The sequence below is a fragment of the Conger conger genome, chromosome 2 (assembly GCF_963514075.1).
Source record: "Conger conger chromosome 2, fConCon1.1, whole genome shotgun sequence".
NCBI lineage: Eukaryota > Metazoa > Chordata > Actinopteri > Anguilliformes > Congridae > Conger > Conger conger.
This window is the reverse complement of record NC_083761.1, coordinates 19,177,413-19,464,186: the sequence shown is the minus strand read 5'-3', so window position 1 is coordinate 19,464,186 and position 286,774 is coordinate 19,177,413. Positions and strand designations below refer to the sequence as shown.

Genomic DNA, 286,774 nt, shown 5'->3' with positions numbered 1-286,774 from the left:
TTGATTTTTTTTAGGCTTGACTCCATTGCTTGCATTCCTTTGTACTGTATTTAATGGGCCCTGCTTAACCAGGACCTCCCAGTAAAATACTGAACAGACATTATGTCTGGGAAGAGGATACTGTATGATACTGAGATGTTTTTTTATGATCAAGCGACCATCAGCAGGAGACCACATCGTATGCCTCAGTTTTTATATCCAGTTAACAAGATACCTGGACTATGTATTTTGTTTTCCGATTGATTATTTCTGTTTTGAAAAAGTATCTCTATTGCATTAATAATAAAATAATATTAATTATCTGTGTTTAAAGTGTTACTGAAGGGAGACTTTACAGTTACTTTACAGTAATGAAGGGAGAAACTCCCCTGAATCAATGTGTAGCACCCACCTGGCTGATGCAATGGCAGCCATTTTGTGCCAGAATGTTCACCAAGCATCACCTTAGGTAGAGAGGGAGAGAAAAATTATATAGGCAATTAAATCAGGGGATGATTAGGAGGCAGACTGAAAGTGCTATTTTGGGAATTTAGCCAGGGCACTGGGCAACCCCCTAATTAAATAGTCATCAATGATGTGAATTATGTGCTTTCACATTAGCATTATTCACATTGCACGACACACATTACACTTTATTAGGTGGCATATCTTATGATACATTATGCTATATTACGTGGCGTAATATATCTTTCAATTTATTATTTGTGTCTTATTCATTGTTTTATACTGCCTTGTTAATCTGCTCATAAAAATGATACACCTGCTAATGAGAACAGGAGGTTTCTGTGTTATCAAACACAGCGGGGCCTGAGAATTGTCCGTGTTCTTAAGGGCATTGTACAGTCTAAGTCTAACACCATACTGCAGCTGGCAAGAGTTTTTAACATGACACCTACCAGCCCACCCTCCTTCACAAGGCCCAGTGTAATGCTGCTATCCATTCCTCTTCAGGCTTCAATGGCAAATTTCACTGTACCGGGGGCAGTGGTGCGGTACTGTAATTCTTAATGTTTTACTTGGCTCATTGTGTCAAACCTGTCTAAAGCCTTCGGCAAGCCCAGCAGATTAGCAGGAAAGTCTCGCAGCACGGATATTTCACCATCGCCTAAAGCTTTGCAGCTTTCTGTGTTAGTTTAGCAGAACAAGGCTTTCATTATGAGAAAGGTGCCACTGATTCTATTGCAGTTTTCTCTCATCTACTTGTCATCGAAGAACAAACCCCGTGTTCGTTATTTTAATCGAGCTGTTTGGATTTCAGATGTGAAAGAGCTGTGAGAAGGGGTGAGCAGGAGGCTGGTCAGGGGGAACCATGGATGCTGCGATGCACTTGAGCTGGGTCTCCCTGCAGAGTTGTCATCGAGGGCACGGTTTTCCACCCCGAATGCTACACTGGTCACCGTGCGAGACATGTGGGCCTATTTTTGGTTCTCGCTCAGGATCCCCTGTGTAAGGCAGTCCCCTGATGCCCCGACAGTCAGCTTCCCAGAAAACCCATGTATACAGCCCGACCCATTCAGCACATTCCTACATGCGTGCATTCCTTTTAAAACTCCACTTCCAAAAGAAACCTGATCTCCGCAGAAACTGGGGAATACATCAGTCTGATTGGCCACACAACAAGGTACTGTAGCAACACAATTATTGAGCAATAATTAAATTCTAGAATTGGATAGAATAATGGAATGATATAAAGGTATGTTATTGATTTTATTAGCAGTCATCATGACAGATGTAACTTAATACAGTTAACATCAAACATGACCTTGGAGTCATATCTCTGTTCTTTCCTGAGATTCCAAAGTGAACAGGCTCCAAGCAGATATGACCTTTAAAATGTTGCATTTCTTCTTACTTTTAAACACAATTTTGGTGTAAAGCTTCACACATATATTTAGTACCCTATAAACAACATATTTATGCCACTAGCTCATTTTATTCAAAAATGCCAGTTAGAATCTGGTAGTCTAAAGATTTATAGTTGGCACATTCCCAAGGGTCCACACGGCCAAAATGATGCCACATCAGCAGACACGGCCACACCTGTGGGTCCGCACGGCTGTCTCTTGCCGTTCCGCACGCACCCAAATTTTTCTGACTATGCTGATGCGCCTACACGGAAATAACGGCAGCACAACCAGAGTTCGGGATAATATCAGTCAGCTGTGATGTCACAACTGCAAAGTGCATAAATGCTCCAAACGCATGTCCAATGCGATTTCACGTTGAAATCCCGTGCAGCCATCCATGCGGAAAGAATAACCCAGGCGTAAGATCTCAAAATGCTTCGTGTGTGGATAATTTTCAAAACCGGCCTGGTACAGTTGCTTGCTCCAGGGCGCAACGGCAGCGCTCTGCCCTGAATTCGAACCTTCAGCCTCACGTCTTCCCCTGGCCCAATTCGTCCCACTGGCGCCCACAGATTAAAGCATGTAACCTAAACAGGGGTACTGTGGCCAATATCAATTTAGTGTGGGTGGAAGTAAACTTCCACGGCGAGGGGATTTAGGAGTAAGATACCTGCAGAGCCAGGGGGAGAGTCATCGGCTGAGTGGCCTTCTCGAGGAATTACCGCTAAACTATCAGATGCGCAAGAAACCGTATTTCACTGTTGACTTGTTTTAAATTTCCTCTCAACAAGGGCTCTGTGAGCATTTCAAGTCGAGTCACGTTGGCCCGGTGTTGGCCAATGCTGGGTTTTAACTCTCCCAAGAGGAGAGCAATGGAAAATCTCAGCCCAAAAGTGCTCTGGAAGAGATCCAGGCAGAAGCACTGTCTTTCATCTCTTTTGTTTCAAAGCTGACTGAGGGATCCTTCATGTGTCCCGATCTGAGGCTGTGTCTGACGGTCCTGCGCTTTAAATGCTTTAACTTTACTCAGAGGTTGCGACCAGTTTATCAAGGAGAAGAGACATGGAAAGACAGAGAACGTTGTGTTTTATTATAGTCTTTCAGTCTCATTATAGAAAAATTTGGGAATTCAGAAAAAAAAGAAAAAACTGCTTACTTTTCTCTTGGTGAAAACTTTGACTGCAATGTAGTTTGTGGACTTTTTAAATTGAATAAAAAATCATCATTGTAAAAAAAATGTACACATCTTCTCAAAGCTGTATTCAGGAACACACGTATAACAGGTTTCATAACAACTCAGAATCTGACAGGTCAATGTCCTTCTTAGGCCTCTTAGAGCCAGATTCAGTTTATGAAATGAATTATGGGTGGGTGAGCTATTACTTAATCTGATACGCTATTCCTTTTCCAATACGCAGAGCCCATAGCATGATGCCCATGCATGATGTTCATACACAAGCTTACCTAGACTGTGCACTCCTGAAAGTGGATATAGATCCCATCCCCATTAAACATCAGACCCCCAGTTCAGAACATTTCTCCTGTGACTACCTCTTTGAGCAGGACAGGTTGATGAGTGCATGTGCCAGTCAGGGAGAAGGGGGCTTTGGTGTGCATTTCCAAAGAACCTGAAAGCAGAGATGGTTGAGAGAGATGGTATCAGCCATCTGAGACTCTGTTATTGAGTCAGAAAAAGTCTTAGAAGGTATTGGGTGAACTGATATAACTGTATCCCCCCCTATCTCCACCCCTGATCTTAGAGCTTAGCCCTTTTATGTTGAACTTGACAGCACCAGACTATATCAATACGACATTGCTTTGTACAATGTGGAGCGAGGACATCTACACTTCATGATGTCTGCATTATGTGCTGTTACAATGTCATTCCGCTATATCATGTCTGTCAGTAGCGTCTTTGCTTCGTGAGTATGTGGCATTTACACTATGCGTTTAATAGAATATCATTGCTTCTTGTGATCAACTGTATGTGTGTCAAGCTTCTTTGATGTGTTAGGTATGTGTCGTGTAAGTGAGCAGAATGCCACTGCTTCTAGCAATCTCTGCATGCATTGCTGTGTGAGGTTTGTATTCTGTGTGAGCTGAATGTCTTTGAATGTTTCAGTTTCATTCTTAAGGCCAATTTATAGTCCAGAGTTGTTCTAATATTGTCCGATATACTGTATTTTATGGTTGTTGTCCTTAGCAAAAAAGTATAAATGCAAGTCGCCTAGAGTATAAACCAAATGTAGCTGCGACCAGCAGCATCCATTGGACGTTGTCAGTCGCAGTGGCACTAAACTGTAAACTGTACAGACATCAGCAAGTGTTCTAGCAGCAGTGTATGGTTAGAATAATAGGAGGCAACAGGGCTTGCAACTCCAAGATTGTAGGGCACTGCTGTTGTATAAATTGCTTCAGTGAACATAAATTGTATTAATGGATTGTATGTGTAATAATATAAGCTGTGTATTTCAGGCCCAATAAAAGCATCTGCTTCATTCCTAAAATGTAAATGAAAATGAAAAATATATCACAAGATGAAGAAAATGAGGATTGTGGTAAACTCCCATGCCCTACGTCAAAAATTAAATTCCAACAGCACATAATGCATTCATGCTTAAAGTGTAAATGAAACATATACATATCACAATGATAAAGAAAATGAGGATTGGGGTAAACTCCCATGCCCTATGTCCAAAATTAAATTCCAACAGCACATAATGCATGCATGCTTAAAGTCTAAATTAAATATATACGTATCACAAAGATTAAGGAAATTAGGCTAATGGGTAAACTCTCATGGTCGAGGGGCCAGTATCAAAAACACATTACTTAATACACTGTCACAGTTATGCACTTGAATGGCTGGCAGGAATGAAGAATTGTTGTGTACAGCTGAGAGTTGTCCTCTGCTGACCCTGCAGGGCCTGTCCGGATAGGAGTGGGAAAGGGCAGCTGGTCTGTGCCCAGAGGTATGGAGAAACGGATGAGGGTGGATGGAGAAAAGGAGCAGCATATCTACAGATCAGCGGTGAAGGAAGGGAGGCTAAGGAGTGCACTGATCTGTCTGAAATAAATCAGGAGGAGTAGCCAGGCCTGGCCTCGCTCTTCAATACAATGTCCTGTACAACACTTCCCAATGAGATCTTAAAGGCTAAAACTAGTCAACGTAATGAATGGGTTTATGTCTTGGCTGGGTATTCCGGGCCTGAAAAGGCCATCCATCCTTTTGCTGTAACAGCAAGATGTAAACAGTTAAAGGGGTTGGCAGAGAAATGATGGAGCAGGTCTGATATTATCGCAGCTCTCATCTCTGGGGGCAGTGCGGTGCTTCTGTTGAAGCTTAGATGTTACAGTATGGCACTGGAGGACAGGGCTAGCTCTGCTGCTAATTAGGAATCTGAGGAATCTGAGGGAACTGAGGTAGCTTAGTGAGTGAGGGTTACAGTCAGTAGGATTTGGTCTCCAAATGTAAAGTGCACTATAAATAAAATGCATTATTATTATTATTATTATTATTATTGATTGTCTCCATTTCTTTGTTCAAGAGGGAGTTCTCCGGTGGATTGGGCCCCTGAAGTCTGACTGCACCACCTATGCACTCAATGTACAGTTCCAATACCATGACCATGCAGCTTGGCTAGTGGATGGTAAGTGTTGGTTGGCAGAAGTATTTGATGGCTGACTGATCGCAGAGCGCAGTCTCCCAAACTGACAGGATATCTCTGCAAAATGTGGGGTTAAATCAGGTTTTCAAAACAAGAGTTGATATTCCACCATAATAACCTTCCACTATCTTACCCTTATGATTACATCAACATTTTGTTTAGAGAAACGTTGGAATCGCAGATAATTTGATCACTTGACTACAGTTGATACTGTGATGCCTTTCCAATAAAACTCAATTTTAAAAGTTATGTAAGTTAACTCATTTTCACTGCAGCTATGGAGTTACAGTACCTCACTAAAGAAAGCCATAACATTATCCAGTGAAAATCAAACCCACAAAGCTTAACCATGCAATCATGTTGGAAAACTTGCCGAGACCAAAACCACTGTAATTTCTGAATCCGATCTCTGCTACCATACTGACGGTAAATTGCTATTGGCATTGTTTGTATGCCTCTTGGCCATCTGTTTGGAGTACTACTGTCTAATGTTTCAGCACATACAGGTTGTTCGCCTCTTTCTTTGCCAAGAAGCCTACCCCTCCACTGTCTAGCGATGTGTAACTGTTAATTGTATTAACTAAAAATATTAATTAAAATGAGAATGAGGCTTGTTTTGAGTGGACCTGGGTGGGCAACACATGGGCAGATTTGATTCAATGGTATGTAGTAGAGGATGATGTCACTGTCTATTACACAGTGCAGTGCTGCTTGAAGAAACCACAGTGCAGAGCATATGTACGACATTAATCCTTTCTCTGGTATCCACAGAACCGAGAGGCGGGCTCTTGCTGTGTGTGGTTTGTGTTATACGGGTTTATTAATTAAATGGGAGGTTTTGACAGATTAATTGTCTCTGTGAATGACCCATTACGCTGCTGGAAGGGGGGTTGGGGAGGCAGTTGTTGGCAGTGGGTTTAGTATTTAAACAGTGTCCTTCAATAAGCCACAAAGCTCCACAGGTTACACCTTCTCCAATACGTATTTGTATGAAGTGGTGTGCACTGTCACACATTCCTGCCTCATCTTACTCTTCATTATGTAAATAGTGCATGTAATTGCATTTCATGGTTCCCATTAACGCCGTCGTGTCAGCCAAAGGGGAAAAGCCACCTCTTCCATGGGAGTCTGCTTCTGCGATGGGAAGCAAGTAACATGATTAAATAAATTACGAAAACAACTGGAAGCAATTTGCGGCCATCTTTGAAAATCTTCGAAAGCTCTCAGTCTCTAATAGCTGTAATGGCTTGTTCTTTGTCTTGTCCTGATTAGTGGTTGCGGTCTTCTTCTGTGTCTGGGAGCTGTCTTTTTGTTGTACTGCAGGGGTGGAATATGAATGACAATATTTGCTTTCACGGACCACAAGAGATATTGTAATAGGCACCCTGTAGCCGAGTGGCTAAGATACATGACTGGGACCTGGAAGTTCTGCACAGTTGTTGGGCCCATGAGCAAGGCCCTTAACCCCGCCTTGCTCCAGGGGGATTGTCCCCTGTTAGTCTAATAAGAAAGTTGCTTTGGATAGACACGCCAGCTAAATAATGAATTAAATCAAATGAAGACTCGATGCTGTGTGTTCCGCACTTACTCCTGAACCACTCCTCTGCAGCGAGGCTGCAATAGAACAGTGCGAGTAGAATCTCCAGTTGTTGAGTTCTGTTAACTAAAGAAATCGCAAAACAGTGAAACTATATTATATAAAAAGCAGGTATACAGACAAAAGGAAAGAGAAATGTCCAACTGACCTGACTCTAACCCTGACGATAGCAGAAACTGAAGTTAGAGCTGAAACTGAAGACTTGAAGCCCCCCACTCTCAGTGCAGTGTCATACTCCCAACAGTTTCAGCTCTAACCCTGACTATAGCATGGCGGATGGTGATTGGGAATCCCACAGAGTGATGAAGTAATGTATAATGGGCCTCAGTGAGTGATTTGCTCGATTGGGTGCCTGCGGTTTGCCTGCAACACTTGCATCAATTGTGAAGGCCTCTGTGGCGCTCACTGGATTGCGGAATGATAAGAACCGACAGCCCACCACATCCATACCCCTGGTCACAGAGACACAATGTATGGCTTCTCAGATGAAGGAGACTATTATGAACAGACAATTGCGATCATAAACTCAGAGTAGTTCAATAAACAATTACATTTGGGGATAAACTTTGTTGAAAAAAAATTATAGGTTGTATTTCCTGATTCTGTTATGGCACTCAGTAGCAATTTATGATATAAAACATGATAAAACAGACTTAGTGTTCATTATAAATCTCTACCTGTTACTCAAGAGTAATAGGTTCGATAGTGAAATTCCTAAATCCAATGTATAGGGTGCACCACTAGAGGTCACTAAAGAACCCAGATTGTTTTCCATGGCACGTTCCATGGGAAAGCAACCTGTTCTAAGATGCTGAGATGTTATGGAGATATATTATCACACCATTCTAACTCAGGTATAACTTGGTATGCGATGTAGAGCCTGTATGACTGGCTTTGTGTGAAAACACTGCTTCACTCACCTTAGGCATTGTTTGCAATGGGTCTTTCTATCTAGCAAGTAATATACTGATGGCCTCACCTACAGCACTCTGTGCTGTTTTACCTTATTTTTATGAATGCGGTCTTTAGTAGTGTCTCAATAAAGGGGTCTTTTTAAAAATAGAAAAACCCTTAATTATTTAAATGTATCATCATTTCAGTATAATGTGTATATGCTACATGTCCCCCTGAATGATTTATCCCATTTATTTGAGTTTACGTGCATTTTATCCAATTATTCTTGTTCTACTGCAGGCGTAGAACATTCGTCTTTTTATTACAGATTAATTGCAATATTTCTTTGTGCGTATGATCAAGGCGGAGCATGTTCCTGCCAAGCACCAGATAAAGGTGTCATTTGAATAAGATTAAACAGCTTATTCATCACAATGAAAAATCGCAGACGTGCAGGAGAGACAAGCTCAAGTGTAAGTGTTTGTGAGAACGGGGTAGAGCGGTGCTCATTTAGGCATGGCACTCATAACACACCGTAACCAAGCAACTCCTGCCAGAGCCAAGCTCAGTCGTGATGCCTTCTGGAGCGATCGGTTCCGAGATGTATGTCTGTTCTTGGTACAGTTGAGCCTTTTTGGCTTGATCTAGTTCATTTCCGCGTGATTAAATGGAAACGGAATCCTTACACATTTATTGTGCTTATTTGCTTTACATTGCAAAGGTGCATTTGTTCGGTATTTCTCATATTGCCTGAGAAGAATTAATCTACCCCAATGTATTGAGCAATATACGGTATTGTTATCATTGGTACCACTAAGGTACTCGCCAGGAATGCAGGCCTTTAAACTACAGCTCTGAGACGTGCATTAGGAGTTACGGCATAAGACAAATATGACAGGGATTCCACAGTGGCCAGACACAATTATTTGTCTCATCGCACCAGAGGTTTACATTGGCCAGAGTTCTTCAGTCTACACACTGCACTAATTCTCCACAAACCAAGGCACACACCCACAAGCCAGTTTGACAAGTTTCATGAGATGTGAGATATACCTCTTTCTCAGATGTAAGTTCATATTTTCCCACCGTACTGTAAGGAATATAATTTGCAGAACTGCACTGCAGGTCTTCTGGAGTGCAGATATGGGTGGCATAATTGTAAATGAGGGCAGCAAGGCAGGGCTAGAGTTTCAGCATTACCACAAACACAAGTTTAACATAAAACCATGGTCTTACTAGCAATAGATTCTTTAAGTAAAGATAAATAATACCCTCTTTTAAAACCAAATGAACTGCTTTTGCAAGGTTAAGCTGACAGCACCACAATAACATCAACCTTCCTTATGTCATCAGTACCCAGCACTTTGCTTGTTTCTTCTGGCTGTGTTCCCCCATCAAACAGCAGCAGAACAGTCTCCCATGGGGGGTCATTTAGTACAACCCTCCCCCATTACATGGCAGAATGGAGAATGTGTTAAAACGTGATTTTTCGGTTGTTGTTTTATTTTTTCCCCTCCCTATAAGAACATGTCTTAATAATGTACAATAACTCAACATGTCAAGGCAGCTGTGCATGGACTGTTGGTCTCCCTCTCCCACACGGGAGTTAATCATACTCTATGTATGTTTAGACAAGTAAAAAGAAAACAACGAGAGTTTTCTGACGTGTGGAAATGCTACGAGGCAGAGTTCAGGGTGTCCGTGAGGCCTGCAGAGCTTCTCTCATCAGCAGATATTAACAGCCCTCATACAGACAGAAAAGGTAGAAATACAAACAGAAATAATCAGTTAAGGAAAGATGAAAGAGGGTACAGTGAGACCTGCCCTGGATAATCAATGGTCTGCTGCTGAAAATGTACAGTACCGGCTATGATTGTAGCATTCAGCAGAACTCTACAGTGCCGGCTTTGTTCTTAGTGTCCAGGGATATTTTTGTAAAATTTAGTCAACTGTATTAGTGAAACTCGACAGCAGAGAACCATAGGATCTCTTGGCAATTACTCAGCTCTGCATAATTAAGAGATTAATTCTTAAAATTATCAGAATTATTTCGCACTTTACTACCTGTTGGCTATGTGCTTCAACTAACACTGTACATTGGGAAACAATAACCAGCATAATAGGAAAGCGACATATCCATTCCACTTATCACAATGGAAGTGTTGCTAAATTGAATTATGTGAGATGCAGCTGACAATCGAACGCAAGATGTTAGTCCTTTTTTAAAATGTATTTTGTGTTTCAACTATGCTTTTGAATTTGATTAAAATTGCTGAGGTTTTTTGCTGATAGGATGTGCTTGGATTTTAACATTACCCTGCAGTTCTTTGTACTGCTGCACAAATTTAAAAAAAGAATATCCACTTGCATCATATACAGTATAAATATGTCCAGTGAGTCATGGATTCTGTACATGTCACAACCTGGTTTCACTCCTTTATTGTACTGTATTAGAGTTAAAGGAAGTCCCTGCTGTAAAATCCAGCTATGCCAGCTTGCCCAACTCTTGTTCAAGCTGGTCATATGCTGATCTTGCTGGGTATGAACTGGTCAACGAGCATGGCCAAGCTGGTCATAAAGCTGGTCTAACTGGGTATAAGCTTGTGCTGGTACAGTAGCTTGTCTGAGCTGGTAGCTAGCTGGTCAACCAGCTACCAGCTGTTTCTAAACCATGGTCAAACCATGTCAAGCTAGGAGCTGGTCTGAAGTACTCAACCAGCTAAACCCTGTCGAACTGAGAGCTGGTCTTAACTGGTCAACCAGCTAAACCATGTCGAACTGAGAGTTGGTCTGAACTGGCCAACCAGCGAAACCATGTTGAGCTGAGAGCTGGTCCGAACTGGTCAACCAGCCGTTTCAAAACCTTGCTTGAGTTGTTTTTTTCAGCAGGGAATGTTTACTCTGTCCATGACATTGTGAACCTAAGAATAAGCAAAGGGCAAAGTCAGATGAGAGGCAAAACCGCTGGAGTACATCCAAGGGCATCATAAACAGGTTTCACCTGAATATTGAGCACATCCTGTCTCTTTGCTTCCATCACTATTTACGCACATAGACTGAACTTGTGTGTACACAAAGGTGCAGTTCATGCTTTAAGGCATTGAATTGATGTATACTTCATGCCTCTAGACAGAGATTAAGGTTGTACAGTTTTATGATAGTCCCAATATCGGAGTTGACGAGCCAAGCTACTTCCCCCAGCGAAGTGTACATCGATGTAAGCTAAGTCTTTTCAAATTTCTGGGTGAGTTTAATGCACTCCTGCCCATATAATATGAAAGCCCACCCCACAAAATGGCACTATTCAGAAAGCGGACATGGCAGAGAACTTGAATTATGCAACATAAAATATGCAAGTTCTTTTGTGTGTAGTTTTTAACACGCATAGCATCCTACTCAAAGGCTAGATTGCTTACAATAGGTAACAAAATATCAGTTTTGAATAAGCATGGCAGTTGCTACAATGATTTTCGTATCAACCGTTATTATGTGGACCTATTTATTACCAACAAATTTGATTTCAGATGTTACAGAGGGAAATAATTTTTTTTCAGTGTGAACACTGGACATGGGGAAACAATAACCCACATAATATGAAAGCAAATTAAAAATAATGGGATGCACCCCTAGCTTCTAGCTCTTAGAAGAAAAATATAACGTTTTTTCTCAAAGAAAATGTTTTTAATTCCATCCATATTAGGTGCTCTGATGCAGCAAACAGCTCCAGTGTGCATGTTCTGGTGCCAAACATAATCAAACATGGGAAACCTCCATGAATTGGCTTCTCACACCATTGAGCAGCTCCCATTGGAATCCATGGAACATGTTAGCGGAGGCTGTCTCCAGTTCTCAATGAGTTACCTGCTAAAACTTATCATGGAGATATCTGTTCATGATGCTGTTTTTCTGAAACTGAAGACTTATTTTAGCGGATTAGTTTGTGTGCCCCTTAAACCAAATATCATTACAGGTCGCTAATTTACTTCCTTTAGATTAATTACATCATTTTACCCAGTGATGAAATACCACAAAATGTTCTTCAGATGGAATTTATTATAAAGCTCAGCTTGATACAGACCCAAGAAACCAGGGGAGGTTGAGTTAACTGTTTCATCAGCGGCTTTAATTTGGTGATTAATTGCTGAGTAACAACAAAAATTGAAACTCACCAGAGACCCTGCGGCTCTCTGTGACCAAGGTTGCAACCAGCTGCAATAGTTCAGAAACTGGATACTAGGGGTGAGCCAAGTATTCATTTTAAATTAAACATTGTGTTGGATCGTTATCCGTGATCTGAGAATTGGCCTGGTTTAGTTATTTATTTTGTTATTTACATTGGCTGCAGTAGCTATACATCAGTGACGAATGCCTAACATAAAGTTAACACTGATTACTGCCTGCTGCCATTTTCTCTCTTGTGTATGTCGAGAGAGTGTTGTGTGAACTTGTTCAGATCGTAGATTAAGGATATAACTACTTAACTAGCATCTTGTCACAGCATCTATGTGCACCAGTGGAGACTGAACAGCAGGAGGTTTTCAGACCTATATTATTGCGTATGCTAATCTGGATATTTCTTTTAGCTCATATTAGCCAAGATATATTTGATCATGTTTGTTACTACATTTACAGTTCTTGGAATTGAGAAGAGACTTGTGAAGCCATCTAGTGGTGGTATCTGTATTCATTCAATCCCTGCCATTCATTCCAAGGCACAGCAATGAGAATACATGCATTTGGAATGAACCGGACAAATGTTACCTTATCTGTCATGCCATCTTTTGTGACAGCTGTTATCTCATCTGTATGACAGTGTTATGTCAGCCTTACAGTAAGGGGTTCAAGTAAATTGTTACCGACTTAATTCCAGGTCCCTAGTATCCATTGTCTCTGTAATGAGTACAAATACTTTGCATTTCTCTGATAAAGGCCTGCAGTCATTCCCACAGACTCATCCTTGTCTGTTGCCAGGCTGGAAATAATGAGGTGAGCCAAAGGAGAAGAGTGAGTTGAGAAAGCACAGCTTCCAGCAATGATGAGACAGAAAGCTTTTGGGGTGGTCCAAGAGTGCACTTTAGCAGGCCGAACATCCGCAGGGTGACCAGTTGTGGTTCATATGCCTGGGCACACTTATGCTTGAGCCTCTCTTGTACTGAAGTTGCCGTGTGCCACAGGCTAGGGCTGGCCCGGTTTGCGATCATGTTCTCGGTTTCCGGCCAACGTGAAGTTCACACAACGGGCCAAGACAAATATATTTATGGCTAGGGTAAGTGTTATTATTAGGATCCTGGATCTCAAGCAGTTCTGAGCACAATGGGCCTGTCGTTACAGAAGCTGTACAGCTGTGTGCCTGCAGTTTGAGTTCACATGCTTAAATTTAGCCTGCAGCAAACTCCCGTGCGCTCTGTGAAACGCTGTGACTTCTGACACTGTACGTTTCACAGCTCAGCGGGTAACTCGATCTCAAACGGCAACAGCAATGAACCCTCAGTCAGTGTCAGTGATGATGGACAGCGTTGATCATTGGGTATGACTAATTTGTGCTCTCACAAAATGATCAATGATCTTTCAGTTATTCTATGTATTTTTTTAGTAACTTTTGAAGCAATTACTTGCTAAATTTAATGTCTGGAATCATGTATAGCAAAAACAAAAAGGTTTGTTTAAGTGATGCCACGATCCGGTGTAGTATTTATCTGCGTGTATTTGCTGCTGGAGAAAAGCTGAATTGTTTGTCATTCCTTTCGCAAATGAGGAAAGAAAAACGAAACAAATACATAACAATTGCGCACAAACAAGAAACCACGAGATTGCTCAATCAGAACAGCTCCTGCCAAATCAACATAACTCAATACCACTCCACCAATGAAAGATGTGATCACCCCTAGCCCAGCGCCTTGTAAAGAATTTCTCTCATCAAGGTGGGGGTCATAGACTATGAAGCCTGTTTCCATTAAACTGATGTGACCAATGAGAAGCATTACATGTATGAGAGTGTATAGTTACAGTGCCACAGGCTAAGGCTTTCTTGAGGTGTCAATGAAGTCCATGCTGCTGATGTCAGCTGTCACGACATAAGGTAAATACCCTAGAGGGGGGTCCAGAATACACAATGCGTAACGTGACAGGTGCAAGGTGTTAACACATTTAGATTTTGTAGATTGTTTCAGGGACTGTTATGATATACAGCCTAGCCGATAGATGGCAGATGACACAGCACAATAGCAATTGTGAGCATGCAGAACATACTCATACAATAAACCCTAACCAAAGTCTATGGTTTATTTGCATAGTTTCTGCTTTAAAAATGATCATTTTGGACGGTTTAGAGTGATACTATATAATTCTATTCTATAACTCAATTAAATTAAAAAGTAAAACAGTTTGGCATAAAACTTAAAGACCAGTGGATGCATGAGTAGATTACCTTTCCCTATTCAAACAATTGGTTTCCTCAAATGATTTTAGTAAACTGAACTGTTGGAATTTCGTAAAGTATCGTAAAGCGAGAAGAGAGTGAGAAAAAATCAATGAAAAAATGTGTTACGTTGATTATTATTATTAGTTTTACATCTCCCATATTCTGCACATGAAAACTTCCAAGTATATGTTTTGCCAAATTATTTTAGTCCTAGAATATGCATGTCTGTTAAATTCTGCACTTTTATTCAGTTTTTATGCCCCAAAACCAGGAAATAGGTGGGCCAGAGAAATCACCCACACTAACCATGTCAAATTGATTGATTTTAAGAAGGTTTAGAGTGATATCCAAGAGAAAATGAAATTGCAACAGGAATATAGCATTTGGTTTATCATAATAACAAGGAAATGTCAAGCAGAACATCACCTTTTTGTATTAAAAGCAAGGAAATTGAATTCATACCTCAAAGGATACATTCAAATGTATTATTTATACATCAAATATAGCTTTATGTTACAATTATTGTAAGACTCGAAATAAACCTACAATTTCATCATTACTTTCATTTGCAGTGTAACGTTAGTTTAATGGCTTCATCCATCCTGGAGAAGGACATGCACCCCAGACTCCTTTTCAGTGTTAGTTGAGAATTATACCATTTCAGATATATTATACAATGTATATTATATAGAGAGATTATGCAACAGTAAACCAATTACAAGAGCTTACATAGCCTAACTGACAACCAGCTTTTGGCTCATTATTTCCACATTGGATTTTTTACAAGCTGAGCACATGGTTTGAAGCCTGACTGTACTTTTGAGTTTTTTATTGCTTCATATATATATTTTAAACTCAATCTCAGAGGTCTGGTCCTACCTCTCATAAGTGTCACGTTGCTCACCCACTGAGTCAACCTCTTCACATCTAAGTCTTAGAAAATGGCAGGTAGAGCGCAGTCAGATTTAACAAGACATGCACCACGCTGTTGGGACTGTTTTCAGACTAAAAGGTTACAGACAACCTTCACATTTGGGAAAATAAAACCCAGAGTAAATGTTGGCTGAAACAAATCTACCATTTAAGGACTGTTTACTGGAGGAAAACTCAATTTAACAATCTCTTATGCCTAGTATTCATTACCAAACTGCAATTGACATATCATATACCTCAAAAAATTCATTATATACACATGTTTCACATGTGGTCTATAGAAATATTTGTTTATGTTTATTGTAGCTACATTTTTTATGGATTGAACTATATACTGTAGTTCAGCTTTATAGAGCATATATTGTTAAAGTTATTAGCACATCCAACCATAAAAAAACATACAGTTATTTAAACATATTAGCAAAATTTGCACACATCTCAAACATTTTCAAGTATGATCTGACCCCACTAGAGACCATATGAAAATGTGCCCCTGGTTATGTTTCGTTCTTTTTAGTGTCAGGTTAAAATTACACAGGGGGAAACAGTTCGCCTGGAAAGATGCTCTGTGACCTGACAGATGGCTACAAAAATATCAGTGACTGACACAAATCAGAGTATATTAAAGTGTTGGGAATGTTCTGGTTTTGATTTTTAAATGTAATCTATGAATCTATGACCTTTATAATATTCTATGCTATTCTGTTTTCTGTTCATGAAAAACAATTATTAAAATGTGCATAACACAGGCCACTGCATTCTTAAGGTCAAACAAAGCCATAAACTGTTTTTTTTTTTTTTTGTAACATTGCCCCAATAAGTCAAGTCTTATTCTCAGTCAACTGCAAGTTATATATTAATAGAACACACGAGGGTCGCGTATGACCAGAGCAGTACTGTGTCTATCGGCATTATGTCTGTGGGCGTTGAGCTAAAACATTTTTTTTACAGTACCTTCCGTACTTTCATTCATCTGAGAAAAATACTGGCTTGTTTCCTTCTGCATAGCCTGTTGATTCTCGTTGATAATGACACTGTGACAGTGTTTTTCATCGCACTGAATCCAGCCCTCATCATTTGTGCAATTTTACTTGGAAAAAAAACAAAATGATAAAGATCAATAAGCAGAACCTGTGAAACTATGAAGAGAAATATGTGCTTCCGCTTGAAATGTTTTAGCACTTGCTCATGACATTAAGGCAAGTATATAAAATCACAAGGAAACAAAATTAGCAAGACCCATTGTGTTCCCAGTAAGTACTGTATGCATTGTGTACCGTAGGTCGATAATATATGTATGCATGTGGAGATTTATATATATGTATCCTACAGAATAGGTACATGCTCAGACAGGACTTATGGTTCCACATGCATGGACATTTATAGCCTATATTGGGCTCCATGTGTGCATGCATGTGTGGGCAATATGACCATGAAGGCTAATACTTACATGCACATATGTTTATAATCTGTATTTTGTCCTATATTACATCCATTGCCCACACTGAAGGGGTTCTGTGTTTGTACAGTATGAATGTGTTTGGGTATATGTATAGGTGCATGCAAATGTGGACATTTTTGTATGTGGTCGCAAATGGGCACCAACTCATTCATGGAGAGGGGTAAGGTAATCGGCATCCCCACCCCTTTCCTCTTCCTCTTTTCTTCCTAATAATAAGTATCCATTGTAGGGCGTCAGCAGTGTATCCACTGCGTGTATGATTAACTTATCATGGAATGTCGCTGACAGGGTCAACAAGTTGGCTGTGAAGAGCTCTTCCTGATCAAACTAGATGTAGTGTATTGTAATTACATTTGGTCCTCAGGTGCCTGTCAATTTCTTGTTTTTTACTTGTATTGTCTGTGTGTGAGAGAGAGAGAGAGAGAGAGAGGGGGGGGGGGGGAGAGAGAGAGAAAGAGAGAGAGAGCATCTCTCTGTGTATGTGTCTAAAGGTGACACGTAGTTTAAATTTCATTATCTGTTTGTACAGCTGCATACTCACTGAAAGAAATGCGGCTAATTGCTTCCATCAGGGAAGCAGCAGCAGTGACTCACCTGGGAATGAATCTGGTTCTGACTCTATTTTCTCATGTCAGTCCATGAACCTGCGCTCTGGAGACAAGCACATTTTACTGCTATTGTGATTTGTGGGAGCCTACCTGTGATAAAAGGTTTTGTTGTGCTTCACCAGTGATAAACCACTTTGAGAAACCAGCTGTCTTGCTCTGGGAGAATGGCGTGTCTCATATAATCCATTTATGTATCAATAACCTGCATTCATTGTGTCAATGGGATGGTCCATTGTGATGCTGCTCAAACTCCAACACGCAACTTAATATGTTATTGTTTCCTGTTCCATGTTGGTTGACTTTTGAAAAAAATTTAATATACACAGTAGTCTTTATGTTTTCCTATTATCATAATGAAGAACGCCAAGACAGAAAAAAAAAAAAAAAAAACAATAATGACCTTTTTGGCATTTCCTTCCTTTGACCATGTCTCCTGAGCAAACATTTTCAGTGATGATACAAACCACATGTCCGATGTAAATTGTTGGTATAACTTGACGAAATTTGATTTCGAAATATTATACAAAGACTTTAGACACAGAAATTAGACATAACTCATGTATTTGTGATGAGAGGCACATGTATCATGAGATGGTTGTGTAAACACTGACATCTAGTGGAATACAGTGTTCAGAGACATTTGCATGTTGGCAGAACTGCACTCTTACTGTTCATTTTCAACAGACAATGAATTGAACTAGTTAAAGTAACTTAATTGACTTGCGCAGTTAAATAAGTATTAAAGCAAATAGACTGACACTGGAGTAACAATCAGAACGCTTGGTGACTACAATAATTTATCATTCTTGAAAAGCTACACAATTATTTCTAATTGCTGAAAAGCTACAGATTGTGCAATGTTTATTTCTGCATCTTCAGACTGTGTAATGTTTATTGTGTGATGCTTATTTCTGCTTATTTCTCAAAGATGCAGATTTTGTACAGGATTGTATTCTCATAAATTAACTATTCCAGCACTTATTCTACTAGATGTTATCTGGTGACTGTTATGGTGATTCTATTAATTGGTCAGGTCAGAAGTTTTCAGGTAGTTGGGGCCAGGATGTATAATGATGCATACAGAAACAATTACATGTTGTGAGGAAATATCATTCAGCATACAAAACAAAACTCAAAGTAATACCAAAATAGAGAGGGGAAATCTATTTTTCACCATCCTGAAGGAAACTGTCATAGAGAAGAGTCCGGAAGAAATACAACTGCAAAAAGGGAAAACAGACTCCCAAAAAGGAAACCCCAAGAATACTAAACCCTCCAACAGGAAAGTCATTGTTTGTGCTAATATATTGTAGGAACATGATAACTACATTGACTACATCCATCTTTTGTAGTCATTTCTTTTTTGCTATTTATATTCTATCCCATGACAGCCTCCATTAGCACTGTTGAAAGATCCCTATACAGTATGCCACCTCTAAAAAGAAGCAAATTCTGTGGACCATGGTATGCAATCAACTAATTGTTCTGCTGCTATGAGTGTAATTAGTCCTACTCTCAACAGTAGGACAAAATCGTGAAGAGTTTGACTGCAACCCTCAATCTAATTATCTTTGAACAGTACTCCGCCATGTGGAGACAGGTTGTTCCTGCAGCACAACCAAAACAATTGGGCCGATAAACTTCAAGTGGCAAGCTCACACTGAAATGCCACTCCAGTGTCCAGCTACAAAGAAACCAGTTCAAGGAAACATCAAGCATAGGTGCATTCATGCTCAATTAAGTGCCTAGGATTAACCTTAATATAAAGAAGGCTTTTGCATCATAGCTGGATCAAAACATGGTGAAAACACATTTTGGTCATTTGAAATGTGCTCAGAGTTAAGTTGCCCAATCATAAATATAATTTCTAGCATGTCTTTGTATTAATCAGAGAAGTTGGGGACAAAATGTGGGAGGCATATTGCTGATTAATGTTCATTTTCAGTCCTGTTGGCTGCATCCTTGGTATGAGCTTACCCTTTTATAATCTGTAATTTAAATTATTAAGTGAGCATTTCAAAGTAAATGTGAAGATGGGTGATAATAAAATAGGTCAAATACAGTTACAGTTTACATGTTTCCCCATTGTCTTCAGGGTGTGTTTGTTTAACTTAAGACAGGAAAACAGGTTTGTTCATACTGGATTCCAGTGAACCAGATATAGTGGCTCATTGTGATAAATATGGCCATTACTTTGCCTTATAAAATGATTTAAAACACATTTGAGATAGGGAGTATGACAATGATATATGTATTTAAAAAATATACAAAGGGAACCTGTTCTTTACAAAAGAGACCTCTACCCTGCATAGAAAATGTCCACCCTTCTTCTCCTCATACATCTGCTTTTAAGTCACTTGCAAATACAAGCAGGTGTGCAATAAATTTAAACACATTTTTAAATACATAAATTAGTCAACAAAAGTAACATACGGAAACTCAGTAAGTGCAGTAAGCAGTTTCTCCATTTTCGCAGAGCATATTGGATAATTTTTTCTTGCAGTGGTCCAGTGTGAAATTAACCATGAAAGCCTGAAGAATGCAGTCTTTGTTACTGTCTGGTTTGAACTTCCAACTCCAACAGTGCTCGTGCTTACAGAACAGTGTGCGGTAGTCTGTTTAAAAAAAAGGCTGCATAACTCAGTGTTTTATGCAAATCTACTTTTTAGAATCAAGCTCAAATAAGATATACTGTATAATAAGTTATTTAAAAATAAGTAAGAAAAAGTTCATCTGAAACCACTGCTTCAAATGAAACCATGGTCATATGTCTGCATACAGTATAATATGGGTAGACACAAAATGGTGAAATATACAGTACATAACCGACGCATTCTGTAACAGTGCCTACTATGCAAGGAGCTGCAAAAAGTAACTTTTTGTAAAATAAACAAAAAAGTACGGCTGTATATTATTTTATTTGGCATCATCTAGACCAATAACCATAAAAGGAAACAGACAGAAAGGAACACATTTTAAAATAAAATAAATAAATAAGAAATGTGGGGTTGCTAATCAATCAACAAAGCACAAAGAGCTCTCACTGTCAGGCCTTTGTGTGTTTGCAGCCCAGCGCTCATTATAAGAATCCTAAGTGGGCCTCTGCTCACAGTTCGTGGAAGACTGAATGAATAATGCGTAAACAGGGACTAGAAGGGGGAATAAAGGCGTTCAGCAGCGGAAATAAAAGGAGGTTTCCACAGCAACGTTCGCCGACGAGCCACGTCACCCGGCCCCGGGTTATTGAAGTCCCCCCTCGGCCAAGTTTGAATTCATTTCGGCTAGCGCCAATGGCAACATGAGCGGGAACATCAGTGCGTCTGCAGTCCTCGGTTTCAATAGGACCGGTCCGGAGGCAGCCGATCGAGACGTGAACGACGCCATCCATGGTCAGTGAGCTGTCTTGGGTCTGTTGTTTTCTTTTTTGGTGGGTGGGTAGCGGGTTGGCCCTATCGCCACTGGTCACTGTTAAAACTTTCCAAGTCGGGCCGACGTTGTATGTATTGCTGGAAGAAGTACTTTTTAAAAGTAATTTGAATGCTTGCTTTTTAAGCTACAGTGGAGGCAGGACCTGAGCACATCTCTACATATCTGGTATTTGGGTAATGTGTGAGACATTAGAGGCAGTAATTATAGTAATTGTTGTGCATACAACAGATATGACATGGTTTTAGAAACAGTAGCAGGATTCATATAAAAGACCAAGAAAATGCAGACCATGTATTTATTTGCTTACTGATTCATTCTAGGTTGACATATTGACTTGTTGCGGGGTAATAATGTATGTGGTTATGTCGTGTCTAGGAATTAATTTTCCCCTACAGTTAATTATTGTTTTCAAAATGATTTTGATGCATTGCATGTCTGAGTACAAGTAGCCTACAAATATATTTGTATCACGTCTCCCAAACAGTGAATCCAGCAACAAACAATACAACAATGAACTTTCCCTAAGGTCAAACGACTAGCAACAGCTCCAAAATATACCCGGAACAAATATTATGTTTCATGTTTTTTAATGCAGTCACCTCAGGTTTCCCACATGCCATTAACAATGAAACATTCATACCCTTGTATTAGCAGTCCCATGTCATCAAAAACAATATAGGGTTACTAATATTGAGTCAAACATATTTGTGCAGATTTTTTCAGACACCTGTCATGTTGATACTGAGGTATTGTTTTTCAGAGTTCAAAATATTTAATATCACCATAGCCTCACTAGCGCTGTGCATTCTGACCTTCACTGGGGTGCTCTGCAGCATCTCTTATCACAGCCGACGAAGGTAAGAGACATTTTTCTGTGACTCCTATGGCAGGGGTGCATAACTCCGGTCCTGGAGGGCCGGTCTGCAAGCTATTGTTCCAACTAGTTACCTTAAAGGTACAATTGGTAATTTCGGACTTCTAATGGTCAGGAGAGGAATTGCGACAACAAACATACTCAAACAACAACACTGTTTATCCCTGAACTATGAACACAGGCAGAGAGTGAGTCAACATGTCAGTGAGCCTTTTTCAATGATAGGAAGGGATTTACAAAGGTCTTGTAACAATGTTTTAACACAAAAATCTTACCTATTGTACGTTTAATTTATTTTTCTGACAGCTCTAGAAATTATGCTGGTTCACTCCTGTACTTGAGTACAGTACAATCTTTAGGATACACTCACAGCACCTGTAGCTGGTGCATGTACAAATATCTTATCAAGACATCCATCCATCCATTATCTTTACCCGCTTATCCTAAACAGGGTCACAGGGGGGCTGGAGCCTATCCCAGTATACGTTGGGCGAAAGGCAGGAATACACCCTGGACAGGTCGCCAGTCCATCGCAGGGCACACACACCATTCACTCACACACTCACACACTCACACACTCATACCTACAGGCAATTTAGACTCTCCAATCAGCCTAACCTTCATGTCTTTGGACTGTGGGAGAAAACCGGAGTACCCGGAGGAAACCCACGCAAACACGGGGAGAACATGCAAACTCCACACAGAGAGGCCCCAGCCGACGGGGATTCAAACCCAGGACCTCCTTGCTGTGAGGCGGCAGTGCTACCCACTGCACCATCTGTTCCGCCCCTTATCAAGACATTAATTAGCTTATTAAATAATTAACAATCCTACATAATGATAGCTCATATGAGTAACTGCAGATGCCCCAAATTCTTAGGAAAGCCACTGTTATTGTTGTATTGTTTCTCTTGGCCCCTGTGTTGTGTTCTGAAGGAATCAAGGAAATTCATCAAAGAAATGAGGAAACGTTTTAAAGACAAAACACTAGCAGAAAAGGTCTTGTGACAATCACCTGATGGGTATCTGTGAACTTGCCACCAAAATTGTTGTCCACAAAAACCCATTCAGGAAGAGGTTCAAATCAAATTGGTGCCTAAGCAGGGGTGTTGTCATAAGCAGTGTGCAACCTAGTCTTGAAGGTAGGTAGCAGTCATAATTTAAGAATAATGTTACTCAATCAACAAATTAACCAAATTTAAATTATAATTAGATTCAGGCTTGTTTGCAGCTAGCCCTGTTGGATCTACTGTGAGCCTCACTCATATTGAGTGGAGTAGTCACCACCAAGTTTCTACAAGCACACTATGCCACAATGAAAGGAAAGGAAATTCCAGAAGAGATGAGAAAAAACATTGAAATATATCAGTCTGGAAAGCGTTACAAGGCCATTTCTAAGGCTCTGGGACTCCACCACAACAAGAGTGAGAGCCATTATCTCAAATGTAGAACACTTGGAACAGTGGAGAATCTTCATAAGGCCAGCCTGGCAGAATTTCTCCACGGGCACAGTGACAATGCATACAGGAAGTCAGAAAAGATCCCAGAAGAACATCTAAATAACTACAAACCTCTCTAGTTTCAGTTAAGGTCAGTGTTCATGACTCCAAAATAAGACATAGACGGGGTGAAAACGGGATTCATGGGAGAGTTGCAAGATGGAAAACCAATTTGCCAAGAGAGACTTTGATGCCCATCTCCCATTTGCAAAAAATGCACTTGGATGGACCCCAAATCTCTGGACAGATGAGCATGTCACTGTAAGAACATCTTGCCAACAGTAAAACATAAATTGTGCTCTGTATCAAAAAATTATTTAGGAGATTGTCCAGGTTTATGCGTCTATATATGCAATAATAGACTAAATCAGGAAGGGAGCCGATACTTTTTTAATGCCACTGTACGTAAACCATTTATTTAAATATTTATGGAAATTAATACTTATAGACTGATGGTAACTTATCACAGTTTTATTTAGCAAGAGAATTACTGTCAGCAAATTAACACTTATTCCGTATTCCTTACTGTGTTTCCCTGTATTGACTTCCTTTACGGGAACTGAAGTTTAATTGGGAGGATGACAAAAAATAAGACTGTATGACACTAAACTGACATCAGAAAGGGAACATACTCTACATTGTATTGCTGTTAAATAAAATGCCATTCTCACCAGTCATGAAATTGGCTTCAAGCTGAGAATGTCACAAGTCATATTACAATTTCTACACTGCAACCAGGCGTGAAACCATGCAGCTACTAAAAGGTTACCAATGATTTCATATGGAGACTGCATCTAAACTATCAAAGCATATTGATATATTGCAGACAACTGTTGGAAGTTATTGTTCACGTTCACAGGATATTTTTAGGCTGTCTGTTCCCAATGCCCGTATGGAAATGGGTAAAAGGGTATTCTGCTCCCTCTGCTTCAAACATGTTGCAAAAGCTCCTAAAACTTAAGGAGCGGGTCTCATTAGATACCTTTAAATCCCATATGAACTCAATGGTTTGACTATATAGTCAAATAATTTCCCCTTGATTGTTATATTCTAAATTGCCCTGCTTAATTACCTACTTGAACTATTGTATGTATGCTTGTTAGTGGACTTTGTGTAATTTGCTGTTTGTGGTTTGTATTAAACTTTTTTTATTATTATTTGTGCTGCTGCCTGTCTTGGAAAGGTCTCTCTTGAAAAATAGATTTTTAATCTCAGTGGGACATTCCTGGTTAAATAAAATAAAAAGTATCAGACATTGGGGAATGGGGATCAAAGAGAACTCACTACTGTAACACAAAAACATTATAAAGCAAGCCCATTACGCAAGGCCCTAGTGAGAAAATTCACCTATAGGAGTTATTAGCCTGTGAAAAGACCGAACTTGATAAACCGCAGTGTCTCTCATTCTCAAATCCGTCATTTCCATTTCAAAGGCAGAGGAAGCAGGCCAGGGCGTACGAGACCAGGGTGGGTCGCGGCGGCTCGGAGGACGCAGTCGACATCCGCGGGGTTGAGCGGACGAGCAGCCTGCGGAACCCTCTCTCCCTGCTGCGGCGGCAGGACGCGCCCAGAGACAGCTCGGGCATCTACTTCATCTACAGCAACCCCGCCGCGGTCACCGAGGACGAAGGCGCGATCGCCACCGCCCTGTCGGAGCCGGACCGAACCGGGCCGCCGTCCACACCACCGCCAATCCTCCACGACCGCTACAGGAATGCCGCCCACAGCGGCATCATTCTGGACCCCTCCACGTTCTACATGCAGCTATGAAACGCCGCCTCGCATGACGGGCGCGACCCAAGCCTGAGAAGGGAAAGGGATGTCATCTGACGGCTGACATAAATATTGTTGATTTATTTGGCAGCTACTTGGAACACAAGTGAACAGTGAGGACAGTGAAATCGGATACTTTTTATGAGACGTACTCAGTCAGATTACAATCGGGAATAATAAAAACAAAAATCACTTTGCAGTCAGTTTCACATTCGGCACCTGTGTGTTTATTGTGTTTTGTTTTTTTATAAATATTCAGATAATATCCATTTTATTTGGTTAAGGCAATGTTGCACTCTTTCTAAATCTGCCAAACACAACCTGAAATGTATTAAAAGTCTAATAATCTCACACCATCAGTTGTCTTCTGTACAAATCTTTGTAATAAGAAATATAATGTGCCGTGCAGTGTTTTCTAGGGAGGAAGAACACACCTTTGTACATGGCTAATGATAAAATTAGGAGTAACCAGCTAGGTTTTACACAGTAGTATTTTATAAGAAATAATTGATAAGGAAAACCTTATAGGTCATAAGGTTTGCAAGTCTGTAAATAAAGAGGCATACTACAATTATTTTACATTTTGTTTTATTGAATATCATATGTGTGTTTTAATACAAAATAAGGACAGCGCAAAAGTTACAGACAAGAGTAAGAAAGCGAGATTAAGAACTTTTTTTAAGAAAAAGGAAAAATAATAATCACGGCTGATCGTACTCTTCTGCATACTGCTGGATTAAATAATGGTCTGGTGTTCACATGACTGATTCCGTCTTCAGGCTATTGGCTGGGTTTCTCTCATCAGCCAATCGAGGGCCTCTTTGCGGCCCTGTCTCTCCAGTTCTGCCCCCACTGTTTCCCGGCACTGCCTGTGGTATTCATTTACCCAGTCACGCTACAGAAAAGAGGAACAACAGTCAAATCCAGACAAAATACAGAGCCATAAGAACTGAGACAATTATTTTACCTGGCGTATGCTTTTTCTAAGAAACTTAAGACAAACAAACACTGTCATCAGATCAAGTAATTAACTGTAATTGATCGATTAGAATTGATTTGATTATTTTCATTAAATCATTTTCAGTAAGTATCATCACATCAAAAAGGATCTTGGAACACTAAACTGGGGAGAGATTTTTATTAAAATGAAAGTTATTACAGTTATTATTTAACTAACGCTTCTACCTAAATAGACTTACAGTTGAGTAGTTTTCACTACGATCATTCAGTCCTATTAATTTAATGATTTTGATGATCATCATTAAGGATATAAGTGGTCAAAACTATATTTTAATGTACCGGGAAATAGAGTTTATACCACTTCAAAAGCTGTTTTACCTCCTTCTGTGTGAGTAAGTCTGTGTTCATCATTTTCACTTGGATTGGGACAAGAGTAATGGGCTCAAATGTCAAGCTGCCTCGGTTCCTGTAGTTATACTGCAAAATGAAATAAAATAATAATTAATAAAAGTATTAAGATATTTCTCACATTCAGATTAAAACCTGTGACAGCGACCTGTCACTCACCTTGGGCTTAGCCGCCACGACCAGGACGATGTTCTCGAGTCGTATGCCGAAAAATCCGTCCTCATAATAGCCGGGTTCTGAGAAACGCAGGAAAAGTGTCAGAAGGAAATGCAGAAGTAGAATAGCCCTGTTCTGTTCAAACAGGTTTCAACTATGACTGTGTTCGTGGAAACAAAATCACCTGCATTTACTGCAAGGACAGATATAAGGAGAACCCCAGATCCAATCTCCGAAGAAACTACGCATTTTTATGATATTCTCCTAACCCTCATCCTCAGATTCATTTTATTTTTACACAATTTGACGTTGAGCCAGGAATATTTACGGGCCCAAGCCTAGAGAAGTAGTTGAGTACTTCTCTAGTGACCTATTCTTCTCACTCCTCTTTATACTCCACTCTACGCAGGGTACACCGATTACCAAACAAATTATAAATAGTAAATTCAATTAAAAAGACATTGTGGGTACAGAATTATACTGTGAACATACTGTCCAAACACTAGATACAGGCCTGAGCCTGTCAATCAAAAGTTGCCGATCTGATTTACAGGTCGAACTGCCATTAAACCAAGGCATTACCAATACTATGTCCAGAATGCTACTTAAAAAACACTTAAGAACCCGAAAGGCAATAATGTGAACAGACTAGAAAATGTCAGTCTGAGACAAATGATGTAATTCCAGGAATCACCATCGCTGACGATCATCCCCGCCTCCAGAGGCTCGTCGGCGAACGTCTTGTAGCTGATGCCGCAGGGCCCCTCGTGGACGTTCAGGAAGCACCCCACGCCGTGCCCCGTCCCGTGCAGGTAATCCAGCCCCGACTCCCACAATGCCGAGCGGGCGAAAGAGTCCAGCAGGTGCCCTGAGAAGACCACCGTTCCATGTGAATTTACCTTGCCCCAATCACCACCTGCTCGCACCAATCCTGGCATAGACTCCTCTCAATCATTGAACAGTCATAAAAACATCTCATGCTATGAGGCAGTTCAACCAGTATTTGAATGTGGAACGGTGCAATGGCTACTTTGTGTCCAAATTACTGTAGAAGGATAGAAAACTCTAAGCATGCTGCCAAGGTTACCTTTGGTTCCGTTAGGGAAGATGGCTGCACTCACAGCTATGTGTCCCTTCAGAACATAGGTGAAGCACTCCTGTCAAGAATAACGAGAAGGCAGGTGTGATTGAGAGGCATAAAGGCAATCGTTTCTATACTTTCACCTCTATAATTCCATCACCATTCCCACCAAATTTACGGGCCTGAGATACAGTGTGATCGGACGTACAGAAGGATACACAGTTGTGTACAAACAGGAAGTACTAGAGACCGGAGAAAGGCCAAGGGAAAACCCAGCAAACAGCACATAAAATATGAGCTGAAACGGCAACTGTTGCAGGTGTAACTGATCTGGTGAATCCAATTACATTACCTTGTGTATATTTAGCAGACACCTTTATCCAAAGTGATGTACTGTATAATAAGTGTATTCCGAAGGTCACTGAAACAACTACAGAACAGGTCAGGTAAGGTAAGGTATGATTCACATAAAGTATCAGCTGTCTACAGCCAAGAACATCAAGCCTAGTTCACACGGTAAATATACTGTAGGCCAAGTTAGTTAGTATAGCATGTCGGTCTTCTAGCCTGTAAGACAGTAATCGGAGCAGCTAAAATTAGAAAAAAAGAAGAAGATTAATTTCTGTGTCCAAGCTGAAGTTACAATAAATTACTTTGGAATTAGAAACGCATGAAATCAGGGGACCCTTTGTGGGTAGCACCTGTTCTATTCGTATTCTGTCACATGCATTGCAGTGCAGGAAATGAATAGCAATACCTTTTCAAAAGCTGATGGAGTCCCAAAGTGCATGGTTCGGGTCACGTCTGTAGTCCCATCCCTAGACACAGTGAATAATGTTAAGTCAGTTAGAGAAAGAGCTGTCACTTAGGGGACCCTCTTGATACAGTATCTGTGGGCCTGACTTTATTTCATTAATTTTGATTTTAATGTCTGACGAAAGAGCTGTAGTACCATTGTAGGAAGGATGCAATAGAATTATTATTACTATTATTATTATTATTATTATTATTATCAGTAGTATGTAAAGGCAGTCGGGAGCCATGCATACTGGGAATCAGCCCAGTTCTTAAAATTGCACTTCACGGTGAGTGTCTTATACTGGAGTCGGTACAGCGAGAGAGAGCAAGAGAGGCTAAAAAGCTGAGATCGGAATCACCAGCTTTCATGTTGTTTGCTTTTTTATAGTTGTTTTAGTTTACTATTTTTACCCAGAACCTGTGAAGGGAACGTCTTTCCTGCGTTTCATGTATTTCTACTGTTATTTTAGTTTATTACTTTTGCCAGGATCCAATGAAGGCAAACAGTGACGATTTCAGTTAATTTGTGTGTTTAATTAACAAGCTCTCTCTCTCTGAAAATAAACTGCCAGTGAAAACCAGAACTGCCACATCACCCCATTTCCTGCAAATTGTCTCTCCTAGAAGGGTGTTACCTGACAGGTGACAAAATTATGCTTGATTTATTTATTGGAACCCAAGTGAACCTTTGTTCAATTTAAGTTCATTTGTTCATCAAAGCTGCCGATTAACATTTACTAATACAACCCAATAGCCACACCTGAAGTGATACTATTTATATAGGAGCATAATCTAAAAACATTTCAGTATTTTCTGACTTACAGAAAAATCATTTATCAGCAAGACATAGCAATGGCACATCGCATAGGACAGTGATTCATTCCTGGAGAGCTGCAGGGTGTGCTATTTATGTTTTTTAACAAAAAAGGCCAGCACACCCTGTGGCTCTCTATGACCGGGAATGAATATCACAAAATTCTAACACAGTGTAATCCACTGTCAGATAAAGGAAGTGGTTGAATAAAACAAAAGGATGACTCATTTGTTTCATGAGAAACACGACTGTTCTTGATTAATATGATTCTTTTCCCCATTCAAATTAATCTGTCAGAAGAAGGATGATTGATGATACAGATGATAAGTTTGTCTTGAGTGAATCACATAACAGGAAGGTTTACCATCATACACCTTGTATTACAAGTTTTTTTCAACTGAACAATGCAGACAGAAACAAAACATACGTGTACTGGGCTCCAGAGTCAATCAGGTAGACTTCATTAAGACTCAGAGTCCGGTTGGTTTCTGGTAGGGGTCTAAAAAGGGGACACACTTATTATGTCAAAAAAATAAAAAGATTAGAAACAACTGCACAGCACAATGTAGTAGCACTGCTACTACATTGTAGTTGATAATGATGAAACCCACCATTATGACATCATTGCCTCAACAGCAACAACATTAGAGAGACAACAGTGTCTTACTATACAAACCTTCTGTTTTTAAGCATTTTATAAATCGAGCTACTTACCTATAGTGTATTATAGCTCCATTTGGTCCCACACTTGAAATTGTAGGAAAACTCAAGCCAACAAAGTCTTTCTGCTGGCTATTAAAAACATATACAAATAAAAGATAATCATAATTCAGGAGAAAACTTTTAAGTAGCTTGAATTATCCAAAAGAAATATCATATTTAAACTGCACTATATACATCGTCTTATTATGGCTTTTGTCCTTATAGCAATACAGCGCAATACGATGTCAACTGTGATTCCAAAAGAATCAACTAGGAGGCAGTACAGTTCAGAAAATGCACATCAAGCCTCTTGATCAAACCATAAGCGATGATCATGCCATAAAGCGCATTCTCTCTTTCTGAAACTATAAACTAGGTCAAACATTGGAGTTCAAATTAGAAATGAGAAACTGTCAATCGGGGAAGAAAAAAATGTCAGGGTGGTGCTCACCTGCGCAATTCTTCTGCTTTGTCTGCAGCAGAGATTTCGGTCACGGTGCCCTTTGGAATCTGCAGAATGTCAAGAGACGTGTCATCAGTACACATGGGAAAACAAAATGTTGGCAGACGGCACCCCAGAACCGGTAAGGCACACCGGGAAAGTACAGACGCGGTGAAAACCTGTAGCATTTTTGCATTTAGATTTGTTTTGAATACCTCTTTTTCCAGCCACGCAAACAGTTCACAGAGCGCGACAGCATCTTTCACCTGTCACGGAAGAACGGAAAAGGTACATTTGAAAAACGGAACATAATTTCCGTCGCTGTAATTTCCTCATCTCACAGAGACTCACATGAGCCGTTTTCATTCCCTGTATCTCGGTGGCGTTCTTCACGGCTTTGGCCAGGCACAGAGGAGTGTACGGTATTGGGGATCTGTGTGCCTGAAAAACAGACAGGATGTAGTTTAATAGATGTACACATCACCCATATCCCACAACAAACTGCTTTGTTTTATAATATAGTATGAAACATATACAGCGGATTCCATAATGTTTGGGGCAAAGACCCATCATTTATTCATTTGCCTCTGCACTCAACAATTTGAGATTTGTAATTCAGTATCACCTGTGGTTAAAGTGCACATTGTCAGAAAGCCTTTTTTATACATTTTGGTTTCACCATGAAGAAATTACAGAAGTGTTTATAGATCGCCCCCCCCCCCCCCCCCCCCCCCGTTTCAGGGTACCATAATGTTTGAGACACAGCAATGTTATGTAAATGAAAGCAGTCATGTTTAGTATTTTGTTGCATATCCTTTGCATGCCAAGCCCTAATAACATCATCACAGTCTGGATATTTTATTTTCAGGTTGTCCTACAAGTGTTACCAAAACTCTGCATTTGAATGGATCTCTGTGGGAATTGGGCGGTGGGACTTGATTCCGCTGTAAATTATGCTGACACAGTATAGAACACATTTGTAGGCTGAATGGCTTTAAGTCATCAAGGGTCCAAGGTATCAAATGAGTCTCAAATGATAGTGTTGCTGCCAGATATGTAGTTGATATGAAAATAATTGTTTCTCCTGAATATTTTTTTACATTGAGTTCAACAGGAAAAGTTTCTCCAACCAGCTGCAATCATATCTTGATAATGCATCTTGATTTATACAATTTGACATCATTTGACACATCCTTTACGCTTGGCAGTTTTTGCAGTGGAATGCTGAATGGCAAATGTAAGTCATCAGGTGCTTCCTCAAGCAGAAAAAATATATATCCTCTTCTTAAAACCTTCACTGTGGTCTCACCTGCACCATTTTATCTAGTGCTTAAAATTAAGTACATAAATGGTAAAATGTTGGCATTTATATAGTGCCTCTATCCAAAGCGCTGAGCAATTGATGCTTCTCATTCACCCATTCATACACACACTCACACACCAACGGCAATTGGCTGCCATGCAAGGCACCGACCAGCTCATCAGGAGCATTTAGGGGTTAGGTGTCTTGCTCAGGGACACTTCAACACAGCCCAGGTGGGGGATCGAACCGGCAACCCTCCGACTGCCAGACGACTGCTCTTACTGCCTGAGCCATGTCACCCCTCATGAATAAAAAAGCAATCAGCAGAATCTTCAGAATTTATGGAATGAAACGCAGTTGCATAAACTCATGGTTCAAGGGATTTGGTGTAGGTTATTTGCCACACATCCAAGGTTAACACGGTTTTAAAAAACAACGAAAGGCTTATTCCCTTATTCGCATACACGCACTAGTCCAGTCATATCTTACTCCACCCAAATCACATAGTGACACACCAACAGTAACGCAACAGCAACAACAGCGGCAACAACATGCACCCTGTACAATGCAATAAAGAGCAACCACACTAATGAGTAAATACACATGTCAGCAGATGAAGGAGGTTCAACTGGCTACTTAGAAAATAAATGGCTTGTGGGAATAACCTGCTGTTAAAGTGATCCTAGTGCAGATGCTATGGTGCAGCCTGCTTGAAGGTAGAGAACATGATACTGCAAATCAAATTGATTTATTTGATTTATTTATTAAGGCAAAAGTTCCTGTAAATGTGGGGAAGGGGGAAGTTCTACTGTAATCCTGTCAGTCTATCTCTATCTCTATCGCCATTTCTATGGTAAAGATTCTTTGAATGTTTCCATGGTCTACGGTGATGCAACCTGTTGAGATGTTTCAACGGAACGATGACAGGAGATCGAAAGCGATCTGGCTTGTAGTCAAATATCCTCCGAAAAAACGTCTTGAGAAAACCATCATCCTCATCTTAATAAGGGTAGACTGGTACGTAAAAACAAGACTATATTACACTCTAGAGAAAGAATTGGTTTTCTCACAGCAATGCACTTTGCAAAAAAAACTTGTATACTTATTTATTGGACTGAAAGCCGCAGGGGAACAAAACACACAAACATCGGCGAGCAGCCTTATTCAGTGTGCGGTGAAGTCTTTCAGATATAGCTTGCTATACGCATAGCACAGGTGTTAATCATGGGAATTAATAATTTGGTAATTGATACGTACATACAATCATGTATAACATGTTCCACTAATAATGTTATTGATATGTTATCATGTCCTTGCCCTAAGATGTACATTGGATTTATTTTAGGATTTACTGTATAGACTAAATTCCATGTCCCCTGTTCGACTGAATTAGGAATTTGATCTCTCGCCTTATCCAAGTTTTCCTTTATTTATTTCCCTCTGTGCACCAACATGCAATATGTTTAACCTACCTTTCAAATAATCCATGATTGGAATTTCTGCATTAGATTTTGCATGATTCACACCCCAATCACTCATTTGTCATGTTTCAATTTGTGGAAGTGATTGAGCTTTTGTACATTTGAAATATCATTAACTTATCAATTACTGAATGATTAGTTCCCATGATTAACACTAATACTTACAGAGTACCAGTGCCTGAACGGTGCCTGAACCAATACCTTCATTAAAGTAAAGGGCTGCTAAACTTGTAGACCTACTTATAAATAAATAAACACTATTCTTAGACCGTTTTGCATGTGCCATTTTGTTGGAGTATAATATTAGCGAGCTTGCTAACGATACCTGCTGTTACTGGCTGAGCCGACATAACGTTAGTTAGTGATGATATTGCAAGCTTCATTAAGGCAACAGTTCCTGTAAATGCCCTCTAAAGGGGGAAGTTCCACTGTAGTCCTGTCATTTTCCGGGCTCTATCTCTATCTCTATCGTAAAGATTCTTTGAATAAATAGCCAGAATACACAAAATAACAATAAGAAGAAGAACACGTGCAAAATGTTTTAACCTAGTCTCTGCCAAACCAGCCAAAACAAAATGGTGGAAATGAGGCAGTGCATCCCTTTGTGGATGTTTTTGACCTGCATGCTCCCATTTGGCAAATACACGGGTCAATAGGATAGGTCCCCGCAGACCCCTAACCTTTGGGATGACTTCGGTGAGCGCCTGGCTGGCCTTGTCGCTGATCCACACTTTGTCCCGGGGCGCCAGTGCGGCGCAGACGGCCTGTAGCTCGGTGTAAACGGACTCGTAAGGAGCGGTCTGGATGGTCATCCCGGCCGCGGTGGGCTCGTCCAGCTGCAGGTGCTCCCGTACCGCGGTGGCTGCCATGCGCTTGACGTCGATGAAGAGCCTTGGGGGTGACAAACACAAAGACAGTCTAGAACACAGGCGTGCAAGGCTTGCACAAGGAAAACATCGCCCCCTCTGCCCCCTTATTAGTGTTGCGTTCATATTCATATCATACAAAAAACTGTAAAACTGATGTAATAAAACTGCAAAATGGTGATGCCACATTATTAAAAAGACTCTCCGCTAGCGAGAATAGCAGGTTACATGCTTATCAGCCTCTTATTTGCAAAGCAGGGCAATAAAACGTACCCCCCCCCCAACCCCCTCCTTGCTAGGAGGGCAAAGTAGAAAGGGTTAAGGCTTCAGCCTACTGGCTGCATGTTGCCACTGTTTACCTCGATTACTATTTGGATATGTCTGACTTATGGCAGCAGGGAAAAGACAGCCAAAATGGGAGACTGAATCTCACCTGATTGTGTTCATTCCAACAATGGCATAGGCAAAGAACACAGGGTTGTACTCAATGTCTGAGCCTCGCAGGTTGAAGAGCCCTGAAAAGAGAAACCCAGAAGATAATGCAGTGAGAACCAAGTTATAATTTTGTGTCACCCCACAAAAATTTACTCAAAAGAAAACACATTGTAGGGAAAATCCTGTACAGATTTTTTAGATGCGCACACACACAAAAACATACACACAAACATGCATAGACATAGAGACACACACACACACACACATACACACAGAGGGTGGATCTCACGTTTTCTAGACACTAATTGTCATCCAGCAACAATCAAAGGCAACCTAATTAAAAGAAAGCATTAACCTGTGCCAGCAAATCTGCTTGAGCTCATTAGCATGGTCTAAAGCACCATTTAGGCAGGCCTTTTAAGCACCATCTACACTAGAGGGGCACAACAGATCGTGATCGACTCGTGCCAGGTTAAAAGACAATACTGTCTGCCATATGAAATTCAAACTAAAAATGATGGAAGATGGCAAGAGGACCAGGCCCAAGTAAGATAGGGAACAATTATGTTTTCTATGCTTATAAGCTGTACCATATAAACTGTACCTGTTTACAGTGCAAAAAGACTATTGCTGCGTGAACACTTCTTTAATTTGGCAGTTTAATGTTCCTCTCACCTCATAGTTCCTCCTACTTGATCAAGCACTTCAAAATACAAATATAAAGAAATTAAATGAGTACATACACGCAATTTCATCAAGCGCGGTGATAACAAACCAGGAGATTTTTCTCTCTGACATCTTTGTCCTTAATGCTACAATTTTCTCCTGCCAAGTCATGCCTAAAACAGAGGAGAAAACCCAGAGGTCCAAATGTTAGCTCCAGTAAATGACCCAAATGATTACCAAATGTCTTTGGTTCAGAAGCTTCTTGAAAATAAATTAATAATACAATTAATTAATCATAACCACTTTTAACCCTCCAAAGCATTTACTGCTCCAGGATCAGATGGTAAAAATAATGAAAGTAACAACAATTTGCTTCTCAAAAGGAAAGGTAGACAAGCTATTAGATTGCTACTAAGTGTCTTTTTTATGTCTTATTTTTCCCCAATTTCTCAATTAATTTAAGCTTGATGACAATGCATAAATGATAAAGTAAGAAAGAAAATAAATAAATAAATAAATAAAACTTACCAGTGTACTTCAAACCCAAAGTTATCAGTTTTGTGCTGGGTCTGGATGGGCGGTCCTGCCAAATGGCATCAATTAGGTTATCCTGGACAGCAACCAGTGAATGTCCAGCACTGGCCAATGCCTTGGACATGTTTTTCCACTGATCTGAAATCAGTCATTCTGTTAATAAGCAATCTTAAAAAGAAGTGAAGTCCCTCTAAAGCACATATTAAGAGCTGGACACTTTCACAGGGCTGAAACTGACCTGCGGCAATTATCCAGGGATCGACGCCCACTTTAGAATTCTCTGGCAGAACACTGATCAACCAATCCTCTTGAGTGGGTGTCTCTTTCAAGCCTACCAGCAGATTATAAATATGGAAAGAGTGATCAGAGACAATCTCAATTATGAATATTAAAAAGTGATCTTTAAACATGTGAAAGTGTATTTAGCAAGGTAGGCCACATACTGTACACAATTCTCATTTTTAACCACAATGCCTTTTGTACTTATCCTTGACTGAAATTAGCATAAGCAAAATATATTTTTGGGCCTGATAATAATAATAATTTTTGTCATCAATTTTTATTTATTTTTCATTGTATTCTTGGGACCTTCTCATAACAGAAACATCTGTTACTTAAGGAGAGTGTAGTCACTAGTTAGACCCCTGCCTTCCAAAGCATATTCTGCCAGATACCCACTTCTTTTCACTCCACAGCCAACAAACTTGAGTTACGCAGCTGACAACTGTCGCCCAACTGACTAGACTAGGCAACAGGAAATTACATTGACATTGTCTCCCTCCCAGGTGACACTATGTGCCACTCAGTTTGGCTGCCAGCCAGTCAGCACTGCCATTGACAGGATTCAGTACCAGACAATGGGGTGCATCGTTACACTGAAACCCAGTGCTTCAAAGGCAGAGCCACAATGGACTCTTTTCCCGGTTACCCAAATAACCTGTTCAGCAGCACAGTTATCAAATGAAACTCAGCTTTGGCTTAAATTCACTACTTACAAGGTAGGTGTTGAACACTGCCTACGAAATGCAGTTATAGGAATAGTTCACGTGGGGGGGATTTTCATATAGTTTCACTTCCATTCTACGTTTTCAATTCGTTCAGATGCTTTTATGTGTGATGAAGGATATTCTACTCATTCAGAGAGGTTTCCAAGGACCTGCTGGCTAGACAGTTACAGGTGTAGGACATTTTGGGGGTTGTGGTCTAATCAAAAGCAAAATACACTTCAACCATCTCCAAAGCAACATGAACAGCAATGTTATGTTTTCAGAGCTGTACATACCGACAAATTTTATTTTATTTATTGATAGTTATAAACAGAATTATATATTTTTTTATTGCGTGGTTACATCTTTCCTTGAACTCTTATACGCAATATCTCAGGTTCCATGCGCAACAGGAAATGATTCCAACCAAAAACAGTATTAAAACCTGTATAAAACATTTTTTTTTAAAGATGCCCTCAGCATTTGCTGACTTTTTAAAGTCAGTAAGTCATCAAAACTATCCTTCATCACACACAAAAAAAACTGTCTGGGCTTATAGAAATACACTAATACTGAATTAATATTAAAAACCCTGAAAGTGGACTATCCACTTAAGCAATTAAAAGGCATAACTTAAGAGCATTTTACCCATCTTCATGAGAGTCCAGTTATTGTCCATTTGCTGGCTTGCCTGTAAGAAGTAGCGGCCATCTGTCCACATTGCAGCATGCTGCTCAGTTACTATAGCCGTGCCTGCAAAACACACATATGTTTTACACCAGGGAGACAATATGCAAAGGAATATATAAGGCCCTAATGGTAGTATAACTGCATTTGACAATAATAAGAATGAGAATAATATGAATAATAATAATCAATACCATTACAATGGACAGACTATGTTAAAAGAATGTGTGAGGTAATTAAAACCTTTAGCAGTAATTTTATGTATTTTTCATTGATTGAAAATACATAAATTGCAGCAAAAGGACTAAAATGCCCTTACTGGTGCAAGTGTCCACTTTATGAGGTAGACCTGTACACCAGCTTGTTAATGCAAATATTTAATCAACCAATCATGTGGCAGCAACTAAATGCATAAATGTAGAAGTGGTCAAGAGGTTCAGCTGACCAAATGTCAGAATGGGGAAGAAATATGATCTAAGTGACTTTGAGGGTGGAATGACTGTTGGTGCCAGAAAGGGTGGTTTGAGTATCTCAGAAACTGCTGATCTCCTGGGATTTTAATGCACAACAGTCTCTAGAGTTTACAGAGAATGGTACAAAAAAACAAAAAACTTTCAGTGAGTAGCAGTTGTTAATGAGAGAGGTCAGAGGAGAAGGGCCAGACTGGTCGAAGCTGACAGTAATGCAAATAACCACACATTACAACAATGGTATGCAGAAGAGCATCTCTGAACACACAATGCATCAAACCTCTAAGTGGATGGGCTACAGCAGCAGAAGTAGTCTAATCAGTAGTCTAAAAAATAAGTCTAATCAATTCCTAATAAAGAGCTCACTAAGGGTACATGCCATGCACAAATAGTGAACTGTGGTATAATCTCTAAAAGCATATCATAAGTTTAGATAATGCTGTAATTCTTTGCTCTAAATACCGTGTGCCTATTAGGCAACTAGGTAGTACTAGGTAAGGTAAGTGCAAGGTAAGTACAATGAAACGGACTGTAAAACATATTTACATAGTATGTACATATGGTACTTACGAACATATCTTTCATAGTACAAACCACTGAAATCAAAGTACATACCTAATAATTACACAGGTAGCTGAGTACATGCAACCTAAGACTTTTCCCCAGGTTTTATTTTCCTTATACATCTAGCCTGGTTGTCCTTTACATATGTGTCTACTGTTTCCAAAGACTTTGTTAACATTTCAGAAACCTGTGACTTTTCCTTTCACATCCCTGTACGGCTGTCTTATTTCCAAACCACTTGCGTGACCTCTTTTACAGCTGCACTGAATACTTCCTCAAGTGTCAGTTTCCAAGTGCAGTATAGAATTAACAGGATGGTTTCCCACCCCACACTCTTTTGGCTGGTCTCATTTTCCCATCAGACTTCTTATTCTTAACATACAAGATAGCACCTCCTTCACTATCTAATTGAAGGCCCCAATGCATATTTTTAGTGTTTTTGAGGTTTTCATATCATCCTGGAGTTTTCGACTTGTGTTTCATACTGAACCAAGTAAAACAATTGCGATTTTGTTTTAAGTATGCATATTTTACGGTCTAACTGCTATTTGTAAAACAATTTCCCATGTCACATGGCAAATTATCAGATGACATTGCTAAATGTTAACACAGAGAAATGACCACAGGGGTCGGAGCGGAATGGGGAAATTGAGGTCTGGGGGCAGGGTAAGGGACTAAAACCTACATCGCTTCTCTTTGCGAACATTTTGTGGCCGTTTTAGATACTAAAACCAGGAAGAGAACACTGATGCTTGTGGGCCTTTAAATATTGGCATGTTAAAGGGCATCTAACACTGATCTCTTGAACATTTTTCTGTAGTCTAGCTAACAATTATAAATTAAAATTAATATTAATTTTAAGCTTTCTGGAAGTCAGTGAGTGATTTTACAATTTACATTACAATTTCTAAATGAATTTAGGTGGATGCACAGAAGTCATATGATCATAAAGGTCATCAGCTTCAATTAAAAAAGCACAAACACTTGCCCTACCCCAACCCCAGGGGCTTGACGCGGTTGTGCTTGATGTTAGTACCAAAGTGAACTCCGTTCTACCCTCTAAACTGAGAGTTGCTCCAAATTCAGTTAAGACTGCCTTTCCCCAAACCCCCTGGACTGAGTGGAGAAATATTTTTTGTTATTGTATTTTATTTTTTAAGTGAGCGAAAAAGAGGAATAAAGGAAACAGGTGAGCATTGACCTTTAAGTGAGCAAACACACAGGCGCCAGATTACCCTTCTGACATGACCGTCTGCTCCCCAGGGTGCTATTGAGAGCAAAAATATAGCTAACCACCCCAGGGAGGGTTCCATTGTAATGTCTCATACCTGCAGAGCCGTTGAACCCACAGATAAATTCACGCCTGCAGTCACATGGTGCTATGTATTCACTCTGAAAAATAGGAAGCAGGGGAACAGGGGAAGAAAGATCGTCTCTAATGATCAGCAATCAGTTCTAAGTGGTCACACAGCACCCTGACCACGACCGTAATTAGCTTCTCCACATTTCCCTAAGAAAACACACACAAGCAGATAAGAGCCCACTGCTCAACTCATTAGCTCAGAGGTCACACACTTGCAGCACTAATGCACAGTACATAGCGCTTAGGACATAAAACCGAAAGAAAATTCACTGATTAGGATGAAAATGAAAATTATTACAGACTGTTTTTTTGTAAACTGTATGGAAAATAGAAGGGTAGATCTATTTATTTTTTTTATTTTCAACATTACTTTTTCTGTAAAGACGCTATGCAATCTAGTCAGTAGTCTATCTAATCCAACATTGCTGGTATTCTTCAATGAATAACAAAAATATGAGAACAATTTGACAATTTAATTTAATTTAAAAAAAATGTTTTACTGAAATTATGCTCATCTCTGTTTTGACTGAACAAATAAGTCCTCGTTGCTATTGCATTATGGTATCAATAGTATGGTATCTAAAACCACTGATGAGTTAAAAAAAGTCTGGTTGACATCGGAATTACCTGGTGTGCATCCCCTGATGGTACTATATAAGCCTGTATGGGCTCGGTAATGTACTTGCTGTTTTTCATGGCCTGTCGCAGCTGCCTCAGCAACTCGACGGTTATCTTTGGAGACATGGCGTTATCTGTGAAGACAAAATACTTTCATGTACAGAAGTCCAAGTAACTGAATATGAAAATAACAAAATAATGTAAGTTGTGTATGTCAGTTTGGATAACAGCATCCATTCAATTACAAAAATGTAAATGCAAATCTAATTGGGATGTAGGTACAATGAGGTATCAAAAATAATAATAATTGTAGCAAGTCTTGTAAAAGGCACATGCAGAAAGACTTTTTCATCATAATTACTGGTGTTTTTATACGTTTCCAATCAACAAGTTTCAAACAGGCAGCCGCTTCTGAAACTCTGTGATATTAAAAGTCACTCGCTTGAATTCTCTAGCTCTGGAAGTGTATGCACTTTGGATATCATATCGCATAAGTATCGTCTAAAACCATTTTTTTCCCAGATCGTATCAAAAGCTACAAATGTCTGGTATAGTCTTTAAAGTGAAAATACGGGCCGACTTAAATGTTCAGCAATTGCTCTGTCGTAATTAAACATGACATAATTGCAATTTCAGAACATACAGTAAGTACACTGTAATTAGAAAGCAACTTAATAGTCTAATTAAGAAAAGTAACATCAACTGCTAACTTCTGAACAATGATCCAAATATGTTTTTAGATTATGTTGACGCACATCCTCGTATAAACTTCATACACTAGTAAGAAAGGTTACATGCAGGATAACATACCTGGTTTCATGCTATTGGTTATTTTCGGGGGTAACAAGAAATCTGTCGAGAAATATGGAACTGGCGGAGAAGATAGCGAAGTTCAAAGTATTTACGATATGACCCGCTCTTTAACCTTTAGTTAAATCGCAAACTGAGTCAGCGAATTAAGTGATATGACCATGGTTAAATATTGACATATTACTTCTTTTGCTGGTTATAGACATATCTCCATACCCATGCCCTTCTCTTAAATATGAATGTCTTAAACCAAAACGACTGTCTAGAAGTAGATTATTATATTATCTTATTTGTATGTGGTGTCTTACTACAGAACTGGAGTCACAGGGCGTCACGTAGTGACGCGATTCATGATTCATGGCTTTAGCTTTTTAACAGAACGCTGCCAGTTCACTTAGCCTACTGTTCAAAAGAAAAGAGAAGGAACACGCCTGAAACTAGAGCCTATACGCTTTAACTTTTACCTACTGAATTGTGTTGAAATGCTTCGAGTGAATAAGGATACCAAAAGAAATACAGTTAACTCTGTAATATTACGCTGACACATTCATTGATTGAACACACACGCGATACGATGCAGTTGTATTCTGGAATAAAATGAATTGACTGGTTGTAGGTTTAGCACCTGATCATTTGCTAGCTTCTGAGGAATTACTCTAAAAACCAGGAAAAGTCAACATACTGTAAACTAGTCAGCTAATAGCTAGCTAGTTAATACATAGCTAGTATACGAGTTGTTGCCAGCTACATTGCTAGATACATTATCAAAGCCGTACCGACACAATACAAGATTACTAAACGTCATAATATCACAGTACCTAGCTAGCTAGCTAGCGCACATGCTATCAAACAAGCGTGTACCTAGCTAGCTACGGAAAACAAACAGCGGAGTCTTGCTAACCAGCTCTAGAAAGTTTAGGCTTGGGCGCGCCCTTCGATTCCTGCAGCCAGGCTAAGCCTTGGCTGTAGCTAACGTATGTTTCTGAAGACTTAATGATATACCTGCTAGACTGAATTCTTCTTATTGATAGGCTTTTGAAACTGCAGTCCAGTGTGTTAATTTGTAAATATGTAGGCTGCCATTTCAACAATGACGTTTTGGTCACGTGCTTGAGTATCTCTACCAGTCAGTCGCAGGGCTTTCAGACTCGCCTCCTTGCCAAAAAAAATGAATGCGTTGAATGTGTAAATGGTGGAGCCGAAATGTGAGGGCTCTATGCCTGTGATTCTCAGGCTGTGAAATATGGTTTATAAGATCAAAACACCTGCTTGTATATACTTCTGCATTGGTCGATTTAAAGGCTTTTATTCCTTGGGAAATTTCAGAAGTTAAAAAGTAACCGTTTGGCGTTCAATTGGCAAATTCGCCACACACGCAGTTACGTTCTCATCGTCTCACGTTTCACAAGTATACTTTTATGAATATCCGTGGCGATTTCAATAGTGAAATGAGTAGCCGTTTGAAGTCCAAACTCCCATCTTGTAGCATGCAAAAGAGAAGCTAACCCGTTCTAGGCCTACTGCTCTAGCTGCAAAGAGCCACAGGGCTGTATACAAGCTACTTTTATTATACACAGCCTGTAGAAAACACGGCACAAGCCAAAGCCCCAGGGGATTTGGTATAGCCTACTGTCACCCCGCATAGTGTGTTTGGCTGTCTCAGACAGTGGATGTATGAATGAGGCCTACAATATCTTCAAGCTAGAGAATTCTGGTGCAATTCCAAAATGAAAACCAGCATGGCAGAGTAAAGTAGGCCTAATCACACTAACAAATTTGAGCAGATAACTTACTTAACTTAATAATTTTATAACAGATGTGAACGTTCAAATAAGACAACACATTTCCATTTACAATGAAAAAGGTACCCCCCTTCCTGATTTCCTTTATTATTTTGAAATACTGTATGGTTGCAGATCTTGGATCTTTGGAGTGAATGGTTTCGGATCCTTTTAGACAAAGGGAAATCGAGTAAACAGAAAATTCTTTTTTATTATTATTTCATTTATTTAATGGAAAAGATATAAAACACCCATGTCACCAATTTTAATTGCAGCTGGCAGAAATACTTTTTTTTTGCCCAGTATTGCTCAGCAAACTCATCATTCCCACCCTGCCACTAGCCCTTTCTTGCGATGGGATGGGACTTGCACTGTTGTCCTCATCCACTCACTGGCCATCTCTCACTCTTCAATTTCAAGTCCCACTTGTGACACCAATACAGCCATTTCTGTGATGGACAGACAAGGCGGATCTCGACTTTCAGCCAATGTGCTCATTTATTAACATGCAAAGGGAATTACACTTAAAAGCACGACGGGACAGAAATTAACTGACCAATACACCTGGCCGCCCACGCTTTTTATACACCCTTATGCACATAACTAGTACCAACCATAATAGAGCCTAACCAGCTCCCCGGCCAATCCTGGACTAGCTGGCCATAAATATGGATGTGTCACACGTAGGCCTACATTGATTATACGCAAGTTCCATTGGCTAGCTAGCTTGGAAGCCACCAATATAGTGCCCTCCAAAACAATGGTAACGATAGAGTACAATTTGCCATTCTTTATTTATGCTATACGACATTAAGATATTTGGTTTGATCAAAAGATGAATGAGATAAAACTACTTTAGCTGTTATACCTTGAGGTTAAAGTGCAGTTGCCTGCAGTCTGTTGGCTTTAATTTGGATATTTGCATGTCTATGGTTAGCAGAGTTCAGGCAGTCATAAAATAATAATTTGGAATTGGGAGGACTATAGATAGGATTGCAATTCCTGCTTGGATCACTGGATAGGTAGGTAGATAAACTTAGATTAAAACTGCCAGTCTGCACTTTAACCTCACATTCAGTGTTTCATTTCAACTCCAATGTGCTGGAGTTCAATGTTATCCAAAATACAAAGTTCATAGAATTTACATCAATATGGCAGGGCAAGTGCTCAAACTGTTTTTCCAGAATGCCACATAATGCACTATTTAAATTAGAATTAGATTAGGTATAATGTTGAACATTGAACAAAACTGATTTCCCCCTGCATTACAGTGTTTTATATGAGATATTTCAACAGACATGGACCCCTGACCATTTAAAATAAATACATGAAATTAAGCATTATAAAAGTACAAAGAAGGACGATACATTTTAGAATGTTAGCTATGTATTTGGACATTTTAGCTTACATGACAGTATAATTATTGCTTTCTGCCACATCCTCTATTATTACTGCATAAAGTACTTTTATAAAACAAAATGGTACCTATTACCTAACAGAGTAAAAATTCTGACATTTAATATATACAATTGCTCCCAGCATTGATTTATACAAACCAATAAAGGTCACATTCTGCATACAGTGAAGAACAAACATATTTAAGCATATTTACAAATATAGTATCTAATTTCTCCACACATTAATGTATTTGCAATTATTTTATCCTGGATGACAAAATTGCATCTTCATATCTGTGCCCTACAGAAGAATCCAACAGAGCACTAACTGGACTGCACCTATTGTGAACATGATGGAAAGTCTTCCAGGAAACAGTAGCTGTCCAGAGTTTGAATCTGACCCTGAGAGAGACATGACATGGGAAGTGTTAATAAAAACCTAACACTGTACAGGTAGTGCAGATGCAGGGAGATGTTCAGTTGAGGTTTGTCCTTATTACAGAGGCAAACAGTGGGGCATGGCAGTGTAATACTATCGGCCAAAGGTTGCAGTTTCCAGATGTGAATGGCACTAAGTAAGGAGTGCATGTGAAACTGGAAAAACTGCACTCCAGGAAGTTTCAATATTTTTTGCAATTGATTTATAAGGGGAATTATTTTTTCCTGTTGGAAGGACTGTACTGTAACTATTCTTGTAATCTTACACACACACACACACACACACACACACACTTGTGAACACACACATATCTTCTAGGTACATAGACATCTGGGTATCTCTATTGTTTTCAGACAATCAGTTTAATTAAGTGCATAATTACGCACTGTACCAATTTCCATTTTGTGAGTCAGTCTGTGAACATCTGGTCAGACAGGCTTACAGGGCAGGGATTCTTTTTGTAAATTAGGGCAGGGACATGAAGCACTCATCAGTCTTTAGGTACCAAAGATTAATGTTTGCAGAGTCTATAATGTGGCTTCAAGGCACCTGCACTGTATGCGGTTGTCATTATTGATCTCATTATTGTAATACAATGATAACTGTTTTTTCTGCTCATGACAATATTCATTAAGATAGCCAATAGTGTGACACTGCGGCAAGCCTAAATCCTTACAAAGGCTCTCCATATCTGATCTACACCAGGTTCATACTTACTTTCTGAGCATTGGTCAGATCGTTGGAATGGTCCCATCCTTGGATCATCATTAAGGGAGTTTAGACTTTCCTCGGTCACATTCCCTGAAAGACAGTTTATCATTTTCAAAAGAAGCACACTTTTAAGTGTTTAAGGAGTTTTCATTCAGAATTGTGGTTACTGTCATTTACAAAAACATTTACTTGTGGTTTTCACAACCACCTGAGAACAAGACCAGGCTAGCCTGGTTTAGCTGGACCCTGATGTATATCAGGGGGAGTATATGTGGCAGAAACTATATGGGCTTATAACATTATATCGGTGATAAATATAATGTCCAGTATACAGTTTTATGGACATGTCAGCCAGCTGGTAGAGGTCAATAATTTCCTAATTAAAGGAAATAAAATAATTTCGGTTTCTTCTCTCGCTTACCTTTTGATATTAGCTACATTGTTACTGACGGGTGTTTCAACTTTGCCTATTTATACGGGATGCGAAACGGGTTGAAAGCATCATGGTGAACAAATATCATAATTTCTTATTTCACAAAACAAGAGTGTGATTTTGACAAAGTTTCTCCATAGCATGTTAGCCTGATTGTTTTATTTCTGTTTATTCTGATTTCATGTTGCAGACTGGTTTTCTTGTGACTTGTGTTTTAAAATATGAAAAAAACAGAACAGAGATAGCAGAAGAATAAGTCCTGCGGTCCAGCGAAACACAACCTGATATTTTGTGCTTCTTCTTTTCTAACCACAGGACCCTGTGTTCACATCCTCCCTGGCCCAAGTTAGGGAAGCAATTGTGTTTGCAAAAAAGGCCACAGCTTACGCTTAGGTGAGGGACCCAGACATGAACTGTAACAGCCTGTGCTGTATTGCTCCATGGGGTTTACATGTATACTGCAGCTAAAATTTCCATTCGGCTTCTCCCGGCTCACAAGGCCTTTGTTTGAGCTCATTCGAAGACTTTCTGAGACAAATGGAGATTCAACCAAACCACCGAATTTGTTAATTTATTTTGGTTAAAGATAATATTTTATATCTTTGTATTCTGAAACCAAGAATACTGAAATAGTATTTTGTATTGACTGCTAGCCTGATTGTTTATCTCTGTTTATTTTCAATATTCTGAATACATGTTGTGGACTGGTTTTTGCAAAATGTGTTATAAGCTATTATGACTACTGTACACTCAGTGAGCACTTTATTAGGTATTTATTACTTTTTTTTTCTGCTGCATCTAAGTGTAGCCGATCAACTTAGAGGTTTGATGCTCTTCTGCATACCACTGTTGTAATGTGTGGTTATTTGCATTACTGACACCTCCCAGTCAGCTTCGACCAGTCTGGCCATTCTCCTCTGAGCTCTCTCATTAAGAATGCGTTTCTGCCTGCATAACTGCTGTTACTGGATGTTTTTTAGTTTTTTGCACCAAACTCTAGAGACTGCATGAAAATCCCAGGAGATCAGCAGTTTCTCAGACACTCAAACCACCCTGTCTGGCACCAAAAATCATTCCACAATCAAAGTTATATGTTCAATTTGCATGTGATTTGTAATTTTAGTACTTTGAGTTATTTTGTGTCTGGCTGCTGTGTATCACCCAGGAGGGTGCAACAATTTTGTGGTGGACATTATATAAATGCAGTCAAACATTGAGAACTGTGCGGTAAATAACCAATATATTTTAATATTGACATGATGCATTTTCTCCTTAGATACAGAAAATTGTATTGTTTTCACGATCAGGAACAGAATTCAGCATGACCGTACATGACAGTAATGCATCTTTAAATATCTTCAAAAATACCTGAAACCAGAATGCTGGCTCTTTGACACCTCCCTCCTGCTGCAGATTCGAGCGCTCCAGGCAAGATGGTGACCATCCAAAGATCAACCCTAAGAACTGTGGCAACCCTTCTGCGTAAGTCAGCTCTAAAAGAATAATAAAAGCACAATTAAGTAAAATTACAAAAATAGCAACCTGCCTGCATTTTATTCTTGTCAGGCATTCACACCATTTACCAGAAACCCAAACTTATTTAGAATAACACTTATTAAGAATAATTATTTCTAACCCTTTGAATACTATTTTTGGCAAAATGTTATTCAGCCACGTGGGATTCTAGCCAATGTATTGTTTTAGGTTCAGAAGTCATATTTGGCATGCAAGAAAACTCCAGTTCCTTTTACGGCTGTGAAAGTATGACTTACTACATTATATACATACTGTCTTTGATTACCACATCTCTCCTCAACATGTCAACCATCTCCTTATAGCCCTATATTGGTTTCCACATTCTGACAGCAAGCAGCATTGCCATATTGTCACGATAGTGTATGAAGACATCTGCACATTGAACATAGTGTATGAAGACATCTGCACATGAAGACACACAGGACATTGTGCGAAACCATATTTGACACATAGCAAAACCTTATTGTATATACATATGGGTCAGCCTGTAGAGTAGTGGCTAAGCTACATAACTACATCCCCATTGTAGCCACAGTAAGACCTGTGCAGCTGTTAGGCCCTTATTATTTTATTTATTTAAAGACAGTTATGGTTGTTTTGTGGAAAATGAAGCCTGTCGGTGGCATACCATCCTTACCTACTAAATGATGTCACATTGGGGAAGATGAGTTCAGTGGAGGGTGACCCTGGCATAATATCAGCACAGGCCAAAATCCCACTTCCGTTCATTAGCACTATTGACCTGTTCACAACTGCAGTATAGAAAGGAAATGTGTCACATATTTTTCCAGAAGCTGATTTGTTCTACTACTTAATTTAGTCTTAGTCATTAGTCTTGCACATCTACACAAGTATTGTAAAACAGGCTCTGATAAAGTTCTTCAAGCTCAGCACTTTAATAAACATGTAGTAGAGGAAATGTGTGGAAGTTGTCCTTCTTTTTGAAACTGCTGTTTTGCCCCAGTGTCAAATTTTCTAAACAACTGACATAAAATCACATCATGAATTCAATGGATCGCTGGAAATGTATTCACTAAACGCCACCCTCACAAAAATGGGCTGTCAGCCCAACCATATTAGTAATACTGTGTAAATAAAGCATTGGTACTTGGCTTTTACTTCCTTTATGTAAACCTGTGTTACCTGTGAAATCCCCAGTCAGCTGAAGCGTTGTATCTGTGAACAGCTGTCTCTGCATTAAACTCAAGTTTCCGTGTTTGGCTGTCAGGTCTCCGACTTCACAGTTTAGTGGATGGTCAGGGGAGCAGCTGGGGCTCTAGGGGTGGCAGAGAAGAGTGAAATAACAGTCTTAACTTTCACTTCCCTTTGTTGGAAAACTGATTTACACCTCACCTGCTTTGAACAAAATAAAAGCTCACAACTATCAAAGCAATACCAGCTTCAATTGTATAGTGCGGGTGTGGCTGTAATGTTTTCAGCATGAATATATTCATGATTCAAATATCTTCATCACAATATAGTACACCATGTATTACTGCTGACAGAAAGCGTACCAAAGCCTGTGCCAATGATGCAAACAAAAAAGGGATGACAGGCATGGCTATGTGTGCACATAGGTCAAGACAATCACAAAAAAGACTAATATTTCATCCCATTGTATTGTATTGTATATTTGATCATGTAATATGAATAGGTAACTCACCATAGCAGGCATGCCAAAAGGATTAAATTGTCCACCAACTCCGGTGCATTGACTGGAACTCTCACTTGCCCGGAATTCATGAACAGCCCAGGAATAATCCATACCCTGTGGGTAAAAAGCTAAACAATTAGCTAAATATAATTCTGAAACAACTAAATAAATAAACTAAATAAATAAATTGGGACTAAGCTAAATTGTAAAGACTAAAAACATGTAGCATCCTTTGTATTATGCTGCCTGTAATTTACTTGATTTCAACTCACAGTTCTGCGCTTTTGTGATGAGAGAATGTCAACCACCAAAATGACATCACTGTAGCTGCCGTCAGGAAATGTCCACTGGGTCTACAGAAGCATAGGGTATGATGTTAAATCACATTACAACTAGTTCTTTATCCATGCTAACCCGCAAATAGAATGAACTTACACTATTGCAGCACAATTTGAACAGTTTACATTTCAGTAAGTAAAATGTTTCAATGGTCTCTACTTTCAAAAAAGGAAAAGTAGCAAAATATAAAATATGTCAATATACGTAGATACAAATACAGCCTACAAATGGTAAATTCGATATGGGCTATAGCCTACTCTTTTGAAAACGACCTTTCAGAACTTGGTCATAATGTGTTAACATAACATGTTGCGCGGATATCTTTCATCTGACAGATCCTTCTGCTCATCGTTACGCGGGAGTCCTGGGCTGCAGGCGGCACTCACACGACCGAGTCCCTATCGGGCAGGGCAGCGCAGCGGGGACGGCACTACAACCCCCCGGATACCGCTATTATCATGTATACCGCTCATTTAATCGCGCGTCCTATAAATGTGTCATGTTTTTGTGGCAGCTTTTAAAATGACCAAGTTCCCGGGCCCCCTCCCTCCGTTCGGGTTTCACGGAGTCTGTTAGACACATTGCTTTCAAGCAATAGCGGGTGGTTATCACATTATTTACCATTATTCTTGCGTTCATAGACGCTATACTCCGAGACGTTTCACCCTTCTTGACGTCTGTATATCGCGTCCGTCACATTTTTTGTGAGTGGTTGACTGAATTTGAGTGGAGAAGCATGCAGACTTAGGCCTAATCTGTAGGTCATGTAGAGTTTGAATGAAAGGGTTTCTATGAGGGTCTCTAAGAATTCCGAACTAGTTTGTGGCTTCGATTAAATACAATACACGTGTGCGAAAGAGCTTTCCATTTCATAAAATTTACCAAGATTCACTAACACTTGTAATCAAAGGCGTCTTACCAGTATTATTGATCCCTCAATGTCGCCGCTGAACGTCGCATTTGCTGTCACCAGCTGACCGGCAGAGGTGGCAATAGCAGAAATGTTGGCGCACTGCATCCTGAATTTAATTTAAACAAAACGAAAAAGAATAGGAATAAATGCATAAATAAATACACAAATTAAACAAACCAATTAAAATGTAACGAGACATATTCATACATAATCATAATATGATTTATAATATTCATGCTTCAGAAATAAGTGAAATATTCTAAGAGAAATAAGTGCATATATAATAAATACAAGTTGCTTTCCTATTTTGTGTAATTGAAATGTACCTTGCAATCTGACTTTGTAACTAATAATAGTCAGAGACCAGCTCATGTTTGTTTCTCAGAATTAATGAGAATGCATTATTCTTGGACTTGGACATCAAATGACGCTCTCAGACAAAAGGCAGTGCAAGGTAAGGTGGATAAATTAAAAGTCAACAAATACAATTTCATTTATCTTGCCATGCTAGCTATTGATTTTGGTGGTCTGGATTACAGACTTCAAAGGAATATTTTCAGAGTAATGTTTTTCACGTTTTTTCCTGTTCAGCATTTAAAGACCTACATTCCTACCACTTTGTACTGTAGAAACCTGGCTATATGATTCATAGACAATTTAGCAACAGAAAGAATCTTTGGTTTTCAAGATATTTATCCAGTTATATTGAAACTACACTATACTTCAGCAGTTTCAAACATGCCACTGTGCTAGTCTGTAAACATGAAGTTAATAAACATTCTTTGAAATGGTAGATGGGTATTGATTTGTATTAAATGTTACTAGGGACCCCCTAGTAACCCCCTAATTGCCTGTGTTACTGTCCATCTAAAACTATAGTGTGTATTGTGATGCTTGATGTATGGATGCTAATCTAAATGTACTTCTGTGTAATAAGAGGCACTGATGACATGCATTTTTGCATGTTGTTCACATATAAATAAACATACTCTTGATAATTAAATTGAACTTTTTAATGTCTAAGTCTAAACTTTTACATGTCTTTTACATGTTTTATGATAAAACCTGCTTATAAAAGGGAAGTATTACTTCTCAGTAATTATTAATGATTAACAGACAACCCATTTCTCAGTTCCACTGAGCTCATGGGCAATACCATCACAAACAGAGCCATTCAGAAACCCTTGTCACAGTGTGTGGTTTGTTTATGTCTTAAAATTTTTTTGAAAGGCTTATCTCACTAGTATGCAACAAGTGCAAAATACAAAATAAAGACAAGATACTAGTGCAGAATACTATAAAATGATATATAAAATGCAAAACAAGTGTAAAATGTACAATACCTTGAACCGTTGGGGTAATGAACGACTATTGAACGGCCAACTATGCTGTTTGGTCCTGAGAGAGGCATATTGCTGTCCATGTATTGTTCATTTATTTGGTCCAGATTTGTCAGTAATCCAAACTTCCCACCAATGTCACCAATTTCATATTGGTCTACAGAGCCAGTTCCAGGTGGCGGAGACAAGGATGCATTGATTGACAAGGGATTGAAGTGACCCATGATGTTTTCACTAGAACAAGGATCATCGCCATCCTTGATGGGGAGCACATGGACGTGGTAGCCTCCAGCCCTGGAGGCCAGGTTCGACAGGGAGACATTGATGATCGTCGGGCCCTGGGGTGACTCCTGTGCGAAGCGAATCTGGCCTGTGGATGTCTCCACCCCTACCCAGGGGCCAGTCTGCGCCGATGGCAGCCGTGCATCAGTAATGTTTGCGCAGGCCAGTCTGGGCCCCATTCTGTCTTCCCTGTGGATCACCACCGATCTGCCAATCGCCGAGCTCATTCCAGAGATCCAGGAAGTTGTGTCGGTGAAGAAGTATTTGTTCTCCACCCGTCCGACATCAGGACTGAGGCTCAGAGTTTGGTGTTTGCTGGCCAGGTCTCCAATTTCACATGCAAAGGGATTGTCCGGCCTGCAGTCTGTAGCATAGCTGCTGTCTGTGGTGTTGACGTTGAAGGGGTTCCAGTGACCTCCAGTGCTCTGACAGCGATCTGTGCCATCGTCAGTCTCCGAGCTGATTGGGTATTTGTGGATGTGCCAGTTGTGACCGGTAGTTGCATTGGCGGCTGGGTTCCCATGAGAAAGGTCCAGGAACACAGATACATCTGAGTAGGGGTTAGCACTCAGCTGAGTGAAGAGAATGGTGCCAACCACAGGGCTTGTGAAGACCGACCTCCCCACAGTCACTTCTCCTGGGTATCCGATGCTGGCGCAGGCAAACCTCCTGCCGCTCGGGTAATGAATGACCACTGAGCGACCGGTGATGCTGTTACTGCCAAAAAGGGGAAGGTTCCAGTCATAGAAGGAGCTTTCAAAGTCGTCTGTGCCGTTCAAGGAGCCGTGCTTGTTGCTGAGGTCCCCCACCTCATACATGTCATGAGTCTCACCTGGACCACTGGGATATGCAGGAGCACTCGTGTTCAAGAGGAATGGGTTCCAGTGTCCACCCACATTGTCGTTGCTGCAGAGGCCCTCACTGGTTGACATCATTTGAGGAAGAGGGAACTGATGGACATGGTAACCACTGACTCGACTGTTCAGGCCAGTCAAGTTCACTCGTATGTTTGTGATGTCAAATGGAGATGGCTGACTAAAGCTGAAGTAGCCCCTGGCACCTTTCATGTCAATACGGGCATTCACCCTCTTCCCTTCCATCGCCCTGACCACGGCACACATGTACTTACTGCCAGATTGGAGGATCAAGAATAGTGCGTTTTTGGTGAAATTTGACAAATCATTCCTGGATTTCATTGGTTGGCCGGGGGCACCCACTGTAAGGTTCCCCACCCGGGACAAACTGGACTGGTCCAGCTCGTTCAGAAGGGCTGCACAATTGGACGTGGAGTTCTGTGACACAAATGCGCTAGAAACATTCTCACTGCCTTGGACGGAAACCAGGCTGGACAGGATTCTAGCAGAACTGTCTCCTACCGTTTGGCGGATGTAAACATTGCCAGCACTAGATCCAAAAAACTTGGCCTGCCAAGTGTTCACTTTTTTATTTTGACGGACAACAGTGCAGGCCTTTGTGCCGTTGCATGCTTCCACCACCAGGGAGAGGTCGTCAAGGTGAGGCCATTGAGCAAACAGGCTTGACACGTTAACGGTGGCAACAGCCTGGCTGACAGAAAAGGTGTAGACTCTTGCTCCAATGTTCATCTCCTGACAGGGCATGCGGAAGTGGCCGAACATAACAGGGAATTCATGTAGGGAGAGGTTAATTGGACCACAGGATCCGCGGGTGATGTTCACCGTGACCGTTTCCTGGCTGGAGTCAAATCTTGCCCGTCCCAGCACCCCGGCCATGTTTATGTTAGCTTGAAATTGCACACAGAATGCCAGCCCTGCAAGTTTGCAGAGAGAACAAAAAGAAAACAGATGGTACTGACATACTGGGTCATCTGATTGTGTACTGACACTTACAGTGTTGATGAATGGATGACATACTTGTATTTATGTAGTCATTCTAACCTAATAGATTTAAGTTGTAATATCACAGTTTTGTGGGTCCTTATCTGTTGCAGCATCCATCAGACCAAATCAGAGGGCAAAAATTATCCTTTGGGATTACCTACCCTCAGACAATTACTGATGACTTTAATCTTGCAAATTCAAAATACATATTTTAATCTAAATAAATATTACTTTCTGCTCTACGCTAGGTTTGAATGACTGCAACTATGACAATAATATGCAATATGCAAAGATAAAACCTTAGCAACCTGGATGATCATAAACTGGTATTTGTATCCAGAGTCTGCTGTACTAACAGGTTATGTATTTTGTTATGAAGGAGTGTGAGATGATTGTCATTCTCCCAGTGTGAAAGAGGACCACATCACTTACACCACCAGTTTTTATATTGTGTAATTTAGCGACATCAGTACAACCCATATTACTCAGGTGAAATAATTGTCGACCACCTGATATATTTTATCCCCGACTCGCTTACTTAATTGAACAATACAAGTATCATGTTTCGCCAGGACACTGCTTATTTAACAGTCTATTTTCAGCAATGAGAAAGCAAGGGGATCCGTTTTAGTGCATAGTGTTTTACACATTTAAAGAGCCAATGCTGAAAACGCTATAAATATTGGATTAATGAATCACTAGAATACTACTAAAAATGTAATTTATGTTTGCTTCTCGTCGGGTTATTACAATACACTCAGTGACCACTTTATTATGTAGACCTGTATACCAGCTTGTTAATGCAAATATTTAATCAGCCAATCATGTGGAAGCATCTAAATGCATAAAAGCATACAGACATGGTCAAGAGGTTCACCTGTTTTTCATACCAAATATCCCTTCAGAGGAGAAGGGCCAGACTGGTTGAAGCTGACAGGAAGGTGACAGCAAATAACCATAAATTACAACATTGGTATCCAGAAAAGCATCTCTGAACACACAATGCGTCAAACCTCTAAGTGGATAGGATACAGCAGCAGAAGACTTAATAAGTCCAAAATATAAGTCTAATAAATACCTAATGAAGTGCTTACTGAGTGTATATACGTATGAACTTTAGATCCCTCATGTTTTGCCCTGTGTCAGAGTTTTTATCAATTATTATTCCTTAGTTGTGAATGCATTAAAGGTGAATTTGCACACTGACAACTTTATGTATTTTTTTACACCAAGAGTTGTTAATGTATAGAACAGCTTTTAGGTTATTTAGTAGAAGCAGAGACTGTTGGAGTGTCCGGTGTTAGACAGTCTCAAGACAACAGAGAAATGGTGTGTTTGGCTTGTTTTCATTATCAATGTTCTTATGCACTAATGGTTTCATGGGGTATATTTGCAGTCTTATAACAAGATATTATTCTATAAAGGCTAACTTTATATGGTTTCTATCATGTTTTACAACGTGTAAATATCTGAGTTAATACATGAAACATCAGAAACTATGCTGCACTAAGTAGCCTAAATGTTTTGGCAAATGATGCCAGCATCTGATCATCAGGTGAATGGTCTGAGCTGAGACCCACACAGTGCTCAATGTTCACTATTAAGAGTTACATTATTGACATGTGAAGCCATACAGTTTTGCTCTGTAATATTTCTCTGCAATATTCTTGAGTGTACCTGATAATTGTAGCAGAACTATCAGAATGCTTAAGGGGAGGGGAAACTAAAGGCAAACAGAAATTCATTTTTATAAATCTGGGTGTTGCCCAGTTGCAGAAATTGCCCTGTTCTGTATTTCTAGTTTTCAGTATAGGTACCAAGCTATGAGTACAAATATAATCTCTTGCAGATAGCCATGGTACCAAGAAGCCATGTTTCTTACATAATACTACATTGTATTGATCAATATCTTATTTTGCATGGTCTTACTTTCATGTTTAGATTTAGTGCATATATTGACAAATGAAATATGTACCGACTAAAAGTTTGTGAAAATAAATAAATGAATGTTCAGTTATTTCCAATATGTATCTGTTGATGCAATTCCTCCTTCTTAACAAAAAATACATAAGACATATGCTGGCACAATCTGAGATCTGTCTAGGATATATCTGTCAATAGAATAGCATACCTGGCACAATTCAGTAGATACAGGACTAATTAATCATTAGTTGTAAGTTGTTAGTTACAAAAACTCCTGAAAAAGCACACACACACACACACACACACACACCCACACACACAAATAAATAATGAAAAATACTCACCCAGTAAGGACAGTAATATGAAGACCTGGGAAAGGCACATTGTGGCTGTTTGCATGTGTGTGTGGCTGTGTGTAGTTGTCCAAAGAGGATTGTGCTCTTTGCCTGTCTCCGGTTGCTTCTGAGAGAAGTGGTGTGAAGAGCTGATATACTCTCAGTTCAGCTTCACTGCCTTTGTCTCGTTACTGATTGGCTCATGCTGGCCTTTCTCTTCGTAGAGTCACATACAGAGGAGGAGCTGCAGCTCAGTGGCCATGCTTACGACAGGTGATCGCAAGTTAGGGACATTTCAGTTAAGATTTCCTTTTGTCTTTAAGAGTGTGGGAAAAGTGTCTCCTTTTTCTGAAGAAAAAAAAACTGCATACTGTATTTTATTTTATTAACACCATTGCTTGTCTGTAAGTGTTTTTTTGCTTTTTGAGTCAATATGTCATTTTCTTTTTGGCCCTTTTTTCTTGTGATGGGATATTGCAGGATATGTCCCCTCTAAAATTAGCACTAGATGACCAGCAGAATTGTATTTTTAGTAGCTCTTGTAGCAGTTATACATTCTGAATGACACTTGAGCCTGTTGTACAACACGGTGACCATTATTGCACTTGATTGAAGTGACTAGAGAAGTCGCAGGTGACATTTTGGAATGACCTGACTTGCTAGGGGCAGATTCTATATGCTGGCTTGAAGGACACATCACCTCACATGATGGCCAGAGAGAAGGAGGCTAATAATACTGTATTGCGCTTCCAGGAAATAAATCTGAAATGTTACACAGTTTTCAAGAAAAGATGGGAAACTAAATAGAGTGTAAAACAGATCCAGAAAGTAGAAGTCGGGTACAAAAGGAAAGTTCATACATGAAACAGGCAGAGAAACACTGGAGAGTATTGTAAAGACATGCATCAATCTGGCAAACAGGCAGGTTTCATTTCACTAACAATTAGACGGAAATGACAAGCAGGTGCGAGTGCAGAAAACAATAAACAGATAAATGAATGACTAAGAACTTTGACAAGAGACACAGAAAAAAGAACAGGAGTATCACAGAATGCGGAATGTCCATTGTTTTTTCTACATGAGTGGCAGGAATTTTAACAATGTAGTGAAAAACATTCCATTTTAAGTGACCTGAATTACTTGTACATTCTGTTTGATTAAGTCATTTCAAATCGTCCATGACAAATGCATTAAATCAGAACATTTACAGTACATGATGTGGACCAGACAAACAGGATCAATTGGAAGCAATAACCTAAGTTGAAGCACATCTGACTCTAGTGCCTTCCTCGATTTCAATGACATCCTGATATTTTTGTACTATAGCTCCGGGGACCCCTTCCCCCCAATAACATTACCCACACGCATACTTGGAGTGCGCATGTACCAGCCATTCAGTACCACAGACAGTAGACAAAGCACAGGGATAAGCGCAAGCCAGTCCTTCTAACTGGTAGGTGGCAACATCGCAATATTGCATTACTCTTTCTGACTAACAATGGCTTAAGGGTAAAAAGCAAAAATGCTGCTCATTCACTCAAAGGACATCCAGCACAACTTATTATCCACCAAGGTTCAAATTCCTGGCTCTGTCATTTTCAGTTAAAGGTATTGTTGACCCACTTAGTCTTTCTTGTCCCATTCTGCTTCTTAATCAGTTCGTACGTTTTTAGTTTTGAGAACGAGTGTTTCGCTGTGGCGGCAGTCGTATGGTGAAATTGAGAATCAAGGTAGTGCACACCAAAGGCAAACGCCAAAGGCAGTTGCTAGTTAAATAAATGCATCTACCTTTGGTAATTTTGCTGCGTTTTACATGAACAGTAGGGTAACTGTGACACTGAACGTGATAGATCAAGCCCAGTTCAAAGCCGGCCAATCGTGATAGATTGTCAAAAACAAATCCGTTTCTCACAACCCTTTGCGACGCACAATTATAAACAGATAAATATACAGATATTAGAAGCAACCTTGTTTCAGAATTTCAGAACCTTGAGGTAATTTTTTCAAAACTAGACACAAAACTCAAAACGGATTATCAAAATGCATTTTTCAAAACTCTAAACACTTTTTTTAATTGCTTGAATACAATATACATAAACCAAAAGTCATTTGATCACTGAACCAAATCACTTGACTCAACTTAACTTTCAAAGTATTAGCATTTCAAAATGAAATACACACATTACATTTTAAAATACTGTCTTTTCATTCATTACAATGTATCTAACTACCAATGTATCCAACTACTCAAAATTAACTGTAACATTACTCCTAAAGCATAGTTTTATGGAAACATTACTTGTAAGAACATTCCATGTTTATATCATGAATCTCTCAGGATAAATAAATCGATTGACAACAATTACTTTGGAACAGGATCAATTTTACCACATTATCATTGAATGTGATATTGCATCACCATCCTTTGTCACAGGGGTTTTCAACCGTTTTTGACAGGCATGTTTGAGCTGGTGGTCAAATGACTGATGATTGATTTTGCATAGTGGTAAGATCAGCTGTAAGGATGTGTATCCACAGATGATCCATGTTAGAATAGAGATCAAGCAGTGAGAGGAGGGGGAAGAGGAGGTGGAGGTGGTCAATGGAGTGCCAAGTACTCCTTCAGAGAGGTGGCCTTGTTTCTTGTCCTGGTCGAGGACAGTGTCTTTCACTGCAGTTCAGGATTTTTTCCCACTTTGTACCTATAATTTTGTTGCTATGATTACAGTTTTTTTACAATTGGATTACAGGATTACAGTCGATGCACTATTTTCTGTTAGTTTTCAAATGGGACTGTAGAAATGTATAGTTTTGGGTGGTTCAGCCTGATTTCTTTGTAAAAGCAATGAAAAAATCATTCAGTTTGGTCTACATACAGTGCTCTTGTACTAACTGTGAAAAGTTAAAAAAAAAAGTAGTAAAAAGTATTTTAAAAATGCTTGTTTGCAATTGTAAAAAAAAAAAGGAAAAAAAAGTGAAACAAACCCATAGTATGTCATAATTATATATATATTCCACTATTCCCTTTATTTAGAACCACAAACAGACCATATTGAAACATGCATCAAGTATTTTTTCATGCTATAGTAAAGTATTGTAAAAACAATTAAACAGTGAATATATAGGTATCTTTTGTGTTGACGATCTAAACAAATGTTCCTGAAAAATTAGGAATTTGAACCAATGAGTTTGGAAGTGCAAGATTTCTTCAAAGATGTGCAATGCATGTTTTGAACAGGTGAATGTCACTTGGGTCTCAAAACCACTCCCTCCTTTAGGCCTGAAAATGCTTTCTAATTTTTCTCTGTTCATTGCAAGGCCAGACCACACTCCTCTCAGTCAGTGAAGCACTTCTAGACCTCTCTGCTGCCTTTAACACTGTGGATAACTCCATCATCCTGTCCTCCCTGTCAGCAGCGGGGATCTGCGGCACAGCCCTGGACTGGATCAAGTCCTACCTCTCTGGTCGCTCCTTGGGCTGGTACAGTATTGATTTCTCAATTTCCCTTGGGGACACCCCGGTGACACCATTGCCCTGTGCAAGGAACCTCAGAGTGGTGATGGTCAACAGACTGTCCCTCTCCACGAACATCGCGGTAGTGACCCGGTCGTGCAGATTCTTCCTATACAACATCTGGAGAATCCGCCCCTTTCTCACCCCCTACTCGACCCAGCTCCCGGTTCAAGCAATGATTTTGTCCCGTCTGGACTACTGCAACTCTCTCTTGGCTGACCTTCCAGTATCTGCCATCAGACCCCTCCAACTCATCCAGAATGCAGTAGCTCATCTGGTCTTCAACCTTCCCAGACACTACCATGCCACCTCCCTGCTTACGTCCCTCCACTGGCTGCCTGTCATAGCTTGCATCAAATTCAAAACATTGATACTAGCCCTCCAAGCAGTTAAAGGGTCAGCCCCAGCTTACTGAAGTTACCTAACAGCTTAGCAAAAGATCATCAGACCCTACATTGCGTTGCATTGTGCTGTATAAGAACAATTTTACATTACATTACATTACATTAATATTTGGCAAACGCTCTTATTTTAGATACAATCCATTTTCAGATAAATCAAATAGGCCCTAGTCCTTATCTTTGTTGTACTCTTAGCACTTGAAATTGTACTTCCCTCGAGGGTCTTTTAGCGCACTTGTTCCTGGTGATGGGTATGCATTTTGTTGTACGTCGTTCTGGATAAGAGTGTCTGCCAAATACCAAGAATGTAATAATATAAATTATCATCACACCCATCTCGGTTCCTGTTAGTGAGAAGTATTCCATGACACTACCACCAAATAGTTGAGATGGTTTCTTCATTTTTTTAAAAACTTGAAATAGAGATCTGCACTTCCTGCTTACGCTGTGCCTTGGGGAGTTAGATTGGAAACTCATCCACAATGGAATCTCATATTGGATTTTCCATTCCGTGGTTTAGTCTGTCTTCTCACTGTCTTCTTACAACTTCATCAACACTCCATAAATATATGTGTCACATGCCATGATACACCCCTGAGCAGTCAGAAGAGATGGACACAAGGAGGTAGCAAGAAGGTTGGTTTTCACTGTTTATTTCAGGTGACAGGAGCAGGGAAGGGAGAGAGAGTGAGAGTGAACTATAAAAAAAAAGGTCTTCACTGTCTTCACCCTCCCAAACAAAACAACAAACTGGAATAACAAAGGCAAATAAAATGAAAATGATGCGAAGCCTGCAGAGCTAGTGGCATGGATTTCAGAGTACACATAATTTCTGATCTGTGACGTTAATGTACAAGGCCTGTGGTTTTTGCAAGCCTGTGTGAGCTCTGACCAAGCTTCCTGATCTCTGAAAGGCTACAACCGCTCTGCATACATGCTGCTAACTGTGCTCCTCGGTATGCACTTACTGCTTCCAGAAAGTCTCAGCGCGGGTCCACTGCACTACTTCCAATATAGACCTATATCCATTTTACATAATTCCATGTATGTTTATCAAACACTATTGACTATTATTTGCTGATTTTGGGGGATTCTTTACGGGTAATTCAGCAAGTGTCTGCTTCCAGTATGCGCTGCCTCGCTGTTTCATAATATTCTGGTGGATTGCTGGGGTTTAGTCTTTATGGCAAGCTAATGCTTGCCACTTTTAGGCTATGCCCATCTGGTGGATTGTATTTATAATGAAGTATTTATAATCATTCAACAGCTGCAGCAACAGGTCACATCTCAAGTAAAGGCATACGGCCTGGCTTCACTTAGGTTAATGTAAATCTAGAATAAGCCAAGTTGATCCAGAAATGCAATTGCTTTGTATTTCTTCATTTCATCTCAGATGTGCGGGATATCGCTCTGGTTGTGTAATGGGTGCTCCACTTTACACATAGCATAGTCTGATCGAGTTCTGTCATCTGAAGTGGTTTTGGGGGGGTTGTAGCCACTCCCTGTTTTGGCAGGCTTTACCACAGGGCGTGATAAGAGGCAGAGCTGACGCCAAAGTTTTCATTTGCAATAAACCTCAATAAATTTGAATTAATTCATTGTGAGTTGTCTGACTGAAATGATGCGAAGCCTGCAGAGCTAGTTCAGGCAGACAACTTCGAGAAGCACCGTCCCCTCACATGATGATTACGTGTAATGGGATATATAAAGTACCAACCATACCTGTTTAGGCCCTTATTCATTTTGCATGCTATGCTGCCTGCTAGCTGCTGCCGCATCTGCCTTGCAATGCAATCATACAAAGCTGCCCTACTGCCTGGTTCGTTCTGCACGCTAAAGCCATTATGCCTGGCTCTTTCTGCTGCACTGCCGGTTTTGGAATCCTGCTATTCCTAATTCATGCCTTCAAAATTTGACATTTGTGCTCTGCTTCTCAAGATACCCATCAGGCATGGTTTGTAACCACTTCCTGTTTTGACAGGCTTTACAGTAATGAGAGGCAGAGCCGACGGCAAAGTTCTTATTTACATTCAACCTCAATAACTATTGCTTAATTCATTGTGAGTTGTCTGACTGAACTGTAGATTTCACTTTGTAGCTCTGCCGCTTGTCACTCTGAAGCTTTCAGCTTCGTCCGTGGTTCCCCGGTCTCAGACACCTACTGCGGGAAAGAGCACACATTTAACAGCCTGGACTAATTAATCATGTAGTCCAGGTGTTGGCCTACTTCACCAGTAGGATCCTCGGATTGTCCTATCTCCTTCCCGCAAACTGAGTCCCACCTGCCTCAATATGAATGTTATGAAGGCATGGGAAAAATTTATTTTAAGTAATAAAAAATTTAAATGGATTGGGATGGCGAAACATTTGCCTCATCAAATAATCCAACTCACCAGCTTATACATAATAGTTTTTGTCACAGAACATATTATAAAAGCAGTCACAAGATGAAAAGAGTCTCAGTTCCAGGCACAATGAAAAGTGGGACTGTCCATGTTGGTCCACGTGTCTCCCCCTTCTGGTAGAAAGTCACCTCAACACTTTCTGAATATTCAGCTCTGGCTACCACCACATAAGTTATATGAATAATTTTTTATTTTATGGTATTGTTATGTTATAACTTTCAATTTACAGGATAAACAAAGCCAAATTTTGTACTATAGGTATGTGGAAAAAAACTGCTTCCAGAATGAATGACATTGTGATGTCCGGCCATTTTGCATTACACAATATATATGATATTGATTTCCTTGTGCTTATACTTAGAAGGGCTGTGCACAAAGGCCCAGCTCATATGTTCCTAATCTAGTATGGTGCCTACAAACCAAATATCTAAGCAGAAATAAAAAATGTATACACCAATCAACATGATGTTAATGAGAGTATTTCACAAGGGTTGTCGAATGGGCATATTCCTTCACTGGTGTTTCGAAACGTGAGCTCAACAGTGAAACCTGGTGTACCAGAGGAATTCATACAAGAAATGTACAGCTGTTTTGTCTCAAATACGGGAATACCAGCAGATTCTGGCAGACCCTGAAAGCATACCTTAAGCATACCTGAAGGTATGTAGGCCAGGGCTTCCCAACCTGTTCCTGGAGATCTAACTTGTAGGTTTTCATGTAAACCCTAATTTCACACACCTGATACTGCTAATTAGCAGCTCAATGAGGTCTCAAGCTGTTTAATGAAGTGGGCTTTGTTAGGGTCGGAGTGAAAACCTACCTAGATTTCTAGGAAGAGATCCAAGGATTTCTTTCTTTATTTGAAATTGAGATCTGCACTTCCTGCTTACAGGGTGTGTTGGGGAGTAAATTTTATCAACAGTCTATAAATATATTAATGTTACGAAGGCATGGGGAAATTATTATTTAAGTAATGGAACAATAGACATTGTTTGGTGAAACATATTTACGTCATTAAATAATCCAACTCACTTTTTGTCAGAGGACTTATTGTACGGCAGTCACAAGATATCATATGAAAGGAGTTTCAAGTCCAAATTGCACTTTTTGTGCCAACAGATGTCCAGGCACAATGAAACTGGGACTGTCCAGGTTGGTCCATGTGTCTCCCCCTTCTGGTGCAAAGTCACATCAGGCATACTGACAGCCATTGCAGTCCATAAGTATTTGGACAGTGGTACAATATCAGTTTTTTTGGCATTGTGCTCCAGCACATTAGATTAGAAAAGGAAAAATGAATCTGAATCTGGTTAGAATACGGACAGTCACCTTTAATTTGTGGGTGTTTACATCCATATTGGGTGATTGCAGGAATTACATCCATTTTTATATATCGTCACACTGTCTATGGGGACCATTAGTATTTGTACAGTTGGCTTCTCTGCTGTTTTGATGAGACAGGTGTATTTGTTCACTTCCTTCCTTGTCCAAACACAATGCAGGAGAAAGTATTGGCAAAGTATGCCTGCACTTCTTGTGGTGCAGGACACTGCAAAAAAGTTTAAACTAATTTTGCTCAGTTAAAATATATATTTTTTACTTGTTGGAAGGGTTGTGCAGCAAAGTAAATCAGGCTTTAGAAAAAGTATTAATGTGACACTTTTGTCTGTTAAAAGTAAGTCACTTTTGTCATATAACATGTTGTCAAAAGCTCATATAAATATATAGGCTTATCTTAAATCAGGTTTTAGAGTCCCAGATGGATTTAGCAGTAATTTTTGGCAGGGCTATTATTTTCCAATCATGGTATTCCTTTAATCCTGATCTTTGAGCATTTAAATGTTAAACATGGCATTAAAATTTAAATTACATCACCCAACAAGCAGACTAAATTGCTGAAAATGAAGGCTATTTTGTCTGCTTGTTTCCAGGGCCCTTCTCCAGAGATGAGATACAAAAGTCTTTCAAATTAACAGACTAGAGAGTCCAATCTGTTTTAACAGTAGGCCCAAACAGTAAATTAATATCTGAAACATATCAACCAACACATTTATGCGTAAAGACACCGTACAGACCTCTGAGTAATCTTACAAGTAATACATGTATATCAATACAGACAAATCCACACTGACCAGAGGTCAAACTCAATGAAACAATATAATCCCAATTCCCAGTGATTATCATTGGCATCATTTATTGTCTTCTGAATTCTGATTTAAATTTTCATTTTGTAACTCATATTAAGTGCATTGCACTTAACATGCAGATAACAATTCCAGAATTGTTTACTTTTGGCCCCTTAACATGGGGGAACTATGTATAAATAGGGATGTAATTCCTCCAAGGATCAACCGATATGGATGTACCCTCATATTAAAGGTGTTTAATTTGAAATCTAGTGTGCAGAGCCAAAAGAACTGAAATTATTCAACAGTTTTTCCCCCTGTCCTTACCCCACTTGGTTTTGGTCTGCAATATTAAACACCTTTTCAAGTCATAGACCTATTTGTTCTCAAATCAGCACATAGCTAAGCGTAATGTGATTATTTGTAAAATAGTCTTTTATGCCAGACTTGACATTTCAGCTACGGATGTTTACTGCCCTTGTGGAAATTCCCACTACCAGCATAAGATGGAATCGGCTGGAAGCAGCTTCTGTTCCAGCTGGATACCCTCTGGAATTTGGTGATGGTGTTATCTGCCCCAAGCTGGCCCACCAGCTCTATGGTCTGGTGAGAATGATTCTATCTTAACGATCTTGTCGATCTTGCCAAACCGGCTTCAAACCAGCTGGACCAGTGGATGCCACCAAGATGGGATTTCACCCAGAACCCACAATGAACCAATCACATGTATGTTTTGTATACGAGAAAAAAGATAAACAATCATCTATTATCGGAATGAAAATGTTAACACTATTCAGATATGTACACACTGTTTATATTTCATGATGGAATGGTCAGGTATTTTACAATAAACAATGCTTTTTAGCATCTCGACCTTTCATCGGTTTTAGCTTTAGTCTTGAGGCTACAAGCATACGCGTCGACTACACTGTTTTTATCTTGACAAAGCTGTAGTTCCCAAGAAAGCCACTATGGCGCTGACGCACTATTGCGAGCGCTCAGCATGGCGGAAATTCTTTTCCTGAAGCGAATCTTGCCACCAGAGGACGCTTCAATGCTGTAAACTTCAAGCGTTGCACAGTAAATGTGAAATATGTATACTGCTCTCTGAAAAACTCAGAGCTTTCTCGTACTTGTACTTTTGAACGGTTGTAGGCCTATTATTAGTAGCACAGCTTGATTTGCGCAGAAATGGAGAATGCTGCTGGCACTTGACATATCCAAAAAAAGTTCCATGTTTATCCCTTAGTTCTGAAATTTAAGCCTTTTAGCTTCTGCAGCTGGAGGCTGTGGCTCGCACGTTCATTTTGGTTGTCAAATCAATACTAACTATAAGGTTGTTTTAATTACTGTTTTATTATGGGCTTGACATTGTGTTCATGAAAACACAGTGAGAAACGCTATCAGGCTTTCTGCTAATGCAAACTTATAATGTTGGGCTGATCGACTTAATGAGTGCCCCTGCCGCACGCCTGGCCTGTCATTAAACTATATTTCCCTCTTTTTAGGGTGACACGGGCGTCTGTTTTTATTAAACAAATAATGGAGAAAACTTTCACACTTCAATCCAAAGAGGATGGTCCATAGTAATGAGGACTGATGTTTATGTTCAAACAGCAATGCAGCAAATGTCTAGACTTGTGTGAGGATTTCATGGAATATCGCTGAATATCGCTGTATTTCTAAGTGGTGTATGCTGTTGGGTTATAGGGAACATAATTTGCTCCAATAAGAGAAGCCCACAGTTTACATACAGTCTGTTCCAGTGGAATAGAGATGTGGTAGGCTATTGCAGGACACAAGCTATGAAGGGAAGCACTTCTACTTGGGGAGATCTGTGGATGAGGGGTAAGTGATTGGGTCTATAATATCTAATATGTGGGTGCGTGTCTGCGCTGGGTTGGCGTTGTTTCGCGATAGCTAAGCGCTTATTGCTTATTCTGGATAAACATCGTGCAGTTGACAAAGGCGGGGAGTGACATTTCACTGTTCCAGGACAATGGATCCAAAACAACAGTTAAGCTAATTATGTAGCATATATCTTTTGGCTCAGTTTGTTCATCTTGGAAGTTGGAATAGGCTATTATATGATTATCTGGGCTGAACCGCGTTTTCAATGTCTAATGTTATCTATGAAAATGAAATCGACTGGAGAAAAAAAAAATGGAAATGAAGACCCGTCAGACAATTTTTAACTATTAAACAAAAAAAACAAAAAAATAAAACAATAATCTATCTTAATCAATGGTGTAGCAGGGATTTTAAAAGTGGGAGACATCGTCCAAGACGATGCATACATAAGTAGACACGTATATAACGGATTTAAACATATTTGAATATTAAGAAAGCATCATTTTCTGCATCTCAATATGGACGTATTTCACAACATCCTAGTCATAACTACATTAGCCACAGATATTGCAAACTCACATGATTCAAAAATTATAATTAATTATATGATTAATTTATAGCAACCTTAACTAATAGCTACTTGTCAACAATCATTTACCCAAGCAAACTGACCACATGCCAAATGCCATTATTATTATTATTAAGACTTTATGGTGCTGATTTAAAAACAATTTAGCTAAATCAGTTGGCTAAGTGCAAACAATTCTTTGACAATTAAAATAAAATTATTTATGCAACTAGCCTATTCAGTAGCCTCACCGAACATTCATTCATTCATTCATTATCCATCCATCCATCCATTATCTGAAACCGCTTATCCTGAACAGGGTCGCAGGGGTGCTGGAGCCTATCCCAGCATACATTGGGCAAAATGCAGGAATACACCCTGGACAGGTCGCCAGTCCATCGCAGGGCGCACACACACCATTCACTCACACACTCATACCTATGGGCAATTTAGACTCTCCAATCAGCCTATCCTGCATGTCTTTGGACTGTGGGAGGAAACCAGAGTACCTGGAGGAAACCCACGCAGACACGGGGAGAACATGCAAACTCCGCACAGAGAGGCCCCGGCCGATGGGGATTCAAACCCAGGACCTCCTTGCTGTGAGGCGGCAGTGCTACCCACTGCACCATCCGTGCCGCCTATCAGGAAGCAGGGTTACTGAATTAGCTACATAACTGCACTGAGTAAAACCCAGAAGCCTGTCAAATCTGGAATGTGCACTGAAGTGAGATGAGCTCCAGGTTTTACAGTTATCAAAGTAACAGTACTTCATGATACAGGCCCCAGCAGGATACACAGTGTTACAACAGCAAATTCTGGGTTTGGTGTATAGTAAAGTGAAGGGTTATGTTGTCATGTACATATGTAAATGCTGGGTTTTACCTCTGTAGACCACGAGAGGGTGTGCCAGCCACGTTCATCATAATAAATTACTTTCCGCATGCGGAATGCGGGTGTAATCATTGCCGATTGCGGCCAGCTGTGTTGAGAGCTATTTATGTCTCACCAAACACTATAGCCTATATTAGTTTACAGATTTTAATTGCAAAATAAACCTCCAATATTGAGTGAAATGGAAAGGCAGTTCATTTACAAGCGAGAATCCATAGGAATTAAATTCTATTGGTCTACATAATTCTGCAAAGTTAGCCTTCCAGTAAACAACTCCTGCAGAACAAAGTACAGTGATATAGCTATGGAACTTGAGATCATTCACACCAGTGTGGTGTGGTGAAGGCAGGTGTGACATAACTAAATCTTCACTGCCCTCCAGTGAAACATCTCGCCTTTCTATATGGCCTGTTATAGTGACATTGAGATGATATTTACAGATATGGTGTTTCTATATATATGTGCAGTTACTTATAGTATTTATTTATAATCTTTAAGGGTTACAGTTTCATACTGCAGAACCAAATTCCTAACAAAATCAAGCATTGATATAATCGAGAGAGAACGTTTAAACCTTGTCTCGGCTGACATTATTCTTCAGGGATAAATTTGAAGTGACTGAAGCTTGGCTCAGGTTTCAAGAGAAGCCCTGAGAGTGAACAGAATAAGAATGGTCTGAGATTTGTTGGAAGCACAGCTTTAACCGAAGATCATAAGAGCAGAAACCTTGGCAGAAGTTTTGGATCTGGAGAGCCATTGTTGCTTCAGAGAGGCGAATACTGTCCCTTTCACTCATCGTAGCAAATGCTATTAACTTTTCACCTTTGAAATCATGAGTACATTCCAAAAGTTTTTCCTTCTAAGACATAGCATTCCAAATGAAATAACATCAATAGCAACATGTGTTTGTCAAAAATCCTACAATGTATAAGAAATTTGTATGCATTCATTAATTCCCCTAAATTGTTCATTTTTAGTAATGTGTGTTGAAATGCTGCACAAAGGTATTGCAGAGTTTGTGGAAAGACAATTTTTGGTTTGTGTTGTCTATAACTTCTCTGTTGCTCCCTTTCCAGCCTGCTGTGAGTTGGGTCAATAATGATGTAAGGGCCAAATGAGGATTTTAGGCTAACTAGCTAAAACTAACAAGTCTCCAACAATTGTACATTGTAAAACACTGGTGAGCGCAAGGGGGAAACAACCTGGGAAACAATAGGAAACAACTTGGTAGACCATAGAAGACCACTGTAGTGGATGACCAAAGAATACTTTCCATTGTGAAGAAAACTCCCTTTTCAACGGTCAAAAGAATTTTGCACCAGCATAACCTCGGAGGGTTTTCTGTTGTCAAAGTTGTATAGACAGATGAGATAAGTATTAACCTGACAGAGATGATAAAAAAAGGAAAGTGTGGAGAGAGAAAGTAGCTGCTTATGATCCAAAGACCCCCCCGGTGGAGATTTTTTGGTGAAAGTTATTTTGGTGAAAGTTATTGCTTGGGCATGTATGATTGCCACTGGACCTGGATTACTTGTTTTCATTGATGATGCAGCAGAAGGATAAGTTGTGAAATGTACAAAGTACCTCTTATTTGCTCAGATTCAACCAAATGCCTCAACTCATTGGACACCACTTTACCTTGCAACAGAGCAATAACGTCTCTGCCTTTTTTGTTAAAAATAAAGAAAAAAGAATTAAGACATGGTAACTAAGCAAACCAGGCAGTAGGTACAATTAGGGGTAGGAAAAGGCAAGCACTGCTGGGCTGAATGACCTGTTCCCACAATGACATGATGTCATGTTATGTTATGTTATGCTAATATCACAGTAATTTGTATACACATCAAGTAAGAATTGGTAGGAATTCTCAGAATGCTTTCAATATTGTATGTGATTTGTCAAAACAAATCAGTACCATGCTACACAGATGGGCCCCTCCCTGCTCTTTACTTAATAGAGACATATGTGTGGGTTTGAAATCACATGACAGTGTTGGTTTTGGGACCACATAAGAATGTTTCATTTGAACCTGTCCAGAGGATGATGACATCATTATTACATCATCCCTCTCTGTTAAGTGTATCAGAAACATGTGGCCCATGTCTCCCTGCCCCCGCAAAATTAAGAATTATTGCTTTGATATGGAATGGAAAGATTGCCCTTTGTCAAGAGTGTGTGTGTGTGTGTGTGTGTGTGTGTGTGTGTGTATGTGGGAGGAGGGGGTTGCTATGGGTGGATTTTGAGATCCTTACTTCATCTATCTTTTGCCTTCTTTCCATTGACTATATCTGACACTATTTATTCTTCAGCTCAACTCCTTAAGATATTTAGGAAGGGGAACCCATCAGCTTACTAAAGGTTGCTTTGCTTGTATCCATTTGTCTGTGTTATTTGTGCTGGCGAACAACTGAGCTTTGTTTGTCTATCGCTGCAACTTCTGAGCTACACCAATATTTAAATGCGAATCATCAAATGGGAAAAAGAACATTTCAGTTTCACAATATTGCCTCAAAAGTGCAATTAATAACCTGTCCATTTGGAAATATTTTCTATGTAACATATTGGAAATATGTGTCATATTGATTGAAGGATGTTGTGTGATGTCACATTCGAGTGGTCCAGTACCTTTGTCCCACGTGCCCCACCTCCTCTGTTCACTACTACCTCCAGCACCTTGTTTTTTGCAAATTGAGTGCAGGAAATGTTGCAGAATGTTTCTCCTTATGGTTTTTAACACTGCTTCCACTTAGTACTATATTGAATCTTTACACTATGTAATGACGAGAGTGCCCTCTCTTTGTTTGTATGAAGAACTGGCCTGCTTGAGCAATTCTCACCAGCTCTCCTTGGTTTTAATGCTTGAGTTTTCAGCACATAATATAATTAGCACATTGAGGGAGGGGGGGTACTAATCTCTACTAGCACTCTCAGTTTATGTTTCATGTAAAATGTTTAAACAGTTTGTGTAAATGTTTATGCATATTTAATGCTCCCAGTTGACAGAAGGTCATAGCTATGCCATTGGTGCTGTATTGTTGACACATTGTTGCTGGATTGACTTGAAACAACTTGAGGTGAACCTGAGGTGAAGAAAGTTCTTTGCATAAATACTGGGAGCTTGTAGCAGTGACGACTGGGTCAAAATCTACCATGAGAGAGCAAGAGGTGCCAAATTGAAAAGGAATATATTTGAATAAAAAGTGTTGACTGTTGAGATATTTTTGTAAAATCCATTTCAGCCTATTTCACCTGTGACCATTTTGTCACTGCAATCTATTGAAAGTGTATAGAGTTAGACGTGTTCTGTATTTAGAAATAAAAAAAAACTGAAGAAAAGTGGAGAAGATGGTAAATAAGGCCATTTTCCCAGACTGGACGTAATGGTTATGTCTACAGCAGAGATAATTCACTGGCCTGGGGTCTGGTATTTAAAGTATGTATTTTCTAGGTCATGTGCTTAATTACTCCAGTTACTGTCATTTCATATTTAAGTGTAGCTTATTGTAAATGATGGGAAAGGCCCATCACCCCAACCATATACTGCATAAGTCTTGCACCTGTTTTCCTTTAAAAAGTATTTTGCCAACAGTTTGTCATCTGGAGTTCTGTGTTTGGAGTAGAAGGGAGGTGTCTGTTATTGTTTGTTTTGTTTTAATGTGCGTAGGTTCATGTTTTGCCGTTGCAGTTACACTGTATTGCAGTTGCACTCACTGGTCCAGGTTTATTTCAGGATCTGTATTCAGGGGGTCAGCACAAGCTCTATGGCAGTGTGAACTGAGCTCAGTGGTATGCACAAAATGCCCCCGCCACTGTGAGGATTAAATATGGCATTCCATTCATTGCTGTTCTGGAAGTGGATTCAGTTTGGTTCCTCTATTGAGTAATGTCTCTGCAGTGTTTTATGATGGTATAAAAATGTCACTGTGAATTCTTCTCTTACCACCACCCCCCTTTTAATCTCCTTCGGATTAAAAGCGTGACCCATTTAAAGTTGGGCTTCCCATGGACTGCTACAGGGTTCTTAATGAAACTTGTTCAGGGAAAGTGAAAAGAAATGTTGGGTTGCACTTTGTTCGTGGCATGAAGGACATATTGAATACACTTGCAATTACTTTATAATTAAACATGGGATGACTGAAACTAGAAGTAAGGATTGTGGAACTGCTTTGACAAATAGCCAACACTTTGCAGTATAACTTGTGAACTTTAAGTTTGCTCCTATGCCTCCATGTAGGATTGGGGTGCATGGCTCAGAAAATGCCCTTCATCTGACCTTGTATCATTACTTTTAAGACATCAGCTACTGATCAACCAATCACAACTACTAGCTGGTTTAATATTTCAAAGAGACGTACCATTAAATTTGTTCTTTTATTTTGAAATGCCATTGCAAATCTTACCTGGACTGGTGAATATTTAGAATAATTAATTTTCCCCCTTTTTCCAATTTGGAAATGGCAACTATGCTATGCTCTTAACAAATTTCTTGGCTCTCCTGCATTCCCTTCATGCCAGAGACTATTTTCCAGCCATAGGAGGAGAGGCACCTGACACCTGTAGGTATCTAAAGAGTTGCAAGGTGTCGCTTAATACACAAATAGACCTCAAAGGAACCCTGGCCCACTGAAGATCACCTCACTCAGTCGGAGGGTGTCTTAGTGTCCCCTGTGTTCCTCTGCAGATGATAACCAGCTAATGGTATGACCAAACTCCTCCAGTGTCTAGGCTATAGGACTCAGCCCACCCTCTGAGAAAGTGAATTCACAGGCCAAGACTCTTGGGAGCCTGCTTCGATTTGTTCCATAAATTATCACATCTTAATAGGTCAGCCCTTACCCAGGTTCTTAAGAGAAAATTTGGAGGGCTGGTCTCGGGTGGCAGGGATGGGTGTGGCCACAGGCTGGATTCAGCAGACGGTATCATGTTTACTACGTCTGGTGAAATGAGATCGGCTCACGCGGGGCACATTTATTGCATTCACAGCAAGCTTTCAGATGGAATTCATTCAGAGCTATTATTAGATACACATTCTTTGAACTGTTTTTTTCTCCTCATGCGTGTGTTTACAGTGTCCTTTCGACAAAAAGCAGAAGAAAGAAAAAAAAGGACATATTGGAAATATCAAATCCTCACACGCTGCTGCATGCATTGCATGCCTTCTACAGGGAGAACCGTTGGTGTTGGCGGTAGGCGTATACAGTGGCCAGTAAAGAACACAGTCTGCTGTATCTGTATGGGGAATCAAGGAATGAGATGATACACTCTGCTGTAAACAGACATCATTGTCGTGCCATCTGTCATAGCTGTGTGGCTTGTGGCCCTCTCTCCACAGTGTTCACATCCAGTTTCCTTAATTAGAATGGACCCCTGGAGAGACAGGGCAAAGGCCTCATTAATTTCATAGATGTAAAGCGGACGTGCATCTACAAGTGGTTCATGATGGTTGACTCAAGGCTATGAAAAAAAAGAAAAGGAAAAAAGCTATGACATGATATCATGCAGTTTAAAGAACTACTTCCCATTCGTTCAGAGGTTTTTTCACAGCATTCTAGTCAAGGGCTTACTGAAGAGTGTAAAAGGGTCTGGGTACAAGAATGGTGGTAATATACACTCAGTGAGCACTTTATTTATTTATTAGACTTATTTTCTTGACTTATTAAGTCTTCTGCTTCTGTAGGCTATTCACTTAGATGTTTGATGTATTGTGTGTTCAGAGATGCTCTTCTGCATACCACTGCTGTAATGTGTGGTTATTTCTGTTACTGTCACCTTCCTGTCAGCTTTTACCTGTCTGGCCCTTCTCCTCTGACCTCTCTCATTAACAATACATTTTTGTCCACAGAACTCCTGCTCACTGGATGTTTTTTGTTTTCCCCACCATTCTCTGCAAACTCTTGAGACCATTGTGTGTAAAAATCCCAGGAGATCAGCAGTTTCTGACACACCCAAACCACCATGTCTGGCACCAACAATCAAAGTCACTTATCACATTTTTTTGATGTGAACATTAACTGAAGCTCCTGACCTGTATCTGCATGATTTTATGCATTGCACTGCGGTCACACGATTGGCTGATTAGATAATCACATTAATAAGTCGGTATACAATAAAAGATACTGCTCAGTGAGTGTAGTCAAAGTGCAATGTAGTCTTTAGTGCTTGACTAAATGCACAAAAGCAGTAACCATTCAGAATGGAGGTGATCAACTTGTATTTTGTGAAATGAAAATGATGTCTATGTGTTTAGGCCTGTAGCATAGTGACTAAGGACTTGCAATGTTGGTGGTAGCCGTGATGAAATCTGCACAGCTGTTGGGCAGTTGAGCAATGCCCTTAACCCCACATTGCTCCAGGAGGGACTGTCTCCTGCTTAGTCTAATCAACTGTAAGTGGCTTTGGATAAAGGTAACATGTAATCTTATTGTAATAATGCACTGCAGAGAAAAGTATTACCACCCCAATATGTACACAGTGTATTGGAATCGTTTTCCCCCCTGAGCAAGGTTCTGTACTTGAACCTGAATCGCATGTGTAAATGTCCCATTGCATAAATGAAAAAACTGACGTGGCAAATGCAAGCACGTACGTCACCCTAGATAAGGGCATCTGCTAATCAGATTAACAATGCTTATTGAATATTCCCCTTTCCATGAAGTAGACAGTGGTATATTTCTCTTAATGTTCCTGAGAGAATGATTTGGTTAAAGCATATGTCTCAGGGAAAACATTGACTCTTCCTTCAAAGCTGCTAAAGTATAGCAGACTGTTTGTTGAGTGTCAGACATGCAGACCCATTGGGGGCTCCATAGTGTGTTTAAAATGGCTGTGCTTGGTCCTGTCACTCAGATGTGTGCAGCCTCCATGCAGATGGATACATGTCATGTGTGTTTCAGGGGTCCACTGCAAAGCCATTTCCCAGCTCCCCCTGAAGACTCGCTATGGTTTCACGCTCCATCTGAATGCTTGGCTCACACAAATACTATCCTAAATATGACACCTTGGCATCCTTTGTCATTTTGGAGAAAGGGCTCATTTTGGAGGCAAGTTGCAGTAGCAATCAATTGGCAAACTGTTCTCATCGTGTGATTGACAGATATACTGGAATTAGAGATATATTGATTCCTATTTCCCATGGTTGATTCCAATAGCGAATATTGTATCAAAATCCATTAAGCAGGAAAATGGAGCTATTCTACGTAATGGGGTAAACCCCATAAAACATGGTTATCAATAATCACTGATAGCACATCTCCATTTCAGCTTTTCAGCTAATCCTCTTTTGAAATTTTCACTTACTGTACTCTTAAATGTTTAATCATAACATGGTGTGCAGCTCTCTGAAGCATCAAATATGGCCAGTAAGCCTGTGGGATATTCAGGATGGGAGCAGTGCACTTTGGAGCCTGTCTGTAAGCTGAAGGCTGATATAGATGTCAAGTGGGTTGTAGCCTCTTATCAAAGCTGGCCCATGGAATTTCCATAGAGAAAGTGTTAGGAGATGAGACCGATGCTAGCGCAAGTGTCTAGCACCATGTCGCACCCATTTAAACGCAGTGTCATCTGAGTCCACAGGGATCAGAGAGAGGAGAACCTGCCCCCATGAGCTGCCAAAACATTTCTCCTCCGGCGCAGAGGCCCACCACAGCAGTTTAGGCTTTTCAGACAAGGAGTTATCTTCGGTTATTTTTCATATTTGATGTGTCTCCTTGCATCAGCTTATGAGGTTTTTCTTACAGGAGAAATTGATATTAATCAAACGCTCCAGTTTCACGCAACAGCTCCAGTTTCACGCAACAGCTCCAGTTTCACGTTTATTGAAAATAAAATTGCCTTGTCACTGATACAAAACTGTCCTTTGGATCATATTTACAAATGATAGGCAGGCAGGCAGGCAACGACCACTGTGAGTCAGGAACTCAGTTTGTCTCATCCAAAAGATGTGTCCCCATTCACTCCGCTGGGGCATAGGGGATAATTTGACCAGAGGGAAGATCGCCCCCTACTGGCCCACCAACACCACTTACAGCAGCAACTTTGTTTTCCCAAGGGGTCTCCCATCGAAGTACTAACCAAGCCATTTAGCTTAGCTTTAGCCATTTGACAGGAGCCAGGTGCATGAGAAATGGATAACAGGTAATACTGCTTATTCATACTTCCACATTCTCAGATTGTATTCCATGTGTCAAATGTATTTGATTGAACCACTGATGGCTTTCGTCATTTGCATGGAAGCGTGAAGTCTTTTTTTATAATTCAAGACTTCAAAGCTAGTACTGACAGATTGTTTTCATCTTCATCTTACTTCCCACCAGTAATTTGATACCTGTGATGGATTGAAATCTGAATACCTATAAAAGTTCAGATGACGCAGTGGAATGAATATGACATGTAGACCAAGCTGTCATGCTTCTGACAGTAAATCTTATGCCATAGACCACAAAGTGTGGATGCTGAAAGTAACAAATACCTAAATATTTTAGGCCTATTGTTTTCCTGGCAGCACAGTGACCCTAGTGACGCAATTTCATTTTGATCAATCCTGTGCTAGACCTGTTTACAGTACTTCTCTTTAACACTACAGTATGATCTTTTTCATTATGAAGACGATTGATGAACTCAGCTAACCCAGCCCATCCCTCATCTCTTTGATTGATTGTCGTTTTTTCTCAGTGTGACAGCTCAGCTCATTTGTAGATGGCAGCACATCAGAGAGTTGGCAGGAGCAGCCCTTCATGGAAAGATAAGGGCCTGCAAGGAGAACATTTGGCTGGGCAGCAATGTGATTTTAACAGATGCACTGTGGGGTAGTTGGGTAATTCACATATTCAGGCTCTGCGGAGACACAATGCTAATCGTTAATGCCTTCTGAGCAGTCTGCACTAGATTAAAGATGAGGAAAATTGTATGAGACTCAGTGGTCGTTTTTGCCAGATGGGGGTATAGGGGAAAGGTTTTGTCTCTGATTGTGAGAGGCCAATAAGACATGTTTTATACTGTCGGAGGTGAAGCCAAAGATGGACACAACTCCCTGGGTGTGTTGAAGTGTCCCTGACCAAGATACCAACCCCCAGCTCTTTGTTCTGGTCTATTGCTGAGGCTGTGGACCCTCAGTTGAAACCACAACCAATGTGTAGCGCCAACATATTTTAGGTAAGGTAAGGGTAGGGGCAAAAGGTTAGGTTGAGACTGTTCAAGTTCTCTGTGGGCATGTCACTGCATGGTATCCTATGGAGCCTCTTCTCACCAATTTATAATTCTCATGGAATAACCATGTAGAAAGCATTATGTTGATGTACCCCCTGTTCAAAGCAGCAAGGTAACTGCCCTGTAGTATGAATGGGAGGCAGTTTAAAGGAAATGGAAGCTTCTGAATTCATCTGCTGTAAAATGATCACTAAACCCGCATATCTAATTTGAGATTAATCTGAAGTGCTCCTGGAAAACCCTATGAATATTTGAATGTACAGTGCCAGATACAGACCAAGCAGAGCTAAATATCCTGTTTGAACTAATACAAATCTCCCATTTACTAGTGGGTTATTCAGTTCTTTGGATCTAGATGCCTTTATGAATTTATCGATTTCCATAAATACCTGCTCCAATTTTACATGTTTGGTTTGTGTTTATCACTCAACCAAAACTGCTATCCACAGTATACTCTATCTGTAATGTTTTGAGCGATAGAAGATATTTTATTTTTAATAGATCCCTTTTGGGCAGGGGCTGAGGGAGGTGGTGTGACATCAAATCTTGTTTGTCAAATATCAACCAGTGCATGGCAGAGTGTTTGTTTGAATATAATGGTGGTGATGCTAAGAGTCCAGTCATTTCTCTATAAAGCAGAGTCAACAGAACCCAGATTAAAGAGGCTTTTAGTGCACACTGACTGAATCGCTGTCTGAAAAAAAAACTGCTGCTATCAGGAAAACCTGAAATGCTTTGGTTTTGTTATCTGTTCTGCAAGGGCAATGTAGGTCACTGAGCTATCTACTTTTTTTTACATTTAAATGTACATGTGATCAGAGGAAAGCAACTGTTTTACATTTTTGGATCCATTAATTCCAGAAATTATTTTTTACATGTTTTTATAAATTGTTCTCTTTGTAATGGCTTCTTTCCTGTACATGTATGTATGAATGCATGCAAAATGGACATCTACTATTGTGTGGGTTCTGCTCAAGCATTTCATGGGTCCTATTATTAACTTTGGAGAAACTGATCATGGTTATATGGTGTTCCTTCAGAAGAGCCATCCCATCTGCTTACATATCCTACTGCATGTTCACCTGATGTGATTGGCAGCCATTTTGCGACTAGATGACATCAAGAGTGTTTGTGTGGTGAATATGTCGCTCGGCACATAAACGAGTTCCACGGACCCTCTAACAGTTGTTTCGAAAGACTGACAAAACACGGTGAGAAGTTCTTTCAAGATTTTGAGCCGCCTAGCGAAATCAAACTAATGGTTAGTTATGCAATTGCTCAATTGTGAAGCGGGGCCATGTCCTTAAGTTTTTAATTAAGGAGGGTGCCAGCCCAACATCACTGCAAAATCACATGTCTTACAGCATTCTAATCGGTCATGGGGGAGGAGGAACTCATCACATTAGAAAAAATGGTTTTGCTTCTGTTTCAAGTGCAGTGAGCCTACGGCATATTTATAGGATTTGTTAAGCATGTAGTTTTATTACATATTGTAAATAAGTCCCGTGTGACATTTGTAAGTAGGCACTGTTGCACAAAAACTAATGTGGAGCATGTGTTTTGAGTAACACATTATTCCATTAACCCTATAACACATATGCAAGGGAGTGGGGGCAGGAGAGCAAGAGCGACCAGGACGGGATCACAAAGTTACCCACGATAAGTAAGAACCACTGATAAGCGAAATGCCAACTGAAACAAAACCACAAAAAACGGTCTAACCGGGTATCTCCAGACTAGCCCTGAATTTCCAAAGAAACGGTGGAGTCTTGTTTGAAAGAAATAACCAAAAAAGGGAACCAAAACTCAGAGGCATTTCGCTAACAGAAAATCAATCTGAGAAATAACGTCTCGACAAGGCTATCTCTGGGTTCTTCCAGAGACGTGGAAGAAAGCCCCAGAGGCAAACACTGCCTCTCGCTCCTCTAATGTGAAGAGGACTAAAGAAACAAAAAATAAGGAAGGTCCAGGGGAACCACCCAACCAAAGAAAAGCAGAACTACCAGTCCCTATGCTTCAATTAATTCTAAAGAGATTCCTGAATGCCTTTCAAGACAAAAACCAATTAGTAACACATTAATTCAGTCCTCCAACTACCTCTTTACCATCTCAGTGTACGTGTCAGAATGAAACACTAAAGCCCAGAGCAGTGCCAGGAAGAGACTTAAATAGCTCTCAACACAGCTGGCCGCAATCGGCAATGATTACACCCGCATTCCGCATGTGGAAGGTAATTTATCATGATGAACGTGGCTGGCACGCCCTCTCGTGGTCTACAGAGGTAAAATCCAGCATTTATATATGTAGGCTGGGGAAACCATGACAACATAACCCTTCACTTTACTATACACCAAACCCAGGATTTGCTGTTGTAACATTGTGTATCCTGCTGGGGCCTGTATCATGAAGTACTGAGTTACTTTGATAACTGTAAAACCTGGAGCTCATCTCACTTCAGTGCACATTCCAGATTTGACAGGCTTCTGGGTTTTACTCAGTGCAGTTATGTAGCTAATTCAGTAACCCTGCTTCCTGATAGGCGGCACGGATGGTGCAGTGGGTAGCACTGCAGCCTCACAGCAAGGAGGTCCTGGGTTCGAATCCCCGTCGGCCGGGGCCTCTCTGTGTGGAGTTTGCATGTTCTCCCCGTGTTTGCGTGGGTTTCCTCCCACAGTCCAAAGACATGCAGGACATGCAGGATAGGCTGATTGGAGAGTCTAAATTGCCTGTAGGTATGAGTGCATGAGTGTGTGAGTGAATGGTGTGTGTGCCCTGCGATGGGTGTATTCCTGCCTTTCGCCCAATATATGCTGGGATATTCTCCAGCGACCCTGTTCAGGATAAGCGGGTTAAGATAATGGATGGATGGATGGATGCTTCCTGATACAGGCTCCTGGTTGCACTAAATGTTGTTGCTACAGAATATTTATTGTGATTACACTGTCTAACTAGGGATGTGCCTGGCACATTATAATTGATTTCTTTTTTTTTTTTTTTTGCTAGTATGGGCCTGATTCAATCTGTGACAGCGTTGCTCACTCAGGCACTTAGTGGCCCATTATGATTAATTTGATATTCAAATATTATGTGACCTCCAAGATCCAATATTCAAATCAAGCCACACTTTCCCCCAATGTACTGAACTTATTTTTATGTGTAATGACTTCTGATACCCCTATCCCTGTCTAACCCCCCCCCCCCCCCCCCCCCCAAAAAAAATAAAATAAAAAAAATAACCTTTCACTTATGATGACGACTATATGTTTAGAACAGCAGTCCAGGTGTATTTTTCTAGTTCTGGATGTGATGCTTTGACTTGTGGTAGAACCTATGCACCTGTAAATCGCTTTGGATTAAAAGCGTCTGCCAAATGACTAAAATGTAAATGTAAAATGTAAATGACTCAAGCTCTAAGACAAGAAAATATAATGTCAATGAAATCGCTTTTGTTTCTATACATGGTTCTTATAATCTCCTTGAAGAATAATAATAATAATAATAATAATAATAATAATAATAATAATAATAATAATGAGTTAAATAATTATAAATAGTTAAATTAAATATGTAAGTATAATAATTATATTGTACTGTATGCTATAATAATAATAATTCTTATGATTAGTATTATTATTATTATTATTAGTAGTAGTAGTAGTATATAATGCTAGTTATTATTATTTATTATTATTATTATGTATATTTTTTTGGGCGATCCTAGGGCTCCAGCAATTGCTCTAGCCCCCAAAAGCAGCAAATTCTGTTTTGCAAATTGCTTATGGAAAACAATAATAGAAAAATAAACTGAAAATATACCCCCCACATTATATTTAGATAAGATCTACAGTATGCACTGAACTCTGTTCATGTAGTGCACATTAGTTTTTTATTTTATTTTATTTGTTTGTTTTGATTACTGGCAGTTGTGTACATAGATTTCAGCTGTAACCCAGCAATGTGGCAAGAGGCTAAAAATAACACCTACCCATGTATTGGCTGTGAAAACGTGTATTTACTCTTTGTTTATTTAGTTTATTTAACCTTTATTTGGTCTGGGTTTGGGGAGTGGGCAGTACCGAGAAGATGTGTGGTGAACTCCAGCCATAACACTTGAGTCACTGCTGTAGTACTGCAGTACTGAGGTAGAGTACTTCAAAGCCTTTTAAAATTGTTACTCAAATATTGATACATTTTTGTTTATGTGGATAGTGAGTGTGAGGGAGGTCTCAGGTACTGTACCACTCGTTACTTTGGTTGGTTTTCTGTGGGGAAAACGTGTCTGTCCCTGATATTGATGAAGTTCAGGTCACACGCACTCACTGCAGGTATTCTGACCCTTATTTCCGCAGAGTCAGTGAGTCCTGCTGGGATCCTGCAGTGTTCAATGTGGGGGCCTCATCTTCCCTAAAAGGGTGGATGCAGTTGATGAATGAGTCACTTTCTAAGCCTTGATGTGAGATAGTAAGATTTTGAAATGTCAGACCTATCTGCTAATGTGTTTTTGTCAGTATCAAGTCCATTCCCTCCTGGTCCCATCTCCAAGCCATTCAAACACTTACATTCGGGGGTTAGGTGTCTTGCTCAGGGACACTTCGGCACACCCAGGGCGGGATCGAACTGGCAACCCTCCGACAGCTCTTACCTCCTGAGTCAATGTGTACCCAATGTTTTATAACTATAATCATTATTAGGAATGATGTGCATAATATCTCATTGAATCATAGCATTTCCAGCACAGGAAGAGGAACCACAGTCACAAATATATTTAGAGAAGTAGAGTACAGAATATGAGTTCGGGGGAGGGTGGGGGGCTCAGCTTTCTGCATGAGGCGAATAAAAACACACCCTTGCACGCCATCTTCTGAAGTAATTGGATTAATGTGTGGGTACATAATCCAGCCCGCTCCTGTTTCTCATCCCCAGATTGTCTGGTCGGGCGGAACAGCAGCATGGCGTTCGTATGTGGCTTTGTGGGGGAAAAGAGGCGTCCGTATTGTGCCTGATGTACCTCGTTGCATGCGTCGGGCTGTTGCCTGCTCATGGAGCGTGTCCTTACGTGCCACTGCTGCCGTTTAGATTCAACCCAGGCTGCACCCCCCGGTCCACCAGACATTGTACATTGTGCAGCAGCAATTGTTCTTGTTTGACCTCACAACTCCCCCCCCCCCCCCCCCCGAGTGTGTCAATAGCTGGACAGTGTCTCTCGGTGCATATTGATGAATCATCCACAGTGTCATGTTGAAGTGCTGCATGGCAGCCAAGGTGTGAAAGCACATTTTTAGCGTGGGACCACACTGGACTACAGCTGATTTAAGGCACGTATCGCCTTGCACCAGTAGATTATGCAACAGGCTCCATCATTTTATGATAAACACATACAGTTTAGGCACATACATTCACACATTTTCACCATCAGCAAGCTCCCTGTGTACACAGGTATATTGGAGGTTACGTCCATTGATTGTCAATATGCTGTACAAAATTGGAGCATATTTTTTATTTTTTATTGGGTGTGCACATTATCACATATGGGTTGTATTTACGAGCATTGGTCAGCATTTTCCACATGCATAATGTGCGTAAAGTTGTCAATGTGGTTTTCCCATAAAGTAGCACATTCTTACTCAAGAAAATGTTCCTCTGTAAGATTCAGAATGAAATCCAAGACTCTGTCTGTCAGTCTTTCTCCCTCCCTTCCTCAAAACTTTCACATTTTCCTCTCCTGACTTTGCAGAGCTTGTTTCGTCTGATTATTTTATTTGTATTCCTCTCTGCACAAGCAGTCTGATGTCTGCAGAAGGAGAAAGCCACAAGGGCTGCTCCCCAAAGGTTGCGAGGCTATGGCTATGGGTACATCGTTTCTGAAAGCAGGGGTGGAAGTGGGGGCGGGGTCAGGAGAGGAAGGAATGGGGTTGGGCCACGTGACCGGTAAATCTTTTTTATTGGTGGGTGAAAGTGCTGGTTCAGTGTACTGCAAGCTGAGCAAGGTTGTTCCAGGTGATGGCTAGCTTGAGCATGAAGAGACACTGGCTCCATATTAAAGTCCTGCCCCTGCTGGTCACATAAAAACCTGTGTGCTTAGCCATTAGCCCCCCCGGGAAATAGTTCTACCATGACCCCAGTTTACACAACGACTGTGCAACTGGACCATGCTGTTATGATGGAAGTTTCAGTGGCAGGTGTACCCAGAGTGCCCTGTGGGGGAATTGAGACTTAGGTCATTCTCTATACTAAGCAAGCAAAAACGGGAAACCAAAAATGTATAAAAAGCCAATAAATAGCTGACGATTTTATCCTAAACAACTTACAGTGGATTAGACTAAGCAGGGGTCAATCCATCATGGAGCATTGTGGGTTTAGGGCCCAAAAGCTTTGTGGAGTTTGAACCACCAACCTTCCAGATCCCAGTCATGTACCTTAGCCTTAAATTTTCATGCAGGAAAGCTAATTTGTTCATTACTTTTCCACAGCATTGTCCTTTGGGATTTGAACATGGAATTTTATTTGAAGGTCTGTTTAACCTCCACTACACACTACTGGCAGTAAACTTACAGTGACTCATAGGAACCTCCCACCAATCACTCTGGAGAAGTATCAGTTACGTGACATCATCGCTTTAACTGAGAGTTTCAAGTTTGGGACAAACTATCTGCTGTTTTAATTCAGGGAAAGGATGTTTTCCTACCTGCTGGTCATTCTTCGAACCGGTTTTGTCTCCGCAGCGTCATACTGGTCATAGGATATTTGTTAGAAGTTCCCTTCATGGCAGTCAGAGGGTTGCCAGATCGATCCCGCCCCGGGTGTGTCAAAGTGTCTCTGAACAAGACACCTAACCCCCAATTGCTCCTGACGAGCTGGTTGGTGCCTTGTATGGCAGCCAATCGCCGTTTGTGTGTGAGTGTGTGAATAGGGGAATGAGCAGCGTCAATTGTACAGTGCTTTGGATAAAGGCGCTATATAAATGCAGACCATTTGCCATTAACTCTACTCTGAAGTTACCTCAACAGTAATCATTTATAAATACCACATATTATCTAACTAGAAACAGAAGTTTCTTAAAACATTCACTGTTATAAGTGGATTTATATTTGAACATTACACACTGAAACAAGTTGGATAGAGAATATTAATTTAATGCTTGGTCAGTCCACCTTTCCACTTTTAATATGAGTTTAATTTTCCCCTAGAGCAACTTTCACAATTAATTAGCTCACACTATAATCAGTATTGGTACTTATTGGTCAACATTAATCTTTAAGGCTTATCTTGTTTTGTCAGCCTTTCTCAAAGCCTTTGGGAAGTATCAGATGTTGACACATTGAATATGAACGCTGTTTTTAGAATAGAGAATAGTTTTAGTCAAGCAGCAATGGACTGCCTCAAAGCCGAGAGGCATCCTTCAAGGGGGAACAAATTCCCTCCATAGCCCACAGTGATGAATACCACAAGGTCGGGTTCATAGTCCTGCCTCTTCCTGACCCCTCTAGGGGACAGATTTATTCAGAGGATGGCCAAAAATACCATGTGCAAAACTTATTTTTCTCAGCTGATCTGAGCAGTAAGGGGAGGGAGAATGGGGTGGTGGATGGACCCTCTTGAAAATGACCTCAGGGCCTCAGAATGCAGAAAACACACTGAGCTCTGTTCATCTGCAAAATCTGGAAGGGAAATTCTTCAGTTTCCACGTCCCTGGAGTGAAAAAAACAAATTGAAAAGGGCGGTGTTCTCAGTGACAAAAAACAGCTGGAGATGTTCCATCTGAGTCACGGCATGAGATCTGATCAAGCTTTTTGTCTCTTGCTTTTGCCGAATCGAAAACTGCTCGAGTCTAGTTCTACCAGATACAGTTTGCCAGTTATCTGCCTGTTAGTTCAGGCATTGATCAGCTAAGCATTGTATTCAGTCTGGCCATGTTGAACTGCAACCTTCAGTGGAGAATTTGTGCAAGTCATTTTTATTGTTTATTACCTGGATTCAGAAAATTCAGGACACAGTGTTACCATGGCTTCCATTGGTTTCTCAAAGCTAAACACAAAGTGCATTGTGCTTATATCGCATCAAAGCACATAAGTTATGTTTCTTATATAGGCCTCACATTGCCAGTACACTGGGACTTTGTGTAGCACTTTTCTGGGTCCATTGATCTCCAGTTGAGGTGAAGCACTGTACATTCACCTAGCAAGCACGGGCATCGCTCCATCAGGGATTCCAGTCCGCACCTCCTGTGTACCCCCAGGTCCTGTGAGGTCCAATGGACAAACCTTTATACCACATTCTGCCCCCAGGGCTTCGGCCATCTCTTATATCCTTTGTGCACCCCCCCCACTCTGCTTCCAGCCTCGGTGGTCTATGGATCCTTTGTAGTCCTTAGAGGCCACAATCAGGCACATTGTCCCAGGGTAGCTGGGAAACTCCACGGAGACCCAAATGTGCACTGTTGCGTCTGGCTCCATTGCCAATGTCAGGCCGGTCCAATGCTCCATTCAGCCTCAAAGGGCCCATTTCACTGGTCTTCTCATGAGAGTCAACTGGGTCTAATGGTAATCACAGGGGGTTGGCAGCTATTTTACATCTCAGAACAGCACCACCATGAAAGAAAGGCTACCTTTTCACTGCAGGGCTTAATATGTTTTTGATATTTTTGTTTTTTTGCAGTGCTCATTAAAAAGACACATTTTGGATAAAATATAATGCTGAAGAACTGAACATGGCCATAAAGCCGAGCCTGCTGTATGTTCATGAATTGATTAATTCTCAATGCATAATGTTTCTTCCTTGAATAATTGAGCTGATATGCACTGTATTCTGGTCTGACATTACATTACATTACATCGATGGCATTTGGCAGATGCTCTTGATCCAGAGTGACGTACAGTTGATTAGACTAGACTAAGCAGGGGACAATCCTCCCCTGGAGCAATGTAGGGTTAAGGGCCTTGCTCAAGGGCCCAACGGCTGTATGGATCTTATTGTGGCAACACCAGGGATCAAACCACCGACCTTGTGGGTCCCAGTCATGTACCTTAACCACTATGCTACAGGATGACATGCTTTTCTTGCACCTTCGGTACTGTACATCTGCACCCTCAGAGCATGTTGTGTCTTATTTGCTCTTGCCATGGTGCATTTTGCACTAGCCTGCTAGTTTGAGCAGGTGACAATGTGTCTATTCAAAACCATCATTCTGTATTATTCAAATAGCTGGAGTGAATGCATGCAGGTGCAATTTACAGAGAAGACGATGATGATCAATGACATCCACATAGTGCCAGTAATCGAGGAACAGTCCCTTTAGTGTGTTTCCCTCTTTTTCTGGTTTAGGAGTAGGTTATGGCCTTCTAATGAAGGTCTAATCTCATTTTTCTGGATCCTGCTTTTTTTCCCACTTCCCCCATTGTGCAAGAAGAATAGTCTTAATTATAGCTCACTATACGTGTTTGCATTGGTTGGCACTTCCATTAAAAATAGCACAATTTGAACCTCAAGATCAGGTTTCAAAACCAATCTCAATGCCATTAATGGGTCACAGGTCTAGTACAATGGCAACGGGGTCGCAGACTACTGATTTTGGTAATGCTACGTTGCTCTATTTCTGTGTTATCGATACCTTTAAAAAAATGAGCATAACACATTAAGACTTTTTTGCGCAAAAATAACTCAATGCACATGACCACCATCAAGAAATAAACATGCTTTATCTAATTTCATGACATGAATTTCATTTTATTACATTTGAAATAGACCTCAAAATTGATGAATTGTCCATAGACTTAACATGGGGGAGACGCATGATAACACAAATTAGGCTAATTGAACGTTCTATTATTAAACGGACATGAGAATATATGAGAGACTGTTATGTTCAGCAACTGTGTCTCGGGGAGGCAGTACATGACATTTAGCACACTGACAGATGGGCTGTCTAAACTGGCCAGCAAGCACTCAATTTATGAAAACGGAGTACAGTAAATAATCAAATAAAGCAAGGGCGGCCAAAAAGGGGCCAGCTGGGTACATAAATGGAAAATTTAGTTTTCTGAGCTGCACTACTTCGTCAGGGGCATCTACCTTAGCTAATATTGCTAGCTATATTGGCTAGCTATCATTAGTAAAGGTAAAGTACGGGGTACACTTTCCACTTTCCTGACCTGCACTGTATGAAATTAAACACGAAGTAATTAAACATCCCGCTAATTTTGCTATCCAGCTCAGTGAGATAACAAATATTAACTAACTAGCTAGTCAGCTAATAATGCATTGGCTGTAGAATAATAAATAAGCTAGAGTTAAGTAGAGTACAGTTAACTCTAAACTGACATTTTAATCCACTTCCACCAGTGGGCTCTAATTACTCTGGCCCGTTTTTAGAAGTCAAAAAAGGCCTCAAATGATTTATTAAATGTAGACTACTTTTGATCAGTATGCTCGTGTCATTCATCATGTTATTTTGAAATTGACATTTTTGAAGGTCTTTTTTTTTTGTGAAATCAGTGTGTGTCACAGCCCATGAGAAAAATACATACACGCGCGTGCACGCACACATATGCAAAACACACACTTCATGTCAAATTAAGATAAACCCACAGGGTTGTTTTTTTCATTTCATTTCAGTTCAGATCATGATCAAGAGGGAGTGCTGTGGATGGCTTTAGCTCAGATTCTAGTCTCCGCCCTGCAGGGGTAATCTCTTATTTTCAGTCTGCCCTGGGGACCCGTCTCACCTTGTGTGGAGGCGAGGGGCCCAATCGTGGGCTGACTGATTGGCTGTCTGCCTGTCCGCTCTGATGATCTCTCCGAGACTTTAAGTGTACAGTATAGGTCAAGCGTATCGGGTGTCAGAACATACCTCGCCCTGTAGACATTTTCTCATTAGAATCCGCCCAGTCCACTTTTGTCACATGATATATTTGAAAAAAAGACGCAACGCGATCTTGCACGTCCATAAGTAGAGCGAGATGTGGCCTTGGGTCATGTACGAACCATCTGCTCATGAAAATTATGCCGATTGTGAATTTAATCTAGTGCTCAAAGTTATGGAAGCAGTCACGCAGGGCACATTTTGCATTTCTCACGTGTTTAATTTCAAACAAAAAGAAGACCGAAAACAGAATCGGGGCCACAATACAACATGATCCGGTATTAAATATTACATCTCTTATTCATAAGTTTTTGGGTTTTTTTACTTTAAAATATATTGCTTTTGGGTCTCTTATGTCGCAGTATCTATTTGTAACTATCAATACACAGGGCTACTTTTTTACTTTTGTGTGTTTTTTACTCTATTTTCTTAACACAGATGACGCCCAGGGCGATAAGGGCCAAAGATCATGTTGGTGTGTGTGGTATCAGTCTGTTGTTCTACTGCTCACTGTAGAAAAGCACCTATCATAGCATACAGTACCTTTGGACACTCAACAAGTTCATCCTGGCCATTGAGATGTTGACATATGAAGGTTAGAGTCTGCTTGTACTGTAAGATCCAAATAATATAATCTTGCTTCATGAAATCTTGTCAAGCCATGCTGGAACAACTGTGCACAGCAACCTGGACTCAAACTGGCAAACCTCTGTTCCTGAACCCCGGCCCCGCAGCACTACCCTGCTCTGAGACACAGGTCTTGTGAAGTTATGGCAATGCCAGGCTTCAGATAGGATGAACAGATAGGCCTATATGCGAATGAATTGCGCTGTAGATCCACTTAACAAATGTGGACACAACCAAATGAATGTGTGGAAAGTTACATGTGCTTGCAAGATGTTTCATTTTAATCAACTTTAACAAGTAAGTTTCCAAATGTATTATATGCTTCTCTGTTCCTATGTGCTGATTTCACTGATGACAGATGTGATTAGTTGTTGCTGGACTGTGGTTAGAAGAGTGTATAGAAAAGACATTCTCTCTTCTCAAGGAAAATTCTCTCCCCTGCAGTACTAGCAGAGTTAGTGCAGCGAAATAAGTAACACACTACGTATCCCAGTGTTCTTTCGAAGCAGCATCGAACTACCACATGAAAATGTGGTAATCTTAGACCAACATCCCTGTTGGGGCTTATGTGGGCAAAGGAAGTTATTTTGAGCAGGTATGTGGTCTCTGGTCAAGGCAGGGCAAACTTTGTGTGCACGTGTGTACATGTCTATTCGTGGCATGTGTTTTTGTTGTGTGTATGTGCATGTGTCTGTGTTTTTAATGACAAGGTTTGCTGTCTGATTGTAGTACATCACCCTTGGACAGACAGTTGACCACATGCGTCTCTGTTGTCCAAAGAGCACTGTGGGAAAAGCCTGCTGTCAGTCAAGGACAAGCTGTACCAAAGCCAACTCCACCGCTTTGTTTTACTTGGACCTGAGTTAGGCCATCTCACGAGTATTTAAAGATCCCTTAGATTATAGACGCTAGTATTTTTCCAAGTCGTATTTCTGGAAATGCCTTTTCTGTCATCCTGTGTCATTATTAGTTTCACTTTTAACATTTTCCTTGGCTGGAGTTAACCTATAACTATGAAATCAACTTGTGCTAAAAGGTCACAGGCATTGTCACCATGGTTATCTTAATGAACGGTTCTCTGGCCTTGTTAGTCACTCCTGCCAAAGGACTGTTAAGTCAATAAACGGAATTGTTAAATAAATAATTACAGCAGGACAGGACTGGTCGTTGTACAGAACATGTGGCTACTGGCTTTAATTGAAACGTGACTTTTAAGGTCCTTCTGCTTCGTTGACCAAAAGCAATGGAAGTGTCAGGCAGACTCTGTAATTAGAGTGTGATGCATCTGCACACAGTTTCTGACAGTACATTGTATCTGAAATGCTGCATTATGACTGATGGCTTTAATTTAGGTGGTGGTCATTTTGAAAACAATCACTGTCCATCAAGAAAAATATTTTTTATTTATTCATTTTTTATTTATTAGGTATAAGGAGAAAAATGGGCTGGAGCACTCCTGAACATATTTCAGCAGACATTTATCACTTGAAAAACAGTTCAGTTAAACAAAAAAGCATTCAGTTAATTCATTGCAATTTAAATGGTCTCTCTTTGTTCGGCTTGAGTTCACAAATTGACCTTGTAACCAAGTAAGGCTTCATTAAAAACACATTTAAATGCTTCACTTGTATTCCATCATTGTAATTTACTTTTTTAATGTGTGCACTTTCAAAACTATTGAATCGCTGAATCCCCTTTGTTTCTGAGGCTGATTTTTTGGCACTGGCCTCTTAAAGTTTTACGGACAATCCTGCAATAATATCAAACATTTCTACTTTGTAACAACATGTCATGTTTTCAAAATGTTGTATGTACAAGGTCAATGCCGGGGAAAACTTTATTTATTATACATATTTTACGGATGTTGGGATTTATATGTTTCCAGTCAGCAAGAGAGTAATGCACACTGCAGTGTCTGGACTTTGAAGGCAAGTTGAAATAAATAATGTGAAGTGATTTAGTGATTTGTGCTTGTTACATGAATTATTGGCGCAACAACCACAGTTCTGTTTACAATAACTATTTACTTTAGATTTTATTAAATGGATAGTTAAGCAATACAGTCAAATTGGTGCATAATATCCATTTTTATAAATCTCAACTTTATTTACTAACCAGAGGAGGTGATACGGTTTCATTCATGGTTATGGAAAAGTGTGTATGTTCTTATACATTTGATACCTTGGACCCTTGATGACAACCATTTAGCCAACAAATGTGTTCCATACTGTATCAGTTTGGATTCCCATAGTGATCCATTCAAATGCAAAGAGTTTCATTATCGCTTGTAGGACAACCTGAAAATAAGATATCCAGACTCTAATGATGTTAATGGGTCACAGGCATCAGGGAGTCATGGCATGCAAAGGATATGCAACCTAATACAAAACATGACTCTATTTATTCTACTTTATTTGACATATTCTTAATTTGTCTCAAACATTGAAACGGGGGACTACATATAATAAGTGCTGTAATTTCTACATGGCAAAAGGATATAAAAATACCCTTTAATAAAAGCTCTGAGTCTGCACTTTGACCACATATAAATTGTTTGATTACAAACAGAGAAACAAGACAAGGTGACCCCAAACTTTTGTGGTTTTTTTCGGGGGGAGGTGGGAGGGATAGGGGGCAAAGAAGGCCTTTGAACTCTCAGCTTTGTGTTGCCTGTATTATTCACCCATCCCCTCAATCCATATCTGCTGAAACTGTACATAAATACGTAAAGAGAAATTAATAAGAAGTGTACCTGCCCTTCACTGTCCTACATGTGCTATGAGAATTTGAATCAGCTTGACTACTACCCCCCCACACACACACACACAAACACACAAACACACACACACACACATAGACCCCACCAATACAGAAAAGTCGTACACCTCAGACCCTGCCCTGAAAATGAAGTCCCCACTGCGGTCTCCCCTTGTGTGCGGTGAGATAAAGCAGGCCGCGTTACTGAAAGAGGAGGAGAGAAGGGGAGCGGCCCTCTCCCTTCACTCCTCTTCAGAACCAGCGGCCCTCCTCGCTATCAGAATGTGAGGGGGAGGCCAGAGGGAGAGCAGGAGCAGCGGAGGTCCAGAGCTACAGAGGATTTGTCCTACACTGGGGGCAGGTGAAGCCCGCTTTTTGAGAGACGGACACAGAAGCAGTTTCCAGGTTAGTGAAAACTTACAGTTCGGCCGGGCAACGTGGCAGCGTTTTGTCCGTTAGGATGACCGATAAAACGGTTGACAGGCCCTTGGCCGCGGGCCAATGAAAAATCTGCAGATATCTGTAGAGCGCTTTTATTCTTCGGTGCTTTTAAAATGAGTTCTCTGGTTGAACTCATTGACGGAGCCAGAAAAAGTGCCTTGGACTTTGAAAGTAAATGTTTGTTAATTTCTTTATTTCCAGCAAATAGCATTTCAGATAGGATCATTAGAGCCTTTCGTGGTCCTCTACAGTGCATGAATAATGCATTCTACGGACTGAACCGTTTTTTTGCGTCTCAGCGGTTAGTCTCAGATGGTCTCACCGCAGGAAAGCCCCAGTCTCCCTCTTGCCAGGTCTGCTGGCTCGGTCCAGCTCTCCCTGGAAAAAGCTGGCCTGTTAACTATCCACGGCCCATTGGAGCGCAGCTCAGGTGCGAGATTTTAACAATATCCAAGATTTACTTCTCTAGGACTTCCTTTAAAGGAACTGTCGTCCTTCGCCCGACCCCGTCTACCATCTCGCCAGACGACAACTTCGGTTTCCTGCGGAGGGTCTGCATTTTCTTCTTTTCTTTCGGTGCCTGCGAGGCGACGGGGTTGTTAGTCATCCGGATGAGCGATCCCGCCACAGAAGGCTCTTGTCTTTCCTAGGTTTCTGTTTACCGACAAGTACTTAAGCAGCGATAAGAGACGTTAAGTAGCAGGGGTTTTTTTTTTCTTTCTTTCAGCTGATGGAGATTTTGGATGAATGCACCTCTTTCATGGTCAGATAACGTGCTGTGGAAGACCTAGGTCCACGTGACGGCCGGGCGCTCCCTTTTCCGAGCCCGCTCTTTTACTTTGCGTGCGTTTACGAGAGTCACACAGTCACAGGAGGACATAATGAGCTTAGATGGGAATGTGCCATGTGAGGGATTCTCACTTTCTGGTACTGCGGTGAAATGCACCTTGGCTATCTCTGGGTTTATGTCATTTGGTTTTTTTGTTGAGTTGTGTTTCTTTAATTCAGTCCATGCTGCTTTTTGGCCGATGCTGAGCAAGGGTTGGGTTTGTTCTTGGGTTTTCTGCTGGGAACGCATACTTTAGTGCATTTCTGTTAAATCTTTTAAGTGTTGTTGGTGCATTTGAGGGGACTCTCTTAATGGGAACAGATGCCTGCTGTATGTTTCCAATTGTCCCTTAACCGCTCACTGGCGGCTATCCATGGGTAATCAGCCAACCGATAATCTGATCGAAAAAATCAAATTTCCTGACATTGCGACTGTTAATGAGATTATCGCTGAAAAACCTAAAAAGAGTGAAATGGAAAGCTGATTTAGTGGTGAAATAAATAGCCTATTGTTGTAACTGAATTGTGGCAACTGTGAACTTGGAGTCCTTGAATATTCTGCATAATGCACAAGGAGGATCAGTATGCCAGGTTGTGAAAAGATCTGTTACACTTAGATTCACTGATAGCAGAAGATGAGAACTGCAGTTTTCACGATAGCTACTTTTATTAAGATGAGAAAATGCAGCTTGGCTGGCTACACTGTCTTGAGACAATCCGTAAATCACTAATACTGTATATCCTATTCCCCAAGCACTTACTGCCAAGGTTACAGACACTTTACTCTGCTTTTAAATCCAAAATATGGGATGCTAGTCAAATATTAATGTAGGCTCCACCCAAAGGACACTAAATTCACATTGCGTTTCTTTTTCTTTTCCCCCATTTTTTAAAATGACACTGCTTTGCTGGTCCTCCAAAGTATAAATTCGTTTTTTGTATTATTATTATTATTTGAACTGAGTCACATTTCTCCCTGCAATAATTATGTTAAATCACAGGCATATCTATGTGCACTCACCGAGCACTTTATTAGGAACACCTGTTTACTTATTCATGTGGTTATCTAATCGGTCAATTGTGTGGAATCATATAGATATGGGTCAGGAGCTTCAGTTAATGTTCACATCAACCATCAGAATGGGGAAAAAAATTGATCTAAGTGACTTTGATCGTGGAATGATTGTTGGTACCAGACAGGGTGGTTTGAGTATCTCACAAACTGGTGATCTCCTGGGATTTTAATGCACAACAGTCTCTATAGTTTGTAGAGAATGGTGTGAAAAACAAACAAAAAAACTTTCAGTGAGCAGCAGTTTTGCAGGCAGAAATGCTTTGTTAATGTGAGAGGTCCAAGGAGAATGGCTAGACTGGTCAAAGCTGACAGGAAGGTGACAGTAACACAGAAAACCACACACAGTCACAGTATACTGCATATGTTATGTCATGAGTATATGTTTTTTTGTCTTTCTGCATTTTCACAGACTTTTCTTAAAACCCAACTCTGTTCTATGAAGGAATATCCTCATTCTAAAATGTTTGAACCGATTGGTCCAACAATCAATCAGATTTTTTCTCAATTCAATGATATCATTGCCCTTATATCTTCTAATTGATTTTTATTGCAAGTAAATGTTTTCCGCAATTCAGAATGTCATATGGCTTTTCTAACCACATCCCATCACTGCAGTGTTCTTTGATTTGGGAACTGTCCTCTGAAGGATATCTCTTCTTTTTCACTCTATGGTCCACAAGCTAAGATAGAGTCTTTATATTAGAAGACCTCATGCTTGGCTGGCATCAACCAAGGAGCTTTCTCAGACTGTGATGGGAACAACCGTGCCACCTGTTCCCCCTCCTCCCCGGGCGATATTACAGCTGACAATGGCACAGTTATGATTTTAATACCACGAAGAGCATGTCGCTACCGAAACCCAGTGCATTAGCAGGACCAGATACCAAAGAGCCCCTAGTTATATCTTTTAATATTTTATTACTCTGACCTCACAAATAATTTGGATTCAAAGTACATTATACAGTGATATGAATTGACTTCTATGGAAGCTGACAAGCTAAGTACCAATGGCTGGTTCATTGTATTCACCTGCAGGGCCTTCCTGACACGGTAATTTACAGTGCAGTGTGTGCTATGTGCCCCCTCATATGCCTAAGGCTGTCACTGCCTGCTGTGCTAGGATTAGTAATCCACATGGACACCAGCTGAATACTCAATACCCTGCTTGAAATGTCAGGTATTGAGGAAACCATTAAATTAGCTTGTACGTTCCCCCTCCTTTTTGCAGTAACTGTACACAAAGATGTGCAAACACACATGGATTCAGCAGCACATCCCTTACATTACATTGCATTACAGGCAATTGGCAGACGCTCTTATCCAAAGCGACGTACGAAAAAGTGCATACCCATAACCAGGGACCACTACGCTGAAAGGAAGTACAATTTCAAGGGCTAATGAAAGTGCTAATGAACCTTACATACTTATTTGTGTATGCTGACTTCAATTTAAGAATTTGGAATGCCACTCCGTCTGTTCTTCAACACAGAGATTCTTGAGCCAGCTGTGCCACTTCAAAATGGGGACGTATCCATTCCCTAGTGCCTGGTATCAAGACCCAATGCCCTGGAATCGTCTTGATTTCCGGACCAGGGGGGCTTCCCAGCCCAAAAAGGGTGTTGTCAGCCCCTCCGTGCATCAGACAGGTTTACGCAATGTTGCTTCGAAGCAATCCCATTTAATCACTTGGCAGTGTTGCCTGCGATTATGTCACCCTGCAGCATCAGTTCCAGCTGCTGAAGTCACTTCACAGCTGTGTTCACTTAGACTTCACCCTGTGGAAAAACAACACCGTTTTATACGTGAATTTATTTACTTTCCAGGCAAAATCAGTTTTCAGTTGCGAGCAGGACGATGGAATCGCTTGTTTTTGTTAGGTTCCCTAAGACCACCTTTTTGAAGTGGGGTTTAACCTTGAAGGTCGGGAAAAGGGGAAAGTTTTCCTTTTGTGCCTGATTGTGAATTCAGAGTAAAGAACTCTGCTAAGCTAAACCAAATGCACTAGGGCAGGGCTTTGTCAAGAGCAATAAGTAAATATATAAATAGAGAGAAAACTTGTTTCTGTGAACTGATGCAGGTGTGTTGGGTGGGGAGTGACATTCATTTCTCATGAATCTCATCCACTGATGTCAGATTTCTTAAAGAAAGAAATGTGTTTGCCATTTTCTTCGAACCCACGGGCTTAAAGTCTCATATTTTAGGTCATATTATGATATTGACAGAGTTTTATTTGCATGGATAGAGAAGTACGATAGTCGTTGAAGTGTTCAGCAAAGAGATATATAACATAGAAGAAAAAATTGTATGAATTGTGGACTTTTAAAATCTGTTTACATGTATTGTACATATAACTGGTTTAAATTGTCGAGATAACCTTGTACCAATGCATTTTTATGTTATGATGTGGTAAATATTGGAATTGGAATAGTTTCTCTGTAAAGAACAGTAGAAGGAGCAAGTGGACATAGTGCAGCCGCCTTTTGGCCAAGGAGTGTGTTTTTTTTTGGAGGCCAGCTCATGGCTGGCGGTTTAGGGGAGATTTATTGTGATGAGTGGGTGTTTCTCCAGTGTGAAATCCCCCAGGGGAAGGAGACGCCAGACAAGATGAGGCCTCCTCCCTCTCCTCCTCCTCTGAGGCCTGATGGTGAGCCAGCCACACTCAAGCTAGGTTTTGAAACAGCTGGTAGCTGGTTGACCAGTTAGACCAGCTCTATACTCAACATGGTTTGACCAGCTGGTAGCTGGTCATTTCAAGCTAGTCACAGCTGGATTTTACACCAGGGCACACCCCTGCAGGTACAGGTCAGGTGAAGAGAGCTGAGTCTATCAGTGAACCAGGCCTGAAGCTGATTTCCCTTTCAGCGCACACACTCATACACACTCAACCCCCTGGCCTCCTGCTTCTCCATACACACACACAAACCCACATACAGACACACCTCCCTGCCCCCCCCACCCCACACACATGCACATACTGTACATACACACACACGCTCATACACACGCCTCCCTGCCCCCAGACCATCCCTTACCATGCACACACATATGCACACACTCACTTCTTCACACATTCTGATGCATCTTAAACATGGTGGCAATTTCTGAAATGCAGTTCAGGCATGCCTGTTCTTTTGCATCTGGAAATAATTGAGTTTGTTTACATTTTTTTAATAATGTCTTGAATGAGACCTCCAGCTATTTCAAGCTGTTTGTACTCCTGCTCCACAATTCTTTTGTCTTGTTCCAGATGGCACACATTTTATACATAACTAACATTCATCCACAGGCACAGGGCAAAGTAAAACGCTCCTCATACTGTGTCTTTTGAAGATATCCGCACTGTGTGGAAAAAAACGGCATTCACTACAACACAAAGGATGCAGTACATTTTCAGCATACATTCCAGCTCTTCAGTTTGCGTTTGGTCTGCAGTGTTGAACCTGAATCTGAACTCGAGCCTTTTGTTCTGTAAACAGTGCTCACTTGCATTCAGTTATCTCTGATAAACTGGCTAGGTTCTGAGAGAACAAAATCCCATCGTTTGGGTGCTGATAAGACCGTTTTTGATAGCCTGTACTTTACACGCTTTTTGGTACAGGGCTGCCTTTGCCAAGGACATAATATGTTGCAGTTTGGCGTGAAAGACTTTGATGGTGTTCTGGGTCTCCTAACTTTAAGCTGGCTGATTTTTTAAAATGATTAACATGATGGCTATTTCAGCAGGACATCCTGTTAAAAGCTCCAAGGTTTACAGATTCTCTGACAGAACAAAGGAGATAGGGGGCAGGAATAAGCATCGTCACTTCCTGTATGGCAATAGATAGTCCATATCCATCTCCTCTTTGTCTTTTAGGCATGTATCAACTGTATATTTTACTGTTTCTGTTTTTAATGTTGCTTTTAAGTTGTTTGTAACACTGTATTGTTACTATCTTGACCAGGGCTTCTGATCTTGTCATTTCAACGGGACTCACCTGGTTAAATAAAGGTTAAATAGCATAAATAAAATAAAATAAATAATGTGCACTGGTCATGTGTCCCCTAACCCTGTGCAGTGTTTTCAGAATTTAAGAGGTGATGCTAGCAACCAAACATTAGCAAACAATGTTGTGTGCTTAGCGTTAGTTTTATTGGATTGTGATATGTGCATTGCTGGCTCGATACAGTTAAATGACACCAGTGAAGAGAAGTTCTGCATCTCCAGCTGGATACTGCAGATTGGGTGTGGGTTATAATTCTGAATGTCTGGGAACTGATGTCACAAATTCAGGACCTGGGAATTGGGAAAAGGTTTCTGTATGTGAGAGACCTGGAATGAATTTGAATTAATGGATGGGATTTGAAAATGGAAAAGTCTGATTTCCCTATATGAAACTCAAAGCCAGGTTACAAGTTGTTTTGTTGTTGTTAGGTTAGACTGTTATGCAGTCTTAATTGGCCAAGTTTGAAATAGTCCTGTGAATTAATATCAGAAGCTTCTAAAAAGTAAGAGTTACTCCACAAAGGGGTTTCAAAGCAATATAAATGGGTATATGGTGTATGATAAAAGACCATATTACTATGTTGCTATAGATGGTTCAAAGTCTTTACGGTTTTTATTATCTAGTCCTTCTTTAGAGTCTGTGCTTTCATGTGTAATTGTTTCCCTAATATATGAAATGCTGATGTCTACAGGGAAAAAAAGTTTTGAGTGACAAATAAGTGCAGTGGTCACTGATTTTTGACAGGCTTAGGGAGGTAAAAACATAACTAAGTAGAGAGATGGATTAATTTCAATCAGGATCATTGCAGATTAAACTGTTCATATCATAGGAATAAAGCAGCAACAGCCTACTCTCCACCTTGTGTTTAGACGACAAACAAACAAGCATAATTCAGAGAAGACATCCCCAAAAAAGGCCCAACAGCCATTGCTTTAGTTGAGAGCGTACGAGAGGCGTGACACGACAATCTGGTTGTAATTTCAGACATGGCTTCCCGAGATCCCGAGTGAAACTCCGGTTGCGTTCGAGCTCCGGGGCAGAGGCGGGCGTGCATTATGTCAGCGTCCGCTGTCAGCTCCCCGAACGGGAACGCCCAGGCCAGACTTCTCCCCGCTCCGCCAGCTGGAGCCCGAGTTATTGATTGCGCAGCCACACTGGCTGTTGTTTTTCCGAACGTCGTCATTTCCTGCGCAGCTGTTCCAGCTTGAGAGAGACAGAGAGGGAGAGTGAGAGAGCGAGAAAAGGGGACGGAGGGGGAGAGAGAGAGAGAGAGGGAGTAGAAGGGGGAATAACAAACTGGGCCAGTCCAGAAGAGTTCACAATGTAAACATTTATACAGCGCGTGTTTGTGTGTTCTTTTTTTACAGCGTCTTGTAAAGACAAAAAAATTGAAAGACGAAAGGAACCCTGGTGGGAAAGTTTTGGCACAGAGTTCTGTTCTGTGTTTTATATTGTTTCAATATTGGTATTTTGGGTATGATTTTGTCAAATTCATTTTGTTCCATTTGAAATGGATTTTTGTGTTACTAGATTGAATCAGCATTCATTTTTGCATGGACTAGTGAAGTCAATGGACTGTTCAAAATGTGCTTGGTCCTGTATTCCAGCAAAGTGATGTAATTTGGATTTGTCGTCTTTGTAAAGAAAAGACGAGAAGAACAGAAAACAGCCTGTACTTTGGGACAGGTCCATTTTTAACTTTGCCAACTGCACTTGGTTTATAATAAAGAAAACAAAAATCAGGAGATCTCAAGGTAACGTTAGCCTATGTTCTGAGATACAGTAGTGCAAATTAGTCATTGTTTATCATTGAGTAATTGTTTACTCAATAATTGTACTTTCTTTTGGCAAACCTGGGTGAACAGAATTTGAGCATTGTCAAAGTATTCTTTTCTCCATTTACAGTACCTTCTTGTATTCCCAAACTTATTATAGCACATATTAAGTGTATTTATGCTATACTATACAATTTTAAACATGAATTTAAATAACCTGAAAATAGGATACATTGACACTAATGCACATATCTCCCTTTAATTCATTTTTCACTGAGTTTTCTGCTCAGCTGACTGCAATTCCTGAAATAGCCCTTTTCCAAGTCGCCTCAAGACCACCCGGTTTGCGACGGGAAAAAAGCTCTTAAAGGGCCTTTCCGTTCATTAGGCACGATAAATCATTAAAAGAGCATTCGATCCGCCCGACACCAGGGTCCACTCCCCCGGACCATGTTTACACAGTCTATTTACAGTGAAGAAGACCAGGGGATTAAGGAGGGAATGACGCGTCAGCCCTGCACGGAGGGAAGCGTCTGTCTGACCGCCCGAGTCGTCGGGGGTCACTCCTTAACACACTCAGAGAGGGGAGGGGGGGTGGCGAGGCCTTTGCGTTTTGAGTTTGGCCGCTCGACGATTCCGCCTTCCCCTCTGCCTTCGGTCCTGGATTTTGGCAGGTAACCCGGGAGTCATGGAAGTCATTAAAATTCCTCTGGCGCGTACGAGTGCTTGTTTGTGTTTCCGCGCGCGGGGCTGAGCCGCAGAAGCGCGCACGCCACGCCGGCCGCCGCAGGCCAATCGGAGCCCCGCCTCAACCCGCGGCGGCACCGCCCGGTCCCCCCGAAAAACAAAGGCTGGATGGATGAGACCTGAAGGGTCACTCAGGCAGACGGGGAAACAGATTAGTAGTGGGTGACCGGTCAGAGGTCCACAGGGGTGGGTGGATGCCCTACTAAATGTATTGGGGGAGGGGGCTTCTTCGTCCCACCTCACCACATGGTACATTGATTGCATTTATATTGCGCTTTTATCCAAAGGGCTTTACAATTGATGCCTCTCATTCACCCATTCACACTCATACAATGTACCAACCAGCTCGCCAGGAGGTGTTGGGTTTCTCACTCAGGGGCACTTCAACACACCCGCAGGGCGGGGGATCGAACCAGCGACCCTCCGTATGCCAGAGTTATACTGTGGTACTGTGAGAAAAATTATACCTGATAAGGCAACATTGGCTCAGGAGGGAAGAGCAGTCTTCTAGCAGTAGGAGGGTTGCCTGTTCGATCTCGCCCTGGGTGTATTGAAGTGTCCTTGAGCAAGACATCTAAGGAGCTGGTTGCTCCTGACGACCTGGTTGGTGCCTTGCATGGCAGCCAATCACTGTGGGTGTGTGAGTGTGTGTATGAATGGGTGAATGAGAAGCATCAATTGTACAGCGCTTTGGATAAAGGCACTATATAAATGGCAACCATTTACCAAAAGTAGAAATTGCATTAGGATAAAGGAACCTATATTATAAAACCTCCAAGAAAATTGGCACCCTCAATCCAGGATATTTTCTGTACCTTTTCCATAATCTAACCAAGTTATTGAATGTGGCTAAGCAGTAGGATAGCAACGTGGCTGAAAACACAATGGTATCTAATTTTCCTCAGTAGGAAATCTGGTTTATTTAATGCCGGGTGTGCTCTTTATCTCCCCTTTGCAAATCATAAATCCCAAATCTGGGTCCCAGAACGTGGAAATTTCAAATACTTCCTCTGAGGATCTAGACTGAAAACCCACTGAAAAGCACATTGAAAGACTGACTGATTTTTAAAACAGAGTGTGGGGGACTCAAACCTGAAACAATCCGCCGCAAAGACGTAGGACTTCCGCGGGGGCTTTTTTCCATTGATATACCAGCCTCCCCTAAAAATGAACCGGTCAGCTTCAATTCCCCATCTCTTCTTCCCCAAAAATCTGATGGCTGAATATTTGTATGGGATATGATATTTTTTCTTTCATTTAATCTTTTTGTTTTGGGTGGGGGGGGGGGGGGGGGGGGCAGGGATGGGACTGTTTTATGTTGCCAGGTTTCCTGTATTCTGCTGTAACCTGCTCCTCTAGTTTGTTTCCCCTGACAGAGTGTTTTTCAGATGGAGCCTGAAGTTAATGGCTAGGAATGTGTGCACATAGCTGAAATATCAGTCAATGTGAATTCTGCTCCTCAGACAGTATGTGGAAGGGGTTGGATGCGGCTCTTTCAGAACTGTAAGTCTGAGTGGTTTCACTGAACCCCAGGCTTTGATCACTCGGTTTAGACTGATGTTTTGGGTAGGAAACCGGTTATCTTGCTAATCTGTGGCTAATTGAAAGGTAACTGAAGACTGCAGGAGCTGAGCCCTGGAGTACTGATGTTGTCAATCCCTCGTCTAGACAGTTGACATTCATGTTTTCTGACACAATGAGTCATCTAGAAACTATGTACCCTAAAGAAAGTTTTCCCTCCTTATTATACAGATTCAGGTCTATACTGTATATTTCTCTTAATCCTCCATCTCCTCTAGTTGATGGAGATTATGTGGATGTATGTTGTTTGCCTGTATTTATGCCTGTCTGTCTGTTCTTAGTTTTTGTTTGTGCCCATGAATGAGAATTTAAAAAGTAATAGATGAAGACTATGCAATATATACCTAGTTGTATTATTTCTGAATGTGTTTTTATTATCACACATTTTCTAAGGTTTTATGAATTTATGAAATGAGAATTCAAGAATTATGAATTATACTTCATCTGAGGTATGTCTAAATATTAATTATCTCAAGCTCAGAACGATGTGAGTAGGACCTAACGTGAATACTCTCCTCATTTGATATGGGCTTTTAATTCAATTCTCATGTTGTAACATCTGCCTGGAACAGCTATGATAGCCCACAAATGACCTTCCGCAAGCTGTCAGCAAGCCAAGTTTTGCATATCAGATATTCCACCCTGAAAACTTGACCCTTTCACTTTTGCTGCGGCCAAAATTACACCCTCCCCTTGTGGACCATAATGGGCCTCGCCGTACTTGGAAGTTCATTTCCTGTCTTGCGTCTAGTTGTATTTCTCATAGTAGCTTATCCATCTCCCTAAACCAGTGTTGCGCAGGGGAACAATGCTTTGCTGCAGCCACATTTTTAGCCCTGGAAGCTCTGCTCAAAAGCCCACGCCTCCCCTTGTGAGACTCCGACCAATACGACTGGGACTGATTCGCCGAGGGAAGGGAGCGAGGAAACAGCTGGAGAGATGACCTTTGACCCCTGTATCCTGACAGCACGGATAGTGAGTGCTCGTAATTTACAGTAACTAGCTCTCCCGGAGAAAAGGAGGGGAAACGAAAGAAACAGGGTCCGGAGACTGGTCTCTCACGGCCCATAACCCCTGGAGACAGAGGCTTCAACCAGTTACGGTGTCAGTCGGAGACAATCATATGATCATTAAACATCAAGCATTGTGACCTGCCAGATTGATAGTCTTTTAATTTTGTTTTCTGAAAGGACAAAATATTTGTTGTCATATTATAAACATTTTTTAATATCATTGAAAATAACTTCTGGGTATGAATGTGTACTGTAAAGGGTAAAGATATACATACTCATTTTTGGCTGCATAAAGTGGAATTAATTCACACTGATTGATAAGTTATGTGTTAATACATGAAACATTTCACAAAATTGTATTGCCTTTTATGTTCATTGTTTCTTTTTACATGTTTTTGTACTGTAAAGCTCTCTTTCTGTCAGTTGTCAGAACACTTGTGAGTAACTGTGTCCATAAACTGAGGACCCTTGGGGTGGTTTGACAGTGACCCCAAGTGACACATTCAGAGCGTCATTGTATATGGTCAACATCGTAAAACACTGTTAGGTTTGGCACCCCCTCCCACCCTTCCCCCCATTCCAAATCCCAGCCAGCCAGATCTTCCACAATCATCCTCTCTTTTTACTCTTTTTTCCCCTCTGTCCCAGCTGAGAGGAGACTCTTGGCCTTGTGCCCAGCACCCACAGTGGGACCTCACTTCCTGTCAGGAAGTGGTGGTTTTCAATCCATTCTCTCATTCAGCGCAGCCGACGGCAAACAATGGTCATTTAAACTCCTCAAACCGTGGCCGTCACAAGAAAGGCAATAAGCCCTCCGTGGCCATGTCTGACTGCAGCCTGGCCGGAGAACTCCCACCGCCCAAAATCCACACCCCTCCCCGAACCCTCGCTGTGGACGGAAGAGCTGCCAACCACCCAGTGCGTGATGTCAAGCAACGGACTCAGCTGTCATCTCTGAAAGAAAAGCTTTCATAAATAAGGGAGGAACGCTGTCGGAGAGATGCGGCGAGCCTTGCATTTAAAGTTTGGTTTGGCCTCAAAAATATCAGCGTTTTTTTTTGTTTTTTTTTGGAATGCTTCTATTTCCTGATAAACGAGTCTTGACTGACTGGGGGGAGGGAAATTGGGGCGGGGGGAGGTTTGACGGTTTTGGGCCTCGCGGCAGTTCCGACGGCGGGTGATTGATGCCCGGCGCTAATGGCCGTCTCCCGAGGGGCCACACGCCCCTGACAGCATCGCAGAGAGGGCCGCTGACAGAGCGGAGAGCGGCCTGCACCTCCACTCCTGTTTCCTGGGACGTTCTGTTCCCCCCGCCGCCCACCGGTGGTCCTGGGAGTGGCGAATTATTGAGAGGAAGTAGGTAGCTTTTACAGGACATTCAGTGCTTCAGAGCAGAGATTTTTATGTATTATTTATCTATCTATTGTTCTATTTATTTATTTATCTTCTGTGAGAGAAGATAAATAAGTGCCATCACACAGTGCCTTTCAGACTTTAACAGTTTGTGCTTTCATTTTATTAAGGACGAGAGGACAGTTGCAGTGGCGATTCAGAGTAGTAAATGCCATAAGTTCAACTTAACCCTTGTGTAGTCTTAACATTCTGTATACTTCCCTTGTCCTAAGGGTAAAGAATTACCCACCTTCACTAAACCCCTAAAATAAAGCAGCTTAATTGTATTTTATACCCCAAATCTATTTTGTCCCTCCTCACAAACTTTGTCATCAAATTTCCAATTGAAAAAGTATCATTTACTGGGTTTTCTCTGCTGTTAAACATAGTGGTGGGTCATTTTGGACCCTTAAGACAACATAAGGGTTAATAGCACCACAGTGATATGAAAGCATACTGTTTCCCATTGCAAATCCTTAATGGGGGCCAGTATACTGCGGTGGTTAAGGAACAGGGCCCGTGTCTCCTGTAAAGGCCACAGGATTCATTCTCAGGCGACGCACTACCGCTGCTACACAGAGCAAGTTGCTTTATCTTATCTAGTTTAGTAAAAATAGAATGCAGGATTGTCAGCCCTGTAGGCGGCTCTGGAAGAAATGGATAAACAAATTCTGTTTATTTGTTTGTTTTTTTTTCAGTGAAGATGACAATTAAATTACATTTACTGCCCACCCCCACGTTGTTCCTGGAGACAACAGCTGGATAAGCTTGAATCTAATTGAAATCTTGCCAGACTTTCACTGAAGTAGCGTTGCTTCAGGCTTCCTGTACCGTACTTTGGACATCAGGACAATGGGTTGAAGAATGAGGGAACCTTTGTCTTCCCAGTCGTGTTGTACAGTTTGTCTTAGAGTTTCTGTTAAGCTAGGGTTTCAATGGCAGGATTTTGGGAACCCAAGCAAATAGTCCAGGGTGACTATGCAGTGACGACTGTCTTCTGTGCAAACCTGGGTCAAATACATTAATTGCTTATCTGGTGTGTTGGAGCCTCATAAATACTCAAAAAGTACAAACCCCACCTTCTGGTCCTCTTGGTTGGCTCACTTGTACCAGGAAAGATCAATCAACCACAGAAAAGTATTTGAATCAATCATACAATTATGTATTTGACCCAGGTCTGCTTCTGTATTCCACTGTGATCCTCCTGATTTGGGACCATCTTAAGTGCAGGACGGTGCCTGAAAATATTTGGGAACAATATGTTTGGAACTTGGTGGGCGTGCTTTGAAGCCCAGCAGGACTGCAGTGAAAGTGTCACCACCCATTCCCACAGATCGCCCCCTGCAGTAAATTAAGTTTTTATAGGTTGCACTGTGCAGGTTAAGTTCATGTCACCAAGACAAGGGCAGCTGTTAGCCGCTTTGGTGTTCTCTCAGGCCCGTCTGAAACAGCAGGTTGTTTATTAGCCTTCACAGTGGAACAGAAAGTTTAGTTTGGGGAAGCTGAAATTCTAGCACTATTGGGAAGCAACAGCATTTTAAACAGACCAACACAAAAAAGACCCAGCGCCCTGTCTATGTGTGTATGTGCAGCAGATGCACCCATATATTTAAAAATTCTTACTGTATTATAAAATTGGGTTTATATTATTTTAGATATTTGCACATTATCTTTCATTTTTTTATGAATGAGATCTCCATTCATAACATAAAACATCTGCTTGGCCCCGAGGAGTTTTCGTCCAATGAGCACTCTCTGTCTCTCCCTCTCAGGACTCCACCCACGCAGGAGTTGGGAGGTGGCAAGTAGAAGTAGTGCGCATGCATGTTTGTTTTAAGTTTCCAAGGCAACCATCGGAGAGTGGACTGCAGGGCAGATGTGAGAAGCCAAAGGGTCAGACAGATTGCAGTGGGAAAGCTCTGCTTTTCATTACGACAGCCATATGCCCCGTATCTCGCCCGCCTCCGTGGCTCCACGCTGCTTCCTGGAATGGCTGAATCAATTATTCCAGGGAATACGGAAGGGCCACGATGTGTGGATGCAGAAGTGCTACATTGTTGTAGCCACCAGAGGCTCAGGTCCGCAGAACTGTCTGCAACAGATATGTGTCCTCCTTGTCACTTGTTTGCACCCCTTTTATCTGCTTACACTATTATGAGTAGTGGTACTCAAAGACTGCTCTTCGTGTGAATGCAGTACTCCTGAAGTTCTAAATCATTGTACTTTGGAGAGCCTGAGTAAAGGATAGTGACTACAGGCGGCAAGGTGCAGCAAGATGGCCTGGTCGGGATTGCTATTGAATTTGCTATTAGTTTGTTAGCATCCATTAGGCGTGAGTCAGTCCATTATCTTCAGCAAGTCTATTTTTCAGAGCACAGGTCACTTCATGAAAATGTATCAGCCATTACTGGCAAGGTGACCAGTTTAACTGTTCAAAGCCATGCCTACATCTTCAACAGTTGCAGCCTCACCTACAAATTTACTGATGACCGAACAACATAAAGCACTTCCAGTAAAAATACGGTCAATGTTGTTGATCCCCACCGATCTTTGGCAAGGTCTCACTAGTATTTACAGTTTTTCTTACTTCCCTTAGTAAATTATAGATCTGCCAAAAATATATAAGATTTATTTTGATTTGATGCTGTAATTTCATTGCATGTTGACTTTATATTACATTACATGTATTTGGCAGATTCCTTTATCCAAAGTGATATACGATAAGTGCATACTAAAGGTCATCGAACAACTACAGAACACGAGTCAGATAAGGTACAATTCACATCAAGTATTAGTTATTGATAGCCATGAACATCAAGCCCAGTTCACATGGTAAATATAGGCTACATCATAAACTAGTCATTAACATATGGCATGTCATAAACTAGAACGAGGAATAATTACAAGAATTATGGTAAAGAACTACAACAAGATAGAGAAACTAAATGTAAATGCTAGACGGAGATACAAATACAAAATGAAAGAGTGAGAAGATCAAAATACAAGTGATACATGACTGATACTAAATGTGGGGTAATCCTACAGAGGAGTAGTGTTAAAGTTATTTGAGGTACTGTCTGAAGAGATGTGTCTTCAGAACGCAGCAGAAAATGGGCAGTGACTGAGCAGGTTGTAGAACAAGCAGGTTGTTCCCCCACTCTGGAGCTTGGGTGGAGAAGCTTTGTGGTCAGGTCAAGTGAGAACCATGAACATGGATCGCAGGAAGTACAAGTCGCCCTGCTGCAGCAGAGCGGAGTGGTTGAGCTGGCATGTAGGGTTGAATTATGTTGTGTAGGTAGCAAGGGGCTGTCCTGTTGGCTGCAGTAAAGGCCAGAGTCAGGGCTTTGTATCTGACCTTGACAGCAACTTGCAGTCAGTGGAGTGTCCTCAGCAGGGGAGTGACATGCAAGGATTTTGGTGAAAGAGTTGAATAGGTTGTATGGCACAGGCTGGTGGGCTTGCAAGAAGGGAGTTGCAGTGCTGTAATCTAGATGACCAATTAACATAGCCTGGATGACTAGCTGCGTAAAAAATATGCGTGGTCAGATATGGTTGAACGATCTTGTACAGGAGGAATCTGCAGGACCGTGATGTTGCTCTTATGTGCTCCTTGAAGTCCAGCTGGTCTTCCGGGACCACCCCCACGTTCTTTGCAGAGCAAATATCTGTATCCATGGCAACTTGCATAGCATTTACACAATTCATGTTTGTGCAGCTGGATATTTCCTGATGTAAGTCCACAACTTTCTTATGGGGACAACAGAATTTATGCTGTTTTAAAGTGAAGGTGGGATTTTGTACATTTTAAGTCTGTTCACTAGCCATTCATCTGCTGTACACTTTGGTGCAATTTGTATGATTTTATATCAGTCATAAATTTTGCTTGGCAAAGGCCTTTTTGTAAACATTGTTGAAAAAGGCTTTCATACTTCATGGGGGTAAAAAGAGTTTGGCTTTGGTGTATGAAAACTAAGAGGAAATGCGTGGGGGCACACAGTGCATCTGATTGTGAAACATATCTTTGATAATTGCACAGTTGGTACATTGCCAAATGTAGAACTGGCAAGATTCTGCTGCTTTTCTTGTGAAATAAACAAAACACTGTTTGTATTTGACTCTCAAACATGAATCTTGATTGATCTGTTCTATAACTCAACATGATCAAGATGCCTGAGCCATTGCAGAGGCTTTTACAGTTGACCTGAGTTTGAATGTTCTGGGGCAAGTTCTGTGTTTAGTCAGCTGATTTGAGTACGATAACTCGTTCTACCTCCTGGCTGAAGAGACAATGAGAATGAGAAAATCCAGGTGGAACAAAATACTGGGATTTTCCACCTCTGTTATTGACATTTCTTGAGTAGACTTGAGTATCACTGTCACAAATTGTTTGTTCACACTAGACAGAACAGCCACAGCAGCTGGATACTATCTTTAAAATTTGCAGAAGGGTCTCATGTTGTGCCATTTACAGCACATACAGATTCATTGTAAACCAGGGGTGCCCAAATCTTTGCACCCCACTGTATATGGGTGCCAAATTGACTTGAGTAAGTTTAGTGTGCATAAAGTGTTGAACTTCAATCATGGTCAAAGCTAACAGATTTCTAATTGGCTGTTCCTGCTTTACCAGCGATATCTATGTTTGCAGTAGATTGTGAAGAACATTTTATGGTACTTGGGAATTACCTGCTGACAGCTTCTGGCAAGAGTCTTCACCAAGACTTTACTTTGAGCAACCTCAGTAGGGGGTTCTGTAGATAACCTCAGTTTTCAAGCAGGTCATAGTGGTCTTTGAGGATCTGGTTATAACACCAACATTGAATCAATGCCATTCATTATATAATCTACTAAGCATTCCAGCTACATTGCACTCTCAGAAGACATTAACCCTGAGTTAATGGCTCCCCTGAATAAATCTGTATTTATTCTAGGAAACTGTGTGGACATGGACACAATGGAATTGCAACAGATGTGAATGCCCAGGTGTTTGTGTGTGTAGTAATTAAACAACAGTTCTAGCCTTGTGTTTGCGTGGATCTGTCACACCTCAAGATATTGCACATTAGTCTAGAAAATGTTTGGGGTGGTGAATTTTCTGCAATAGTACACACCAGGGTAGTGACCTTGACGCAGTTCAACTGAGCGATGTTTCTGTTTGCTTTGCGAATAGTAATCACAGGCTGTTAAAGTGCGTGCACATGGGTCGCTCATTAAAACCCATAATTGTGAGGTAATGAGCAGGAAGAATGTTTTCTGCTGTCTTTTTGGGACACAGTTTTTGTCAAAACCTTTGGCCAGTTTCCATTCTCATTATCCTGGTTTGCTTCGCCTCTCTGTCAGGCCATTGTTAATCTTCACTAGACCACTAATCATTAAATAATGATATGAAAATTACATGATGCCATTTGAAATTTAGATGCTAATGGAAATAAGAGCTGGTGGGAATAACTGTCTTATGAATGGGTTTCTAAACAGTGTTATTGACGACAACAAAAAAAAAAGGTTATTTTTACTTTCTTGTAGTCTTTTTTGGTTTTCTTTGATAAGCCGCATAAGGCTTTGATAGAGATTCCTTTCCTGTGTGTGACACTTGAAGGTCAAATGAGGCTATTTTCTTCCCGTAAAATAAAATAATACAACTGCACCACTTTATTTTAGGCATTTCAGAAGAATCTGCAAATTAATAAACAATTGCATAGTGAATGTGATACTGTGCTTGTATCCGCTTTGGTCATTGTGAAGGTGCATCCGGTCGTTTTTGAAAAGGATGGCACGGTCTTCACAGGAAGTCGCTCTTGGCTTTTAACTTTGTCACATACGGTTCCTTTGGGCTTCCCACCCGTCCCACAGAGCCAGCTCCGTTTGTGGAACTCGACACGACGATGACAGCCAGAGAGGTGGCACGGAGCCCAAGCCCTGGCCGTGTGTTCGTTTGTGTTCGCGGCGACTGCTCCTTTCTGCCGTGCGCAGCTTCCTGTCGGACTTGAACTCTCGGTTCTGGACTCCGGGGGCGTTCTGTAGCGGCAGAACGAAAGCCTGAATAAGAGCCCTCTCCGGTAACCAAGCGACAGTTTGGATACAGTGATAATGTTCCCGTGCGTTTGTGTCTTGCCGTTCACACGAGGACTGCATACTGTGTTGATTCAGACTGTGGGGTGGGGGTTGGGGGTGGGGGCTGTCTAAATGTACAGTATATCCAGCATGAGAAGTTTTTTTATGCAGAGGGGGCATTTTCATGCAGTTTACATGCAAGGAATGCTGTGATTGCTATCATACCTTGTGGCATTTAAAGCACAGCAGTCCTTGGTTCAAAATTAACCCCTTTATTTCCTCAGTTTATTACATTTGAATGCAGCGTCCCTTAAGAATGCATATCAGAGAGTATTTTGTTTCCAAATGTTTGAAAATGAAATGAAAAATATGATGACATATTCAATATCATTCATATTCAATATTCAAGGTTCAAATAGTATTCAAGTAGTAGTTTTGGATTCAAAAACTTTTCTGCCCTATTGACCTTGCCTGGTGCATTGAAGCCTGAAAGGAGGAGCGGATTGGCAGGGTTTACACTTTTCGCATGATTTCATTGTTCAAATACCCCAGACAAGGTTAGTCAAATACAGTGAGCAGCAGCTCTGCGGGCAGAAACGCCTTGTTAATTGGAGAGGTCAGAGGAGGGCCAGACTGGTCAAAGGTGACAAGAAGGTGACAGTAACGCAAATAACCACACATTACAACAGTGATATGCAGAAGACATTCTCTGAACACACAACACATCAAACCTCTAAGTGGATAGGCTACAGCAACAGAAGACTTAATAAGTCTAATAAACACGTAATAAATCGCTCACTGAGTGTTTATTCTGCATACAGATATTTTACAGTAATCACATTGAGTTTTGCCCATTTTTTCTTATTATTAGACAAATTACATTACCCATTTTGTAGATCAAAGAAAAGAGCTTTCAACTGATCCACCACCAAATTAATTTAATTCAGTTGATCACAGTGAAACAGTCATAACTCCTGCTTAAACTCATGACTCCAGACCAAGGTTTGCCAAACAGGAAATGCAAAAATGACCAGCCCTGAACAAACACCAGTCTGGGTGGCTTTTATCCTCTCCATCTTAACCGGAGAACGAGGAAGTCAGCAATCCCACGCGTGAGTAAGTACCACTAATGACCGTCTACACGGTGCAGTTTGTTTCATTACAGGTTAAGAAGAGGTTCACAATGGGAGCTTATGCAGCCACATTGTCTCTACATTGCACAGACAGGCCAAGCGCAGGAAATATGTCTGTCTGTGTCTCGCTTGAACATTCCCAGCTGCCACTGTGCATTTTAAGAAGGTGTTGTCCGGAGTTGGAGGGCACGCAGCAACTGCTGATTAATCAGCTGGTTGTTTTATTATCGGGTTGTTCCCAAGGAATTTGGTATACTTCCCCCCTGGGACAAGATATAGATTGATTGAAGCCATGGGCGCTGTCGGGATGAACAGTGTAGATTCATTTGTTATTTCGGCTATTAGAAGCATTAATCCTACCAACGGTGGCACAGCGTCAAACTCCCTCTGGAGTCAACAGTTGTCTGTGTTACTATGGTGATAGGTTTGCTTTGTTGGTGCTGCAGGAGTTGAAACTGGAACAGAGGAACTTAATTTGTTTGTTTCATTTGTCTGCCAAATGTTTGAGATCACACCATTGCGCAGCTTCTTTTTCTTGGCGTGATATGCTGTAAGACCACCAAGGATTTATTATCTGGAAATAAGAAATCTTGTAGTTTTGCCTTTTGTTACAATGTCTTGCAGCGTCACAACATACAGGAACATATTTAGCAAAAATGGGAAATTATGCTTCTTTGGGAAAGGGGGAATACCATACAAAGGGGGGATACAGTAAAAGTAGAGTGGTTACTGTATGCAAATCACATGTCGAAAACATTGAATCTTGACATCCAGAGGCAAGTCTGAATGCTCTTGAATAACAGGATAGTTGTTTTTAACAGAAATGAGTTGCAGAGGAATAAACTGAAATCCCTGTAAGGCCCCTTGGGACATTTGTTATTCCTGGGAAAGGATACCCTCCATGATGTAAAGTGCTGGCATTCCAAGGCCATTGCATCACATAATGCCCCCCTGACTCTGATTATTTCTGAGATCGCTCCAAACGTTGTTCTGTGGGAATGCCAGAACAATAATAAACTGTAAAACCAATACCAGTAGGTATTACTTTTCCTGGAGTGATTGTTGATGTACAATAAAGGTCAGATTGATGGTGACACACAAAGCACAATGTCCACTGGTATAAATTGTGGAAGGCTCATTTTTGGCATTGTCCTTAACTTTCAGGGCAATGCTTATAAAGAAAAACTACATGAATCTTTTATAAGCATGGCATAATACTTTTATGCTATTACGTTAGTATTCAGTGGTATAGGACATTGTGCTTATAAAATTGTTATGTGTTCAAATATATTGTTTAGGGCTTAGGAAGACCCAGATTTTGATATATGAGCATTGATAATAGGTGAGCCTCAAGTTTCCAACATTTACTTCTCTCCATATCTGTGTTTCTGTCAGAGAGTACAAATGAAAATGATCAGTTATGAATTTGGTTTTCCATGTGATATAAATGATAAGCTTGTGTGCACTCTCTCCAAAGGCCATAATGGATGGACATGATTAAAGGCAAGCGTGGTGAACACATTAAAGTGATTGTGATGAAATATTGATGGAACTTATCTCTTCCTATTCATCATGGTACACCCACCATGGCCCCAATGACATGCCCTCAAACAGGATCCTCTACACAGCTCTCAACCTTGACTCCACATTCTCTCCGTATTGTATTTAAATATGCTTTGCATTTGCACAAGGAAAGTATTGCAGTTTGTTACAGAACAACACCCATGTAATGTCTGAAAGCATACAGTGGATTGATGTGGATTGTTCCTGGGTTATTTAAGTGTATCTGAACTCGTAGCCCCTGTTACCTCAAATGCCATGTCTGTAACATTTTTCTTTGTCCTATTGATGAATATATAGAGTATATATTTTTGGACATGGAATTATTATATTTTATATATATATATATATATATATATATATATATATATATATATATATATATACACATTTCTGAGAGGTAACTTTTCAGTTGCAATTTTTATAAAACTCATTGCAATATTTATAATCTCCATCCATCACATGGCACACAAATGTTTAATGTGCAAATGTTTAACTGTAAATGTCAGCTATCAGCATGTGTCAGCATTAGAATTAGTCCAGATGACATCAGTGCTGCATGCTATGCTTTGCTAGAAGATGCTATAGTCCAGACTACATCAGTGCTGCACTTCGCTTTACTAGAAGATGCTCTCTTGTGGGATTCTGTCCCGTTCTTCTTGTAGTCAATGCCTGTTCATTGATGTAAATGGTTGGTATTTATATAGCGCCTTTATCCAAAGCGCTGTACAATTGATGCTTCTCATTCACCCATGCATCCACACATTCACACACCAACGGCGTTTGGCTGCCACGCAAAACACCAACCTGCTTGTCAGGAGCATTTAGGAGTTAGGTGTCCTGCTCAGGGACACTTCCGACATACCCAGGGCGGGAATGTCAAAGGATCGAACCGGCAACCCTCCGACTGCCAGACAACTGCTCTTACCGCGGAGCTGATGTTGCCCCGATGATCTCAGCCATAGATGTTTCATGACATCTTGGCTTATCCTATGATGTGTGTTTAGAGTACAGCATAACTCTAATACTGTCATGTTACAAGAGATATGTTTGCTTGAGCAGATGTATGTTATCTCTTTGAATGCTGTCAGAAAAGATCATCTCAAAAGAATGGTAGCAGGTGAATGCAGGGCAGTGCAGTCAGGTGGCTATAAATTACTGAGAGAGGGAGTTCTGGAGCAGTTAGACATTCCTGGTTCAGACTCTGCCTGCAAGAACACAACATTTCACACATAAATCTATCACAGAACCTCTGCCTGGATTCAATCAATGTTTGTCCTTAACTTTGACTCGCAATTGAGCTCAAATTTATGTTTTGTTTTCATCTTTAATCTCAAATAAAGTCTGGTGAGTTCAACCACCAACATGAACCTGCCAAACTTTTGTCATTAAAAAAGAACATTTTGAATTTGTCAGCAACAGTTCAGGACAAACGTTGATTGAAGGCAGGCCTTTGATTCATCACTACAGAAGGCTTAGCGGCATTTGTGAGGAGTCATTGCTGACATCATCTCATTCTGTTCTTTGCGGCAGTGCTGATGAGCAGTCGGGTGGGGTGGTCCGCTACCTCTGTAGGGCTGTAGCTGATGCAAGGGTCCCTATGACCTGCCTTTTATGATTTTATTATTTATTTAATATGGCTAAATAAACAACTAACAGAGTCAGTTTCATCTGCAGTCCCTGGGCAGGCAAATTTACAAAGAATTACAGTATTGAATGTTAGAAATCATACAGGGTATAGTAAGCAAACATTGCATCATACCAAACTGAAAACACTATACAGTAAAAGCATTACTACATACAATACTGAAAACACTATAAAATAAAAGCATTACATCATACAAAACTGAAAACACTATACAATAAAAGCATTACATCATACAAAGCTGAAAACAATAAAAGCGTTACATCATACAAAACTGAAAACGCTATACAATACAAGCATTGCATCATACAAAAATAGAATCACATATTTTATGATGTATAAAAACTGTTGTCAGGTTGTTACAGACAGCAACAGACAGCTGCATTTATCCCTGCGGTTTGTCAGGCTTTGGTTCTGTCGACGTAATGTCCAGACTTGGAAACCAGTTGGTGATTTTAGCTGTTTATAGCTGTTGATAGTGATAGCCACATACACATACAATGTATACATACAATCAAGGAAAGTTAAACAGCTTGTAAGATGCTGTTCTATCTCAGCAATTATTAGAAGTATATCAATATTGGTACATGTTGTGTGTACCATAAAACACAGGATAGCATGTTGTTCTTGTAATGCTACAGAACCATTATTATTTTATTATTACCCAAAGTTCTATATTGCTGTAAACCTGATGTTTCACAAAATGACAATGCAACAAAGGTCACAAAAGAGGGAACACAGGTCATGGCCTTTAGTTGAAGGATTGAGCGTTTGCCTGTGTGTACCCCAGACGATAAGCAATGCAGCACTGAATTCATGCAGCCTCCAATGTATCCAAAGGTGCAAAGGCTCTGTTCTCCTGGGGCATGCTGGCTCCTTTCTGTGTTTTTCTTTCTTGTATTTTACAAGACTTGACAACCAACAGGTCAAATCACTTAATCAACTTTGCCCAGCCACCTTTGATTGATGCACTGCTCATGGAACAGTCATGCCAACAGTCAGTTGTGGATGATCAATGAATCAAAATGACAGCAATAGTATTTCATCAATATCCAAAATAGTGTAGGTTATTTTTGTAACAAAGCATACATATATCTTTGTTTTATTCTGAACATGAAATTACCTTGCACTATTGCCATTGTTTATTTGTTCTTAAATAGAAAAAAATATTTGCCTTCACTGTACATCGCACTAGAAAAGAGCGTCTTCTAAATGCCTTTAATGTAATGTAATGTAATGCAAAATGATTTTAGTTTTTTACATATTTTTGCAAACATAAATAAGAAACATGACTTGCCACAAAACTAGACACATCCTGAAATATGCACAATTGGGTTTGTGCTCTGAATAACAAGTGCAAAAGCCATATATTTTTTAATCATCAGTTTTAATCATTCTGAACGTCTCGCAATGAATACTGACCTTTAATTCTGCCCCGATGGAAGGGGGGAGGAAAAGGGGTCTCAGCAACCCTGCTTTTCAATTGGTCGGGGAACAACAACATGCGCTCCAGCAAGTGGGTGGATTTGACCGGTCACGTGGTCTTTGAGCTCCTTTTCACTCAAACAAGTCAGCAGCCAAACGCGCGCGCACACACCTATAGTACGGACACAGCTGGCGGAGCCCGTTGCCTGGAGAGTGGAAGCGCTGAGCCTTGGCGAATCTTAGCAGGTTTCCACGGGTGCGTTCTCGTTGAAAACTGGATCTACCGGAAAAAAACGAGTGAAATAACAAATTCTCATACCATTTCCTCAGTTCACTCGGATTTGGATTTTGGATTCTGTATAAGAAACTATGATTTTTGACGGGAGGATTTTCTGCAAATTAAATGAGATACATTGAAGAACGGAATAAAAAGGTTTGTTTTTTTCTATTGGGTTGAAAAGGTGTTGTGCTTTGAATCTTTTTTTGCATTTCATTTTATGTATTCATGTCTATGTTATGAGTATTAGCATACCCTACTTCATAGTCTACTAGGTAGCGAGTAAACCATAGCATACCCAACGTTGTTCGCTTGAATTCGAGCAGTGGAATACTTACCCAGTTGTTCAAGTTAAACATAGGTGTCTGTACTCTCTGTGTTATAATAATATACAGTAATTGCGCTTATTTTGCCTAATGCTACCTTTTAATTGCTTGATGTAGCTTACTTTTATCACGCAGTAAGTCGGAGCCAAGTTTGTTATCGAGTTGGGGTAGAAGTTCTACGTTTCGATCGTGCAGAGCATAAGCAACTGCACTGAAAACTATTGTAGTGGGAAGGAAGGCGTGTTCACGTGTGTTCCCGCTATGTGGTTTAAAACTGAACTCGGTTTGTTTTGACAATGAATTTCTCCTGTGTGCTGCACAGTAGATATTCTGCTATAATTAGAACGGATTATTTCCTGGTATTGTTGCCATGTGGTTTGAAACCTAATCTTAAACTTTTCAATACTATTAATAGAGGTGGTATCTAGCTAAAATGCGAGGTGTCCTCTTCATTTCAGTATTGGCTGAAAGGTATTGGCAAATTCATGAATGTTGACAGAATGTCCGACAATATCCTAAAATCTCTTCTTCTTCTTTTTTTAAGAAAAATGGGCTACGTGTTAAATTGAAAGAAAATGTTCAGTGGTTGTCAAGAGTCAATGTGTAGCCCACACTGTTAAGTTGGCCTAGTCTATTTTGTGAAATTGTGAGGGGTTCAAATTCAAAACCAGGGTCCGGTTTGATTGCTACTGTCACCATAGTGCGTTCAGAACCCAGCATTTTCGCGTATCTTACATTTTAGGCCCAGTGAGGTCGATCGCATGATGCACAATAAGCTATTGACTTAACATCTTGTGACTTTACCAACTTGGTGGTGTCCTGTTTTGTTTATAAGTAGGCTAGTTGTTGTCGTTGGAAGAAGTTTGGTGCTCAGTCATGTGCACTCAAATCAATTATGTTTTTTTTTTTTTGTTTTTTTTTTGGGGGGACGACGACGACCACGCTAATGCAACTGTTCTCTTTATAGTCATCACGTTTTGGAGCTCTGCTCTTTGTCCCTTGATGTGCTGTCAAATTTCAGACTGTTTACAGACTGTCACCTAAACATTTTAAAGAAATGTGGGCTAACGTGTGTTTTTCCATGTTTGCAGTGCGTTGTCTAAATATTTGCTGCTTTGTTAGCGACGTGGTGTGACCTTCAATAAACAAACCTCAAGAACGGGTTTTCTCACACTTTTTGTGCTCCACTTTATGTATTCAGCTGTTACCTCTCATAGCGTGACTGCATCCATTATAAGTGCCAACCTCCTTATCAATGACAAGTTACCATACTGTACATAGTACTAGTGTTGAGGGGAAGGGTATGAGATAAGAACATTTTATCCCATGCAGTCATTAGTTTCATTGCCTTTCATTATAATGCTAATTAAATTCAGGATTGGTTTCCCAGTTTCATCCAAGGAGTTGGAGACACAATCCATATGAAGAAATAAATTATCTGTTTACAGTTAACTATTTCTGTTTTCCCTGCTGCTTTCAGTTTTCACTTCCAACTAGGAGTTTCAGTGTCTCAGACCCAGGTGAAAGAAATGCAGAAATGGCTTTGACAGGCTGCTAAGGGGATTGTTTACCTACTGTCAGCCCTTACTGACACCAGCCCTGACGAGGGTTCTTTAGTGTTGAGGACACCGATCAGTGCCACAAATGATTAATTTGTAAATCTGAATACATTTATGTATTCATTTATTGAGCTAATATTGACATGGCAGGATGAACAAGGGACGTGACATTGCTTCTTTCTTCTTAATACGGAAAGTTTGTCTCAAGGCATGCAAAGTATGTCTCTTGGATTGCTCCGCATATGGAAAAATGATACAGTCAGCAGTATTTCCTTGGTTGTAGCTTCCATATGGCAAAGCACCGACTGGGTCTTGTAGTCCATTCAAGCTCAGGTTTCCTGAATGCCTGTGCTGGAATAGCATAAGATTTTCTCTGGGATTCCATGATGTACACAGCCGTGGTGCACCTGTCTGAACTGGTTGGGCAGCATCATCACACACAGCCCTCGTTTGTGCACTTCCTAATCTGCAGCAGCTTTTAAAAGTGTCATTTGACCTGAATGAGCCGCTTAGCAACGGCACTAGGAAGCTCCTCCCCCCACTCCTCCACCCCGTGTGTGAATCTCGGTGGGGGTGGGGTGGGGTGGACAGGGGACTGGGAGGGAGTTGGAGCATTCCCAGGAGCAGGGCCAGGTGATGGCTTCCCGCTGCAGCTTGGAGAGGGTTTGAATGCAGTCCCAGTGGTAGTTTTTCTTTTTTTGCTTGTTGTTGTTGTACCTGCCCATCTCCCTGCGAGTCACCAAGCAAGGCACCATCTGGTGGAGCACTGCATTTTCCTGCCAGTCAGTAATGCTTCTAAGGCTTAGCTGGTACTCAGGGGCCTTGCTATGCATCTTGGATAATTGAGTCCCATTCTTTCGCCGCGCCTCGCCTGAGAACCTCAGCTTGACGGAGCAAAAGAAATAACAAGCCTTGGCTTCCAAGTGAAATGACCCCAGAGGTCCCCGTAAAAAGGCGACTTTGGGGGAACTGTCTGCATCCATGGGCCCACCCCCCTCCCCTCTCAGTTGGCAAATGATCAGACACTTTTTGACTTGGAGGGGCTTGGATGAAGAGATGAGGTCATCGTGTTCAGCTTTTTTTCTTAGTTCTTTTTCTTTTTATGATGCTAGAGCTGTTTGCACAGAGCTTCTTTTAATCTCAAAGCCTTTATCAGGTGTAATTTTTAGTGTTAGTTGATATTTTTTTTTACACACTGTCCTGTCTTCACATTTTATTAACTGTCAGACCTTCTTCAAGGTCTGCAGTGTACTCACTGTAGCCAACCTGCAGTGTAGTGTCTTGTCCTTATCTCCTTAACAGATACTCTGGGAAGAGATAACAGACCAGGGTTAGGCTACATGTTTCTTTTTTGACTGTCAAATCAGGGGTTGACCTTTGGGACTGTTTCGCTGTTTTGCTACACCATAGACTTCCTGTGGGGTTTGTCATCATCGTGCCGTACATTTTGTCTTTGTGTACTACAGAAAGCCTGATCTGCCCGTTTCCCCTTTCTCATTCTCCACTGCAGGTGAAGATCTAAGTCAAGCAGGCAAGCATGAGTACGGACATTAGCCAGGGGGTGATGCGGACCCCTTCCCCGCCCAGCGGCCAGAAGGAGAAGTACTTTGACCGGGTCAACGAGAACGACCCGGAATACATCCGGACCCGGAACATGTCCCCGGACCTGAGGCAGGACTTCAACATGATGGAGCAGAAGAAGAGAGTCACGCAGATCCTGAGGAGTCCGGTAAGCAGCGCCCCCTCTGGCCACTCCTGGAAGGTCACCCTCAGCACATTCACATTTCAGTGTTTCCGAGTGAAGACTCATCGAGTAGCTCTCTTGTTAAAGGTGCTTAGGATGCAGTTTTGTCAGCTTTGGTTTGGGGTGCAGTTGGCCTCTTACCGCCCAGGGTTATGGTGAGCTCAAGTCGACCAGAATTCCTTGGGTTCCAACAATAGTTTATCCCAGTGACATGCTGGGGACCCACAGGTTAGCATGTCAGCAGTCTGCAGAAGGCTTCACTCTTGTAGTACAGCATGGCCTGTGCTGTGTGAAATAGTCGCTCTCTTATATTGGAGGAGCACATACACTATTACCCACTGTGCTCATTGGTGTGCAGGTGCAAGGGGTTTAGTGCATGGCACAGTTGAAGATTGAAATTTATAGAGAAATAATAATTATAAATAATAATTATAAAGTCAGTCCAATGCTCATGCAGTTGTGACTAAGTGCTGTGAAAATTTTTTTTAAGAATATCGGCCAATGCAGAAAAATAAAAATAAGCTTATGGACTGAAGCTGAATTTTATTATTTTTTCTTTATTTGTTTTAGATGTAATGTCTTCTCTCAACCCCAAGTCTATGATATTCATGTTATTCATGTAACCAAAATTCCTGTCTCAAAAAATCTACATTTTCACATCTATCTTTTTGTCTCTCGTAAAACGCTATTGGTATATATGCGATTTATTTATATATTTATGCTATTTTTATTTGTTCGCCATATTGTACAGCCGTAGTCCGTATCTGTATGTACAGTATGTCTTGCGGGTGTCCCTTGGCGAGGGCATCTGTTCTGCTACAGCATAATGTCAAGCGAAAGGGCCGCCATCAGGACAGCGCGCGGGCGTGGCTGGGGTTTATTTTTAAACGTCGAATGTGATCCGCATTCCTCACGTGCTCTCCTCGTGGGTCTCCGACGGGCCTTTCAAACAGCCGTCTCAGAAGTCAGGAGGGCCAGCCACTTGTTTTGGGGCGTTTTCTTTTCGCGTGATGCAGTCGGCACCAGGTGCAGATACGGCACATTGCTTCAAAAAAAAAAAAAAAATCTATTAACTGCCACCAGGTGTTGCCCTGTGGAGTAAACAGTGTTGACCTGCTGACCTCGCTTAACACGGGTCCAGTAGCTGCTTCTAGCAGCCGGCTACCCGCTTCCACACCACGGTCTGTTTTTATTTTTCCTTTTCTGTAAGCAGAATTTATTCAGTTCCTTTTCTGTTTCGTCTTCGGCGGATTAAATGGATTTCCCTTTTTACGATTCCCTCCGTGCCATGTTTAAATTGTAGGGAGGTGGCGCTCAAAAATGACATGTTTTCATTTGTCTCTCTGAAGGTTTTTTTTCCTCCTAACCCGCAGACTGCTACTGTGTGGCTTTTGGTCATGTGGGGAAGCAAAAATATGCATGGCGGAACCCGCCAATAAAGGCTTCCATATTAAATGCTATTTTGTTGAGCATTGAAATTCACGACCTACTGTTATACATGCCTACATATATGGCTAATGCTAATCATTGCTGGGCCCCTAGACTTGAAATGAATGGCATGTATAAAAACATTGTAATTTAATTGAACAGCAACGTTACAATTATGTTTTAGGGCTACCCCCAGTGATTTTTATTATGTTTTTGTATTGTTATGGCCTAGTTTGAAGCAAAACCTCAGGGTCCTTTCATTCCTCATGTTTAGTAGTTAAGCAGATGGTTAAATGCTGTTTAGCCAGACTAACCAGATTGACATTTTTGTTGAAAAAGAACTTGGATTATTTACAGTATGGCCTCTCTGCCAAATATAGTGAAGTCTTGAAAAGGGCAGGGAGGGTGTGAGGTCAGGGAGATAACTTGCATACCCATCTTTTGGAATGTGTGTACTTCTGTTCAACAGAAGGATCTAGAACAGGGGTGTCAAACTGAATCCCCAGGGGGCTGCAGTGTCTGCGGGTTTTTGTGGTTTCCTTTCAATCAGCTGCCAATTAAGGCCAATGAAGGCCAATTAAGGCCTTGAGAACAAGGCGTGTCGATACTTTAACCAATCAATGACTTGAATGAACCCAGAACACCCCAAAAACCAGCAGACACTACGGCCCTCCAGGACTGGAGTTTGACACCTGTGATCTAGAAGCACTTTAGTCTACTTGAATTTTTTGCAGTGCGAAACTGAAGCTATGGCTTGTTGAAGCTACAGTTTGTTTTCTGTATTTTCTGCTTCATGTAAAATGTAAATGTAATTTCATTAATGGCATTTGGCAGACACTCTTATCCAGAGCGACGTACAGTTGATTAGACTAAGCAGGAGACAATCCTCCCCTGGAACAATCCAGGGTTAAGGACCTTGCTGATCTTATCGTAGCTACACTGGGGATCCCAGTCCCGTACCTTAACCACTACACTACAGGCCACCTAATATAATCTAAAGTTATTCCATAAATTGCATTTTCATAATATTTTTAGTGTTTTAACGCTCATTTGTAGAGAGACTACTAAGCTGAGCTATTATATCACAAACCCTCTTGTGCATTACCTCATTATTTTTGCATAATTATCAGTGGTATGCTGGCTGGCACCATCCTTGATTAAAAAAAAGATTAACATTATGGGCCCCAGCAAACCAGTGCCTTGTTGCAATGTTAGGACTTCCATGTTGCATGAGGTGTAACCTGGAATATATAGCACAGAGTTGAGTTCGTTGCACCCCCAGTGACCTGACCAGGTTCCTTATCATGTTCTCAGTCTGCCGTGTTGTCTGCCCCTATCTCCCACCTCCCTACAGTTGATTGACAGTCTCATTCCCGGCCCTTCCTGCTTCAACACTGCAAACGGGAAATTAGCTCTCAGTTGACCCCCTTTGCCTAAATACGGGTTAAATTAATAAAAATGAATAAATAAACACAGGCAGCCAGTCAGCAGGCCGTGAGCCAAAAGAGAGGAATGAGTAATGGTGCGCTACGGGGCTCCGAAAAACAACTTTACAAGCCGGACACGTTTTTTTCAGCACTACGGCCTGTAATTATATGGTCCTGCTGGTACTGTAGCATGAGTTGAGACGTGCAGGGTGGAGCGGAGCCCTTTGATCCGCTTCTATGCGTCTCCACACATTAATTTAGCCACGGTGTCGCTGTCATGTAATTCCTGCTTGTCGTTTGCCTCAGTTTGTACCGCATGCTATGGCAATGATACCTCAGACAGGCGGCTCTGTGAATAGGAATTAAGGCCCGGCGGAGTCTAGCCCGCTCAAAAACAAAAAATGGGATTCTCTACTCTCTGAAATGGGAAGGAAATAAACGATGACATCAGTGAGGAGGGCTGTTTACTGCCTCGTTGTCCGCTTCCCTCCACTGACAAGTTTCCTACCAGCAGTGGAGTGAAATGCCCTTGTGATTGGCTCCAGGGTCCGCCATCGTAGCTGGAAAGGGTGATTTGTTATCTCCGTTTGCTCTTTCTCTTCAGCGAGCGTGTCAGGATGACCTGGCTGGCCTTGGAGACAGTGTGTAACCGCTTAACTTGCACTGGAGATATGCTCCCCGCTGTCTGAGTTTTCACTGCGTTTCAAGACCCAATCCATTTTCCAAAGATAGATGGTCTGAATTAGCAAACCCAGGTGTTTGTGAAGTCTGTCGGACAAGAAGGTTTGCGTTGGTTTTGAGCAGGAACTACACTGGCACCCACACTGTGTTATAAAGGATGAGAAGGAATGCTGGCAACTAGTTAGCATTTTAGACCCAAATTTATATAGATATATAATATGGCAACCTCTTTTCCTTCATAACAGACTGCGACCTGTGTCTGTTTCCAGGTAACCCAGTGTTCGGGACCCCATAGAATTTGCTGTTATTATTATAGCAGCAAAGCTATTATGTTCGATGCCAATCTGGTTTGTTTTATTTATTTATTCATTCATTCATTTATTTATTTATTTATTTAGTTTTAAATGAAATTTTAACCAAGTTATCTAAGGAAGTGTGGAGTACATATTCAGGGTTTTCTCATGGTTGAGAGTACAGGATTACCTGAAATAACAGAAAAATGTTGTGTACGAAAATAATAAAAATGTAATTGTCACTTTGATGCGTTACAAAAGTATTATGATAGGGCATAGTAATACGCTTGAATGGCTCTCTTGGAAGCACCTGCAGTTGTAGTTGAAGTCACTGAAGGCCCGAGTCGAAACAGTGACTCCACTGAGCTGTGGCGGCACACAGGATGTGTCCGGCTGTAAATCAGAATGAAAGCGCGGCGAGTGAGCGCATGAAAGGGAGGGTAAGCCTCTGTCGGAAGTCCGGCTTTGAGCCGAAACGAGCCCGAGCCCACATCTGTGGCCCCCGCCTCGCGGAGAGAGGGTACGACCGCCCAGCCGTCGCCATGGGAACCGTGTCCGTCCCGGCCGCGGAATGTCTGGCTCTCCGTCAAGGCCGGCGAGACGGGTCCGGTTCTGGAAGGATCTTCGGGGTTTTCGAGCCTCGTTGTGGGCACGCATCGACGACGCCCCCCCCCCCCCACCCCTCTCCCTCGGCCGGCTGTTCCCACACTGGAATTTCATCTGGAGTTAATAGGTTCTGCATGTTGGCAGGTGTGGTGGTGAAGCTGTGCTGGAGAAAGCAGAAGAGAAAGCACGCTTGGAGTAGTCTTTTTTTCTTGTCTAAAACGTTTAAAGATGGTTAAAGTGTTTTTTTGTTACCATACAGAATCGTGGCACGCTCTCCAGTCTGGCTGCGGCCTCCTTAAACCAGTTTGAGTCCAGTTACTAGGCAACCTCTCAGTGCAGCTGTATTGATTAAGCGCCCTGACAAAAGGCTTCAAGTTGTGCCTTTTGTGTTATGGCCAGCGAATTTGGGGATTGATCCAGATAAGAACCTCTTGTCCTTTTCATAGTGGTATGCAGCAATAGAAGTGTATCATTGTTTCACAGTCGCCATTATCCAATGCAGGCTCCATGGCCTTGCACACAGGACCCGTAAGAACTGAGAGAGCAACACAGTGTAAGGATTCAGCTCCACGTCAATCGCAACTGTAAATTAGCCACGGTTAAAAGTGTTCCAATGCTATTTACGCTCTTTAAATCACAGCAAATGCCTGTGTAATGGGGATTTCAATGTATCTAAATCTGATGGACATAATAATGTTGTAAATAAATTATGTAACAGAATCTTATTAAGTAGCCCAATGATTATGATTGTTGAGTCAGCTGAAATGCTAGGGACTCCTCTGAGCTTGAAATGAGTGGGTGTAAGCCTATTGCACAATTTCCACAGTTGAAATCCCTGCTATAAAATCCAGCTATGACCTGCTCGAAATTACCAGCTACCAGCAGTTTCAAAACATAGCTTGAGCTGGTGAAAGCATGATAAGCAGGTCGCTGGTCTGAGCTGGTCACCCAGCTACCGGCTGTTTCAAACGCAGCTTGAGCTGTTTTTTTACTCAGTGTTGAAAGCAGTATACATCAAAATAATGGTCTTAATTCGATCTGGGTGATGTAGATATGCGTTACCTCGTCCCTGTGTGTTCAAGTGTTTCTCTCCTGTCACGGCTCATTGCATTTTCTATAGTAACCGCCCTCAAGTGTCATCTGTGCTGTTTAAAAGCCGTGCTGTGTAATAGATGTTTCCCTACAGCCGCTTACCCTTTTAATTAGCTTTGTGAATGTTCTATGCTGTACCTATGTACTATATTATGTTTAGGGTTCAGGGGAAGTTGGTTTACCAGGCTGTAAAAGCTTCAAATATCTCCCTTGATGTTGTTTCAAAATCGTTTAACTTCTGAAGAAGACAAACTAAAAATAAGGTCTCTTCAAAATGTCTTCTATTTTTGGCTCTCTCCTTCCCATTCTGAAGAATGTTTTTAGTGTGTGTGCCTATGTGTGAATGAACGTGCGTTCTCACTTTGATTTCTCTCTCACTCTCTCTCTGTTGCCGTCTCTCACTCACTCTGGCATCCTCTTTTTTATCTCACTTTATCTGTCAGCAGAGATTATAGAGTACATGTTCATGGTGTACACTGTACTGCTTGTCCCAAGTTCGCCATCCAAGTTCACGTATGTTAACCAACCGGTTTTGATTTAATTTCCGTCTCCTTTTCCCTGTCTAACTGGCCTTAATCCAGTAGTGTTGTGAATCAGAGGAAGCCCAGCCGCTAAGCTAAAGCTGCTCTCACGAGACACAACAGGTACTTATCCTGGACTAACGGCCTCAGAAAGTGCTTTGAGCTGCACCAGGTTGCAAAGGAGGACACATGGGCCAACCCGGGACAGGGATTAGAAATCTGTCACACCGTGGCTCACTGAAAGGGTGTGAGTCGCGAGTTTCCTCACCTGTGTGGGGTTTTAATCTGGTGCATTTCTCTCTCTCCTCTCTTTCTATCTCCCTGTCTCTCTCCTCTCTCTCCCTCTGTCTCACTCTCTCCCTCTCTCACCCTCTCTCTATCTCACTCTCTCCCTCCCTCCCTCTCTCTCTCTCTCTCTCTCTCTCTCTCCCTCTCTCACCCTCTCTCACACTCTCTCCCTCTCTCTATCTCACTCTCTCCCCATCTCTCTCTCCCTCCCTCTCTCCCTCCCTCCCCCCCTCTCTCTCTCTCTCTCTCTCCCCCTCCGTCCCCCCCCCTCTCTCTCTCTCTCTCTCTCTCCCTCTCTCACGCTCTCTATCTCACTCTCCCCATCTCTCCCTCCCCTGCTCTCTCCCTCGCTCCCTCTCCCTCCCTCTCTCTCTCTCTCTCTCTCCCCCTCCCTCTCTCCCTCCCTCCCTCTGGTATACAGGCCTTTAAGGATGAGCTGGAAGGTCTGATCCAGGAGCAGATGAACAAGGGAAATAACCCCACAGGACTGCTGGCCTTGAGGCAGATTGCAGACTTCTTCATGGCCAGTAGTGTGGCTGGCTTCTCCACCTCTCCCCTGAGTGAGTGCCTGTAGCCAGTATAAAGCATCAACTATCTTCCTTACACACACTCATGTGACACATCCTGACTAGCTCCTCACTTTTTAACAAGTCAGAAGTCTACGTGTTTGGGTGTATTAATATAGGATTTGTTTTTGAGGCGAGAAGGATTTTTCCTGTGCAATGTACATGGCACATACGTATCCATGCTTATTAGCCGAATCAAGTGCATTTCCAGGTGTGTGTGTGTGTGTGTGTGTGTGTGTTTGTTTGTTTGTGTGTGTGCGCGTGTGTGGTAGATGTAGAAAGACAGTTCAAGCACACACTTTGTTTTGGACTGCATTCACTTCTGGTTTTCCACATTTCCCCATCCCTGAAATCCCATCAGTCATGGAATTGGTATGCAGAACTAATGTTCAGTCACTAGAGTGTAATAGAGTGGCCCTGTGTATATTCCCTAGTATTCATACCACACATGCTTCTTAGTATCTAATAAACATTTCAGCAATGAGAAAATATAGCAAATGTTAGACCTAGATGCCAAGGGCCTTGTTTACGCATGGTTGAAACCATAATTGTTTAAAGACGAGATGAGTGTTGCTTGTATTACGTCTCAATTGAATTAGAATGGAGCAAAATGGAATCTTATGAGTGCAATTTTCTCATTCAGTTACTTAGGGACTACACAGTTTGAAAATGTCATGACCTCAGTTCTGATTTAAAGATATCTGCGTAATTCAAACATGTATGAGTTTGTGTCCGTTCATAGTTCTCAAGACCGCGAATATTAAGAAAATATTAACTTTACCATTTGAAGCAGAGATTTATTACAGTCTTGGACACACATAATATATTTTTATATAATGTGTTAATGCTTTTGCTGGAAGTCCTTTTACAAAGTTCCTTGTGGGCACTTTAAACTATACCCTGCTGTAGTAAGTCCCCACAAAGAAGAAACATAGGAAACTATTTGCCTAGGCTCTATGTAACAAGGGTAGCTTTTCAATGTCATTTAGTATATTTTATACAAAGATATGTCATGATGCAAATGAAAAGATGCATATGGTTGAATCTTTTCACCACAGGCCTTGGAATGGTTACTCCTATCAATGACATGCATGGAACAGAGCCTTCCACCATGGTGAAGGGGGAGAAACAGACTCGCTGCAAACTGGCCAGCCTGTACCGACTGGTGGACCTGTTCAGCTGGGCGCACTTGTCCGGCTCCTACATTACAGTAAGTTAAGCTTGCAGTCTCCCCCTCTCTGAAAACCTCTGTGTTCATATCTCTCCCTTGGTTACAAATTTGTGTATCTCTCTCTCTCACTCTCTCTCTCTTTCTCTCTCTCTCACTCACTCACTCACTGTCTCACTCATTCACTCTCTCACTCTCTCACTCTCTCACTCATGACCCGCTGTAAAATGCAGTTATGCTTAATTGCTGAGTATTTGCCGATTGCTCGAAGCACGTCAATCCATACGCATGAGACAGAGGGAAAAGTGCATTCTATATGACAACAAAGCTTTTAACACAGCTCTTTATTTTCCTCTAATAGGTCCGAGTCAGCAAAGAACAAGACCACATTCTGATCATTCCCAGAGGCCTTTCTTTCGCCGAAGCCACGGCAGCAAATTTGGTGAGCGAAGCATAATCTCAAGGCTGTGTTTCTGTACATAACATCCCCCTACTGCCGGAAAAGTCCAGGCCTGAAGCAGGTGCTGGAATCTGTTTATTTTTTAATTGGCACAACTTCAGAGCGGCTTCAAGGAGTCTCCTGCCAAATTGCGCCCCAGAGTTTTGAGTTCTAAGTAATCAGCGGTTTATTTAGCTAAATTACACAGAATTGGTATGAGATCAACTAGAATCCAAGTTTTTCGCTAGATCGCAAGTATGTGGAAACATGGGGCTGCGGAAATGTTTTGTGTGCAGAACAATTCAAATAAAGTGGAATTGGAGTACTTCCACCTACCTTGGAGTTGGTGCTCTCTGCTGTACAGTATGTAATAAAGAGTGCATACCCTCCCTACTCAAATAATCAAATATTGAAATGGACAAGGGAACAATATGTTTTCTGTATGTTTAAGAAAGTTACAGTACACAACCTGAATTGATTAGATAAGTCACATTCCAGTAATGTAATGATTTATCAGATATGCAGCGCTATGAATGGGTACCTTGTGCTTAGAGAAAGCCACGGAAGTTGATTGTGATGAGGGTATTTGCAAAAGAAATACATTCTGTAAAGTTAGCTGTCATATGCGCTTCATAGTCCTGAATGCAAATGAGCAGTACGTGTATTTGTACGTGTGCAACCGAGGGTGAGTTGATTGAGACGTTATTTTCATGGTGTCGCCCGACACTCCCTCACACTACAGTGACGGTCCTGTTTTAAGACTGGTGTCACAAATGTTTTTCGACGGTCCCTCCCGACTATTTGCAGCAAGAGTATCCCGTTCAGCGAAAGATGAATTCCCTGCGGATTTAAAATGACCTTTCACTGAGCTTTTAAAAATTGTGCTATTTGGGAGGTTGGGAAGCGGGGGCTGGTCGGGGGAGGACTGTAGCATTTTACGACCTCCGGGAAGCCAGGTTGGTGTGTCAGGAGAAGGTGAAAGGTCCGTGCGGGTGCGCCTCTTTTCGGCGCCCCAGGGCAGTGTGACACAGCTGGCGGTCCAAGGTGAAGGAGAGGACATCTGTAGGGTGTTGCCCCGTCGCTTAAAAAAGCACTTCCTTTAATAAAAGGATGTACACAAAATAAAATAACAAAAAAACAGGAACTCAACAAACACTCATCATATTGCCTTTGCCTTCTTCCCTGACATTTTTTTTTACTTTTGCTGCCTATATTGGTAGAAGATTGTTTCCATGTTATCTTACTTAGTGAGAGAGTGACATTACCGTCTACGCCAAAGCCAAAAGTTAACAAAATAGCCCAATTTGCGTCATCGTGGGATTCTGCTTGTCTGGTGTAACTTTCATATTTCTTTATTCTCTTGACTGGAACCTGTTGGTGCTTCTTCAGGAAGAAGGATCTCATTCACTGAAGTTGTGATCCGATACAGAATTAAATAACTAAGACAAAGTGAGCGCCTGAAGACCAACAGTAAATGGTGTAAATTGTAAAGCACAATGGCTTTCATGTGTTATACAGTATTATAACGCTTTCCACGTCCTGGCCCTCGATAGCCACACAAAAGCAACAAGTGATTGGGTTTCCTTACACTCTAGCTTTCCCACGTGTTATGTATACAAGTTTCATTCCGTCTCCCTGGTTTTATTTTGCTGCTAAATAACACTTGTTCTGATCTGCCCGTGTAAATCCTTCCTGGCCCCAGGAAATGACATCACGGGAATGGTTTGGATTATGTATAGTCATTCATACCAGCTGCAGAGACACATTGGTGAAAACGCAATGACCGCTTTCCTTCACTGTCTCAGGTTGAATTTTATTTGTATTTTTTTTTTTTTTTACATATTGGTGCTAAAAATCACCCTGTTGTCTCACATTTATAAAAGGCCCCTTTTGACTATCAAGACTAGTTTGTTAAAATCTCTTTTTGAAAGTACAGCAGATTGAGCTGAACATGGTATTTGTTAAAGCTGTACTGGGTTAGATAGACCAGTGGTTCTCAAGAGAGGGGGCAGGGGCCCGGGACCCAACAGGGGGGCCTCAGGGAGTTGCCAGGAGGGCCTTGAGATAGGAAATATGGATAGCTTCAGTCACAAAAGATCAAGATATAATTAATTAGTCAGCTAAATAAATAACGCAAAGCAAGCAATTAATAGTATATAAAAGATACACCTTTTTACGTTATGTAAATGTCAAACTCACATAAATGTTTGCGGTTTACTATGAAATTTGTATGAGGTGGAGTGGTGAGGTGGAATATTTCCTTGGATACGGGGGGTGGGGGGCTTGGGGACAGAGAAGTTGAGAACCACTGGTGTAGACAACGTGAGTGGTGTGGTGTGCTAATAGGGGTAGTGGTTTTTGATGGGTATAATTTATAACCAGGAAACACCAGACCATTGGTTGACCTTTTCCCTTCCATTCCGCTAGTACACTGCACCTCTGTACCATTAGAGGAGTTGAGCAGAAGCTTCCTGTAAAAATGGCACGGAAGACCAGTCTGGCCGGTCCAGTTTGGGATAAGCATGAGGCAGACAGACATTCGATCGGCATTCATCCCCACGGCTGTGGGTTAAAGGGAAACTGCCACACTCAATTAAGCACGGTCCACTGAAAAGGTCAAGGACAGTGTGCTGACAGTCTTCCATTTAGTATGGCCCACATTTCATTGATCCGATCCTCTCCGTTTTGTCTGTTCAAGTGAGTGGTGTTGCATAATTATTCACGACTTAGAATCGGTATTTGGATCTGAGAAGCATACCATGCTGCACCAATGGCTGAATCCAAGGGATATTTTTAGCAGTTTTGTTGGTGCCAACCAAGTTCTACAGTAAAGCCCTACATGATGAATTAATCATCTAGGGCCCTTACTTTATTATTTATAGAGCTTCTACACAGAAGACATTTATTTTTTCCCTAATATCATCATAATGAAGCTCCAAGACATGCTTTAAATCTGATCGACTTAGATATAAAGACATTCAATAATAAACGACTCAGTTCAATGATAGAAATCGGCCAGTGTCATTGGCTTGCCCTAAACACAGCTGCGTAAAATGCTGTAGCATTCGTTTGGTCTAGCTGCCACACCAGCATCTCTCCACGAGAGACGTGGAATTTTTGCTGAGCTCTGCAGTCCAGAAACCCACAGAGCAGGTTCTGACCCCTGTGTCTGCCTTTCCCACGACCCTCACCTCCAGGTGAAAGTCAACATCATCGGGGAGGTGGTGGACCAGGGATCCACCGGCCTGCCCATCGACTACTCCGGCTTCAGCCCCCACGCCGCCATCTACTCCATGCGCCCGGACGCCCGCTGCATCATCCACATCCACACCCCCGCCACGGCCGCGGTGAGCTACCTCTGACGCCTATCCAGGTCCAGGGGTTAGAACATATAAGTCCCTCCGTGTTTCCATAAGACTACAATACGGTTACAGGAATTTGCGTTAACTAATGTAGTTGGTAACTAGCTACTGAGAAATTAATCTGTTCAGCTTTGTTAATGTATTTGTACATTTACATTTTTGTCATTTGGCAGACGCTTTTAATCCAAAGCGACTTACAAGTGCATAGGTTCTACCATAAGTCAAAGCATCACATCCGTAACTAGGAAAATACACATGGAAGGCTGTTCCAGACATATAGTCGTCATCATAAGTGCAATTTATTTTTATTTTTTTTAAACATCATTAATTCATGTTAACAACTACATCAGGTAATGGCAGTTCATATTGGAATTGAAAAAATAGTGTAGTTAATTGTCAACTGATTCTGATTTGCTCAAATATAAATATAAATATTATAAATATCCATGTAACTAATAGATTAGTTAATGTATTTACTAATGATTAACTAATAAAATGTAATGCTTAATTAATGTATATGTATATAATTAATTCATTTGAACAGCTACATTAGTTCATGCCAATTCATGTAACCATGTTTTTAAGTGTTACCTGTTTTTCTTCCACCGGTAAACTCCGGTGAATCAGCTGATTTCACAAATTTGCAAACACAGGTGATTGGAATAAAACACTGGGGAGGATTTTTTCTTTCTGAACCAGATTTTCCACCTCTGCACCTGTACAAGGTTGTATCTCAAACAGTAACATGCTTACCAGGAGGCGTGTGATACAGATACATGGGGGTTTGGTTACGTTTGCCATTTTTATTTGTACAAAAGTGCATTTGAAGTTCTTTTTTTCATTTGCAAAGTTTATCCCTGAAGCTGCTCTGTAGCACTGTGTGTGAGATTCCCTGTCCTTTTTAACCCAAAAAGGTGTCATCTATGAAATGTGGAATCCTCCCCATATCCCAAGAGGCCCTCTGTCTGGGAGATATCGCGTACTACAGCTACCAAGGCAGCGTGGACGAGCAGGAGGAGAGGCTCGAGCTCCAGAAAGCCTTAGGCCCGTCTGCCAAGGTACTGCTCCACCAGGAACAGCTGCGGATAGTGCTAAGTTACATCGCATTTTGTGTCTCCAGAGATTCTTTGGACCAGCCATATGGTCAGCTCCTGTGTTTGCCGTTTTGCTTGTTGTAAGCTATTAGCATTTTATTAGCAACCAAAATTAGCCTACTGAGTGGGCCTTTAATTTTTATTCTTGAGCATCAGTCAATCTATCACCACATTACTTTTTGCACTTATATGTTTGAATATTTATAAAATTTATTCAATTGGAACATTTCAGCTTCAGAATGTTGATAAAATGTTGAAACGGTTTACCTGATTAGTCATCTCTCTATTCTGTCTTCTGATTGGATCATTTGTTTTCCAGGTTCTGGTTCTGAGGAATCACGGGGTGGTTGCTCTGGGTGAAACCATAGAAGAGGCCTTTTATTATATTTACGGCGTCCAGTATGCCTGTGAAATCCAGGTACAAATACTCCACACAGCACTTAGGCACCATAGGCTCATGTCGTCTGCACAATCTGCATTCATCAGAAAAAATAGTCAATTCACAATATGGACTGCAGGCAATAGATTCCGAAACAATTAGAATGTGTTTTGATTGCTTTTGTTTGGCTGGGACGTGGTAGCTGGAGATGTATTTTTAAGGGCAATGGTGGTTTTCTGTTTTCATGTTTGGATGTTGAATGCTACAAACCTGTGTTTTTATTTTTTCGGGTGCATTTCTGAGCCTTCTCATTTATACTTGTTACAGTTGTGAGAAATAGTCTTGTAATTTATGAAAGGCAGATGCATCTTGGAAGACCATTTCAAATGTGAGTTTACACCTCAAAGGAACTTATGACCTTCTAAGCATCTGTTTCAACAAACCAAAGGTTAATACATCAAGTATGTTGGTCCAGAAGATTTCTTGGCCAGAATGCTGTTCTCCAGGTTGCAACTCTTTTTGGAAGGGTAGCATTTTTTAGGGGATAGGGTATTCGCTCTGACATAAATCCAAACTGCATTCCAAAGTTAGTGAACTTCATAGGGCACATCAGACTAGTCTTACACACGGAGGATGCAGAAGCTGAATATTATAATAACAACACTGGAAAAAGTTTAAATAAAAATGATAAAAGGCAAACGAGATTGGAGGCCTAGGGCCTGTATCACAAAGCAGGATTACTGAGTTAGCTGGATTAGTGCTCTGAAAACCTGGAAGCCTTTCAAATCTGGAACATGGATTGAGCGGACCGGGTTTTATGAAGCTAAATTTGTAATCCTGCTTTGTGACACTGTCCTCTGGATATCAGATATAGCAGGAGGGCTGATTAATGAGTTGGTTTTAAGGGGCCAAAGAACCACAGGAACAAAGTCCGACGATGTTTGGTAGAAGCCACCATCCCCTTGCTGGGAGGTCCCAAGGCAGGATGCTCTTGCGGTTTCAGGAAGAGCCGTGTTTGTGCTGGGGCCCGAATCCAGTCAGCCGAGCTACCCTTGTGTTTCAGCTGATCGTTTATTTTTTTTTAAATACTTTGCATTTACTCACTCTTACCCGGGTTGACAAATGGCTTTAATTATTGGATGAATCATTTTATCGTATTTGCATTGCCGTTGAGAAGCTAATCATTGATCACTTTTTATGTATGCTTTTTTTTTAGGCTATTGGTTCTCTATTTACTCTGGTTATTACTCTCTGTGGCTTTCAGCACTCTTAAAAAAAGTAGAGCTTTGTCCTAACCCTGTCGAAGGGATCTCTGTTCATGCTTGTATTGACATGCAGCAGGTTAACAGTGACTTACATTTTGTGTTTTAAGTGTCACACTGGCATTCACATAGGAGATTGCACTGGGTTAGGGGCGTGACCTTTTTGTGTTATATTCATCTCAAAATCCCTGTTTGAATTTGAGTAAACCAACCAAGCAATAATCTCCAATGCAAAGCCTGTTTATGATTTCATTTTACCTTTAAGCACTAAAATAAAATAAAAGCCTGTTCCACTTTTAAGCTATGAAAAGAAACTAGCCGCAAAGTTTGACTTATGGAACATTGTCCTTGGTTCCTGTTCCCATTGCATCCTGTGCACAGCTGCATTTAAATTGAAAGAATTGATTTACTATTTTTTTTTTTATTATCTGTTTTTAGGTGAGCGCCTTCTCCTGTGCTGGAGGTATAGATAATTTAATAGTCCTGGACAATGAGAAGTACAAGTCGCGGACCCATGGGGTGAGCGCTGCAGATATGAACATGGGCACCCAGCAGAAATGGAGAAATGGAGAAATGGAGTTTGAGTCACTTATGAGGATGCTGGATAACCTGGTGAGTGAGTGGAGTGAGTGAGTGATCTATTGATTACATAACATAAATTAATATTCCATTCCATTTTTTAAATGCTAATGTATTTTTATATGTGTATTAATTTTGCTACTGTATGTACAATGTAAGGCCTAAATAGACTGGGTGGAGTACAGTTCTGAGATCTGGTCGATGTATTGATTCATTTTGCTGTAGTGTGTGACAGGTCCTGGTCAGTGAGAGTAGTTGTGGGTTGTGGTCTGGTCAGTATGGTGACCCCGCATGCTAAGGTCATGACCTTTGGAGTGTGCAGCCAGACAAGGACACGAGCCTGGCACGGGGCCAGAAGTGCAGTGCCTGCCGCTCGTTCACCCCTGTCCCTAAATCATATCCCCCAGGAAGGCAGGGTGCCAACCTGACCGTTTGGGAGGGCAAGGTGCCGACCTCACTGTTTGTGCGGTCAGTGTCTGGACACCTCGCTGCCCCTTCCGCTCCGCCGCGGTTAAACCGCAGACACGCCTGCAGAACAGCTGTGGTTTTTAAAGAGCGGTCATATGGAGCTGATTGAGCGGAAAACTCGGCATCTGTTCGGCAGCACCTGTTGGCGAAGCTTCCTCCTTCCTCGTTTCTGGAGTCATAACAGTGCCAGCTATCGCCTGTGGTGATGCATAACCCACACGATCCATCACTGCGCACTCAATCATAACGCCACTAGAGCTACTACTTTTTTAAACTACTTAAGCTCACCCCTGGAATTTTGGTCGTACCATATTAATTGAATAACCTTTTAAAATATATACAGTATATATATTTATATTCTGGCCCCAATTTGGAATTTCCAGTAGTAATAGCAGTGCACTTGAAGCCCATCCACTCTCCACGTTTGTTTTTTTTCCACTGAAGACTTTGGGCCAGCAGACTTTGGGCCAGCAAATGACAGTCACAGCTGCTTAAGTGGGAATTATCAACTTCCTGGGCACAGTGTTGGATGTTATGCTTATGCTCAAACGCTTGAGCTATTTGTCTGGTAGCTGTGCCACACTATGAGGAAAAATGGAGATCTGTAGGGAAGCCTGCATTTGCTATACTGAGAAAGGCTGCCTCCGTTTTTTCTGTTTCTGCACTATGGATACGTATGTTCAGTCATATTTAAACTTTTACATGCAGAGCTCTTTAAATGCATTAGTACAATCTTTTAAATGTGTTTATGTGTTTATTTTTGACAAAGGTGTTGAAACTAGGCTTTTGCCTGTCGAACGTGATTTATTGAAGCTCCTCCAGTTCCACAATTTATTTTGTTTGTGTGAGGTGCAGAAATGATTGATGTCCTATAGAAGCCTTTTGACAGGCTTGCCCAAGTATGTTTTTGCCATGAGCAAAGATGACAGGAAGTGACGTCATTGTCTGAATGGTTGCCAGGGTTACAGGACGGGCTACGCCTACAGGCACCCCATAGTGCGGGAGAAGCCACGGCACAAGAGCGACGTGGAGATCCCCGCCACCGTCACGGCCTTCATGTTCGACGAAGACGAGGGCGTACCGCGCTTCCCCTTCAAGTTCCTGGCACAGCGGCAGCAGAGGGAGAAGACCAGGTGGCTCAACTCGCCCAACAGCTACATGAAGGTCAACGTGGCCGAGAGCTCCATCAGCGAGGAGAGCAGTGCCAGGACCAAGACTACGGTGAGCGCTGAGATACTGAAGTGTATAAATACTCACACACACATCCTACGACAAGGTGCTGGGCTGAGAGAATTTGTAAAATGATAAGAAAGCCTGCACATTTTTAAACTCCAATGACACCTTTAAACCTTGTGTTGTCTTAAGGGTCAAAATGTATCTGCCACTATGTTTAACAATAGAGAAAACCCCCTAAATTATCTTTTTTCAACTAGAAATTTGATGGCAAAGTTTGTGATGAGTGACAGGTTGTTTCTTCATGCAAAATAGATTTGGGGTTTTAAATTCAATGAAGGTTCTTTATTTTAGGGGTTTAGTGAAGGCGGGTAATTTTTTACCCTTAAAGGGAGTATACAGAATGTTAAGACTACACAAAGGGTTAATTTGTGCTGATGCGCACACTAGACGTTTCGATCCTACCTGGACCTTCCTCCAGACCTGAGAGAGATTCAGGTAGATTTCAAACGTTGTCTTTTTTCTAGTGTGCGTATCACAAATTAAAGATGTGTTTGGAGTTCAAAAGTGTGCTGGCTTTCTTTTCATTTTTGAGTACCGAGATATTTCCAGACCCTGAGGATAACAAAAACAGTCACAGGATATCTGCAACACTTAAGGCAATAACTATAGAAATCAAAATATTTCTATAGCCATAGCATCATAGTAATAACATTGCATAACATAATGATGAGAATAGGCCATACTGCCCAGAAATGCTTTCCTTTTCCTTCCACTAAAGTGGACCTACTGCTTTGTTTACCTAAAAGCTAGATAGTATCTTGCACTGTATCAAGCCTCCACTATGACAGAAACTGGCAAGCTAAGTGTTTATCACAGTATTTCTAGGTCTTTGGGACAATAACAATATGTCACAATATTTGTAGTCCCTTGAGAAATATAATGTAATGTGATATTGTGATATGTCTGGTTCCTTTGGACAATAGTCATGTGTACTACAGTATTTGCTCTTCCTTGAATTTAGCTAGTGCTGTAACAGCAAGTATAAGTATTGAGACAACATGGCATTAAACGTTAAATCATGATTAAATTATCCTGAAATTAATTTATTTAAAAGATGGGCAGCAGTAAATCCACTATATATACAGTGCAGAGTCAAGGAACTGTACACACATACAAAGAAACTGTGTATCAAGAAATTGTCCAATGATGAGCTCATTCTTTGCTGAAGAAAACATTACTGTTATAATCATGAGACTGAAATAATAAATGACAGTGACGGCTGCTTAAGCTGGAATTTTATACAATTACTTGTACTTTTTTAGCAATTTCCATTGTACACGATTGCTTGAGTTGCAAGGACACTTTGAGGCCTTACTGCTCACATCAGTATCTGTTATGCTCATACTCACCGAAACTTAGCACCCAGTAGTAGCGGGATTTAGTCTGGAGACTGGGATTTTAGATGACCGTGTCAATAAAGCAACCTTGTAGTCCTGGCTGTTTGTGCTTTATGTTAGACTGCCCTCTTGTGGATGCCATACAAATTGTACATTTGGCAGCCATACAAACAAAGTGGCATGTGACCTGATTGAAGCCAGGTGATTTGTCTGTCTGCACGAAGTAGCATAGCTAACGCAATTGGCAAAGAAATGAGTGCTGTGCGAATAATTGCTGTGCATATGTGTACTTTTTGTTTTTATAACAGTGGATGAAGTCAGAAGATGCCAGCAATGGCAGTGGCACTCCAATCAGAATTGAAGACCCCAACCAGTTTGTTCCTCTGAACACAAACCCCAGTGACGTGATGCAGAAACGAAACAAGGTGGGGAGTGACATCACTTCCTGTATTTGCTTTGCTCATAGTCTAGCCCTGAGAGCTGTGGGTGTGGAATTAGCGTGTGGGTTTAGCATGCCTTAGGATGTATCGGCTAGTCAGTGTTTCTCAACTATAGTCCTCGGGATCCACTTACCAGACTTTTATTGTAACCCTGAACTCACACACTGGATTTATCTCATCAATAGCATTGTTGGTAGTTTAATTGGTCCAGTCATTAAATCAGGTGTGCGAGTTCCTGGTTAAAACAAAAACCTTCTGGCAAGTGGATCCCGAGGACTGGAGTTGAGAAACACTCAAGCCAATATGGCCAATATGGTTGAAGCTTGTGTGTATTATATCTGTAGAGCTGATTCCAGGACTTTCCTAAAAATAAATAAGAAGGAGGGGCAATTTCCCTCAACTCATTGAAACATAATTGTACAGACAAGCTTTATCCCTGGCACCAAGATGAGTGGTCCGGCCCATCTGAAACCCTGGTTCTGTTATTTATTGTGAAAATGGCATATCCTATCCTCCAAATAAACAGTGATTGACAAGCATATGATATGTTTATCACAGTGAAGAGCATTGAGCATGGAAATAATGAACATTGGCAGGCATATGGGTTCACTGGCAGATGGGGCCAGCCTGTCGTTATCTCTAGAGATTTCATATTCAGATTTACTTTATCGTCATCATACCAGTACTATGAAATTACGTTCACAAACTCCCTGGGTAATGCAAACAATGGCGACACCATCATATATATAAATAAATATACATATTGCACAGTTGTATTACGCTGGCGGGGGGCAGATGTGACTGCACTGTCCAGTTAATTTGTCATTGGGAGAGGGTTACGGTCCAATTCATCTGCTATTGGGAGAGGGTTACGGTCCAGTTCATCTGCCGTGGGCAGGGGAATGGGACCGGACATAACAGGAGGGGAATGTTAGTGTTGGGGTGGCCAAATTCAGCCGTGTAACAGCCTTTGGGAAGAAGCTGTTCCCAAATCTGGCTGTTCTGGCACAGACGCTCCTGTATCTCCTGCCCGACGGTAGTAGAGGGAACGGGCGGTTGCCAGGATGAACGGGCGGTTGCCAGGATGGGCTCTCGGGCTCTGGGTTTACCCAATTGTTCAGGTCATCAGCAGTTCTCGGAGAGCTTGGCAGACACCCACAGCAGGGGGTTTTGTTGTTTCCTCTCTCTGAACGCGAGCGCTCTTTGCAGATCAGAGAGCAGAACAGATTGGACCTGATGACAGCCGGACCCCAGTCCCAGCTGTTGGCCGGCATCGTCGTGGACAGGATCCCGGGACCTGTGAGTATTTCCCCCGTATGCGCGTCGGGCTGTGGATCCAAAATGTCCACCGATACAGAGAAAATCCCTCTATTCAGAGGAAACACAAACCTGTTTTCAAGGGACTTCTGTGCACTGTCAGGTTTATAGTGCTGTAGTCCCCAAACCTAGGCCTGGATAACCACTGGATCTCCTCCTATATTAACTCCTAATTGTTCAATTAAATCAGGTAATTAGACTCTATTACTCAATTTCAGTTGGTTCCTTGGGTTTTTGTCCGGTGGCTTATTTTTAGGGTGAAAACGGAAAACAGAAGACCCACTGGAGAACTCTGTTATAGTGTGTATTGAAGTACAAGTACTAGTAGACTGAAGAAACCATTACTGCCTTTTGTTTAAATGTGTACAGTTGTTTCTATAACATTAATGAATGGACATCATCAATGGCAGATTGCAGTAGGTTCAGTGGGCAATGGGCTCAGAGGATACATTCTAACAGGGAAAATGAATTCTCATAAGGGAGAAATATGAGCCAGTTCTATTAATAAATATTTGTTGCCACCACTAGATGGGGCTATCTACTTCTGTTGTGAGCTGCTGGCCCAGTTTAAAAGAGTGCACCCTTAGAAGTAGCATCAGGGGGTACAGGTGCAATAATAGAGGCCTTCAACTATCCTCTTTTTTTCATTTCTATCTCATGAAGGAACCACAGGTCTACGCAAAGGTAACAGTAATGGCATGTTTCTGAATGCAGTGGTTCTCTGTTTGTGTGTGTGTGTGTGTGTGTGTTGTATTGTTTATTTCATTATGTGGATGTTTGTTATTGTATATCACTCCATATTGCAAGTGCCGCCTTGACCGGCTTTGAGTATTTGGTGTCACATACCGATTACGTGTGTAGTAGCCTGCCATTTTACCACGCAGCAAGCTATTCTTTGTAGTTGGGTCATTGAAAGCCCTAGAAAACATTCAATATCTATAGTCATTACATTTGGCACGACTGCTGGGGGGTATGTGGATCATTTAGATGGGGTAATCCATCTTTAGCCATGCTTCTGTATTGACCCTTTATATTGACCTGTTCTTGGTGGTCCCACTGCGTAGTGTCACTCATTCCTCTTGGATTGTATTTTGGCTAACGTAGGTCCTTTCAGGAGATCCTCTCGTTTAACTGTAATTGAATTGAATCATAATGAAACAGAATTAAAAGGCAGACGTGCGTTTGCTGTAATCCCGCTAATGCGTGCAGCTGGGGTTCCGGCAGTTTAGTGGTGACGTTTTTGGGGTCGGTGCAGCAGCGTAATTGTGAAGTGTGTGCTTGTGTGTGCGTCTGTGTGTGTTTGTGGGTAATATCAGTGTTCGAGCATTCCTGGATATTGTATACAGTAGTCATCCACTAAGTGTGAAGATTTGTCTTTCTAAAAGCAAACGCTTATTAGAAGCAAAGTGCTACAGTGTGGATGATGTATTTTCAATGCAGTGTTGATTGATCCATCTGTCTTACGCCTGAGAAGATGGGACTAAATAATGTTAATAATGTCTCTCATTTGCCTGTGTTACACACTGAAACATCCATATATATTCGGCAGAGTGCCAATTTGCTGTGTTTCTGAAATCTGAGTGCCCTTCTCGTTTTGGGTGCATGTGTGTGGGGGTGCAGTAGAATTTATGTGCATTTGCATGCTTGGGTAGCTGTGTGTGTGTGTGTGTGTGTGTGTGTGTGTGTGTGCATATGACATGATATGGATTTATGTGCTCATATAGTGCAGTGCGTAATATTTGGACAGTGAAACTATTTCTGATGTTTCGGCTCTGTACTCCCACACATTGGATTTGAAATAAAACAATGAATTTAAGGTTAAAGTGCAGACTGTCAGATCTAATTTGAGGGTACAATTGTGGCACTGTCCAAATACGTAGACTGCACTGTATATCACTGTTTATGTAGGCAAAGCGTGTGTTCAATTGCTCATGTGGGTATGTGGTAGGGCTGAACGATTTGGGAAAATCGTATTCTTTTAAATCGCGTGTGACCGGTGTCGTGTGTGACCAGTGTGGAATAGATGAATTGTTCCGCCCGAGTGTGTGATCTCCCATGCACTGTGCTAACCCTGGCCGCTTGTCCACAGCCCGTGATTCTGGACGAGGAGCTGATGGGGCCCCTGCCTCCGAACCCCTTCAGCCAGCTGTCTGAGAGGGAGATGGAGGAGTACAGGAGGAAGGTGGAGCGCCGGCAGCTCGGCCACGAGGGTAAGAGCCCCCCTCCTGCCCCCCAGCCCAAGGTCCTGCTCTATACTACAATGTATAGGGCTGAATGTTCTAGAAGAATTAAGGTCAGAGAGGGCACTGTCAATATCCCACCCTAATGTTATTGTTTAACACACACGCACAAAAACACACGCACACACGTACGCAGACATTCATATACTCACGCGCACACAAACGCGCACACATACATACACACAAAAAAACACAGGCACACACACACAAACACTGGGACACGCACACACACACACATAAAACACAGGTACGCACACACACATACTCACAGGCGCACAAACACACACACACACACGTACATACACACAAAAAACACAGGTACACACACACACACACACACACATACTCACAGGCAGACAAACACACACACACACATACACATATACATACACACAAAAAACACAGGCACACACACACAAAAACACTGGCCCCCACACAGTGTGCACCAGTACAATGGAGCATTAATTGTTAGTTCACTGCAAAAAAAAAAAGAAACTATGAAACGTTCCCATGGAAATCGACCCCAGTGAAAGGTGTTTGTTTACTGGAGGTGTCCAGTCAAACGCTGCCCTGAGTCTGTTTGTAACTGATACACATTCTAAGTGCATTTTAATGGGCAGTTCTGTGCTCTGGTGGGGCGGGTATTGCAGTTCAAACTCATTTCGTTACTGTTATGTCCCAGCTCTACAGAAGAGAGGCTGAAATGTGCCTTTGTTGTGTTTGTGTAAATGGTTGTGTGTGAACCCTGTGACGCCCGGTCAATGGTAATCTTATTATCGGCTGGGTGGAGGGCGCTTCGGAGGACGATCAATGAAGTGCGGAAAGCAATACTTCTGAAAGCTGCGCGCTGGCCGTGTACAGTGCTTTAGACCGTCAGGGTCTTTTAAAACGTGACGGAGGCACTGCGCTCGGCTCCTAAGGTGGAGCCAACATGGATGTTTGAGCCCTCGCTGCGCATTGATTTCCTCTCTGATATGTATAATGCATGCATCACCTATCCCTCGCACTGAGATGTCTGCTTTTCCACATTCTAGATCGATGGCTAAAGATTGTCAGAGAAACGACAGATCCTACTTAATTTTTTTTAAAGAGCGCGTCAGCTCGTTTTTGCTGAATATCCACAAAAGTTAGGTTTAGTGTTAGCGGCGTGGTTAATCATGTATTGCTGTGTAAGAGGTCAGAGCAGGCATGGCATTTTCAGAGCTCACCACCTGTTTCTGACACACGCACACACACACACAGCATTGGAGACTAACCTACAGCTTCCTCCCAACGCCTCATCCCATGAGTGTCTGATTTTCCTCCTTGTTAATTTCACTAATTAAATAAAGATATTGAGGCAACAAAACCTTCCATTTCATACTTTCGTACCGTGAGGTAGAGAATGGACGGGTCACCATTTGCTGAAGCATGTGCTGATGCATGTACTCGGTTGAACACTATTGGGGGAGACAGAATTTCGCACATTGACCCTGCTAACCCCTCCAGATGTAGTGAGCAGCTATGCATGCCTTCTAACCCCGTCTGTGAACACTAAACTCTCCCCCTCCACAGATGCGGAGCACGAGCTAACATCTGACGATGGCTCCTCTCTCTCTCAGTCTATGTCACACACTCAGTCTCTCCAAATAACTCCAGCAAATGAAGGTATCAGACAAACTGAGATAAGCAGATGTGTGTGTGTATGGTGTTTATAGGTGTATGTGTGGAGTGTGTACATATGAGGGAGGGCGATTGAAGAGTGAGTGTGTAAGAGTGAGTTTTTTGTGTGTGTGTCACAAATCAAAGTTCTGCTTGATGAATGCGGATTTATAAGGGTTACTGACCTGAATATTCTGTATTAAATGTTACCTTGCTTACCTAAAGATGAAATGGTAATTTTGTGTATTTAGTTACCCTGAAAGCCAAATAACCTCCTTTCACATAAAACAGTTCATATTTTTTTGCCCCTCTCTGATTATGGAAAGTTGTTTTATGTAAGCATACTGAATGTCTGCCCTCCTGCCCGTGCTCTTCCTGCCACCTACAGTATGAACCCAGCCACCTGCCTTACTTTTATTCAGTTTATAACAAAAAACGGTGGGCTATGTCGTGCAGTCATTTTCATGGTCAAAAGAAATCAGTTTTAAAGCAAGATTGAGTCCATTCAAACAAGTTCCTCAATTGGATAAAGGAAGCTGTTCTACATTTAGCAATAACCATCATCACTGGTTGCATCACCGCCAGTTATGCTTGATCTGGGGCTTCTGAAATGTTGAGCTAGGAGAATGGCACCAAGGCACTGTCCCTTTGCCAAAATAGCAGTTTAGGATTATTGTAAATAGTTTTTAGCATTATCTTTGGAGTATGCAACGCACACAAACAGAAATTGTATGGCCATTTTTAGTTGTTTTCCATCTTAATTTTAGTCATTTTATATTTGTTTGTTTGTTTGAGCTCGGCTTACGTCTACGGCCACCCCTCGCACGCTGTGGAAATATAACAAACGCGTGTGGAGTCTGCAATAACAAACCCGAAATCTAGAACAGGGTCGCGTTCGCCAGCCGCTCGGAGCTGTGGCCTACTTAGGGCCCTCGGGCAGCTGTTACCCGGCGGGCGCGTGACGCTCCGCTCCCGTTCCTCCGCAGAGAACCACTCGGACGGCATGCTGAACGGGAAGGACCACTCGCACGACGCCGAGGACGACCTGAGCAAGCGCGTGAGTCAGCTGACCACCGAGAGCGTGGAGATCACCATCACGGGCGGCGAGAAGATCGAGGAGGCCCTCACCCCCGAGAGCTCCCCCTCCAAGTCCCCCAACAAGAAGAAGAAGAAGTTTCGCACTCCCTCTTTCCTGAAAAAGAACAAGAAGAAGGAGAAGGCAGAGACCTAAAGAAAGGGCACATCCTGTAGGGGTTTTTTTTTATGGCGGAAGGGGGACTGTTGGGGAGGGAGGTTGGTTGGGTGGGGGCGGTTGCTTGTAGTTTATTTTGTATTTAATTTCTTTTGCCTTTGAAACAATTGGTTCAGATGAAAATTACACTGCAAGTATGGGTGGGGGGGTTGTTTTGAATTGTCCATTTTGTTTTTACTTTCAGTTAAAACACAAAAATAGGGGTGGGAGATGTTTGGGGAGGAATTTGTATCCAATGAAAAACGAGTCCCTGATAAACTGCCAGCTCTTCCGATGTTACAGTCTCTTCCACAGAGGGTTCCTGAAATGTGAAATCCTTTTTTTAACCTCCATACCCCACTCCCTCCCCCCCCATGTTTCATTGTATTTGGCCAACTGTGGTAGATTTGAATGTGTACTGACTGCAGTTCCCTGCACAGCAGAGATTTTCCTGTGTATTCTCACTACCTTACAAAATCCCTGCCTTTGATTATTTTGTTTGTTTGTTTTTTTTTTTTTGGGGGGGGGTGTTCCCCTTTCCCCTTCCACTCGTGTCCTGGTCACTTGATCTACAGTGAGACCCGACGAGGTCCAAATTGGAAAGCTAGGCAGCAGATGTTCTGGGCCACACTGGAAAACTGCTAGCGGAGTTTAGAAAAATGAACAGGGTTTTAAAAGATTGAATAGGTCTATACTTATTGGGGGGTCTCTGCAGGTGAAACGTCTATGAGAACGCCCGCCTGTATTCACGTGTTCAAAGAAGCTATTCATTCTGCACTGACTTTGTTTTCAGCCTGTGTCGCGTTGTACCCGGAGCCTTCCTACTCTCTTCGTTTTTGCCAAATGAAAGAAAAGAACCTCACGTTTTAGTGAATTTTAAGCGCATCTTACAGTACCTTTTAATCACACCTTGATTGATTTTAAAACACAAAAAAGTTGTAAAACCTTTATTTTTTCTTTCTTTTATAGAACAAAAATCTATATTAGTCAACTTAGTTTTGTACTCATTTCTTATACTTCTACAGACATCACAGATTTACGCATGTTTTGCAAGAGTCTAAATTTCTATGGCTGAAAATGTATTAATGCCCGGTCTCTTAAATGATATAGCATAGTTATAAAGGCATTGTAGGTCAGATTACTAAAATTAAATATATAAAGGATATATAGCATATATATGAAAAAAAAACTGGATTAAGTGATTATAGATTTTTTAATTCTGTATTTTTATTTTACTGTGCTGCACTTTTATTGTGGTATATAACAAGTCACATGCAGTTTGGTGATGTAACCAAATGAAGGAAAAATAGAGGGAAAAGTGACAGGTTGTGAAGGTTGTAGAAAGGCTAGTGAGCAGGATAGTGTACGGCGTTAAATTTAGGCTTTTTGGAAGTGAGTTGTAGGACAAAGGTAAATGTTTGTGTTATGAATTGAAGTCTATATATTTCAAGTTTGTTATATTACAATGTTGATTCCCTTTGTATGTGTGTGTGTGTGTGTGTGTGTGTGTGTGTGTATAAAATAAACGTACATGTGGACACACACACACACACACACACACACACAAACACATAAAAGCAGGCCATTAGAATGGGGCCAGTGTTGGCATATACTTGTTGTTTGGTGTGTTAGAGCATTGAAGCCATATATATTATCCTGTGTTTTGACCATTGAGACAAGGGTTGAGAATAGATCTTCCTGCATGGGGTGGGCACCGACATTACAGTGGGGCCCCAGGGTTGTGGCCGCCATTATCGCGCATAAGTCACCCGCACCACTGTGAAAGCCCACCCGTCAGCCTGTAATGGAATCAGTCACCAGATGTCATGCCGTTGCTTGTTTTGCCTGTCTCCCCTCCACCCCGCCCCGCCCCAACCCTGACCCTGCCCCTCACCTTCACCCTACATTTGTTTTTTTTTTGGGACGTTTTTCAAATAAACATTTCGGTGGCTCTGATTCGCTTCATTTGTAAACCCGGGGGTACACGCACCACCACCAAGGCATCATTGCTGAAGTTTAGGTCGAGATTCTACCCAGTGATGAAATGGTGGATTTTGAACGTTAATCAAAACTATATTGGGCCCGGTGTTGATATCCCAGTGTTCATAATGTGAAGTTTTGGCTTGTATATGACTAAAGAGGCACATTGAAGCTGTGAACGACATGAGGTTTTGAGGTGGGATGAGCCTGAGGGGTTAAAAATACAGATGCAGTTTGCCAGACAATGGGTCGAGCTTCCAGAAAAGGGGGAGAACCTGACATTAACTCTTGTTTTTTAACTTTAACTTTGTTTTTTAAACAACCTCCCTATAACTCCTCAACGTAATTTAGGATAGTCTTTTGAATGGTTTCCATTCAACATTCATTATGAATATTTTGACTTTGTTAAATTGAGAACTAAACTTTAATTTACCATATCTGGACATAGGGTGATCCCAGGTCAACGTGCATCATCTAATTTCTCTAATTCACCTTGTTTTTGACAGCCTCATTTTCCTTTTTTTGTTTGTGTTTTAAGCTTTGGCATGCAAGTATGAGTCGAGCCTCTGACCTGTGAAAGCTATGGAAGTGCTTATCTAATGGACTTGCTTTTAGATGTATGGCTGTATGGCTAATCCATGTAAATGCACAAATAAAATTATTTTAATAAACTTAGAAAAGTCTGTGACATAAAAAAACTGCTCTAGAAAGCTTAATTTAGTTTAACTTGTTAGCTTAGATTAATGTGTGTCATTAACTGCTTGTTTTTAAAATTGTTCAGTTGCAGCAGAGTTACATTTTTGTCTGTGGGGGAGAGGATTTCCAACAACCATTCATTTCATTTTTTCAACATGGTGGCTGAATACACAGATATACCAAAATTATTCAAGATTTTTGGTTCAATTTCTTTTTTACATAGAAATGTTAAACATGAAAGAAACTAGTCATACTTAAATATTTTCTAACACGTGGCATGGCCTTGTAGTCTATTCAGCCATTGTTTCCTTATCTGAAGTCGGTATTAGATATGTTTTCAGTTCAGGGTTTCATGGATAGTGCTAACCTGTATTTTTCTCTTTTCTTTCCAGTTCACTGATCTTTATAGACTAACTTAAAAGCCAAACATGCGTACAAGTATGTTCAGTGCTACTGAAACCCTTTAGGACAGCACAGTCCACTACTACAGACCCAGGCTATATTTTTCCAGACATTGTAGAAATTGACTGGGCCATCCTGAATTAATGCCTGTTCCCACCTCTTGACTGAGAAAGGTGGGATGAAGCTTTTATAAAGATCCAAGTATCGATTTAAAAGCTCCGTCTAATAAGGTCTCTGGCACCTCAAAACATCCCTCAAATTATGCCAGATTGTCAGCCAATAAAAGTAGCGTGACTTCCATTTCTTGGCAAAGAAAAAAATGTTGAAAGTGTGCCTTCCATTTCTTGGTAAAGATGTTGAAAGTGTGCCTTTGTGGCTCCTCCCAGGGATGCAATACAGGAAATATGCAAGTGACGCATCAGAAGTCTAGCGTGCTGCGTGCTCTTGTTTCTTGGCAATATTTCCAATTTGTTGCTCTTGTTTCTCCCTGGAACACTTTTCATTTTGAGTAGAATTTTGAATTGAATAGTAATCCTTCAAAGTGTTGATGCAATAAAGCCCACTCAAAACCCAATCCTCTTTCAGATAAAGCTTCAGTGAAGAGCTCTTATTTCAATCAGGCATTCCTGCCTAGTACCATTGGAAGACACTGAAAAATGCCTAAATTAATATTACATTTATGGCATTTATGTGCTTTCTATCGCTTCTGAAATTAAATGCATATGAACACAAAGGGTCATTTTCAAAGTCAGCACACTATTCATTTCAAAAGCTGTACAATCGTTTAAGAATCATGTCCATGTCTAGGCCTTGGGGGATTGTCGTGGTGTTGCTCTTGCAAAGTTATGTAAATGTTCTATTCGTGTTAAAATGATTTGTGTGATGAAGATTTAAGCTATTGTTTTGTGGCCACTTGATGATTAAATACAAAGAAATCCCTGGCATGCATCAAGATATATGGGATGGGATTTTAGAGAAACCATCTACCCAAAAACCTGTTCACTTTGGTTCTTCCAATATAAAGTCATAATCATGTCCGGGTGCTCTATTGTAATCTTTTACATTATAACAGTCTCTCATCAAAATATGTGCTGTCGCTGCACACACACATGCTGAACACAGATTAATAAAATATTCACCTTACTTTCACATGCATATGTACCATTGTAAATACATTATAATATGTACTGTGTGCCACACTCAGTGGGGTATCTTTTCTCATGGAACTGATGAAACACTGGCCAGTTTTTTGGGTGGCAGCAAACCCTTGGTTTCACAAATGTGGTTTCAATGACTTTCTTGTGACCAAACCCCCGATCCCAGAGAGGAGGGAGGGAGGGAAGGGGGAGGGGTCGTCCCACAGTGCACTCCAGACAGATCCTTGCTGTGAGTGTCAAAACAATGTCCCAGCTCAGATCCAGATGGATGCCCTTCCAGTGGTAAGGAACATGATAGGCTTGGCGTACCCTCCTTCCCCACCCCACCCCACCCTCCTTCTTTATACAGACACCACCACTCCAGGTACTGGGGGGCTGTGAGCAGAGGAGGCATGAATTGAAAGTGTTCAGACCAAGATTAAATGCATGTGTTGTGTGTGTGTGTGTGTGTGTGTGTGTGTGTGTGTGTGTGTGTGTTGAGGGGGAGGGGATCGCATTCAAGAGTTTCCCGTTCCTTTTCTGAGATGTGTGCAAATTCAGAGGGGTGTGGGGTAGGGGTGAGGGTGGGAGTTGTTTACAAAGCACAAAGCAGGCTGAGAGAGAATCTGCATGTAAATAACAGGTGGTTAAGCTAAAGGAACAATGGATTTTTTTTTTATGACAAACCACCTTGGGTGTAGTTTCTCAAACACAAGACAAAACAGACTGCAAACCTGCTCGTGTTGGTAAAGCTAGCTAATTAGCATCATTTGGAAAACATTCCACAGTAAGGCAAGGCTGTAAACTAGGGCTCTTAGCTTCAAATTATGTTTTTTAGGTCATGGGTCAATGCACATGTCCACTCTGGTCCAAATTAAACCATTGTGAAAATGAAACTCACTCAGTTCCTCAACAGTATACAAATGTTGATGGTTAGAGCTGAAGCATGTTTGTTCACAGTAAGTGTATCTAAAGTTACTCCCATTATTATTTTCCCCTCTCCAGAGGTGGAGGAAGGAAGAGGCTGGGTGTGCAGGAGGAGCAGATGGCACGTTGGGAGACCACCACCCATCCACCTCCCCACCCCCGCATTACCGCAACCCCCAAATCTGGGTGCTACAATTGGGACTTAGACAATGGGTACATGGGTGTGTCTCTGCAAACACAGGGCGAAGGGGAGGAGTCCGGAATGAGGTCATCCAGGTTCTGAGGGTGATGGGCAGGAGCACGTACAAGGCCAGAGGGAGACAAAGCTTTTAATGGAGACGCCTGGTGTCTTTCTCGCAAGGAGAGGCCCATTCTCCCATAGAGGCCGCGCATGCCTCAGTTGTCAACCGACTGTCTGTAAGAATGGAGTCTCTGTGGACAGGGGTCAGTAAGGCACAGCCCCAGTGCTGTGGGATGCCTCAAGATCACGTCCAGAGAGGGTTTTTTTTTTTTTTTCAATGTCACCCAAAAACATTTGAATGGAGGTTTAAGATCTCCTAAGTGACACTGATTTATTCTAGTACATTCTAGCCCCCTTTCAGCCCCCCCTTTTACTTGGGGGACTTTGTGCCTGTGAAACTTTGGAGATCGGTTTATTAACGTCCTGGCCGTTTTGTGTATTTGTTAATTTATTAGTTAATTTTGCATTTGTTTACTATACTTTTCGTAACTAGTTTTTGAAAAGATAAAGATTAGAAGCAGGTGGAAACAAAATTAGACAGATATTGTACACCATATATGCCTATATAATGTTGTCTTCCTAAAACATCAGCATGCCACAAATACAAAATCCTTCCTTCCATAGACTTCAAGGGGTAGATGGAAACTTATAATTGGTAAAATAATACAGCCATTGTTGTCTATCTTTCATTGGAATATGACAACCTGCAGGCACATTATTTTATTGCAAAAGCTTTCCAACGTTCCCAAGCCAAATATTACATACCTGAGGCTGCTTCACTGACCTGTCTAACTCCTTTAATGAGAATGTACTGACCTGCCTATAGCAAACAGACCAGATCACCTAAAGAGGTTGTTTTGGGCGTGCCTCTCTTTGCCCCCAACTCGAAATTAAAAAGGGATTAGCGCACAGAATCCTGAAAACAGCAAGGTTAATTTCCTGCTGCCATGAGCCTTCTCCACTGGCTGCCAGCCAAATTTTGGAGGGGGAGTGGAAGGAAATTTTAACGGTCCTTGTCCTCCTCAGTGACAGCCGTGTGCCAGGAGGGAAGCCTAGGGCTTTGCAGATTAGACAGGATCAGATTCATCCCGCCTGCACTGTACCTGTTTGCTCCCTGTCCTGACCACCTCACAAACAGAATTGCTGGCCCACTTTCAAAGGTCACTCCTGCTTCTACACCCAGCTGCATGGTAACACAAGGCTCTCAGGACAAGCCCACTCCCAATACCCAGCCAGACCTATGTGGGCTACTTCATATGGAGAGGCCAAGGCACCTCGTAGCCAGTTAGTTTTTCACAGTTCACCTATCACTTTCTATGACCTGCAAGAGATCCTGGGAGATTAACCATTAGCGCCTTTAAGGTAGAGTAATGTCTACATGTTGCATGTATGTTGTATATTGTGACATGAAGACATTGAAAGAATGGGAGGAACCAGAGGAGAAGCAGCTGGGGGTAAACACCGGGAAGACTCAAAGATGCAGTTCACAAGCTATTTTAATACAAGCACTTGGGAGAAGATAGCAACCACACCGAGCTCCGAGTTCTGCTCAGTGTGTTAATCATCTCAAAGATTGCATCATTTACAGGGGGGTTTATACAGTCTGGAAACTGATAGTACTTCAGTTGTTTTACTCTGGTTGGTCAGAATGGCATCGGTCGATATTGCTAAGATTGGTTACGTCAGGTTGCTAGGCAATTGTGCCTATTCATGTTTTATTTTACATTTTTACATTTAAAACATCTCATTAAGTCAGAAAACAAATCTTTGTTATCTCTGTTATCTCCTGTAGTCCCATCTTCCAGTTAAAGGCCTGGAGGGGTGGAAGATAGGACACAGAAACAACCTGGGAATAATGGCCCGTTTAGTGAGCAATGGGAAAGAACGAGATGGGGGAGAGACAGGAGAAGGAAGAGGTTTGTCACAGAACTGCAGAAATAATCCGATTAGGTTGTGATCTGATGTAGTCAAATGAGTGATCAATGATTGACAAGAGTGAATATGAAACGGAATGCATTGTGTGCGAGTGTGTGAGTGAGCGAGTGAGAGAGAGGGGGATGCTTGGTATCTTCTGTGTGTCCCTTGTCTGTGCCAATATGTGAAGGAATGTGCAACAAAATGTGTTAAAGCAACAGGTTGCAACCAGTGAATGAACTATTAAATCAAACCAATGGTTTCTTACTTCTTAAACTTAAATACTGGTTTATTTTCCCCATGTATATTCCATAACTGTAACAAATTAGGTTCAACACTCTCAGAATGAGTTGCCCCAAATTGTGTGGTCACGGTAGTTTTTTCTGTCAACAGTATAGTTTCATGCACAAAAATATTTTGCGTCGCATATTTCAGAGGCAGCGTATAAGGACCTTTGCTCTGAAAGAAGCATTTTTGCTCTGAAAATAATACGTCCCCGTTATCCAACCTCATTTTTTGATTTGTGAACGTCTGGCCACAAGGACGTCCTCAGCTATTCATGGTTTCCTCTGTGTCTTTTAGGCCTTTCTTGTTATGAGCAGGGCCTCTCTCTCTTTCTGTCCCCCTCGTTCTCTCTGGCAGTAATTTTTTTTGTGGGGGGGGGGGGGAGTGGGTGCTGAAATGAACTCCATAGGAGGGCGTGCTCTCTCCAAGGAGTCCGTTACTACCACAACTGCATCTGTGGTGAGGCAGACATCTGCAGCCTTTGTCTCGCCTTCCAACCCCGACCCGCGCGCGCATGACCGCACTGAGAGGGGTCTCGCTCCAACCCCAGCTCCCTTTCTGCCCGCAAAAATGACTTATTAAGCAGTCAAAGGCACAATGCAAATAGACTGTCAGACGGAAATAAATTCCATTCAAAGGCTATCTTTTATTTCTGCTGCAGCTGTGAGACCCCAGTATGAAATACAAACTTTTTTATTGAAAGACTTTTTTTCTCCCCCTCTCTGTAGAACAATGGAAGTCAGTGTCTGCTGCACGGAGAGACAGATTCTTGGAAATTGGTCACACAAATTATTCACTTTTTTCGATTGGGGAGACCGCTTTGGAAATGACTGTATGTCTTCTGAAAGATAATGTTACCATTATCTTGAAAATGGTTACTATTGCCTCCTTTATAAATTGTTTTGATACAATGCACACAAATTAAACTGGCGGCAGTTATTTTAAAAATTGCACAGGCATTACCTAATAGTCTCCTAAATACGCATATGCACGTAATATTCTCCAGATACAGATGATGGACAGACATTGCCGCAACCACATAACACAGCTTATGGTTGCGTTGCACAGGGACCTTTGCAGGGCGCATTAAGCCACCACTCTGGGATGACAGGCGAGTGAATGGCGCAGATGTTAAAGGGGGTAGACCCTGTGACACAGCTGCAGGCGGACCGGTCTGCTCGCTCTTGACTGAGCCGGTGCTAAAGCTGACCGGCCCCCTCCCATTGTCTGGTGTAACAGGCGTCCCAAGTTCGCTGAACGGAAGGCTCATTGTCAGGCAGAATCATCCTCTGTGCACACTCTTTCTCCCTCTCTCTGTGCGCCCATTGTTGTTTGAAGGGCCATCCTGGTTCTTGCGGAAAACCCTGACGAGTAGATTGGTTTTGGGATTAGTATCCTTGGAATTAGACAGTCCCGCCTGGTCCGCCATGAAAAAATTTGGCTGGCTTCATTCAGTGAGCTCGAATAAGGCACAACAAAGCCAACTTTGCTCATTCCTTTCAATCACATTTTACAATCAAGGCGAATTCTCAGTTTCCTCTTAATTATTTTTCTTTTTTTGGAGGATATAAGCAATCATTTACGTTTTATTTTAGTCATTTGGCAGACACTTTTAATCCAAAGCGATTTATAATTGCATAGGTTCATTTCTGTACACATATTTTTATCATCTGAAATTTGTATTTTCTCCACAAATCCATCAATGTAAATATGGTCAAAGTCAAGAAGAACAGCGAATTTCATCAAATGTAGGGACAAGCAAACAATACAAGAATTATCACTGCACTGATCAGTATGAAGGGACAAAGACAACTGATGTTCACACAATTGCTAAACGGGGTTAAACAGGGTAATTAAATTGTCACAGTGAAAAGCATGAGGAGGATCCTGAAGACCATGCCGTGATGTAGATATTCAGGAAGGCCTCACTGGCATTAACTGAAGACTGAATTGAATGGACAGCTAGTTTGGAAGGAGAGATTGTGTCCTTGTTACACATGCACAGTTTAGGCAATGTGTACCTGTACAATCTAAACGACATGTATTATAGTACCATCTTACTTCAGATAGGCCAAAACTACAATTTGTGTAGTCCGGTTTCAATTCAATAAAATGTATTCTGAATGTATACTTCAATAGATTGATATTCCCAATGTGTTTACCTAGTGGGTGGTGATTTCATATTAAACACACTATGAGGCCTTAGAATGATAAGATTCAGACAAAAATGAGTTATAGGGCAGTAAATATATGTGTGACGTTTTACACAGAAATACGGTTTAAACATGCTAAATTTAAATGGGTGTATCTGCTTGGAGCCCATTCGTGCATTTTTAAAAAACATTTTTTTTACCATTTTCAACACTTCAGTGAGAGCTTGAAACAGACATCATATCAAAATAATTTCACTCGCTATTAGGAGGAAATACTGAAATATTAATGCTCGTGTCCCTTTCTTACCATTCCGCCAAAAGTGCTAACAGTTAGATTTCAGCTCTCATCTTGCCATCCCCCACCTCCTGCAGACTGTCTCAGCATAATGGGATTTCCATGGTTGAAGCCTTGCAAATAATGGAAATAATGCCATTGGTGAGGATCTGGGATAAGGTTAGCGCTTACAAGATTTCCATGCAGACTTTCCTCCTTTGTGCCCTACAGTACACAGGAAAGAAAGAGCAAGAGAGAAGAGGGAGGGAGGGAGAGAGAGAGAGAGACTGTGTGAGTGAGAGAGAGAGACCTAGGTTTACAACTTGAATATAAAATGTTGCATCATATGATACATCACACATTCATTTTATTGCACATTTCTTAAAAAAGAATTTCACTTTCCAAAGAATCCACTTCATGTTATTTAAAATAGTTGCCATCTAGTGCATAGTCGTTCTTCATAGGAAATGAAAAACCAGCCGTGATATGCTTGGACTTGACTGAGATGTGCAACATGAGTGTCATCAATGTAAACATCAGTGTGATTTTTACTTAACTCTGACTTAAAAATACATCCTCTTTTTGTGATCGCTAAACTTGCCAAAATGTTCGTGAGCATTTGCATCTAAGTTGAGTCACAATGAAGAAGGAAATGTTGATTAAATCTCGACAAAAAAGTCAAAATCATAGTGGTATGTTGCATGTCCCGTGACTCCAGGACTAAATAACGCTGTACATGTTTTGCACTGTACTGTATAGTACACATAAAACACGCGTGTAAAAAGTCAAAGACCAGAGCATGGGGAAGAGCTAAACTAATACCTCAGAATTGGCTGGAGCCGCACCCCCTGAGGTTTAGTAACGTTTGAAGATTAAACGGGATGTGCCTTCGTGTTTCCAGGCCCTCAGGCACAAGGGCTCCTGGGAGCGGCAGCCCTAACGGAGGTCACTCCAGCCAGGAAGTTTGCTCCGTCAACCTGCTCTCTGATCTTCGTCTCCGTCCCCTATAATTTCAACGAGCCCTGCCATGCCAGGGGCCTCCCAGCTCATTTTGTGTTCCTTATCAGAGGGGCAGGGCAAGGGACAGCAGACAGCGATCTAATGAGCTAAGAAACACGACGAGCCTGCCAGTAATGACAGGTTAGCCGAAACCCCCAGCAAACAGGATCCCAAGACGCGTCATCTGCTCTAATTAAAAGGAGGTGGCGTTCTGTCTGTGATTTTTTCCCCCTGTTTCTTTCTCTTTTTTTTTTGCTGGTGCTATTGTCACCAGATGGCTCTCCTTGGGAAAGGAGTGAAACAATGGTCACGGGGAGCGAAAGGCCAATTGTCCAGGGAGCAGAACGGCGTTTCCCACCGAGCAGGTTCTGGGCTCCGCCACGCGAAGAAATCCCTGCGAAGGCCGGCTTATTTCTAAAAAAGGCTGCCGATGAAAAGAGACCAAACGGTCTTCAAAGAGGTGGGAAGTTCAGATACAGGTTTCGTTGCGAGTGATAGAGGAGGTAAGGTGTTGGAGCGGCCTGTTTTTGAATGCTGTGTTGAGGGTGGGAGAAGACTACAAAGGAGGAAGGAGGAAAAATTGCCTGACAAAGCTAATACTCAGAAAGCTTTTCCCTGGGTACTACAGGCTCCTGCCAAACAAAAGAAAGCAGTGAAATGTCTCAAAATGCACGCAGATAAACATCTTTGTCAAAGCAGAACTCACACGGACAAACAAAGCAGTACTCACGCTGGTGTGGTCTTAGAATTCAGTGGGAAAGGGGATATCAGTTAACAGAGTTCAGCTAACATTGCATTCTACATCCCCACCAAGACACGGTTAATATCCGGTTTAATTGTAAATGCAGTAAAATGGAAAACCTTGTTTTGCTTTGAGAAGGATCATGGGCTAAAGGATATATTTTATGTTGACTGTGAGCCTTTGCAAATGTGTGCCCATATGTTTTTAATTTTGAGATCTGCATAATCTGTGCACTCTTTCAGATTTTTAAGTGTATTACTTTTATTTTATCGAAAACAATACATTATAGGACTTTAGATTTAAAGGACATACTGACAAACTCTCCACAGATATTCAGGTCAACATCTTTCTAAGGAGCTTTTTTGAATGACAGTGGGGCATGCCACATTTCGGTAAGCATGCAACTTAAATTGGCATGGTAACAATAATTATCCTATATTGTCTCTTTTTAGCAGGTTCATTTATCAGTCTAAAAACTGTTGACAGGTAACAAACAGCAAGCAAGCAAAAAAGCGTTTTTACCACCCGTGCAACTGTTTGTTGCAAATGTTTGTTTCTCATAAAGTGGACAAACATTGTGGACAATGGACACCAAAATCATTCCTGTACCAAACAGGGGAATGCTTACACAAATCAGCCTTTAGCATTTCTTTTTTTTTTTTCTCCACAGAAGGCAAATAGCACAACATAATAAAACCTTTTGTGCTGTGCTCTGGCAAAGACTGATTGTTGTTTGTGTGTTCATTCACTGCACTTTCACATCGTGCAATCTAAGCCAGGAAGAACAGTGATCACCAAACAAAATATGAAAAACAGTGAGCTGGTGAAAGGATGTAAACAGATGCCCTATTTACTCTTCAAAGCAAATATGTTTTGGGGTATTGGAGAAGGTGAAGGGTCATGAAGACCCTACTTCAGCAATCCATGAATGTCCAAAACATCTAGTGCACCAGTGCCATGCCAACTGTAGTTATACATCATAACAACACTCGTTTAAAAATGCTATCATATATCTACTAAAATACAATTTTGATAATCCAGAATAAGAAATGTAATGGCAATATAACAATGTAAATACCCTTTTTTTACAGCATTTTAACTGTCATTTAAGAATGTAATGGACCTTTCAGTTCATGCACAAATGCTTGTTTGTATTTATATATACATACATACATATATATACACACAGATGTCTTAAGAAAGACTAGTGTTAAACTAGACAAATGTTAAAGTTTCATGTTATGGATTTACCAACAAGGTTTACCACTATACTTAAGTTGTGTCTTTCCTTTCCAACCATATTATTATTATCAATATTAGAATACTGTGGGATTTCTTCTGTGGAAAAAAGTGGATTGTGCTTGTGAATAACACTTTTGCATCAAAAATTCAGGAAATAGATAAAATACAACAAAATATAAAATTCTCTATTGTCTCTAAAGAGGCATATTTTATAAGCTATTATTACATATTATTGGATAGTGTTATTATGTTTTGCATTACAAGCCAAATTATACAAATCTTCTTGTAAAACAGGGTGGGTTTGGTCACCCTTGAAAATCAAAAGATTGCAATGTTGTTATTAAACAATTTGATTGTGGCTACCCTGATGTGTACTTGGCTGTTAATGTATAGTTTTACAGCTAGGCGTATCTTTGTTTGAAATGAAAATGTCCCTTAAATGAAAGACATAAAAGGTCTTAATTGAACTAAATGCATGATAACGGGTAACAGGGGGCTATAAACGGTCGCAAACAGCATGGTGAAATTCAATTAGCCACTCATGTGTTCAGTGTGTATCATCTGAAACACTCCTGGCTAGAAGCCTGGGTCATGCCCTCAAAAAACACCTGCACTGTGATAAAGAGAAAACTACAGATCTTAGTCTTGCAATATCTTTTGAGAAGCTGAACAGAAAGGCCACAATTATCATGACAGAAAATAAGGCAAGTTTATGTGTATATTATTACTTACACTTTGAATGCAAGAGAAGGCTGTGGTTAAATGGTAAGGCTTTATGAACTGAATAGCCTGTCGTAATTATCATGTATTTTTGTTTTAGAATATGCTCCCCCACTTTATTTGCTTTATTTATTCAGCTGATCTGCAGCCCTTGCATTTTCCAGTCTTGGAATTAGGTTTCCTTAGAAACCCAATAAAAGATTATTTGGCCCAAAGCACTCAGTTTTTAAGTGCATAATTTCTTGAAGCACAACTAAACATACAAATGTGTTCTTATTTGTGAGTTTATTTATAAGATGTTGGACGCAGAGGCACTACTTTTTAAATATGTATTTTATTGCTTTATTATTACTGCATTATCACTACAATTCAGCATTGCCTTGAATCCAGGCCACAAAGGAGTAAGACAGATACCTGCATCTGCCATCCAGGATTACACTATATATGGACACCCTCTTTAGTTTCTTTGTCTGTACTTTGCCAGGCAGGAGAGGTGAGGGGAATCCAATCAGTGAAGACAAAGGATGAGAGGTTGGCAAATATTGTCAAGTGATCAATGCAAGACAATCACATAGGCTACTCAGGGGGCTGTTTGCATCTTTTTAAACACTGAATATTTCTGTACGGTCTGAGATCTGAGAATGATTCTCTCCCCTTTTCCTCCACCTCTTCTCTTCGAGTGTTCAGATTCTCGTGTGCTTTGAACTTTAGAGTTTTCTGTGAACTTCACATCAAACCCTAACAGCCTGCTGCTGTCCCTTTGAAGTGGCGGATATTGGAAAGGGCTGCACTGTTCTGTCTGCACTTGAACAGAGGAAAGAGGCATCTGATGATAAGCCTGCCAAGGGGACCACTGGAACTGTGTTTGTGAGACAGGGATCCCACCCATTTAGCTACATTTTGCACTTTGACAAGCTTGTTTGCTTTTGACATGTCCTCTTGTCCTCCCATCAAAATGTTCCAATAGATTATCAGGAATATGTCCATACAACCTACAATCATTAATTCAATCACTGTTTGGTTGTACTACAGAAAAACTATATTAATAGAGTTAATTCTCGTCATACAATTATGATTTATAGATTCCGTTCAGGTAATTTGGATGTTCAAGTGACCCCAGTATTGCAAATCGGATGGTACAATAAAAACACAGGAAAAATAATTCAAATAACGGAAAAATGTGTAGTCTTTTAAATTATAGAAATACATTTCATTATGTTTAGAAGTTTTGGAAACGATGATTCTATTGGTCCAGAGTTTTGGGCAAAATATTGAATTCTAATACCTCTTTTACAATAGAAAGCCTATGAAGCACGGCGTCCAATATCTTCTCTATGAGGTAGCATCTAACTACCGCGGTTCAGCTGACAAGCTGAAGTAATAATGTAGCTATGTCAGTTTGCTAGCTTGGCCAAGTAGAAATCTAAACTTGAGTAATTGATACTCAATGTACAAAAGACCTGTACAGATAATCAATCTTACGTGAACAAGTCAAATCGCTTAGGCTTGCTAGCTAACTGGATATTGATATAATTAACAGCATTTTACGACTTCATCATAGCTTTAGCTACGTAGATAACTAGACTGCATTAACAGCACATATTTCAAGTAGCCTATCAATTAGACCGTATTCAGGGCATATTAGCTTGTTTGCTAAAACTATCGATAACAACTGTTCAAAGGTGTCCATGTATGCATTTAAATATTTCACTCTTTACGTCGTAGGCCTACTTCATTGCATTGGCTATATGGGTAAGTTATCAGTGTGACATGGAATAGATTGTTAGTGTTAGCCCGCTAATAACAATGCATTTGTGCATTGAAGTGGCGGATATGGTTTTATTATTATTTATATAATAATAATAATAATAATAATAATAATAATAATGAAAATTCCAGTGAGCAGAAGTTCTTCAGGCAGAAACACCTTGTCGGAGGAGAATCAAAGACGCAAATAACCACACATTACAACAGTGGTAAGCATCTCTGAATACATAACGCATCATAACTATAAGTGGATAAGCTACAGCAGTAGAAGTTTTAAAAAATAAGTAATAAATACCTAATAAAGTGCTTACTGAGTGCAGTTATATATGCATGTCTATGATGTCTGCTCACGGTCACCTATGTCCAAGCCTTGAGGTAAGTGGAAATGGGAAGTGGAGCGTTTTAACCAGCGGGCACAAGGACCATGCGACAATCAATGGGAACTACCATTCTATATATTGCCTCCCTAGTCATTCACTGATTGCTCTCTCCAGAAGCAACACACAAGAAAACCTGACGAAAGGCTTCATTTTCAAGGGAGAATAAACTCAGAGCTATATAAAATGGTACGAAGTGAAAGGCAGCAGAGAGAGGTTAAATCCGAAGATGTATTTCTGGAGTCCGAGACTTCCATGGATCAGCAAGATGTTTGCGACATGTCTAGTTGCCCTTTCAATGACGTCTTCAACTCCAATGACTCTGCTATGGACCAGATCGACACTTTTTTGAAAAATGTGCAAGTTTTGCTGGAAGCAGCGAGTTATATTGAAAATAATGAAAAGAAAGATGGAAGTAAGTCAGTTTGTGTGTTGTGGAAGTTATTGTTTCAGTTGTCTAAAGAATACAGAAATATCTTTGTTAACAGACTCAGACAACAAAGGATTGAGTTAAACGAACTACGTGCAAGTAGGCAGATGGACTAGAACTATGCATGTAATCTTATGATGTGCGATTATGGTAACCTTTTAAAGATTTTTTTTTTTTTTTTTTTTTAATCACAAGAAAAGCGTTGGTTTTCTTATTTCTCAATTTCGTTATTGAAGGCAGTGCAATGGATTTGCAGTTCGAGATTGGGAAGGGAAACAGCATATATGCGAACAGCCAAGTAAGAATAGTTTCTCATATGTTGGCACTCAGGCAGGTAACGATACAATGAAACTTAAATTAATAAATTAACATTCCCCAAACTTATTATCAATATCAATATTGCCGTCACCGCCACGCCAGGCAACTAATGGGCAATCCCTATCCCTATCGAGAACTGTATATTTTATTTGAATAGCTAGCAAACATGATGAAATAAGTTCTGATCTAGCAATCAAAACAGGCGTGGTCAACACGGATTGATAAGGTAGGTTAATGGGCTAATGACTGAATGTGATCTCGTAATTCAGTTTATTAACGTCATTTTCTTATTGGGTCAAATAGAAAGACGGTGTCAAAGCAGCGCACACGACACGGGTTCACACTAGAACAAGGCCTTTGTACCGAATACTGCTCTTGGGTGGCTTTTAAAATGACAAAATGCATCATTCAACATTTAACGCGTGGCAGAGTTTCATGATCGAGTACATCAAGCTGAATTACACCTGCTGCGGTCATTTTTTTTTTTTTTTTTTTTGTATTCATAGAAAAATAGTCAATGTTGATGTAGGTTATATTCTCTTACACCTATAAGCAAATCATCTTTCAAAATCTTGTACTTTTAATAAGCCACAGTGCCACGCATTAATAGACAGGAGCCGGAGGAGCGACAATCACCGATGTTTGTGTTAATTCACTCCCGTGATTAAATGGAAACCGAAAATGTTTCATTGGTGTTCGCATGTAATAACGACGTGCAATACTGCAAAACCTAATGCCATATTGTCTAACATGTATGCGATGTAGTGTGCAAAAGGGTATATGCATCTAACGGATGTGAGCCTTTTTTTTCCCTATTGGAGAAAAGACCCATTCATCGTAGTATTTTGGCTTATGTACATCTAATGTAAGATATAGCTAGATGAAATATGGGTTTGTTTTTCAATATTTTTCATTTACCAGCATAAATTTGATGCAGCAAAATATACACACATTTATTCGTCACTACAGAAGTGCAGTTTCCTTTACCATAAGAAAATATGCACGTGGAATAGTTAATTTTAAAATCCAAGCCCCATATAAAACGGCACCTAAAATATTGAATTGTGTTGTGTATACCTATGCTTCCTGGTATTTTCAGAAGTACTCACATGGTTTCCACATGGAGCAAAGCCTCTCGTTATGATTGGATTAAGACGAGTTAGCTGGCTGGATTTAACTGCACGGTTATCCAATCAAGCGTCTCCATTTTGGTGACGTCATGTGTTGCTGGGCCTGGCTTTAGATGTCCAGAAAAACATGACAGTTCTTCGGATTTGTGGGATGTGTAGGCATTAGTCAAAGCTTCAGCTAAATCGAAAATAGCATGCATAGAAACAAAGAACACCGTTGCAGGTCTTTTTTTCAGCAAATCTAGTTATATTGTCCTATAATAAACCGTTATTATTTGTACGCATGCATCGTAATATGACGCTTTTATGCTTTATTGATGCTTTAACATGTTTCACCAGTGATTGGCGTAAAGGTTTTAAAATGGTTTGATGCCTTTTTATTTAGTCGTACTGTTTATTGAACTATAATTTTAGCTGGGAAAGTGTATATGTTATTACTAATGTGGTGAATTTGGTTTTATTATCGTCAAATGAAAAGGGAATGGACTCTATATCCCATAGACCTTTGCGCGGGGGGTAGTATCCGCCCCTCAGCTGTGAAGCCAAGTAAACAAACTGGGGGAGGAGTAGTAACAAGCAGCAGGGACTTTGCAGGCTCTGGGCTTTCGGGGGAATTTTTATATCGTTTATATCAGTTTTATACCATTTGTAGTAGTTTGTTTCCTAAGAATTTGTAATACTTTGCTATCCTGATCTTAATTTGATTGATTTTTTTTTAAAGCCAACCTTGGCTGAACGTGTTAGCTCTAAGCTAACTTAGCTATCGTCTGCTAAGAGTAAGACATATTTCGGTATTCCGGTAGCAAGATATAGCCAGCTGACAAGCTATACGAAAAAATAGATAAAGGACTAAAGTTACCTCCGAAGCAATACTATATGAAACACGATTGTTTATTTTAATCGGAAAGTTGTTTGTACAGCAATATTTCTATAAAACACCATTGCCAGTGAGCTACATCCAGGATGACGGCAGTGCAGCTTATTAATATCCAGATGTTATTGGAAGCTGCGGAATACATAGAAAGGAGGGAGAGAGGTATGTAGTTGGCTAATGTTACTTGGTAGAGAATTGCATTTTTTCTGTTTTGTTTTATTTTCCATCAATGAAAACATCACATTTTGCGGATCAAAATGTTCTGTATTTTCCCACAAACGTGTTTGGGTTTTAGAAGAGAACCTATAACCATGACATTAATCCTCGCGATGAGCTAACAGCTAGTTAGCAAGTAGAGTGGAGTCATACATACCGTTGTATTTTTCCATGTTATATTTATTTATGCATTTTTTAAATGTGTATATAATAATTTCATTTTTTAATTTAAGTAAAATGTTGTTGTTAAATAATTCTACAGGGCCGCAGGGATCATCGACACCTACGTTTGCTCCGCTAACTGAAAATGTTTTCTTCACCAGAATGTGAACACGGGTATGCTTCGACGTTTCCATCAGTTCAGAACACAAGCTATCAGAGACAAAGGAAATTTCGAAATAAAAAGTTCAACAACCATAACAATAACAACCACAACAGGTAAGCAATTCTGACGTTGTGTCACTTCTGTATGTAACGTTAACGTTAGTGGTGTTTGTGTTTTGCTCGCTCTGGTTCCATGTATCTCTGGAAAGCAAGCGAACGTTAGAAACGTTATCGTGTAGTTATAAGTTATTGCTTAGGTTGTTAGGATGCTTCGCGAACTCATTAGTAGGCTAACGTGCAGCATGTACCATGAAGTTAATGTTAAGTCTAATGTTATTCCGCAACATGAATGCTGGCCATATGTGGTAACGGTATTGATATTTATAATGGCAACCTGTCGAAGATGAAGTGGGACTTGCGACGACATGTTTTTGAAATGAGCTGCTTGCTAGCCAGCTAACATTAGCGCACCTATTCAGCGGTAACTTAAATGACATCATGTGGTGAACGTGTGGAAAACGCTTCCCGTTCAAAGCTTTGATTTCGATACTGAAACATAGACTAATTAGATATATTAACGATGTCATGGAACACAATTACACGTAAAATGTAAAATTATCCAGATTCTCGTTTAGATGGCGAGCTATTTGCTGCTCAGTTAGGAGGGGGGGGGGGGGTCTCAGTAGCTCGAGCTATCATCAGCTGATTGTCAAACTGACTGCAGCACTGAGGTTAGGGACCGTGTGCGATTGGCGTGATCTGCTCTGCTTACGAAAAACAAGATTTTAATGTATTTTCACACACAAATAGCGCTTTCTTTGATATGATTTAACCTACTCCCAAATTTCAAACGAAAACGGCGTACAATTATTTATCTCCTGAAAATACACCGCCACATTACGCTAGCTACGCTAATGCTTGAAAGTATAGCGAAAGGCGACCAATTTTATCCTTATCCCTTGTGAGGAAAGCGTTGTTATTTAGTGCGAGTCTTTATAGCTAGATGGCTAGGTGACTGCGTGCGCGACGTTTTGTGGAGCTAAGTGAATAGAAGTCGTTGAATGGATGGGTTTGACCATTTGTTCACACGGAATTGTGTCAAGAAACAAACCATCTATTATTATCTCTGATTTCCGCATTATTGGCTGGTGAACGTTATTGAATGGTAGAACATGCATCCTTTAGGTCTCTGCAGTTGTAGCTACCTATTAAGTCGGTATTTGAGTGTATGCCATTATATTCCTTTGGAATAGTCGACCTAGATAATCGTGTAATGATAATTAATTACATGGTTATGAAGAGCGTCATCCAACGTCGGTGATATGTGGGTGTAGCATTCCTGAACCTAGGACTAAAATAAGATTACCTCTCCAAGGTCATGGAGCCAAAGATTAGGAATCCACCACATTCTGCGTTTTATTTCTCTCATCAGAGTAGTTGCATTGGAAGTATTGGTGAAGGCTTTCACATCTTAATCCACTGATGCATTTTAATCGTTGGACGTAGGTACCGACAAATGTCCTTGCTTACATTCTTTGCGCAAAGATCTTCTGTCTAGCTTATTTTACCACAAACAACCTTGTCTCAGTTTGTTTTTATTTTTACTTATTTATTTTAGAAAACGCATCATGAAGCTGATGTGTCAGCTAAACTGAACATATATTAAATGAACGTGTGACCAGAAGAATATGTATTCTGACCAAGATCACAAGGTTTTCCTTGGTATGGCTTTTGCATTGGGGTGTGTGAGATGAGCCTCTGGCATGCATTGGTTTTGGCACTTCCTCTTGTGCATAAATAATGTTTAAAAAAAAAAAAAAAAATTCTGCTGGCCTGCAAACTGCAGTTGTGTGGTTGGGGGGGTTCTGAGACGTGGGTGTTATTTTTCTGTCCCATGCATGCAGGAGCTCGACTGATAAGCCATGAAAAAAAGGAAAGGAAACTGCATGGTTATGCAAAACTCATCGGGTTTTTGTGCTCAATCATGAATTCAAACTGTTGGCTGGTGGCCTCACAAGGCCATGCTGTCTGCAAGCATGTTAGAAAGTGAAAGATTTAAGATACGTCTTCTTGAGAGACATGAAGCATATCACTTCGCTGTTATCTTGGTGCCAATTATTGCAACAGTGTTCTGGCCTAATTGGTTGGCTTGGAGCTCCAACGAAGATGCAAACTGATTGCTTTCTGATGCACTGCTTAGATTAACTGTTGTACAAAGCAGTTTTTAGGTTTTGAAATCAGTACCTGGGCTTTAAAGCTTGTTGCTACTCCTGTTAAATTGGTTTTCATTGTTTCTTCTTTGTGGAGCTATTTGCAGAGTAGGTTTTCATCCAGTTTTTTTGTTGAACCCACAGTTTATCATTGACCATCTTTAAGACACATCAGAAATGGCTATGCCTACAATTAACAATATACATCTCACATTGAGCTTATTGTGGTATATTGCAAACTAGGTTTGCAAAAAGTTAAATGTTTTCACCTATCAAGTTAAAGGCTGAGGTGAATCAATAGGCTCCTAATTGACGAAAGTGTGCACACCTGGCCACCAAAACTAACCGTTTGGTAGATTATGAAGAATTTACAGATATGGTAATGAGTACAGCATATTGTAGGTTGTACTCAAGAAGTTTAATGGAAAAAGGTATGAAAAGAGAAGAAAACGCATGACTTGATGGAGATGGAGAACCACTGCCATAATAGCAGTGCTTACAACATAGTCCATTGCCTTCAGTCCAAGGTTACTGCACCAGTCATGTTTTTCACACATAATGACATTTTCACAGCATTCAACATCTCATCTCATCTGATTTTGCACTCAAGAGTGCACTTGTATGATCTGATACTATGCACTCGTATGGTCTGGGCTCTTGCTCCAAGGCTTTGATACACCATAGCCATTGCCATCACAGAACTACATCTGTATATGGTGTCTTGAGGATACCATTTTAAAAAGAAATACTATAGTATGTTAGTTTTCAACTCGTCTCAACGTGTCTTGGACAAATCTTAAGTGAGTAATGCTGATGTGTGAAAATTGCCAGTCATGGCTGTAGTCCTGGTCATGTCCCTTGCTCTTCACAGTTCCTACCTGTAGAAGACCTCTTCCTTGTGTAAAGTGTGTTTGTTTGGAGAAATTGGGCAAATATAGCAACCGCTTTCATAGCGTACATGTCAACACGAGTCCCATCCCTCCAGTGTGAGAGTATCTGCTGCTAGCATGCATTTTGTTCCCCTTTCTTAAAATTAAAAAAAAAAAAATTTCTCAATCATGTGAGCACATGTTGCAAAGCGCTGGAAAGATTTCAAACTAGAATGTCCTCAAATTGAACTTTCTCAGCAGAGGGCAGGCTGATAGTCGGCATGGTGCCAGTGACGAGGTCCGATATTAATAGTCTCTGATAAAGAAATAAAGGGAAGTGCTACAGGAACCTATGGGGTGTTAGCCTCCTGCTGCATGGAGTTAGTTAGTCTAGAGCCAGGTTTTTCTAAACCACCAGTGAGTGCCTGCTTGCCTTCACCATGTGGTCACACAAAGAGGCTCTTTGGAGACCGGATGATTCACTTTACATTATTAACACCTCCGCAGGCCTCTTGCAGACACTGGCTTGCACTCAGTTGACTACTGTGCGTTGCTGCTAGCACATGCTGCCCAACAGATTTCCTTTTTAATGTAATTTTTTGTGGTTCATACAGGATGGACAATCTGTAGGCAAAAACATATATATTTTGTTTTTGTGGAGCAAAATTAGATGATTGGCCAAGAGTTATATACCGTGGGCTACACAATGTTTGGCACCCTTGCTAAATATGCACAAAAATACTGTAGACTAAAAAAATAATACGGTTATTGATAAACTATTTTCTGATGTTCAGTGTCCTTTTGTTGCGGATTCATTGGAATCAACTAAAGGCTTACATTTTTCAAAGAAAATGTATTTTCCCAAAAAACTGGTTTCACAATTATTTGCACCCCTGGTGTAATACTTTGTGCAAATACCCCTGGCAAAGATGACAGCCATGTCACATTTCATATAATGTGTGATAAAGTTAGAGAATACATTTGGAGGGATATGTGACCATTCCTCCATGCAGAACTTCTTCAGTTCAGACCACAGACCATTCCAGAACATGGATGCTGTTTTCACTTTAACATTTCTGTGTCAATTTTGATTTATGTTTGGGTGCAAGTCATACGTAGCTTCCTATTAACATCAGTGACTGACTTGCTCTTTCTCTCCTACCCCTCTCCCTCCCCTCCCATCTCTCCCCTCACAGGTCCACACACAATGAGCTGGAGAAGAACAGGTGAGTCATTTTTCATTTTCCTCAAAAGTGTCTCCTCTTGGGTGTGTGACAACGTGACCATGCTCCTTTCCGAACAGCAAAAGTGCTCTGTCGGGTAAACTTTGGCTTGGACAAAAACTAGCAGCAGTACACAGGCCTGGGGGTCTTTTCTTCCAGGGACAGCTCACAGTGGCAGCTTATTAAAACCGAAAGTAAGATGTGACCTACTTTTGCAAATATAAGGGCATTCCCTCTCCCCTGACACTCCGTGCTGCCATTGGGTCACACCGCTGCACCGCTGTTGCTAAGGTTTCAGGTTACAGTGCAAGGGTATGGGTGTTAGACAGAAGTGAAACTGAGCCAATAGTTTGGATATTTCAGTGCTTGTAGATTATATAATGCTGGGTGCAGCCAGATTCAGTAAATATAAGCGAAAAAATATTGCACTTTTAACAAGGCAGAATACTCTCAGCTTTTCAAATGTAACTCGTTAAACGGACACATACGTAAAGTGCCTTGTGTATGCCGTTTATCATTAGTGTTAGTGAGTGAGTAACTTTCAGCAAATGGCTCTGTTTAGCAATTTCATACATTGCAGCCATTTTTACAGGGGTTAATAATTGCAGTGTGAATCCCAGACATGTCTGCTCAGTTACGGTGCATAAGGGTTTGGGGTGGTGACTGCAAAATCTGGACTGGGATACGAAACACTCACTTCAAAGGCATTTCTGGGCTTGCATCAGCGTCTGTAATTACAGTGCAGGGTGCTATCCAGAGAAGCTACCTCTGAAGAACATGACTGACCAGGCCTGCTGCACTGGGATTTCTCAGACCTATAAACCTACGTTTTATTGGTCTCTTTAACCGGGGGTCACATGACCACGAGAACAAGTAAGGTGCTCGTCAGGGTCTGCATTAGGCATCGTGATTTTAACGCCATGCACCCATGCCAACTGATTTTCGCAGATAACGCCCACATAGCTTGTGTTGCTGCATCATGTATGGAGATGGCATCCAGTAGGCTTGGTGGCCATGATCAGTTGAGCTCAGAGGTTTAAAAGTGCAAACTGCCAGCCACGCCATGCGATAACATTGCGAGGCTTCTTAGGAAGCAGGAACGAAACCGCTACCACACACCCTGTGCACCAAAATAGTTAGAATTTTGGACTACTTAGAAATTAATCTTGTCTATAAATCTGTCCGCTTTCTCCGCAACTGTAGTGTTAAATACAGAAGATGGAAGTCCTTTCGACCTCGTTTGCTAATGTTTTCTCATGAAATCCACATGAAATCCTCTACTAACGATGAGAGCATGACAGTGTTGTTACCAAGGTGTGCTGAGGTGAATGAAAAGCATGGGAGGGTGGTTGGTGATTGTTAATGGAACAGTGAAACTTTTGCAGTACGCATTCCTGGGTGTTGTCCACCACGGTGCCGGCAGTCAGGAGGTTCCTCGACCAGCAAGATTATCCACACGTGAATCTATTTGTTGTTTTATTTTCCTTTAATGCTATCTTGGCATCGAGCCAAACATGTGACTGTAATTTCAGACACAGCCCCACTGTACGTGATCTGATTTAGCAGCAGAGTGGCGTCTGATGGAGCATGGCCCCATATCAGTCTCGGTTCTTGAGCCATTCATGACTATCGGCACCTGGATCTGAGTCAGGTGACCCCGGCTGAAAGAGGCCTGGAGAAGATGAAAGGGTTCCCGCCACATTCCACACACTCTCACGGCATCGGGGACTGCCGGAAGATAAGATTGTGTTGAGGGAACCCTACCTAACAGACAATTGAATTGACAAATTGCATCACGCAAGGAAGACGCACGGCACCTCATTTCTGCTGATGACTTAATGGGGTTTTATTTGTGTATATTATTAAGTTGTTCATTGGACTTGTACTCTCGTTCAGCCTGACCTGCACAGCTTTAGAAGTTAAAGTGCTTGGCACGAACGGAAAACTAGAAAAAGCAGTGCTAATGAAATGCACTACTGGGCGGTGGAAATATAGTATGGCCCACACCACGCAGCTTGCCACCAACAAGACAACTCAGGGCCATCTTATTCAATTCATTTATATCATTGCATTTCATTTATCCCTTTCATTCACTGCTGTAAGGAGCATGAGGGGGGAATTCACCACTGCCGTAGTCCAGTCCAGAAGGTTCTGTCGCTCAAATCCTGTCCATTTAGTTACGGTGTTGTTGAAGTGGAGTTGTCGAAGTAGGTACTTTAAGCGGTGGCCCATGTATAGACCTCGGATTGGTTTCAGCAAGTGCAAGTGGTTGGAGGATATAGGCCGTGGGAGTTTTTTGGCTTTGCCGCGACCAGATGTTCAAAGCCACCTGCTTCCACCCTCTGGAGCCTACGGCCGCCGCTGCGTCCCGGAAACAGATTAAAGCCCCCTCCAACCAGCCCAGCTCTGTCCTTAGCACTACGGGCTGACTTTATACAGCACCGCATGACACTCTGTTGTAATGGGATAGAACCTTGTGGCTTCTTTAAGCTCTTCCCGGATGTGTCCTATTTGTCTGGTGGAGACGGTCTCCTCTGGTCTTTCCTGACTGAGACTGGGTATCTGTAAGAAGAAACGGGGGCAAAATAGCATAACATGCGAGGCGCTGTTGAAAGCACTTACTGAAATTCATTGTGTATGTTTATAGTTGACCAATGGACCGTAGTGTGGTCAGGTGCATTAAAAGGCTAAGATGGGAGATGCGTAGGGCACCATCTCCCCTCCAGGGTTTATTTGTAAATGTGTCAATTCTAGCTTCATACCAGATGGAGGCCAGCACATGTTATCCCAGTGGCCATCTCCCCCCTCCCCACAACCATCTTATCCAGCAGTTCCCTTTGTTGAGTCGAGCCTTCCCTCGGGACAACTTAACAAACGGGCAGAAAGATCTGACAATGAAGTCCCTTACTTACAGAAGGATAAAAGACGCATGAAAGCCCCAGCGGTTGATGGAAGGATCGGTCACGCAGGGTGTTTCTCGACTGCTTCTGCGGGTACTCGACTGCTGTGAATGTCGAGCCCTTCTGCAGAGCGCCTGGCAGAGTGGCAATACTGCCGTTGGTCAGTGTCCGGACCGCTTGCCGTCTGCATCGTGACTTGGTGATTAGCTGCTCGTTAGCACACACCTATCATCCCTTGCTCCTGTTGTCCTTTTATCTGGAGCCTGTGGACCATGTCGCAGTCTGTGTTTTGGCTACCGCGTGGATGTGCGGGAGCAAGGCCACGGCTCATTTGCGAGGGAGAGGCCGCGTGACGTCGGCGGCAGTTCTTCGGCGAGCGCTCCGCAGGACGAGGGCTCCGCCCGTTCCGTGAACTTCCCTGGAACGACGGCGTGGCCCCGGCCGGGTCACCCTGGAACTGTTTGTTCCAGACAACGTGACTTCCGCGTAAGCTTTTCTCGGCCCCTGAAAGCAGCTTAGCGCGCTTGATCTTTGCTGTGACGAGCGCACGTGCGCTGGTCGCGGTCGACGCTAATCTGCCCGAGCCGGCCCGCGCGGCCCTCGCAGATCACAGCGTCTCGGTCCGGGGCCCCTGACACGACACGCCAACACGCGAGGCTCCAGACGAGCCGGCGTTTGGCCTTTCGCTGGACTGATAAAGCCTGACCCAGGGCGAAGACCTTGCTAAGATGGAGCTCTGTACTTTGGAGCTGATCTATATTTCTCAGTGCTTAGGAGAGCGCTCCCTGAACTGCGCGACCGACCAGTCGGTGAATGTGTTCTGGACTCGAGATAAGGTACATGTCCAACTGCATGCAAAGTAGTTCTGCAGCTGTTCCCCATCCAGGTTGTCATCGGCTTGTGCTGACCTATGCGGACGCACAGTTGTGTGTGATCGCTCTTTCTGCACTTCTAACTTCTGTTAGAGTCACGAGTGAATGTCCTCCACACTACAGGCCCGCTGGCTGTCTTGAACTGCTCTGCAAAGAGGAGTTTAACACATCGCAGCTACACTTCCTCCAATTCCCAAGCTTTTACTCTCTGTGTATTGCTCATTACTGTCAAATTATCTACAAAAATGTCCCATTGCGAAGTTATATTGCTAAATCCCACTTAACACTTCTGCAAAAATATGCATGTCTTATACCACCGATTATAATTCATCTCTAAATGTGCCACTCATCGCATTGTTATTATTGTTCTTGTTTACTGTTGTTCCTTTAGTCAAAATGGCGCCCCCCCCCCCCCCCCAGCCTTCTATACTGAATAATGTATTTCTCAGTATTACCGGCCCTTACGATAATGTTGCATCACCCGAGCCAACCGTGTTTCTAATTCAGAATGCAGCTTGCGTTAGTGTCTAATTGCCGAGTGATAAACTGCTGAATTTAAAGGATAAGGCTGGCATAATTTCATATTTTTCTTAAGAGCAACATTTCCCATGAAAAGGCCAAAACCTACAATAAATGTATCCCACAAGCCATTCGTTTATCCTGCAACGAATTCTAGACAGTGCCAGCTATAGCTAATATCCTGGTAGTCATTGTCTTTGGAAAGATTTGTGGCACTGACCTACTGAAAATGGTCCCCATCAAAATTTGCTCTGCTTTGAAGTTAAATCTACACTGATTTTTTTGTGATAATGGGTTGCCTTTTCTCAGCTGTAGGCATTTCATTTTAGTGCACAATTTCAATGAATGGCTTGCTGGGTGATTGCAAAATTTTGACTACTGAAAGTTGGACAGAAGCATTGTCATTTTCGTTTCATGTTGACAAATATGAAATTATGCTGACCTTATCCCTTAATGAACAGAACCGGGCTGCCCTCGCTGTAGTGCCATATAGCAAACCGGGCTGCCCTCGCTGTAGTGCCATATAGCGACAATTAACGTTTATCTTTGTTGAGCTCAACACTAAAATATTTGTTTTTATTTTGTGGCTTGGGCCTGTTTTCTCATAACAAGCAGACCTAACTGATCTTATCCCTTGAGATTCCAGGCATAGGCTTTTATCGGCTCAAAACTTTCAGCCCTTTCTAGGCATGCCGTGATGGTCCAATCACAACCCTCCCTCTCCATGTGCCACGCCCCTCCCCCTCCTACACTCCAGTCTCCATTACTGGGAGTACGAGATGAACACCTCACGAACCACGCTGTGTTTTAAACGATGATACGAACAAGGAGAAGTAGTGGTGGGCATTGGGCAGGAAAGCCATATCGGAGTATGAATGAGAAGAGTGCTTGCATATGGAGTAGAATGTGTTTTCAGGGCAGCCTTGTCATTTCCACCGTTTAATACAAAGCCTGTGTGACCCTTGTGTACTGGAGTGGTGGGTCCTCATCTTCAGTGAAGGGTCAACCAGTGCAGATGTGAGAGTCGCATGACCCCTCTCTCATGAGCCTTTGTTTCTGGATGCCCCCGTGCTCTCCTGTAAGTGCGTCTGAGTGCTGGCAGCATGGGCTGTGCTGCGGGCTGCGTTAAATCCTGTGCACGTGCGAGCTAATCCCCGTGTTCGCCATCGGACTCGCTGGGCTCCGGTCCCACACAGCTGCTGGGGCTGCACCTCTTCCGGCCGCACGCCTCTCTCTCTCTCTCTCTCTCTCTCTCTCTCTCTCTCTCTCTCTCTCTGTCTCTCTCTCTGTCTCGCGCTGTCTCTAGCGCTTTCTCTCTTTCTCTGTCTCTGTCTCTTTCACTGTCTCTCTCAGTTTCTGTCTGTCTTTCTCTGTTGTTCTATCTGGCTCTCCCTCTCTGGCTCAGTCTCTTTCTCTTGCTGTCTCTTTCTGTTTCTGTCTCTCTCACTGTCTCTAGCTCTTTCTCTGTCTCACACGCTCTCTGTCTGTCTCTTTCTCGGCCTCCGTTTCTTTCTTTCTCTCTGTCTCACTCTGTCTCTCTGGCTCCGTCTCTTCCACTCTGCCTCTCTTTATCTCTGTTTCTGTTTATCTTTCTGTCTCACTCTTGCTCTCTCTTTATCTCTTGCTCTGTCTCTCTCGGCCTCTCTGGTTCTGTCTTTCTCTCTGTCTCGCTCTGTCTCTTTCACTCTGCCTCTCTATCTTTCTGTTTCTGTTTGTCTTTCTGTTTCACTCTTGCTCTCTCCCTCTCTCGCTCTCTCTCTGGCACTTTATCTCTACTCCATTACGTCTCTCTTGCTCTTTGTCTCTCTTTCAGAAACACTTGTGCTCTTGTTCTTCAACTCACTTGGTCTCATTCCCTCTCAGTCACTCACTCGATCTCTCAATCACTCGCACTGTATTTCTGTCATTCGTACTCTTGCAGGCTCTCCCTCCCTCCCACTCTCCCTTCATACATCGCTGCAGAAGCAAATAAGGCGGTGGGTGGAAAGGGGGGTTTGACAACAGTCATATCAGACTAGTAATTATGCCCATCTTTCAATATCATCTCCGCTCCTCTCATTTCCAGATGTGCGTCAGATTCCAGTAAGGAGGAGTGAATATGAATCCAGGGGTGTCCTGGACTACTTTAGTTTCTGATTGTTTTTTAATGAAGCCATTTTCATGGTGCAGGATGTGTCATTCATCATCATCGGATGGTAATTACGGTGACGTTATTTGGTGTAAGAAAGACCTAAAGCACAGCCCAGACCATGCACTCCCAAGCAACGCCTTGACAGAAGCCTTTGTAGACTGCCTCCTATTTTTCACATGGTGTCATGTCCTCTCACATGAAAAGGATATATTGCACAGTAAGAACAGTCTAATGGTCCCCTTATACTGTATGTTTAGCATTGCTGTTTGTTTGCAGTAAGAATGAATTGCACATAGCACAGTAAATATAATATATCCTCAGAAAAATGATTTGGAAAAGGCTTTTTTCCCCAGAAATGTGCCATAAATCTTTACTACCAGGTATTTGAATATAAACTGTATTTGTTCTCTGTAGAATTACTGGTTATTGGACTGACTGAAAAGTGGCCTATTTTTACATGCAACTTGCGTGCAACCTTTTCCTGTGGTTGAGATGAAGGCTGTCTTGAGGTTACGCTCACATAAAACGTGAAACCGCTCACTTTTTCCCTTTGAAGATAACCCTCGTGTTGCCGACCCCTCTTAAGGAAGATCATGCAGAGCGCTGCGTCTGCTAATAGACTTCAGCTTCTCTCGTGAGCTCATAACGGGGGAAGACCGTGCTTTTTGCCCGGCCGAGTCTGGAGGTTAAGTTTGGCTTAACCCCCGTGAATGGAATGCAAGCTTTCAAGCCTGAGGTGGATTTCCCGGGTGGCATAACAGGCTGGATGTGTATTCAGGGCTCTCGTAAGAAATAACTAACAATAGCATAGGTACTGTAGGCTACATGAAATTAGTTTGTGAATGGAAACGCATGTCGTCCGATATCGTCCGTATATTGCGAAATACACGTGCTAGCGAAATAGCGTGCTCAATTATTAGCTTTTAAGAACGGCCTTGGGAGAGTCTGGAGGGGGGGAAACGGGCATATTAACCTGCGGTGTGGTCCGTTGCGCTGCTAACGGTCCACGTGACCGCCAACCGCTCAGCCATCATGTGAGGCGGGCCTTTCAGGAACGCGCAGGAGCGAATAAAGACCTTTTAGAATAACCTTGTCTATTGTGCTCTGCGCTACTCTCGAACACGGACCTTCGCGACGCGCTCGACGGGAACACCGTGTCCGCTAACGCCGCTACATGTGTACACGAGCGCCACGGATCCCAGTGCGCCGTGTGCGGGAAGTACACGGCATGTGCAGTTGTTAAATGAAACCTCCGGGTGAACCGCGTTTGTGCTTTGTAATGGGCTGCTGTATTCCTTTGTCCTCTGTCCTTTCACTGGATGAGTGACGCTATAGGCGTATGTTTGTTTTTCCCATCAATGTTGTTGTGACTGAAAGACACTCCATTTCAGTCTCTTAAGTAAAGGTTTATGCTATGAAAAACATGTCAGTAGTATATACATCCTTTATCTCAAGAGTATCAATAGAGTATTGAGTATGTAGGTGTTATTAGCCTTTTTTTGGGGGGTGGGGGCAGAACTGTTGACACCCAATGAATTCTACCATTGTTCTGACTAATGCCCATTTTCTTTCTACAAAGCACAATTACAAATATTTTTCTGCCTATTTACTGTGTCTAATTCATGGTTGTCTGAAATATACCTCCCAACAGAGGGGAAAATTGCATAAATAACTTTGGGTTACAGCCTCCTGAAATGTTCTTACAATGCCCTTCCCTTAGGCCCCCCCACCTCCCCTCAAAATCCTAGGAGGCCCAATACTGCTGAAAACCAAGGGGTGGAAAATTGCACCTTGTACAAGAGAAGTGCTTATTTTGGTTTCAAAAGGGCACACATGAACACCCTATAATGGTGCCTCAAAATCCTAGTTGTGCTGAGCAACAAATAGATTTATCCCCAGAAGAGTGGTTATTACAGTGTCTGGAGAGCCGTAATGTATGTGCTCTGCTTTTCATCTGGTACTCTGTAAGTGGACAGGAGGGGGGGGTTGTTTGAAGGTGGGAAAAGTGCTTTGTATATTATTATTATTATTATTATTATTATTATTATTATTATTGTTATTATTAGATGACATATCAGGACACTTATCATAGCTAGTTTTTTGTTTTGAATAAAGTCAAATACTGTGCTATTTATACTTTCTATAAAAAGGGGCGAATGTATCCTGTGCCACTTCGGGAATTTCCACAGATTTAAATTTTTCCCCTCCTTATTCAGCTTCTACTGATAAACCTTTTACTGTATAAAACCTAAAATAATAAACTATTGGTAAATTCCATAATATCTATGGAAACTTCTTTCGTTGAAAGTTTCTAAATAATGTTTTGTTTATATATAGACTACACTAAAGCTGGAAAATCTACACCTGCTATACTTGTAGCATTTCTGAAGAATGTGACACTGCGACAAATGTTAAGATGCAGCATACCGGAGACACGCGAGCGCTCAGACTTCACCCTCAGCCAGAGCAGGAAGGACACTCCTAAACGTATAACAAAATATGACTAATAACAAAAGCGCCAAATCCGCTTGTTTGCTCGGCTGAGCTCCTTTTCAAAGGCTATCCGAGATAGGCCTCCTCAGAAGACGATAAGGAGAGGAACCTGCGGTAAAGAGCTAGCGGGCTAGCGGCGCTCCACAAAAGCGCTTTTGAGCTGTGGTTCAATGGGACCTGCTCTGGCCTTCAGCAGACACCCCCGTGGCACTGCCCTGCCCCGCTTGAGCTAGCATGTCAAGCACAGCCACTCCGCTGAAGCGAATCCCTGAAAGGGAGGGAGAGGGAGAGGAAGAGATGGAGAGGACAGGGAGAGTTTACCTTTAAATTGTTGTATTCCTGAAGATAATTGTTGTTCCGGTATGTTTAAAATGTATGTGTCTGAAAGCTGCAAGGACATTTTGGCACGTGAAAAAACTGATAACACGACAATGATTGGGGCATAGCAAATACCAGGACTAAATATTGGTCATGTTACTGGTTTTGCATGTGCAAAAGGGGTTAGCATATGCTAAAGGCCTAAGTAAATCAGGCCCTAAGTGTTTTATAGTCAGGTTGTTATTCAGTGTCACTTTGTCACGGAAGGAGGGGAAGAGAGAGAGCGCCAGGGAGGAGGAGGAGGAGGAGGAGGAGGAGGAGGAGAGTGTGGTCTGGGTTTGGGCTGTGCGTAAGCGGCTTCAGGCCTCGGGCCTACTCCCCTCCCAAACGCTTTGTCTGCAGGGTGGCATGTGACCAGCGAACCCAGGTCCCCTGACGCTACAACCACAACCTCCTCCACCAGCTACAGCTACAACCACCTCCACCACCTACAGATACAGCTACAACCACAACCTACACCACCAGCTACAGCTACAACCACCTACACCACCTACAGATACAGCTACAACCACAACCTCCACCACCAGCTACAGCTACAACCACAACCACAACTGCAGCTGCTGCAATCCCCCATTGTAAAAACACATACATGCCTTTGTTTTAAACATCAGAGAAAGTGGTGGTTTAATCTGCCGATTAGGGGCATTAGCTCCGGAGGTACGAGCATGTCAAAGACATCTAACCCCCATCCTGATGAGCTGGTTCCTTGCATGGCAGCCTATCGCCATTGGTGTGTGAGTGAGTGAGTGTGTGTGTATGAATTGGTGAAAGAGAGGCATTCATTGTAAAGCGATAAAGATTGGATAAAAAGTGCTATATAAATATCGATTTACCATTTACCATGATTAGCAAGCAAGGTGCACCATCAGTCCTGTGTGTACAATTGTCCCATCAGGGTTTCCATAGAACACGCAGACTAGCACATTGTTTTAGGAGCTGGCCTTCAAATGTATCATGTTGAGTGTTCACTTATAGCAGGAACCTTCCAGGAACTACTTAGCAAAGCTACTGAGAACTAATTGTATTGAAAATAAACTTTCCATTGACCCGCTACGGATAGAGCTCGTATAACTTCCCTGGAATAGCCGGATTATTAGCCAGATTAGCGGCATCGTGGGAGGTGTCACCCTGCAGGTTACCCTGCTGTGGGGCCTTCTTTATTCTCTGGTACATGGGAATGCGTGTCAAGGCGCCAAATACATTCTTCATTCATCTCCAGATGTAACCCCAGGTTCATTTTACAGATTTGCGTAAGGCAGTATTGTGCCATAATAAGCCCATTAACAAAATCTCATCTTTCGCTTGGAGAGAGATTTTCATATTGCATGTTAGCATGAGCGGAGCTACACGCCATTGCTGTCGTTTGTGGTTTAATCGTACTGAGGAAAATCCTCCCCTTCCCCTGCCTTGCACTTTGTGACCTTAATATCTTGCGTGACTTTACGCGGTGGGACTCGGAGCATAGCCGCTCAACGGCGCCGAGGGTGAAATGTTGTTGTTTTTTTTTTTTTGTGTTTTTTTTCTAGCATTTTCTGCATTTGGACCGTCATGTGAGCGTGTGCTATAAACAGTGGTGTAATCTGCCACAGATGGACTCGCAGTCACAGAGCTGGGTGCTGTTGAGTGCTATTCATAGAGAGAGGGAGGGAGAGCGAGAGAGAGAGATCCTTCTCTCTCTGTTGGAAAGCCACAGATGGTGAGGGGACAGGGTTTTTTAAAATGTTATTTATTTTTTAAGCGGAACTAGGATGGTGTGTAATCTGTGCCTTTATGTTGTTCAGACTGAGGGGTATCACAGCACCCACAGGCGAAATGGAGAAACCTAGTTTCCTCTGTATAAAGGGCTCTCTTAACGTAATGTTGAAATCCCTGCACAATGCACACCGAATTGAGACCTGCTTATCAAACCAAACCGTTTACAATCATTTAGGAATCACTCGCAACCTAAATAAAACTTGGTTGCAGCACTTGTGTGTTACCCACAATTCAAACCCATCACTTGGTCAAAATGGCTCCTGGCTGAATGGTACCTCGGCTGTGTAGGCAGGCACACTGTAGCAGATAGCAGAGGAGATTAGCAGACCTACACTTACGCTCCAGGCCTTGAGCTTTTATCTTGAACGGAGAGACCTGCATTGCTGCGTTGGCATCACAAACATGAAATAATGAAGATTACAATGCGTCCCATGATTCCCTCTGATCGTGTATCTTTAGGGAATGTGACCATAAACGATACACCGATGTCTGAACATGTCTGGCAGGATAATAAAAAAGAAAGCAAGGCTTGCTTATCTGTGTGTGTGTGGTCGTGTTCTCTAAAGTTAAAAAGGGAAGACAAGAGAAAACAGACTGAAGTTGAAGTATTTGGGGTCTCTTTTTTTTTCCTGGTTTTTTTCTATTGTGGTGAACGGCGGGAGGTTATCGGTGTTTATCAGAGTGAGCTCCTGACAGCGCCTCCTTTATCAGCGAGGAGGAGCGCGCTCTGGCTCCAGAGCAGGGAGGACAGCCGCTCTGGCGGCGACAGATGGGGTGGAGCGTGGGCGGTGAGAGCAGACTCCTGCTGAACGCGTGCGTAACCCCCCTCCCCTGCAGGACCGCAGCACGGACTGTCGATAAATACAGACCAGGCGCCTGTTGCGTCACCCACGACTACCCACGGGCTCATGAGAACGCGTTTGAAACCCGGGAAGTCGAGCTTACCGCCGTTATCACGAGCTAGAGACTGTGCGGTAGGGAAGCCGATGCAGCTCCTCCACTAAGCGTTTCAGAGGGAGTGATGTAATCTGTCCCTGATTCGTCCACAAAGTATTGCTGTATTGTCCTAATGACACAATTACTTAAAGGAAATCGGCGCATGGGGAGGAAGAAAAAACGTAGACAAAGAAAAAAACGTAGATTGCGTCTATGATTTCCTCTGGGGAAGAAAGCTTGACTGTCTTTTGACCGCAATTGTACCATTGAAGGTCTGAATGACCTGTACTGGAGCCAACTACAGTGAAGCTAGTGAGCACCATCTCTCTCGCATGACCAGGAAATGAGCTTTTTAAAAAAATAAGTTTTGGCCTCTTGGAGAGCAGGGGACGTTCTTTCAGGATCCCCCCTCAGGAACAGGCGGAGAGCTGGAGCATCTCTGTGGACAGCTCTGGAGTTTGTGGAGATAAGAACTAGCCAGAACCCCTGAGTGTAGATGGTTCCCATCTGATTCCATAGTGGCATTATTCTTACTCCGCACAACAAGGTCTGGTCCTCAGATACTGATTTTTATTACCTGTGTTAAAAACCAGAACAGCCAGGGCCCTTCGTGAAGGCAGGGTAGAAAGAATGTTCTTTCTTTCTCGCTTTCGTTTTTGCTCACTTGTTCCACAGGATTCCAAAACATCTGTGCGACGATGTTCACGATGTATGATGGTGGAACAAGTGTCGGTTTTGTTTTCTCTCCTCTTTGTCGTGTTGGTTTCGTTTTGGGTTGGTTGCATTCCTCATAAAGTGCGTGTCCTTAGAGCCCGTGGCGTTTGCCCTTTCTGCGATACATCTGCAGGAACCTCCCATTTGCATGGTGAGCGATGTTCTTCTTTCGATCTGTGGGTTTGGCGAACGTGACGGCTGAATTTCCTCTCTCGTTCTGTCTGCAGGCGAGCTCACCTCCGACTGTGTTTGGAGCGATTGAAGTCACTTATACCACTGGGACCTGACTGCAATCGGCACACCACGTTGGGACTGCTCAACAAAGCCAAAGGACATATTAAGGTACTGCCAGACCCTCGAACAACACTGCTGAATGCTAATTAAGGAGTATATGACCCACAACTGAGGCCTCAAAACACACATTGTTTTCCAACATCTGTGCTTACAACTTAAAGGGATATTTCACTTTGGTAGGCCACTGGTCATTTTGTGGAACCCCATTGTATTTGCATAAAGTGCATACTAGCAACATCAGCTGTCTCTGCTAACTGGTAGCATTGCCATTTGTCCCAGTTGTCCAGCTCCCAGTTCACTCCAATGCATTTTCTGGAAGATAATGTCTGAGCCTCAAAAGAGACCTAGAAACAGATATTGCAGTACTTCCCTAACTAGCAACAGTGACCTTAGTGTTAATGAGAGTGACATCCCAAAGACCAAATGGCCTCGTGACTGGAAGATAAGAACGTAGGCACAATCTGGCCTTGCTCTGCCTATGACGTTGGCAAACGGCACTCCCAGTTTTGGTTGAATACTCTGCCCTCTTCACCGCCCAACACGCTACACACACACACACACACACACACACACACAGTGCCCTTTTTTTGTCTCTTTTCAGAGGGAAGAGAGTCTCCCACTGGTCTTTGATGAGCTTAAATCAGTTGTGCCCTACCTTGCAGTAAACCTGCTTGCATATTGATGGATGTTTTGATGGACAAACATCCATCAATAATGCATGTTCTTTAGCTCAGTTTAGCTAGCTGGGAGTAACCGTGCTCAAGACATTCGAGGCCATCGTCAGGAGCGACAGCACTTCGATGGCAGGCGATGAAGCCATGAGATCGTGTGGGTGCAGTGGTTAAAGAATGCACGTCATTAACTTGCCCGACCAGTGCCTTACCCTCACTCTAACTGCCGCGAGAAGCGTGCTCTGCATCATTCACAGGAAGATTTAAAGTAGTAAAAGTATTCGAGAGTGGGCGAAACTGGCAGACATTTCATGTGCAGGAATGTGGACACCGTTGACACACCACTACACCCACTGCTGCCCTGTACACTACATTTCTGAAAAATACTCGTGTTTGCAAAACCAGTTTTACTATACATTTGGCATTTAGACTCACTTTGCTATCAAAGTGCACTGGTATATCTGCAGCTATTTATAGTAGTATCCAGTGATGATGAATAATGAAACGCAAGTGGATGCCAATGCGTGCCCCTCCCTTTGCTCTATACCACAAAAGGGAGAAATAGTTTGCATATTTTTTATTTTGAAATATAGATACATGTGTAGAAATGCAGTACTTGTGTTGATGGTTTACGGTAAATCCACTCCATACACACAGACTTAAATATGGAGTTATTTGATGCTGCAATATCAAAAGTGATGGGAAAAACCACATTTCTTATTAAAATCAAGGGGTTTGATATGAGTCATGTCAGGGTCATGTTGGGACATTTTAGAGCTGATGAAAAGGCTGTTGACAGACTCGTGCTGAGACGCTGGAATCCCAGCTCTGCAGGGCTCAGCATTGGAACAAAATGGCTGTCCGAATGAGGAATGAGGCTGCTCCTTCATTCTGATAAAAAAACAACAACAAAAAAAACTGGTAGAAATGTTGTATCTAGCTAGCTATTTTCAGTAAAAGCTACAGGCAAAGCATGGGAGGTTATGTGCAGGCAAGGATGTATGTAGTAAGTCACAGAAATATACACAATTAATACAGTCCTTGCAGAATTAATGCAGAATATAGAAATTTGCTATTGACACCAGTGACTGCTTTTGAGTAAACGTCTCCATTACAATGTTTTTTTTACTGCCCATTCAAAATGGAGTAGGTGCTTTCTATTTTTCTCCTGCTCGCGTGCTGTGTGTGTAGACAAAATCATCTCAATTTCACAGACGCCTGTCAGGTTGACAGGATCTGTAACTTCATCTGTGACAAAAGCGCACAGCCTAGCACATCAGGAATATCTATACTGTACTGTATTGGAGAGCGATAAGGGCATGCGCTCTCTCCTGAATACACCAACAACAATGCTGAATGTATTTGCTTGATCTATGGTATGTGGGTGGAGTAGATATTGTCGCACAATGGGTGCAACAGATTGGTCCAGAGGGAGATTAACAGGCAAAAGGTTCTGTATGCAGAACATCAGCTACATGAACCTGGTGTAAACTGGCAGGAATGATGGTGTGTCTCTTGGCATTGTCCCTACTCAAATAAACATTAAATACATAAATAAAATAACCCATCCCACTCGATGCTGGAGAACTCCCCATCAGTCGTATGTTCTCAGCCTGACCGAAACCCTTGCACAGAAAGGTGGACTAATGCTTTAAAGACTTGACATGGCAGTGGTTTTATTTTACTGTGTAGTACTGAACCTACTAGAAAACTGGACAGTTAGAAAATGTTCACTTGAATGCTTCGCTTAATCTTTTCCAAACATACACGCACACAAAACATCAAGAGCTTTCGTATAAAGCTACATTGATCGCAATAGCTATATTTGTGTGTTGGATGAATGAAATGTGAACATTTGCCATCTGAAACCCACAGAATTCCGGTCTGCTTATGTCAATAAGTGGCACAAACAAATGCATTAATTCAATTGCAGAGTAATTCAGTTCCATTTTAAGTTTGGTGGGGTTTCCTTGGCAAGCAGGGGAATTTGAAACTGGCCATAATCTCAGTGCTCTTAATGTAAATGTCGTCATAAAAGCTGTTTGAGGTCTTTATTGTAATTTGGCCTCTGTACATTTCTCTGTTGATGTAGAGACTTGAAGAAGCGGACCGGAAGAGCCAACACCAGCTGGAGCACCTGGAGCGGGAACAGCGCCACCTACAGCGCCAGCTGGACCAGCTGCGGATGACCGGCACGGGGGACGGAGAGAGAATACGAACAGACAGCGTAGACTCCACCCTGTGCTCCGACCGCTCCGACTCGGACCAAGGTGAGTCCAACGATCCCCTCTGACAGCGCCCCCGTAGTCACTGAAATCCTTCCACAGTTACTAACTCCACCACTGTCCCCACAGTTACTATCAACGTCCCCACAATCACTGACACTGTCACTAACAATGTCCCCACAATCACTGACCTAACACGGCCCCCACAATCACTAGCAGCATCCGCATAGATACTGACACTGTCGCTAACAATGTCCCCACAATCACTGACCTAACACGGTCCCCACAATCACTAGCAGCATCCGCATAGTCACTGACACTGTCGCTAACAATGTCCCCATAATCAATAGCAGCATCTGCATAGCCACTGAAACTGTCGCTAACACTGTCCCCACAATCACTGAAATTGTTTCACAGTAACTATCATTCTCCCCACAATCACTTACAGAATCCCCATAGTCACTCAGTCCTTACAATCACTTAACACCCACAACACGAATCACACTTTTACTTGTGGTGTTTTTCGGCGTCCATTTTGTTTGCCGTCACACCACCGCCCTGTGCTCACGCTCTATCCCCCTGTTTGTGATGCGCAGAGGAGATCGAGGTGGACGTGGAAAGCACCGAGTTCTCCCACGGAGAGCTGGACAGCGTGAGCACGGCCAGCACCAGCGACCTGGACGACCACAGCAGCCTGCAGAGCACAGCGAGCGATGAGGGCTACTCCAGCTGCAGCGTCAAACTGGCCTTCTCCTCCTAGAGCCTACCCAACAACCCCCTCCCCCCCTCCCAGGGGCCAACGAGCCACGCCCTACCACAGCCACCCACACACCGGGGGCGACCAGAACTCCACCCGACCGCAGACCCGGCTCTGTAGCGGGGTCTAGCAGCACAAAACCCACCTTAGATTCCGCGGCTTCTCTTTACTCCACTTTCCTTTCTTAGCAGCAGCACAGGGACGAGGGGCAATGCCAGGAGATTGTCAAAGAGCTGGTGAACGCGATGTCATCGGCTGGGGGACGCGAGGAATACGAAAGGCTAACGTTTTTGCGACGGCTCTCGTTACAGAAAGGTTTGTTTTGAAGGACTATAACCGTTCACCGTCTCTCGGCGTTGACGTTCGGTTTCAAAAGCAGCTCGTTTTTACGCCGAACTTATTTAAAAGAATATTTATATTTTAAACTGACATTTAGTGAACCTGTGAAGAACAAACCTTCATTTTCAGAATGAAATGGAGCACTTTCATTTAGATGGGAGATTCTAATGGGTTTTGTTTTTTTCTTTATTTTGCTTAGATTTTTCTTTCTTTCCTCTCTGTCTGCCTCCGTCTGTACTTGGGTTCTGATCTGGTCAGCCATGTTAACTCCTGTTCCTCTGTCAAGGAACAAATTGAAATATTGAACCTGTGGGGTCACAATTCCACTTTTGCCATATCAACTTTTCTTGAGCATTTTTGTTTTTCTTAAATCACTGCTCAACACCACAACTTCGGCTCTGAAATTGGTGCTACATGAAACACACCCAACAGCGCAGACTGTGAACTGGCTCATAGAGCAGTTCTGAAAACGTTTCGTCAAAAGGAGGAAAACTCATACCCATTAACATGGGTATTCGGTGCATTGTAATTGCGGAATCATATTTTTGATTTCAGCAAGCAGCTATACCATAAACTATTCTGCACTTGCCTACATTATAGCAGACCATAGAACCGGCACGATGAAACTTTTCTTAGACGTGTCCCTCCTAGCAGTAAGTCAGAAGCAATAAGACTCATAGTCATTCGTCTTGACAATTTTGGCTCGTTTTTTTTTTTCTGAGGCACACATCTGTGGCCGTCCAAAAGCAAAGCAGACTTGCTTGTTTTGTATATACTTACAATAGTTCGATAAATTAAGATAAAGGAAAATAAATAAAAAAAGGAGAAAAAATGGTAGTACCCATGGATAGAAATATCGCCTCTGTTGCTGTTTGTCTTGTGTTTTGTGCATTTTAAATTATATTTTTTTGAAAAAGAAAAAAAACGTATTCTCTTCAGAGTGGCAGTCTTTGTGGCATGGACAGTGTTACTTGGTTCATTTTACTGGCTGAAACGTTCTAAAGTTTCCATTCCGTAGTTGCCGTAAAGGAAACGTTACGCTTTAGTTCAAGACACAACGAGAACTATATTGGTCATTGGACCCTACAAAAAAAATCATTATAATAAAAAAAATTTAAAAACAAAAAACAAAAAAATGGAGGACTTCTGTTGATAAATGCTAAGTTTGAGTGGCTCTCTTATTTATTAGATTGTTTTCAAAGCTGAAAAGCATTCCACTAGTATCGAGGCTGAGACTTGAGGCGACCAGATCCTGTCGCTGACTACCTTTAATCGCCTCTCGAGGTTTCCCCAAATTGCACTTCCAAGGTCTAGCTTTCCTTTGTCTCTTTCTTGTTTTATTATAAAGACTATCCAATGTATTCAGTCTTTTATGAAAGATGCTATTTACAAATGGATTGGGTTACCCTTTTATTGTTTAAGTATTTATTTGAATTCTCACCCCTTTCACAGACGGGCGAGGAAAATGAACATACTTTTTCCTCCCGTCGGTTTTAGTCTTACTTTATGCTTAAGTTTCATTCTTTATTTTCAGAATTGGTTATGGTTTTTGAGGAAAAAATGGTTGTGCAGCCATTTTTTTCATGTTATGATGGACACATGAAATGTAATCTTCCCATGCCTGTACCCAATGACGGAGAACTAAAATATGTTTTCTGTGTCTTCCTAAACCAGATGTAATTGGGAATCTCTGATGGTAAAGTACATGTATACGATTTAGACCTGTTAACACTTAACCTGGCTAATATGCAAGGTAAAGCCCACCTAACATTGTAAGTTGGCCTTGTGAAAGATATGGATATGGACTGCAAATAAGAGGGCAGTAGTCATGAACTAGATCCAACCGAGGTCTGAAGAATAATTGTTTTTAACAAGGCTATTTTTGGGCTGTTTATGAAAATGGGTTACATTTTCAGGACCATTTTTTTTCCTTTTAAGTAAAAAAATGAATAAAATCAGACCTAATTATACATTAACCACGATTAATGCCTTCTTCCAAGGTCCTTTCAATAAATCACCAAACCGTGTCTTACAACACACCACCAGAGTCCACTCCTGCAAGGGTCGATTACGTTTTCGTTGTTCCACGTCTTATGTTTTGGTATTTTGTATGTTTTTTTTTGTTTGTTTTTTTTCTCTTCTTAAAAGTGCACTATGAAAAGATCCACATTAAGAAGCAGTGTTTCCAATTCTACATCAATGTGTTTGGTCTGTGTCCTGGGGCCCATAGGGCTGTGTGGTCTTGGACCGGCAACATGTTATTTTGTGTAGATATTGGTTTAAAGACACTGGCAAGGGAGAATGGGTCAACGAATAAAGCTTTTCCACCCGACTTACTGCAGAGCTTGTGATGGTCCTTTGTAAACATGGATTCTGATGTAGTCTGTGAGTTGAAATGCAATTCTAAATAAAACGCCAAGACTACAATCTGAGTCTTCAGGAAAAACAAACATTGCTGAATTTAGGGAAACGTCCAGAACCGCTGGTAATGTTGGTTTCAACATGTTCAACTCACACACAATGCATTGCATATGCATATTTGGTGAAACGACTGCCATTATCATACCAAAAATGCCAAATTGGTTACATTTGTACCATGACAAAATTGTTCATGTCAAAATAGAAAATGGTGTTCATTACACTGATCATGTCTAAAACAAGATGTTATGAACCCCAAATGTACAATGGGAGTGCCTACCTTGCACTATCATTAATTTACAGGAACCAATCAAAAGGCATTGCTTTCTTGTAGAAAACTGTTCAAAATTAGGGCTTTCATGACACAGGGCTCATTCCAAGCCCTTATTTTTCTTTTCTTTTTTGCCCTTAGCTTCACCCATTGGGAGAGGCTACAAAAATGTGAAAGAAAAATGAATAAAGACGGGGAAATCGACAGTGTGAATTAGACTAATGGAATGTCCTTGCTCCTTCAAACGTTAGTTACAGACATGGCAGATGGGGAGAGGCAGACCCAGGTTGATAATTTACACGTCACACTTCAGAGAAAAATACAAAGGATGCGCTTGTTTTTTCCTCAAGAAAGGATAGTTCTGGAGTTCTTACTTCTAGCTTCTAGAAGGAATATTTAACGGGTTGGAATGTCCTTAAAGATGGCAAACCTTGGGTGATTTCCAGATTAGGAACAAGAAAGACAAAAGAGGAGAAAAATAAGTGATTGGAATGAGTCCCACAATCCCCAATTTTGGGCTAACAAATCCTTACCCTTCTGTCATTACTCATTGATTAATGGTGCTAATCCCACCCCAAAAAGTGTCTTTATTCTTCACTCTAGGCTTTTGGTTGCCTTTTTTATTGGCTTTGGCAACATGATCAGAGTTGTGACTATGAAAGTCAAGGAAGGCATTATGAGTCTTGAGAAATGAGGGAGAAAAAAAACTGTTTAGAACATAATTAAGAAGCGCACTAGGGAGGTCAGTAATTGCAAAGGGCCTGGTAGGATAAGGAAGACCTCCACCATCCAATGACTTTGTAGGCATTTGATTAAACTTGAGCAGATAAGGTGTCCACTTCAGATTCATTCGGCTGAGGGGAGGGGGGGGGGGGTGCTTTGGTTCTTGGGCAATTCATTTTAGCCACCACACTTTGCTTTTATAGAGGTCAATCTTGGTCTCCATCTGTTCCCAATACATTTTTCCAGAACTCTGCATGCTCATTTAGGTACTTCTTGGTAAACTGTAACCTGGCCATGTTTGTGCAGCTAACTAGTCGTTTACATCTTGCAGTGTACCCTCTGTAGATCAATTTGTGAAGTCTTCTTTGAAGAGTAGACACTGACATATCCACACACATGCATTCTGAAGAGAATTCTGATCTGTTGGGCAGGTGTTTGTCATTGCGGTGAGAATTCTTCAGTCATCAACTGTAGAGGTCTTCCTTATCCGACCAGCCCCTTTGCATTTACTGAGCTCACCAATGCTCTTTTAGGTCCCCTAAAATGGGGGGGGGGGGGGCGCCTATGAATACAAATGGATGCAATTCCTAGACAGATCACCTGATATGGCTGTAAATACGCTCAAAGGTGAGTTTGTACTTGAACCTCATATTCATGGTTTCATTTCATATCCAATGTGCTGGTGTACTAAGCCAAAAGAACTTATGGACTGCACTGTATTTCCTTGAGTGAAGACATTTCAGGTTGCATGCACTATAGAATATAGTTCCAAACAGAAATATTAACCATAATTTTTGGAGCGCCAATTAGGTAATATACATGCATACATACAACCTGTTTTGGATTTACATACTTCATTGCTTTAGACCAGAAACCCATCAATATCCTATACCTGCCACTGTAAAACAGCATGCCATCACTCAAATATGTAAATATCCTTAACTCTTTTGGCCTGTCATTAACCAACTTCTGCAAACTCCAGTGGAGAGAATGCTGCCACCTAGTGGCGCACATTACCAATCAACAATTTCATCAATATGACTCATGTATGTTGGGGTAGGTCTGAAATTTCAAGACCAGAGGCCTGTTCCACAAAGCACAATTATGTAGTTAGCTGGATAGCTGCACAGAGTAAAACCCAGAACAGCCTTTAACTTAAGTCCAAGTTCCAGATTTGGGGGGGTTCGGAGTTGTATTTAGGTGTCGATTTGGCCTGCAACCAAAAATGGTAAATAAAAGTATTGTAGGTGTATTAAATGTATTTTTTGCCCTTGCAGCCGTAACTCTTGTATTTAGTGCACTATTTGTACCAGAAATGCTCATGCCATATGCTTGAACACGGTCAAGCCAGATACTGGTTTAAGAAGCAGCCTTTGTTTCCTGTGAGAGAAGGTATGCAGATCCCATTATCTTGGAGCAGTGACTCAATGCAATGTATGCATTTTATGTAGACAAATGGATGTATTTTTACATTTATTTCATAAAAGGTACATGTACAAAACTGAAGACTTGGCATAATTTAGTAAAAAGTACAACCCTTCAAAAATATGAATAATTACATTACCATTAATATCTGCTGACCTGAACAAGTCTTCTTTTGCATTTTACTTGATACAGAAACAGAAGGGGCGAAAAAAAGGAAAAACAAGTTCAGTTCTACAAAACTGACTTTCCAGTTGCTGGAACATAAAATAACCTCCTTAAACTAAATATTTAGTTTGAGACTACAGGGTTGCTCTTTTAGGCCAACCTTCTCTACAGCATTTGTTTGAGACGTAAATCAAAAAGACAAAAACAAAAACAACCGAAACCTCCATGCATCTCGATTTCAGTCTCATCCTCTTCTACAGAAATGGGCAGTGCCTTAAGGGTTCTGTGTGATTCTGCAGTTTCATTTATACCAGCATGTGTATCCAGGTGTTTATTGGAGAAAAAAAATTAAATAAAATTAAGCAACTTTTTTTAAATGAGGTCACCAATGCAGTCCCAATTCAATGGGAAAGAAATGTATATATCTGTATCTGTGTCTGTCAGTGTGAGAGTGTGTGTGTGTGTTTTTGTGTCTGTACATGTATGCATTCGTGTGCGCACACACGTGCACGTATTGCTTTAACCTTGACCCTGTATCAGGATGGACGCTTCCTTTAAAATACTGATCTGAGATCAGAGTGCAGTGGTTCCGACATCCCAGAGGAAGTCCATTCAGGTTAAATCAGCCAGCAGGAGCAACAGAACCCGGCCTGTGGCCCTGCGCTCGCCTGTCCCTCTTACTGTGGCATGAGATGTCGCACGTTGTATTTGGATGTGTCTTGGTACTGGGTCATTGGCTTATCGGCGATTCCACACGTTCCAACCCCGACCTTGCCATCCACGCTCTCTGGCGATGCAAATATGCTCCTCTTCACCTGGAGGTTGGTAAGAGCAACACTCATTGATTGTGCCCAAGTCCTTTCCATTCATTTGATCCAGTGAAAATGATGCATTTGTACAGCACCGTTCAGACAAATCTCAAAGCTTCACATACTGCATGTATACAGAATGCCATTAATAATCGAATGAGCTCAAAATCTTTCCTTGTGGTTTAACCCATCATGGACTAAGGCACCCTAGTAAACCCACAGAAAGGCCTAGGAATCACAACGCATTTCAACGGTCCTGTGTCTGGAAAAACGGTCATATGATCAAACAACGCTGGCATTGCATCCGTCTGTTAAGGGACATGTTACGCGCAGGTCGCATTGTCCATAAAGGGTTAAAAGAGCGGTAAATGAAAATTATAACTTTTCAAAGACATCAATGAGAAACAATATAAATGGGTTTTGTGAAGCATTGGGAAAGTGGGGCAGAGGAGGCTACGTACCTGTCCCTTTTTGTTCTTGGAGTAGGCTTTGTTATTGAACTGCTGCCACTTGGACTTCTGCACCTCCCTCTCCTGCTCCAGCTCCTTCATCCGCTGGGCCTTCTTCAGGGCCTTCTTCTTCTTGTACTCCCTCTGCTCCGCAATCTGCTCCCTCCTAAGAGTTACCAACGCGCCACAGTGCATTTACAAAGACCTGAAGGCCCACGCTGGGACACGTAAGGTCAGTTTTACAGACACAATTAGCCCTGGACTAAACTGAGTTTTGTCAGGAAAAATCGCCATTGAACATAAGATTTAGTCTAGGATTAGGCTTAATCCATTACATTACATTATTGGCATTTGGCAGACGCTCTTATCCAGAGCGACGTACAGTTGATTAGACTAAGCAGGAGACAATCCTCCCCTGGAGCAATGCAGGGTTAAGGGCCTTGCTCAAGGGCCCAGCGGCTGTGCGGATCTTATTGTGGCTACCCCGGGATTAGAACCCCCGACCTTGCGTGTCCCAGTCCTTTACCTTAACCACTACGCTACAGGCCGCCTTTTTACAGCGTTATTTCAAACAATGAAGTTGAATTTTGGTTCAAAATGTTTCACACAAGATTAATATACTGCATCTTAAAAAATAGAGCATGTATGCCAATCCAGGATACATCATCCTATTTCTCATAGACTAGAGTGTATCAATGGGCTGACAATTTCCCAGTCCACAAAAATAACAAACCAAACCTCCATACATATATGCCACAGAACTGTGCCTGGGAACTGGTGTAATGAGTCAAGAGTCCGAGGTGGCCTCTCACCCGTCCAAACATTTCTTAGACGAACACGTTACCAGTCAGCTAAAGCCAAAATCGCCCCTAGCCATGGGCGACAACTTCATCTTGAATTTGAGGGTTACGTCATCAGGGAGCATCGTCACGGTAACCTGCTACGAGCCTTCACTTAGCGAACTAGCCGAGCTAACCCTGCTAAACTGGCTGCGCTGAAACGTGACCCCGGCCCTCCTCACCTGGACTTGGACTCCTCTGACGGGGCGCCCTGCTCGGCAGGCTTCAGGCTGTGCAGCGGGACCACCTCGGCATTTCCGTAGCCCATGAAGGTGATGGCCGCCGTGGCGTTCTCCTCGTCGACCTCCTCGATCTCGGCCTTGTACAACCTGCCAATCAATCACGGCTGTAAGCAGGTGAGTACAGGTTGTATATACAAAGCATTCAAAGAAAAACAGATGTACACGTATTTAGTTAAAAAAAAAAAAAGTAAAATCTTACGCATCTCAAGAAATGTACACTAACAGCTTTCCGTAGTGCCTTTGTGCAGACTTTATCAGTTCATCAAAAACACTCTACAATTCTTCATTCCAAGAATGATATGGACATCTATTGTCAGAGGATTGACTAAAAATCTTTGATACTGTAATCTTTATAACGCTCGAGTGCAGCATCTCAACTTCTGCAAGCCGTCGGGTAGACTACAGAACTTATTTTGAATAGACAGGATAGTTTGAGTTTATGATCTGTTCTCTGGCTACATCGTCTTGAATGCATTTACAATGGCATAAACATAATTTCCACTATTAAGTTAGTAAAGCTGTCTGTTTCCCGAATGTGAAGCCTATGTTACCATTACGTCGATTAGGCTGTGAAACAGAGTGATAGCTATGGCCGATATCGGCACTGCGTTATGAATTATTAGCGACTGGCCAAGTTTGAGTAGCCTATTTCCTGAGTTAAGTGTAAAATCTACTTGATACATTTATGTTGTGTTGATATTACAATAGTCTGCTATTAACAACTAATGTCAGCTACACAGTTGTAAAGGCTACTCTACTAGTCGAAAAAAAATGTCATGGATCTAACCTCTAATTCTGCCCCAACCCCTCCAAAGTGTACCAGATTGATGCATTTGGCTGTGCTAAAATTGAACTAAAATAAATTCAACCCTCAAAAAGAACATTTAGGCCTACTGTTCACACAGTTTACATTATTGTATGTCAGTCACTTTTTTTTTTTTTTTTTTTTAAAGAGTTGCCAATATGTATCAGGCGAAAAACAATATAGTCATTATCTGACCGTTAAAAAGTATAAATCACATTAAGACATAGAACGATTAAAGAACCGCCTCTGCCTTATTTTTAGCCAGGAAAAACCATGATCACAACTGTGTTGAAACCACTCTGGGGACCCCAAGAGCCACATGTCTTTGCAAAAACTGCACACACACATTTTTTTAAATGAAACAGTCCACCACCAGCTTCTGGTCTCTAAACTCTTATCCTTATTATTGCATATCCTCTGAATTTGAATGCCAGCATTTACATTAAGGGTGATGCATCTTACCATTGTGAAAGAGACACTTGACATGGTTAGTGGTGCTTAGGTGTGTTTCTACACTTACTGTCCGTCCACGTTCCACACGGCCATGCAGTTGTCCCCTGCTTTCCACGACTGGCTCTGGGGGGCCGCGTCGGAGTTGTCAGAACTAGTGGGGGCCACGACTGGCTGATTCGACAGGAGGTCCTTGGTCAATTCGATGACTTCCTACAAGAAAAACCCAGACGTCGCTATAACACAAGTGATTTACCTTTACCTTTCCATTGCATGGTATATGAAAGTAATGTGCTTGTTGGATTAATGGAACAAGGTTGTGAGTTGTAATCTATGGCCAAGCTACTTTCATTTTATATATGGGCAAAGACTTTGATCTACATTTCTTTCCTGAATTGAATGTTCGCCATTTCCTACCACAAATGTGTACCCAATGCTTAGTTTATATAAAGACAAGATGGTATCTAGCACCGTATCAAGCCTGTTCTTGAAAACCCCCAGTTTCTGCATACACTACATGACCTGGCAAGCTATTCCACTTAATATCCACTCTGTGTGAAGAAAAACTACCTAATGTGTGTGGAATTTACTAATTTACTCAACAGAACTCAAAAGTGAACCCTAAACTCTGTAGGCCCATCGGTCTCGGCAGCCATCTTGTCTCCCCGCGCTTTTACATCACACTATGCATTCATTAAGCATTCACCTCAACTATACTCCTGCTATGTATGCCTAATTCTACCTAACAGGAGAGTGTCAGTCAAATAAGCCCTACAGGCAAGCTATCCAAATCCAGCATTGAAATGACAGTTTTCATTTTCCTTGGCGGGCTACTGAGCTAAAACAAGTAAATTCTGATTCACCATTTACTCAGATGAATTAGCACTTCAACAGTTATCAATTTCACAGTCAATAAGAATCAGCTAATTTGCTAACTCAGAATCAGTTTTTGGCCAGGTATGCTCGCTCGCACGCACGCACGCACGCACGCACGCACGCACGCACGCACGCACGCACGCACGCACACACGCACGCACACACGCACACACGCACACACGCACACACGCACACACACACGCACACACACACAAGGAATTTGACTCCAGAACGGTGTCCACCAGTGCCAAAAACATACAAAATACAAAACTACAAAAAGTCATGCAAGAAAAAAAATAGCTCAATATAAAAAGAGCATTTACACAATATACCTTCCTGCGTCACAGTTCTGGCTTGAAAATTGCACATAAACCATAATGCATATGGCTCGAAAATTGCATACGGCACACAGCAAATTGTGTAATGGCCATCCTTGTGCCACCATTCGAAAGAGTTTGTTGGTATGGAGGTATCATTGTATAGTTCATTTAATGGACTTGGTGACCCCAAGATGCAACCAGGGATGGCAGGGATTTTGCATGCTCGTTACCTAATTTTTCTACTCCAGTGAAACAGGAAGCGAAGACTAAGATTAACTAAATTAAGTACAATTATATTGACAATTTCACTTTGTTTGTTTGTATTTACAATAAGGTAGCCAATACATTTGACACCTATATCTTTCAGAAAGAATGTGATTACTTAAACATTGAAACATGATTGGATTGACAAACATATACAAGTAATTTTTTTCCCCATGTTTGAACACAACGTGTTGTTTATTATGTCTTTTTTCTGCCATTTTTATTAAGGGTGCCAATAATTCTAGAGCCCACATACCGTATGAGAATATACACGTACCAACGTGCCATATCCTAAAAATTTGAGGTCTGTGTCACAAAGGTACGATTATGGTTATTCGACAAACCTGTAAGTCTTTTTGCAGTTTAAGCAGGTCCTCATTCTCAGGATCTGTTGACAGGGCTGCTTCGACCTGCTCCAGCTGGGCCTTATAGCTGGCCAGCTGTTTTCCCATATCATCTGACATCTGCAATAAATTAAACAATGCAAACAATTCACAGATTTGGACACGTAAAATTCACGATAAAAAGAATGTCGAGCATCATTTCATAATGACCAAATTTAAGGAATCGAAATGACAAAAAGCGATTGGATTTCTTCTGCACTGAAAATGATTGGGCCATATGTGTCACGTGGAGTCGGTGGAACAATCAGCGGAGAGCGCGCATTATAACACTGAATGTCCGTCGGGAAAAATTTTCATCCAAGCTAACCACATAGCTATAACGTTACATACAGTAAAATTAAACCATTTCGATTTAAAACAAATTAATTGTTTGTAAAAATGCTATGCAACAGCATTTTACTGTCCGCTCCGTGGTAGTGATATGGTCACCAACGTCACAACTATGACAAAATGACAGAGAAACGTGACCTATGAATTTCAAGCAGGAACACAACGACATTAGCTAGCTAGCTAGCCTAGCTATAAAAAGACATATTACTATATAACATCAGCTACATACATCGGCATAATAAAATCATTACTTGCCACTTAAGATGTGCTCGGGGTATTTACCTTGGTAGCTAAAACAAGTCAGGTGACATTCCCTGTAATAAATAGCTAATTCAAGACATTTAATGTTTGGGCCTAGCTAAAGCGTTAGCTAGCTAGCGTCTGGGTAATAGCAACAACATCATAGCAGCTAGCCTAGCAAACAATATATCTAGCTATATAACGTTACCTTCGACTCGAATTGGTGAAACGTCCAATAATCACGGATCTGCTTACCCTTATGAATTAGACGTCGGGAAATTACAAGACGAAAGTATTTTGTGGCTTATGTCGTCGAAAACTCGATCTTTTTTTACGTCTGTTCCGCAACCTACTGGATCCTTTAAAATTCCCGTAGTGAAAACAATCTCGCGAGGTTGCAAATACATTAGCAATCTCGCGAGGTTGCTTGAGATAACGTCATCCATGCGTTCACCCTAACATTTTCAACATACAGCCATGCGGTGGCGGAATGGCATTAGGAAACCCTTAATTTGAACGGGTGTACTTTGCTAATTATTCGGCAATATTGTTTTATATTGTTAAAATAAGTTTGTATAGTGTTTTGTGTACTCTTATGTACACAACGTTTGTACGTTAAAATTGCTTTTAAATTATTTGTTACGTTCAATATTTCCCATGACAATCAAAAGGCTCAACAGTAAACATAAAAATCTATTTGCGGACACTTTATTAGGTACACCTTTCTCGTGCTGGTCAGGACCTTTGCCCCCAGGACAGGCTGAATTCTTTGTAGCATGGATTCGACATGGTGCTGGAAACATTCCTCAGTTACACCACATCCCAAAGGTGCTCTACTGGATTGATCTGGTGACTGGAGACCATTGGAGTACACTGAACTCATTGTCATGTTCGCGGAACCAGCTTGAGATGACATGACCATGTCACAAAGAAAACATTCCACGCAGAAATAGAGATTCATCAGACCAGGCAATGTTTTTCCAACTCTTCAATGGCCCACTGTCGCCTCATCTTCCTGTTCTTTTATTAGCGGAATCTTTCTGACACTCTTTTGCTCATGCAAAATCGAAAAAAAAACCCCAGAAGTGAGTACAATGTGATAAAAATCATACACAGTATATTTGAATGAAATATAGGCTAATTTATTATTGTTAAATTGTTTCAATATATTGCATCAAATTCCATTTTAATTCAATATGGGTCAAAAATGACCCAGCCTATATAACTGAAAATGAAACAAAATTGTAAATGATCTTTAATCAATAAAGAAAGTAAGAATGTTTCAACAACAACAACTACTCTTTCGATCAATGAAAGATAGGTTTGTAGGAGAATTCATGGAGCAGCAGTTGTTGAAATGGGTATGACTTATTTGGAGATATTTGAAAATAAACCCACAGACTGGTCATTTTTCACCTACATATGCATCTAAGGGTTAAATCCTCCCCTGTGCATAACTGAAAGGGGTCATTTGACCGATGTGCTCTCTGATCATGTGTTGTGGGTGTACTTTCATTCTGTTGTCAATGGTGCATCAGAGTCTGGAAAGTACCAACAGTTCCTGGGAAATTTGTACCTTTGTGAACCACAATTCCCTGACAATACACCCAATCATTGCTGGCAACAACCGCTCACTTAATGTCATAAAATTCAATTCAATTTAAATGATCTGTTATTTGATGAAAAGCCTCACAGATAGGGGCTTTTCCATTATATAATGAAACTGTCCTTGTAGACTTTCACTATAGCTGCATACATGTAACAGCTGATACAGTGGGCTGGAATTTGACTAATCGTCACACTAGGATCTATAGAGAGAGTTGTGTTTGTTGTTTGGATATATAGTTTATTATGTACACACACAAAGCCTACTACATTTGATAAAATATGTATATCTGCTCAGCATTTAATAGTCATTACAGTTATATTTTAAATACACAAGTTAACATTTTATTGTTTGTTATGATACATGCAACCTTACAATTAAATATTAACTTCCATTTTATTAGCACTCGGTTACATAAGATAAACACATATAAATTCCAGAGAACAAAACAAATATTCAGTAAACACACATGAACTCATCTTTAAATTGCCTTTGTCGTGTTTTAAAAATGCTGATAGTGTAAGGATGCCATGGACTTTTTGTAAGATACATTGTGGACATGTCAGAACCAGGACCTGGGCATGTCCGACAGGGCCAGTCCACTCCCATTCTCGGTCACTAACCACAGGCTGCTGTCTCACAGGGGGGACGGAGCAGAATGATTCATCGTTACTGTACTGCAACTCAGCATGACAGGATGTTGCCTTTGCCCCTCCTTGAGGACAACAAGTTTGGCCTTGATTACGGCTCCGGTGTTTACCACAAACGGTGATGGCCCGAGGATATCAGTTTTGAGTCAGAAAGGTTCAGTCATCCCCCACCACATGCACACACACACACACACACACACACACACCTCACCTCAGTCACTCCTTTTTCATACTCTTTGGGTGTTTCCACTCTGTTGCACCACATTCCCGCCCCTGTTTAACTTAATTATAAATGCCAATGAAATTAGCTGCCGTGCTGTGTAGAGTAAGATTAGAGCAATGATGAATGATTGATGACTAATAACGTCTTTGGTGATTTCATCTTTGACATTCTGTTAGAACCTGATTATTTCTTTTATCATACCTCTTCTCTTGCGCAGTGACAATATTATTTGTACATGCAATGCTGTGCAAAAGTATTTGGTATTTGCCCCCTTCCTGATTTCCTCTATTATTGGTTTCAGAGCTTTAGGCAAAATGCAATACTAGACAAAGGGAATCATAAGAAATACAAAACACATTTGTTAAAGGTATAATAGGTAGGATTTTTGAGTTAAAACATTGTTATAATACCAATGTAAATCCCTTCCTATCATTGAAAAAGGCTCACTGACATGTTGATTCACCCTGTGTTTATAGTCCTTAAATTCAGGTTTCAAAATTCCTCTCTTGTCCATTAGAAGTCCAAAATTACCTATTGTACCTTTAAACTATTATTTCATTTATTTTCTGAAAAATGTTAGTGTATCAAAAACCCATATCACCTGGCTGCTACACCTTTGTTATAAGTCTTTCACATCACTGTAGAGGAATTTCAGCTGTCTCTTATTTTCAGTACTGCTTTAATTCTGTCAAATTGGTAGGTTTTCGAGCATCTCTATTTCGTTCAGGTAAGGACCGTGTATTCTGTATACAGAAATTGTTGAAATGTACATGGCCATCTTCAATATATAAAGATGTGTGTGGGATTCTGATCGACTAGTAAAGGCACACATACCTCCCACAAAAATACAGTGACAATTCTTGCCTGTGAGTCCTTCTGTGCAACAAACTGGATATGCAGGCTTACTCACTCCTTGGCAGCTCTATGTGAACTACATAGCAGGCTACTCCACTAAGTACCGAGCCCAAATATCTGTCATGATATGTCAAAGTGGTGTCATGTCTGCTTAATGACAATAACAAAACTATTAATAACAATATATTTTTTGCAGGGTGTGAGAGTAAGGAGTCATGCTACAATGACGTTCTAATTCAAAACTTCTTAACAACATACAATACGCTCAGAACTCACTCTCAGCACTTGTGAAGAAGACAAATTAATTGAAAGTTTTCTAAAGTCATATACAGCCAGTAATATTAATTGTAACGCTCATTTAAATGCAAATAACCGCTTAAACATGACAGAATATGAAATTTGGCGCACACTTGATGTTTCACACGTACTGTATGCAGATTGAGATTTGTCATTTTTAAATTCCAGAGTACAGCTTGGATTCAAAGCTGCAACTTTCCAAACTGCAAACCTGACCCATCACACATCAGGTCCCAAAAATACAATTCAATTTGAAAATGGTGGTTTGTGTTTTGTTTGACTGTCTAGGCCTGCAGACATGCAATTATAGAACTAAAGGTATTGCAATTTCTAGGCATTCAATCATCAATATTTAATTTGTATTCATTGAAGACATATTGTTAAATCTCAAAAATGATTTCCAAATTATTTCCAAATGTAATTTAATCCTGCTACGAGGATGAATACTGGGCTTTTGGTCTTTTGTTCTTATAGTCACTTTTAAGACTGAGAGTGGTCTACTGTCAGGTAGGACTTCACAAGTGCCACTAGCCACTTCATGCATAAGGTCTAGGAAATAAATGCACTTACAGTACCAGTTCCTGTCTCTTATCTGTCCAGTGCAGAACTATTTGTGCTATGCCTTTTAAGTGTCATATTAACTCTGGAAGATTTGTACAGTATGAATGGGGTGGAAATAGTCCTCAAAAAAGTTTCATACATTTTTATTCTCACTCATATCAGCTGGGTGCCGGTGACACGTTTTTATAGGCGGTCTAAATGTGTCCCTGAATATTATTATAGAGTTATATAACATTGTTGCAATGACTGACTCTGCATAATTTGCAGTGCGCCTTGCAGCATCCTGCTCTGCCTAACAGTTTTAGCACAATTCCATTTTTATCAGCCCGTCATCAGCCTAAGTAGGGCTCACACAGCCCCTATCAGTCAGCAACACCTCATCACTGATCTCACAGGCGAGAAAAACACAATCTTTTCCTCATTATTCGCTATGAATCATGGCCCTGGTCTGAGTGAGTGGCACCTTCAGCTATCTGCCTCCCCTTTGAAAGGGCTCTCATTAACGTGACATTAATATTTCATAAACATCCGCTTTGCTGCGAGAAACATGGCATTAAGGGCAGTTTACATTTCGAGGTTATGATTGTCGCCATCGGAAATTATCGCATTTGATGGTCAGTCGTGACGGCTTTTCGTTAGTGCAAAGGTTGATTTGTCATCTATTGCTCTCATAGCTGTGCCCATAGCTGAGACTTAAATCGCATTGACCTTTGACCCCGCCCCCAGGCTCAGTTGTCATGACAACTTTATAGATTGTCTGACCTCCCATAAGTCAATTGTCATTAGAATTAAGCCTCTTTGGCATTGTGTTCTAATAGCCTATGTTTATGTGTTTATCATTTTATCACCAACAGCATTCAATATCATCAAAGACTAGTGATGATTGTATGTTTGTGACAGTTTAATGATATCTATTAGGCAAGCATAAGCATGCATGGCCAAACTGTAAAATGTCCTTTATTGCCTTTGATGCACATAATATATATAAGGTAGGATATTTAACATTAGTCCAATATACAATCCGCTGTTACATCAATTATAGGCCAATGTTTAATAGATATTATTTTCCAGCGTTATTTGCAGAGCATGCCTTTTGTGTGTGTGTGTGTGTGTGTGTGGCTGGCTATTCAGATTAGGTCAGGGGTATCTATAGCAGTGCCCTATATGATTTTCAATCCCCCTGTTCTGTGGTTGCAAGTGGAAAGCACCGCCACAGTGGTCACACTGTAAGAATACGCCGGAATATTCAGGATGGAGGGTGCTGCAGGGATCCAAAGAGTTAAAAAATATTTTCTCACAGTTTGAGAACGGGCACGCTCTTAAGGCGCATTAAGAATTTGAGGGTGTAGAGAGATGATGGCTCACACAGACATGACACATCGGTGCTGATATTCACCACGAACAGTTTCACACTCAGCGGAATTAGTAAAGCTCGATGGCAAAGGGAATGAGAATTTTCCCTTTGGAGCGCTGTCGATCTGAGACAGGGTGCTATGTGCGTCATCTGACAGGCCTTTGAAGATTCACACACTCCTTGTGCCGGCAGAGGCCCTGTAATGACACATACTCAGTTATGTTGGAGATTGGAAAGCATTCCAGGGGATGAGAGTGGTGTGCGTGTGATTCTGTGAGCGCTATGGCTGAGCGCTGAATAGACGCTGGCCCTCCGCGTTTCATATCCATGGAAGTGCGCAAGTAAAAAAAAAAAAAAAGGATGGAGGGGGCGGAGGTCTGCGAAAATAGACTTCGGAGGGAATTGCTGATTGTCTGCATCGTTCGGTCTCAATATATTTCTCCATTCTCTGTAGAGGGATTCAGGTGCAAAGGCGCTGCTTCCCCCACCCTTACCACTCCCAGGCCAATTCCTCGCAAATGACAGTCAGGGCTGAGTCAGAGCGCGGAGTGGCTCCGACTCGCAAGACCCGAGGTGTTGAAACCAGGCGTGCTACCACACACGCGGGTGAGTATGCATTCCACAGTGCGCAAGCCTGTCAAAGAATGCGGAGGGCAGAGCAGCCAATGACACACTGATACATCACAAGTACCACACCCCGGTGAGAGGAAATGGGCTCAAGGGTAAAAAGTATACTTTTATTTTCTATACTAAGATTTATGGCTACGGTCCTTATAGAGACCGCTGTTTTGTTTCCGTTTTTTGTTTGGTGAGAGTATGTTTTTGCCTTCAGGGAAATTGTCAGGAATACATATTTTTTGGTGCTGCAAAATAAAGAAACACTGCATTTCATGCACAGAAATAAAAGTACATCTGGCATGCATTTCTTCAATAAAATGAATGTGAAGTGGACAAAATGTTAAATGTGCTTTACACTTCATCCACGAAATGTAAAATTTTAACTACCCCTTAGTAACAGTGGAAGTGGTAGGGGCAGTACTGGCCTGATTTACTATACATCCACAACAACTAAAAATGCTGTCTGTCTAAAAAAGATCTTTTCTCATTTTGGACAGTTGCCGGCCACGTACAAATGCGGCCATATACAGTCAGAACGTAGGATTTTGGGCCTGGAGAGGGGCTCCTAAGAAAGCGTTCTCACTACGTCATTCGGTGCACTAGAAGAGCTTTGGCAAAGATTGTAAGTGAGCAGACGTGGAGCGCAAATGTGAACAGATTGTTGCGGATTATTCACTGCTGCTGCTTGCCGGCAGGATGTCATCACATAAACATGGCGCTGTGAGCCAGGTCCAAGGTTCCAGTTTTCTTCCCCTTGATATGGAAAATATCTAAATATGGCACAGTTTCAAGCTTTTCTCAGCCACTAATGCTGCGTAGTGGGAATCCTAACACGTCATATCTATGACAAGCTTCTACGTTGTAGAAAAGGCTAGTACTCAACCTTTTTAACAAGACTAGAAAGTACGATAATAGTTTCTACCAGCCTTGCTCCTGCTGCAAGAATGTTTACAACCGTGCCTTTTCCTTTAGTACACATCCGTTTGGCACTAATCGGCCCGATATCGAAATGTGCCAAAGGGCTTGAAACCACAGACTTGGTTGGGGTGCAAGTGCTGACTTGTCACAGTCTGCACGTCTTGACACCAGGGCAAGCCATGCCCATGGAAAGTGAAAAGTCATTTCTCAATGTGTGATTGAGTGGCGTGCCTGCTTCCTCTTAGCTCACCCTGCCTGCCTCCAACACACCCACGTTTGCGTGGTATTACAAACTGATTGACAGTGAATACTTCTGCTTCAAAGGTGCTGACAACTTTTTCCAGGGCAGGGTTTAGGCCTATAAAGAATAATCAAACACCCATAAGAACCCATAAGAAGAAGAACCCATAAGAGGAATTGTATTTATTTTTCTTTGTAGGTGAAAGTGATTTAGCCACTCTTTCTACTCTGAATTAACACACGCAAATATATTTGTGGTTTTTGCCTTGGAGGAGGGCAATGTTTTGCTGACGTTCTTGTTCAGCTGCAGGCATGACAACAGGTGGACAACAGGATTCAATCACAAAATGGAAGGTGTCAAAACAGTATGTGAAAATGAAGACTTTAATCAGGATGTGTAACCATCTGGAGTGACTGATGCAAAAAATATGTGAAATGTAAAATGAGGATTAATCAGTAATAAACAAAATCCAAACAGGATATGATGTCCAGGCATGCTTTTCATTCCATTGTAAACCTCAAATACATTGTCATATGTAATATTGGGAATGTATGTCTTTATTGATGGAAGCTGGAGGTGAAAGACTGAAAGCAAAAATCCCCTGGAACAAACAGGAACTGAAGATGGCTGTTGTCATGGAATTCAAAGGATTTATAGCGAAGTACAAAGTTTTAGAATTTATTTAATTTATTTTCTTAATTTGTCCAATTACTTTTCGTCTTTTGAGGGGCACTATATATAAAAAGCTGTAATTCCTACATGATGTAAATACCTTCAAGGTAAAGCTGACAGCCTGCACTTCAAGTCATTGTTTCATTTCAAATCCATGTACTGGAGTAGAGAGCCAGAACAACAAAACTTATGTCACTGTCAAATACCTGTGGACTACACTGGGTTTCAAATGTAGAAATTCTATTAATTTGAAAGAAGAAACCACTCAGTTAGAATAAATTATTCAAGAAATACGTTAGAAAGGAAATACACTCCACATAAAAAAGGCAACAAAAAAGGGGAATTAGGGAATAGACTATTTCCCCTGCTTACTAATCAGGCAGTGATTCAGTGGAGCGCTGGATCATAATTAGACCGATTCTCCTGAGATGGACAGATTACAATAAAGATAACTCCATCGAGATGGGGATGTAATTACTTTTATGTGTTACTTTGGAGGACTGGTTTGGCATCGCAGTAATCGCAATGTCTTTGCAGTGTTTCTTAGTTTTTTTGATGCTATAATACCTTCTCTTCTCTTCGGCTTGTCCATGTATGTATTGTGTATGGACATTCTGCATAGAGACCCACGGCAAACCAGCCAGTACCGTTTTAACAGTTTCCTCTTGAACAGGAAACCCCGATGAGGTCAGTAGAATTCACTTCCTCAACTTCTTGCAGCTGATAATGGCTATCCACAGCAACTGACTCTCCAAGCACAATGAGTCACCGTCACGTCACGTCTTGAAGATGAGTCCCTAACCAGGGCAGCGACAGCTCTAGCTGTCTAGATTTGAAGGGGATCATCGTCATTGCATCGTTTGCTTTTCTCTGCTTTGAAACAGAAACCAAAAAACCAATGAATGGAAATACAACAGGGGGAAAACGAGGAACCAGTTGAATTGAGGGAATTACATTTGTTGAGCTTCCCTGTTTCTTGATGAACCAACTGTGTGTTTTATATCCGATTGCCAAATTATAATGTAATGGAGTCTTTTCGAAACCCTAAATTCCTTTATTTCTCAAGGGAGCTCCCTCAGCGCACTTTGTATTTTTCAAAGAGTGTGAAACAAAGTTGCACCACATCATTAAGCTAATCACCCTTTAGTAAGCCATTTTAGTTTTTGTGACATGCTAATGCAAACTGGCTTCCCATACTGAAGATAGCTGCTGTCCTCAATAAATGGAAGAATCATGTCAACCTTTAGTAAAGTTTGGAATAGTTCAAACCACAATTCATTGTGTTATATTTATGATTGTTTTCCATCATTTGATCCTGTGTACTGGCTGTATAGCCCCTTGCACCTAACTCCCAAACTGTGAGAACTTGAAAAAGAGAGCTTGGTTAAGCTAACGATTAAGCTAAAAAATGACTGTTTTTAAAGACTGCACTGTATTGAGTGTGACTTCAACAGAAACTAAGAGACAGTTGTGGTCTCGGGATGTGGTTTTGTCTTCCGAATGATACCCAATGTAAATAGCCCTTTTTGGGTGCAAAGGAAGTCACATTATGGCTCATTCAAACAGTTTAACCACATCCCTAACGGCATTGCTGCATTAACAGTTCAAGGTGGTGTACTCAGTTCCCCGTAAAAGTCACTGTTACATGTGATGCACTTAAATGTGTACTTACCCCTTGACAATACGGTTTCTTCTAAACTGTCTACTTACAGTAAATATGTTCCCTAATTTCACAAAAGTCTTTGAAAATTGTAGGCATTGCCTGGCTGCCACTGCAAATCACCTCCACATAAAAGAGTAATTCGATGTTTCATATGCTGTAACATGAAAATCCACACAGATTTCAGTGACACATCTATCCAACTGAGCCTGTTTTAAGGACGTTCTTTTTAGTTTTTAAATATTACCTACCGGACGATTTTGCACCAGTAGAAGTAGTAGGTAATGTTGGTTTTAGTCATTCTGTATAGATTTTGGCACCCAATTTATTTTCTCCTCACCTTAAAATTGTAATGAACCGTAATTAACCTTGTCTTGACCCTGTCTTCCATGATTGGTTAAGGAAAGTGACATCCTGCCCTAATTAACATTTTTCAATGATATTCAATGATATTAGTCACTAAAGAAATGACTCAGGTTTGATAATTACTTATAGGCTGATTCATACATACAGTTTGTTTTTGGGACATAGTTGTTGCTATTCCGTATAGACACAAATGAAAATCCACAAATCCTTTTCTTACAGTTAATAATTCCTACATCTCCAGTTATTTAAATTAATATTCCAATGTATGCCATAGCTGTACAGTACCATGAAAAAATATTTTCTCCTGTTACTGCATATTTGTCACACTGAATGGATTCAGATCTTTAGACGAAATGTAATCTTGGATAAAGGTAACCTGAGTAAAAACAAAGTACATTTTTTAAATGATTATTTCATTTATTTACGAAAAACTAATCAAACACCCATATTACCTCTGTTAAAAAGTAAAATGAATAACTGATTGCACCACCTTATTTCAACAATTGTAACTAATTATCCATTTTTGTAATCTAAATGAATTTGTGGTGAATATGGGTAAAAATGATGTGATGTGTAGCATATTGAGTACAAATACAGTAGCTGTGCTCTATAGTGTCACCATCAGGTGAAGAATGTATTTTTCATATTCACATGTACTCCTCAACTACAGTACGCACCTACTTGGCCTGCATTCAAAATCCTTCCATTCCAAGAATATTCAGTCTTCCAGTTGTTCTGAGTCATTCATTACATCCTGCCAAATGATAAATACGGTACTGCAAGACTGTACACTTGTCCGCCATTTGCCCAATGTTGCTTGGACCCCATAGCCGCTTGTGGTGATATGTGTATGTGTTCCTGGAAGCATTCAAAAATAAACCGTCTCTGGTATAAAATGTGATATTACACCATGCTCAGATTTACATACTGTGAGTCATGCTACTCATGTCTAGGTAAAAAATTTAAATTAAGAAATAAATAAATAAGGGTTTCAAAACATGCAGTCTGTGTGACCTGTGTGACCTGGATTCCTTTGCTTTAACTGAGACCTGGACAAAAGGTATGTTTTCTATCAGTCCTGTTTGTTCTAATTTGACCAATGAGCAGACTGATCCAATACCATGACTGATCAGCCTGTGATCAAACAGCTGAAGCATGCCATCCAGACAGACTGGCTGGTGTGTGGCACCAAGGCAGTGGAGGGAAATAGTGTAAATTTAGCTGTTTGCTCAGCAGAGGCTGAGATCAGGGAGGGATGCAGGGAGCTTCAGGATGTGTCACCTTCCCTTCGCCATTGCCCTCCCCCTCTTCCCCGTGGCTCTTAGTGCTAATTCCCATAGGGGAAGGAGTCATACTCCATCTACACCCCCCCTCCCCTCAGCAAAACAGATCAAGAGCACAGGCCGTGAGTCATACGCACAAGATTTCTCTTTTTTCCACAGAGGGAAGGAGGGAAGCAGGGAGAGAAAGAGAGAGAGAGAGATGGGATAGAAACAGACCTCTGCAGCCACCCCCACTTGACTGTTTCCTCCCAGATCCAAGAAAATGGATCCTCAGCTAAAATGGAAAATCGCAATGGTCTAGAAACCACAAGCTTGATGATTATGCACTTATTAGTTGTCTAGACTGCTAAATACACTATATTTCACCATGGCAAACATTGGCTTTTCAGCATTGTAGCCAACTAAACAGCTGTGGGAGTATGACCACTACAGTCATCACAATGTCTGTGGCCGCCATTTACATCATGAGAAAATCAGCCAATTGGTACTTTGGACCTTTGCTTTTTCTAATGAATAACTGTGATGGCTGCATCACTGCTGTTCTAGGTTCATCAGTACAGAACTTTAGAAAGGGTTAATGTTGTGTCAAACAGGGATCTATTGACCTGAGGTATGACAGTCCAACATGTCTCTGACTCCTCTTCCCATATAAATTGAATAATGTGAACAACAGTTTTTTGTAGATATTAATGTGCTATATAATGTGCAATATACTGTACAAATAGTTCAACAGACATTTTATATCTACCTCTAAGTGAGATATCTCCATCCAGTCCATATATCCTGCATATATGTGCAAATGTACGGCGATTTTCACTGTAATGTAGGGGGATGGGGTAGTGGTAGGCATATGGTGGAATCTGTCTTTAGCCAGAACGCTTCCCTGTTGCATGCTCAGCACACCGAGCTGTGCGGAAGTAACACTGAGATATGCTCTTCAGAGCGTGGTCTCCTCGCCAACTTGTGTGTGTGTGTGTGTGTGTGTGTGTGTGTGTGTGTGTGAATGGGTGAATGTAACGCGCCATATAAATGCAGTGCATTTATCATTTACCAAACACACTTGGACGTTTTAACCCCTTATGTTTCCAGGGCTGGGCCAGTGTGCAATTTTTTTTTTTGCATTCATTCCTTTTTTAACAGTGTCATTTTCAATCACTATGGTAACAGGATTACCATGAAAGCGTTAAAACTAACGGTTCTATCTGTATAACCTATTTTAAGATGTTTTAGCGCCAACAGTTCCTTATTTTGTAGCATGTGGGTGGGAAAACAAGCCTGGGGGGACCTTTTCTGCATTTTGGAAATCCATATACTACATGAAATAAGGTAATATCGGTGTCCTTTTCACGGCAAGGGGCCAGCAAACTAAATACATAATAATGCAATTCTAAAAAGATGCTAACTCAGAGAAACATGTCCAAAATTTTTCTGGAGGAATTATAATTGTTGTAATTTGACTGCAACACACTTCTACAAAAGCACTTGTACATAGGAATGCGCTTATCTACGTTTTGTATTGGCTTTCTGGAACAACAAAACAGTAGCATTTTCATTATGAATAGTGAGAATGTTACGCTTCGGTAAAAACAGTTATTCAGATTTTATGGTCAAAAAGGTCGACATTTCCCAACAATGTCAAAGGACTAGAGGACTTCCTTTGGGAGACTTCTCTCATCTTTCTTGCCTCGCGAGTATTCTCGAGTGAATATTTCTATGAGGAAGACAGTGAAAACACCTTTGGCTCCACAATACAGGGCATTTTCATTGTCATGAGCCCATTTTATATCAGTGATCATCTAAATGCATTCTCAAAATATTGGAATATTCAGTATTCAAAAGCAGGACCAGGCCTGCTTTTGAATAATAAATACCATGTGAAATTGTGGAACGTGTTTGATGTTGATGGGGGTTGAGTATTTGACAAAAACATCAATAAATGGACCTGAATAGTAGTATACAAGATGTTATTATTGTGATTATTGTACTTATTTTTTACTATTTTCTCGACATGTTGCTATCTGAGGATAACACAAGGAGAAGGAGAGGTAGGGGGAGGTGAAAGGTGAGGGGATACCCCAATTTTCATGCTAAAAGCTGTTTTGGTGAAATATAATGATTTCCACCATCCTGGAATTGATTTCATTAGATTATTTCAAGAGTCAGCAGGACAAGGTCCTGTTTTCATTATAAACATTGCTTTGTATTACGATTTAATAGCTGCATAAGCTAGATAATTTGTTTAATTGTATTTTCTGAATGCAGAAGTAGCCATTGTTTTAAAAAAATATTTTCATATACAATATGCAGATGAATCTACATGTTTAGGTTTTAATTTAATTCCTACGAAGTTAACATCTCTCATGTTCATGTAACTGCCTGTCAGAAGTCATCATTTTATGGCTGTCTTTTATTTTATATAATAAAATGAGATAAGCAACTTGTATTTGACCAATGTGAGCTTTAGGAAGCAGTAGGCCGGCTACAGTAATGGTTAATCAGTAACCATTTTCAAGGTATAAACTGCAGTACATGGACCGTTTGTATGAACTGCTCAAAAGAATTGAACTGCTTAGTCATCAGTCTGCTCAAGTCTGTCATTTTCCCTTAAGCTGTCTAAATGCATTTGATTAAATCTAGGGGCTAGATTAGCAAAAGGTAGTGGAGGAGGGGCCTAGTTCCTATTGGAGGGGATGCGTGCAATCAATCGGTCACAGCAACTTCAATTCCACCTCATTGGATTTGGTTTTGGTACACCCACACAGACTAGAGGGGAAGTTGGCATGATAGCAGGGATGACTAAATTGTGTTCATCAGCCAGTCAGTCAGTCTTGTCAGTCTTTCTGTCTGACTGTCTGTCATGGTGAAAAGCTACTGGAAGCTACCAATGGAAGCATTCATGTAGAATTTCAAGTGCTCTGACTTTGCAGCACTACATTGTAATTCCAATTCCATTATTTCATTGTGCTTTTGCAGGCTGATGCTGGACGAATCATGTTTTGTTTTTACCTTCCTCAAGAGATAATACACACTGAAATATCAACATCTTGCTAAAGCCCTCTATATGAGACACTTCTGAAACTGAAGAGCAGAACCTCACTTACAAGAATGCAACAGTTTCTGTGCATTCACAGAACAAGTGAACAGTCAGAAACGGAATCTCTGTCCACTCACTCACACACATTGCCCTTTTTTGTAAACCGCAAACAATGACGTTTAAAGTAGCTGCATGGTCTGTAAAAAAGAAGTGAATCTTGAGGCCACATATGACATACGACATATGACACCTGCCACAAAAAAGAATGATGTGTACATAGAACACCTACTGACAATTGAGGGGGAGACATGGAAAGTAACGGTCTACTCCGTAACACGCAACTGACATTTCTGTTCTGCTCTTTAAAGAGGAAATGGTAAGGGAAGGCTGTTTAATGTGGCATGCTCTGTGAAAATAGTGTATCTTGCCATTTACAGCATATCCAATTAATCTTATTTTTAACACAATTTTCTGATTAGAAACCGGCATCTAAAACTAGAGGTGACAGATTCTCTTTAGGAAAATAAAAACAATAAAACCCCACCCAACCGGCTTCTCATCCTGTGTGGGGAGTGGGCGGTTGCTTAGACCTCCCCGAGGCAGGTGTGTGGGGGTGGGGGTTGGGGGGAGGAGGGGTGGTGGGGAGGCACAGGTGAATCATGTCGCTTGTATTTCAAAAATAGCACGCTAATTTTAGCTGGGCCATTATTCTGTGGACATCAGGCATGAGTAGACCAGATGGGAGCCCCCTCCCTGTCTCCATTGTGGCAGGGCCACAATGCCATGAAATGGAAGTGCATTGTTTCAAAGTAATTATGCTATAGATGGCACAGCATTGTTAAAAGCAAATATTATAAATAGCTTACATGTCTTACAATACACAGTTTGCATTCTGTATAACAATATGCAAGCATAAGCATGTTTTTTTACAATTAAATTACAGCACATACTTTCACATAGAACACTTATGCAGCTATAGTCTTATTTCTGCACCGAAAGTAGCAACACTGTGCCTTCCCAATAAGCCATGACAGTTAGATATACCCAACTGGCAGTCGGCCAGTTATCTTGTCTAGGAGTTGTGCTTGTACTTCAAGTTTTCTAATAGCACAGCCCATTTTAATAGCATGATTGCTGCTGTAACAAATGTATCACTGTCTATGGTATCACTATGGTGGCAACCTTCACTGTTAATAAACAGTTTCGTTGTCAGATAAGTTTTTTATACTTTCAATTTTTCTCACCAAGTGTTATGAAGCTCTGAGAAACTGAAAAAGAAACTTGAAAAATGCCACAAAATGTCCCTTTCTCTGAATTTAAAATGCATTGTGGGAATACATTCATAGTTCTCCTTTCCAGGGAACGGAAAAAAGAAACCAGGGCATTTCCATTGATACACCTGTATTTTATGTTTACTGTACAAAATGAAACACATGATTTGATAGGTGATTTCACCAAACTAAATTTGGATCTACTCATCCAGTACAGGTTGGTGGGACAGCAGAGTTTTCTAAAGATTTATCCATAATGAGTGCTCTCTTGCCTATTTATTGAATAAATATATGCTGAATTAGCCGTGCTTAATTATAATTATGTGCAGGCACGCAAAATGTAGATGAGAACAAGTTTTATGCTTTTATTATTATTGTCATTATTATTATGAAAAACGAAAGTCACTTGGGGCAGACAGGTGGTGCAGTGGGTAGCAGTGTTGCATCACAGCAGAAGGTCCTTGGTTCGAGTGCCAGCTGGGAGCTTTTCTTGTGGTGCTTGCATGTTTTCACCGTGTCCACGTTGGTTTCCTCCCACAGTCCAAAGACATGCAGGATAGGTTAAATGAAGAGTCTAAATTGCCCCTAGGTATAAGTAAATTCTGCATGTGCCCTGTGATAGATCTGTCTAGGGCATATTCCTGCCTCTCGTCTAATGCATGCTGGGATAGGCTCCAGCAACCCCAGCAACCCTGACCAGGAATAAGTGGGTTAAATAATGGATGGATGAATGAACATTCCCTTGGTTACCCAGAAGATTAAAATAAGTGACTTAAAACGGTTTAAAACAAATGTCAAAACCCATTGTTTAAGTTTTTCCAATTAATTAGTCTATTAGAATGTATGATGCAGAGTATTCATAAAGTAAATTATCTTCAAGCTGCTAAGAGTCTGCTAAGCTCTTTGGTCTTTCATCACCATTACATTACATTATGCACCACATTACTGATGCACCACATGCCTCTCATGTCTCATGATTAATTTGAGAACATTCTTTCTGGCTATAGATCCTTTCACATTCAACCAAAACATCGTCATTTGTTTACCTTCTTGGGAAATGCCGCGGTGACCGCAACATTGTGTTTTATATAAATAAAAAACTATCCAGGAAGCACCTGCAAAGCAAAGGGAAGCCTCCATTGTGTCTAGGTAGTGCTGTAATTTTTGTGGAATTTACAGTTTAATCAGGAAGTTGCTGGATGATATGCAAGCAGTGGAAATGCATACAGGTGATATCCTCATCGTCACCCAGGAAGACCCAAATGAGAACAGTCCAAAACAATGACCTGTCTACGCTTACTGGGAACCCAAAGAGTTCAAGAAAAAAAAATCTCTTGGAATGTGTCTGTGTGTGCATTTCCTCTGGGTGTGGATATGTGTGTGTTTGGCATGCCTGTGTGTGTGTGTGTGTGTGTGTGTGTGTGTGTGTGTGTGTGTGTGTGCTTGTGTTTGTGTTTGCATGAAACTGCTAAACACCATCTGTTGAGGCAGCTAAGGCTGTGTCTTGAAAGCCAGGCCAGGAAGTGTTGAAATGCAAAGGGAGGAGCCAACAGAAGGGAAAGGTGGCTCTGTTTATGTCTTCACACAATGCTGAGATACCAATCCCATATGTAATGCTTCCAGAGGACAAGCTAGCATACACCACCAATATAAAATGAAATGAAAATGTCTATGACCCCCTATTTGTAATTTACCTTATTATTTTCTGGTCTGGAAACACACACACACCCATAGCCTACACGCGCATGCATACACTCACTGAGCACTTTATTAGGTAGACCTGTACACCAGCTTGTTAATGCAAATATTTAATCAGCCAGCAATGTGGCAACAACTAAATGCATAAACGCATGCAGACGTGAACAAGAGGCTCAGCTGTTTTTCAGACCAAATGTCAGAATGGGAAAGAAATGTGATCTGAGTGACTTTGACTGTGGAATAATTGTTGGCGCCAGACAAGGTGGTTTGAGTCTCAGAAACTGATGACCTCCTGGGGTTTTCAGGCACAACAGTCTCTAGAGTTTTCAGAGAGTGGTGCGAAAAACAAAAAACATCCAGTGAGCAGAAGTTCTGTGGGCAGAAACAGGAAGGTGACAGTAATGCAAATAACCAAACCATGCATTACAAAAGTAATCTGTAAACACATCAAACCTCTAAATACGATATAACGAGTTGTTATGCCTGAAAATTAGGAAAACGAAGAATTTAAAGACACTCACAAGAAGATTATTCTTCCAACAATTCGCCTAATCCATAGACTGTTTGCAAGGAAATACAAAAAAGTAACCCCTGCACCGGTCTTACCTATAGAAATGTACATGTTTGAAAAGGGACATTGAATATAAGAATTACAAAAGGGAAAAAAATCGTTGATTTGATTCCATTGTTTCGCACGCACTTGAACACTAGATTCTCTCCCACTATTTCACACCCTCTCAATGCCCCATCCTGAGCTTGAAGCCTATCGAAACTGCTTTCAAATCGTAAAATCCGACTTCAGATTTCATCCGTAGCCAGAAAAAAAAGCACATGTCTACTGTTACAACAACGGAAGACATTTCTAGACCTGCTCGCCTTGCATGAATGTGTCAGTTAAATCACTTAGCGTATTATCAGATTAAAACCATACGGTAGGCTACAATAAATCGTGTGTGTGGCTATAGAACACGAGGGCAGATGGAAGGTTATCAGTTTCTTTTATCCTGATTAGCTACGTAAATCTGAATGTCCACACTGAAATGCATAACTATGTAATTTTGCCTATTATTCAATGTAGTCATAAAGAAAAAACAATCGGAGCAAGCGGTTTGAGGCAGGTTAGTCAATGTCACCTTCAAGCCAACATTTAAACTGATTGAGACATGTCTTAAATTTCTATCCAGTTTGCTAAGGGTTTTGTATAGGTTTTCGTACACAGATCACTGACCATTCAAACGAAACCTGGGTTTGTTGTGACTAATAGGCTTTGATTCAAACCTACTCATCCTCGCTAAGGCGGAGGCAAAGTAGTGCTGTCAACGGTGGTGTAGGCGGTCTTACCTAAATCATACCTTGTCAGAGCCCTTATATGGTTCGTGATGTCACAAGCCGGAGGTTCCGTTCATATAAAATGATAGAACGGAATCCCCTTAGACGTAATGTATGCTCAGACGAACTCAGGACTTTTGCACACTCTGCTCTTTATCGTATGTAATTTATCGTAACAAAGACTATATTTCATTCTCTCTCAGCGTTACAACGCCGTGGACAAATAAACAAAATGAAGGTCTCAAGCATAGAATGCCGACGCCTAAGGAAGATCATACGGAAGGAATGTGGAAGCTGTCTCATTGTGGATTGTAGACCGTACTTTTCTTTCTCTAACTCCAGCATAAAAGATTCAGTAAACGTCAACTTGAACTCCGTGGTAGTCCGAAGATCCCGGGGTGGACCGGTACCTCTTCAATTTGTTATTCCAGACGAAAGAGCCCAGTATCGACTTCAAGAAGGTAGCATCTCTACTGTTGTTGCTTTGGACGACAGGACACCACATTGGCAAAAACTGAAAAAAGACAGTGTCGCACAGATCGTTATAAATACGCTGTCACATGTAGCAAGTGGAGCAAACATTTGTTTTCTAAAAGGTAGGTAACCTATCAGTTCGAAACCTTGTTACAATAATTGTAATGTGGAAAAACTCTGTGTTAAAACTTTTAGTTTTAACGATTGTAGAATATACGTGCTCTCCTGGTTTGGATTTCATCTAAATATGGCAAATTATTTGCCTTGTTCGTTTTCAGAGTATTCGAACACTTTTAGTGGTATGTATAGCCTGACATGTCTCGGGTAATGGTCTATATTAGTTCATCTTGCTTAACAACTGTGTGACAATTGTCCTCGGGATATGTTACCAAAGAGATAAACTTTCAGTGCGTCAACGTCACGGAGATGAGTCAGACCAGGTGAAACTTAGTCGTAGCCTATTTAGCTTAAATACGACTCTGTTAATATGTTTTATGTCTTTGAGTTGAATGCTTGAACCTCGGTTCTCTGATACTAAGAGGAAATTACATAGGCCGTAAGTAAACTGATGTTTTAAATTGTTATCCTTTCGCTTGACAGGTGGATATGAGAACTTCCATTCCCAGTACCCCGAACTTTGCACGGAGATGAAACCAATCCCTCATAACGGAATTGAAAACGAGAAAATAGCGAGCAGCATCTACTGTGACAAACTGACCGCCCATCATAAACCAGACTACGATCAGGTACGGAGGAAAGCCCCGCTAGCTTCCTTATTTCGGTCGGTATAACAGCTTCCCCCTTTAGCAGTAGGGTAGTTTGTACGGGATTCAGTCAGCCATCCCTATAAACAATTGACAGAATAGAAGAATAGCAAAAACCCAAGAAGGCATATGGAGAAACTGTTCTCGGTAAAATAGTTTTTAACAGCAGCATGTATTTATTTGCTACCTTGTTTTGTCGTTTTATTGGTGTATGTGCCTGTAGGTTATTCACATTTTTTGTTCAGCCTTTATTCGTTATTGAACTACGCTACACTGGGAAACAGTTTGTCTTAAGTTTCCATTCGATCCCCAAGGCTGATCAAACTAACGCTAGTTTCATAATAGTTTAAACACTAATCACCAGTATGATTTATTAGTCGTATCTCATACGTACATTGCGTACAAATATGTACCAATTAGGCTACTATTGGAATTTCCGTCCTGGCATTTTTTGGTTTAGAATGTATGTACTAGCATGTGTGAATATGCATAGCAACATGATATGTGTTTTAATAATACAGACAGCAAATGTACAAAATTTTAAATTAAGCACTCCATCTACAGTAGGTCATGCAGCAAAGGTATGCACATGAATAATGCTCAAGCTCCACTTCTCAGTGAGGTGGTTTGAAAGAGCAGATAAAAACAGGAAAACTCTGTCCTAGATTCAGGCAATACTCTACCCACGTAAAACTGTCAGTCCAGATGTTTCCAAAAAGTTCATTCGGTAACCTAGCCTAGCGTATCACATCACTTTACCCATGACTTATCTTGCTAACATCCTGCTTGGATGTTGCAATTTTTGTCTATACGTTTTACTCTGTTTAAAAAAAGGAAAACCCTTTGTTTCCAAACCCTTGCAGTGCACCTTTTTTGTTGTCTGTAAATATTTGATCTGTGGAGGCTTCCATGCTGCCCGTGATCCCTCATCAAAGGAATGACCAATCAAAGATACAAGTTCAAAGCTACTCACTTGCCTTCTGAGTTACTTTACCTCAGAGAGGACCATCTATGATGCCCAACATCTTTCTCTTCTAATGACAGTTATGTGAAAATGTACAGATGATGAGCTTCCTGGTTCATGGAGAGCCTTCTTCCATCAATTAATGAGGATTTTTTTAATCCACAAGGTTATCTCAGCACCTTGTTAAGCATAGAGGCTAACCATTTCCGTTCCTTTCTTTCAGGGCAAGCCTGTGGAGATCCTGCCTTTCCTTTACCTTGGCAGTGCCTACCACGCCTCCCGACAGGACTATCTGAGTGACCTTCAGATCACAGCCTTGCTCAATGTCTCCCGGAGAGACACTCAGCAATCCAAAGGCCACTTCCATTACAAGTGGATCCCGGTGGAGGACAGCCACATGGCTGACATTAGCTCCCATTTCCAGGAGACTATTGAATTTATTGGTAAGTGTATCTCACTTGGGCCTCTCCTATCTTTGTTACTGTAACTGTGTGTAATCTTTGGATGGGAGCTGTCCATCCCATCACAAATTTCAGGGACCATCTTACCATCTTGTTTGTGGTGGTATGAAATTAATCTAGGCAGGTTAATTTGCAATCCAATAGTATGCCTGTTTCTTTCCAAAAAGTTTAGATGTTTTGTGGTATCTGCATAAATACTTGAAACAAGGCTAAATTCTGCAGTCTCAAGGAGAAATAGCACTTAATGACTAAGATTTTGGTCACTACAAAACCCAACGATAGAAAAGCATTCCCTTAATAATATAGAACACCCATAGATAGGATGTTCTGTTTTAGAACAACATTTTAAAGTAAGACCTTGTTTGCCCATTCCTTGATGTGAATTTAAAACAATCCAAGCTCCCAGGCTAATCTACCTTCGCATATTTTGCATGGTGGAATTCATTTGCTGTCATTTAGAAAAAAAGCCTTGCATTCCCTTTTAGAATAAAAAAAGCTTAATGAAGCTGTCACTGCCTACTAATCACAGAGCCTCATTAATTACTTTGCGACTGTGTAAATTGTATTCCCTTAGGATATTGATGGGTGTTGATAAGATTGCTTATATTGTAGGTGCTTGCCTGAATGAAATTAAGAGGTGGGACTTTAATGGAAAAAAGGAATTTTATACAGAATTCATTAAAAAGTAAAAAAAAAAAAAAAAAAAGGCACACACACTTTGGGCTATTTATATTCCTGCCACGAATGTGCTACCCCACATTTATATTGCAGTTTCCCTGTGATCTCAGATGGGATGCAGAGCACCATCAGAAATCTTGTGCCTGTAGACATTTGCCTCATATGACAGAGCATACATAATCTATGTAATAAAACTGTATTATGTGTGTATGCATGGAGAGGTCATGACTCCGCCACTGACATAGAGCGCGATGCACAAGTTACAGAGTAGATGAATTCGCTGTGCCGACTAAGCGATCCCGCTGGAGGATCATATCAATAAAACCTGCGAGTGTGGTAGGGCGAGTGTAGGCACGCTATTGAAGAACACTCACTGATACACCTCCAGCCTCTCCTCTGCACACAGGAGGGATGCGATTCATCCTGTGAGCGCTGTTCACGGATCGGCACTGTCGAGAGTGATTACGGTCAATCTTCCCTCACTTTCAGAGACAGGTTCTGGCTGTACTGTTTTAGTGTGAATAAAAACGGCTGTCCGGTGTTAATAATAATAAAACTGAAGGAGACCTTTTCACACGAGAGAGGCGGCGGCGCACATTCACGCCAGTCTTCGTGTGCAGCTGTGCAGTGAGTCACGGCTGGCGTAGGTGGGCTTGCTGAGAGCAGGCGGGAGGCGTGCAGGATGGAGGAGTAGCGGGGGGGGATGACCAAACCGCCAGGCTCTCTCATGTGTCCGAGGGGGAAACAGGGATGAGGGGAGGAGTGCTGCTCACAGTGCTAAACCAAAAGAATGCTACTATCACTGCTACTACTACTACTACTATTAATACTACTATCACTACTACTACTACTACTACTACTACTACTACTACTACTACTACTACTCCCATTACTACTACTACTAGTACTACTAATAATACTAATAATAATTTATGTAGTGATTCTCATGTGCAAATGTAACCTCATATACAATAAAGAGAATAAGAACAGAAAGATACAAGGCAAGCAAATTTCTGCTCTAATACTCCTCACTCTTTCAAATAAAGAACTGTCACATTAAAATGTTTCCATGACAGTTCTGACTTGTTGTCAAATAAATCTCCCTGGCCCAAAATGAGGAATTCCACCCCCCTTACAAAGCATTCTCTTTTGTCTTCCAGATTTTGTGAAGCAAGCCGGTGGAAAGGTACTGGTCCATTGTGAGGCAGGCATCTCGAGATCCCCCACCATATGTATGGCTTACATCATGAAGACTAAGGGTCTGCAGCTGGAGGAGGCCTTCGACTTCATCAAGCAGCGACGGAACCTCATTTCCCCGAACTTTGGTTTCATGGGCCAGCTGCTCCAGTTCGAATCAGAGGTCCTCTCCTCTACGCCCTCAACCACGCCTGCCCCCTGCGGTCAGGATACTGCTTCCTTCTTCGCTAAAGAGTTTACTCTCGCCAAGAACTATGAACCCTCTGTCTTCAGCTTCCCTACCTCCTTACTGGCCCCCCTACCAATCCAGTCGCCAGTTCATCAGTTTCAGTTCAGCCCAATTACTGCACTGCCTTAAATGTTGTTTCATGTCCTATATCATTTCATTACTTGAAAAAAAGAAAGAAAAGGAAACAGTGATACCACTTCAGTGGAATAAAAAAGAGGTGGCATCACTGTAAAAAGGGAACAAGATAAGCAAATCTGAAAGCAATTAAAGACAAGATTCATTTTGTCACCCTTCCTAGAAATGTTTACCACTGATGCTGTTGCCTTTGCATCATAAACTACAGCACAGCAATTATTCTGTAACATCTGCCTTACATTGATAATGTGGTGTTTGCTGATACACAAGCCTGAACAGGTATTTTTAAGTTATTTATTATGTTTTTTTAAATAAAGATATTTCTGGGAAATATACATAAACGTTGTTCTTGTGTTCTTTAATGTTTTAAGTTGGAAACCTACATTATTGAAAATGTAGGTACTGCAATATTCATGGTGTTTTCTGTAACCTAAATTTGAAGGACTGGTCCAATACAACTAAAAGTGAATCGCAGATCATTTCAAACGACAATAATGTGTTAATCTCCCAATAATATGTTAAATTCAGATGAAGCCTTGACCAATCCCAAATTAGGATTTTCTGATGCACAATTAATTAATTAATTTAACGGTCAAGAGAGGAATTGAGCAACAAACATGCTCAAACCACAACACGGTTTATCTCACCCCTTGTTTGTGAATGCGCTGACGTTAAAATGCCATTGGCTGTGGCAATTAGAACCAATTTTCAACCAATGAGCTTGAATTATTGTACAGCTATACGATGTTTTGGTACAAAGTGCCGGCCCGTCAACTGTATATTTTGAATAAGCACAGGCAGAGGGTGAACATGTCAGTGAGCCTTTTTAGATGATAGGAAGGGATTTACAATGGTCTTGTAACAATGTTTTAACACAAACATCTTACCTATTGTACCTTTAAGAGTATGTTCTTGCAACTAAAGTACAGTAAAGATATGAGAATAGAAAATAGATGAGAACACCATTACCTTGAATAATCATCACATTGAGTATGTTGCCAGAGATTGAACATCATCAGATTTAATGATACATTTCATTGGTTTTCATAAGTAGACCACTCTTAAAGAATAATTCTGGAAGCACAATTACTAAATTGTCAGAAAACCTAAAAATAACACTCCCCCTCATAGCCCCTTCATAGACTAAATTTGCATGTCTTGCACAGCACAGAAACAGAAGCCGTTCACTTATCACTCAAGTGCAGAATCCTGGGTGTAGAAATTGCCATGGTAAAGAAGTGCTTAATCTATGGTTGATTAGACTCTTTGGTCTAACTCATTCATGCAAATTATTTCGCACAAAAACTGGTTTAAATATCAAGACAGAATGCATCCTACGATTGATACAGCCTTATTTATATTTGTTGCGATAACAGGAATGAGTAATTCAAATAATCACAGAGCATTTTGATTACTGTTCTGTGGAAGCTGAAATTAATTAATGTTGATCAAATCTATTTTAATTTGCTTGGCTATTAACATAATTTGTCACTCCATGATTAGCCACAAACCATGATTAGGCATATCGGCTACATCTATACCTTGTAAAATTGTTACATCCAAGGACTTAAGTCACATAGTGCAATATGAATGTAAAATGTCTTGTCAGTTATGGTTTATGAAATGATTCTTCAGTTTTTTCCAAAAAGAAAAGATGCAGATAGCTGAAAATAAAATATGGTCAATGTTTAGGCAAATTTGGTCCACATAAGTCTATTGACCTACTGTATATAACAATGTGTAAGACTTTAGATCAAATGGGGCTGACCTTTCAAAGCTTGCTAAATATAGCACCACCTCCAGTCCATTTTTTGGTGCTTTAACTGTGTTATTCTGACATACAAACATACAGTTTCAGCCTCGGATGTTGTAAATGGTTTGAACTTTAGTCTGGGAGTCAATTGTGGTCAACCATCCATGTAACAACAATTGGCCAGTAGTCCTAAGTGCTCAGGTTGTGTATTTCAGCATTCTAGTGCAGTAGGTTGCTGAGTGGAGGTAAAGAAATCTCCTGAAGTAGAAAGGGGGATGATTTTCCCAGTATTGGGATGCATCCCAGGTTGAAGGCCATCGCTGCTGTAAAATTCAGCTATGCCAGCTTGACTGAGCTGGCCAAGCTTGACATAAAGTTGGTCTAGCTGGGTATGAGCTGGTCAACCAGCTAGTGCTGGTAGCTTTAGTCTGGTAGTTTTAAAACATAGATTGAGCTACTCAAACCATGTTAAGCCAGGAGCTGGTCCGACCTGGTAAACCAGCTAAACCACGTCAAGCCAGGAGCTGGTCTAAACTGGTCAACCAGCTAAACCAGCTGCTTTGAAACCTAGCTTGAGCTTTTCTTTTGTTGAGCAGGGATGAAAAAGGAGAAGGAGCAGTTAAGCACACAGAGGCGAGAGCAGATGAGGTCAGAGCTGAAGGCCAAGGACCTGCAGTAGGAGCTGGCAGGGAACGGGGAGCAGAGGGTGCGGAAGCCTCCACATGCGTCATCGCTGGTCGGGCAGCAGATCAAGAATAAAAACAGTCACACTGCACAGTGTAAGTGTAAGTGTGAGCACTACACCCTACACTACTAAGGCAGCATTGGAGGCTTTAGATTGGATCAGTGCCATTGACTGGTTAGCCATTTTGATTGGTGCATAGATTCTCCCTGCAGCTCATTCCAACGACGTCACCTTTATTCAAGGCTGCCTGCCTGGAAATGTTTTGATATTTAGATTTTATTGGATATGTGATTCATACACATAGTATTTGTATATTAAATTTTTTCTGAAAGTAAAAAAGCATAAAATATTGTACTTACAAATGTGTTTCTTGCACACTGCGCAGAATACCCCCAGGCCTACAGTACAATGTGACAGGCCCATATTTTACACAGCCATTTACAAATTGAACACTGTCACTGGGAAGGTCGACAAGCGTTCTGGTGGCTAAACAGTGATACTTTTCTTTGAGATGATGTAGCCAACCATTTTGAAAGGTGTAATTTGCTCTTTTTTGCAAATATTTCTGACTGCACTACGAGGGAGTTACTCTAACAAACATTCTTCCAGGTTTATCATAATGACAATATGTGTAAGAATTTTGACTGTGTTGATTTCAAACAATGATAAAGTGACTATTCATTTTGATGACACTGACTAACCCATAGAAACAATTATTTAATTCTGAAATATGAGTGAAAGATTTTGAGTGAGGTATGCACATTTTGAACCATAATGTTGTGCTGCATGCATATGTCTTGGCAAATGCATCTACAGTTATGAGAACATTAAATATGTTTTGAGAAATGGGCCAAAGAGATTTAGAAAAACTGCACATTATATTTTAAAGGAATGAATCAATAACACAATATTCCTCAATATGCTTTATTTTTTGCCATATTTTTGCATATGCAGTAGTGCTCTAATTCTGAAATACCAACACAAAATGGAAAAAGATTGCACATTGCAAGTGAAGGCCTGATCCATCCTTGGCAATCTTCCACAGATATGTCCTGGTATGCAGCATTTCATTCAGAAGGTGCCATCTGATCATGTCGGACGGTGGTCATATACCTTCCAGCTCCATGCGAAAATGAATTCCTCTACATGGTTGAGGAATGGTGAGTAAGGTGGGAGGAAAAGTGACATCATCCTTGTATGCTCACCTGGACAAGCCTTCCATAGAGGTCACCCAAAAATGAGATTAGATGCTCTGTATAGGCCAATTACTGGTATGTGTAACAGCTGTCCATAGGAGGATATATTGTCGTGTTGGCTCCCCTCTGGCCAAGAACATCCACTGCAGCTCTGCGTCCAATGATAAGGTAAGACTTACAGACATCTTAGATTAACTGGACGTATTGGTACCTCAGTTTCCTTACACACTCTGAGTTCCTCTCAAAGGGGACAGTATACAGCTGCTTTTACATTTTTTAGATCAATATATTTCAATATGGTATTATGATGGTAAATGGTAAAATGGTTGGCATTTATATAGCGCCTTTATCCAAAGCGCTGTACAATTGATGCTTCTCATTCAGCCATTCATACACACACTCACACACCAACGGTGATTGGCTGCCATGCAAGGCACTGACCAGCTCGTCAGGAGCATTTTGGGGTTAGGTGTCTTGCTCAGGGATACTTCGACACAGCCCGGGCGGGGGATCGAACCGGCAACCCTGTATGTGAACATGTGCAAAACGTGCTGTTGATACAGAGTTGTGTTGGTGTTTGTGTTAAGTGCGAAAAGAATTCATGAATTTTGAAAGATGATGTGATTGAATGCATTTTGTGTTAAAGCAATGAAAAATGATCCACAGTTTAGTCCACATAGACTGCTGTTGTGCTGTGTGAAGTGTTGAAAGATTTTTGTTAGCAATTGTACAAAACTAATGTCACTGTAAATACACTGAACACTGATTGTTGGCTTAGTGCCTCATCCTCATCCTGACATGGCATGAAAAAACCCAAAAATAAGCCAGTCTTGACAAGTATCTTAGTTTTATATTTCGATTTAAAAACATATTTTAATAACTTTTTTTGCTAAAAAAAAACAAAAAAAACTTCCAATGAGTTCCAAAGTTTAACTCATTTCAAGATTTGCCAATGGGGTGAGAAAACTTCACTTGTCATGCAAACAAGCTAAGTGTTATTACAAGTCTAAAACCGCTTCTAAACAAAGTCCCTGTTCAGCCTTTTTCAGCCTTGGTTTGGAATTCCCAATCCGTAGGCCCTCTCGAATCCTTGCAGCGCCCTCAATTCCGGACTAACGCCGTGTGCGGTCGGCTGACGCCTCCTTTAACGTTGCTATCCACATAGGGATGCCATTTTTTGCTGTGAAGCCACTGGGGTATTGCTTCGGCTTATCCCACACTCCTCTCCCTCAGCTACCTGAAGCAGCGGGTGCTGGCTGCAGCTCAGGAGGATTTGGAGGAGAAGCAACAGCTTCTCAGTTCAGCTTCTCAGGAAGGTCAGGACTTCCACCCAGCAGCAGCTCCACCGAGGATTAGCCCGCCTTATGTTACTACCGGGGCTCACACTCCCAGAGCCGCTCTGCTCACTTTAATCCCTTATCCCTGTGCGGACTGTACCATTAAAGGAGGCGTCAGCCGGCCGCACGCGGCATTAGTCCGGAATTGACAGAGAGCGCCGCAAGGATTCGAGAGGGCCTACGGATTGGGAATTCCAAACGGAGGCTGAAAAAGGCTGAACAGGGCCTGTTTACTTGGCACAGCACTGCACTGAAGTGCTACATCAAGTCAATGATGAAAGCAAAAAAAAGAGCGGCCTTGTTCACGCCGATGAGGAGAGAACATGCTGAGCCACGGCTTGGTAGGTCTTGTAATTAACACCCACTCAGTCTAAAGATGTGCCTGTTTGATCACTGAGGAGGGTAGAGTATGTTCAGTCCTTGGGTCATCACCCACTCGCAGTCCACCGTGTCTGAATCATACAGCCCGCCATTCTCCCTGCTAAAAACTGTATCATTTGCAGGATACTTCTGCTGACCCACAAAACTTTAAATAGTTTACACCCCGATTGTGCCTCCCACAGCAGTTCAGCTCCAACAATGCGGGCCTTGTCTTTCCCTCAGGTAAGAAATCTCTATGAGGGCATATCCCTTAGTAGTGCTGCTTGTCCTAACTTCTCCTGCGCTTGGGAGTATTGGGGACTGTATTTATGTTTTTCAAAGTTAGAGCGTTTTTAAGGATTTTCAGTTTTTAAAACTTCATTTTCAGTTCCTTTGCCAGTTTGACATGTTTCATTGTAATTGTTCACTGTTCAGGCTTCTGTTTTTCTTTTTTTCAAACTAATTCTGTGCAATGGCTGAAGTTTGTCGAAAAGCACAATGCAGAAGGTTTTGTCGCTGTGGCCAACTGGAATGAAACGGCCCCTCAATAATAATAATAATTACAACAACAACAACAAAAAAGATAATAATAATACTAAAATGGTGCTTTTCTAAAAACAGCAAGCACTGCAAATACAAATAATAAATGTCAAATGATAAATAAATTAATAAAAAGCAGTCAAATGAGCCCTGATGTACCGAATGGCCTGTTCGTTATCAGATACCTCAAGTCGCCGTGTTTCACCTTTTGTTTGATGGAAAAAGATGTCTCACATTTGCCTTGCGCTGATGAATAAGAGGATAGAAGGGGTGCAGTGTGCCCTGCTCCTCTGGAACAGAAACATGCACACACAGATAATGTCAGGGTCTATTCTGCAAAAGAGGATTAGCAGCTGTCAGGTCAGCAAAGGGCAGGAGCGTGAGTCACCAGTACCATACGCCATTAGTGACTGACTGAAGAGCTGACTAAAGGGGTGTATGGACACAAGGTGTGTGTGTGTGTGTGTGTGTGTGCGTGTGTGTGTGTGCATATGCCTCTGTGCGTGTGTATCTCGGTGTGTGTTTGAGTTCCTGGTGCTGTACGCCATTAGTGGCTGACTGAAGAGCTGACTAAAGGGGTGTAGTGACACAAGGTGTGTGTGTGTGTGTGTCTGCATATGCCTCTGTGTGTGTGCGTGTGTGGGTGTGCATGTGCCTCTGTGCGTGTGTGTCTGTGTGTGTTTGAGTCACTGGTGCCGTACACCATGAGTGACTGACTGAAGAGCTGACTCTCTAACAAGAGGGGTGTATGGACACTTGGTGTGTGTGTGCGTGTTTGTGTGCGTGTGTGCATGGCTCTGTGTGTGTGTGCATCAGTGTGTGTGTGTGTGTGTGGGTTTGAGTGTTTGAGTCACCGGTACCATACCCCATTAGTGACTGACTGAAGAGCTGACTCTGACAGAGGGGTGTTTGGACACAAGGTGTGTGTGTGTGTGTGTGTGTGTGTGTGTGTGTGTGCATGTGCCTCTGTGCGTGTGTGTGTCTGTGTGTGTCTGTGTGTGTTTGAGTCACTGGTACTGTATGCCATGAGTGATTGACTGAAGAGCTGACTCTCTGATAAGAGGGGTGTATGGACACTTGGTGTGTGTGTATGCATGCTTGTGTGCGTGTATGCATGGCTCTGTGTGTTTGCTATCCTTCTGTATGTGTGTGTCCGTCTGTGTGTGTGTGTGTGTGTGTGTTTGTGTGTGTGCATCTGTGTGTGCTTGTGTGTGTGTGTGCATCTGTGTGTGTGTGTGTGTGTGTGTGTGCATCTGTGTGTGTGTGCCTCTGTGAGTGTGTGCGTGTCTATGTGTGTGTGTTTTTGTATGCATGAGTATGTGTGCATCTGTGTGTGTGTGTGCATCTGTGTGTGTGTGTGTGTGTGTGTGTGCATGAGTGCATGAGTGCATGCGTGTGTGTGTGTGTGTGTGTGTGTGTGTGTGTTTGTGTCTGTGTGTACTCATACGTACATGCCCATGTAAGCTAGTGTGGTTTGGTTACGTCGTCTCCCTCATCAGCTCTTTCTGGTGACTCATAGCAGATAACCCTTTTACAGAGAATTCAGGAATTCTTGGAAATCCATGTCAGGTTATCTCCATAACCTGATAAGACATTATTACGTTTTCAACAGAAAGGCATGCAATGCCCCTGTTAACCTATTGTACTTAGGTAAAGAGTTCCTTCTTTTTTTGGAATGGGATTGAGCCTTGGGGAACACAGCAGTGGGCTTTATATAAATAGCAGACAGGCTGTGTGTGCATACAGACAGAACTCCATTTACACCCAAAACACATGAAAACAAGTTTGATCAGCTGATGAATCAGACCAAACAGGTCATGATACAGCAGAGACTGTTCAAGCTTTTCACAGCATCTATTTTGGGAGAAAAAAGAGAAGCGGCATTCTGAGGAAAAGGAATCCACACACTTCATTGTTATGCGTTTGGTTAGCAGCCATCTTATCCTGGGCATTTTAAATATTTCCCACATATTATGCAGTGACAGTGAGACTGGTTACAGTGAGTCACTGGGATTTTCAATCGAATATATTTATTTTTCCATGAAGGCAATTCCTTTACAAACAAGACCCATTAATGTTAAGTAGGAAATATTGTATTGTCGGAGCCCTGCATATACAGTACGTCTATATTATATACATGACCAGAAACATTTGAACACTTTTTCCCATTGACATTTTGCTGAAAATCCCACAAAGACACTGCTGACATAGTCACTGTGTCTATTTGAAATAGATAAATTGACCACAATGGAAACGCGCTTTTAATCAACCACGCACTGGCGGGCTTGCGCTTATGTGATGTGGTTTGGGTTTCATACCGTGGGCTGTGGATCATTATCAGCTCAATGGGCTTCTATAATCACTCCTCATTCTGCCGCTTCTGTTAAAAATAAGTTGTTCTTTCTTGATAATAGCAAAGGTTTTGTTCTTCGTATCACTATTGCAACATCATTTATCATTGCTACGTTACACATTATCTCCTTCTGATTTATATGTCCTAATTCATGCAGCCCTGTAATGTATTCAAGTAATATTTTGTGAAGCAGCATTGAATGAGCTATAGGGTTTGGGTTACTCTTCTCCAAAAGGGTCTTCTCTGAACATGAATGAAAACAAATGAGCATGAAAATCATTAATTTGCCGTAACTTTTGTACACACACAGGATATCTGTAGTACATTTTAGTGCCCACTAAGTAACAGAGCAAAGATTAATAAGCAATTTTGCTAAAGAAATGCAGGCCCATGTCCGTCTTTAATTAAGCTAGAAAAAAACTTGCAATACCAGTTTATATTAGCAACAACAGATGGTTCAGAGGGATGCGACAATATTATTTTATGTTTTTGCGCTACAGACAGCTGTTGAATAGAAGCTGGCCTCAGTGGAACCTTGTCTGAATGGAATCCATGCAGAGTAAGATGTCCAGTGTTAATTCAACCCCAGTACATAAGAATCCAATTGAGACCACATGTAATCTTAAAGTTGGCTTAAAACTGAACATTGTTCTGTGAGGAAGCTCCTGGAGGCAAGTTTTAACAGGTGGAGTGAAAAGGTCAGTTTTTTTAAAAGAGGTACTTGCCAAGTTTCCAACTGAGTACATGATGAAGTAAACAATGCCCTTGTGTTTTTTGCTGCAGTATCTGACAGAGTCGAAGCAGACAGATGGGGGCACTGTCCTCCCATTGACCACCTGTAGAGCTTGAGGACATTTCCTACTCAGAGCCCACCATTTCTGTACTTTATTTTATTTTAGACCCTTTTTATGTACATAATAAAGGAGCAACAATTTAAGGAAGTATGTCCTTATGACAATACAAAACATGTAAAGGAGAGCAAAACAATGCTTAAAGAGGCAGTACATATAAGCAGTGTGCAGAAACTTGGTCCTATGTAATTGGCATTTTGTGATTATAGATTTTTTTGATAAATATTGACCGAGGTTCCTTTTCTGACAGAATAGTGTGCCATATAAGATACAAAAATGAAAGCATTACTTGATCTGACTGGTTAAGAGTTTTGTGATGTCAATAAGAGATTAGATTCTTGTTCTGGCATAATGTAGCCATAAGAGGGTACAGGAAATAATCCCATTAACAGTGTCCATCAAAAACAACAGCTTGTTACAGTTCAGGGGTCGCAATTACGGTTGGACTGAAAGCCACCATATGGGGGTGGGGGAGGCCAATTTCTTTTTCCAACACTGCCTTGGAGACAAACCAGACACTAACTGGCTTTCACTCAACACTGTATGCCCAACTGAACCCCTACCCCAGGCTGCCCGCCCCCCAAACCAGGCCACAACGTCGCAGGCCTCCCACAGGGTGAGTCACCGCTTGTTATCACAGAATGGAGGGCGCGGTGGAACCGCTGAGCCGGTCTCTTTACGCACCGCACAGAGGTTGCCACGATAATCAAGGGTTATTCACGGGTAAGGATGTAGCCGCAGGAGGACCCGCCAATTTCACACCTTCGTCTCTGGCGGTGACGCCGGTCCTGACAATGTATAATTAGCCTAAAACATACGTATATTAAACATGGGCTGCCTATAGTTTTTACATTGCGCACTGTGAGTGTCAGTGATATGTTATGTAAAAACAGTAGGTGGTGGTAAAGAATTTTATGTTCCCGGAAGACGGTTCTGGTGCCACCCTGTTTATGAGAGAAGCAGACACTGAGCATGACCAGTTCTAGAAAGATAGGGAGAGCAAGGCAGACTGTAAGTGTGTTCTGAAGCACAATTTCACAAAGAAGGAATGTGCACTGTGTACGAAACACTTTCAATGCCATCTTGTGATGTCTTGCAGTAATTTATTCATACAGAATCCTTTATGTAAAAATAAGCATGATGTATGTTCATACCTGCACACACAGTGTATCAGTAGATCCCTGTTTCTAATGGTACCCCTGTATACTGTGTATAATATTTTCATTCATGCACACAATGCCTTTTTTGAGTCATTAATTTTGCCATAGTGCTGGAAGTGAATATCTATAAACTGTCTTGCATTTGTTTTCCCAGATTGCAATTAACTTTCACAGATGCTACTGAAATGACAAAATGCAATTTAACTGTCTGGAATGTGTCCCAGCCAATTAAGTCAAGGGCTGGAACCTAATGGCATGTTAGCATTAAATGTGTTGTAGCTTCAATTTCTCTCTCCTGCTGAAGGAAATGCAAGTGGTGGTCCCACTTATATCACTAGGTCCTTTTTCACAATTTCAAAATGATCTGACTGGTAGGCCAATTTGTGAAGAATATTACTCTTTGCTTTGCTTTCTTATTGTGCATAATGTAATTGTGACATGCATGTGCTTGTCATTTGGAAAACAAGTGTTACATATCTGGATAAATCAACTACCATTCTTGGAGACGACTTGCCCAACAGATGGCGCCAGTTCAATTATTTGCAGGATAAATATCTAAGCTTCTGGGGGTAAAATCTAACCCACAAGTCGTTTGCAATAATGAGGGACCGGTTTTTTTGTTTATTTTTTTATCTAAAGAGAGTTGTTGGGAATTATAGTTTATGATTTGACAGATCTGCTCCCCAGAATAGCTACTGTATAAATTGTTAAGTAAGTAATGTTGCTTACCACTGTTTAAATATATATATATATATATATATATATATATATATATATATATATATATATATATATATATATATATACAGTAAAATGAACAATTTATAAGGTATATATTAGATTCATTTTTTAGACTTATTGGTTTAAGTCTATCCACTTAAGAAGTTTGATGTGTTTTCATGTCTATGTGCCACTTGAAAAGTAGGTTACATGATAATTACAGCATTTTACAGCATTAAATGCTCTTAATCTGTGATGTGTTGTGGCCATACAGAAATATTATTCACATGCAGGATCAAAGCTTCCAAAAGTTTACTTTACTTGACATTAATTGTATAAATGGGTCCAAAATCTATATCTTTGCTGATGTGGGTATTTGTTACATTATGGATTTACATTTTTGATCTATTGTGGTTATTTAGCCTTATGCCTATGAAGTTTTTTTCACACTAGAATGCAAGAATGTCTACTTTCAGTGACGAGATAACAATTTCAAACTGTTACAATCTTGAATTGCTATTTTTGTACAGGAACCTTCATGGGAAGTCATGAGTTTCTGAGACACCTGATTATGCGCTCACACAATGGAAGAGCCTAGAAATGTACGTCACGCACCACCACCTGGAGGAATTAAAATACATTCAGTGGATGAACATCAGCTATTATTCTTAGCTATTACTCACAAGCGTTGTGTTCCTCACTTTTCTGTGGGCTTAAATGTCAGTTTGACTCACTGGGCAAATCAAAAGTGGAGGCCATTGTGCCATTCCCAATTCTTTTTCTGGCCAACTTCGATGACAGAAAGGAGCGTTAATATTATATCTGCCACCACTGGGTCGTGACCATGCTTCAGACCCCTGTCACTGCAATATTAAAGGCAACACCCACATTGGTATGAGTCAGTTTATTACACGGCTTTGTTGAAGACTTGATTCTGATTGGTCGATTATGATATTCTACGGTCTGTTATTTCTGACCACTGCTATGAATAACAGACCGTTGCTACGGACTATTTTTTTAAATGAATATTTTGTGTCAAATTATTGATTCCTTTAGTAAGTAGTCATGTAATAAGCAGGATAATATACAGCGAGCTGGTCATTTTTGTGAAATAAACCCCTTCAGGGTGTTCCAAGATCCCTCCGCTTCGCTTAAATATTAAATATTCAGACTTCGTCAATTTTGCCCCAACCTTCAGTATAACTGCAGCGAACAGGTTTTGTGTGCTTCCCTTGACAAAAATCTTTTCAGGTTTGTGATAATCTGTGTGCAAGTTCATTTGTTGTGGGACAGGTGCCTGTTCATAAGTGGGTTTACAGTGGTTCCTCTGTCCTTGCCCAGTGGTCCGACTGGACATTGGCAGGGGAAAACAAGCTCTCAGTTACATGGGGCCCTTGAATGCTGAACAGTTGCAGCCATCTTACAGTTCTCAATTGGTGACCCCTCCCTGCAGCTGGCTGATTTATAGATCCACTCTTGACCTCTGTGCAATGGGGGCCATCCTCGAGAGCAGAAACTTGAGGCGCCCAACCTCCAAAAATACGCTCAGATCGCTAGTGTTAAAGTGTTCTCATAGCCACATGAAATCCGTAAGTGCAATCATGGCTGAGAATATCCGTGTTTACACTTTACTCTATTGTAAAACTTTATTGAGGCGTCCCTTCTTTATGTGTTGCTGAAGGCTGGGTGTTAACGGAACAACAATCCTTATAAACACTGTAGGTATGCTGCTGCCTCAATAGGTATGCTGCTGAGAATGTCGGTAAGTGCATCATCATTACCCTTTACATGTTTTTGCCTGTATAAACTCTGTATGGGAAATGGCAGCAGTCATCTACCAATCAGAGCACCCACTCTTATAAGCCTGCCCTGGGAGGCCAGTCTGTCTGTCATAGGAGTACTGCAGCAGCGACAAGCAAGGATAGGCAGATTCCCGTCATGGCATCAATGCCCCTCCCTACTCTGACGGAGACAGAACAACGTAGAGTGGGGAAAATGGACACCCTATTCTCAAGCTAGAGAAACATTAGACCTCCTGCAGTGCAGCAGCTTAACAACAAATTACCCTTAACTGGATAAAACCAAAACATGGATCCCTGCCCAGCTGACAGAACAATTTAAGCTGGTATAATTGTTATCATAAGCCAGGGTAATATCTTCACACATGCCTGTTCAAATCCAGTGCCGAATAAACAGTAGTTCTTTTTTGCGAATGTCCTTGCTCATGAATGGCATTCCCAGCTGTACTGTTTCTAGAAAAGTGATCTTATGAAAAAGAGGGCACCGGCAACTTAACACTGAATTATTGTGAATTATGATATGCATGGGTCACATACTTTGTTCAAGTGCAGATGAGCTTTTTTCCACATAATCCAAAATGAAACCTTTAGGTGTTAAACATTAATACATTTATTCATCACATAATTTGCAAGCCCTACCTTGTAAACGTATGTGCTTGGATGTATACATACTGCAGTATGTAACAAACAAATAAATACATATTCAGGCTATTTGGCTAGACTTACAGGAATTAGCACACACAATAATGGCTTTACAGGTGTTACTTTTAGAAGTTCAGACTATTTAAAAACAGAAATTTACGGGTACAGGTTTTATATTTTGGACAAGAGAAATTCCTATGAATTTCAGTTCAATACCCAGCTGTATTTGTATTATTTGTGCCCATTACTGAAGCCTCCTCTGCTATTTTGGGCGAGTACAAACAAGCAGACAATCTCCTTGAAACCATTGTGGCAGCCACTGCTTCTTTTCCCTCTTCAATCTACGGTGTGCTCTGTGACTCAGATGATGAGTTGGAGGAGGACAGGTCATGTGATAGGTATGGAGGCAGACTGGGGGTGCATGACTGACCAGGAGGAGTCACTTAGCATTGGGACACAGACTAGTTGTCCATCTAACTGGATTCTCAATATGAGAAAGCTACAACCAATTATGCTGCCACCCACTGCCAATTCTGATACAGTTCAGATTTGATGTCAGACCGTAGGCCCTGTCAGTATGAATAATGTAACACGATGAGCCATCCAGCAGCCCAACATTGTGATTCCGGATAAATCCATGTATCTTCCTTTGCCCCAAATATCTGCATATTTCATTATGTGTTATGCTAGCCACTATAAATGTCCCAAGTCCCTTTATATTTGGAAAGCCCAGTTGTACATGTATGCCAGTCGCATTGCGGCTTTGTCCCCCATAAATTCCAGGAGCAAATGAGCATGACACAGCCTCTGTTATGTGCATGGCCATTGGCCAGCCATGGTTCCATTTCATTGTTTAGCAGCTGAGCTACATAAAATCTTCCACAGGTAGGCTGCAGATGCCTGATCGGCTAGAGGACATTCTGGTGCGTGATGAGGTGACACACCATGCTGGGTGACACAGTGCTGCTGGGTTTCCTAACCACCCGGCTGAAAAAAACAGCTCAAGCTGAAACAGCTGGTAGCCGGTTGACCAGTTCAGACAAGCTCACAGCTCAACATGGTTTAGCTGGTTGACCAGTTCAGACCAGCTCCCAGCTTGATATGGTTTGACCAGCTCAAGCTATGTTTTGAAACAGCTGGTAGCTAGTTGACCAGCTCATACCCAGCTAGACCCGTTTTATGACCAGCTCATATCCAGCTAGAGCAGCTCATGACCAGTTCAGTTTTCAAGTTGAATTTTACAGCAGGGCACTGCTATGGTCAGTAATTGATTCTGAGGTGTTTCCTTGCATTGAAACCCAGTGTGTCAGAAAGACAAGCCACCCAGAAGTCCTGGACTGGTTTGCTAGTAATTACTCAGCACCAACAGCAGTCAGGAACCAGTGCTTAAGCTGGACATGCTATCTATAGGGGCCATGGAATTCATGATTATTCAAACTGCAGTAAAAATACCCTCAGTTGAGAGTAACATTACATTACATTCCAGGCACTTGGCAGATCCTCTTATCCAGAGTGACGTACAATGAAGTGCAAATCAAACCCAGGGACAAGTGCGTTGAGGACCCTAGAGGAAAGTACAGTTCTAGCATGATCACATAGATACAACTTGAACCCTTGAAGAGTACATCAACTTACCAACTAGTAACCTTATTAGTCTCAGAGTGAAACTTGGTCGCATTTGTGTAACAAATGTGTTATGTTTTGCCCTGGCATGTACTTGTGTATACCACTGCATGAGAATACTGATTCAGAAAATAGACCCTTTGTGACACATTTGTTTGGCTCTGCCCATGGTGCTTCAATGCCATCTGCTCACTAGCTGGCTAAAAATAAAACAGGAATTGTTATTTGGGGCCTCAGCCATGTGTGTGTGCTGGGGCTCCTGTGATGGTCAGCAAGGAATTTTGTCAGATGTTTCATGAACTTTGCCATTACCCATTTAAACAAATGACGTGTACTGTAGATGTAGGGTAATGGTCTTGCAGAGAGGAAAGCAGGAAACACTTTGCATAGATATGTATAAGAAATTTGGATATCTAAACTTAATGTATATTATGTATTGTAGCAGCATAATTTGATTATGCTTCTTCCTACTGTATTTGTATGAAGTATATAATTAAAATGGTTAACATAGAAGGAAATTCACGGATTGTATGTAAGATATCATCTGTGCAAGTCTTTGGTGAAATATAAATTTAAATGTTATTTTGGTGTGATGCTTGTCATACAGCCTTTATGTAGCTACAGTATATAATCCATGTTGGCATTACAATAGATGGCTTGCTGTATTTTTCACGACCCTTGTTTGTGGACTGTTTTCATGTCATAATGCTTTCATTGCAAGGCACATTTTAAGACATGATTTAGTTCAAGATGCTGAGAACCACAAGGCGGGCTGGGTAGGTGAATTCTGAAAGGCCGTATGCAATAGCTTGTTTCTCAACAATGAGGGTTTGGAAGGAGGCAGACTTTCAGACAATTACATGAATAATTTCCTGTTAAGACTATATTTGAGCCTCAGGTTCCCTTTTACATCAGGCAAAGGTCATTTATTTTCTAGGGTATTCTCCTTTGAATGCCAAATTGTGAATAGAAACACATTTGTATATTTATGTATTATGAAGGGGTAGCATTTGTGGCTATACAAGATATTTTTACCAAGTTTCTTTTTTGTGTCAGGTTAAACAGAACATAAAATGTGTGTACAAGTCAATTACTAAGTACTGACAACAAGATGAGATATATTCGTAATTAAATCAGCTCAACAGGTTGACCATACATAAGGCCAGCAGTTGTTTGTGTTATGTTTACACATAACTATTCTTCCCACTAAGTGATTTATAGAATGTGTCCAGGTTTTTGGCACACAGATGTGTAACCTCAGATAAATGGCCACCACAAAATGTTGATAATCTGACACTTGTGCAATGGGGACTAGTTTCATTCATACAGCTGCTAAATTGATCTGATGATACTGAGTGACTAATGGCATTTCTGACACCCTGATTTCAACTGAGCCAGACTGTTGGTGGTGACTGATGAGGTTGGGGGTATTCTGTGGGCCCTTCTCCCCTGAGTGCAAACGCCCCGTAAATGCTTAGTAGGTTAACGTTAAGTACCTTTCAGCCTATTTCCTGCCAGTCCCTTTTAATCTCTTGGTCTTTTATTTTTCCTGTTGAAGAAGGGAAAGCAAGTGGAAGTGGGCGGGGGAGGGAGGGGGAGTAAGGGTAAGGGCAGGGGGAGGGGGGGGCTGCTACTGGCATTGCTGCTGTTGGTCCTGCACAGGAGGTGAATTTAGTCAAACTTCTCAGCGACCGTCGCAGGCTGCTCCCCGGCGTTCGCCACAGGAGAGTCCCCCCCTCAGGATTTATCCGTGGTCTCGTACAAGAAAGGCAATTCTGACTATTTCTGGTGCTCTTGAGTGGGCTGGAGGTGGAAATATTATTTTTCCACCATGAATCATGCCTGGGAGAAGAGCGTTTTTGAGGGTCACGTCGACGGTCTCAAGAATGAGCAAAGTACAATGTCTGGCAAAGCACACATGGATCTTTCAGGAGCAAAGGCTCGTTGTGAAAACATGCAGAGGTAAGGAGGATCTGTCAAGCATGCTTTGAATTCAACAGTCAAAGAGTTTTATGCACTTAATCCAAACAAAAAGTGTGAACGTGTTCCTAACATTTTATTGTGTGCCACAAAATTTTTATGGCATTCCTAAAAACAGATTTTTTTTTGGTCCAATATTAAATTATGTAATTGAATGGACATTTCTGCCTTAATACCACCACCACCACCCTTGTCCCTGCCCCCAGCCCAAAAAGCCATGAAATGTTCTGAACTGAAATAGCAAACATGCAATAAACACGTCAAATAGGGACATGTCTCAATTCACAAAGCAAGAGTTAAATCTTATTGGCCATCAACAGAATGCAGATACAATATGTTGAACATGTCATTCAGTGATGGGAACAAACAATATTCCAAAAGAATTCATCAGTTATGTTTTGCCTTTGATTTTATGTGTATTGGATCCAACTTGGTAGTTGGACATTACTTGGGTATTCTGAGAGGATAGTGTGAATTGTCTACTTTGTAGTGAATTCCATGGGGTATTAATTAAAAGTGATGGATATGTACATAAGGCCAGGCCCTTCACTGTTTGTTCACTGTTGTTATTTGTCATTGTTCATTTTCTCACCAAAATGTTGTGTTTAATATCATTAAACAATAAAGTTATGTGTATAAAGTTACACCAGCTTTATTCAAGATTAAATTCGGCAAAAGCGATAACACAAGTCATTGTGATTCCACAATCCAAGTTTTTGTAGATACAGTAAATAGTCAGCTTTTCAGTATCTGGTGTGAAACATTCAATTTTATTTAAACAACATTAGCTACTATTCATTTACAAGTGTCCTTATAATTAAGACTGTTAAGAACCAGTTTACTCCATTATTTCCTCTGCTAAGCAACAATAAAATAAAAAGGCAGATAAACTTTATACTGCTGACCATTAACAAAATACAATTGAAAGTAAACATTCAATTGGAAGAAATAGTTCTGGTATTTTGTACAAGAATACAGTATTTGTAAAGTAATCATTGAGTGAATTACAGAAAAAGAGATCCATTTGAATGAGGCTGTAGAACTGCAGTTATTAAACCTGTATTTTATGAATTGCAAATTGTGGACCCGTAGAAAGGAATTAAGATATTATTTGTGGGTACTTCATAAAATGGACACACACACTATATTAATATTTGGATTTCTTATTCTTTGTTATTTGATCAACAAGAGGCAAAGTGGCAGACTCCAACTACACTTAAATATTTTTAAATATTGAACATATACAGTGTTTAAAAAGTTGGCTACAGAGGGTGTTATAGATTTAAAGGAAATTAAACCTTTGAAGTACTGTATGTTTGATAATATCCATTTTATTATTGGCTTAAAATTGCAATATCTAGTGTTACCTTGTAACTTGAAGAATGTAAATATTGGAAGTTTCATATATTATTGGTACTTACATGGAGTGTTATTGCATTTTGTGTTTGAGTTTCTTGGATGTTCGGAATTCATTCATTAATGTAAGTACTATTGATTTGTGAGAACCACTTTTTGCACTATGCTAGTGACTTTGTTATGCTTGTAGTGTGCAATACAGCACACTACACCCTTTATCTTTATCAGAATATTTTCCATACTATTAATTCACTGAAAAATATTCATCTGGAATTTGACTAAATTACCTATTAATTATTTTGAGAATAACTGCAGGAAATTGAGAATTGATATAGAAAATAATGATACATTTTAAAAATCAGCCTACAGATGTTTTACTAATACTAGAGTGGTATTAAAGAAAATGAACTTTTTTGCTTTTAGTCACAATGACCAGTAGCCCATATGAAACTAATTGATATGTATTGTATAACTTTTAATATTGTAGTACATGTTATATGTAATCTTAGTGCACATTGTATGCAATTCGACCATCACGAAAAGAGGTCTGTCATTTTCATGTTTTCTTTTAATTTTAATGTCTTGACTTATGATGTTATTGAGTTTAAATAAAGTAGATAATGATAATAATTATTAAAACAGAATGACTCTGAAGTTTAAACAGGAGCTGTTAGCATTATCAAGTCAATATGTAATGAGAGTCGACTTCAGCCTGTGTTTATATTTCTGCATATATATTTCTTGTTTCAGGATTTTCAAACATTGCTATACGATTGAACACAATTTAGAGAGGAAATCTTCAGTTTTGTTAATCCTAGGATTTTGTCATGTATGTAGGGTAATTGCTTTTTTAGTTTTAGTTTCATCATGATCGTTCTGACCTAAACAATATCCTGTGGATATACACTAACTGACTGATTCAGGTCAGTTATGCACAGTAATTTCATTCATAATTGTCATAATTTTCTTATGCATGTCTTGATTTTAGGCAAGTAATTTTGATTTTGGCAAGCAGTGGCTAAGTGAAGGAATATAATAATTCCATGTGTAGACCTAATGGTGAACTGCACCAGAAAGTGAAAGCTAAGAAGTGCCCATTTATGGCAGTGCTGCTTGCTGCTGCTATTTTAAAACATTAACAATTTAAGTATTTTTGCCATCTGCCATTCAAACTGATTTACAGGTGTATATCATGTGTAAAAATTCCTCATATTCCAAATATTCGACCATTCCTCATACAAACCAGTATATGTTAAGCATGCATGCATAGAAAGGGACCCTGTTTTGTGCGATCTACTCTCAAATCTAGCAGGCAAACGTTTTATTCACATCGACCAACGCTTTTAAATGACAACTTTTATAGTGGAGAGCTTTGTAATATTAGTAACAATTTTGAAAAGGAACACTTGCTTGAGAGTTTATGCTTTGACAAATGTGAGAACCATTTAAATAGGATTATTATTTTTCATTTGTATAGCACATCTTATGGAGACTGTCACTAAGACAGAAAATGGGAAAAATTTTGTAAAACTGCAATATGAAGCCATGACAACAACATTTAACACTGCTTTAGAAGCAATTTTGCATAATCAGTTACATTTGTTAAATTAACTGGCATATGGGAGTATGCATTTGAAGGTGTCATAAAATTTTCGCTTGAATTAATACAAAATAAAATGTTTATTTTATTTTAAATGTTTTCAAAAATATCATACATTTACATTTTCAAAATGTATGCAAGATAACCAGTTCATGGTGCTTGCCAGTTTAAAATGTAAACCACTGACCACTTTGTGGTGCCAGTTATAAATGTAATTAAATCAATTTGACTTCGATTGCATGCTTGCTTCAAATACATAAGTGTTTTGGGTCATTTTCTATGTTTTACTGAGCTTTTCTGATGAATTGGGACATATGAAATAGCCTACTCTCCAAAAAGTCCAAACCTCTCCTTCTGGTCTTGGTTGGCTCAATTGCACCAGGCAAGAATCATCGAGCACAAAAAAGTATTTGAATTACGTATTTGACCCAGGTCAGACGTATAGCACATGCTGCTAAGAGGTGCGCATATCATTGATGCAAATGGCCTTTGTATCTCAATGAGGGATTCTTAGTGAAAAGTGCATTATGCTTTGATGGACTGTAATGGATTGTGTAAACACATTTGTGAGTACTAGAACGCGCGAGGCATTATCAACATATCGGTGTGGCATGTGTGTTTTGTCATTGTGCCCCCGTCCCCCCGTCCCCCAGCTGCTTGCTCTATATCACCCTGCCTGCTTGTCACTGGAGGGAGAAGGTGCCTCTAACCCCGGATTAGGGCATTGCGATGAAAGCCACGGATGCCATACTGAGCCGGTTAGACTTTCCGTGTTGTTTTCCAACCGCTTACCGCTCCCCAGGCCCACTCGATCCGATTTCTTCTGTTTGCCAACGGTGTCCGCACTCCCTATGGCCTGAGAGGCAATGGCTAACAATGGGAAAGCTAACAATGGGACTAGAAATGTATGACTTGTTTCCCTCTCGCTGGGAGAAGAACATACATTTCATGGATTGTATTCGTTCTCTCCTGCGCCCGTTCTGTTTGCCAGGAGATCACAGGGAACGAGGGCCCGATGAGATGACCTTGCTTACCAGGCTGATGCGGCTCACAGTTACAGTTTAATAATCTTTGTTTGCAGTCATGTTGCACTGCTCCACGACCTCCCGCATGACCTCGGCATTTAGCCGAGCGAATGTTTCATTGTGTTTCAAATGAGGCCAAAACCATTAGATGAAAGTGCGGCGGACATTTTGTATAAGTCAGCGCTCTGTTTTGTGGCAATGATAGGAATTTCAAGTTTACAGTATGTATGGGTTATGTCTCTGTGCCTCCTTGAATCTAGAGGTCACCCATGGCTTTCCGTTCCTTCTCAGTAAGTTACTGTACAACTGTGTTTGCATTCAGAAAATCATAATATATATATAAGCCTGATACTGGCAAGCATCAAGAATAACAATTCATCTGCAGTACAAAATCAATTTATTTCATTTTGATATTTTTTAAAATATTGGATACTAGCTGCTCATTTTCAGACATGTGTGCTATTATGGCAGTGGGAATCTAGTGCTGCATCTACAAAGGTTCTGAGAGAAAATAAAAAAATGGATGCTACCATAACTAGAAATCAGAAATATAAATATGGTCCTTTTTCGTATTTACAGTTGTTTTCTTAGGTATAGGATGTTTCTTAGGTATAGGATACAACAATATGCACTGAACCAGCAGTCTCTTATAAAGTAGATAAATAACATTATAACTGAAAGCTGATCTGCTAAATGTACATAACTGCAGCTCTAATGGACTGCCTAGGTAATGATAAGGGTGGGCTTGATTACAGAAGAGAAGTCTCGGAATGATGATGGAAACCCTTATGCAAATGTTCATGGCAGCACAGACAAGAGACAGCAAGTGGTCTTATCTACTTTAAAATAGCATAAAGCTATGCTGTGGTGTGATGACTAAAGTGACAAGCTTTGACAATGTTTTTTGAGTGTCGAGTTGTTCCTGTTCTCCTAATCACTTTTCAAAAGTTGTATTTATCTTGAGGTGCCTCTTGAATGAGAGCACCTCAAGATAATAAGATGCTTTGTAAAACAAGCCAAACACCATAATCCCAATCCACCATTACAATAGACTTGGATAAAAAATGCTTGTTAAAGCAGCTGACATAGATTTTGGTCAAGTAGTTCATCCACTCACATAATCTCGTCAAACATGATCTTATATGAGTTTACTTTTTGCATTTACTGTAACTGTAGCCACATGCCAATATGATGGATATGACAGATTTGATGATGATACACAATTGTATCATCAAAAATAATCACATATAAACACATATTTTTGCCTACTTCTATTCATATTAATTTAAAGCACAATGTGGACTGGTAGACACAGAACTAAAACTAAGCAAACATTTCTGGTTGGATGCAGCCTACAAATACAAGAACATTTGAATCTTTATTTGCAGTTAACACTTAATTAATTTGATGGAGAAATTTGATAGTCAAGCATGATAAATGTGTTGCTATTGCTAATGAATCAATGAATACATCTGAAATAGTCTCATTAGTGTCAATAAATGTGAAAGCTGAACAGTTTGCAATGTGCATGATATCCATACATAAAACACAACGGAAATTTCCCACAACCCTGTTGAAAAGTCACATGAAATATAAGTAAGATGTTAAACATTAAAACAGTACGTACTGGAGTATCTGAGCTGGCAGAGGGAAGAGCCACATTAAGAGACTCGTTAAAATGTCATATTAAAGGCAGGCCACATTCATGAGGAGTATTTTCTAATCTGAACTTTATTGTTGCTGAATGTCTGAGATGTCATTGGCTGGTGATTGCATATAAAATCAAATCCATGTACACTGATGTACACTGTACAGTCCCAAGCTTGAAGGAATTCATGTGCAAACCACAAGTTAAAGAATAAAACAGTATAAAAATTCTGTGCCAAAGCAGGTCACCCAGCTCTACCTCCCACTATCAATAACTACTCTTCCTCAGGGTGAAGTCATTAAACCATTCTGGAAGCATGCACACAAAGGAAAGCAAAAGGATGTGTGTGTGTATGCGTGTGTGTGCATACGTATGTGTGTATGTGTGTGAGAAGAAGAGAGAAGTGATATACCCCCTGCTTAGACCTGGCACATGGTTAGCAGCCTTCTTGCTCTGAAGCTTTGCAAAACATGGAAACAGCATGCTGAGTACAGGAATGTGCTTCCAACACAAGCCAGTGTTACATGTTTCTCAGTTAATGGAATAATGAATAAGCTGTTCAAAGGTAATTACACTTATCAGTAAGTAACCTGTTTAAGCTATTTCTTCTTTCAAATGCTTTGTGATAATGTTATTTAGTTAAATAATGCAGGTCAGTTGTGGTTTAGTGTAATTGCACTGTCCACCTCCATTTGGATGAATAATAACATTAAATTCTATTAATTTTTATATATGTTGTCTTTTTTATTTATATCAATGTTTTATACCACGATGTTAATTATGTTAATGACACGTCCATTCATGGGAACTTGTAATAACAGAATGATCAATTCTGTTAAATATATGAAATCAAGTCAAAATTATATTATCTTCTGATTAATTTGCCAGTTATAGTTTTTATTTTCCAATTGTAAATTTAAAATCATTTAATTTAACAAAGAAAGAAAGAAATCATACAGTACATTATTTTGTAAATGAACCAAAATACTAGTAATAATGTGAATACATGAAAATTACTCTTGTTATCGATGAATAGCGAATTACACTAATAAAGTAGTTGCAAACTATTCTGTATTACAGTAATTAGTCTGCTGTAAATTCAGCCACCAAATGAATACAAAGTATACATTGAAATAGTTAAACTATCATGGTGGATTCAAACACCTGCATTCATATTTTTGTGCATTAAATATGCTTTATTGGATCAAATATATATTTTCTTTACATAGTATATACATATTTTCACCTTATTCACATTATTCATATCAGGAAACTCCTGAACAATAAATACGTTAAGAAAAATAATTACAATAATTACTATTCTATTTATATTAATTTCATTGTATCTTATTTGTTTTACATACATTTTTTTTTCTGTACAGTAATTAGGAAAAGAAAGCTAGGGCACAATGAATTGGTTTCCCATTGAGATTCACAAAAAAAACTTACAGTACGATTCACTCTAATTTTCAGATGAAAATGACATGAAAATGAAAATTATTAAGTCAATTAAAGCTCAATGTTACATGCTGGAGTCAGCTCTATTTAAATGGTAAATGGTTGGCATTTATATAGCGCCTTTATCCAAAGCGCTGTACAATTGATGCTTCTCATTCACCCATCCATACACACACTCACACACCAACGGCGATTGGCTGCCATGCAAGGCACCAACCAGCTCGTCAGGAGCACTTGGGGGTTAGGTGTCTTGCTCAGGGACACTTCGACACAGCCCGGGCGAGGGATCGAACCGGCAACCCGCCGACTGCCAGACGACTGCTCTTACTGCCTGAGCCATGTCGCCCTCCAATTACAAAGCAAATTTGATGCTATTTAAAAGTTCAGGAAAATTCAGAACACCTAAAATCATCTTTATATTAAGATTCTAATTCTAGAACTATGATGGCAAGTAACGTGTGAGCTGGGCACTCCCTCACACACAAGGGGCTAGCTATCTATAGACCCTGACTGGCATGTGACCTGTATTCATATCTCAGGCTAACAAGACCCACAGAGATGATGGCAGTCCTTTGGACTTACTTATAAGGCTGTTGAAGATGGATTCATAATGGCAATGATACTCTACTGGTGCAAAGCGACTAACATCAATTATCTTGCTGTTAAAGTAAATAAGACCAGATTGATAGCTTGCATTGCATTAGTGGATGTTCCTTTAAGCCGCATGCACATTTCACTTTAACACCTACATGGTCCATCCATTTGTTGATCCATTCATCAGTGGAGGCTCAGAGTTTTCTATTCAAACATATATGCAATGCCAAGCAAGCTCATAACTCTGATGTGATAAGACCATGAGGCTTTCAATGGGCCTGTCTGGTCATGTGATATACTTGTCCAGACACAACCAATCTGGTTGCCAGATATGAAATGCTACTTAAAGACATGTTATCTTGGATAGGAAGCATTCAGACACAAGAGGTCAGGAACTAGCTTTAGAATATCTTTTATCTGTGACATTGTTCTGTTATCTGTGGTGCATTTCTCTGGGTGCAGTTAAATTATTTTTTAAAGCTTGACAAATAGAATAGAACTTTGCTTTGGACGCATTTTTGTCAGAACGGTTTCAAAAACCAAACCTGACAAAAGAACACATATATATGATGTGACCATAAAAGTTTTGAAAACAAAGATTTGCAGCAGCAAAAAAAGAGGAATTATGATTGCAACGGTTTAATAAACAACAGGTATTTTTTGGTCATGACAAAAACTTGATTAAGTTTTGCTCAATAAAGTTTACATGTACATGTTTTTGTTGTGCTGGTATGATGGTATGTGGTGCATTATATGGAACATTGCTTAGACTTATATGTACATATAGAAATGTAATTATATATTCATAAAAACAGGGATCCTCAGTCTCTCCTTTGTTTAAGACACTCGGCTATGTCATCAGCTGATACGACCAAGAGACCACAACAGAGGAACACAATTAGCCTTCTCCCTGCAGGGGTTAGGTTGAGATAATGTCAGACAGGGTTCCTCAGTTTACTGCAGCATTAGTTCCTCCCAAAAACAGGCCAGGCACTCAGAGGCTATTAGTCATTTGTGAGTGATACCCCTCTCTTCCAATCAGTGAAAACTCCCTGCTACAGTGAGTGATGGGTGGACTGTAAAGTTGTTCTGTAAAATGTTCACTGGATCTCATTCGAATGTATTGCTGGAGGGCATGAACTTTTGCAGCAGTGCTAATAGCATTGTGAATGTGAGTGGAAGTGATCTAGCAGTAACTTATGAAAGATTCCAAAACTGTTCCAAAAAGTTAACGGGGGGTGGCTGAAAAAAAGTAAACAAATTAAAAATCTAAATAAACAAGCAATGTATTGTTCCCCACCTCCATGCACTGTCACCACCTCTGATTTCATTGGGTGGGGAGAAATAGCTGGAGACTTGACGAGGGTAGTAGCTATGAGGCTAAGCTTGTAATGGATAAATGGTAGACTAACTTGAAGTAGTTCGCTAAACTTAGACGACACTGTACTGAAAAAGTGGAACAGTGTTAATTTATGTCGACAAATTCCCCATAGGAGATCGTGGAACCTAGCAAAGTTATCTTGCAGATCTCCCATCTGCCTACCTAGGCTAGTAAGGTACTGATGTTACCCATTTCTCATTACCTTGATTTAGCAAACACTTTTTCTCATGAGTTTCTCATACTGAAGCACTGGTGCACTGACAGCATGTACAGAAAATGTATCAGGGGGCAGGTGGACCATGAGGGTGTGTGTTGGACATTCCTTCTCTCTTCCCATTGGAAAATGAGTGAAACAAGAGAACACTACTTGAAAAGAAAAACTTGAAACCTTTTTTAGCAGACTGGTTGGCAGATCACTCAGCTTCATGGGAAGGGATGTGGCCAAGCCCCCTTGCACTTTAAAAATATATATGTTGCTGTTCGAAAATAAACAGCCCAGTTCAGGTCTCTCCAGGTCTGATGTTGCATAAAGAATGGGGTCAGGTCTAATGTCAAACTGGCACAAAATTCAGCCATGGACATAAAGACACAACAAGGTTTGGTTCCAAGTAATATACAAGCCACTTTAAATGCGTACAAATATTAGTGAATGTAATGTTTTCTAACCTTGCCCTACATCCCCATATTTGGGCATGGGAATGTTCACAAATCTAGTTAGAGTCAGTGTACAACATTTTTATTAATATATAGCCTATTTGATGAGAACAGTGGACATTGTTTAATTGCCATTTTTGAGTGGGAGAAAAAAACATTTGGAATTTATATTCAGTGCGCCATCTTTTGTCATGTGTTTTTAGCTTTCCACTCTGGTCATCCAGTCAGGAGTTAAAGCTTCTGCCTCTATGCACACAATGCAGCTATTAATACTTTACCAAATCCCTGTATAACTACTGAGGGCAAACAGCCACAGGAATTTGTCAAGGTTTCATTCTAGAAGCACTGACTGGAGCACCACGCCTACCAGTTCCTTGGCAGAGTAAAGCCGTTGCATTGTACACATGTAAAAGTATACATGCAGAATCAGGCTGAACAGATGGGTGGAATGCTAGACACTACTGAGATGTGCAACTATGAGTTGATTGTATTTAATTGTAGACGCCATTATTTTGACAAAATAATAATCTAGAACTTGTAGCTCTCTTACAGAATTGTATAATGTGAACACACCTGCATTATTTTGTATCATGTTTCTTCCTGAAATCACAGGCTGCCTGAACATTTTTAGGGTCACATGCACAATGTTTAGTCTAGTATTCACTGTTTGAAGGGTTATATAAACCACAACAATGTCTGATTTGGTATGGTGCATTTCATCTCTGTCACCTGACATGGTGCAGCTTATGAGACCTGAACACTCGCAGAATTTGGCATTCTGTTTACTTGTTGACAGTAAGTGAATTTCTCAAGGCTTTCATGTAATGTACTGGGTTTGGAATAAACAACAAAGCATGCCACAAATTGTAATAATCTCAGTGACGGGAGGACTACAAACTTGTCTAAACATAATTGAATTGAATAAAAATGCGTAGTTTGTGAAGTGTAAAATATAATTCTGAGAGCTGTGAGTCATTTGGGTTTCACACCAGATGTTCTGCTGGAATAATTTCATTGAAATTTGAACCAATTTTATTAATTGTGGAAAAAATAAGGAATTTTAGAATGTGCATGTTTTTTCCTTGATTGTGCTGTCTACTTTATTACAGAAGGTGATTAGCACACTGTATAAAAACATTATAATAAGCTAGAATGCACATATAAAGGCAATTTTGAAGCAGGTCTTTCCAACAGTGTTATAGACAGATAATGCCGCTGAGTAAAGAGTAAAGGAGACCTCGTTTTTCTTTTATTTTGTTGCAGTAAGAGCAGGCAGAAAAAGTGGTGTTTGTGAACGACAGATCCAAACTAATGACGTTAAGGCAGGAGTGAGATTATCCTCACCCCGACTGTCAGTTAAATGAAAGTTCTTCCATGGAGAAGCATACCCTAAAATTACGGTGGCCAAAATAATTACTATTTCATCAGATTTCCCACAGAGGAAACCCAATACTAATGTTTATGCTGATATAATGCAGAGTAGATTGCCAAGAATTCCTTGCATTTTGGCAAAAATTCTACATCAACACCTGGAAACCAAGCGAATCTCAAGAAAGAATTATGTTTGATGGCTATGGCTAAACTGGAGGAAATTACTAAACTGCAGAAAAAACTTAAGATGTAAGGGGAAAACCTAGGGTGCCTAGGTTTGAGCCTTCTCTTTCACAAGACGGATCCTCTATATCTAGACAAATACCTTTTAAAAGCAACTGATTCAACTATTCAGTTATTGATTTATTCATATAGCGGCAATAAGATTTAAATTAATTAATGTAAATAGGACAGAGGTTTGGTCTATTAATGATTTTTTTTCCCAGTTGCAGTTCAAACACCTTTGTATTGCCTTTGGCTTATGAAGTTTTTGAATTTCAAACCTCAGGATGCGCGAAATGGAATATTGCTCAGTGTGAAATGTATCATATAACAGGATTTCAGGTGTGAATGACTCAGTTCCTCCTACAGCACTCACACACAACACTGAATAATAATGACTTCATAACTAGGTTGGCACCACTCTGGGGATCCGCCTATATACTGCAACTACTGCAAACAGTTAAGGAAGTAGGGCTATAGAAATCATTGCCTCAATATAAACCACATTTTTGAATCTCACCAATGTCATTTGGGGTGCTCAATAGTAAAATAGAATTTATGTCACATGACAAAATATGAAACCTGATACAAACCCCATGTGGAGGTTCTCTGATTCAGCAGAAAGCTTAGCCGGGGCAATTCCATAGTAATGTCAACGAAGCATTAAAATACAACGTTACTGATTTACCAATTCACATTTACCATAATAGTGCATATTTTTTAGTGGTGTAACCTTGAGCAGGATACTTAAACCTGAATTGCTTCAGTGTAAATATACAGTATAAGCTGCACTCAGAAATATTCATGCTACAAACTTATATTGACTCATGCATTGAGTCTAAATCATGAAGATTAATATTGTAGGGTTTATTTATATTTTCATTTTATTTGCATTATCAACAATGGCATTTAGACAATCAGATTTGTATGTGAAAATATAGCTGGAAAAAAATATTACTATAAGCTATATCATTTTTAATGTCAATGAAATGTTAAAACTTATATTTACTAATTGTAACTTTGCTTTTGTATACATCAGACCTAGCTCAAAGTGCTTGAGATGTATGTGTTCATGCAATATGACACACTTAATAATGCTGTGATATAATGTTATTGTTGCAAGTATTAATGTAAGATATAGTGGCAAGTACAATTTATGAATTTGGTTAGAAATGCCGTTGCGAAGGTAGGCTATTATGTGCTCATCTTGATAAATGGTAAGGTAATAGCATTCTGTAAAGAGTTGCTTCACTCATTTTGTGCCCTGTACATAGTTTTTATTCCTAGGACTCCCTATCTCAGAGTATGCACACTATCATTCCTGCTACACAGCAGAGGACTTATCGGAATAAGGCATGTTAATTGCCTCCTGAGACACAGGTGCCATGTCATGTGAATGATGGATGGGGGAACTGGACAATATCCTCTTGTCTTCCACTTGTCATAACCTAACCAAAAAAGGCTGTTGTCAATTAACCCACTGCTACAACTGATTGGCCCAGAGGGATCGCCGGGGCCGCAGTTAATGTGCCATGATGATAGGTGGCATTAGGAAACTTTTTTTTGCAAGTGAACAGTGGCCGTGAATTCAGCTGCCACTGTCGATAAGTTTGCGTTTAAACCCGATAAACTTTTGGTTTTACTTCCTTGGGTGGTGTCTGACCACCCCCCCCCAACCCCAAAAATAAGTAAATAAAAAATAAAAAAATAGATAAATAAAAAATAAATAAAACAAAAGATAACATCAAAATGAAAGAATTAAAAAAATAAACATATGATAAGATGATGATCATGATAATCATAATAAACCAAACCAATAAATTACACAGGAACAGACACTTTAGCACTCTATTTAGCACTTGTGAAAGATAACCTGGGTGGTGTTAGCAACTCATGTGTACAAACATACAGCCAAGTCTTGGAACAACAACAAAATCAACAACTAAGCAAGCTGCTGGCTGCTTGTATTAGTGCAGGCTTCATCTCCTGCTCATAATTTGTTTATTTATGTCAGGATTTACGGCAGTGATCCTGTGACAGTGGCACTCCCATTGCAAAATCTCATTCCACGGATCTAAATGACTACAGAGACTTATTATATGTCAGAGTGGCCTTTACTTCTTAAGACCCTGGGTGACAAATACTGTGTTCATTAATATGATTTCTCACTATGTTTATCCTCATTAAATATTTAGGCTGATTATTTTGGACATCCAAGTTTTTTAGTCATTTCAAGTTTGTGAAAATACAGAAGAGAAAAGTATTTATTTTCACAGAGTTAATAATTTGGAATTAGATTACACTCTCTGTATTGAAAAAGATATTTAGACATGAAAAACAAATCGCTGAGAAAAATATGACATTGAGCCATTACTAATGTCATGGTCCATTAGCATACAATTATACTGTAGGTTCTTATTGGCAATGTGTAAAGCAGGGATTTTTCAACAGCTTTGGCAAACGGTTCCTTTTCACACTAGTTTCTTTTTTTTTGGACGCAGCTGTCCGGAGCTGTTGGGTATCCTTAATTGGTTATGAAATAATTTGGCAAATGGCGATTTTACTTCCTCGCAAATATTGCAGTTGGATGGCTTCATGATTTCTTTACTGTCTTGAACATATTAAATATCCATCTGTTGTGTTTCAGTATATGGCTGTTTTTTCTTTCTTTAAGAAAGGAATAATTGATTTCATTTTTGGACATTTTCAATAAAAGTCTACATTTTGACACAGCATATCCCTAAGGCTTTTCATGCAGTGCTGTGGCGCATTTCACGGACCTGCATTCCTCAAAGCGCTGCTGCAGTGTTGGGCAGGGCCTGTAACCCTTGAGAGTCTAAAAAGATTAATATCATTGATGAATGGCATTTTTCATGTATACCACATTTCATTGCTTTTCCCAATCAATCTCAAAGGCTTTACACCAAATAGGTAAAATTAGTCTCCTCTAGTCTTGATAAACACCAGAATCCATGGGGTCCGTTCTGTGATCCACAGGATTAGTCCAATACAGAACATCTGGGAAAAGAATAAAAGCAATGAATGCTGTCAGAGCAAGGGGCTTAGATAACCCTACTCAACTCTACGTCCTGTGGGCCGCAGTGTCTGTGGGTATTTGCTCCTGTCATGCGCTACACCACCTAATTTCACTGTTTATTTTACCTGCCTTCAGATGATAAGCTAATTAGTGAAATGAGGTGGTGTACCACACGGCAGGAGCAAAAGTCTGTAGATACTGCAACCCACAGGACGTGGATTTGAGTAGCGCTGGACGAGATAGATATCAACTGTCAGATGGAACCCGGTGAAGATAATACTGTAGTTCAATTTAAATATTAAAAATCAATTATGTAAATACAACTAGTCAAAATGATCTGATCCCTCAGCCAGTGATATTTGGACAAATGTGGAAAGTGTAAGGTTAACAAAGTCAACATACTGTTTGTATATTTGGTGTACAACAGAATTGTTTTTTGTTTCAATCACAACATTTGTTGATCACTTCGTCTTATGAAAGGCCAAAGGCTCTTAGTGAAGGAATGCTTTAAAATGATCAACTATAGTGCAACTCACTTGAAACTGCGATGAATAAAATCGTTAAATCATCGTATCTCATCCCAATTGTTCATGAGATTGAAAATTATGTTTCTGGTCTGCCAAATTACTCTTAAACAGTTTGTGCTTAGGTAACAATATACATAGGAACCTTTCTCAGATTACAGAAGTGGATCTAATGTCTCAATCCTGTGTGAACAGGACATGGGGATTCAAGTCCATTTTGGCAAAGCCCTTTAAAAAATGTCGGCCATGACCTTCACTCCATCACAGACGAGACGGCTGGGCCACAACCAGGCCCCTCTACTCGCATCACAAATAAAGCCAGCCAGATGGGCTTGACTAATGGTGGACTGGCTGTGCAGGAGAGCTCTGCACCACCCGTCTCAGGGACTGAGTGACGTACTGTGTGCCTGATGAGAGTGATTTGAGGTAGGAAATGCGAACATCTGTCTGGAGTGTCATGGATCTCAAAAAAGACATCTTTGCGGTGGGAAAGGAAGAGCCATTTTAGAACCAGCGCTCCGCTTCCCAGATTCCCAGCAGGAGGCATACTTTTCCATGTGTGGACCAAGGGGATGTCGGAGAGAAGGGCCGGAGAAACATACCCCCGCCCCAAATCGGCCCAGGCACTTAATCCAGATCATGTGACAGGGTGTGATTGGCATTCGCAAGCTGATGCTGCTGACAGATGGTAATCTGCTATGCTTGCCCTGAACCAAGCGCCTGCATGAGGCGGGGGGTAGGTGCTTGGCAACGCGAGTGTCACGCAGCCTCGAGAGGACACACCGAAAGGGGCCTTGTAAATCCTGCCCATTTATTACACTCTGAAAGGCCAAAACCTTTACAGCCTCATCTTAATTCCATCGGTTTAACATGCTGCTCTCTGAGAAATTGTGAGAAACCTGCTCATTTAAAGTAAATTCAAGTAAGTGTTCATTTTTAAAATCATAAATACAGCGTAGTGGGTTCAGCAAGATTCACTGAGGCTAACTTTATTTTGTGAAATGTGATTTATTTTGTACTTGTAGGAAATTGCTTTATCGATTGATTTCTGTCATTGGAATAGACAGGGGCCTGACTGATAAAGATTGAAGATTGAAAGGTTCGCCCACATGCAAAGAACATGGCAAGTGGACATGAACAGAGGCCTCACTGTTGTGGGAATCGTGGGCCCAAGGCAGGGTGAGAGGACATCAAAAGGCCTGGACTAAAAAGTTTACTTTTACATTTTAAGTCAGCTCACAGATACTGCGTTTGCACAGGGCCCAGAATTTCATGCTGGACATGAATAAGTGGGGATGCTCAACACTTATTTTGCCATTGGGCTTGCCTCACATTAATAGGGCAACAGTTGTTTTTACAAATTAAGCACTTCACTGTGTCTTACAGGATATGAATACCCAGTCACCCAAGGAGGGGGGGGGGGGCATAACATTTCAGAAATCAGTTTGACAGATACTGTCAGCAAGTTACAGGTAAAACTGTGCCACTTTTCTTGGTGCTTGTCATCACCCTCGAACGAGCACACTCAAATTAATTTCTGAGATCATTGGTTGATCGAATAGGGCACCAGCCAGTATTTGCAGCCAGTATTTGAGCCACAAGTAAATCACAGATTGCTTGAGATTAAATGTATATTTGAAGTTTAGGTGGGATGTGTGAATTGCAGAAATTGCAGATATCAAATAAAATCTGTCAAGTTAGATTCTGTTGTCATCCTCAGCCTTCCTTTCCTGACAGAAGTACAATCTTGCCTGACGATGTATATGTTGAACTCTTATACATTTCGAAGCACAAGTTCCAAGTCCTTTTCATCTCTGTGCTATGGAACAATAATCCAAATATTCAGGGTGACACCTGAACCATCGAGGTACTGAGGACCTTGGGGCCAGGAGGAGGAAGAGGAACTGTCTAATCAAATAAGAATTCACTGCGGCACTCATTTGTCATGTGAAGATTCTGGATATGAATTTATACGGTTGAAAAAAAAAAACAGTTTTTATTGCCTCTAAGAAACTGAATTTCTATCCATTTCCGACGGAGAAGGCAATCAACCCTCACGGCTGCAACTGGTATCGCCTCATGTCCAAACCTGTGACGATGAGGCACATGGCTCAGCCCCAGTAATTGTGGGCGGGTGGGGGCAATAAATTGTGGTGTCTCCCAGCTGTCCTGGACACCCCTGGTTCTGATCAGCAGCCAAGCAACACGAGCTCACCCTCTGTGCCTCGTGATTACTTGGCAGTTCAATGCAACCTGTTTGATTTGTTGAAAAGTAGATGTAGTCCCATTTTTGTGAAGATGGATTGGCTTCTTCAGGAGGTCATGTCTCCTCCTCATTAGTCTTGATTTGAAAGGCCAGTTCTGAGCTGCACGGGATCCTGAACAATGAGACCTTAACAATGTGAGATATTTTAATGTATTCATTATTTTTATGTGCAATTATTAATTTGGAATACATTTTTTGGCTGAACTGCCCCTTTAAGTGAAATATGTTTAATTTCAAAACAAACAGTTTTAAAGGTCAACTGCCACATTTAATATTCAGCGCTCTGAATACCGAAAACAAGTTAAACCCCTCACTTATCTGACATGTAAAATAAATGGATTTGATTTAATCGCAAATTTTTCATTGTTAATTTTAATCAAATATATCAATTATCAATCAAATTACCAAAGTCGTTGATGGGCAGAGAAAACATTTGGATCCACCTTCATCAAAATGTGCAATTTCCAACCAGAATAAAATTACCTACATACGTTCCTTACCTACCTACCTCCCACACAGTCTTTCTGACCAAATGTCTCTACATTTCTTTCCATGACCTAGTATAACTTTACTGACTTTTATACTACATTTTCTATAAAGGTTCTAAGCATGGTTACAGTGTTCATGACACTGGTGGTCAATGCTCCTGTGCGTTTATAGAAGTCAATGCTCCAGTGCTTTAAAAGATTTGCTCCCTCCAAACAATCATAATATTCAGAATAGAAAAGCCTGATGATACTAGCCTGCTGAACTCACTTAAACATTCTTTTTTTAAGATATTGAAAACTCAAAATTTGCAATAGGTTATTTGGTGCCCTCAGGTGGCAGTTGCATTGTTGTTTATTGGAACAAGTTTGAAATTCTTTCAGCTCCACCTAGTGGTCTGAAATTCGTCTTCTACTTCAAAATCTTTAAATCATGTATTTTGTATAAGTGATGGTTATGAAGATTATTTGAAAGCTCTTGTTGCTGCCTTATTATTGCAGGAATGAATGCAGTGAATTGTATGAAAATGTTTGCTAATATTTGCAACAAACCACTAGAGTGACAGTGGGTACCTGGCTTTTGTATTGCCACACAAAATGGCATCCTAGCACCAAAGAATGCTAGTCAGAGTTTGTGGTTGCGGTTGTCAATTAAAGTGCATTATGGAAGTAAACAGCAGTGCCTATAATACTTAGCACAGTCAGTGTGTTAATACCCCATTTCTGTAGAGTGTCTGCACTGTTCTCAGACTTTATAAGTCACTAAGTAGAGCTTAAGCTTCAAAATGGACCGTTTTCCCTATACTTAGCAGCACTGGTGCAAAGATCTATTTTATGGTCTATGACTATATGTGTGATCACTTGTTCTTTAAAACAATGAAAAGACCTGCCCACTACTCTGTGAGTCATGGCCACTTACACGAGTTAAATGCTGTTATGAAGCATCACCGTTATTTCAGTATTTATGGCTGTTGTGTTTGTATGTGCAATAGCAACCAAGTACATTTGCATTAGCAATCAAGAAGAACAAAAATAGTTTTTCTAAAGTTGTGTTTTGTTGTGCTTCTGTTGTGCTTCTGCTGCTGTAGCCTATCCACTGAGAGGTTTGATATGTTGTCTGTTCATAGATGCTCTTCTGCAAACCACTGCTGTAAAGCATAGTTATTTGCTTTACTGTCACCTTCCTGTCAGCTTTGACCAGTCTGGCCCCTCTCCTCTGACCTCTCTCTTTAACAACACATTTTTGCCTGCAGAACTGCTGCTCACTGGATGTTTTTTTTTTTTTTTTTGCAGCATTTTCTGCATACTCTAGAGTCCAAGGAGATCAGCAGCTTCTTAGATACTCAAAGCACCCTGTCTAGCACCAATAACCATTCCACGGTCAACATCACTTAGATCACATTTATTCCCCATTCTGACATTTGGTCTGAACAACAGCTGAACCTCTTGACCACGTCTGCATGCCTGTATGAATTTAGTTGCTGCCACATGATTGGCTGATTAAATATTTGCATTAACAAGCTAGTGGACACATCTACCTATTAAATTGCTCACTGAGCATATAGCTACATGTTGTGCATATGAAGCATATGTAGCTATTTTGATTCATTTTCAAGCAGCAAGTGTTGGCATTGTACAGTGTTTGCAAATGTATGGCAATGTTTTATTTATACTGTACATACACTGATGCAGCAAAACATTATGACCACCTAATATGCTGTTGGTCCTCTATGTGCAGCCAAAACAGCTCTGACCCACTGAGGCAGGGACCTCTGAAGGTGCCCTGTGGTATGTGGCACCAACACGTTAGCGCCAGATCCTTTAAGCCCTGTAAGTTGTGAGGTGGACCCGTGTGGATCGGACTTGTTGTTCCACCACATCCCACAGATGCTCGATTGGATCAGGATCTGGGGAATTTGGAGGCCAGGGCAAGACCTTGAACTCCTCATCATGTCCAAACCATTCCAGAACAATGTGTGCAGTGTGGCAGGGTGTATTGAAAGAGGCCACTGCTGAAAGAGGCCACTGTCATTGGAGGAATACCGTTGCCATGAAGGGGTGTACCGGGTCCGTAATGATGCCACGTGTCAAATTGATGTCCACAAAAATTACCGGACCCAGGGTTCCACAGCATTTGGGACTCAACAGAACATGTTGACTACAAGAACCAACTGTCTAATATATCCCAGACCTTCAACCTAACCTGTAGTTATTAGAACGTCATTAGCTTCATCTGTGAGTGCTCATAATGTTTTGGCTCATCGTGTAACGTCACATTGATCCTCAAATGAGCTAAAGCCACTGAGCTTCCAAGGTATTCATGCAGAGAAAGAGAAGCATTTTTCTTTCATAAACATTCAAATATGCAGACTGATAAACTGACACATTGAAATCACATTCCATGAAACAGGTTCACTTCAATGGCACAGAGACCTAAAGTATGGCATAAATCGCATGAAAAGAGGCTAGAATTTCAGTGACATGTCCTGAGTGATTTAAACATGCCTTGCAACGATAACTCCCGTCATGGATTTTGACTGAAAGTTTTGATCATATCAACGAAGCGTGGGACTACTAGTGGCAAAATCAATTTTAAAAGGTTCATGGCTCAGTGGTATAAGCGTGTGGATCTAAAAGGAGAGATTTAGGATGTGGGTTGTTCTTTCCCCTGTCTCACTCTCCCTCTCCCCCTACCCCCCGTCCCTGCTGCAAAGCCAACAGATGGGACTGCTGTAAATCTGTCATACTGCCACCTCGCAGGGAATCAGATGCCTGTGTGCTTAGGTAGAGAAGGAGTTGTTTATGGCCAGTGGTAGCAGAGCCGGAGGAGTGTTTAGGCTTCAAATGTCAGGGTAGTTTGTAAATAATAACCACACGGTAAAGGCCCAATGTCAAACCAAAGTGGGCTTGCTATTCCGTTGCACTTTTAATAAAGATTCTAGTTGTTAGGTTCTGAACAACTGCAATATGGGGGAAAACAGAATGAAGCAATTAAAAGCCCCTTATGACCCACATGAAGCATAAACTAATTAAAACTATTATTTCACAGGGAGATGCACTGTCACCAAAACTGTTATATGTCAATCAGGACCCAGATCTAGAAATTTGTGGTGTCATGAGCTGGGACTCATCTGAGGTCTGGCAGAAATTATAAATAATTCAGCTGTGGAATTAGGTAGTTCTGATGCCAGAGGACAGATTTATATTCTTGAATCATTACCATACTATGTGAATTGCAATGACAGATTGGTGGGTGAAACTCAGAACATACACTCATATGGAACACAGTTACACACCAGAACCCAATATGACCCTCAACATCAAAGAAGGTCAACAAATGCCATGTGCACAACTGAAATCAGGTGCTCTACCACTGGCACTAGAAGCAGGTCAATGGAACGGCACCTCAGAATGAGAAATACGTTTTATTTGTGTTTTGGAAGAAAATGAATGTTTCATGTTCTACTGTCCTCTATAGAATGACCTAAGACTTGACTACTTGCACAAAGAAAAGATTTCTGGATGCACAATGACCTCGGGTTGGAATGCTGTCTTAACAAGGGGCATATGTAGAAAGCTGAACATTTCTTACACCCTGGGACAGATAAAAAATACAACATGTATTTGTTTATTATTATTATTATTGCTATTATTGGATATTATGATATATTCTATTATTATTGCAAAACGCAAAGAAATGACATAACATCTTCCCAATGGCTCCGATTAATTTAAATGCCTACTCACAGCTGTGTGGACATAGCTGTATACCTGGACACCAGGGGCCTTCTCAGACGCCATACTAGCAAACCGCAGTATGTCAGTCAGTCCGCCCACGGTTTGCAACAGGATGTTCAACGCACCACCGTTTCTGATTAAAAAAACGTTTTGCTACGTTCAGCCCCGACAAAAATTCGTTCTCCAGCCTTTAAAGCATAGGCCTACGTCATTATTGATTCGGGATACACCCCCGACACAACCACCAAACAAGAACAAACATACCTCAAAGCCTGCTGTAAAACGTTGCACATCGTTGGGAGAGTTGAACGATACAACACAGAAACCGTTGCAAAACGTTTTCAGATTTAACATGCCCCAGTGCTAAAACTGTCTCATTTCATGGTTTCGTCATTTTCCCAATGTTGAAATATTGCAAAATAGTGCCACCTGGTGACTGCTCAAACCTTCAGTGCAGGTAATGTTTAGCGTCATGTGGAGCATGTTTCTGTTGTCCATTTGATTTATCTTAATCTCAGAAATAACCTACATAAGGCGCAAACCTTTACCTGCAAACGCAAACGTAAAATGTTTGATTTACATATGAAAAATTATCAAAAATTATTGAAATGTGAACATGTGAAATGTGGTCAAACAAAAATAAATAAAAACAAATATCAAGTTAGAGATAGTCCAAAAAGCGCTGTGTCTTGACACCTCTTTAATTCATCGTAACCATGTTGGGGTTGTAGGTCACGTTTGAGAATCTGCGCAAAACTGTTCGGCACATTGATTTGTAACGGGGATAGTTGAGCTTGTGGCTTAATAAATTCAAGGAATAACAGCAGTACTGTATAGCAGACTAAATGCGATAGCTAGGCTACGTTTCCAAAAAAGGAAAAAGACTAAAGGTAAGGTTTTATGGCAAGGGGGAACTCACCCATATCAAAAATATGTTTTTATTCAGACGCTACAATGAATACAGCTATAAAATAACGATTTCTATGTAGTATATTCTAAATCAAACAGAAGCGTCTAATCTGACACCCAAAATATCTATAATTTTGCATTTACAACGTTTATGAAGACTACTGATATGTAACTAAATATTTCCTAGTGACCTGGGTGTCCGCAACCAGACTCTAGTCCATTGACTACATTTTCTGCAATTTTGTCACCAGAAATGCGTGATGTACACATACGTCAAATACATTATTACCGTTTGAGGGTAAAATAGGATGAAAATTGGTTTACTCATACATTAGTAGGGTTCATTTAATTCATGCAGATGAAATTACACTGTGAAGTGGACATATTAATTTATGCGTTAAACCAGTTTTGCCTGCTCATTTTGCAAGGAAAAACAGTTCTATAGAAAAATAGAAAAAGAAAATGAGGTTGTATATTCAAATTGGAGAAGAAGAAAAAAACATCTTTAATACGTCTACGTCTTTAATACTCGTTGCACTTCTCTAGTGGGAATCTATACTGAAATTCCAATTATGTTAGTTTCGCCACAAACATTGCAACTCCCAGGGGAAATGTCATCTACGTAAATGGCAAAATCCATTGCTCTGATACACTCAAAAAATTATTAGTAAATCAAATTATATCAGTTGAAGTCACATATACTAAAGTCACAAATACTGTACTGTATTTGAAGTTAAATCCAATTATTACTTTTTGTTTGTTTTGGAAAGCCCCAATTTATTAATTTATTTTTTCAGCAATTATTGAAAATGAATAATTATGTATTACTACTACTATGATTAGGATTATTATTGTTGTGGTTATTGTTTCTGTTGTTAAAAGCCCCTTTCCTTTTTCTAATTCTGTATAATATCAATTCTCCCTAATCATAATATCCATCCATCCATCCATTTTCTGAACCCGCTTATCCTGATCAGGGTCGCAGGGGGGCTGGAGCCTATCCCAGCATACATTGGGCGAAAGGCAGGAATACACCCTGGACAGGTCGCCAGTCTATCTCAGGGCACACACACCATTCACTCACACACTCATACCTACGGGCAATTTAGACTCTCCAATCAGCCTAACGTGCATGTCTTTGGACTGTGGGAGGAAACCGGAGTACCCGGAGGAAACCCACGCAGACACGGGGAGAACATGCAAACTCCGCACAGAGAGGCCCCGGCCGACGGGGATTCGAACCCAGGACCTCCTTGCTGTGAGGCGGCAGTGCTACCCACTGCACCATCCGTGCCGCCTAATCATAATATGATAATATAATAATTAGCAACAGTGGTAGCAGTAATAACTGAGTATTGTCATTGCGTTAAGTGCTTTAAGAGATTATCTGTACCTCGCTTTATGTAGAACTCTTTATGAGTTTTTACATCTGAAAATGACTATCAATCTGTATATAACATCAAATAAATAACAGAACTTTAAAAGCTATCACTATAACAACATGTTAAAATGAGTCAATGGCCTTGATTCAAGTAAGCATACAATACACAATTTAGAAGGTTCATTGTGGGAATTTCTAACTCCATAAGAAGTAATTGTGTTTTGCAAATAAATATATAAATATGAATCAAACTAAGGATATGCCTTTGCTTATCAGTTAGCACATTGGATCAACCAGGGCAGTTTAAAAATAACACATTTGTACTTGCATTTGTTTGACATGCATTGCAACACAATGTCACTTAACTGAAAATAAATTGTGTCCTGTTGATATCAGAAGTTCACATGAATGAAAGAACACAATATATCCTCAGATCCTCTCACAATAGATGCAAGTGAAATTATAAACCAGGTAAGTGTCAGTATGACAGAATATTTTATGTGCACACACATACGGAATGTGGATTTTTCAGTAGGGAATCGTGTTTAATGAAGTGGTACGCAAGCCTTTAGTCCGATTAGCTTGGTTAGCAGTCCATCGACTGCGCGGTCGGACCGTGCACTTGTGACATTTCATCACTCTCCTCCTGCCTGCTGGCACGCGAATGCAGGCAGAGCTTTTTGGCCACAGCGGGACCAGAGAGAGGGGCTATGAGAGAGCTGTGGTTAAAGTACACAGTCACGCACAGCAAAGTTTGTCTACAGTGGATCTGCCCTTCAGGTTGGTGTTTCTTTTGTGTTCATGCTGGTGTAACAGAACTGGGGATGAGGAGCAGATTGGATCATTGTGCCCGTTCGCCTGCAGGACAGGTCTCGTGTTGAGCGTCTTGTTTAGCACACATCTGAATGATCTTCGCCATCTGGCCTGTCACAGCTTCACTTCCGATAATAAAAATGTGTTCGGTCGCTTCAGAAAACATTGGTTTCTTCTTCTACGTTGCAGTTAGACGCAAGTGTGAGAAGCTGTATCAAGCTGTCAGTACGCCACTCGAAAGCAGTGTTTTGTTTGGTTGTAATGAAGCAGGAGCCAGTAGCAAACCATTTCAGTGGTTTTGTATCAGTCTGCTGGTAATTACTGGTGCTTTTAATGGCGCAATTAATTTATCTCAAAGTTTTGATTTTATTCTTCTTCATGTGTCGCTCTTCGGACAGGCTTGTGCTTTGGGAATATGTCTACTTGTAACTAGTTTTTTTTTAAATGGTGTTTTGGAGAAAATCCTGTGTTTAACTTGTCTTTGCCTGTTAATTGAACTTGCTGAACGGGTTCTCAGATGGGTCACTCTGCATTTAGGTGATTTTTCCTGTTGCTGTGATTATAAGTAGGCTCTACAATGTTTTTCTTAATATGTAGCAATCAAACTGTGGAAATAATATAATCTAACCCTTCAAAGAGTAATCCATTGCTGTCAATTACCAGTAGTGACTGTTGCACTGTCATTGTCAATCTTTGCTGTTAGTGTATGGTTCAATATGTTCATTACGCTGTCACTTATTGTGAAAAAAAACAAAGCAGCTAGGAACATTCAAATCACATATTTGTGATTTTACAACGGGCATAATCTCAGGAGGTACTATAAATGAGTTCTAAATACAGTATACATTTCTGGAGCTACTACAGTATGAATCACCATAATGGATTGCTTATCAGTAGGTTAACTACTAGATTACATTATATGTAATTTGCAGTACATATCATTTGGCTGACGCTTTTATCCAAAGTGACGTACAGTTGATTAGACTAAGCAGGAGACAAGGTTAAGGGCCTGGCTCAAGGGCCCAAGGGCTGTGCGGATCTTACTGTGCCTACACCGGGGATCGAATCATGGACCTTGTGGGTCCCAGTCATGTGCCTTAACCACTAAGTTAGTTTTGGTGAATGCTAGGTTAATTTAGTGCTTATACGCTCAGTGACCACTTTATTAGGTAGACCTCTACACCAGCTTGTTAATGCAAATATTTAATCAGTCAATCATATGGCAGCAACTAAATGCATAAAAGCATGCAGACATGGTCAAGAGATTCAGCTGTTTTCAGACCGAATGTCCAAATGGGGAAGAAATGTGATACAAGTGACTTTGACTGTAGAATGACAGGATGGTTTGACACTGCTGATCTCCTGGGATTTCCACACACAACAATCTTTTGCAGAAAATGCTGTAAAATGCCAGACTGGTTGAAGCTGACAGGAAGGTGACAGTAAAGCAAATAACCACACATTACAATAGTGGTATGCAGAAGAGCATTTCTGAACACACAACACGTCCAACCTCTAAGTGGATAGGCTACAGCAGCAGAATAATGAATAAGTCAAAAACAATATGTCTACTACATATTTAATAAAGTGCTCACTAGGTGTATTCCTTATTTTATGAATATTAGTGCTCCATATGAGCATAACTGCATAAATACAGTTTGACTGACGCTCTGATATGCATCTCAGGTCCATCATTTGTAATTTGTAAGTCAACACTTCATCAGCATCACTCTTGAACGGGTAAATAAAGCATCAGAAGTGTTTGGAATGGCGATGAAAACCTCAAGCTAGGTAAAATGCTGGGGCACAAGTGGCTGGAAGCTCTTTTCGAAAGCAGAAACCTATTAAACCTATTAAATAACCTATTAAATAGAAACCTAAAAAATAAAAGATCCAGAAAAATTGCTCTACTGACTATGGAGACCAAGGCATTCGGGTTCAAGATTGATGTGTATTATATTGGAAACTCATAGCATTAATTATAAGGTACATGGTCACTAACTTTATTTAAAAGCGTCTGCCAAATAAAATGTAATGTAATGCTATGGGGATGCTAATGTGCCAGCACAATGAAATCCATGCCTTAGAGGAGCACAGATGCTAATGATTTTTATCGAGGTGTTTGATAAGCTTTGGTTTGATTGGCAGTGTAAAGACATGCACCTCCGAGACCATTCTGTTTAGTACATTTAATCTCATGACCTAGCTGGACTTTCCAAAGTTAGCAGGACGGCAAGAGTGATTACCCTTAAGCACAGCCAACTCACTCTGAATCCATATTTGTCTCAGGGACTGTGTCAGAGGAGAATATTTTTAGGTATGAGTCATCTCCAAGCGTGGTGTAAACATAATCTTTTAACGAGCATGCTCATTCTGAGGGATTACATGTGGTGGAGTTATTATTATAACTATCATTATGTTTGATCAATTTCTGGGTTCACGCCTGAACTAACATGGAACACAAATTTCAACATTGTAAACACCTTGTAGCACATAGCCCATTTGTACAGTGGTAGTTTTACTGCACCTTAATGCATACAAACTCAAGGGTGCAGCAACCCTCTTTCAGAAGTGTCTGAGGGGAGTGCAACTCTGTTCCACATTGCACACGTTGTGGTGGGGAGAAAGTTACCAAAATGGGATGAGAAATTAAGAATAGCTAATAGCGAAACAACATGGTGCCAATCCTGTGAACACACATTATTACCGGTGAAAATATGAAAATGTTTTTATGAAAGCTATTTGAATGTTTGTTTTTTTCTTTCTATCTTAATTGCCTTTATATTGCCTATTATTATTATTATTTAATTTTTTTAAGTCATCATCAGTATATGTTTGATCGGTTAATGGATTGATTATATTTGAAAGAATGCAGATGTCTTACAGCCTGCAAACTGGAAAACAGGTCTGGAAAAAACACACAAAAAACAATGTTGCTGTCTGTCCGTTTCAGTAGCTGCCGGAAATTTAATAAAACAGCTGCTGGTCCGAACCCTGTAGACTGTAGGGACAGCAGTAAGTTCAATCCAAAATTCCCTTCATTTCTCATTTCAAGGTTAGACTTTGTTCCTAAAGATTTTTTTTTTTTTTTTCAATTCCATCAGCCTGTGTGGAAAAAAGAAGAAATGGATTCACTATAAATGGATTTTCCGATTTAAAGTAATCACAAACCTTCACCTTCACCAACAGAGAGATATTGATTTGCACTACCATTAGAAACCTACTGCACAATGGAGTTTTGAGGCATGTACACCCAGTTATCTTAGTCATGCTATGTGATTTATCTATAAGTACACAGAGAATTAAACACCAATTTTTACCTACAGTATTTTACACTAAACAGTAACCAGGACCAGACAGTCCAGTCCATGTGATGCATGGGTTTGTTCTTACAGGCTTGATACATTATTAAAAATACATTATGCAAGATAATAGTTTCAGTTGGCACAACAAAAATAGAAAAATGCCACTTCATTAGTTTTAGTTGGAATAATTTTGAATTCTTACATCTCAAAATAATATATACCGTACATTCCATTGCATTGGTACTAAAGGACAATGGACAGTGGGCAACATATTAACTTAAAATACTGAATCTCCTTCATCTATTTTGGTAATACATTTGAAATTTACAGTCTGTTGGACCTGTGGTCTCCTTGTATAGTACATATTAGAAACAAATTGTTATTTGTTCCTGGTACCTTGCATATGCCGTTAGTTATCCTGATTTGAGTCATGCTTGCATCATCTATTGACTGAATGCAAGCACAAATGTCAAGAGGTTTATCATGCATTGCAAAACCAAATTTAGATGTTATTCAGGAGACGTTTTTATCCAAAGCCACGTAGAAAGAACTGCATATAAAGTTAATTAGAACATACAGAGCAGGTTGGAGCTACAATTCACAAAGAAACCATTGTAAAGCCATGGACATAATTTCCAGTACACATGGGAAATAGGCCAAGCAAGGAATTAGGACTAACTACAGTACCGTCAGGAAGTTAGGAAAATGATGGTAAACAAAACCATCGAACTGGAGTTTGCCAAACCTCATTGGAATTATGACTGGAAAAGAGTGCTATGGTCAGATGAGACCAAAATAGAATATCAAATATGCCGGTGGGTCATTGATGTTTCGGAGATGTTTTGCTGCCAGTGATCCAGGGGCACTATTTAAGATCAAGGCCACAATTAACCCTCCTATTATGTTAAAATGTTATGACCAGTTTTACATTTGGGGTCAAATTGAGCCCAACAGTCGAAATAAACACAAAAAATATTGTAGCAGAACAATCTTGTCACGTAGTGTGTCACCTACTTATTGTCTCCCAAATCACTAGCCTTTTATCCATAAATATGAAAAATCTGTGAGAAACATCATTTTAGAGCCTGAGGTACAGGAAGTCAAACTTTGGCACCTGTTTGGGAAAATGGCACCAGAATGTTGTATATTTTCTCACATTCTATACAGATGCAGAGGGTCAAAATAACACTGCAAAACACATTTGCATGGCAAGTTGGAACAGTACTTTGCATATTATTATGCGTATTGCATTTTCACTGTTTAATCCCACCAAATTTGAAAATGAAAAAAAATCATACAGTATCAACATAAAAAAGGGTTAACTGATTTTTAAGAGATGTCAAACACTGAAATTGACCCCAAACATAATAGGAGTGTTAATTCAACAAAGTACCAGGACATTTTGGCAGAGCTGTCTCAGCTTCCAAGCAGCTCCAAGGGTGCCAATAACTCTGGAGCCCACTGTACATTGTCCAATAAACTCATAATTTGTTTCAATTTATACATAGTATGGTGCATGGAAAACTTTTTTTTTGTTTGTTTCAGCTGAATATTTGTATATTTGCATGTACCTTTTCACAATACTGGTAATGGAAAGAAAGGACATTCATTGCAACTTCATAAATCATTCCCCATTTTGACATGGATTTACTACCTCACTATTACATGTTGACTTTATGAGCTAGGAATGTAAAACAACGGCGTAATTTGAGGAACAAGCAGCAGGTGGATTAGGAGGTGATAATCCTGTCAAAAGATTCAGTTGCACATATCCACATTTGTAGAATTCAAAAGATCATTCTATGTCAGCAGAATATACGCAACATTTAATGTAAATACTGCTCCGTGACTATAAGTAGCTGGTGTTTCCCTAGCCCTAGTCCATGAGGCACCATTTATTGAATGTCTCATGGAAGATCGCCTTCATACCCCTCTGAACAAACCATGCCCTTCCGTGACTAAAACAACTTTATCTTGGGTCTGTGCCACCACTAATCTAATTGGTTTTGCAGCTTCCTCTGTGTAAAAAGGAGAAAGTGATTAGTTTGAGTGAGAGATATGGCAGGACTGATTAATAGCGGATGATACTAAATTTAGCCCCCATGTGAGCACATCCATCAGTATCTGAAAGGACTACTCAGTTAAACACGGTCATTGCTTGAAAGGGGGAATTAGCAGGATGTCTACCCAGCCACCAGATGACAAGAAGCTGAACTGTATCAGTTCCATGCTAGCGGCATATTCTGATATTCTGTTGAGAAGTAGCCATGCCGTATTAAATTAGCTGAACATTTACAATATTACTTTTTTTGTCTTAGTGCTGGTTCATTGGATCATCCCGAAAAGCGGCCCCTCCCTGTCGGCAGCCAGCTGAGTGGGGGCGGCCAGCACCCCTTGGTCCTGACCCCAGCCGGCCTGCAGCTAGCCCAGCTCCAGGCCCAGCTCACCCTCCACCGGCTCAAGCTGGCCCAGACGGCTGCCAGCGGCAACACGGCCGCAGCCGCCAGCGTCTTAAACCAGGTGCTTTCAAATGTGGCTATGTCCCAGCCCTTCTTCAATCAGCTGAGGGCCCCCACTTTGATCAGCACCGCTCATGGCCAGGCTGGTGGGGCCCAGCTGGGTCCAGGGTTCCCCACTAGTGCGCTGGCCTTTCCTCCACCGAGCTCTGCCCTGGGGCCTCTAGTCGGAGGGGGTTTCGGCTCTGGCGGGGGCTCCCACAGTCCAAATCCTGGTGGGATGAGGCTTAACTGCTATGGAAGTGGCTTGCCCCAACCGCCAGGTCAGCAGGCTTCAGAGTATGGAAAGAAGGCTGGCAGCACGTTCCCCTCCTCGTGCCAGGGCAGCAGTGATGGGGCTCGTGCGCCCGTCGTCGCCCAGGTCGACGGAGTGCACCGGGGCGGGTTCCAGAGGGACCTTTTCGGGTTGGATGGACAGGGACAGCCATCTGCGTTTGCCGGAGAGCAGAAATCCAGCGCGTTCCCGTCGGGCGGACACAAGGACCAGCAGTGGCAGGGCTTCTCTCAAGCAGGGCAGCTGGATATGACCCCCAACACGGCCACCGCATGGGCACCCGGGCGCCAGCCACCGTTCCACATAAGAGCCGAGCTGTACAACCCCGAAGAGCCGACCGCAGACCCCAAGTTCAACTCTACCAGCGGGGCCACTGGTGCCCAGGGGTTTGAGGGATATCAGCAACTCCAGCCAGGGGACGACTCTTTCTCTAGAGGCCCAGTGCCCCTGCAGCCCCACCAGCTCAACGACTTCCACGCCGTGACCCCCGCACTCCTGCCACACCAGTGCACCATCTGTGACAAGAAGGTCTACAACCTCAAGGTGGGTTGACGTTGTTTGCCTGACCTGCAACCTTGGAAATAGGTCTTCTCACTAGTATTGGAGAACATTATATTCTGTGCCTTTCTATTTATAAATATCAGGATGTCTTGCTTTTTATTCATGTTGATTTTGCCATTTCTTTAAAGGTCTATGCATATACTTTTCAAGAAGCTTAACAAGCACGGCATTCTCAATGTTCTCTTACTTTGCTGGTGATTTCTTTGAAGAGGAAAATTACTTCTAAAAAGTTTAATTATTTACCTATTTTTCTATTCTTTTTTTAATGAAACTTTTTTGAAGCTTTATATCCCTTTTTTAGTGCAAACTATTTTCTCTTCAATTGATAATATTTCACTGGTTCAACGCACCACACAAATCAGATTTTTTCATACTAAGAACTGTTCACTACTTTACCAACTATTTAGAGAAAATTTAGCTGGCTGCAACAATAATTTTCTGGCAACATTCTGTCCTACAAAAAGTGTCATTCCAGTATGATGTATTTGGAGCGGTTGTCTTTTTAATTACCCAGTAGTCATGAGATCGATGTATACACAGAGGACTGAGTCAGCCAGGTCACTCACAGTGAATCGGTGCCTTGTGCTTGTCTTTTTTGCAGGACTGGGATCACCATGTGAAGGGGAAACTGCACCTGCAGAACTGTATGCTTTACACCGAGGGGTGAGAAAGGCATGCAAGATCCATTACTCTGCTTGGATTTAACAGCACTCCATGTTAAATTCATTTTGAGGTAGATGACTGAAACAACCCAGATCAGTGCCATGATACTATATTTCTCTTGACTATTAACTGGCTTTAACATTCCAAACCTGGCATGCTTTGTCTTATTTGACTGACTCATTTGCATTGCTTTAGTTTCCGACATTCATTGTTGGCATGTCTAACTTTTTTCCTTTTACTGTCATAGATGCTATCTCTGTTATTTCTAACAATAACTGCTCCTGCATAATTTGTGCAAGGCAGTTTTATGTGCAAAATAAATGCCCCTGTTTAGAACAAGATTTATTTTGTACTTATTTAAAATATATCTTCCGTCTTGATGGCCAGAACATGAGCTGACACAAGATATAGCCAGTGTGTGTGCTATGGCCAGCTGTAACTTGCTTGCCTCCTGTTTTAGCATCTCTGCTGGATCAGCTAACTTCCCAGAGCCTTCTCAAGGATGTCTGAACACCTCACTAAATAACTCTGTGGCTTCCACTGCTAATCAAGGTAAATATCAGACTGTCTTTCAAATCTGCATCACAGGAACAGGGTGTGAATGAAAAAATTAATACTATGGAAATATAGAATATTTTCCATATTGGTGAGCTCTCACTTTGGCAATAGGGTGTAGTCAGTAGTAACGTAGTAAGCAGTACTCATTTTTATATTAATTAAATAATTTTTTTGTTTTGTTACATTTTGGATGAAGCAAAATAAAATAATTTGAGAATAGTTGGAAAAGACAAATATTGATTGAATTTTAAAAAATGTATAATTATAATTAATTGTGCATTTAAAAGACATCTGGAAGCATGTTAACAGGCCAATATGACAATTATTTCCATATCATCCATTTTTAATTTTTACAATTTTCGGGAGAGATGTGAATGTTTTTGTCAGTCATGTTTTCTGTGCTCTTCAGACATATCCACTGGGAACACCTCTCCTTATTTGCATGCTGCTCCAATGATGACACACCCCTTGACAGGGATGGGATTTACATTGCCTTTAAGTGGGTTAAAGGTCAGTAAACTATTACATCAGTGTAGCTAGAAAGTAGAATTAATTCTGGAAATACATTAGTACTATACAGAAAAGGGAGAGGTATGTTTGTTGAATTGCACGTCAGTATGGGACCGAATACTTAAGTGTTTGAAGCATGGATTTGTAGGGAATCAAACTTGGCGTCTCCAAAATGTTTCATCCACATTCCCGCTTGACATTTTGGGATGTGGGTGGGTGGCATTTTTCACCTTTTACATTCTGATATTATTCAGACAGATATAACAATAATAGGAGCAAGTTCAACTTGATGCATAACCTATTTTAAGTTACATCTATTAGACAACATAAGATTTCTAAAGGCAACTGGTTTCCATAATTTAATTTATCATTCATGCTGCAGCATTTATATTTCAATATATGCATGGAGGTAAGCTTCCCGCTGAACTAAAAGGCTCTATAAAGCTAATGGAGTGAAAATATTTTATGATTTTAATTTTTGTCTATTGTCTATAGACAATTATTAGCCTGTGTTTGGAAATAAAATAAAACAATAAATCAAGCTACACATGTGCAAATGAGCACATTAAAGGAACGGTATGTGTGCTATTCAAAGCCTTTTGGAGGTAGCCAAGTGGTGTAGGTCACTAGAGGTGACTTTCGTCAAGCGGTGTGGACAATATCAACGCCGGTTATGTTGCAGTAAAAGATTTCCGCCGCGTAACATCACCAGGTTCATTACGTACTGCACACTGAGCTCCAAAAATGCCTCAATGATGCCAAGCGCATGGGTCCTTAGACGTTGCAGCTGCTCTTGGGGCATTCGTAGACAGTCATGTGCTATAGAGAGTGACAGGTACTGGAAATCTGCAGGCAAAGGGACAGCCACATGCCAATAGGGAAGAAGAGCCCTCCGACCTCACGGGCACAGATGTAGCGGTTTATCTAAGACACAACCACAGGGAAGCACTATCGCTGCAGGTATCAATTATTTAGTTATTGATTACTATATCAATGCTTTTTTATGCAATAAAGATAAAAAAAATAATAATATGTAGAAGAAAATCTTTTGAAATAACACAATGAAGGATCTGAATGATTCAACAAATAATTGCATTCAGAGGGGAAGGGATCCCATTTACAGCAACAGCCATGCTATTTCACCCACACGTTCTACGAATGCACTCAGATAAAAGATTTAAAAAGTCTTTCAACTCCGAATATTATTGGATTTCAAGTCTGTCTTTGAAGTGCCAAGCTTTCAACCAGTCGAAATTTGTCAGAGCAAAACTCATGCATTTACAGTTCTTTCAAGATTAGTTTTTCAAGTGATTTATGTCATGAAGTCTATATTACCATGTATTGAAATGTTTGAGGGGTACATGGTTTATTTTAGTCTCCTCTTACAGGGCCAAGCCTGCAGTGACCTCTGCTGTAGCCTATGTTCTTTCAGTGACTTTAGTCTGCTATGAGGCCGGTAATGGAATCACTTTCATGTCTGAAATTGTCAAAGCGGCTTCTCGGCCAAAAGCAATGAAATTGGTTCGTACACTAAGTCAGACATGGAGGATTAGGACTGTGCTTAGATCTTCACCGCAGGAGATCAGTGGCATGTTGCCCTAATATACTGTCATTTTATTTAATATATTTAATTCAAAATACTTTTTAATTGAGATGAAGCATTTCTAAATAACTATTTATTTTTATATATTCCTTATACTGTAACGTTAGTGCAGTTGTTCATATGCGTATTATATTTATGACTAAATGTGATACTGAACATCATATTAATTGTTGGCAGTAGTTTGTTGTACTGTCAAAGTTAATCTGCTTAAATTTTCAATTTTTCACAGTAGCCTAGTGTGAGTCCAAGTCCCCCGAAAAATTATAACCTGTTCAATCAAAACCACGCAATCATCCCTGTAATAATGCAGCGTATTTCAGAAAGGTGGGGTCTGCACTTATCTTGATGGTTATAATAATCCTTGAAGTCAGTATCTACCTAATAAAAATCTGATCTGATTGGTATTCATGCATCATAAACGTTAACGTTCGCTAGTTACTGCCTTTAGTTAAGAGTATCGATAATTGTAAAAAAATAAAAAAATTGCACAATATGTCGATTGACTGCATTTTTGGTAGCATACCAAAGTAAAATATGACAACGGATCAGCTAAATGTAACTTAACGTTTGTCATATTAAGAAGAAACTAGAGCTTTAGCTATCGCTAGGTAGCTAGCTCTGGTAGTAAATTGGAATAAATTAAAACATATTAAAAATGTAATATTTAGGTAGCTATAATAAGTTAATACGACGATGCAACGTTCTGCTAGACAATACATTCAGAAATGTAACATTACCCTAACTTTCAATGGTCAGAAATATCTTTTCCTTTGTATGCCATATATCTGGTTCACATAGCCTACCCAGCACGCTCAAAAGTGGTAAGTTAGGCAACAAGGCTCTGTTCACTGTAAAGGGCTGATGCGATCAGGTCAATCAATAACAGTATTTATTTAGGAAAAGCCTGGTTGTGGACTCAAAATGAACAACCGCAGAAATCCGTGACTATGACAAGGTAACGAAACCTAACTTAACACTGATCACGTCCACGCATTTTACACAGGAAAAAAAGAGCCAATGCAGGAATTGAAATGCAGGGGAAGGTAGGTAGCCTATACACTGCGTTCTGTAAACACAGCCATTCCAATGTCTTAGATTGGCCGAGCTACATTGTACATGACCCAGACTTGAACCACAACAAAATAAGTAAACTTGTGGCATAATTTATGTTTCTTGATGATAATATTTAACGTTAACGTTAGGCAAGCCTACACAAACGTTGATTGCGAGATTCAAATAGCGCTTAAAAGTGGTAAGAGATCCCCTCCCTTTGTTTGAACTTGAATGCTAAGACTAGGGCACTAGACCTTCATCACAGATGGTTCCATGTAGTTGTACCACCTACCTATGTGTAAATATTTTCACAACGTAAGGTTAAAAAGTGCCGCATGTCGCAGCATGACTAGGAACATGGCACGCGAGGCTGGGTTGACTGCCTCTCCTGTTTCTGTATCTCGCTATGCTGTAGATGTTGTAATTCTGTAGCAGGCTCAGAATTGTCACCGCAGAATTCCCTGTGTAAACTTTGACCCCGCCACACTGACTCTTGGGGATGCAGGCCCCAGAGTGTCCAGGCAGATGTCCCTGTCTGTAAAGCTGCTTGAAGAGTCCGTTGTCACATCGATCCTGCTTTATATGACACATTGTGTGTGGGAGTGACCTGACTGATCTTTGTTATTTTGGTTAAGGCTGCCTTGCATGTTCAGGGGTTGAAGGGGTCAATTCATTAGACAAAAACAAAATATTTTCTTGACCCCTGTCACTGGTTGTCTATTAAGATATACAGCATGATGGGAGCTGTGGAGTGATAGGGGTTCTTATACTTCAGGGAGATTACAGACAAAACATGTACTTGGCTGATTTGTTTTATTAACCAAAAAAAGAAAATCACCCTCATGACCCCCTTTCTTGTTCACGTAATGCAGCCAGGGGAGGAAAAGCTAGGGTCTACATCGGGGTCCATTCAGGCATCTATGCATGGACACATGCTCAAAACTTGCAGCTGTTATTGTATCTGAGATTGACAGATGCATAATAATGTGATTTCAAGATTCATTATCAAATTGGGTCATTAGTGGTGATACAGAAATGTGAAGTTCTTAGTCTATTTACATCCAATATCCAAAGTATTGGCATAATATACACTCAGTGAGCACTCTATTAGGTACTTATTTGACTTATTTTTTAGACTTAGAAAGTCTTCTGCTGCTGTAGCCTATCCTCTTAGAGGTTTGATACATCACACCAGTGTCACAAACTACAATGTTGTTCTGTTGATTCTTTTTAAACATAGTTCCCGCTGAGGAAGTCAGGTCCAGGGCGAGTTGTCCACATCTGCAATCTCCCAGAGGGCAGCTGCACAGAGAATGATGTCATCAATCTGGGGCTTCCATTTGGAAAAGTCACCAATTATATTCTCATGCGCTCCACACATCAGGTAATGATAGACATTAGCGTAGTGGGGTGAAGGGGGGCAGTTTTGATTGGTCTAAATGTTCCAATTGCTCCAATTATTGGCATTGTATTTATTTTACTATTAAGGGTCATTACAATTATAATGTCTAAAGCATTGTATCTGTGTCACATTCTGTCTTGGTCTTTGAAGGTGCACCTTAACTCTGTCTAATCTTGTCTCAATATTTTTGTGGATTTGTTTGGCTCTTAATTGTGAATTTTGTCAGGATAGTGGTTTCTGAGCCTTGTTTAAAAAAAGCCTCACATGAACACTTTTTTTTAAAAGGCCTTTTTGGAAATGGCTTTTGTTGAGGCTGCCCAGGCGATGGTGAAATACTATCAGCTTAATCCAGCCACAATAAATGAACAGAAGCTTCTGATCCGGATGTCAAAGCGATACAAGGAGCTACAGCTGAAGGTAGGCTTGCAGCTGCACTGTCAGAAAGTATTATTCAAGTTCATGTTCTGTAATTCAAGTGCTTTCCTGGGATGGTCAACTTAATTTATGAATGTGCAGAGTAATTTTGGTCAGGTAACCGTGTTGCGCCTGCACTTCCCGGTCACGACTGCTGTCTCTTCTGGCCTCACGGTGGTGGAATGACCTTCCTGTCAATCTGATTAATCTACAAGGGTTGATGTTTACTTATGTGATCACTCTACCACTTGGAAATGTAATTCCCTCTAAGTTGTGGTTTTGCACTTTATTACATGTCGCTCGTCAAATGCCAAATTACTTTAATGTAATGTAATACAATGGAACTCTTGCTGCAGCAGCTGACCATGGTGGAACTATATACTTAACCAATCACATACACGCATTACTGCATGTCCTTATACTCAACCAATCACACACACTCATCACAACATCTTCTCATATTCCGACAGTCACATGTCCACATTACTAATTAAGTGTTTTTTTAAACTGACAGATCTCTCAGTTGCTGTTGATTTCCTGCACTGCCCTTGCATGCTATGTATGCAGTGGCTCACAGAATTGCGCTAACCCTCCACCACCCCAGCTTACACCTGTTGTTTGGGTCTACTTCTAGGTATGGTATTTCTCTCCTTAAGTAGGAGAGATGTATCACATTCCATATTCAGTAAGTAGTGCATGCTAGTATGTGCATACCTGTTGTTTGGATCTGCTTCTAGGTATTAGGGGGTTTTCATATTTCTTTCCTTTAGTAGAGGAGATGTATCATGTTCCCTGCTAAGTAGGTATTGCAAGCTGGTATGTGCACAGAAGTAACTAAAGCATAAAACATAGCATATTCTACATTTTAATATAAAATACATGAGTTGTCCTGACTGAAATGGTTTATTCTTACATCCATGTAGAAACCAGGGAAGGACGTGGAATCAATCATCCAAGATATTAATTCACAGAGGGAAAGGCATGAGAAACAGGAGAGTGAGTGGTAAGAATTTGAAACTGCCCTGGAATATTCTCAAAGCAATATCACATGCTATGGACCATTTTAAAGTTGTTAGCTTTTTATTTTGGTCACTTTCCCTCTGCAAGGCCAAATATACGGGTCTTGCATAAACCATCAAGATCTATTTAAAAACATTAATGCTTGGCAGAACAGAACCGCTTGGCAAGACTTGTTCCTTGGTGGTTTTAGCGTGACTCCGCTTGTGCATGGCTGTTGTTGGTGGTGGTGGTGATGTTGTTTTGGGTCTTTGCAGCTACCCTCCGGAGCGAGTGAGGTCTCGCAGCCCCGTCAGCCGATCTCTCAGCCCCCGTTCCCACAGTCCCAGCTTCACCTCCTGCAGCTCCGCACACAGCCCCCCTGGGCCCAACAGGAATGACCGGAGTAATGGCCTGGGGCCTCGAAACCCGTCCTGGGACTGGTCCTCGCAGGTGTGGCAGGATGAGAGGGACGAAGCCTGCTGGAGGAATGGGGACGAGGACCAGCCGAACGGCCGGCCGCCCGAGTGGAGGAAGGCCTACTTCAAGATGGCGGACAGGGTGAGCCAGCGGACAGTGGAGGACAAGGCAGAGGGCCAGAGGGGGGGCAAGGACAGGTATACCAGGAGCAGCCCCCAGGCCCCGCCCTTCCTGCCGTACAGATCCAACGAGGAGGACTATTACCGGCCGGAGCCCACGTACAAGCCAGAAAGACACCCGAGGCCGGCCTATCAGCGGCACGAGGTGAAGGCGAAGAGGAGGGACACTCCGGAGAGCCACAGATCGCGACACTCCGAGTCGCCGGAGGACCCCAAGACTGCTAAGGACAGGAACCAGACCTCCCCGAACAGTATGAAGAGCAAGACACCAAGCAGGAAAGAGGAAGTTGAGAAAGTGGTGAGAGAATAAAAAAAACAATGCAAACACCATATTTTTACTGAAATGTCTTTTACAAATTGCATTCTTTCCTAAAAACAATTTTAGATTTTAGATGCATGTACATGTTAAAACATCACTTTTTGTGATCCATACATGTGCATGAGCTTTCAAATAATCTACAATAAATCGACCATTGGTTCAACTGCACCCTTGTGTCCATAGAGAATCTTTGGACAGAGCATATTCATGTTGCTTTAGAGAATCTGTGATTGGAACTAAAACAGCTCTTGGCAAAACATAAACATGCATGGAAAATCTGTAAAGTGTTATATGTATTTCAGGGAGAGGAAGTTGAAGAAAAGCAAAAGGACAAGTCACAATCCCTTATGAGTTCCTGTGAAAATGTGGAGCTTGCAGGAGGCAAAGACAGAGAGGTGGGCCACCTGCAGATTCTGTTTACTGGCAAATTATTTATTAGGGCACATCTGGAAAATACAGTAATCAATCAATTCAATCAATCCAAGGAAGCTACTATTCAGGATTCAACGAATAAATATAAACATTGAAACTTCTGCCACAGAATTCATAATACAATTAAGTGGAACTCATGTGAAGAGCGAGCCAGTGGATTCAGTCCAGCATTTATAAAAGTCATTAGCGTAGTTAACAACAAATGTTGATTGAATTCGGTTTATTGCGATGTGGTACTGGAATAATCTGGGGGGAGATATTTTTTAATTGAATGTCAGAATTACTTTTTGGTTTTTAGTAAATACAATATCTTTTTTTGAAGTAGCAGGGGAATGTTAGCCAGTACAATTACTTTATCAGTGGTTATTCTAAAAGCTTAAGTTATTCCCAGGCTTCCTATTGGCATGAACCACAGGACCTGGTTTTTTCGGAAACATTTAAAGAACATTGGCATTTTTAATCATGGAAGACATTACAAAATGTGTGCACAATAAAATACAAAATGAAAATACAAAAATATTGCTATGATGTACACTTCTGTCAAAACTTCCAGCCATGTTTGTGCTTTGCTGCTCACATACGCAAATGCTAACACTAGCATCATCTGTTTATATGTTGAACAGCATTATATATTGTGCTATTTCATGACAAACATCATGAGATCCCGGGCACTCACAACCAGAATGGAATGGAAGTAATTGCTTAATGTAGTCCTGTGAATCCTTGCAGTCTATGCTCCATGCACTGTTGGCATTAGTGATTCTCTATAGCTTTGCTCTCCAGGCAAAAGACTGGGACAGTGGGGAGGAGACAGAGGGGGAGATCTGGTATCCTGGCAACATGGAGGAGCTAGTGACGGTGGATGAGGTGGGTGAGGAGGAGGAGGAGGACTCCATCATTGAGCCTGACCTCCCTGCCGAGCAACAGGAAGAGCCTGGGGAGGCCTCCCAGACGAAAGCCAGCCAGGACCCAAAAAAGGACAGCGTCCGGGATGAGGAAACCGTTGGGGAGGGGAACGGCGTTGTCCTGCCCGGTCTGCAGAAAAGGGCTGACGACATGTCATGCAACGCCAGCACCGAGGACCTGGCAAGCGTTGAGTGGCAGCCTGGCTCTGACCTCAGCGCCTTTCCCATCCCCGCGTTCCAGGCCATCTTGGACGAGAAGTGCGCCTCTGTCACCACGGACGCACCCGTCGGCCAGCTGCCGCAGGAGGCCCTCGCCAATCACAGGGATGCGTGTGGGGGCAGAAAGCCTCCGGACGGTCTGGCTGGCCACGAGACAGGAAGTCTCTCGCTAACCGCCAATGAGGCCCAAAACAAGGATGAACATCCTGGTGAAAGAAAAGGCACGTTTTTATTTTTTTAAGATAGATATTAATTAAAATATCTACTTATAAATTATATCTATTTCAAAACACATTTACTATCTTTTTCTAGTTGTCTATTTTACAGTTTCAAACATTGAAGAAATGATTTTTAAATAAAAGTTTCTTGAATTCACATACTAATTGGGGTTTTTTTTAGATGTTTACAGTACTTCATTTAGACAGTCTGCCAGACAGCTAGGTGCTGAAGCGATAACAGCCCACTCAACAACTTGGGAACAGGAGGTCTTCAATGAGCACAGCATCCCACTGGGTGAGTGTGCTATTAAAAAACATTTTTGCTCTTTTTTTATTATTATTAAAGGGCATCTTGAATATTACTCTGTAAAATTTATGAATTATTCATTCAACTGATGAATGTGAACATAACATCATGTTTAGAAACCCCTTGAATAACTTAATTGGCATTTGAAAAGAGACTATGACACACTTCCTTAATTAGATTTAACAAGCTCACACCAACTGGATGTTTCAAGGCAAATTTATAAATACATGCCATGTTGAACATACACTTTACTTTTTTATTTTTTTACACATAAATTTTTGGGGAGGAGAGATTTATGATATAAGCCATTTCAAACTAAACAGAGTAAACTAAGTTAACAACTAACCTGCATTAACTAAGTGACCTGGTATAGGTGTGAAACCCTGGGACCCAGGGTCACAGTATTCTTGGAATGAGAAGCAATGCAGGGCAGGTTAGATGTCCTGACATGTCTTCACAGAGACATAACTGTCCATCTAACTAATCACCATCTATGTGGTGAAGTGTTACTATGGTTTCATTTGTATTTGAAATACTTAAGTTATGCATTTACAACATAATTGAAACTGACATAACATTGACCTACACGCATACATTTATTTCAGTAGTTTTTATGCATATTCTGCTTTCAACCATAGCGAATAGAGTGATCAAGATGATATTGTTACTTAAGCAGCACAGCAATATATATATATAATTTTTTTATTAATGTATATTTATTTCTAACCTTCTGCTCAATATACTTTAATTTCTTCGCTATAACACAGTTGACTGTGAAAGCTGGTGTCTGTCATTGGCTGTTTATTTATTGTCCTGATTACATGTTCAGGAGTGGAGTTCATCGTGCCTAGGAGTGGCTTTTACTGCAAGCTGTGTGGTTTATTCTATGCAAGTGAGGAGAAGGCCAAGACCACCCACTGTAGGAGTCCGGTGCACTACAGGAACTTGCAGGTGAGCCGTATGCTGACTACGCCTTATGCTGACAAAATATTCTCACAAATTAGACCACAATAACTAGGGGTGGCTGAAATAGTTGGCCCCATAAATGGTTTGATGCAATGGGACCCAGTTCTTGGCCACAGATCCTCCTACTTTGCATAATCGTCATAGTGCTTGGTGGGATAACCCGGTGGAAAATGGGCTAATGTTCCTATAGCATTATATAAATTCCATCATCATCTGCCAATGTCCCAGAAACATTGTGTGAACATCATGTTCTAACTGAAAAATGTAACTGTACATAGCTATAGCCCTCTCAATAAAGGAGAGGCTGCAAAGTTGTAAAAGGTGGACATTATTTCTATGAGCAGAATAGAAGATATTGTTTCAGCCTTGTGGGAGACATCCACAAGACATTTTGTGCTAGCTGTTTTATTTTTTTTAACTTGAAAAGAGAGTTAAAACGTATTGTGTAATTCCTAACAAAAAGTGCTTTTCGTCGTTTATTCCAAACAGCACCAGTGGTTACACTGAATTGTCCCAAGTTTGTTGTTTCTAATGATGTGAGATGGAACTGGAATAATTTCATTTAGCTTTTTAATTTAGTTTAACAAAGAAAAATGTCACCAAGAGGAAAGAAAGATACCAAAGTTATGTCATACAAAGCAATAGAAGGAGAAGTCGATCAGTAACTTGTAACTGAAACCAGGGATGAAATAACACCACTTGGCTCCCATTCCTTGGTCCATGAGGCAAACACTTTCAGTGCAAACGTATGGCCCTCAAAGCACAGGCAATATTACAACTCTCAAAGGGGCTGAAGGAACTGCACTGTAACCTGACCAGACAGCTGAGAACAGTGGGTGAGAGAAAGTGTGGCCCTGTAATCTTCTTGTCTGAAGTGAATTTGACTGACGAGTGAGAGGTGCGGTGAGTGTTACTTTTCAATGGAGGAGCGCTCATCCCCTAGTCCCTGGTGTAAGGCAAGGTCAGAGGCATGGGGACCTTCCAGCTGCCTCAGCAGATCCCAGCACCCCCCTGTACCTCCCTCTGAACCCCCCATACATCCCCCCACCTCCCCCTGGGCCCCCAGTGGACCAGGGCTGGGCTGCGCACATTCTCAGCTGGATTATATTGCTCATTAGTGCTGGAGCCGCAAAGGTCCAGTCGCAGCTGAAACCCAACAGAGGAAATACTCCCTGACATTTTATGGACCGCATTCCAGAGCAAAAAAGCTCAGAAACAGTTGCGCTGTCGGTCAAACCCAGAAGGAGGGGGCGGGCCCCCGTGCGGGAACAGCGTGTTCCTCGTTGCAATGGCAGACCTGTCAGGACCCTCTGGCCGGACTCCACTAGGAGAGGGGCAGCATAAATCATCAGTGATTAACAAGAATTTGGAGAAATGGTCTCTGATCCCTATGCTCATATATTGGCAAAGGTCCTGGACCCATAGAAGGCATCTGCCCATTACATCATTCTACAGTTTCTACACTTTCCATTTCACTCATCTTTCAAATACAGTAAATCCCTGAGAGTGCACTTCCACATACAGTAAGTTGGATAAACGACCTGCAAATACCTAAAAATGCACTATATGGGAGTGGTTTTCTTTCTTATTTGAAAACATATATGTGTTTCTGGAAAGTTGCACATTCTTGATCACATGAAGTGGCTGATTCACAGAGGGACAGTGACTTTTTCAATTGTTTCAGTTTGCCATGTTACATGATAAAAAATGTGTGGTTTATGCCTTTCCTGGTGTCTTCTATCTGCAGAAGTATCTGAATCACCTAGCCGAGGAGAGGATTCACAAGCAGAGCAAGCTCCCTGGACCGGCTTCTACAGAGTAGCCAGGGTCCGGCCCTTTCGCCTGTCTGCAACTCCAGAGGACCCACAACTGGCCCCAAAGTAGAGGCATTTCGCCCAAATGTATCCACAGGAAGTAGTGTGGACTTTGGACGATTCAGCAGGATCATGCACTGAATCTTTAATTAAATTAAAGTAGATATTTTTTTAACAAAGAAATCTATGCCATTCATATGAAGACCAGAAATATCGTTTAAACAATTAAATAAATAAATTATCGTATTTTACTGGGTTAATATTACCTCACAATGGTTTCATATTATGTAACTGAAAGGTACGTGTCTAACATAATGTATGTTACAGGTGATTAAACCCTCTGAAAGTTACTACCAATGTGGATATTAATAGATTGTCATACTTGCTGCAAAGTCTAAGAAGAAACAAGAGGTGAACAGCATATACAAGTACCAAAGTTATGTATGATTTTTTTTTCATGTATTTTCAGATGACGAGGAATTTATTTATTAATATCTGTGTTACATGTTGAATTCTTTTGAATTTTAGAAGCAGCTGAAAACCATTATTATCATTATTATTAATCACACCCAGCCATGTCATATTAGTAGCAACACAAATTTGTTTTTAAAAACGGGATTTCTGAGACTATACTATTTGCTCCTGTTCAGTTTGATTTTTTAGAGTCACTTTGTTACTTCCACAGCAGACCAGGCTTAAGACTTCTAGATGGCCTGTTTTGTTTCTTCCACAGATTGTGATGCTCCACTCTGGCCTTTAGTCAGTTTTTTTCTTTCCTCACATGTTAGGACATCACTCGTAAATGCATCAAAAAAACGATTCACCCAAAGCTTTTCCTAATTATCAAATTTACTTTCAGACTTTAAGCTCCATAGTGGAAACAGGCAGGGATTCAGTCAGTATTGTCCTTAACTTTGACTTAGATAGTGTCTTAATAAACACAATGCGGGGCCAGTTAATTTTGGTGATTTTTGGTGAACTTGCCAATAAAGTATATATAAAAGAAAAATAACATTCATTTAACCATGAGTAGATACATACATTGACTGAGCACTTTATTAGGAATGCCAACCAATTGTGTGGCAGCAGTGCAATGCATAAAATCATGCAGAGCTTCAGTTAAATGTTCACATCAATCATCTGAATAGGGATAAAGTGTGATCTCAGTGATTTTGACCGCGAAAGAATTGAGGCTGTTTTGAGAGCAAAGGGAGGCCCAGTATTAGTATAGAGTAATAATGTGTCAGTGAGAGTATGTAAATACCAGTCTTTTACAGTTTATTTTTGTAGTTTTCTATAAATGTTCATATTTAGTGCCAAATACATGTGCAAAATTGCTCCCCTTCAGCCCTATTCACATGTATAAAAGATGACTAACACTGGCTCATTTGGTCAGGGCTGTTCCATTTCCTCTGAAGTAAGCGGCCATTTTGTTGGCAATTACTGTGATACCCTAATGGTAATACTTGCCTTTTATGTCCCAGAAATAAGGAAATGTTATGTGGTCAGTTCTCATGGTGAACCAGGGTTTGGAGTAAGGGAGTGGGTTGGGGAGTTGGGTATTTGGAAGGTGTCCAAATCTGCTCATGGGAAACAGAATGAATTGTAATATCTGTAATATCTTTAGTAAAATTACTTGTTTGTGGTTTTGTAAATGTTAATGATCAGACATTTATGCAATACGGACACCAAAAACATCCCGGACAAGGGGTTACTGTAAAGATACTTGAACTGGACCATGTATGCTTTTTATTTATTGCAGTTTAATAAATAATAATATGAATAAATGTATTATTATATATTAATATAAGTAAATAATTTTGATCTAAGTGTGTAGTACAGTGCACACTGGATTTTTACATTGTTTTCCTTCTCTTTTATATACTGTGAATACTCTGGGACCCGGTTTTCAGTGGGCTTATAAGTTCATTGTTTTTAAACAAGGGGTGTTCTTGAACACATAAATAAACATTTTGACAAAAGTAAAATGATATGCTTGATTATTGTGTCTGTATTTATTTTACGTATTGTACTCTATTACTCTATTATTTACGTATTTTTACCCAATTGTGAGCCACTGCCTCTTCTCACTCTGCAGTGGACCAGCAATTTTATATAGACACGGGTCAGAGTGTGCTTATCGTGCAGGTATTGTGGACACCCTGTATAGAGGGACCTGCTGGTGCACAGTGTGACAAGACACTCGGCTGCCTGCAATCCCTCACTCTCTGGGTGAAGCTACTGTCAGCCAGCAAGTTAGCACTGGCTGTGTCTGGATTCAATACAGACTAGGATATTATGCCTGTTCTTGATATGTAGTATGGATCATCGTGGCTGGATAAAATACCATTTCTGTAAAGATAAAAATGATTTGGGCTCCTGGGTGAAATATACTATATCTTAAACTAAAACAGTAATGCACCTCATAATCCAAAATGAAACCTGATGAAGCCAGTGCAGACTATGATTGGCAGACAGATGAAATGATACAGTATCATTGGTTATCACATCACCCAGGAAGGAGGGTTTAAGTCAGAGGGATATTATATGCATCATCATGTAAAAGCAACTCCACTGGTTCATTGGATACCTGTGATCATTTGTGCATTCCTTTGGCACAGCAGGTCTTCAGCCCAGATGGTGGATTGCTGAGTGAGAAACAGAAGCTAGCTGTCTGCTAGTGTGCAGCCACCCTAAGTGACAGAGGGCACTGCATCAGCGGGACTGACCTCCAATTGCAAAGAAGATGAGGGCAAAATCTGTCAGTGTTCAACTACCATTCCATCACACCACCAGTAATATGTCAAAGACTATGTAAGCACTTTCCACATTTTCTAACATCTATTGAGCTGTTATTCTTTGCCTTTGAAGGGCTTATATTACCAACAACTGATTAGTTGATTGGCTGACAGGCAAACTCAAACTGCCTCAATGCTGAAAAACAAGTTTCCTGAAACATAAAATCTGCCAATCTGTGAGGCATCTGACTGCGGGATGTGGGAGGGCGCTAGACTTATCATTCACATCTAACACCGCCAAACTGCGTTTAATTCTGGCCAGCAGAGATGACGCTGAACTGATGTTGTATCAAGAGCATCAAGACATACTGAATAAGAACTGCTAAGCATTAAGCATCCACTTTGTAGTCCCATGGATTCCTATGGGAGCTGCTCAATGGCGCTAGAAGCCAATTCATGGAGGTGACTATGGGACTTTTGGCACCAGAGCATGCCCACTGGGAAGGAGCACAGTAAATGCAGAGCAATGAGGTTGTGCAGGTGTGCTCTGAGAATTGAGATAAGTGGAAGTGAAATGGAAGCCATGTGCATAGCCACATAGCATGTCTCCTGCATTTTTGCAACAGGAGCGTAGCAGAACATTATGGGAGAAAATAAGTGACCTGCTGTGACAAGGATGTTTTTAATGTTGCTTCTTCGTTTCTTCAAGTTAATTTCCTGCAATTCTCGTAGCATGTACTGATTATCACAGCAAACAAAACCAATAGGACAGAATTTGTTTTTCATCCCATACAGACCATATACACTTTATTGGGTATTTATTACTTATTTTTAAGATTTATTAATCTACTGCTGCTGTAGCTTATCCACTGAAAGGTTTGACGCGTTGTGTGTTCAGAGATGCTCTTCTGTCTTTCACTGTCGTTGTGTGTGGTTATTTGCATTGCTGTCACCTTCCTGTCAGCTTCCACCAGTCTGGCCCTTCTCCTCTGACCTTTCTCATTAACACATTTTTACCCACAGAACTGTTGCTCTCTGGATGTTTTTTGTTTTTCACATCATTCTCTGCAAACTCTAGAGACTGTTGGGTGTGAAAATCCCTGTTGATCAGCAGTTTCTGAGATACTCAAACCACCCTCTCTGGTCTCAACAATCATTCCACAGTCAAAGTCACTTAGATCACATTTCTCCCCAATTCTGACATTGGGTCTGAAAAACAGCTGAACATTTTGACCATTTAGTTGCTGCCACATGATTGGCTGATTAAATAATTGCATTAACAAGCTGGTGTACAGAATTACCTAATAAAGTGGTCACTTAGTGTATTTGCCATTTAAACATCTCTTGGAAAAAATAATGAGGATTGTAAGCTGTGGAACCAATGATCTGAGAAGAAAGCTCTGTATTGTCTCTGTAAGGAACTACAGCCGCATTAAAAATGCAGAACCGGAAATACAGGAAGCATAGGCTACACAGACCACTGAACTCTATGATTTGGACAATCTGGGCAAATCAAAAAGATCCTGCCTGGATTAATGCAACTGCCTTCTGGCTGGTCTCCCAGCTTGTGCCATCAAGCCCCTCCAGCTGGTCCAGAATGCTGCAGCCCGCCCGACCAATCAGCCCAGGTTGGCTCATGTCACCCCACTTTTCATCGCCCTCCACTGGCTGCCTATTGCTGCATGCATTCAAGGCACTAGTGTTGGACTTTAATGGCTCCAGTCTGCCAGCTCTGGTCACCCTGTGGTCCCCTCATCACGAGCACAAGTATTTACTTGTTGAGGAACTTATGCACTTGTAAGTTAAAGTTGGATTAAAAGTGTCTGCTACATTACTATAATGTAAATGTAAAATGAGATTTTGATACCATTTTATTCAAATTATTATTGATTTTATATGATCCATAAACTTGACTTCATAAACGGAGGCATGCAGCTGAATTTAACTGAGCTGTAGCTAAGGATTTGAACACCACAATTCGAAAGGTAATGGGTAAAGACGTGGAATCAGAAATAAAAGCAAAATGAAGAGTAAACTGGGAGAAAGGAGAAAGCAAAAAAATTAATAAAAATAAAAAACAGGAGTCACGTCCCCAGACAAAATGGGTGCCACAAATTTAAGGAAATTGCTCCCCCGTGTGGTCTGATTTGGATACTGCTTTGGCCTTCTAAAGACAGTTACTAGTCAGTCAGTGTGTGACTGTATAGTACATTGCATTAAATTACATTAATGTACACCTTTTCCAGAGCGACGTACAGTTGATTAGACTAAGCAGAAGACAATCCTCCCCTGGAGCAATGCAGGGTTAAGGGCCTTGCTCAAGGGACCAACGGCTGTGCGGATCTTATTGTGGCTACACCGGGGATCGAACCACCGACCTTGCGGTGCCCAGTCATGTACCTTAACCACTTGTAACCATACACATGTTTGTAACATCAAAATAATGAAACTGAGTAAACGTATTTCTGTTTATTATCACTAGACAGGGTTAACAAAGTTACCATGTACAATATGGAGGTTATCCTATATTCAAGAGTATCAATCAATCACAATAGTTTATTGATCGCAATGAACATTACTGCCATCTAGCGGATTGACGTGTATCCTATCACAATACCATTAGCTAACCATTTGCTAATTCTTGTGTGGAAAATACTGATTAAACTTAGAAATAGTTTACAATTACTACACAAACACAATTAAGATGAGCTCTATCATTAACACATAATAGATGATAACTGTCAGCAAAACGATATAAAAAATGGGGAATATTCTCACACAAGGAATTAAAAGGCCCAGAATATTCCATAAACTCGAAATTGAGTGTGTAATGATCATCAATGTTGTCAGCGTTTAGCTAAATAAAACCAAATAACATTTACCATCGAAGTAAAATAAAATATTTTTCAACTAGATACTTTGTTTAGCCCATTAGGCCGTCCAACACTAAACATGTAGTAGGTAGGCTAGACTACACTAGTCTGTTACGTAACT

General features: G+C 40.9%; 8 protein-coding genes and 1 long non-coding RNA gene across 18 annotated transcripts; 5 read left to right on the top strand and 4 right to left on the bottom strand.

The window, feature by feature from the left end:
- Positions 1-20,564: 20,564 nt before the first annotated feature.
- On the top strand, positions 20,565-25,356 carry si:dkey-246e1.3 (uncharacterized). Its single transcript, XM_061231764.1, has 3 exons — positions 20,565-20,819; positions 21,620-21,716; positions 24,666-25,356. Exons 1-3 carry the CDS (start codon positions 20,729-20,731, stop codon positions 25,000-25,002), a joined length of 525 nt encoding a protein of 174 aa, XP_061087748.1. The 5' UTR covers positions 20,565-20,728; the 3' UTR covers positions 25,003-25,356.
- A 220-nt stretch (positions 25,357-25,576) lies between these two features.
- On the bottom strand, positions 25,577-42,294 carry xpnpep1 (X-prolyl aminopeptidase (aminopeptidase P) 1, soluble). Of its 3 annotated transcripts, none has more exons than XM_061231762.1 (20): positions 42,152-42,294; positions 40,349-40,473; positions 39,687-39,750; positions 37,286-37,390; positions 35,890-35,982; positions 35,646-35,789; positions 35,195-35,290; positions 34,450-34,531; positions 33,831-34,041; positions 30,718-30,807; positions 30,582-30,632; positions 30,376-30,434; positions 29,937-30,014; positions 29,650-29,721; positions 28,368-28,428; positions 27,617-27,686; positions 27,224-27,397; positions 26,533-26,609; positions 26,344-26,442; positions 25,577-25,900 (listed from the first exon to the last, which is right to left on the bottom strand). In XM_061231762.1, the coding sequence occupies exons 2-20, from the start codon at positions 40,463-40,465 to the stop codon at positions 25,781-25,783; spliced, it is 1,863 nt and encodes a 620-aa protein (XP_061087746.1). In that variant the 5' UTR covers positions 40,466-40,473; positions 42,152-42,294; the 3' UTR covers positions 25,577-25,780. The 3 variants fall into 3 exon arrangements, with proteins under 3 accessions (XP_061087746.1, XP_061087747.1, XP_061087745.1); XM_061231763.1 differs by lacking the exon at positions 42,152-42,294 and adding an exon at positions 42,051-42,110; XM_061231761.1 differs by lacking the exon at positions 42,152-42,294 and adding an exon at positions 41,150-41,938.
- A 1,115-nt stretch (positions 42,295-43,409) lies between these two features.
- cusr (Copper-only SOD repeat protein) lies at positions 43,410-56,208 on the bottom strand. The gene is made up of 10 exons (XM_061222968.1): positions 56,101-56,208; positions 51,696-53,763; positions 50,359-50,458; positions 49,373-49,453; positions 49,110-49,214; positions 48,590-48,722; positions 48,084-48,198; positions 47,279-47,403; positions 45,484-45,567; positions 43,410-44,729 (listed from the first exon to the last, which is right to left on the bottom strand). The coding sequence occupies exons 1-10, from the start codon at positions 56,153-56,155 to the stop codon at positions 44,629-44,631; spliced, it is 2,967 nt and encodes a 988-aa protein (XP_061078952.1). The 5' UTR covers positions 56,156-56,208; the 3' UTR covers positions 43,410-44,628.
- Positions 56,209-91,585: 35,377 nt separating this feature from the next.
- Positions 91,586-147,606, top strand: add3a (adducin 3 (gamma) a). 5 transcript variants are annotated; one of them, XM_061228191.1, is made up of 16 exons: positions 91,586-91,701; positions 119,618-119,836; positions 126,609-126,747; positions 127,812-127,963; positions 128,283-128,363; positions 131,558-131,707; positions 132,637-132,780; positions 133,136-133,234; positions 134,896-135,069; positions 136,465-136,725; positions 138,386-138,502; positions 139,727-139,816; positions 140,498-140,518; positions 141,924-142,044; positions 143,629-143,721; positions 144,702-147,606. In XM_061228191.1, exons 2-16 carry the CDS (start codon positions 119,645-119,647, stop codon positions 144,944-144,946), a joined length of 2,079 nt encoding a protein of 692 aa, XP_061084175.1. In that variant the 5' UTR covers positions 91,586-91,701; positions 119,618-119,644; the 3' UTR covers positions 144,947-147,606. The 5 variants fall into 5 exon arrangements, with proteins under 5 accessions (XP_061084175.1, XP_061084166.1, XP_061084182.1 ...); XM_061228182.1 differs by lacking the exon at positions 91,586-91,701 and adding an exon at positions 116,099-116,378; XM_061228198.1 differs by lacking the exons at positions 91,586-91,701; positions 140,498-140,518 and adding an exon at positions 116,099-116,378.
- Positions 147,607-153,210: 5,604 nt separating this feature from the next.
- On the bottom strand, positions 153,211-162,777 carry LOC133122751 (uncharacterized). The gene is made up of 3 exons (XR_009708134.1): positions 162,659-162,777; positions 154,988-155,179; positions 153,211-153,891 (listed from the first exon to the last, which is right to left on the bottom strand). It is a non-coding gene; the product is annotated as an uncharacterized LOC133122751 (long non-coding RNA).
- Positions 160,919-187,711, top strand: mxi1 (max interactor 1, dimerization protein). Of its 2 annotated transcripts, none has more exons than XM_061232898.1 (6): positions 160,919-161,216; positions 164,093-164,207; positions 168,369-168,398; positions 181,321-181,435; positions 184,151-184,328; positions 184,880-187,711. In XM_061232898.1, exons 1-6 carry the CDS (start codon positions 160,988-160,990, stop codon positions 185,041-185,043), a joined length of 831 nt encoding a protein of 276 aa, XP_061088882.1. In that variant the 5' UTR covers positions 160,919-160,987; the 3' UTR covers positions 185,044-187,711. The 2 variants fall into 2 exon arrangements, with proteins under 2 accessions (XP_061088882.1, XP_061088883.1); XM_061232899.1 differs by lacking the exon at positions 160,919-161,216 and adding an exon at positions 163,248-163,715.
- Positions 187,712-190,251: 2,540 nt separating this feature from the next.
- Positions 190,252-196,799, bottom strand: LOC133121863 (survival of motor neuron-related-splicing factor 30-like). 2 transcript variants are annotated; one of them, XM_061231379.1, is made up of 6 exons: positions 196,665-196,799; positions 195,780-195,899; positions 194,046-194,188; positions 192,661-192,807; positions 191,652-191,805; positions 190,252-191,196 (listed from the first exon to the last, which is right to left on the bottom strand). In XM_061231379.1, the coding sequence occupies exons 2-6, from the start codon at positions 195,897-195,899 to the stop codon at positions 191,059-191,061; spliced, it is 702 nt and encodes a 233-aa protein (XP_061087363.1). In that variant the 5' UTR covers positions 196,665-196,799; the 3' UTR covers positions 190,252-191,058. The 2 variants fall into 2 exon arrangements, with proteins under 2 accessions (XP_061087363.1, XP_061087362.1); XM_061231378.1 differs by having other exon boundaries at positions 196,618-196,767.
- An 18,368-nt stretch (positions 196,800-215,167) lies between these two features.
- Positions 215,168-220,288, top strand: dusp5 (dual specificity phosphatase 5). Its single transcript, XM_061231192.1, has 4 exons — positions 215,168-215,641; positions 216,120-216,265; positions 217,471-217,690; positions 219,547-220,288. The coding sequence occupies exons 1-4, from the start codon at positions 215,278-215,280 to the stop codon at positions 219,939-219,941; spliced, it is 1,125 nt and encodes a 374-aa protein (XP_061087176.1). The 5' UTR covers positions 215,168-215,277; the 3' UTR covers positions 219,942-220,288.
- A 16,324-nt stretch (positions 220,289-236,612) lies between these two features.
- On the top strand, positions 236,613-283,015 carry LOC133122682 (RNA-binding protein 20-like). Of its 2 annotated transcripts, none has more exons than XM_061232776.1 (14): positions 236,613-236,928; positions 267,032-268,046; positions 268,666-268,727; positions 269,188-269,279; positions 269,695-269,795; positions 273,692-273,835; positions 274,139-274,270; positions 275,191-275,270; positions 275,542-276,160; positions 276,484-276,576; positions 277,397-277,958; positions 278,137-278,250; positions 279,092-279,213; positions 280,979-283,015. In XM_061232776.1, the coding sequence occupies exons 1-14, from the start codon at positions 236,798-236,800 to the stop codon at positions 281,048-281,050; spliced, it is 3,339 nt and encodes a 1,112-aa protein (XP_061088760.1). In that variant the 5' UTR covers positions 236,613-236,797; the 3' UTR covers positions 281,051-283,015. The 2 variants fall into 2 exon arrangements, with proteins under 2 accessions (XP_061088760.1, XP_061088759.1); XM_061232775.1 differs by having other exon boundaries at positions 280,976-283,015.
- Positions 283,016-286,774: the final 3,759 nt, after the last annotated feature.

What these genes read in the sequence shown, in the direction of transcription:
- si:dkey-246e1.3 (XM_061231764.1), top strand. Translation starts at nt 20,729, where the DNA reads ATGAGCGGGAACATCAGTGCGTCTGCAGTCCTCGGTTTCAATAGGACC. An exon ending in CGTGAACGACGCCATCCATG is followed by an intron (nt 20,820 to 21,619) that starts GTCAGTGAGCTG and finishes ATTGTTTTTCAG; the next exon opens with AGTTCAAAATATTTAATATC. An exon ending in TCTTATCACAGCCGACGAAG is followed by an intron (nt 21,717 to 24,665) that starts GTAAGAGACATT and finishes TCCATTTCAAAG; the next exon opens with GCAGAGGAAGCAGGCCAGGG.
- xpnpep1 (XM_061231761.1), bottom strand. An exon ending in AGGGAATGAAAACGGCTCAT is followed by an intron (nt 30,633 to 30,717) that starts GTGAGTCTCTGT and finishes CTTCCGTGACAG; the next exon opens with GTGAAAGATGCTGTCGCGCT. An exon ending in AAAGCAGAAGAATTGCGCAG is followed by an intron (nt 30,015 to 30,375) that starts GTGAGCACCACC and finishes TGTTTTTAATAG; the next exon opens with CCAGCAGAAAGACTTTGTTG.
- cusr (XM_061222968.1), bottom strand. Translation starts at nt 56,155, where the DNA reads ATGCAAACAGCCACAATGTGCCTTTCCCAGGTCTTCATATTACTGTCC. An exon ending in CATCACAAAAGCGCAGAACT is followed by an intron (nt 49,215 to 49,372) that starts GTGAGTTGAAAT and finishes TTTTACCCACAG; the next exon opens with GGTATGGATTATTCCTGGGC. An exon ending in AATGTGACATCATTTAGTAG is followed by an intron (nt 47,404 to 48,083) that starts GTAAGGATGGTA and finishes TTATTCTTTTAG; the next exon opens with AGCTGACTTACGCAGAAGGG.
- add3a (XM_061228191.1), top strand. Translation starts at nt 119,645, where the DNA reads ATGAGTACGGACATTAGCCAGGGGGTGATGCGGACCCCTTCCCCGCCC. An exon ending in ACACCCCCGCCACGGCCGCG is followed by an intron (nt 131,708 to 132,636) that starts GTGAGCTACCTC and finishes TAACCCAAAAAG; the next exon opens with GTGTCATCTATGAAATGTGG. An exon ending in AACCACAGGTCTACGCAAAG is followed by an intron (nt 140,519 to 141,923) that starts GTAACAGTAATG and finishes GCTTGTCCACAG; the next exon opens with CCCGTGATTCTGGACGAGGA.
- mxi1 (XM_061232898.1), top strand. Translation starts at nt 160,988, where the DNA reads ATGGTACGAAGTGAAAGGCAGCAGAGAGAGGTTAAATCCGAAGATGTA. An exon ending in AACAATAACAACCACAACAG is followed by an intron (nt 164,208 to 168,368) that starts GTAAGCAATTCT and finishes CTCCCCTCACAG; the next exon opens with GTCCACACACAATGAGCTGG. An exon ending in AAGCCAAAGGACATATTAAG is followed by an intron (nt 181,436 to 184,150) that starts GTACTGCCAGAC and finishes CTGTTGATGTAG; the next exon opens with AGACTTGAAGAAGCGGACCG.
- LOC133121863 (XM_061231379.1), bottom strand. Translation starts at nt 195,899, where the DNA reads ATGTCAGATGATATGGGAAAACAGCTGGCCAGCTATAAGGCCCAGCTG. An exon ending in GTGTGGAACGTGGACGGACA is followed by an intron (nt 192,808 to 194,045) that starts GTAAGTGTAGAA and finishes ATTGATTGGCAG; the next exon opens with GTTGTACAAGGCCGAGATCG. An exon ending in TCAGAGGAGTCCAAGTCCAG is followed by an intron (nt 191,806 to 192,660) that starts GTGAGGAGGGCC and finishes GGTAACTCTTAG; the next exon opens with GAGGGAGCAGATTGCGGAGC.
- dusp5 (XM_061231192.1), top strand. Translation starts at nt 215,278, where the DNA reads ATGAAGGTCTCAAGCATAGAATGCCGACGCCTAAGGAAGATCATACGG. An exon ending in AAACATTTGTTTTCTAAAAG is followed by an intron (nt 215,642 to 216,119) that starts GTAGGTAACCTA and finishes TTCGCTTGACAG; the next exon opens with GTGGATATGAGAACTTCCAT. An exon ending in ATAAACCAGACTACGATCAG is followed by an intron (nt 216,266 to 217,470) that starts GTACGGAGGAAA and finishes CCTTTCTTTCAG; the next exon opens with GGCAAGCCTGTGGAGATCCT.
- LOC133122682 (XM_061232775.1), top strand. Translation starts at nt 236,798, where the DNA reads ATGAATCATGCCTGGGAGAAGAGCGTTTTTGAGGGTCACGTCGACGGT. An exon ending in GAGAAACAGGAGAGTGAGTG is followed by an intron (nt 275,271 to 275,541) that starts GTAAGAATTTGA and finishes GGGTCTTTGCAG; the next exon opens with CTACCCTCCGGAGCGAGTGA. An exon ending in ACATCCTGGTGAAAGAAAAG is followed by an intron (nt 277,959 to 278,136) that starts GCACGTTTTTAT and finishes GGTTTTTTTTAG; the next exon opens with ATGTTTACAGTACTTCATTT.